The sequence below is a fragment of the Triturus cristatus genome, chromosome 11 (genome assembly GCF_964204655.1).
Source record: "Triturus cristatus chromosome 11, aTriCri1.1, whole genome shotgun sequence".
In the NCBI taxonomy this organism is placed as follows: domain Eukaryota; kingdom Metazoa; phylum Chordata; class Amphibia; order Caudata; family Salamandridae; genus Triturus; species Triturus cristatus.
In genome coordinates, this window is record NC_140594.1 from 1,121,296,847 (window position 1) to 1,121,585,204 (window position 288,358).

At 46.1% G+C, this 288,358-nt stretch overlaps 2 protein-coding genes across 3 annotated transcripts in view; both read right to left on the bottom strand.

The window, feature by feature from the left end:
- Positions 1 to 1,081: 1,081 nt before the first annotated feature.
- Positions 1,082 to 160,410, bottom strand: CHRNG (cholinergic receptor nicotinic gamma subunit). Its single transcript, XM_085635679.1, has 12 exons — positions 160,102 to 160,410; positions 90,442 to 90,581; positions 78,673 to 78,717; positions 71,320 to 71,429; positions 51,030 to 51,185; positions 48,822 to 48,919; positions 27,165 to 27,365; positions 26,337 to 26,451; positions 16,857 to 16,971; positions 7,602 to 7,815; positions 5,166 to 5,299; positions 1,082 to 4,718 (listed from the first exon to the last, which is right to left on the bottom strand). Exons 1-12 carry the CDS (start codon positions 160,139 to 160,141, stop codon positions 4,554 to 4,556), a joined length of 1,533 nt encoding a protein of 510 aa, XP_085491805.1. The 5' UTR covers positions 160,142 to 160,410; the 3' UTR covers positions 1,082 to 4,553.
- Positions 160,411 to 196,331: 35,921 nt separating this feature from the next.
- LOC146786159 (acetylcholine receptor subunit delta-like) overlaps positions 196,332 to 288,358 on the bottom strand; it is a 146,628-nt gene continuing 54,601 nt past the window's right edge. Inside the window, exons 4-13 of one of the 2 annotated variants that reach the window (XM_085635682.1) lie at positions 271,053 to 271,162; positions 267,264 to 267,419; positions 263,404 to 263,519; positions 258,399 to 258,599; positions 257,182 to 257,293; positions 237,284 to 237,398; positions 228,208 to 228,418; positions 221,144 to 221,164; positions 219,821 to 219,939; positions 196,332 to 197,123 (exon numbers count right to left, since the gene is read on the bottom strand). In XM_085635682.1, coding sequence (XP_085491808.1) covers positions 196,941 to 197,123; positions 219,821 to 219,939; positions 221,144 to 221,164; positions 228,208 to 228,418; positions 237,284 to 237,398; positions 257,182 to 257,293; positions 258,399 to 258,599; positions 263,404 to 263,519; positions 267,264 to 267,419; positions 271,053 to 271,162 — 1,344 coding nt within the window. In that variant the 3' untranslated portion in view covers positions 196,332 to 196,940. The remainder of the gene's footprint in view (positions 197,124 to 219,820; positions 219,940 to 221,143; positions 221,165 to 228,207; positions 228,419 to 237,283; positions 237,399 to 257,181; positions 257,294 to 258,398; positions 258,600 to 263,403; positions 263,520 to 267,263; positions 267,420 to 271,052; positions 271,163 to 288,358) is intronic. The other variant, XM_085635683.1, reaches the window with a different exon arrangement.

A 288,358-nucleotide genomic window follows, 5' to 3' on the forward strand; every position in this document is an offset into this window, starting at 1 on the left:
TTTCATTTTGAAAATAAAAAAAGTTGTAAGTTTGATGCACAACTCCGTCATGTTGATGGTGCCGTTTGTCAAACGTACAATGCTAGAGATGTCCTCAGGGGCAGCAGACATCTCTCAATACGGTGGGCGGAGTACCCTCACCATGGTGGGAGTAAAGTACTCCACCATGTCAACGGTTTTTACTCCACCCTCCAACTGATAAATCAGCCTGCAGATTGTTCAGTCCTTGAGGATATCAGTAAATGTTTTATTAATTTGAGCTGTTATCCAATACATTTTAGAATTATTACTCTGTTTATTTAATATTGTATTTGGGAATGCATTTTGATTTTCGATAGAGTGTGTGCTATACCTGTGCCTTCCTCTTTGGTTTCTTGTTTGCCACCTGTTTGATGGGCTTTGGACTACTTAATAATTCTGTCAGGAGACTAATGCTGCTCTGGTTGTGAAGTCCAGTCCTCACCATTTAGGATTCAACGGAAGCCTGTGAGAAAGAACGTGTACAATGAATACCTCACTTTTCTGATGATGTGTACGGCAATAAAGTGGACAATTTCTTGATTTAAGCAAAACAAGCAATTTTCTCACCCTTCCAGGTGATCAATAAATAATTCAATTCTTGTTTCTTATAAGCGGCACATCCCAAGACGGTGCTAATGGCCTTGTCGACATTGTAGCTTTGAGATCTTTAGAAATAGGAGAGGCCTCCCAAGCTTGACACCTATTACACGGTAATCTACTAACCATGGTCATTAACAATAATCCCTGTGATGATATTCACATATAACAGAGATCTGTGATAGTTCGTTAGACAGCACGACAGATAAAAAACACAATATAAATCCCACTATAAATTTTCTCGATAGACCTGGACTCTTTTACCCAAGTGGGATCTACCAGAAGAACAATCGCCCCAATAGCTTCCAAAAGACAGATATCAACTGGAGTGCAATTAACACCCCAATAATTTAAACAGAAAAGCTATCATGCCTAGTGATTCCAGTAAATGAACTACTACCTCTAAGGGATTAGAATAGAAGAATTATCCTATATATGTACCAACAGAGAAACTATAGCACTGTACAGTGTAACATTATATTTATTTGTAACATTTGAGTTTATTAATAGATTATACAAGCCAAATAAACACATAAAATATGATCAAACTCACACATGACTCCAAATTTACACATTTCTATTGGTATGCACTAAAATATTTAAAAATACATGTTTCTGTTTCGAGCAGTTTATTACACAAAGTCAACATACACAAGTTGAAGAGTAAGATGAAGTAGGCAAAAGTGGAACATGTTGAAGTCTATTTATCATATTATTATTAAAATGCAATAAGTCTGGGGTGCTGGCCTAAGCATAGACCAGTAAAGGCTCAATTTTGATGTAAACACCCTCATAGGAGGTTCCACTTACAGACTCCCCATAAATATAGGCAAAGCATATTTCCCCTGCCATGGTAACCAGAGGCTGGCTTGCCACAAACTCCAATTACATTGATTGCATCCATATTCATATTTTTTCCTTCAATACATTCTGAATGAAAAATCTTGCCTTTAGATGTGTGTAGAGAATGAAACATGAATTGTCCTCCTTATTAACAAAATGTTCTGATGCATGACCCCTAAGCTTCTCATAGTGGAAGAGTTCAAGAAAATAAGTACAAATAATAATGGAAAGTGAATATAAAGTCCGGTTATGGAACCTAGTCACATGACAACATTGTTTTGGGTCTAGCAGAATGTTCTTACATTCCAATGTAGCTCAAAAACCTTTGCAATGCACATGAAAGCAGTCAAGAAAGCCTATGCTGAGCTGACAGTCATCTCTGATTTATGAAGTCAACAAAGGTAGAGAAATGGTTGTAAGACTTAGCCCTAGAGGGGAAAGTCATTTATGGTTGTCATATTCAGCAGTAGTGGTGGACATCTTCCTTGGTTGATGAAGTCTGCAGTGGTGGAGAAAATTCTCTATGGTTTACAACCTACATTGGTGGAGAAAAAGTCTATAGGTAGGTAGGAAACTCTACAATAGAAGAGAAAGTCAGAAATTCTGCAATAGAAGAGAAAGGCTTCCATGACTGACAAACTTTGAAGGAGAAAATATTGTATTGTTAGAAAAATTGGCAGCAGTAGAGAATGGCTTCTACATAGTTTAGAACATCATGTAATGCTGTTCACAAGGCCACCACATTGCTCTTAAGAGCTCTTGCTACTGAAGAATGAAACTCTCATTAACACTGTTGCCCAATGGGATTTTGTGTATGTTGTGACATGAACCATGGAGGTTCTTCTTTTAGAGTTCACACTCAAGTCTTAACTGACATACATTCTAAAAAATATTTATAGCTTTCTATTTTGCAAAACCCTTCCTTTGCATACTTTCATTGCAATCCATGCTACTTTGGGTGTCTAAATGTGTGGGTTCCTGACTCTGGTTTTCCATTTGCAATGTAGAAGAAAAGTAGACTTGGTGAATATTAAAGGCGGTGCTAAACTTTAATAAATCAAGGATAAACCCCTGCAACACTTTCGTTTACTTTCGCTTACGCCCTGCTTTATTCATAAGATGGTTACAACTTGAAGTGTCTTCCTCACTCTAACCAATTAAAGACTTCAGAACTCTGATATACATCAGTAGTCACCTCACCTGGAGGCTGACCACACAGCTGTGTCTTCAGCAAACATCTACTGGTAGAAATAACCATTCTGTATTTTTAGCACACATAGGTCGGTGCATGGGGTTGTCATGATCTTAGGTGACAGGCGAATGAATGAATAAATGAATGAAATAGCATTTGTATAGCGCATGGCTACCTGGGAGCATCCAATCGCTGAGCGGTGAATAGAGGAAACAGACCCCTAAGGAAAGAGCAAGGTCTTTAGCTGTTTTTGGAAGGCAAGATGGTTGGATTCCCTGCGAAGATACAGCGGTAGAGTGTTCCAGAGCTTTCCGGCATTATACGAAAAAAGCCGACCTCCACTTCTGGAATTCTTGATCCTGGGGATCACTACTAGATGGAGCTCATCACAGCGAAATTTCCTGTTTGCCCTAGAGGGGTGAATCATGGCTGAATTGATCGGAGGCCCGTTCCCTTGCAGGGACTTATGAACAACGCAGAGGGCCTTAAAGCTAATTCTCTCCTGCACTGGAAGCCAATGGAGGGAGTGTAGCGCGGGCTTTGCTGAACAGCGATTGGGGACTTCCATCTGCAATCTAGCTGCACAATTTTGTACAGTCTGAAGTTTCGCGACCACTGAATTTGGGGCATCTAAATATAGAGCGTTGGCATAATCTATCCTTGAGAGTATTAGTGTTTGGACTAGCAGTTTTTTTGCTTGAAAGGGTAGGAGGGGAAGCACTTTGGGGGCCATTCTGAGCAGGCCATAGCATGTAGCAGCAGTCTTCCTAGCTTGAGCTTTGAAGGTGAGGTTCTGCTCTAACCAGAAGCCCAGACTCTTTATCTCGGTTTTAGGGGCCGGCACCGGGCCCATGCACGCTGGCCACATAGTGCTTGATTTGAAGCTTAAACGATTACCGAGAATCATAAACTGTAAATGTTTAGCAGTGGTGACTATTGTCTCTAATTCCCTGGAAAATCCTTCTCGTCAAGTTTAATTGAATGTGCAATGGAAATCGTACAAGTAATTACATTCTGCATGTAGAGAGATAATGCCATTACATGTGTATTCTTGAGACCATATGTTACTTCAACACATGTAGCAAAACTGAAGTGGCATCAATTCCGGTAACAGAAAGACAATGACAACAGCAACTGTTTAAGCACGGTTCTGGCAAGAATAACAGTTACTAACTTCATGTGGATCTAGGTATTTGTTTTAATAAACTTTCCCTCTTTGTTATAGTCTTTGATGATGTTATAATCTTAAAGTGTGATGATGAATCAAATGATGACTGATGATACAGTTTAACTTCAGGCTGGAAATGAGTCAAGAATACAATTTTTCCTTCAATTCCGGATAATCTCTTTCTTTAGATGAATAATAATAAACAAGCTTTCTCTGAAACTGTGCTCTGGTAGGCTAATCAAACCTCATGTGATTATATCTGGAGAAGTGTGGCTCAATGGTTAGAGTGGCAGACCCTGATGCAGAGATCTGGCCCGGGACCAGGGTTCAATTCCCGCCTCGGCGGGTCTTGGACTCAATTTCCTCGAACCTGATAATTCTCGCCTCGGTGCCTACTCTAATCATGGGTCCCACTCTGGGCAATAGCTTGCTTAATCTCCACAACGGCCCCAACAGCTCTGGGGATGCCTGGCTTCACCTTGGGGGTGCCCAGGAGTGGACATTTCACAGGGAAAGCCAGGAAGGGTTCCACAGCGGTATGAGTACAAGCGCCAGGACGCCCCGTCGCTGGGGCAGCAGTGCGCTATACAAGTACAAAATTTCATTTCTTTGTGAAGAATTCTGACGTCTCCAGTCACTGGAAGGGCAATCAAGATCTTCAACAAAGTCTTGTCTTTGCACAGCGAGCAAGCTCCAGACAGTAGATGGTCTCATGGTTCTGCACAGCTACAGTCAAGGCAGATAACGCTTGGGATCTCCTGGGAATGGCTGGGCTGGCGCCAGGTTGTAATGGGCTACCCAGAAGGTACCAAAGGTGGCAAACATGAAGAGAAGGAACATAATCCAGAAGCAGACTCGGTCGATCACTCGTCCAACAAGGATCCACTCTTCATTCTCCTGCAATGAAGAAGAGGGAAATGTATGAAGTAGGGAGAATCATAGTCTAGCGCAAGGGAGGATTGGGAAGGAGGAAATGGAGGGAGAGAAGATTTGAAGGAAAACATTTGCTTGCGATGAATAAGCAAGCTATTTATGATAGCTGGATTAGGCAAAAATTGCTCTGCTTGCCTAATACAAATTTGGCTCCAATACCTTACGTACCCCAAAAGTGAAGGCACATTTTTGAGTATTCCTGAAGAGGAAAATGTTGGCAAGAGTCCAATTTTCTAGTCCCAACCAATAGATGAATATCCTTTCCATATATATTTAAAAATGGGAATACAGTATATAAACAAAACAAAAAAAACTCAAAAGAGAAAAAAAATTAAGGGACAGTCACTTTAGTGGCCATGCCTGGTTTTTCCCGCCAGCTCATTTGCTCTCAATCCAATTAGCAGAACTCACACTGTTGAAGTCGTTCTGATCCCGCATGTTCTGTGCAATGTAGTTAGAGGCATCCACACAGGAGCGCACCTCAGGAGCAGCGTGGATCAGGCTGTAGTAGAGATCCTGGCTGGTGCCGTTCTCCATCCCTCTACCTGAATGTAAGACAGCACAGAGGCATTGGTTGCAAGTAGTGAGAAGCATCCAACTAAAACACATGCTCCAGAAACACCATGCATTGGTCCTACAGTGCAAAGGAACAACATAATGAAACTCCAACATAGGACTGAGAAACTTGCCTGATTTTTCATGAGATTCCCTGCATGAGATGATTTTTTCATGTTCTCCCTGGTATCGCTTCATGGTTGCACTAAAATTTCCATGTGCCTTCCAAAAATTCCCCATGAAGCACCTCATTTTTTTAAAATGTGCAGCAATCTATATTTTTAGACTTCAACACAGTGCCCTATTATTAAGGCTTTTAGGATCTAATTGGCACCTAATTTCATCCAAAAAGTACTAGGAATATTGTTCGCCGTTGCCCACTTCAAGAGGCAATTTGGCAATTGGAACAACTGGAAATTTCTACTGGAAAGAATTTAAGACCTGGCTCTTCGACTAACCCCAGCAAAAAACCAGCACCTGGGTACACTCACAGGTGATTAGATGCGCTCTACTCATCTGCGTTGATGAATTGATCGATATGTTCTCTGAAAGGCTAGCCTAAATGGATCTACTCAGGCCAATCAATCAAGTAGGAAAGTCTGATTTTCTCAAGATGCTCTGACCTTGTTACCAGGACTCGCATTGTTTTACACCATTATGAAGTGTCGCGTATTTCTTTTCTCATAGGTAATACATTGCACTGTAGCAGTTATAGAGCGCCTTACAAGGCCGCAAAACTCTCCGGGTTCCCAGTTGTCCTTTAGGAGGGCATGGGTGAACAGGGTATTTGTTGTAATTAGAACTATATCACAGATGTTGAGTGAGGGTCTATCGAACCATGCCGTGGTGGCTTTACTGCTCAAAAGCATGATGGAATGAAGAAAAGTATAATAGACAGCATTGCATTGGAATAGCTAGACTTTTTATCAAGGATTTAACTATGTGCGTAGAAAAGCCAGGTTTTTAATGTTCTATAGAATCAAATATGTCTTTCTTACTCTAGCAGGCAGTCAGAAGAAGTTTCCACGTGTGTGAGAATTTATATAAAAGAAGGAATGCTTTGAAGTGAAACCAGAACAAAAAAAGAGCCCTGTTTTGATATGGGTTCAGAGTTTGTGTAGAAGGAAGGAAGTAGGGGAGGCCTTAATGGCATGGTGTGTGATTCACATTACTGTGATAGGTGTGACAGCAAGGAGGACAGGAGAAATGCAAGTCCCCATATGAAGAATAACAATTTGTCTTAACGTATATTCAGGTTTCTATATATGTTACTTTAGGAAATTAGGCTATTAGTTGCAAAGAATGTGAGTCCTTAACATGTAATAAATCATCAACTGTCTCTTTACTAGGAATCAAGTACCCCATTGTAGCACATGACTCTCTCAGAGTAGAGAAGCCGGGCAGTCCAGGGCCTGCTCAGTGGAGATGGTACGCAATAACAACACTCCACCTGCTGTGGGAACCAATTCTTGTTTCTCTGCTGCCACCCCCAGGTGGGAGTGGCACAGTTTCCCCAACCCCCACAACCACAGGCAGGGAGATGGCAGGCCAGCCCCACAGACAGTGGCATGAAGGGGGCTATGTGTCCAGCCTGGTGATTTCTTGTAGTGCTGGGGGTCCCTGCGATCTGCTTTTATTGCGCCATCCTCCGTTAAGATGGGGGCCCTCAGGGGTTCCTTAAATCCAGGGACATGACATTGGCATGCAACATCTCCAGAGTGAGAATTATAAAAAATAAATGTGCTTCCCCTCCCAACAGACCTTCAGTAAGCACTATAGACCTACCCACTCACATTAAAAGGCCTACTCCAGGTCAGTACCAACCCCTGAACAGCCTACAGGCTACTGGTGGTAGATACCTGGCTGTGCAAGGGGGTAGCCTTACACACGCAGTCCACACGCTGTGCACACAGAGGAGTGCTCAAACGTTCATGGGACACCAGCCCAGAGCCTCTTACCGCAGCAGTGGTCTTATAGTAAAAGGTGGCCACTGCCGGTTAGCAAACTCAGTCCAATTACTATAAATGTACACTGCATGAGACTCCGGTTGTGAGACTCACTCGCAGAAAAAGTCCAAAAATCAGGTAGACATTTACAAAAAGTTCAGGGGTGAAATGGGCAGAACCCATTTACTATACATGCTCCCAACAAGCCTGATTTTTTCCATTAAACCACTTAACCATCGTATGTGGAAACCTATTACAAACCTATCAGTTTATTTATTGTTTCCAGCCCACACTGTTATATCCTCCTCCCTGGAAAGCTTGCAATGAACTTTGCAGGACGACTTACCAATTTTTCCTAAAATGGCTTTTATTAGTCCGTCCCTCTCCTTCAGCTTCTCAAACATAAGCTCGCTGCGTGGCTTCAGCATCATGTACTCATCTGCCTTTGCTATCAGCCCAAGGGAGCTCCTCCTCCTGGGCATCTGGCTGCTCCAGGCATCCGACCAGGTAGGTGGCAGTAGGTGCATGTGCAGGTAGCGAGGCAGCCGTCTCAGGAACACCTGCGGAGTCAGAAGAGTTTGTTATTCATTGCATCTTAGATGTTCTGGCTGTTATAAGGGCAAGCCAGGGTAGGGGAAAACATTTCTCTTTACTCAGGCCTGCTCCTGCATCTCTAACAATCATTAACACATGGTAATGTTGGGAGATCCGTTGAAGACAATGGAGTGCTCTGAGCTTCTAATGGCTGGTAGAAGCCCGGAGCATCAACATTCCAATGTTTGCTGACAGCAACAGCTGTGAACAAAGTCCTCACGGAGCCCGATGGGATTTCAATCCCATTGGGCTCCGGGAGGCCTTTGTTTTACAAATTAGAACATTCTTCCCCACTAGGGGCAGAATGTTCTAATAGCCTTAGAGGAGGGCTCTACCAGACATTAAAGCCCGCTAAGGCGGGCTCTAAGGCTATATTAAAAAAGGGCGTTCTAGAATGTTCATGTGTTTGATGACCTCTGCTTGGGTTTTGAGAGCTATTGTGACCATATATTGCATGACCCCTGCCGTGCCGTGACCAAAAGCTTTAAATAAATCGAGATCAGTGCATGTACTTCTCAAGGATGTATTTTCCTAAAAATTCATAAAGAGAACAATACGGCCTTCTTTTGCAGAGGCTAAAAAAGGCAGAGTGTAGGACCTCCATGTGTGCAAGGTCAGTCTGCACACAAGAGGAATGTCTGATTACTTACTTTTGTAGTAGGAATGCATCAGATATTTCCCAAAATCTGCTATACACTGCATGACATTTAGGGGTGAATATGTGGCCTACCAAAAGAAATGACTCTGCCCCTTCATTTTTTACATTCTGTTTATAAAGTTCATTGCCATAGACCATACTCTGCCAGATAAGTGATAACTGGTTTATTAAATATGTACAAGTACAGAGGCCAACTGCACTATCTTCTTTGCATTCCAACCCCAGCTGATGTCCCTACCCAAGTCCAACTTGCAACTCCTCCTCTCTCTAACTATTACCTGGCACATTCCACACTTTCCAGAAAGCTGTTAGATCACCTAGCCAGTGTGACACTTTACGATGCAGGACCCAGACTCAGCACCGCCTATTCAAATATATATTCAGCGCACAGGTTAATGCTGCTTGCCTTTTAGCATGGCTCCAATAACTGGAACTGTAGGGTCTAAAAAGACTTTACATTCTACCTTAGAATTCCCCTTCCCATTCTAATCTGCATTACAACACACTATTAAATTTCTCTTTTAAACCACATTGAATATACAACTAAAACAACAAAGAACTCACTCAGCAGGTCTGGATGCCTCCTTTTTCATCGGCTGCCAGGAAAGTGTCTACTGGAGCCCCACAGGGTTCTACCTTGAGCCCCCAGCTCTTTAATATCTATCTGACTCCTTTGATTTTTCTGGCAGAGGAGATGGGAGCAAAAATAATAGCTTATGCCGATGACACCCAGCTCCTATTTACCTGGATGGACTCCGACCTGTCGACAGAAACTGCCCATAAATGTCTCTCGTCTGTGTTTCAGTGGCATGCACATGCCCAACAGAAGTGCAATGAGGACAAGTCGAAGGTCCTTCTGTGTGGTGAGTTTTCGCCTGCCTTTAGAGAAACCCTGTGGCCACCAGACTTCCCTCGACCCAACTTAGAGGGCGTTGCAGCAAAGAACTTAGGGGTCTGGATTGGAAAAGACCTTCGGTTTTTGGTGCAAATCAAGAAACTCACCGGAGTCTGCTTTGGCACTCTCAAATCATTAAGAAGGTTCTTCCCCATGCTTCCAAGGCCAGCCAAAGAAATGGTCGCCCGCGCTTTCATTCTCTCCCGCATTGATTATGCCAATGCCTTGTACATTGGCATCCCTGGATATCTGTTAAAAAAATTGCAGACGTAATAGCTGGGGAAGTTGTGGGATGAAGTTTCCATCCCATCAACTGTTGCCGGAATCCAGGTGGCAGCAAGAGGGCAAAGTGGTGAACAGTAAACGAGGCTCCCATTTATATCTTTAAAGTTCAACAGAGGAGCTTTCGGTGAGCATTGTTCGACCACTGACATGTGAAGGGTCATTCAGATTGCACACAGCATGGGCCCGTTGGGTAATCCCTCTTCAGCCATTGGCTCTCTTAGTTGGGAGCGACAACATTTTGGTATTACACATGTGGAAATGAAAATTCTGAATAGTCAGCTTTAGTGTCATGGATGGTGGGCCAATCTCTGTTCTCAGTTTTTCTTTCATTTTATGGTTATTCAGTTGACGGGGACATGTTTACCTTTCCTGGTTTACACTTTCAAAGCTTATTGCATACAGTTGCAAAAATAATACAAAAAAACCTAACCTCAGCCATGTCAAGCTGGAACTTTTGGCTTTGCTAGAAGAGCGCTAAGAGGCTTGCTGCCTCCCTCATTCCGCATTTAAAAAAATTGTAATTTGCTGCTATCACACGTTTTGACTGTTTTACTCTGTCACTTTTGATTGTGGAGCTGTGTTCAAGGCTCCTGGGGAAGTGAGGGAATTCAAGGGATTATGGATCACGCTGAGTTGGCACCGGGTCAGTGTTCTAGTTGCTGAACCCGACGCACTGCTGACAGCACAAATACGCCAGATGGCGGGACCGCGCTTCGGCCACTAGAAGAGGTACGACCTGAGCAGGAGCATGCTAAGAGGCTTGCTGCCTCCCTCATTCCGCATTTTAAAAAATTGTAATTTGCTGCTATCACAAGTTTTGACTGTCTTACTCTGCCACTTTTGATTGTGGAGCTGTGTTCAATGCTCCGTGGGAAGTGAGGGAATTCAAGGGATTAGGGATCACGCTGAGTTGGAGCTGGGTCAGCGTTCTAGTTGCTGAACTCGACGCAAAGCTGACAGCACAAATACGCCAGATGGCGTGACCACGTTGCAGACGCGCGCAGCGGGTGCACCGCCGGCAGTCCGAAGGCGCACCTAAGGCAAGCCTGTCTGTGCCCTTCTGTGCCCGACCGGGACCAGGTGCCAGAACCCCTGCATCTGGGCCCTCAGAAACTCTTCGCTATCCTAGCTCTGTGATGAAGCAGCTAAACAAAATTCATGGTCCCAGCTGTACGCCTTCCATTTCCTTGGACGAGTATCATGATAGATGCCGATTTTGCGACTTTAGATTTACCCCCGGGTCTCCCCCGCAGCTCCAAGGGGCCCTACCTATCAGCTCCTTTTGCTTAATTGCAGATCCCTGTTCAAACACATGGCCGAGATTTTCACGCTGCTAAAAGATCTGGGGCCGGAGGTTTTGTTCCTCACGGGGACATAGCTAAACCCCTGCTCAGAACCTGACACGGTCCAAGCACTTCCCCCTGGATATTCAATCCAGAGGAAAGACAGAATGTCGGGGATGAGCGGCAGAATTGCCATAATATATAAAGATCACCTGTTCTGTAGACTACTAGATAGTTCACTTGCAGATTGTGAGAATGTTCATTTTGCAATCGAATTTACCCCCTCACTGTCATTTTCGGGCATTCTTATTTACCGCACACCTGGGTCATTGGGCCAATTTGATAAATCCCTCATGGAGACTGTTATGACCCTGGCTGGCACCTTGGCTAACTTCACTCTTCTGGGAGACTTCAATTTGCACTTTGATGATCCATTAGCATCATCAGCGAGCAAACTAACGCAAGACCTGACGGCATGTCAACTCCACCAGAAGGTCTCCCAAGCAACTCATATCAAGGGTCACCTCCTGGATACTATTTTCTCTAACCTGATGGACCTTAATGCCATAGTATCCATGCCCATACCATGGTCTGACCATTTCCTTATTTCCACAATATGGTCCCCATCTGCCCTTGCACCGCACTCACAATCAAAGCGAACACTGGTCCGACCTTGGAGTAGGTCCAGGTAATGAAAAATACCGAACCAAATTAGGAACTTAATCCTAGTACAGATTACCTGAAGTTCACACACTGGATTGAGGAATCACTGAACACAGCTCTTCCAAAGAAACTAATCCAGAAGAAAATAGGTTGCAACAAGACCGCATGGTTCTCCCCTGAACTGCGGGCGCTAAAACAAAAAGGCAAACGCCTCGAGAGGATTTGGAGGAAAGATTTCTCTGCAGCAAAGAAACAGGAATATAGGATAGCCATTGGTAATTACAAGGCTGAAATAAAACAAGCTCAAGCCTCTTACTTTGCGGAAAGGATTTCTGGGGCAGCCAATTACTTCAGAGAGACCTTCTTGATTGCAAAAAAACCTTCTTAAAGCTCCAGATTCCCCGGCGGCCCCCGATCTGTCAGGAGACCGATGTAATGAACTGGCAGAATTCTTTGCCACCAAGGTTCACAATATTCCTAAACACCTCCCACAAAAAGATAATGACACACTCGAGTCGATTGCTGCAGGCCAGCTTGGAGATAAATACAATTTGGAGATCTTCAAACCGCTTACTCAGGAGTCACTCTTAGCTACTTTAATTAAGGTTAAATCAGGGTCACCTTTGGACCCTGCACCTCTTAACATTTAAAAGTTGGCAGCGTCTTCGGTGGCCCCCAGTAGGACCTGTCTGATCAACTCGTCCCTCTTATTAGGAATCGTTCCCCCTGATTGGAAGAAAGCTATGGTAAAAGCTCTGCTCAAAAAGCCACACCTGGATCCAGTAGACTTGGGCAACTATCGCCCTATCTCGCTGTGCCCGGCAATTGGCAAAATCGCTGATACAATTGTCAACCATACCCTCTCCACGTTTCTGAAATCCAATCACCTGCTCCACCCCTCACAAACGGGATTTCGCCCACGCCAGGGCACCAAGACCGCCTTACTGGCGGTTGTGGAGGAAGCAAGGAAGATTCTCGACTCGGGAGGCACAGCCGCCATAATACTCCTCGACATAAGCGCGGCCTTCGACAAGTTCAACCACCAGATCCTGGCTCACCGTCTCAAGAAGTTAGGAGTGTCCGGCAAAGTGCTATCATGGCTCAAATCCTTCCTGGAGGATAGGTGTTTCCATGTGTTCTCAGGTGACGCCCTGTCTAAACTGGTTCCACTCAAATGTGGAGTCCCACAGGGCTCATCTTTGAGCCCAACCCTTTTTAATGTCTATATGCATCCACTGGCGGAGATGGTGGACCCCTTTGGGATCCATATAGTTACATATGCTGATGACACCTAGTTGGTGGTGGCTCTGACCCTGACCAACCATACGCCCCCGGATCTTCACCACTCCCTTGAGGAAATCACTAATTGGATGAGTCTTTCCCAATTAAGACTCAATGGTAACAAGACTGAGCTCATGTTACTTGGTAACCAGCTAAACTTTAAAGCCAACACCATGGTGCCGATTCCGATCCTGGAAAAACCGGGTACGAACCGTCGGTCGGAGTGTTTTCTCCGTCCGACTCGTACCCGGGGAAAAAAAATTACAAACATGCAAGTACGATTCGCGCGGAAACACCATTTCCGTACGAACCGTAAAAAACACCGACCGACGAAAATATCCATACAAATGTGATCCGGGAAAGCGCAGACGTGACGTCGGGACGCATTCCGGCTGCGTTTCACGAACCAGAAAGTACGATTCGAACCGACAGCAGTCCGGACGGCAATATTTTTACGGCACTCAAAAAGTGCCGGAAAAGCTAAGTACGCCGCGTTGCCAGCGGAATAGGGGGTCCGGTACGTGCCGTACCCCCCCCCCAGCCCCCGCATGTACGCGCCGAACCCCCCCCAGCCCCCGCATGTAAGCGCCGAACCCTCACCCGTGTATGTACACCCGTGTAGGTACGCACCGTACCCCCACCCGTGTATGTACACCCGTGTACGTACGCACCGTACCCCCACCCGTGTATGTACACCCGTGTAGGTACGGACCGTACCCCCACCCGTGTATGCACGGCGCCCAAAGGACAACCAGTATTTCATACTCTTGCACATGAAGACACGAAAAAGTCGTTCGCGCCGTGCATACACGGGTGGGGGTACGGTCCGTACCTACACTGGTGTACATACACGGGTGGGGGTACGGTGCGTACCTACACGGGTGTACATACACGGGTGGGGGTACAGTGCGTACGTACACGGGTGTACATACACGGGTGGGGGTACGGTGCATACCTACACGGGTGTACATACACGGGTGGGGGTATGGTGCGTACCTACATGGGTGTACATACACGGGTGGGGGTATGGTCCGTACCTACACGGGTGTACATACACGGGTGGGGGTACGGTCCGTACGTACACGGGTGTACATACACGGGTGGGGGTACGGTGCGTACCTACACGGGTGTACATACACGGGTGGGGGTACGGTGCGTACGTACATGGGTGTACATACACGGGTGGGGGTACGGTGCGTACCTACACGGGTGTACATACACGGGTGGGGGTTCGGCGCGTACATGCGGGGACTGGGGGGGTTCGGCACATACATGCGGGGGCTGGGGGGGGGTTCAGCGCATACATGCGGGGGCTGGGGGGGGTTCGGGGCGTACATGCGGGGGCTGGGGGGGGGGTTCGGCGCGTATGCGGGCACATGTCTTCATGGTTGCTATGGGAGTTCGGTCCGGACGGTGTTTCTTCCATACGGTTGTAAAATCGAAAGGACGGGACTGATCGTACTTGCGTGGTCGGACTTCATTTTTCCGATTCATACGGTAAATTGTCCGGGGATGTGTCGGACACTTTTTCCGACCCGAGGACGTGTGAGGGAATATTCCCAATGCGATTCGTATGGACTTTTTCCCATGCGAATCGTACTTGCCAGTTTGTACGGTACTTGTACGATTCGTACGGAAAAACATCCGGATACGATTCGTACGGGGTAAATTTTTCCAGGATCGGAATCGGCACCTATGTGGCTAGCCTGTATGGGTCCAGCACCCACACCGAAAACAGAAATAAAAAGCCTGTGTGTTTGGCTGGACCAAGATCTCTCATTCAAATTTCAAGTCAGAAAAACCACAGCACATTGTTTTGGCTTGCTAAGAATGATTCGCAAAATGTTGCCACTACTACCAGATCAAGCTAAAAAAACTTTGGTCCAAGCACTTATCCTATCAAGAATAGACTATAGCAATGCCCTTTACCTGGGCGCCCCCCTCCACGTAATTTCTAAATTGCAGACCGTGCAGAATTCTGCTGCAAAGCTGCTTACGGGAACCCAGAAGCGAAGCTCTGCAAAACCGGCACTACGCATGCTCCATTGGTTACCGGTGCAGGAAAGAATCAACTTCAAGGCCCTGTGCGTCGCCCATAGGTCCCTAGGTGGTAATGGGCCACCCATTATCAAATCCTTGATCCGCCCTTACAAGGCCACCAGAAGCCTTCGCTCGGATGAGATGTACCTTGCAGTGGTACCAAGGGTAAGGAAGGCCAGAAGTGGAGGCCGTCGCTTCTCATATAATGCCTCCAAGCTGTGAAACAGCCTGCCGTTGCAGCTGCGGAGACAACGTAACCACTTAGCTTTTCGTAAACAACTTAAAACCTGGCTCTTTCCTTAGAAGGCAGTCCCTACTCTAGTGATCACACAGTGCTGGGATGCTTCCGGGTAGCCATGCGCTATACAAAAAACCCTTCTTCTATTCTTTGCCAATGCTTATTGTCTCTTTCTTTCCAAACGGAGACCACAGCACAGGGTACTGGGGCTGAACAGTATGAATACCAGGAGCTTCCTCAGAAAATAGAGGCAGTTGAAATTCTGAGTGGGGTGGTAATTACTGTACTGCTCGCCTGCAATTTTACCCATCATGACATATTTTGGCAGGTCAGTTTTGAGGGAAAATGCCCGGAAACAAAGCACAGCATGCGGAATATGGCACGGGAAATATGATTGCATACCTGCCAACTCATACGGTGCCACTGTGTGACACACGATATCGCCTACCATGACACGGTCACCCGGTGGGGAGCCGATATCACACGGTGGCAGGGAAAACAGTCTGAAAACCACTGTAAATAGTGGTTTTCCAGCTCGTTTTCCGAGGCTTTGAACTGCCGACGTCCATTAATGGGTGTAAAAAACACCCCAGGACATCCGGACCAGCCTCAACAAGCTTTTTTTTGGGGTGGGAAGAGAAGAGGGCTAGGGTGTAGGGTGGGCTGAAAAAGCACATTTTAGGTACTTCACGGCTCAAGTCCCAGCCCCCTTTTAAGGCCCTGCACGGTGCGATTTTTGCCCAAGTTGGCAGGTATGTGATTGCACAAAATAGGTAGACCTGTAAAATTCATAGACAATGTCTTGGCATACAACTCCCAATGTGAACATGCATAAAAGATGGATTTAGGATCACCTCACACTTGTGTAACACCAGTTTATAATGTTGACAATCACTGCACTCAAAGGAAAGTTTATTAAACAATCATGTAGCAACACTTGATGATGTTGGAAGGTCTGTATGCAAAGCCATGGGCCACAGTGACTTTAGTCAGGGCTTTAAGAGGGCTGGGTCTCACCGGTGCTAAGCACCGGCAGTTTTTTAAAGGGGGCCTCGAAATGGGTCTCTATCGGGCTCTGTTTTGTGCCCTGGCACAGGAGGTCCGTGTTTTTTTCTGTACTGGAGTGACATTGATGTGCGCGTGCTCACACTGCTCACTTCTCACTAGTGGAGAAGTTACGGTATGACGTCATGCCAGGCAAGTGTTGTAGGGGAAGGGAAATCCTTTAAAGAGAGTTATTTTCTCTCTGGATTTCCCTTCTCTTTTTGAAACTCAGGAGCAGCAACATTGTCGTGGTGTCACCAGGGCTTTAAGTGGAAGCTTTTTCAATATTATACACAAGCCACAGTTGCGGCAACTAACAGCCATTGACAAAGCCAAAAGTCCTGACTTGTCGTAGGTATGATGTTACTTTTAGTATCATATAGCTTGATGCAATGACAGAAACAGCAAAATACAAGTTGAGCGGCACACTGTGCTAAACACAGATTTTTAGCTTAAATGCTTTTAAGCCACGCCCTTAATTACATTGGTCACGCCCCTTTGAGAGACTCCCAGTTTTTTCATCCCACTTAAAGTACTGACTTTAGTCAACAACTAAATGTGTTTCCCTCCGCCCCCTGTCATTCCTTCTCTCCTGGGGCCCTGGGAGTTGTTCATCCTACCTGGCGCACTGTCTCTGACATGGTGTGCGTGTTGGGCGTGCGCAGAGACACGTTCAGAACGATCACGGCGTTGGTTACGATGATGCCGATTACCGTCATGAGGAATGTCAGGTACCTGAGGTGACAAACAACAGAAGCCGCTGAGAGACAGTCATTTCAGCAATGGAAACAAGATGGCCACGCCCATTGACACATTATTGAGCATGATAAAGCGTACAACACTTTGTGGTAGGGTGGCCTCCTGACCAGCACTTTACCAGCCTAGCTGGTATTTTTTATAGCAAGAAATCCAAGGGGCAAAAAAATAATGGAATCAATAAAATATGTTTAAGATGAATTTAAAGATATAAACACAAGATGATAAGAAGTCAAAAGATTAAATAATACTGTCTGACTACTAATAAATAGTTTTAAAGCAAATAGGGCCCGTGTTAAAATAGAACGCAGAGGCTTTTTTAGAGTATCAGCTCTGATGCATGTATGCAGAGAGGAGAGGTGTGGTGCAGCGGCCAGGGCAGCTGACTTGGAGCACAGGGTTCACGGTTCGATGCCTGGCTCCGGCGGCAGCTCAGCTCAGCACCATGTGACTCTGGGCAATAGCTCACTTAGGGGCATATCAACAAGGGCTTTATCTCTGCTTTTTTGGCTTTAAAAGCCAAAAAAGGAGAGATAAAACTAGCGCCCTATCAACAACAGGGTGCTAACACGCAAATTTGCATGTTAGCACCCTTTTACTCTACGCTTCCCCTTGCATCTCTAATGAGATGCAAAGGGGGCGTTCCAGAGTAAAATAATAGGAGAAATGTCGCTAAGCGACATTTCTCCTATTATCAAGAATGCCGCTAACCCTGTTAGAGACAAAAAAAGCAGCGCTAACTGCGGTTAACGCTGCTTTTTTACGTCTGGTATTTTTCTGACTTAGCCATGATATCCTATGGAAGGAGGATATCATGGCTAAGTTTGCCTGTCCCTATCAACAAGGTAATGTGAGATTATCGCTGGGTTTCCAGCGATAATCTCACGTTAGCCTGTTAGCGTGAGGATTTTTATCGCTATTTAGATAAGCGTTGCTAATAGCACGCTATCTCAGCGATAAAAATCCACGCTAGCCGGCGATAATTATCCTAGCGCTAAGTGCGCTTAGAGATAATTATCGCCGGTTGTTGTTGATATGCCCCTTAATTTCCACGATGGCCCCCAGTGCTTTGAGACCTGTAAGGGTGAGTAGTTCACGCTTTACAAATACTAATTTACATTTTTTTTTTACATGCATCCAGAACCCATTGACATCATTCAGGAGTTTCAACCCCTACCACTTGCCTGCCCCTTGTGTCCCCTGAGACTGCCTTTGTGAGCCCGGCCCAAGGTTGGAAACATCTGTGCCAAGTGCACAGGGACAGTCCTCCCTTATAAGTATTGGAGTGGGGTCAACCCTCCTTGTATTTTGCCATTCTTTTATTACACTAATAGTAAATAATACTCTATGACTCAATATTAGTGTAATAAAAATGGAGTACAATTAACAGGAATGGAACCTTTGCTGGCAGCTGAGGTAAGTAAAAAAAGATTTTAAATATATTGTATGTGTGTGCTTGTGTGGGAGAGTGTTAATGAGAGAGAGGGCATATGTGAAAGCATGTGTGTGAAAGTCGGGGACAGGTTGTGAATGACAGAAAATAAGATTGAGTGTCAGTGAGTATGTCCAAGTGAGTGAGACTGAGTGAGAGTGACTGCAAGTGAAAAAGTGAGAATGGATGAGTGTGAGGGAGTGTTAGAGAGTGTAAGTGACAATCAATGTGAGTGAGAATGAGTGAGCATGGCAGTGAGTGAGTGTAACTGTAAGTGAAAATGGGTGAGTCAGAGTGAGAGATAAAAGGGTAGTGAGAGTTAGAGCGCAAGTAAGTGTGAGTGAGAAATTATGAGTGAGAGTAAAAGTTAGTGAATGGGTGTGAAAATTAATTACTGCGAATGAGTGAGTGAGCATTTGGGAGTATGAGTAAAAGTGAATGCAAGCGATTGTGAGTGAATCAGTAAAAATGGCTGAGTGAGAATGAGTAAGTGAGAATAAAAGTGAGTGTAATAGAGTGAGTGACAAATGAGTGAGTGACTGTGTGAATTAACATTAATAAGGGAAAGGGGCATGAGTGAGTGAATATAAGTGAACATGAGTGAGTATGGGGTATTATGCTTGTGAATCTGCTGTTGGCTCTGTAATACTGAAGATAATTAGGCACACATAGCAAAATACTGGTGAAAGCACACTGGAGCAATTCTTAGCATGACAGGCACCTGTAAAACATCCTGTCAGCAGCATAGGTAAGGTCATTCCTGGTTTAATGGGCTCTTCCGGTAAATACTGATACTGGCGGTAAATCTTGGAATATGGGGCACCAGTGGAAAAATGCTGGCATACTTGATGATAACCTATGCATAGGGGCTCCAGTCGCACAATGCGGGCACCAGCACACTAGAGGTGATTCTTGGCATGAGGAAGGGCAACCGCGGACTATGGGCGGAGGGCAAACATGACAAAAATGATGGCTGTGATATACTGAGGAGGTAAAGCTTACTATACGTGTCACCCTTAGTATAAGAATGACATTAGTGGCAACATTCTAGTCCTGGTATATTGTATGTCATGTATAGCCAAAGGTGGCCCTATTGGCATATGGGGACCACCCTTGACAAAATGCTGGTCCTGGCACATTGGAGGTAATTTTTGACATATAGGCGGACCTATGGCACATTTTGGACAAAAAAAACAGGGTCAACCCCTGGAAAGCATCAAGTTTCAATGACTTGGCGCACCATGAAAGGACCTGAATTTATTGAATGTCCTTTTAGATTATTCAGAATTTTGGCAAATGTATGTGAAAATTGTGCTTTAAAAATTTCACCATTTGTTTATAAACATTTCTTGGGGAGAACCCCAGGAACCCACTCAGAATAGGTCTGGCCCACTCGCTCACTACAACTCAGGGCTAGAGTTATGCTCCAGCACTTTTAAAGATTACTGTTATTTTAATCCTGCAGGTATTACATCATTTATGTCACTGATTGTGATGTCATCAGAGTTAAGGTCATATGACATGACTTAGTTGGAACTTTCAGGGGCTAAGGTGATTTTGATATCACTTCCTGTGAAATCATTAACATCTAAGGGCATTTTGGTGAATCGACCACCATACCAGAACTCCCAAAAACTTAATTTTGCTCAGAGGCCACAGCTTCCCACCCTTACAAAAACTTTAGGACCAGATGATGTTTGGTGCTCTCCCACTGAGACAAGAAGCACTACAACATATCATGGACTCTGTACCGAAAAGAAACAGATTTCTTTTTTCATATTTACAGAACATTTTCTAAACTACACTTTTGTAAATTATTTTGAGAGGTAACAAATACCTAATGTAAATGTACAGAGGCTATAGAAAGTAACCCACATCTATAACAACGTGTTAACGCAATATTCTATCCTACTATATGCACACTCATTTCACCAGCGAATGTCAAACCAACGTGAAAGTGGAGGGAGTCAATACACAACATAGATTATCATTGCAGAGTGGCTACTTTTGACTTCAGAGAACACCACCAAAACTCCAAACAATCCCTTTGAAAGTGACACCTATGGTGGTATGCATTTCTGCTAGTGGTGACCCAGTGAAAGGATTTTTACTTGCAGTGCTGTCTGGTTTACACTGCATGCTCCTCCTTTCACTGCTACTATTATCTCTTTTTGAGGCAGTTTTTTCTCCAAGCATCCTAATTGTCTCATGTTCACCCTCTTCCTCCCCAGATGCTATAGCGCCTGGCAGACATTATGAAAAGACCCTTAGTCACTCTTTCCCACACTGGGACTGTGGACTTTTCTATGGATCTGATGGAGAGTTGGCGGTCGGGTTACTCCATCACAAACGTGGCGGCTAACCCGTCCGCTAAATTACAAGTACATTATATCTTATAACCACAAAAATATCTTATGCTTGTGATGGAGCATAAAATCCACCAAAGTCTAAACAATGGAAACACATCAAGGCCCAGATTTACAAAACTGTCACACAATGCAGCGCCACAGCCAAAAATGCTGCGTTGCGCTGTGTTGCTTGACAGGGAGAGAGCAGGAGAGCTCCTTATCTACAGAGGTATGGTACTTTACTCCCCTCTCCCTAGAGCCGGCACTGATTTTTACTGTTGAGTGCCACGCACACTCCTTTGCACCATAGTGCACTGGTGTGTGCATGAGTCCAGCATAGGTTTTGCCCTGGAAGGGTAGCCTTCCAGTATTAAGTACTATTCCTACACTTAATTAAAACCTTTTTCTGCTTTGTATGTGTGCTGTACAGTACAGCACTCATGTAAAGTCAGCCGTAACGAAAGGAGGAAGATAGGGTTTTGCGTCAAAAAGCATTGGTGGCTGCATGGGAACACCCATGTACCACCCATTTAACGCACCCTTGGCGCTAAGTAACGCAAAGCAGTGCGTCACGCTGCTTTGCGTTACTTTTAGGCTACTAGTCAGGGCTAAACAAGTTTTGTGCTGGAAAGTAAATTAGAAAAAAAAACATTTTGTGCTGGTTTGCATCCCTTTTGTATCGCAAACCCAGTGCAAAATGTTTGTAAATCTACCCCTTTGTCTATACTCCAATCACAGGTTACACTATTATTGGTGATACGTGTCAAAGCGGAAATCTATCTGTGTAGCAAACCCATATTCTCCAGATATTTTCCAGACCATTGGCAGGCATTGTTACTCCAATTTTCAAAACAATCTTTTCCACAATTGGTATTCCCGAACAGTTAAGTCTAACAAAGGACAACAGTTCAATAACACATATTTTTCATTTATGTGGATATTTCCATAGAACACACACAAATTTGCTGTTTTTAGGTCTCGCCTGAGACATCGCTTTAGCGCTGCTCTGGCGAGACTTATAGTAAGCACTTTTGGAAGTGCAAACGAGTGCTTTCAGGCCGCCAACTACTGTGCATGTGTGCCGGGCGCGCGCACCATTTGGCAGCCTGAAAGCACTCGTTGTCTTTCACTTTCGCCGCTTTGATGTTTTATCGTGATCGTGATCACTTTCACATTCGCGGCCGTACGGCCGCTTCCCTTCCTACTTTAATGCACTGTTGATTGGATAATAATGTACAACAAGATCTCATCTAAAGTGTAAGACCATCTAATAAGGTGTAAATAAATATCGGCCTTGCATTTATTAGTGTATGGTGTTGATGCAGACTTCAAATAGATGATTGTCTAAACTTGATCGTCTTGTCAGTTCTAAACTTTTAAAGGGCCCAGTTGATTTCAAGTCTTTGCATAGTTCTGCTTGATGTGAGCCTCTTTTCCTCGGCTTCCCTAGATTGCTGGATTGTCTCCCTTGTCAGTCAAACATGGGCATAGGTGGCGGGGGTGCCGTGCGTGTGTGTTTTGAGTGGTCAGTTATTTGAGACGGGAGGGGGCAGGGAGGAGGGGGCAGCAGCTTGCAAGGGTTGATCTGCAATGCAAATTATGCAGCCTGCCAAACAATGGGGAAGGGAGCAGGGCCATTTCTGGGGTCGGCCTCAAAATCAAATTTGTGCTTTCTTAAAAGGGACCCTTCCAGACGTCCCCGTGAGCACAGAATTAGCTGGAGGGTAGGCATGGGGGTGGTGTGGGTGACTTTTCTTGCCCCGGGGGTCATCTGTGATTTCCCAGGAGAGCAGGACAAGAAAATCAATGCAGCTATTAAAATTCAGGGAATAGGTGTCTGTTCGCTTGCCAGGTTTTACGAACCGGGGATGCTTTTGTTCTGCGCTTAGTCTGCTGGGGGCTTGCTGTGGAGTTCCACTTTTACCTCTTACTCCTGTAGATGGACAAACACCGCCATTTTAAGATCTGTAAGTTCTGTAATGGGGATTTTCATTGTTCAGTTACAATCAGAGCTGTTTCTAACTTATGGCTGTAACACGCGAGTGAACGGGGCTATCTTAACCATGACCCGTTTAAAAATAATAACATTCTAAGGAACACAATCATTGTGCTACAGTGGTGTTTGGGTTTTCAAAAATAGAGGAAATCCAAGATTGTGCGTTTAAACAATCGAATCAGGCTGGTGTGTGGAATCGACCACTTTGAAGACATTCTTCGTACACCCAACAGAATCCACGCGTCGTAAAGCATGCCCGCCCCCACTCCCCCCTCCCACTCCCTCCTCGTCAGCTTCAGTGCGCTCTTGTTTTTTATGTTGTAGAGTGCATGTGCAGACTGCTCGTGTTGCACTGTCTGCGCTCGCCCATACACCTCCCACTCCGTTTGTTCCACCCCCTCCCTAGTTAGTACATTCCGAGTTTTACAGCCACTCTTGTATGTGGAAGTACACAAAACAGCTTAATTTGATCTGTTGGGAGGGGCAGGCTGGAAAGGGCAGTGGGGGTGAAAGACATTTGTCAGAGTTCTAGCCTGGCTTGTAGTCGCTGTCGGAAGTCAAGGATGGACAGGACACGGCAACGCTTTTCCTCCACACCCAGCACGGCATCTGTGCAAACAGCTAATAGACACACAAGAATACACAAACGACATGGTCAAACTCAGGGCTTTAAGTGGGATGAATAAACTGGAGGGTCTCTCAAAGGGGCGTGGCCGATGTAATTAAGGGCGTGAACGCACTCCAATATCTTAGGGTAGAGTTCACGTTATATAAAACTGCAGAAGAAAAGAAAAACTGAGCTTTTAATGGAGTGTTTTCAACTTTGCAGTCAGCCTCGCCATCATACTACTTCAAAGGGTCAGCTTTCTTATCTTTATGGGGCCATGTGTTTCAAACACATGGCCCCATAAAGACAACAAAGCTTTAACAACGGACGAAAGTGAAAGTGGGCCGTGGACATTAGATTTAAATGCTAAAAACTCTAACTTTCACAAATGCGAGACTGCTGCACGCCGCACACTGCTGCACGCCACACACTGCTACACGCCACACTGCTGCACACTGCTGCATGCCGCACACTGCTGCACGCCGCACGCTGCTGCACGCCGCACGCTGCTGCACGCCACACACTGCTGCACGCCGTACACTGCTGCATGCCGCACACTGCTGCACGCCACACACTGCTGCATGCCTCACACTGCTACACAAAACACTGCTGCACGCCGCACACTGCTGCACGCCGCACACTGCTGCATGCCACACGCTGCTGCACGCCACACACTGCTGCACGCCACACACTGCTGCACGCCGCGCACTGCTGCACGCCACACACTGCTGCATGCCACACACTGCTGCACACTGCTGCATTACTCACTGCTGCATGCTGCACGGCACTGCTGCACGCAGCACACTGCTGCACGCCGCACAATGCTGCACGCACAATGCTGCACGCACTGCTGCATTACACACTGCTGCACGCCACACACTGCTGCACACTGCTGCATTACTCACTGCTGCATGCTGCACGGCACTGCTGCATGCCGCACACTGCTGCACGCCACACACTGCTGCATGCCACACACTGCTGCACGCCACACACTGCTGCACGCCGCACACTGCTGCACACCGCACACTGCTGCACGCCGCACACTGCTGCATTACTCACTGCTGCATGCTGCACGACACTGCTGCACGCAGCCCACTGCTGCACGCCGCACACTGCTGCACGCCGCACACTGCTGCACGCCGCACACCGCTGCAAGCCGCTGCACGCCACACACTGCTGCACGCCACACGCTGCTGCACGCCGCACGCTGCTGCACGCCACACACTGCTGCACGCCACACACTGCTGCACGCCACACACTGCTGCACGCCACACACTGCTGCATGCCGCTGCACGCCGCACACTGCTGCACGCCGCACACTGCTGCATGCCCCATACTGCTGCACGCCCCACACTGCTGCACGCCCCACACTGCTGCACGCCCCACACTGCTGCACGCCACACACTGCTGCACGCCACACACTGCTGCATGCCACACACTGCTGCATGCCACACACTGCTGCATGCCACACACTGCTGCACGCCACACACTGCTGCATACCACACACTGCCGCACGCCGCACAATGCTGCGCACACTGCTGCACACCGCACACTGCTGCACGCCACACACTGCTGCACGCCACACACTGCTGCTCGCCGCTGCACGCCACACTGCCGCACACTGCTGCATGCCGCACAGCTGCACGCCACACACTGCTACACGAAACACTGCTGCACGCCACACACTGCTGCACGCCACACACTGCTGCACGCCGCTGCACGCCACACACTGCTGCATGCCTCACACTGCTACACGAAACACTGCTGCATGCCACACACTGCTGCACGCCGCACACTGCTGCACGCCGCACACTGCTGCACACCGCACACTGCTGCATGCCGCTGCACGCCACACACTGCTGCACGCCACACACTGCTGCACGCCACACACTGCTGCACGCCGCACAATGCTGCACGCCGCACACTGCTGCACGCCGCACACTGCTGCACACCGCACACTGCTGCATGCCGCTGCACGCCACACACTGCTGCACGCCACACACTGCTGCACGCCACACACTGCTGCACGCCACACACTGCTGCACGCCACACACTGCTGCACGCCGCACAATGCTGCATGCCGCACAATGCTGCACGCCGCACAATGCTGCACGCCGCACACTGCTGCACATTGCTGCATTACTCACTGCTGCATGCTGCACGACACTGCTGCACGCCGCACACTGCTGCACGCCGCACACTGCTGCATGCCGCACACCGCTGCAAGCCGCTGCACGCCACACACTGCTGCACACCACACGCTACTGCATGCCGCACACTGCTGCACGCCGCACACTGCTGCACTCCACACACTGCTTTTATGCGAGTTTATGCTACTGACATTGTAAATGACAATGCCTTTTATTTGTTTTAAAACCAAAACATAAATAAAAGTCATTGTAATTTTACAATGCCAATAGCTCAAAATCTTATAAATGCGAGACCTATTGCATTGCAAATGCTTGTTTAGATGTATCTAATTTTCACTGGGTGGACATGCTTCTATTTTTCATTGGGTGTAAACCCATAACACCCAGCATTTGAGGACTTGACGGAATGCCTAAAATATGTAAATTCGAATGCTGGCTAAAATTGCACACATTTGTGATCCACAAAATCAGCACAGGTGTCCAACACATGTCCTGGAGGGCAGGATCTAGTATGCCACATTTTCAGCATACCACTTACTAGGTAAATGAGGTCCATTTAGATAAACTGTATGTACATTTATCTAATAAGGATATCCCAAAAATGAATTTATTTTATGTGAATATCATGTAAATCTGCCATGACTCCAGCCCTCCTGGCCCTATGCTGGACATTGATATAGTAACAGATTTCTTCACAAGCGTTCTTGAAATTTCATCATCAGGTTCTTGGAAGTGGCTTGAAAGGATATACTTTTTTCCCTGGAGGAATTCCTGACAGGTAGAACAAGCAAAATTTCAAGGTAAGTCTTACTTTACGATGAGCGGTACGGCCTGTGACGTTTCTGGAACCTTCTGCGCGATCAGGAAAAGGAAAACAGTCTGTGCTAGAAGAATGTTGATGGAGACGGTACATTTCTGACCTCCAGCTGTTAGTGGAGAAAGGAACGTGATTCTTGTGTCTCCATGAATGCAATTATTTCTAAGATCTTTTATATATCATATACTGGTTGTGTTGTGTCTCAACTCTGTCACTAAGCAGAAGAGCTGACAGATCCTTATTGAATTAACAATGAAATGATTTTGCATGTGGCACACATGCCTTATTCAGAAGTATCAACACCTTAATTATGATTAATTTTTACTACACACCCACTGACTTGAATATCTTTAAATATTTAGTAATAAAGGGGCAACATGGAAATGTCAATGTTTATGTGCACTCCCTCCACCCCCAATAAGCATCAATATACCTTTGGCACTCATAGAACATATACAAAGTGGATTCGCATTCCATTCCTACACCACCACATGCACAGTAAAGGACCCAACGCACCTTTTTCTGGCAACGGATCTATAGGAAAAAGATAATATTCCAACCCTACACCATCACTCCCCTAACACCCATTGCATCTTTATCTGGCATAAAATGTACTGGGCATACTTATACATTCCATCCCTTGGCCCAACCCCAACATGTAATAATGTAGCTGGAGGTGGGAGATGATGTGTGGAAGTAAATACACATCCCACCATCACACCTCCACTCTTACATGTAAACTCTATGTGCCATTACCTGGCAGAGGACATAGAAACAGATCCACTTCCAATGCCTATTCAAAGGTCACAAGACTCAACATACCTTTTGCTGGCAGGAAGTACACCAGGACACCAACCGAGGAAAGGAGCACACAAGGAACAATCATGTTAATGATGTAGAAAAGTGGCTTCCTCTGGATGATGAGGAAGAATACGATTTCCTGGTATTCTAGATCATCAGGGGAGAAGTTATCATTGATGATTACCTTGGCCGGACGGTGCTTGATCGCCCACTCCCCATTTTCTGTCAGAGTCAAATACAAGAATATGAGCGAGCATAAGTGCAGGATAACCAAAAAAGAATGACAAAACCATTGGGGTACAAATGCGACTGTCAGTTCATGGGATAAATCAATTCACGATAAATACATTTGTTGATAAGTGCTGATCATGTCCCTATAAAAATTGTTTATCAATTAAAGTGTTATCATGTGGATTGTTTTAGTGGTGAAATATTAATTTCAGATAAGTAGCGCGGCTAAACTGAATGGTTGGAGTCAGAATATTGAAGTGATTTATATCAATCTACAAGACAGTAAATCGTCTACATTGACTACCACTATATCAACAAATTTAATTCATATGGGTAAATATATATTTACTATCCTGAATTTCATATATGAACCTTTACAATATAGTAGTAGTAAAACTTGTGTATTTAATATTTTTGTAGATTGATATTTCGCTGATGATATAGTGACCCCTGCCCACAGCTACCGAACATTATTCGGTTTCACAGTAGGTTGAGGAAACCTCAATGAGTTCCCTTTAAAGTCAGCTTGTCATCTTCATTCAGTATGATTCTCATTCTTTTGATTAGCATTAACGTTTATTATTGTTATTCACCTGCATGCTAGTCTCTTTCTTTTCTTCCTCTTAAATTGAGATAAGAATAGTTGGCTGTGCTACCAGCTTCAAGGCTTGCTATGCAAATGCTAATGTGTGAAGGACTTGGTGGGACATCCACCCCACCTTCATGTTAGCTTTCCTTTAGTGGGTGTCATTGGAGATATGTTTTGTATTTGTTTTTATTGTGGGTGTATTTATATGGTGCAAACCAAAGCCCGAGAGGTGGGCAGACTGCTGTAAATAGTAGTTGGGATTATATGCTGTCACATGCAGACCCCCTGAGCATGCTGGATGTTTAAAAAACAATAAGACGGCTTGCATCATTAGCGGATGAGAAGTAGGGTGACATCAGTCTTCCAGGTTTTCAGAATGTTTAAGCATATACTGGTGAGTCTTTATACATATTTACATTCGTTGATGTTCACACTAAGGGGCTCATTACGATGTCATGTGGAAAGCCTCCTCCCGACAGTCGGAATCTCCGCAACCGCGTCGGAGACCTTCCGAACGACTTGGTTGGTTTACATTCTGACCGACCGATTAGAATGTAAACCACACGGTTATTCAGAATCAGTTCTGAGCGACTAGCAAAGTATTCCTGTCGGTCAGAACCGCATCATACCCCCTATGGGCAGCGCTACCGCCCTAGGGATTACGATGTTGAATTCCAACAGCCTTCCTGCGTCGGCCTGTCCGACACGAAAAGGCTGCCGGATAGTGACTTTGCAGATCCCTGGCAGGGCCCCCTAGGCCACACGGCCTAATGTTGATGACCAAGGGGGTACCCTAGGGACCCCCCTGTAAAACCCTGCACTGTGTGGCAGGCACTGTGGGGTGCCTGTGACAGGGTGCAGGATTTTCCACAAACACACCATTTCCCCATAGGAGCCTGTGTTACGGCCGGTTGTCGGGCGGAACACGAGCTCCCATAGGGAATAATGAGACAGTGATTGAACATTGTTCGGTCGCATAATAATCTGGAGGTCGGAATCACCAACCTCAAGTTGCTTGGATCCGATTCCGAGTCCGTGTCGGGCGGAGGCTTTCCGCCTGACATCGTAAAGAGCCCCTTAATGCACGTCTGCCGTGACATTTGTTGGTGTTGGATATCTGTAAGTAAGCAAAGCATTAAAAAGAGGAGAACTTTGAGCTCTTCCTAGTAGATTAGAAGTGGCAAAGCCTACTCAAGTAGGGGTGGGGATGTTTTAGGGGGAGTGGGTGAAAGCAGAGAATTTATGGTTTCTACATATCTCCTTCTTTGTTTTGTGGACTGCGAAGATGAGCTTACTAGGGCTAAGAATAGAATGTGCAAAGCTGGCAAAAGGATTTTACTGCTATGCAATCATGTTTTTGTATGTGCATGGCTCTGTGAATGATCCACAAGGAAATACAGCTAATTGTATTACTTGTTGATCAGAGAAGGGGCTGAGACTGCATGGATTTGAGCATTCCTTCATCTCTAACCAGCCCCTCCATTCCCGAACAAAGCACCGTAAGAGGAGGATGTTAAAACCATGAAGCGAGTAACCTCAGCACGACACATATGTGAATTACAAAGTTGGGTAGGTATGTCAAAACATCTGTGCACCAACAAATATCTGACGAAGTACATTTCGAGACACAGGATGCAAGCATCCATGTCGCCTCCAGGTTAAACATATATTTTTCTGCAGCTGGTATCCATTTCCAGAAACTTGTTGCAACCCTCAACGTCAACATTTACGAGGGCTTGCAGTGAATTTCAACTGTCTATCTTGATCGCTTTTTAATATTTATCTTTTTGTGTAGCTTAGTTCAGGGTGTAACTTTGTACCAAAATGTAATAAACCATTTCTCTTTTTTTAGTTGAATGTAACTGAGTTGACCAATATTGTAATATACAGTTTTTTTTCTCCATTTATACAATTCCCTTTAAGCACATTCCAGTTTATTGCAGCTGGATTTCAAAGGAAACTGCCACCCTATTGTATTGCTGAGTGGCAATCATTTGCATGAACTTGGTCAAACATTTTGAAAAAAGCAACCAGAACTCAATGATGCTGGATTTTGGAATTCTAGAATATCTTCATTGGTATCAACAATAGAAAACATGGATCCGCGGATCTTCTCAACCTTGAAGCTAGCTGCATGCTGTTGGGCAGGGGGATCATTAGCGACGGATAGTCACCCAGATCAGGCTTTTACAAAAGTTACTGCCACACAGCATTGTGTGTAATCCAAAATATTTAAATCTCAATGCCTAGATCAGTACCCATCACTTGTTTCAGGAACCTGTTCAGCAGTGCTATATAATAATGCTCAATTTCACACATGCATTATATCTTGTTATTAAGCACATTCAAGACTTTAATGTGCACCTTACTGCAGTTCCCCCACCCACAGTCACTAGGACCACCACATGAATTGTTCCTGCATTTGATTGATTTACAAATGCTCTTATGAATAGTGCTTCTAATGCTCCTCACAGAATGTTTGTATTTTAAAAAGTAATTGAAATTCCTGCTGTTTGCCAATGACTCAATTTAGCATCCTTGAAGGTAACATCATCTGTCTTGACTCTGAGGGATTAGAACTGGTGGCCTAAGGGTTACATATCAAACCCTTTATTGAATGCAATCATCTACTGCAAAATGTTAAGTGTTTACTGAGCTGCTTTACTGGTTGATCTCTCTGACACTGTTTCAGACCTGGACTGCACTTTTATAAAACTTTTGACAAAGGTAAATAATCTACTATCACTCAAGCACTATGTCATGGTTAGATAATATGGCCACAAATGTTTTGACAATGCATGCAACCTGTTCACAAATATGCAGATACTAATGCAATACTTCCTAATGGTAGTTCCTATATAAACATTTAACCAAGATGCAACACACCCAAAACTAAGTAGGCCTTGTTCTCTTCCAGTCTAAAATGTAGATTACACTGCTCCTGAAAGAACACAACTGGCATCCTATTGAGGGCAGGGTGAAGATTAAAACACTCTATCTATTACAGAAAATTCTGGAAATCGATTCCACTTTGCCTGCAAAACACAGTAAACCCTCTCCACCCACACTGAAATGCAAGGCAGGAGACCCAAGCCTCCTCAATATTTGTTAGACCTGTCAGCCTGAAGATGGTTTTCCCCAAACATTTTGCCTTCCTCTTCCTTTTTGTTTTGCTATTCTCGTTTTTGCTGGCCTTAGGATGTGACCAGTGCTAAAGTGCCTGTGCTCACTCCTTAAAACATGGTAACATTGGCTTATCCCCAATTGACATGTTTAATTTAATTAACTTGTAAATCCTTAGTAAAGAGGCACTACCTGTGCCCTGACCTACTAAATTAAATGCTACTAGTGGGCCTGCAGCACCTATTGTGCTACCCACTGAAGTAGCCCTTTAACCATGTCTCAGGACTGCCATTGCAGCCTGTGTCTGCAGTTTTAAACTGTCATTTCGACCTGGCAAAAGAAACCTTTTGTCAGGCCCAAACCTTCCTTTTTTATACATATAGGTCACTCCTTGGGGAGGCCCTGCACAGCCCAGAGGGCAGTCTGCAGTGTATTTGAAAAGTTGGACATGTACTTTTAAGTTATTCATGTCTTGGTAGTGAAAAACTCCTAAAGTAATTTTTTACTACTGCAAGGCCTACCTCTCCCATAGGCTAACATTGGAATTAACATTTAATAAGTGATATTTTCCAAATGTGAGCAGGTAACCAGTTCGTGTTTAGTGTCTTTTGAATTGCAATGAGAAATCCTGTCACAAGGTGAAGTCGGACTTTATATTATAATTTTGAAAATGCCACTTTTAGAAAGTTGGCATAATCCTGCTTTAGCCATTTAGTGCCTGTAGCCTGTTATGTGTGAGTAGATATCCCTAGTTTGCACTTTGTGCTTTTTTGGCTCTATTTGTACTGAAATCCTAACATCTGCATATCTCCGGTTCCACTGATTGGATTTTTGTTGCTTTGGTCTTGTTTTATTTATTGAAATCTGCTCTATTTTTCCAAAGTGGTGTGGGATCCTTTCTAGTGTGTTTTCACTGTGTTGCTGTTTGAAGTGTTGCATAAATACTTTACACATTGCCTCTGAGTTAAGCCTGACTGTTCTATACCAAGCTACCCAAGGGTTGAATACAGGTTAATTTAGGGTTTGCTTGTAACTTCATCCTGACATGGATTGTGGTTGTTTCTTGACCAGGGCTCACAACCCAGTCACTCAACAACTCAGTTTCTTACAATATTCAAATCCATGGTTGGTGGTCAACCTGCAAATGGGTTTCACTAGAGTTGTGAACCTCCCTGTCCGCTGACAAGATGGCTAAATTGCTTCAAATACATCTCAAAAAGAATTCTCCTGCACCTGTAGGGCTGTCTATTGATGCAGAGAAACTACAAATTAATTTGTGTTGTTACAGATATTCAAGGTGGTGCAGGACAGCTTCAATGAGGCATACCCAATTGCAATTGCAGCCCTCACTCATGTTAATGTTAATGTTAATGTTATTGGGGATTTATAAAGCGTACGTACGCCGGGTTGGCTTCATGGCGCTAGCAGACATCTTGACAAAGGCAGCGGAAAACTAATCCTGAGTAAACAGCCAGGTTTTCAGGAGTTTCCTAAATGGAAGGAGGTCAGTACACGTACGAAGCTCAAGAGGGAGGGAATTCCACAACTTGGGAGCAAGAGTGGCAAACCTGCGGCCTCCAAGACGAGACCTCTTGAAGTTCGGACTAGTAAGAAATGAAAGGTGGGTGGATCTTAGGTGACGAATGGGGGAGTACCTACGCATAATGTTGTTAATGAATTCCGGACTGGTACCGTGTAAAGCCTTGAAAATAAGGCAACCGGTTTTGAAGACACAGCCAGTGTAATTTCCTCAACAGAGGAGAGGCGGGTTGCCATTTAGGTTGGTGGTAGATCAGACGGGCAGCCTGGTTTTGGACCAACTGAAGGCGTTTGAACAAATAATGGGGCATTCCCAGGTAGACCGAGTTGGAATAATCTAAGTGGGATAGCACAGCAGAAATCATGGCTTGGACCAAAGCTTCATGAGTAAGAAAGCGATGAATTTTCCTAAATTTTCGCAGTTGGTAAAAGCACTTGGACACCACTGCTCCAACCTGGGCTATTAAGACTAGACCACTATCCAGAAGTACCCCCAGAGTCTTGGCGGAGCTAGAGGGGATAGGAGGTGGGCCGAGTGCAGGAGGCCAATAATGGGGGCCCCAGTGCTTAAGGCTGTCCCCAGTAGGACCACTTCCGTTTTTCCCGGGTTTAGTTTCAGGTTTAGGTAACTCACTCCCACTAGTTACCTAATATGGCCATTTGTAAAACAAAGAGACTCTTTCCCCTGGCTGCCATCAACTACCAAGTCTAAAGCTTGAGGAAGAGCATAAAGTAACACCCAGGGGCATATTTGCAATGCCCTGCACTATATTTACAAAGTGGCGTTAAGCCACTTTTTGTGGCTTAATGGCAACTTTGAAATATGGTACCCTTTCACGCAGTTGTCTGCGTGAAAGGGGTGTGCAATGGGTGTTGCAGTGGGCGTTCCACCACAACACCCATTGCTTTTTGATGCTGCCCCAGATTTACAAGGAGGAGTAAATCTGAGGCAGTGTCAAAAGCTAACTCCAGGCAAGAGCAGGAGTTAGAATGGCGCAACAAGGAGAAATACTTTTATTTCTTCTCGCTTTTGCTTTTTCTATGTGTGCTGCACTCTGCAGCACAAATAGAAGGAACAAACTGCCATTAATGATTGTTTATGTGCAGGAAGGTGTCTCTTCCTGCACATACACAACCATTAAATAATTGGCGATTTGCTACTTCTATGCGTGTCGTAGAATGCAGCACACATAGAAGCAACACATCACCATTATTGATTGTTTATGTGCAGGAAGGGATACCTTCTTGTACATAAACAATCGTTCCCTGTAATGTAGGCACCCTTGCACTATGGTGCAAGGGTGCCTGCATTTGTGCTGGGCATCTATCTTTAGCGCCAGCACTAGAGAAAACACAGTGGTACGCCGTATTGTTGTAAATACGGCGCATCCCTGCGTTTTGGAAATGGTGGAGTGTGGCGCTGCAAAATGTTTCGCCAACTCCGTGTTCCATCATTTCCTTGTAAATATGCCCCTCAGTGTTTATAGTAAACCCTGCATCTCCTGGACTCACATTAGCTTCCACTAGCAGGACAATAACCTACAGGAACCTTTCCTAAGTTAGCCCAGGTGCTCACTTGAGACAGTTTCATCAAGTAGTTGTGTACACTGCATAGAAATAAGAATGGCCTTTAAATCCAAATGGCTGATAAATAGGGTAAATGTGTAACTTCTGATAAGACAAACAACTCTTGACATGCGAGATTTGGGTTCCAACCACAGAAAAGGACTTTGATTGTAGGCAGAACTCCACCCATTGCCACAAGCACAGGAATAGTAACTTTGTACAATGCTGCACGTTTTGGTTACAGAAGAGTATACTGACAGAACACACTGTCAAAAGTGCCATATACAAGCTTGGTCATGTGACATCTTCCATTGAGCAAAATCTGTATTTTATTTCCAGTGAGGTAACTAATGAAATTGTAACTAGGCCACTGCATTGTAGAGTCAACTAAGAAATGGTACAATTACAAGTTTTTCGTTACCGGTTGAGTGACAGCTGCCTAGCCAGACCCACTGTAGGACACCTCTCCCAAATGCACTGGCCCACTGTGCACAATGGTGCACCTTCAAGTGTGTGTACTATGCACAGGCAGAGACTGTGCGCTGTATCACTTCAAATGTGCTGTTCACAGTGCAAGCACAAATCTGCATGAGCATCACAGACTGTAGGACCAAACTTCATACACTGGCAGGTGACTGCGGAAGCATCTACCAAGTCGAAACAATAACACTAGTACTTTTAAGCAATATTATACATTGACCAACATATAGCCTTTAACAATATCAAAATCGTACACAACATTCCTGGGGCTTTAAACACCCAAAGAAAAATGCAGTATACGGAATAGAATTCTGCCTACATAGGAATTAAAATATTGAAAGATATGTAGTGAGAAGAGAATGCTGAACATATAGATATACAAAATACTCAAAGCCATTTTTTACAAACATACATTTTTAATATACCATAGGATTCAATTTCCCAACATTTGTTGGAAAAAAGGATCACCTAAAATGCTCCAAAAATAAAATAATCAGGTGGATTTATTGGGAAGACGAACACTAAACATAGCACATCAGTTAAATCTCCAAGACATTTATTGGGAAGGTAAACGTTCAACATATCCCGTTCTTATAAATCCCAAAGATATTTTTTAGGAAAAGGAACATACAAATGAATTAGGACAGCAAAGTTCAGTAATTGGAAAGACTAATGCTCAGTATATCTCAGATTTAACATACGCACAAACATTTACTGGGAAAAGGAATGGTTAAACACCCAGATATTTAAATACCTAAATGCAATTTTTGGTAGTACGAGAACTCTATCTAATCAGGAGGCTTCCTCACCCATAACGCTGAATATGAAGAATATACAATCAACATACACTGGGATGGAAATGTTCCAGAGACTTTTTTTGAGAGAAAATGAAATATACAGAGGAATTAAAATCCTCAAACAGGTAAGAATAGCTTACTTAGAATATACTTCACAACTGTCTCTTAATGTAAAACAGTTAATTTTAAAATTATCATCTAGACATTAATCAAATTTGAATTTCATTATTGCAATTACGATTTGCCCCATAGGAACTGCAAAATCAAAATTACTCATCTTAATAGTAAGAGTATAGAAGAATATCAACTCATTGTTACAAATTGGTCATAAAACATAAGATGTTTTGATGAAAATATAGGCGAATCAACAATATATGGGGAATATCATGCTTCACTGAATTACAAGATATCCATCACACTTTTCTTAAAAACATTGCTTATTAATCCTTGGATGTTCCACCTTTAGATAATTTCAACCTGAATTCTTAGAACCTAAATTCAAAACTGTCTGGTATATTATGTAAATAGTGTAAACGTTTATTGTCACCAAACCCTCTATTTGTTGTACTAAGGCGATATTTACTATGTACATATTCATTGTCTTACTTTATGCTTAATTTACTCCGAACTCACAAATCATGAATTTAACTTCTTGGGAATTTCCCAATTCTAAATCATTGCAGCTAATATAATAAGTCATTAACTGAACACATGGTCAGGAGAGATCTCTCCAGTCTCAGAGTCTCCACCTTTCAAACCTTGCCAGCAGATTGAAGTATTTTTGGTGCATTACCTAAATTTAGCGACATATGAAATCAAACTGTGCGTGTATAAGCCAATAATTTTAGTTCCAGTTATGTCATTTGAACTATCGCATTTAGAGGCTTTCTCAAAAACTGTTTTAATGAGGCACCTTCCAGTCTTTTACCAAGAGTTAACATCAGCACTACATGATGCCGTGGAAAGTCAAAAAGCAGTAGCAATATTGATCAATCTATTCTGTCAACCTATGGCCAGTAGTCAAGATGGAAAAACAATGCTCAATCATGGGGTACTCCTGTCAAAATCCTCATTATTCAATACATTTGAATTACATTCTCTTGTGCTTATGCCATTGTTAGACCTGTCAGCCCTTTGGGTGGTCCCTCCTCATCATTATTTATTTTGTCCCACTTTTGCCTCAAACCCTGTTTGAATTTTTCCTTTTTCGGAACCACCAGACTTTTTCGTGTTGCTGCAGATTCAGGGAGCCATTTTACCTACCCCTGAAACTTCTGTCTGAGGGCCTGGAGCACAAAATGGTGGCCACCTGTGACATCACCAGCATCCACTGGAACCTACCAGCACCTTCCAGAACATTCCAGAACCCTGTGACAGTTGGAGGCGGTTTAGAATGTTGGGAAGCTAAGAGAGAGAGTTGGCAGTTGGAGCTGGCAGTTGGCACCTGACTGGTGAAGAGTGAGCAGCACAAACTTGAAGGAGGAAGGAGTGAAGCAGCAGGGGTGGAAACTTGTGCCTGGAGTGGGGTCCATAAACCCACCCTTGATACTAGTCCCTACTGACGGAGCCCAGCCTAGAGCCCTGTGTGGGAAGAAGTCAGAAAAACCATCCTGAGGACCTGGACAGCAGGAACAGGCCTTAGAAACAAGAGAACAGCAAGATCCTGACCTGGAAGCTGGTTTCCCTGAAGTCCGACGTCGAGTAGCCTAAGACCTGGAGCCCGAGGTGGAGAAGCGGCGCTGACTGGAAAAGCAGACGTCGTACCCGGAGCCGCCAGAGGTCGAGAGAGGGCGCCGTCAGAGGTCGTGAGGAATACCAGAGGTCGAGGAGGAAGTCACCCGAGGTCGAGTGAGCGGCGTCATCGGAGGAGTGAAGTCCGCCCTCCGGAGTCGTCGGAGACCGAGGTGAAGGGTAACGGAGGTCGGGAGTGAGGATCGCACTCCGGAGTCGCCGGAACCTGTGAGAATCGTGCCGGAGGTCGGGAGTGGAGGTCGCACTCCGGAGTCGCCGGAAACCTGGGAGGAGCACCGGAGGTCGGGAGTGAGGATCGCACTCCGGAGCCGCCGGAAGTCGACATCGAGGCAAGGCCGGCCGACGTCATCGAATCCGAGGTCGCCATCGGACCGGAGCCGCCCGAAGTCGACATCGAGTAAAGACTGCCCGACGCCATCGAATCGGAGGTCGAGATCGAGCCGAGGCCGCCGACACCGAACCGGGGCCGCCTACCGGCGTCGTCAAGAACAGACATTGTGCCGAGGCCGCCGACATCGAACCGGAACCGCCTCACGGCATCGACACGACTCCAGCGGCGTCGGAGCATCAGAAAAAGGGCAGTAAGTGGAGTAGAGGGCGCCTAAGGCCCTGTGGAGACCTGAGAGACTGCTCTAAGGGGCTAGGGAGGTGCTGGAATCAACCTGACTGTGCCAGGGGTGAACTGGGACTAATCTAGAGAGGTTGTGTGGAGAGAGAGAGAGCCAGGTCTCTGGTATTTCCCCCCTTGATCTACCTCAGTTTAGGCCTCAGCCTTGTCCAAGCCAGGGAGTAGACACCCTCAAGCCTTCCACATCCCCACAAGCTGTGCCTGGGCCAAATCAGCCCTTAGGAGTTTAAAAGTGATCTGATTCCATGAGTGTCACTGTCAGCTTTTAAGTATTTATTAGGGGCACTGTATTTATTGTATTTAACCTATTTATTGTTCCACTGTATTTATTGGTCCACAGTATTTATTGATGCACACTATTTATTGGTTTACAGTATTTATTGCCTCAGAATATTTAATTGCCTGTATGTACTGCACTGATATTTATGCCTTCTTTATTTATGATCACCCCTATTTATTGAATCCTTAAGCCAGTTTTTAATTATCCTGCACTTTCTAAAAGTTTGTATATTGTGATTGTTATTTATTTTCTCCAATCAGCAACTAAGAGAAAAAGAAGATAAAGAAAGATATTTTCATAATTTTTACGGTGTAGAGTCGTTTTTGGAACGGATGCACGCATGGTTATTGTTTGGGTATGTCGTATGCTTAGCACGGAGCCTGATTCCTGACCACTCGAGCCAAGCTACCACAGTGTGTCCGGAAGACCACCACCACCCCTTCTAGCGTGGGAGTGGGTTTCCAACATAAATTGGTGTTCAGTGGTGGGATAGAGCTGTGCCTACGCATACTCAACAATAACTGTGGGTAGTCCATAGGCCTACACCGGGAGTTTTCTCAAAAGCGGCCTTCCTAATTGTGGGTTTTTGTTTTTTTCCAAATTTACTCTGGTGGTGGGAGGAGGTATTATTAAAGGTACCCCCCTGCATAGTTACTGCACAAAACCTGTCCTCTAACCTGAGTGGGCAAGATGGAGTTTGTACTAGAAAATCTAGAAACGTACACTGTGGCCCAACTCAGGGAGTTTTGCCAGCGGGAGGGGGTGTACTGTCCCCCAGGAGCAAAGAAGGGTGCACTCCAAACTAGCTTAAGGGCTTGGGGGGAGGCACGCCGAGAAAGCAAGGCTGAGGAGGAAGACAGGGATGGAGAGCCTGACACCGAGGGGGCTGAGATGTACCAACCTGAGGTGGGGAACCTGTCAGCAGGGCCCAGAACCATTTCTAGGAAGGGCACCAGTGCCTCTAGCGGTGGCTTGTCTGAAGTGGAGCTAACAGACCGGAGGGAGAAAAGACAGCTCACATGGGACTTAGCAAGGCTGGAAAAGGAGAAGGAGGAGCAGAGGATGGCCCATGAATTACGACTGAAAGAAATAGATCTTCAGATCTTGAGAATCGGGGCACAACCTGTTCCTAATGGTGGCAGCCAAACCCAAGAGATCACCAGGGAACCTAAACCATACCTGCCAAAGGACATAGTAGCTGGCTATGGAGTGGGCGACAATATCGCCAAGTGGCTAGCGGCCTATGAGGTCTCGTTGAGGGCCCATGGGGTTCCAGAGAAGTACTGGGGAGGGGGATTGTACAAGTACATGCCTCCAGCTGGTAGGGATGCTTTGTTGGCCCTCGAAGAGGATGAGCAGACCCACTACCCCACCATGAAACTGGCGCTCATCAGAAAGTTTGGACTAACACCTGAAAAGTACAGACAGAAGTTCAGGGGTAGTCACAAACTGGGCACGCAGAATTGGGTGGACTTCCTGGACTATGCAAAGAAGGCACTTGAAGGTTGGATTCAGGGCAGTGAAGTGAGGAACTACGAGGGGTTGTTTGACCTAGTACTGAAGGAACACCTGCTCGGGAAATGTTTCCCTGAACTGCGGCAACACCTGGTGGATAGCAAGCTGACCAGTCCCCGGAAGCTTGCTGAGGAGGCGGACATTTGGGCTAGTACCCGGGTGTCCACAAGGGGGACTGGAGGGGATACTCAAAAGGCCGGACAGGGCGCCCCCCAGAAGAAAGAGGGAGGGGAAAAGAAAAAGGAGTTCTCCAAAGGCCCCCAAAATAACTTCCAAGGGAAGGGAACAGGATTCACCCCTAAGGCTAACCCGCCCAGAAACCCTAATCCTGGCCAGAGTCAGCAGCCAAGGGTTGTCCATTGCTATGAGTGCGGTGGCGTTGGACACTATAAAGGAGATCCGAAGTGCTTGAAACGACCACCCCCTCCCACTGGAGGAAAGACCCCCGGAGTAGCTAGTGTAGTGCTCGGGGAGGAGATGCCCTTAACTAAGGGAAGGGAGTGGGCGGGTGTCACTTTAGTGTCCCTGGGAGAACGGGAGATGGTTCCTAAGATCCAGGTGCCCGCAAATACCGCAAAGTATGGGCAGTGGGTCACCATCAACGGCCAAAGAGGGGAGGCTCTGACAGACACAGGAGCCAGTATGACTATGGTGCGTAGCCAACTGGTGTCTCCAGAGCAGGTAATTCCCGATGTACTCCACCCAGCCGCGATGGCTGACGGCAGAACAGCCACTATCCAGTGGCCGAGGTTCCCTTTGAATGGGGGGGGGTTGCAGGTTCACTTCGAGTTGCCGTAAGCCCTGCCGTGCCAGTCGATTGTCTGCTGGGGAATGATATGGAGCACAACGCTTGGAAGGAGGTGGAATACCGGACTCACACCGAGATGCTGGGTACACCTGATTGGGCCTGTGTTAGCACAAGGTCCGCGACTACCCGAAGAGGGAGTTCATTTCGGCTGGAGCCTGGAACAAAGGCCCAGCCAGCTGCCAGTCAAGGGAAGAACCGAGGACAGGAGGAGCCTGCCTCGGCGTCCCCACCCCGTAGGACGGATAGGCCACCGGAGGTGGTGGACCAGGAGTCTGCGGTGGGGGACGTTACCAAACTGGAGGACCTACCCATCCCGGCCGAGTGGCACGTGGAGGGAGGCCCGTCCAGGGAGGAATTCTGCCAGGGCCAGAGGGAGTGCCCTACCCTTGAGGGGCTGAGGCGACAGGCCGAAGCCCAGGCAGCAGGGAACGTTGAAGGGAACTACAGTGTTTACTGGGAGGATGGCCTCCTCTACAGTAAACCCAAGGCACCCCTACATGGATCGTCACGAGCCTTGGTAGTCCCTCAACGTTATCGAGCCTTCCTTCTGGAGTTGGCTCACGAGATACCATTGGCAGGACACCTGGGGCAAGACAAGACCTTCGCCCGTCTTGTCCCACACTTTTATTGGCCTCAGATGAAAGTGTCGTCCGATACCTACTGCCGGACATGTGTGTCTTGCCAAGCCAGTGGGAAAACAGGGGTGAAGCTGAAAGCTCCCCTGGAACCACTTCCTGTCGTTAGCACCCCCTTTGAAAGGGTGGGCATCGACATTGTGGGTCCATTAGATCCGCCGACTACAGCTGGTCACAGGTTTATCCTGGTTCTGGTGGATCATGCCACACGGTACCCAGAGGCAATACCTCTGAGGACCATAACAGCACCTGTTGTGGCAAGGGCCCTGATGGGAATCTTTACCCGAGTGGGTTTTCCCAAGGAAGTTGTGTCCGACAGGGGGACCAACTTCATGTCAGCGTACATGCGGGCCATGTGGAAGGAGTGTGGAGTGACCTACCGGTTCACAACTCCTTACCACCCCCAGACAAATGGTCTGGTGGAGAGGTTTAACAAAACCTTGAAAGGCATGATCAGAAGTCTGCCTGAAAGCCTGCGGAGGAAATGGGACGTCCTCCTACCCTGTTTACTTTTTTCCTACAGGGAAGTGCCACAGAAGGGAGTGGGCTTCAGCCCCTTCGAGCTTCTGTATGGGCACCCTGTACGTGGACCTCTCAACCTGGTGAGAGACGGATGGGAAAGAACTCCCAGAAAGCTTCCCCAGGATGTGGTGAGCTACATGCTGGCCTTCCGGAGCCAAATGGCTAAGTTGTGGAAGCAAGCTTCTGACAACTTGGAAGCCAGCCAAGCAGTGATGAAGGCGTGGTATGACCACAATGCTCACCCGGTGGAGTTGGAGCCTGGCCAGAAGGTGTGGGTGATCGAACCAGGAGAGCTTAGTGCCCTCCAGGATCGCTGGTCAGGACCCTTTGAGGTGTTGGAGAAGAAGGGTAAGGCTACCTACTTGGTGGACCTGAAGACCCCTCGTCAGCCCCTGCGGGTGCTACATGCCAACCGCCTCAAACCCCACCACGAGAGGCCCGAAGTCATCTTGATGATGGCGACTGACGGAGGAGAGGACGTGGAAAGCGAGCCTCTCCCTGATCTGTTTGCGTCTCAAGAGAAGGATGGGTCGGTGGAGGGAGTGATTCTCTCCCCATCTCTAACTCCTGAACAGCAGGAGGACTGTCGCCAGGTCCTGGGGCAGTACTCTTCGTTGTTCTCCCTTGTCCCGGGTAGGACTCACCTGTGCGTCCATGACGTGGACACAGGAGACAGCCCACCTGTGAAGTCCAAGATCTACCGGATGTCAGACAAGGTGAAGGCCAGCATTCATAGTGAAGTCACTAAGATGCTGGAGCTAGGAGTGATCGAACCTTCTAGCAGCCCCTGGTCCAGTCCGGTGGTGTTAGTACCAAAAGCTGCACCACCGGGTGCCCAACCAGAACTGAGGTTCTGTGTGGACTATCGGGGACTGAATTCAGTGACCAAAACTGATGCTCATCCGATCCCTAGGGCGGATGAATTGATTGACCGGCTGGGAGCTGCCCAATATCTAAGTACCTTTAACCTTACTTCAGGGTACTGGCAGATCTCTTTGACTGATGGAGCAAGGGAAAGGTCAGCCTTCTCCACGCCCAATGGCCACTACCAGTTCTGTGTGATGCCCTTTGGGCTCAAGAACGCACCTGCCACGTTTCAGCGCCTGGTAAACCAGATCCTCACCGGAATGGAGAGTTTCTCTGCTGCTTATCTGGATGACATAGCCGTCTTCAGTAACAGCTGGGAGGATCACTTGCGTCACCTGCAAGCTGTTCTCCAGGCCCTGAGACAAGCTGGATTGACGATCAAGGCCAGCAAGTGCCAGATCGGGCAGGGGTCGGTAGTGTACCTTGGACACTTGGTGGGTAGGGGAGCGGTGCAGCCCCTCCAGGCGAAGATCGAGGCCATCATGGCCTGGGAACCCCCCAAGACTCAGACTGAGGTCCGAGCATTTTTGGGCCTCACGGGATACTACCGCCGCTTCGTGAAGGGGTACGGTACCATCGTAGCCCCCCTCACGGAGCTCACGTCCAAGAAACAACCTCGACGGGTAGTCTGGACGGAGGCTTGTCAGCAAGCCTTTGAGAGATTAAAGAAAGCCATGTGCGAGGCCCCGGTCTTAAGGGCCCCAGACTTTTCCAAGGAGTTCATTGTCCAGATAGATGCATCAGAACATGGCATTGGGGCAGTGTTATCGCAACTCAACGAAGAGGGTCTGGATCAACCCGTGGTCTTCCTATCCCGGAGACTACTTCCCAGGGAACAGAAGTGGAGTGCAATAGAGCGTGAAGCCTTTGCAGTGGTATGGGCTCTGAAGAAGTTGCGGCCATACCTGTTTGGCTCGCACTTCCTGGTTCAGACCGACCACAGACCCCTTCGTTGGCTGATGCAAATGAAGGGGGAGAATCCCAAGTTGTTGAGGTGGTCTATTTCCCTACAGGGAATGGACTTTCAGGTGGAACATCGGCCTGGAGTGGACCACGCCAATGCAGACGGTCTCTCAAGGTATTTCCGCCTTAGTGATGAGAACTCCCAAGGGGTTGGGTAGCTCTCCCCACTTTCAGCTGGGGGGACGCGTGTTAGACCTGTCAGCCCTTTGGGTGGTCCCTCCTCATCATTATTTATTTTGTCCCACTTTTGCCTCAAACCCTGTTTGAATTTTTCCTTTTTCGGAACCACCAGACTTTTTCGTGTTGCTGCAGATTCAGGGAGCCATTTTACCTACCCCTGAAACTTCTGTCTGAGGGCCTGGAGCACAAAATGGTGGCCACCTGTGACATCACCAGCATCCACTGGAACCTACCAGCACCTTCCAGAACATTCCAGAACCCTGTGACAGTTGGAGGCGGTTTAGAATGTTGGGAAGCTAAGAGAGAGAGTTGGCAGTTGGAGCTGGCAGTTGGCACCTGACTGGTGAAGAGTGAGCAGCACAAACTTGAAGGAGGAAGGAGTGAAGCAGCAGGGGTGGAAACTTGTGCCTGGAGTGGGGTCCATAAACCCACCCTTGATACTAGTCCCTACTGACGGAGCCCAGCCTAGAGCCCTGTGTGGGAAGAAGTCAGAAAAACCATCCTGAGGACCTGGACAGCAGGAACAGGCCTTAGAAACAAGAGAACAGCAAGATCCTGACCTGGAAGCTGGTTTCCCTGAAGTCCGACTTCGAGTAGCCTAAGACCTGGAGCCCGAGGTGGAGAAGCGGCGCTGACTGGAAAAGCAGACGTCGTACCCGGAGCCGCCAGAGGTCGAGAGAGGGCGCCGTCAGAGGTCGTGAGGAATACCAGAGGTCGAGGAGGAAGTCACCCGAGGTCGAGTGAGCGGCGTCATCGGAGGAGTGAAGTCCGCCCTCCGGAGTCGTCGGAGACCGAGGTGAAGGGTAACGGAGGTCGGGAGTGAGGATCGCACTCCGGAGTCGCCGGAACCTGTGAGAATCGTGCCGGAGGTCGGGAGTGGAGGTCGCACTCCGGAGTCGCCGGAAACCTGTGAGGAGCACCGGAGGTCGGGAGTGAGGATCGCACTCCGGAGCCGCCGGAAGTCGACATCGAGGCAAGGCCGGCCGACGTCATCGAATCCGAGGTCGCCATCGGACCGGAGCCGCCCGAAGTCGACATCGAGTAAAGACTGCCCGACGCCATCGAATCGGAGGTCGAGATCGAGCCGAGGCCGCCGACACCGAACCGGGGCCGCCTACCGGCGTCGTCAAGAACTGACATTGTGCCGAGGCCGCCGACATCGAACCGGAACCGCCTCACGGCATCGACACGACTCCAGCGGCGTCGGAGCATCAGAAAAAGGGCAGTAAGTGGAGTAGAGGGCGCCTAAGGCCCTGTTGAGACCTGAGAGACTGCTCTAAGGGGCTAGGGAGGTGCTGGAATCAACCTGACTGTGCCAGGGGTGAACTGGGACTAATCTAGAGAGGTTGTGTGGAGAGAGAGAGCCAGGTCTCTGGTATTTCCCCCCTTGATCTACCTCAGTTTAGGCCTCAGCCTTGTCCAAGCCAGGGAGTAGACACCCTCAAGCCTTCCACATCCCCACAAGCTGTGCCTGGGCCAAATCAGCCCTTAGGAGTTTAAAAGTGATCTGATTCCATGAGTGTCACTGTTAGCTTTTAAGTATTTATTAGGGGCACTGTATTTATTGTATTTAACCTATTTATTGTTCCACTGTATTTATTGGTCCACAGTATTTATTGATGCACAATATTTATTGGTTTACAGTATTTATTGCCTCAGAATATTTAATTGCCTGTATGTACTGCACTGATATTTATGCCTTCTTTATTTATGATCACCCCTATTTATTGAATCCTTAAGCCAGTTTTTAATTATCCTGCACTTTCTAAAAGTTTGTATATTGTGATTGTTATTTATTTTCTCCAATCAGCAACTAAGAGAAAAAGAAGATAAAGAAAGATATTTTCATAATTTTTACGGTGTAGAGTCGTTTTTGGAACGGATGCACGCATGGTTATTGTTTGGGTATGTCGTATGCTTAGCACGGAGCCTGATTCCTGACCACTCGAGCCAAGCTACCACAGTGTGTCCGGAAGACCACCACCACCCCTTCTAGCGTGGGAGTGGGTTTCCAACAGCCATTTAATGAAATACAATCACAGTTACAACAGTTTAACAGTGGCATCGAGGGAAAATGTAAATGATGGTAGACTGGTGTCTTTAATATAGGAGAACCTATGTTGTTATAGAGAGAATTCACAGGATTCTGCAAGAGTGTATCCCAATGAGATTGCAAGCGTGGAAAAGCCACTATTATCCTTATTCCAGAAACTTTGTATATTTCCACTTAGCAATATTTCATTCATCTTTTGCCATTTCTCAGCTCAAAAAACATATTTTTGTCTCCTTAAAATTGATTTGCATTTTGCCATAATCTTTTTATAACCATCTAGCTCATTCTCTTTCTTAGATTTCTAATATCTCCCTATTTTAGAATGAAGCTTTACCATCATACAATCTTTGTCAAACAATAGCTTGTTATTTGAATATTTATGTTTCAATCATCACTTTCCACTACCAATTACATTAGACAGTGTCTTTTCAGTCACATTTTCCATGTCATGCCAAAGCATAAAAGTTTTCAAAAATGTTTCCTTTGATGGATATAATTGTTGTTTATCAGATAGGCACACAAGATTCTATGTATCTATTAGAGCCCACAACCACTGAGAGAAACTAAGTGAAGCTATTAGTATGCTTTTAAAGTGAAGAGGATTCTATCTCCCATAGTTGAATTGATGTGCAAAGAGATCACTTTTGTTACTAAGTTGTTTCACAGATACACACATATTTAGTCTATTTTTGCAAATGATTATAGGGGTTATTTAATGGTTGGAAGTCCCTACTGCCTCCCACCAGGGAAGAAGAGGTCACATGTTTTTCACAGCCCTACTGGATTACAGCCTGCCATATTTAGAGATCTCTGCCTGTTTGGAAAAGATCTGTGTGCCTTCAGAGGAACCACCTCCACAGAAGCTCATCTAAAGGCACTCTAAGTTTGCTGAACAGCTGCAATGTTTTATCAGACAGTTGCTCAGAAAATCATTTTGTCTTTCAAAAACAAAACTCCCAAAGCAAACTAATGGCCCTGATAGAGTGTGGTGGTAATTTTTTTTTTTTGGGAGGGGGGGATCACCAGGCTTTTTCTGGCGGTTCCGAACAGGAAAATAGTTTGTCAGGATGTCTGCCCTAAATAGAGAGGATGGTCTGAGGTACCTAGACTGATGGAACAAAATCAGTTGGGCCATCAAAGGTTTCCATTTGTGGAGCTAAAGGGGCCATCGCCTGCAGGAAACACAATTGAACCTCATCTCTATATACACCGGTCAGGCCATCAGGTCGGCAGATGGTACTCCACTACATTTGTGTTGGAGTACAAGGTAACAAACTAACCCACTGAGTATATACTGCTGATACCCTAGCGGAACGGAGTACAACACTCAATCCTTAAATAACCCCCTAGGTTCATCTTAAGGGATAATTCTGTTGGAACCTGCCATTTAGTCACACTCTGTTTTGCTGTGTCAAAAGGTGACCTATGTGTAGCATTTGTTGTTATAGCCAACTTTGGAAAGGAAACTTTATATAATATTTAAGCAGCAGTTTGTGCTTGACTGAGTCTGACTCAAAGGGCTCTCTTCTTAAATTAAAGTCTACCCCCAAAATCAAAACTTCGCCCTGGTATCTACATTTAGGGTAATCAAAATCTGATTTCAGCAACCCTAATTATAATTTTCCTGTTATACTCATATTATGATTATCACACACACCTGCACATATACACACACACGCACACGCATGCACTCACACAACTGCACACTCACCCAGATATTTATTAAAATAATAATTTCAGCCCATGTTACATATTTTATTGACACTCAAATACATTCTCTGTGAAGAGGAACACTCAATTGACCCAAGACTTTAACTATCAATGCATGCACCCAGCTGACACTTGGAAGGCTCAGTCAACTCATCATCAGACTACACTCACTCACTTAGGGGCCGATTCTGATGTCAGTTAGAAAGCCCTACGGCCGACTCCGTTACGTAGACCTTTCCGAGTGTCTCTTGGTTCCGAGCGACCGAGTACGATGCCGTTGAGCGCTAACGGAGTCGGGTCCCTCGGAGTCCCATTGAAGTCTATGGGAGCCTGTTGTACGTCGCGTACCTAGGCTCCCATAGCGGAAAAAGGTAGGTCACGGAAAAGAGCATCCCCTTTTGCGGGAATGCCTCTGCGCCGGCCGCTCTGTGCATGCATGTGTAGGGGGACACTTAGGTCCCCCCTGTGACCGTGTCGTAGGGCTATGGGTGAAGGGGGGCCCGCTATGGCCTCCCAAATTCCGCTTCCCAAAGCTTTTTTGAGTTGGAGGCTCTGAGTCGATCCGGCTGCTCGACGCACGCATCGTACTTGGTCACTCGAAAATCGGGCCCATTGCGCTGCACAAGTTGGCCATGTTGTAGTCGTCCGGAGGGCTTCGATGACGGGTATGAGTCGCTCAGAGGGCGAGGCGACATTCACATTGTACTCGCTTGCTCGTACGGCGGGATGAGTCGGTCGGAAATCGCACTCGCCGCTCGGACTCGCTCCTGACGGATGCCGTCAGGAGCCTTTCCGAGCGAGATCGGAATCGGGCCCTTAGTAGTATGGAAACACTACATGTGCTTGATAGGTGATCCGTTTATGCTCACCCTTTGTTTGGGTACAATGCAAACATCTCTATGAAATCCCATTCATCCAACTGAGAAGTAAAGGTCAAGTTTGCTCTTTATCCCTTTTCTAAGAGCTCTTGATTTTGGCCATTTAGGGAGTTGGGGCCTAAGGAGACTGGGGTCACACATGGTTAGGTGAGGATGCTAGGATAAATAATCACTTCTACAATTTCTTGCTGGCACTTTGATCACAGATCCACTTGCTTTTGGTCTTACTGTCGAATGGTCATGAAAGCATTGTCTAGAACTCCATGACAGACAATTATGAGATATTGGGAAAACATCACTTCCTCCATTGAGAAGAATCTAATTATCACCGACAAAACAACATATCAGATGGCCTGTAGGTATGATACTAAGAACATTCAAAGTGAGAATATTTCCTTAAGGATCTCTTTGTCATGAGCACCATCAACAAAAGCAGTAAATCCATGATGATAAAGTACTTTACCATTAAATAAGATAGGCATCCGTAGGCATCTGAGTCAGGTATAGAATATTCACGTCTATATCTGAGCACAAGATGGGAAGAGAAATCACATAGCCTCACCTGTGAATGCTTCTGGGTCAATCTCAATCCACTCAATGGTGGTGCCCTCTTCCACTGTCAGCATCATCCTGATTTCATTGGCACTGTACGTCTGGGACCTGAAAATTGAGGGTGAACACTGGTTAAACAAAGCCATTTTTATGAGACAATTAGGCATATGTCTCAAACTCATACCCTTTTCATTGCCATTGTGTACATTGGTATCTGACAGGACCATGCTTGGAGAGTAGAATATCTTCTAGGAAGGCATGCTGTTATCCCCATTCCATTGCATTATATTCAGGACCCACATAAGGAACTAGGAGGCTGTATGTTAAAGGGCCTAAGAATAAGGCCAGCATTTTCAAGGCATGAATACCACGTTGGTCCAGAGGAGATGTGGGTAGAAGAAGAGCCTAAAAACAAAAATTGAGCATCCTTGAGTGTTCCATACCTGAATCATCAAATCCGCTCACGAGTCCTTCTCCTCTGCCATGGAGTGACTTCATTAGGCCAAGTGTTAGAGCTACCATCTTTAGTCAAGAGAGTCAGTGATCAACTCAAGTCTGGCAAACAGCCAATGATATTTAGGCACTGGGGCAACAACAGATGTGTGAAAGATCACTCTTTGGAGCCAAATAGTCTTGACGTCAGCGCAATGTCCTCTTAACGTAACGCTTGTTGTTTTCTAATTTTATGCAGTAGCAGGAAATGTGGCCAAGAGACTGATTCATTCATATGAATAATCTTCTGCAATAAATGCTTGGAAGAAGCACAGACACACTAACATGCACGTTGTTATGTAAAACTTTCCAAACTTCATTAGTTTGTTGTGCTCCTTCTCTTCAACAAATACAATAGGATTGGAGTAGCCATTCCTGTGGCAGGCAAAACCTCATGTGATTATTCCAGCCCAAATTATAGACAGTAAAAAGTGAGCACATACTCCCACACTCAGTAAAACTGGGTGTGGAAAACCTACCCACTCTGAATCAGACTGAGCAACATTTTATGACATATTTTCACTCCATCTCACTCAGAATTGGGGCCACTGTGTTAGGGGTATGATAATCCAAATAGACATATATATGGGAGGCGATAGTGCAGCCCAGTTAGCAAAAGACGGAGTAACAGCCATGGTTTTCTTACCATTTCAAGATGGCTGCTTTGTGAGCACATCGGTAGAAGTGGGCACAATACATGCAGACGCATGCACCTGGGGTGGGGGTGAGCATTTTGACTTTTTTTACTTTATTGTACCAACATGAATGACAGCCACTTCAGAATGGTAGAATATAAATAAATAAAGTGTGCAGGAAGACAAAACAGACAGCAAACAGCCAAGAAGAACTGTGTAGCTGCAGGGGTCATGAAAAAATACATTAAAAAAAGAACCGGTGCTCAACAGAGAAATGTGGGGTGGAGGGGTGGTAAGGACATTGAGAGAGCACTGAGCCCTACATAAAAAAGAAAGTAATTAATGTCAATGAGAGTGTGAACTACTTGTTTAGAGTTTTCACGTTCACAAAATGCTGTGTGATGTTCCACAAAGAGATTGTGAGGTAAACGTTTTCCTTTCAAGTCTATGGGGTTCTTATATTAAGGATGCAAAACCCTTACCGATCTGTGTGGCATGCTTCATCAGCGGATTTTGTTCCTTGTTGGGCAGGCAACAACATTTTGAAAGATGGATTAGCATAACTTTTTGTTGAAAAAGGTTTGTTTTTTTCTAAATGGACAACCATCTTCATAGAGAGAGCTAGCTTTAGTTAGCTTAGGCGGATACGTTTAGTAAATGGGCCTGCATTTCGGTCCTGATGAATTCCACTGACTCCTTTTGGGCTGGCAGAAACAGCTGACCAGATGATAGAACAACAGGGGCAATAGAGCCCCTTAGTGCCCTAGAGTTGCATAGCTGAAGCATTGTTCCAGAAACTTTGGAAACAATTTCAAAAAGATCTCCATCAAGAGCTCCCTGTATCAGAGCCCATTGGGAAAAGTATACTTTTTTGCCTGCCCAACAAGGTGCAAAACCCTTTGATAAAGCATGCCACCCAGATAGATATGGGTTTTCCTTTACTAACATAGAAACCCCTCAGATGTGAGAAGAAAAATGCACCTCTCCATCTCTTTGTGGGACATCATACCTTGTGATTCTGGGTCTCTCAATTTGGATGCCTCTAATTAAAGATTCCACTCACTCCCCTCTTGTTGATGTATAAGGCTTACCGGAACACCATGGTGCAGTTCTGCCAGTCAAATGGAAAATAGGTGACCTCAACGGAACAGGAGCTGCGGTAGATGGCGGGTGGAAGCCAATAGACCAAGCCAGTATTGGACACAAGGGTGTTGCAGTAGAAAGTTATTTCAAATGTGCCATCAATGCTGCAAAAGAGTAACATGAAAGGAAATTAGGTACCATAAGGATTTTCACCTACAATGCTATTACTACATGATCACTTGTGTTTCCATTCTTTCTCCACACCCCTGTTGCTTGCCAGTGATTATTCAAACATGACCATTTTTCATTTACATTTTCCCTTCATTTTTACCAAAATTTTCTCTGACTACAGTGAGAGACCCCATTGGAAAATGTGGAGAAGAATAATAAAATTCAAATCGGAAAATATCTAAAGATGAGTACAAATCAGGACTTGCAACAACTTTATTGATGAATGTGGAGGCTCATAATTGTTGGGCTCAAGTGAGTGGTGATGTTTATAAGATGCCACAGAATGTCCCAGACTGCGTTTTCCAGTAGAACTATATGTTATGTTATGTTATGTTATAAGGGGTTTTGTTAAGCGCTCAGCTACTCAAGCAGAGTGTCCCGGCGCTGTCAGACCCGAAACCACAGAACTCTAACAGGGGGAAAGAAACTTATTGGCTAAATAGCCATGTTTTGAGCTCTTTTCTAAAGGACATCAAGCTCTCACTCTTCCTTAAAGATAGGGAGGGCATTCCAAGCCCGGGGCGCGAGGTACTTGAAGGAACGTCCACCTATACGGGCGCGCCTGATTGCTGGAACCGTGGTGAGAGATAGAGACGCCGAACGCAAGGCTCTGGCTGGCCTATGGAGAGTGATCCTCTTCCTGAGATAGCGAGGGCCCGTACCTTGAAGGGTCTTAAAAGCCAGGGTGAGCGTCTTGAATTCAATGCGCCTCTGAATAGGCAGCCAGTGAAGAGTTTGCAGCAGGCCGGTCGCATGGGCGCGATGACCAAGACCAAAGATCGCCCGAGCGGCCGAGTTCTGTACAATCTGCAGGCGCGAGAGGAGAAACTTCGGAAGGCCCAGATACAGGACATTGGCATAATCTAGCCTGGATCCTATCAGGGCCTGCACTGTTGTTTTCCTATGGGCGATGGGGAGAAGGGGAAGAAATTTTCTAAGCGATTTCAAAACGCTAAAACCTTGGTCTAGTGGTGGATAATAAACTCACCATGGGGGACCAAGTGAGCATAGTGACTTCAGCATGCTTCATGGCCTCAGAATAATCAAGAAAATTAGGTTCTTCCTGTCTGAGAGGAGCCTGAGGACTGTGGTTATGGCACTCATAATGTCACGTCTGGACTATTGCAACAGTTTATATCTTAATGTTCAAAAACAACATCTGAACAGGCTGCAAGTGGTCCAGAATGGGCAGCTAGATTGCTGACCGGAACACCCAGGTTCGCCTCAGTCAAGGGAGAACTTAAGAAATTGCATTGGCTTCCTGTACCACTGAGATCACGCTTTAAAGCACTTTGTATTGTCTTTAAAGCTGTGAATGGGACAGGTCCTGTGTTCCTGAAATCCACATTTTCATGGTATATTCCAAACAGAACATTAAGGTCAACTGGGTCCAAACGAGTGATAACCCCCCCTTTTAAGAAAACTAACTGGGGAGGCAGAAGCTTTGTTCACTGCACCTCTAAGGCATGGAATGAACTTCCGTTCCAACTGAGAAATGCCCCAGATCTTATTTATTTCCGGAAGGGTTTAAAGACATGGTTCTTTTCTCACCTCTAGGCCCTTTGCTCCTCAGGCATCCAGTGCTCAGCGCCAGGACACCCTAGGGTAACCGTGCGCTCTATAAGCATAAATAACATAACATAACATATAGTATCCATTACACACATAACAGGAGATAACATGTCATGTAAGCAACTTCCACTGATGCTCCATGAGCAAGAAGTAGGATAAAGACAAAACAGAGATTAATGTGCTGTAAATGAACCAACATTTCTCTTTCCTTTACAGGACTGAAATACAAGTATACACAAATCAACAACATTTTTTTTATTGCTGGCCTGAAGCAGGGCAGAGTTGGTGTTAATTCTTATAGCCGAACCATATGCACATTCCATTTAACTGCACGTCAGTGGGGAGCTAGAAAAACATTCACCCATGTTCAGCTATGAATCATATCATAATTTCTTATATTCTTTATATTTGATTTACTTTCTTGGCATATATACAAAAAGATTTTCCTATTAAAATATTTGTTAGCTTTATTTATAAAGAACGCTCAAATATATATTAATTGGAACATATACATACATATAAGAAATTATGTATGATTCATGGCTGGATATGGGTGATTGTTTCTCTTGCTCCCCACTGACATATGTAGTCAAACTTTAAATTATAAGTCAGATAGGTTACCAACTAAGTGTCAGCGCAGGTCCAGTAGCATCTGTTAGCTTACACTATAAATGATACACTCCCTTTTTGTAGTTGTTAGGCGAGTTTGTGTATTTACTGCATCACTGCATGTTAAGGAGCTTATATACTGGCAAATTCATGTTTAAAGGAGATATACCTTATTCCCTACTAGCTCTCATGTTAATAGTTCAATGCAGCATTTGGTATTAAATTTCTACCTCCGAAAATGTAAACTTGATTTTAGCATGTATGTTGAGAAAGGTTAGTAACTCCATTCCCTAAAAATGCAATAATTAAACACCAGAGCTAGCAAGTTAATGTTGCAGGGATAAACCTATGATTAGCCCACACAACAAAGTGTCAAAAAGAAATGGGCCCCTTATTCCTAAGGACCAGGTAGGAGACCATAAGTCAGACCTTACACTCACAAAGCTCTTTGCCTTTTAAGTCTTAAAAAGAGGTGCAGATCCAGTGGCCATTCTAACTTCATCTGCCTCTAAATCATCTACTGAGTAAAGTTAAAGAGAGGCAACACCATGTCACACTTGAAGTGTCTTTACAATGAGCTTGCATGGAATCTTATTGACAGATAAGGATGCTTCTTAATAAAGTGGTCTGAAGAAACTTGAGGGTGCATGGCAAAGTTACGTCATCCTCAAAAGCTGTCCATTATCTTCCGGTAGATGCAAGCCTCAAAGTCTTCTGCATCATACATGATGTCTACTGGAGTACAATCTGTGCATATCTTTAAAAATAACAACCACTATGTACCAAACAGGACCCTGCTGTCAGCTGCAACACACAACAAAGCTTCAGATTCCTTAAATATGGAGGAAGGGCCTTGGGAGCCAAGAAGCCACAGGCATGAATCCCACTGATCCCATGTCAGATAGCATAAGCCTGCAAAAGCCATTTCAAGGCAGACCTAAAACCGGGATTCCTTTTGCACACCTACAACTGACTCCACCCATTCAGGTTATGATTACAGAATGCTGGGTTAAGATCACTGCTCAGCGACTGAACTCTATCTTCCCACGCACACGACTTCTCAACACTGACTGGCACTGAATCAACATTCAACACTTAAAAAAACCCTCTGAATAGTAAATGAATAATGAATCATTCCAGAGGAAAACAGAGAACAGATTCATTATAAAAAAAGTATTTAAATATGACTTGGTCAACCAAAGGCACCCACCTATTAAATTACTTCTCTATGTGGCGAGGTAAAGAAAAAGTCTAGGTGACACCGGCAGGGAAACAGCAAAGAGATTCATAATACAGCTAAACGTCTAAATGTATCTGTTGGAAACAGCCCACCCCCACTCCGCAGGGTGGTGGTGGACTCCCCGAACACACTGTGGTAGCTTGGCTCGAGTGGTCAGGAAACAGGCGCAGTGCTAAGCATACAATATACCCATACAATAACCATGCGTGCATCCGTTCCAAAAACGACTCTACACCGTAAAAATTATGAAAATATTCTTTCTTTATCTTTTTCTCTTAGTTGCTGATTGGAAAAATAAATAGGTCAATCACAATATACAAATTTCAATTAGTGCAGGTCAAATAAATATTGGCTGTTTGATGAAATAAATAGGGGTGATCATAAATAACAGGGCATAAATACAAGTGCAATATATACAGACAATTAAATACTTTGAGGCAATAAATACTGTACCAATAAATATTGTACACCAACAAGTCCTGTGGACCTATAAATATAGTGCAGCAATAAATAGATAAAAATTCAATAAATACAGTATCCCCAATAAATAATTAAAAGTATACAGCACCCCTCATATAATCAGATGACACTTCACTTCTTAAGGGCTGATTTGGCCCAGGCACAGCTTGTAGGGTTGTGGAAGGCTTGAGGGGGGAGGCTACTCCCTGGCTGGGACAAGGCTGAGGCCTAAACTGAGGTAGATCAAAGGGGGGAATACCAATGCCCTGGCTTCCCTACTCCACACAACCTCTCTAGGTCAGTCCCAGTTCACCCCAGGCACAGTCAGGTGGGTTTCAGCACCTCCCTAGCCCCTTAGAGCAGTCTCTCAGGTCTCCACAGGGCCTTAGGCGCCCTCTACTCCACTTACTGCCCTTTTTCTGATGTTCCGACGCCGCTGGAGTCGTGTCGACGCCGTGAGGCGGTTCCGGTTCGGTCTCGGCGGCCTCGGCACAATGTCAGTTCTTTGACGACGCCGGCAGGCGGTTCCGGTCCGAGGTCGGTGGCCTCGGTTCGATCTCGACCTCCGATTCGACGGCGTCAGGCAGTCTCTTCACGATGTCGACTTCGGGCGGCTCCGGTCCGATGGCGCTCTCGACTCCGATGACGTCGGCCGGCCTGGCCTCGATGTCGACTTCCGGCGACTCCGGGGTGCGATCCTCACCCCCGACCTCCGGTGCTCCTCCTCACAGGTTCCGGGCGACTCCGGAGTGCGATCCTCACTCCCGACCTCCGGTGCTCCTCTACCTCGGTCTCCGACGACTCCGGAGGGCGGACTTCACTCCTCCGATGACGCCGCTCGCTCGACCTCGGTTCACTTCCTCCACGACCTCTGGTATTCCTCTCGACCCCCGTCGGCGCCCTCTCACGACCTCAGGCGGCTCCGGGTACGACGTCTGCTACTTCAGTCAGCGCCGCTTCTCCACCTCGGGCTCCAGGTCTCAGGCTACTCGACGCCGGACTCCAGGGAAACCAGTTCTCAGGTCAGAATCTTGCTGTTTGCTTGGTTCTAAGGCCTGTTCCTGCTGTCCAGGTCCTTAGGATGGTTTTCTTCTGTCTTCTTCCCACACAGGGCTACAGGCTGGGATCCATCAGTAGGGACAAGTATCAAGGGTGGGTTTATGGACCCCACTCCAGGCACAAGTTTCCACCCCTGCTGCTTCACTCCTTCCTCCTTCACTGTAGTGCTCCTCTCTCTTCACCAGTCAGGTGCCAACTGCCAGCTCCAACTGCCAACTGCCTCTCTTATCCTCCCAACATTCTAAACCGCCTCCAACGGTCACAGGGTTCTGGAAGCTCCTGGAATGTTCTGGAAGGTGCTGGTAGGTTCCAGTGGATGCTGGTGATGTCACAGGTGGCCACCATTTTGTGCTTCAGGCCCTCAGACAGAAGTTTCAGGGGTAGCTAAAATGGCTCCCTGAATCTGCAGCAACACGAAAAAGTCTGGTGGTTCCCAAAAAGGAAAAATTCAAACAGGGTTTGAGGCAAAAGTGGGACAAAATAAATAATGATGAGGAGGGACCACCCAAAGGGCTGACAGGTCTAACACGCGTCCCCCCCAGCTGAAAGTGGGGAGAGCTACCCAACCCCTTGGGAGTTCTCATCACTAAGGCGGAAATACCTTGAGAGACCGTCTGCATTGGCGTGGTCCACTCCAGGCCGATGTTCCACCTGAAAGTCCATCCCCTGTAGGGAAATAGACCACCTCAACAACTTGGGATTCTCCCCCTTCATTTGCATCAGCCAACGAAGGGGTCTGTGGTCGGTCTGAACCAGGAAGTGCGTTCCAAACAGGTATGGCCGCAACTTCTTCAGAGCCCATACCACTGCAAAGGCTTCACGCTCTATTGCACTCCACTTCTGTTCCCTGGGAAGTAGTCTCCGGGATAGGAAGACCACGGGTTGATCCAGACCCTCTTCGTTGAGTTGCGATAACACTGCCCCAATGCCATGTTCTGATGCATCTGTCTGGACAATGAACTTCTTGGAAAAGTCTGGGGCCCTTAAGACCGGGGCCTCGCACATGGCTTTCTTCAATTTCTCAAAGGCTTGCTGACAAGCCTCCGTCCAGACTACCCGTCGAGGTTGTTTCTTGGACGTGAGCTCCGTGAGGGGGGCTACGATGGTACCGTACCCCTTCACGAAGCGGCGATAGTATCCCGTGAGGCCCAAAAATGCTCGGACCTCAGTCTGTGTCTTGGGGGGTTCCCAGGCCATGATGGCCTCGATCTTCGCCTGGAGGGGCTGCACCGTTCCCCTACCCACCAAGTGTCCAAGGTACACTACCGACCCCTGCCCGATCTGGCACTTGCTGGCCTTGATCGTCAATCCAGCTTGTCTCAGGGCCTGGAGAACAGCTTGCAGGTGACGCAAGTGATCCTCCCAGCTGTTACTGAAGACGGCTATGTCATCCAGATAAGCAGCAGAGAAACTCTCCATTCCGGTGAGGATCTGGTTTACCAGGCGCTGAAACGTGGCAGGTGCGTTCTTGAGCCCAAAGGGCATCACACAGAACTGGTAGTGGCCATTGGGCGTGGAGAAGGCTGACCTTTCCCTTGCTCCATCTGTCAAAGAGATCTGCCAGTACCCCGAAGTAAGGTCAAAGGTACTTAGATATTGGGCAGCTCCCAGCCGGTCAATCAATTCATCCGCCCTAGGGATCGGATGAGCATCAGTTTTTGTCACTGAATTCAGTCCCCGGTAGTCCACACAGAACCTCAGTTCTGGTTGGGCACCCGGTGGTGCAGCTTTTGGTACTAACACCACCGGACTGGACCAGGGGCTGCTAGAAGGTTCAATCACTCCTAGCTCCAGCATCTTAGTGACTTCACTATGAATGCTGGCCTTCACCTTGTCTGACATCCGGTAGATCTTGGACTTCACAGGTGGGCTGTCTCCTGTGTCCACGTCATGGACGCACAGGTGAGTCCTACCCGGGACAAGGGAGAACAACGAAGAGTACTGCCCCAGGACCTGGCGACAGTCCTCCTGCTGTTCAGGAGTTAGAGATGGGGAGAGAATCACTCCCTCCACCGACCCATCCTTTTCTTGAGACGCAAACAGATCAGGGAGAGGCTCGCTTTCCACGTCCTCTCCTCCGTCAGTCACCATCATCAAGATGACTTCGGGCCTCTCGTGGTGGGGTTTGAGGCGGTTGGCATGCAGCACCCGCAGGGGCTGACGAGGGGTCTTCAGGTCCACCAAGTAGGTAGCCTTACCCTTCTTCTCCAACACCTCAAAGGGTCCTGACCAGCGATCCTGGAGGGCACTAAGCTCTCCTGGTTCGATCACCCACACCTTCTGGCCAGGCTCCAACTCCACCGGGTGAGCGTTGTGGTCATACCACGCCTTCATCACTGCTTGGCTGGCTTCCAAGTTGTCAGAAGCTTGCTTCCACAACTTAGCCATTTGGCTCCGGAAGGCCAGCATGTAGCTCACCACATCCTGGGGGAGCTTTCTGGGAGTTCTTTCCCATCCGTCTCTCACCAGGTTAAGAGGTCCACGTACAGGGTGCCCATACAGAAGCTCGAAGGGGCTGAAGCCCACTCCCTTCTGCGGCACTTCCCTGTAAGAAAAGAGCAAACAGGGTAGGAGGACGTCCCATTTCCTCCGCAGGCTTTCAGGCAGACTCCTGATCATGCCTTTTAAGGTTTTGTTAAACCTTTCCACCAGACCATTGGTCTGGGGGTGGTAAGGAGTTGTGAACCGGTAGGTCACTCCGCACTCCTTCCACATTGCCCGCATATATGCTGACATGAAGTTGGTCCCCCTGTCGGACACAACTTCCTTGGGAAAACCCACTCGGGTAAAGATTCCCATCAGGGCCCTAGCCACAACAGGTGCTGTTATGGTCCTCAGAGGTATTGCCTCTGGGTACCGTGTGGCATGATCCACCAGAACCAGGATAAACCTGTGACCAGCTGTAGTCGGTGGATCTAATGGACCCACAATGTCGATGCCCACCCTTTCAAAGGGGGTGCTAACGACAGGAAGTGGTTCCAGGGGAGCTTTCAGCTTCACCCCTGTTTTCCCACTGGCTTGGCAAGACACACATGTCCGGCAGTAGGTATCGGACGACACTTTCATCTGAGGCCAATAAAAGTGTGGGACAAGACGGGCGAAGGTCTTGTCTTGCCCCAGGTGTCCTGCCAATGGTATCTCGTGAGCCAACTCTAAAAGGAAGGCTCGATAACGTTGAGGAACTACCAAGGCTCGTGACGATCCATGTAGGGGTGCCTTGGGTTCACTGTAGAGGAGGCCATCCTCCCAGTAAACACTGTAGTTCCCTTCAACGTTCCCTGCTGCCTGGGCTTCGGCCTGTCGCCTCAGCCCCTCAAGGGTAGGGCACTCCCTCTGGCCCTGGCAGAATTCCTCCCTGGACGGGCCTCCCTCCACGTGCCACTCGGCCGGGATGGGTAAGTCCTCCAGGTTGGTAACGTCCCCCTCCGCAGACTCCTGGTCCACCACCTCCGGTGGCCTATCCGTCCTACGGGGTGGAGACGCCGAGGCAGGCTCCTCCTGTCCTCGGTTCTTCCCTTGACTGGCAGCTGGCTGGGCCTTTGTTCCAGGCTCCAGCCGGAATGAACTCCCTCTTCGGGTAGTCTCGGACCTTGTGCTAACACAGGCCCAGTCAGGTGTACCCAGCATCTCGGTGTGAGTCCGGTATTCCACCTCCTTCCAAGCGTTGTGCTCCATGTCATTGCCCAGCAGACAATCGACTGGCACGGCAGGGCTTACGGCAACTCGAAGTGAACCTGCAACCCCCCCCCATTCAAAGGGAACCTCGGCCACTGGATAGTGACCGGTTCTGCCGTCAGCCATCGCGGCTGGGTGGAGTACATCGGGAATTACCTGCTCTGGAGACACCAGTTGGCTACGCACCATAGTCATACTGGCTCCTGTGTCTCTCAGAGCCTCCCCTCTTTGGCCGTTGATGGTGATCCATTGCCCATACTTTGCGGTATTTGCGGGCACCTGGATCTTAGGAACCATCTCCCGTTCTCCCAGGGACACTAAAGTGACACCCGCCCACTCCCTTCCCTTAGTTAAGGGCATCTCCTCCCCGAGCACTACACTAGCTACTCCGGGGGGCTTTCCTCCAGTGGGAGGGGGTGATCGTTTCTGACACTTCGGATCTCCTTTATAGTGTCCAACGCCACCGCACTCGTAGCAATGGACAACCCTTGGCTGCTGACTCTGGCCAGGATTAGGGTTTCTGGGTGGGTTAGCCTTAGAGGTGAATCCTGTTCCCTTCCCTTGGAAGTTATTTTGGGGGCCTTTGGAGAACTCCTTTTTCTTTTCCCCTCCTTCTTTCTTCTGGGGGGCGCCCTGTCCGGCCTTTTGAGTATCCCCTCCAGTCCCCCTTGTGGACACCCGGGTACTAGCCCAAATGTCCGCCTCCTCAGCAAGCTTCCGGGGGCTGGTCAGCTTGCTATCCACCAGGTGTTGCCGCAGTTCAGGGAAACATTTCTCGAGTAGGTGTTCCTTCAGTACTAGGTCAAACAGCTCCTCGTAGTTCCTTACTTCACTGCCCTGAATCCAACCTTCCAGTGCCTTCTTTGCATAGTCCAGGAAGTCCACCCAATTCTGTGTGCCCAGCTTGTGACTACCCCTGAACTTCTGTCTGTACTTTTCAGGTGTTAGTCCAAACTTTCTGATGAGCGCCAGTTTCATGGTGGGGTAATGGGTCTGCTCATCCTCTTCGAGGGCCAATAAAGCATCCCTACCAGCTGGAGGCATGTACTTATACAATCCCCCTCCCCAGTACTTCACTGGAACCCCATGGGCCCTCAACGAGACCTCATAGGCTGCTAGCCACTTGGCGATGTCGTCACCCGCCCCATAGCTAGCTACTATGTCCTTTGGCAGGTAAGGTTTGGATTCCCTAGTGGACTCTTGGTTTTGGCTGCCACCATTAGGAACAGTTGGTGCCCCAATTCTTAGGATCTGAAGCTCTATCTCCTTCAGTCTTATCTCATGAGCCATCCTCTCTTTCTCCGTCTCATGAGCCAACCTCTGTTCCTCCTTCTCCTTCTCCAGCTTTGCTAAATCCCATGTGAGCTGTCTTTTCTCTCTCCGATCTGCTAACTCCACGCTGGATAAGCCCCCGCTAGAGACAGTGCTGCCCTTCCTAGAAAGTGTCCTGGGCCCTGCTGACAGGTTCCCCACCTCAGGTTGGTACATCTCAGCCCCCTCGGGGTTAGGCTCTCCATCCCTGTCTTCCTCCTCAGCCTTGCTTTCTCGGCGTGCCTCCCCCCAAGCCCTTAAGCTGGTTTGGAGTGCACCCTTCTTTGCTCCTGGGGGACAGTACACCCCCTCCCGCTGGCAAAACTCCCTGAGTTGGGCCACAGTGTACGTTTCTAAATCTTCCAGTACAAACTCCATCTTGCCCACTCAGGTTAGAGGACAGGTTTTGTGCAGTAACAATGCAGGGGGGTACCTTTAGTAATACCTCCTCCCACCACCAGAGTAAATTTGGAAAAAACAAAAACCCACAATTAGGAAGGCCGCTGTGAGAAAACTCCCGGTGTAGGCCTATGGACTACCCACAGTTATTGTTGAGTATATGTAGGCACAGCTCTATCCCACCACTGAACACCAATTTATGTTGGAAACAGCCCACCCCCACTCCGCAGGGTGGTGGTGGACTCCCCGAACACACTGTGGTAGCTTGGCTCGAGTGGTCAGGAAACAGGCGCAGTGCTAAGCATACAATATACCCATACAATAACCATGCGTGCATCCGTTCCAAAAACGACTCTACACCGTAAAAATTATGAAAATATTCTTTCTTTATCTTTTTCTCTTAGTTGCTGATTGGAAAAATAAATAGGTCAATCACAATATACAAATTTCAATTAGTGCAGGTCAAATAAATATTGGCTGTTTGATGAAATAAATAGGGGTGATCATAAATAACAGGGCATAAATACAAGTGCAATATATACAGACAATTAAATACTTTGAGGCAATAAATACTGTACCAATAAATATTGTACACCAACAAGTCCTGTGGACCTATAAATATAGTGCAGCAATAAATAGATAAAAATTCAATAAATACAGTATCCCCAATAAATAATTAAAAGTATACAGCACCCCTCATATAATCAGATGACACTTCACTTCTTAAGGGCTGATTTGGCCCAGGCACAGCTTGTAGGGTTGTGGAAGGCTTGAGGGGGGAGGCTACTCCCTGGCTGGGACAAGGCTGAGGCCTAAACTGAGGTAGATCAAAGGGGGGAATACCAATGCCCTGGCTTCCCTACTCCACACAACCTCTCTAGGTCAGTCCCAGTTCACCCCAGGCACAGTCAGGTGGGTTTCAGCACCTCCCTAGCCCCTTAGAGCAGTCTCTCAGGTCTCCACAGGGCCTTAGGCGCCCTCTACTCCACTTACTGCCCTTTTTCTGATGTTCCGACGCCGCTGGAGTCGTGTCGACGCCGTGAGGCGGTTCCGGTTCGGTCTCGGCGGCCTCGGCACAATGTCAGTTCTTTGACGACGCCGGCAGGCGGTTCCGGTCCGAGGTCGGTGGCCTCGGTTCGATCTCGACCTCCGATTCGACGGCGTCAGGCAGTCTCTTCACGATGTCGACTTCGGGCGGCTCCGGTCCGATGGCGCTCTCGACTCCGATGACGTCGGCCGGCCTGGCCTCGATGTCGACTTCCGGCGACTCCGGGGTGCGATCCTCACCCCCGACCTCCGGTGCTCCTCCTCACAGGTTCCGGGCGACTCCGGAGTGCGATCCTCACTCCCGACCTCCGGTGCTCCTCTACCTCGGTCTCCGACGACTCCGGAGGGCGGACTTCACTCCTCCGATGACGCCGCTCGCTCGACCTCGGTTCACTTCCTCCACGACCTCTGGTATTCCTCTCGACCCCCGTCGGCGCCCTCTCACGACCTCAGGCGGCTCCGGGTACGACGTCTGCTACTTCAGTCAGCGCCGCTTCTCCACCTCGGGCTCCAGGTCTCAGGCTACTCGACGCCGGACTCCAGGGAAACCAGTTCTCAGGTCAGAATCTTGCTGTTTGCTTGGTTCTAAGGCCTGTTCCTGCTGTCCAGGTCCTTAGGATGGTTTTCTTCTGTCTTCTTCCCACACAGGGCTACAGGCTGGGATCCATCAGTAGGGACAAGTATCAAGGGTGGGTTTATGGACCCCACTCCAGGCACAAGTTTCCACCCCTGCTGCTTCACTCCTTCCTCCTTCACTGTAGTGCTCCTCTCTCTTCACCAGTCAGGTGCCAACTGCCAGCTCCAACTGCCAACTGCCTCTCTTATCCTCCCAACATTCTAAACCGCCTCCAACGGTCACAGGGTTCTGGAAGCTCCTGGAATGTTCTGGAAGGTGCTGGTAGGTTCCAGTGGATGCTGGTGATGTCACAGGTGGCCACCATTTTGTGCTTCAGGCCCTCAGACAGAAGTTTCAGGGGTAGCTAAAATGGCTCCCTGAATCTGCAGCAACACGAAAAAGTCTGGTGGTTCCCAAAAAGGAAAAATTCAAACAGGGTTTGAGGCAAAAGTGGGACAAAATAAATAATGATGAGGAGGGACCACCCAAAGGGCTGACAGGTCTAACAGTATCCCTTTTACTGAGGGTGATGGTTCCAGAGGTAATATGATTTTATCTGGGTCACAAATGTTCCTGGCAATGTTCTCCTCCACGGTGAGAATCAACATAAATGCAACTCTCCAGTATGCCTGCAGCTGCCACATGTCACCATTGAAGAGGGAGTGGCACTCATGAACTACTTTGAGCCAGGAACAGGAGAATCAGGTGGCAAAATGCCTGCAATTGGTAAGTGGGACACATTTTCCATTACTGTGCTGGATTTGCACTGAAGTGTGCTATTTCAGCCCGTACTGATAAAACAATGTTTGACCCTAAAGAAAACATCTTAACATATTTACGGCCAAGTCAACTGTTTTTGTATTTATGTAATGGACCACGTTAGTCAGTAGTCAGATATACTTGTTTCAAAATGAAAACTTTGGGAAGTGCTAACTTTGTAGTAATTTGTAGTAGGGCTCTATCCTTCCTTTGGCTTATAACTTTGGGGAGACTATTCAGGATTGAATTTGCATGACTATGATTCTTCTACTGTGTACTAGACCTCTGATTCTTTGATGGTGATTTCTTCTGCAATGTAGACTGAATGCACCTGTCAGCTGATCTTCTGGCTGTTTCCATGCCCAAAAGCTCACTTCCAATGAAGGCTAGAACCACTCTGGTGGAGAAACCACCACCTTTGTGGAGAACTCTTAATCCAGTTGATTCTCCTCCATTTTCTTGAAGAGGCAGAAAATTCAACACAATGACTACAGAAATTTCTAAAATCATACATGTGTACAGCTGGCACCACTAAGATTCTTTACTATTTAGCTTCAATGTGGTATGTGCTCCTTATACTTGGTCTTTATCACTGGTCTTATTCTTATTCTTATTTTTATTCTCATTCTTATTCTTATTCTGATTCCTATTCTGAATCTGATTCTGATTTTTATTCTAAATATGATTCTTATTCTTATTCTTGTTCTGGTTCTTATTCTGAATCTGATTCTGATTCTGATTCTAAATATGATTCTTATCCTTATTCTTATTCTGATTCTTATTCTGAATCTGATTCTGATTCTTATTCTAAATATGATTCTTATTCTTATTCTTGTTCTGGTTCTTATTCTGAATCTGATTCTGATTCTTATTCCAAATATGATTCTCATCCTTATTCTTATTCTGATTCTTTTTTTTTTTTTTTTTTTTTTTTTTGAAAATTTTATTGAACAATAAATCAATTACAAGCATGGGCCTACAACCACCGGGGCCGGCCGCTAGATTCAGAAAGGCTCATACAGTACTTAAGGCAGTAGTCGACTCCCGGGGCCCAGTCCCGTACACGGCTCCGGATAGTCCTAGGGAAGCAGGATACATAGGTTTAACATAAATAACAAATAAAAACAAAAGGCGAGGCATAAGGACAAAAAAAGTGTGGGTCAGGCTACCTCCGGGGGACTCTACTTCAGACCTGCAAATAGCTATCAGGAGGAAGGAGTACTGATAGGTCGGGGGGGGGTCACGGGAGAGGAACGTCTATAGTCGGTTATTCCAAAAGTCGCAAGGAACCATCAAGGGTCAGGGGGACAAAGCAATATCGGTGTCCACTAGGGGGGGAGTACAGATACCTCCACGATACGCGTTCCATTGCCCCCAGATTCTACCCCATGCCCCCGGTTTACCACGAGCCACATACACAGTCTTCTCCCTGAACATGCACCAGTCCATGTTCTCCTTCCATACGGACACGGTGGGAGGCCGCTGGGAACCCCATAGCTGCGCTATATCTCTCTTGGCAATCATGTTCCCCAGGGCCGCCCACCGAGTCTGAGCCGCGTTATAATCATTGGGCTCCCACACATTCAGGACACAGCGACGCACCTCTGGCAACAGCGCAACCCCGGTGACTTGTCCCATGACCTCATGAACCCGGCGCCAGTATTCAGCCACCTCGCGGCACTCCCAAAGGATATGGAGAAAGGTGGCACTGAGCCCACATCCCCGCTTACAGAGCCCGTCTTCAGAAAATCCCATCGAGACCAAACGGGGACCCGTCACATACACCCGGTGGAGAATCTTAAGCTGGACCAGGCGGAGACGGGCTGGAATGGCCACTTCCTTGGGGGACGACAGTGCGGACTGCCAGTCCTCGTCGTCCAGCTCCACCCCATCCCCCGTCCACGCCTCCCGGAGGCGCACCAAGAGGTCAGCCCGATTATTGATAAGTTTTTTATAAATTAAAGAGATAGTACTGTCGGGGACATGACCATCAAGTATGCGATCCTCGAGGGGCGAAGAAGCCGGGATCTTGGTCCCCTCCCCAAAAACCGAGAGCAGGGCATGCCGAACCTGGGCGTAGCGAAAGAACTCTCTTTCCGTAAGTTCGTATTTGCTCTGGAGCGCCGCGAATGTTTTAACCGCACCCTTTATCCATAAGTCTCCCACTCTACTAATACCAATCGTGTCCCAACGTTCAAACCCCTTCGTTGTCCAGAGGCTTCCCAGTCGGTCGGAGGCAAACAGGGGAGTAGCACATGTTAATCGCTCACTCCAGCCCATGGCTGCATTGGCCGCCCTCCAGATCCGTACCGCAATCTTAGTAGGGCCCGTAAGGGTCCGTCCAGCCGAGCTGGAGTAAAGTGCCCTGTTATAATTTCCGCCGGGAAGCAGGAATTTATCCATCTCATACGCCGGATTCAAGCCAGGCGCATACGTGGCATGGTTAATGGCCGATAGCTGTGAGGCCCAATAATACCTGCGAATGTCGGGAAGCGCGATGCCCCCGTCATACCAGGGGAGAGTAAGTTTTGCCAGAGCGATACGAGCCCGTCCGTCCCACACCAGTCTCCTCTGCAGGCTCTCCACCTCCCGAAAGTAGGACACAGGAATGACATCGAAGGAGTTCTGAAGTGCATAGAGGAATCTGGGAAGGGACATCATTTTAAACAGCGCTGCCCGACCCAGCGGGGACAAGGGCAGCTTACACCACCGAGCCGTGTCCTCCCGCAAACGCCGAAGTGGAAGCAGGAGATTCTGCTCATAGCGAGCCACCGGGTCCATCGAGACGTATATTCCCAGGTATTTAAAGCCGGACAGAGATAATTGGATCGGAAGCCGAGGCGGCAAGAGAGGAGGGTCGCCGGAGATAGGATAGACACAGGATTTAGACCAGTTGATCGTTAGACCCGAATTTCTCCCAAAGGAAGTCAGAACATCGAAGAGAACATTAAGCGAATGCCGCGGCGAGGTGAGATACAGGAGAATATCGTCTGCATACAACGAGACCCGATCCTCGAAGCCCGGGGCCCACCGAATCCCTCTGAGCGAGGGCTCCCAGCGGAGCCAAGCAGCGAGCGGCTCCAAGGCAAGAGCAAAGAGCAGAGGGGACAACGGGCACCCCTGCCTCGTACCCCTACCGAGAGCGAAGGGCCGAGAGACCCGACCATTAACCACCACCTGAGCCATGGGTCCCGTGTAAAGAAGCTTCACCCAGCCAAGAAATCCTTCCCCAAAGCCGAATTTGGTCAAAACAGCCCAGAGGAATGGCCACTCGATGGTATCAAAGGCCATCGTGGCGTCTAAAGAAACCAGCACGGCCGGTTCGGAGAGGTACGCCGCCCTGGCGAGGGCGCCGTGAAGACGCCGCAAGTTAAGAGCGGTGTTACGGTGAGGGATGAAGCCGCATTGATCAGGATGAATCAGATCGCAGATAACGCTCAACAAACGATTGGCAAGGACTTTGGCCAGGATTTTAGGCTCTGCGTTTAGCAGCGAAATAGGCCTATAGGAGGCACAGCGGTCTCGTGGCTTACCGTCCTTGGGGATCACGACTATCGTAGCCAGACGCTGGTCGTCAGGAAGGGAGCCTGCCTCAAGGGATTCCTGAAACATACGACGGAGGAAGGGAGCGAGTTTATCCGGGCGCAACTTATATAGTTCAATAGGCAGACCGTTGGGACCCATCGCCTTGCCCGAACGAAGGGACCGAATCGCAGATGCAATTTCATCTACAGACAAGGGGGCGTCCAGCTGCTCACGGTCTTCGACGGACAGGCAGGGCAAAGCAATATCCCTCAGCAGAAGGCAAGAGTCTTCCTCGTCCCTATCAGTCACCGGGGAGTACACGGCCCGGAGGTGGTCAGCAAAACATTCCACAATCTCGCCAGGCTCAGTCAGACACACTCCATCCGAGACACGCAGCTCCGGGACCACACGATTCACTCTCTCCTTCTTATCCAGCCACGCAATCAACTTTCCCGCCTTGTCCCCGGCATCATACAATCGACCCTGCTGCTCCCTATACATCGTTTTGGCAGCGTCAGTGACAAGAGACCTGTATTCAAACTGTTTCAGGCTGAGGGCATGGAGCCCGTCTGGAGTGACACCCGTCTCCAAGGCCGACTCCAGCCCCGAGATGTCAGTCTCCAGCTTCACCACTGCCTCACTCTTATGCTTCTTAGCCACCACTATCTGGGAGAGGGCGTGTCCGCGGATTACGGTTTTAAAGGCTTCCCACAGGGACCTTGCGGACGACACCGACCCCTCGTTTTCAAGGAAGTATTGGTCCATAGCCTTAACCAGACTGTCGCGAGTCGTAGGGTCTCGCAGGTACCACGGGTTGATGGGAGCGATCCGCCCTGCAGACCGCGACTCGGTGTCAAAGAGCAACCACAGCGGGGAATGATCGGAGATACCCCGCGCCAGGTGCCTAATCTCTCGTATCCGACCAGTCTGTGCCGCGGGCATAAGGAAATAGTCTAACCTAGAAAGACTCCCATGCGCCCCGGAATGAAAGGTGTACTGACATTGGTTCGGATGCATTAATCTCCAACTATCTACCAGACCGAAGGTCTCCAGCAGTCCACCAAGCCATGCCTGGGCAGCGGGGAGGGCCCTGGGTGGGTGACGATCCAGGTCACCCGAAACCACCGAATTAAAGTCCCCGCCCATAAGCAAAAGACTATCCGGAAGTTCAAGCAGCATTCGACCCAAGTCCGCAAAGGTGGAGTTCTGGAGGCCCGGGGGGACGTAAACTGAGACCAAGGAAAGGGGCTGCCCCTCCCACCTTCCAGTCAGACACACATAGCGCCCTCTGTCATCCGAGATTACCCTAGTGATATCCAACGGAAGTGAGGATCGCAGGAGAATGCCCACCCCCCTGGAACCAGTTGTGAAACCAGAATGGGCCACGAGGCGGTATCCCCCCCTGTTCATTGCATGACAAACATTACCAACCAGATGCGTCTCCTGGATAAACACCACATCAGGAGTCAGACGGCGCAAATACTGCAGTACTACACCCCGTTTGATACGGTCCCCCAACCCATTGACGTTCCATGACATCAGCCTCAACCCGTCCCCCCCCATCCCCTCCGATAGATCAAAGGCCCCCCATTCAGTAGCACAGTTCCCGAATCTGGACAAAAATCAGTACCTCGCCCTGCAAACGAAAAAAACACAGCAAAACAACCCCTCCCTCCCCCCAACCCCCCCCCAAATCCAACTCCCCCCACCCTGCACCCCTGCGGGCCAGAAAACCCCCCCAACTTGCAGTGTGCCTGTCGCCCTCCTAACCCCATTCTACGAAAAGACCCCGGAGGAGGAAAGGGACCCGTCCCCGCCCGCCCCCCACACAGGTCCTAGCGAGACAAAATGAACAAAAAAAGTAAAACCCAGCTGAACAGTGCAAAATGGCAGATTCAAGGACCAAAAGTCACTCCAAAGGGGACCCGTCACCTTCGGCGCCTGCAGAGGGCCCGGGACGGCCACCTCTGTCCGGCAGCGAGTCCAGCCAGTCACTCACGGCCACAGGAGAGTCAAAAAAGGCAGTCCGATCCTCATGTTCCACTCGGAGTTTTGCAGGGTAGAGCATAGAGTACTTTAGGCCCAGTTCACGGAGACGACGCTTCACCCCCTGGAATCCCATCCGCTGTTTCTGGACAAGTTGGGTAAAGTCCGGATAAAAGTTAATGGATGAGTTCTCATGACGAACCGGGCCGTGGACCCGTGAGGCCTGCAGAATCGCATCTCGGTCTCTATAGTGGAACAGTTTGGCCACGATAGGCCTCGGGGGGGCCCCCGGCCGCGGCCGACCGCCCGGAACTCGATGGGCCCGCTCCACGGCAAAGAACTTGCTTAGGCCTGCAGGGGCCAACTGTTGGAGGATGAGTTCCTCGACCAGGAGGTCAACCGGGCGGTCGTCAGAGGACTCCGGTACGCCTATGACACGGATGTTGTTGCGTCGGGCCCGTCCCTCGAAGTCCTCCAGCCGCCGAGCCATCTGGTCGTTGACCGCCTTAATGTCACCCAGCGCGGCCTGCAGGTCCGACACATCCGCACCAAGGGTGGAGGTCCGCACATCGAGAGCCTGAACCCTCTCGTTAGTTTTGGAGAGGTCTGCCCGAATTAAGGTGACATCGATTGCCACCGTGTCGATTTTACGGGCCAGGGCCTCGTATTGCGTGGCGATGGTTTCCCTGATGCCATCAATGGCGCCCATGATGTCCTGCAGGGAAAGCTCCGGAGAGACGGTCGTGCCACCGCCGGCGGCATCCGGGGGGGGGCTGGTCGCTCCAGGGGACCCTCTGCCCTGAGTGTAGCGGTCCATGTTGTTGGCCTGGACCGGTCCCCCGCGGAGGGAGGCCTTAGTCTTACGCCCCTCGGGGCCCCCCTTGCCCCCCATGTGGTCACGGATAACGAAGGGGACCGCCGATCAAGAGTCGTAGGGGCACCGGCACCGCAGACCAGCGCCTCACCAGGGACCACAAGATAGCGGTGCGGGGGGACCCAAGGCGATGGGCACACCAGTGGCAGGTGGAGACAAGGCCTCGTGCAGAGGCCAAGGAAACACCCCGCCACTACAAGCGCCCTCGCAGGCCAGCCCCCTGAAGTCCGAAAGTGAAACCGAAAGTGGTAGGGCGGCCACTGGCACCGTACTGCAGCCGCTGTTGTTCAATTACGACACGGCTCCACGGTTCCCCTTCGCCCCGGGCACCTCCGTCGGGTGGGTCCCAAAAGTTCGAACATCGACAACTCAGGATTCCCAGGTCCGATTCGAGTTCTGAAAAGAGATACGTGCTCAGCCGGTCTTCATCTACCAGATTCCATAAACCACATCAGGATATTCTCAGGATAAATTCCGAGGAGCAGCAAGGGTCCGGGGAGCCCTGTGCTCACGCGACCATCTTGGATGCGCGCTAGGCTCCTCCCCCCTTATTCTGATTCTTATTCTGAATCTGATTCTGATTCTTATTCAAAATATGATTCTTATTCTTATTCTGGTTCTTGTTTTTATTCTTATTTTGATTCTTATTGTTATTCTTATTCCGATTCGTATTCTGATTCTGATTCTGATTCTTATTCTTTTTCTTATTCTTATTCTTTTTCTTATTTTGATTCTTATTCTGATTCTTATTCTTACTCTTTTTCCAATTCTGTTAATCATTTATGTCACGTTTATTACTTTATTTTACTGCCAATATTATTGTTATTGCCATTAATTTAATTATTATCTTGCACATATATCACAGTAGTGGGGACTTAACCATCTCACCTGGCCCATTTTCCCCCATAACAATATAAAAAGAAAGGTCCAGCTCACTTGTTCTCCAGCACAATGTCCGGTAGCCACATCATTTTGGAGGGAATGACCATCTTCTTAATGCCGTCGTACTCCTTGGGGTCCCACTGCATGCGATAGTCAAACCATTGCTGTAACACAGACCGGAGAAAGAACAGGCGGTGAGAGTTATACACTCATAAGACTTGGCTTCTGGCTGTACAATGTAAGCATCCCCATTCCAAAATGGGCCCATTGAACTCAGATACACTGGTAGGAGCTAATACCACAAAGGCACAGACATGAGATTCCCCAGGGGGAAGCTTGGTCGATACATCTTAGTCCAGATCAGGCTGGTCTGCCATATGAACTTAAGCTGGCATTTTTTAAATATATTGCTTTTTTCCCCTTTCTTTTTCTCTTATACCATTTGGATATTGCCTCCACTGTTTCTTGCTTTATTATATCTTGTTATCTTAATTTATGGATCAAATATTATTTGGTTTACTAAATAACAGTCCTTAATGCCTAGAAATTGGGTGTCAGCATACAAAAGGAAACCTTAACATGAATGAGTAAAAGAAGGGAACACACAAAAAACAAATTCCCTCTGTCTTCACCATGTCTTGTGGGATGGACCATTATGATATTGATGGTATTACATTTAGAACACAGGTTGTTGGGGGCACTCAGAGTGAAGCTTTTGTGGTGAGAGGAGAACTGACCAGTGTTGAGTATAAAGGACATTAGATAATTCTTTCAATGAATGTGTCAGTATACAATGGCAAGAACATAAACTTGGTGACTAGTGGGCAGATTTCATATAAGTGCAAAGAGTTAAGGAACCAATAGATGTTTATGTTGCTGCACTACAAAAGCTGGCAGTAATTTGCTGCTTTGGGAACTTACAAGACAAACTCATCAAAGACCAACATATTATGAATATGAAGATTCCCAAAGTGCAAGAAAGTCTAAGGGTAAATGGGAATGTAATTTTAAAAGGTAGTGCACAAAGCAGAATTATTGAAAACTTGTCCCAAACCTGTTCTTGAAATTGTAAAGGACAATGATACTATTTGTAATGTTTTGCGAAACACATTGCATAAGGAAGGTCGCAACAAACGTTAGTTAAAAAATGATCACCTTACTGGGTCAACTGATAAATCTTCTAAAGAAAAAAATCAAAGCTATTATCGTGAAATGCAACATATGTGATACAAATGAACCCATGGCTAATACTATAAATTGTCTAGACATAAATCAAAAGTGTGCTGGTTCTGGTATAGTGCCGCATTATATGAGAACATGTGAAAACAAAAGGTGTAGGAGTCCCAAAATTAAACGTATCAAGGGAAATTATACAGATATTTCCTGTGGAAGCGAAGTTTCTGCAAATAATAGCTCTGCAATTATAGAAGGGAATGTTTTGGGTTTAAAAAGAAATTTTAGGACCAAGCAATTTGTAACATAAAAATTGCAGACACATGGTCACCTTACATGATTGTTGATAAGGATATGTTTAAGGAAATGTTTATGAACAACCTTGGTGATATATTAGAGCCTTACGAAATCAAGCCTGACAGTTCCACTGAGGAGCTAATTCTCATGTTAGTGCTCAGTGTGATCACCCTTGAATTAAAGAGAAGGAAGCCAGTTGGCAATCTAAATTGCTTAAAGAAGATGTCATTTTTATTGTGGATTGACTAAAGGTCTATAGATATAGTCTTCAAACCAAATAGTCTTGATGAAGTGTGTTTGTGCGTGAGGATGCTGATATGGCAAGCACAGGGTTTTCAAGGGTGTTTTCAGGAAAGATCAGAAAGTTTGATGATTTTTCAAACCAAATAGTTTTGAAACATGAAACAATACCAGTTAAACACTGAAGAATATCCCTGTGATCATTCGAGTAGAAGTGGAATCAGCTTAAGAAGTTGCGTGTCACGGAAATCATTGAATCAGTAGACTATGGGCCTGATTACGATGTCATTAGGAAAGGCTCCGGATGGGATTCGGTATTGCAGAATCCGATTCAGAACCCTTGTTTCCTACCGAATCGTACATCTTTCCCAACTACCAATTACGATGCCCGGAAGCCGTTCGAGCAGGCCGAATCGGTTCCAAAAGGCATCCTGAATGCCCGAGTCTTTCAGACCTGATTCGTACAGCTCTATGGACACGGTTTACAGACTTGCGATTACGATGACCGATTCGGACAGCAGTTCCGATTTGGTTTGCCCAAAATGAAACGGCTGCCAGAATCTGTCTTTGGGGGCCCGTTGCAGGCCCCCTTTCATACTGAGATGTACAGATGTAGCCCATGGGGTACCCAAGGGACCACTCTTCGCAACCATGCACAATGTGGCAGGCACCATGGGGTGCCCACCAACGGGTGCGAGGTTTTCCCCAACCACCCCTTATTTCAATGGGAGCCTGTGTTCTCGTCCGGAACGCAGGCTCCCATTGAAGTCAATGCGAGTCCGACCGAATGATGTTTGGAAGCATCGTAATCGGTCGTCTGGACTCACAGGACCTGATTGGTTTAGAAACTTTTCTGGAACTGTTTCCTAACGACATCGTAATCAGCCCCTATGTAAAGATCTAAGAGATTTGAATAGAAATACATAGGTGGATAGGTTTCTCCTTCCCAGAAAAATGAATTATTAACCGCTAGCAATATAGTAGGGTATAGTTGGTTTTCAATATCATCAAGAAACAGGAATATGGCTGCCTTTATGATGCAAATTGGCTGCTTCCTGTTCAAGGCAATGCCATTAGGCCTTGTCATAGGCAGCAGCCATTTTTCAAAGTTTGATTATGGCATTTATAAGAATGTTAAAAACTCAAGGCCCAAATCCCAAACTGCATTTTGCAGTAGGGAAAGAAGTACTACAGTAGTACCACCTACTTACGACAAAATGCAATTCACAAACCTGAAAGTGTCAATCTCCACCTCCACCATTCTATTAGAGATCTTCATATGAGTAGGTTTACTACTTAGGGCCCAATTTCGATGTCGGGCGGGAAGCCATCTGATAATTGGTCGGAGGCTTTCCGCCGGACATCGATGGTTTCCCTCCAACTGCCGTCATACAATGACGGCGGTCGAAGGGAAACCCGTGGGGGGTTCCGCTCCACTTCTCGACTGGCTCACAGAGCCCATCAGGGTGATGGGTGGAATGCTAATCCCATAATGACAGCGGAACCACCCTCGGCTCCACCGTGGGGATTATGATGTTGGTTTCCACCTGCTCTTGCATGGCAGTCGTACCACCATGAAAAGACAGGCGGAAGTGACTTTGGGAGTCTCTAGCAGTGTCCCCTTACCCCCTGGCCCTCCGCTATGGGGCCTGGGTGGCACGTTTGGTGCTCCCCTAAATATCCCTGCACGGTGTGGCAGGCACCTCATGTTTACAAACATCCATTTTTTAATGGCAGCCCTTCTCAGCCTACCGCACCAACTGCCATTGAAAAATAGATGTTTCTGACCGCCCCCAGGGCGGTCGCATCCAAATTCTTCCGGCGGAACTGCCGACCTATGGTTGGGCGGTTCCATTCGCAACGATCATCCGACGGATATCGTAATAAAGTCCTTTGTAGTAAATGCCAGAGGAATGAGGAAGAGTAGCTGAAAAAAGGGGCATAATCACTATTAAATGGGAGAAGTTTAGGGAGGAGTATTAAGGTGTTTAGGGAAGGTCAGGGAGTGATATAGGGAGGGGCATGCACAATCCTGCAAAACAGTAACCCTATTGCATTTCAAAAACAAATTTTCTAAAACTGCTACAGCTTGAAGCTTGAGAAAGTTCAGCATCACACAAGGCCAACCAGTGTTACTGCAACGTCCTACCATTGAAAATCATGGTGGAAGACTAAAAACAAAACCCATTGAAAATAATGTCAAATTAAATTAAATTATATAAAATAGTAAATAATATGAAGAAATATAAGTTATTGTTAAACAAACCTAACAAATAAAACATATTTTTCATTTAACTAAAAAATATTTTAACAACCTATTTTTAATTTATAAATTAATGTAATATTAACTCTTATGTAAATATAATTAAATTACTTATGAGTAATTGTAAACATTATTTTTATTAAATATTAATGCATTATACAAAATAACTTTTAGTGAGAATTTAGTTTTTATTTTAGACATTAGCACAATATTTTTATTTATTTAATTATACACAAATTAATTAAATATTGAATTCAAAATTAAGCTACTAGTGCCGTTCCTTTTTTATTGTGTTCTGCATGTAAAATAATATAACATAATTAATATTAATAATTTATTGAAACATATTTTGAGTAACTTTTTTTGTGCTAAATCATTTTTTTTACTTTTCTGTATTCTTTACCATAGGGATACTCCACAGTCAGGCTGGAGATATCTCTATGGTTAATTTAAATTACCGTTATTTCTTTTGGATTTTAGTGTAAGGCCCTACCTCCATTATTTTCTATGGGAAGATGTGGCAGTGCCAGTGGTTGGCCATTTGTGGTGCTGGGCTTACTACTCTTTCTTTTTTGGTTGTAGCAACTTACACTCATAAGTTTGGTTCCACCACCTTTTTCAGGGCGTGAAGATGAGTAAGTCTCCACTTTTGAGTAACTTTAGACTCAGATTTTGTGAAAAGCTAACAATAGTGACATTATTCAAACGTGTTCTAGTAAACTACACATGTAAATTACTCACAAGTGTAAATTACCTTTGTAAATAACCTCCCTGGTGTTTATGGCCCTTGGCTTAGCCTTTGATCATGTAAAGAGGGCCAAGCTTTGGTCCACACTAGCTTTCATGGGTATTTGGTGACTACATCCGAGATGTTTTATGGCGTATTAACATTGATGTGATTTCCAAGGTCAGGTGTCAGCCAAAGAGGTGAGTGTTTCCATTTATTTACTTAACAGATTTCTACAGTGCATGGTCACTCAAGGTATAGATACACTTTACAAGTTAGCAATAAAAGTGACAAAAGGTCTTATATAGAACAGATAAATGTTGAAGTAAGAACTAGAACAGATTAACTTAGGAGATTTTAGGTAGAAGAGAAAGGACAGGGGGAAGAATTGAGGGGTGGTATTAGGGCAAGAGAGTAGAGAACAGGGAATCAGGGTAGTGGGAAGGTGTGAGTAGTAGTAAAGTGAAGAGGGAGAGACAGGACGGTGAAGGTGATGACAAGAGTAAGTTAGGGTAAGGGTAAAGGTTATATAGACTTCATATTCAACAGTTCTGACTAAGAGGTGAGGCTCAGATTAGTCCTGAAAATGCAAAGGGTGCTGCATCAGGTATAGTTTAAACATGTGAGTCTCTAGCAGACACTGAAATGAGAGGGGGACTTTCTTTACTTCTCAATGTCCTTGAGCTGCCTGATGTCTTTAGAAGATTAGTCAAGTAGGACAGGGACTTTGTAGGGATTGCTTTGGAAGCCAAGAATTCAAGCTAAGCAAGCTTGAATTTGATTCTGCCCTCAATAGGGAGCCTGTGCAGAACAGCAAATATTGGAGAGATGTGGATGACTTTCTTGGTCGAAGTGAGTAGCGTGGCTGCAGCATAAAAGACCACTTTAAGTGGAGTAAGATCAGATTGGGATGCTCCAGCTAAAACTGCAGTGCCAAAGTCTAATCTAGATAATACCAGAGCATGGATGGCCGCTTTTGGGTGTTCTGGTCGTAGAACTAGTTTCAGTTTCTTTAGCATTTGAAGTAGGAACATCGCTCTTTTAGCAATTTTATTAATTTGTTGGACCATGGTTAGAGAGGGGTCTAGTGTTATTCCTTATGAGCAGACTGATGACGCCAACGTGAGGTTGAAGTCAAGTAGACTAAAGTGTTGTAGCAGAAACACTGTTTTTTCATTTGGATGAAAATAGGAAGAACTCCGCCTTTTTATGTTTGAGAGTGAGAAAGTTTATTTCCATCCAAGTTTGAACATTGAGTCAGACATTTTTTAAGGTAAGGAGGTCACGTATGGTTGAGGTTTTCAAGTAAATTTGGGTGTTGTCAGTATATTGGTGAATGACAACATTTGAATCTTTCAAGAATTCAGTAGTGGTTCTAGATAGAGGTTGGGGATATGATTGATTCTCGGGCACTCAACAAATTATTGCGGTTGGATCAGAGCCAACAATATTGCTGATTTTTACAATTTGAGAGTGCTTGGAAAGTAAGGAGGCAAACCATTTGAGAACTGTGTTTTAGAAACAGAAGTGATGTTTGAGTAGGTTAAGTAATGTGAAGTAATCAACTGTGTCAAAAGTTGCTGTTGAGTAAAACAAGACTTCTGAAGATATCATCCAGGAATTTTCAGGAAGTTGTTTCAATTTAGTGACCAGCTCTAAATTCAGATTGACAGGCTGCGAGCAAGTTTTATTTGCTGATGAATTTGATGAGTTGAAGAGAGATGTAGTCTTCAGTGGTCTGCCCAAACCAGGGAAGGGTGGAGATTTGCCTTTAGTTTTCAGGAGGATTGGGGTTGAGTATGGGTTTTTTGAGTAGAAGTGAGGTTTTCGCTTTTTGATTTTGATTTTGTGAATTATTTTTCTTTGGTTAAAGGAGTTTGATGAGACTGTGTTTTAGCCCATCTTTCTCTTATTTTATATACTAAATTCCTGGGGAATGCACCAATGCATTCGAGGCAGGGCACTCCAAGAGTGGGAAATCGGTACACATCAGCCTTTTATATGCCAATGATGTGGTTTAAATGGCCAGGACATTGAATGGGTTACATAAGTTATTAGAAAGATGTGCTACTTTTAAGTTATAAACAAAAGGAGTTACAAGATGCGCATAACGGTCCAGCATATGTGCTTCAAGAAATTCTCGAGTAACCAAAGGGGATATGCAGTTCCTAAGAAATTGAGAACTGAGGGCAGGTCAGTGTACAACTGAGGAATCGGATGGGGGCATCTGATAGCTCAGGAGCAAGAGCCCTTACCCACCCATATGGTCGTCATGCTTCATCATAGGGCATGCTCCTCGTTGGGCCGGCAATGAAATAAACAAATTATTATTATTTTTATTAGCTTTATTATTAATAAATATTATTCAGCTAAGATGCATTTCCCACCCTTCACAGTCATAGAATTTCTAAACATTTCTTATCATCCTGTGGAAACACAGTAGCCCCCTCCTATATCAGAAATGTCCAAGGGAGGACACCCCACTTCCAAAAGCCCCTATTTTTAAATGCAATGTCGAAATATCACCCCATGGCAGAAACATCAGGGCTGAATTGTCTCAACTCTGACACAACAGGATAACCTTCCCAGCACTTCACTTACATTAAGCAGAGAAGTATTCTTCCTGCTACCTCACAAGTTGTGCTCCAGTCCCACATCATTCAAGATGTGAACCTATATGATTAAACCTAAACCCAGGTCTCCTTACCATTTCAATCCAGACATTTGTGGTGAGGGTCTCTTCTCTTTCATTCTAGAAGGGAAACATAATGCAAATATTACAAGAGAGCCATCACATTGTAAGTACCTGAGTGTGATTGCTTTGTGATTTCTAGTTGCATAGATGTTTTTGCACCAATAAGATGAAGTCCTGGCAAGCAAGCAGCGCTACATGCCAGTACAGGTCCTGCTCTTCTTACTCACCTGTGGTGATATTAAGAGAACAAATCGAGTTAAAATTATCGGGAGACAGAAATACCTGGGAAAAAAATATTGTGATTGAACACAAATTCCTGATGCAAAAATATTGTTGTCAAGAATATTGTTTTTATGGGTGAGTAAAATCGTTTTTAAGAATATCATTGTTGTTAATATCTTTTTCAGTAATATACTTATAAAAAAGATAATTTTTTAATGATTTTATTATGTTTTAGCTTCTATGTTAATTGCTTCTGTTTCTATAATTGTGATATATGTTTTGGCGGTCAGACTTTAGTCTAGTTGGGGCATGTGTATGGCACTGCAGCGAAGGAGAACGATGACAGGCCATCCCAGTCCTGCAGCCCACTGTGGTAATACATTTGAACAAAACATTGCCGTTTCCCCTGGACCCACGAGGGTGTTATTTTGCTCCTAATACACAAACTACAGGTACCAGCATGCCGTTTATTTTACTCACCTGCAAGCCCATACGGGACCAATTGGTGGGCGGTGCGCATGCGGTAAATGGTGCTTGGGAGCGGTTGCCAGTATGCTACAATATTCTTTCCCACTGAAGAAGGAGCAGAGATGGCTCTGAAACGCGCCTGGAATAAACTAGAGTTTGGACTGGGGAGGTCTGTGTTCCATGAATAAATGGTTGTTATTAGCTTGCAGTACGGCGTATCCTTGCCTCAGGGCACTTTTTGTTGGATATATATATAATAAATATTATCTACTGGCGGTCGCCAGTAGATAGTTATAGTTAGGACCCTCCTACCATAGGAAATCCGCAACATTCTATTTTGAATAACTTTGGCGCCGGTCGACGAATCCTCGCGAAATTTTCAAAATAGGTGGGGCGTTGAGCTCCGCTCCTACCCTGAAAGTCTCGGGGGGATTCGTCAAGCGGGGGCTGAGATAAAAGGGGGGTCCCAAAACGCGTTTTTCCCATGCATTTTTCCATAGGACCTTTAGACAGAGCTACAGCCCGAACGGCTGAACAGAATTAAATGAAATTTGGCAGAGAGGTAGTCCTCAGGTCAAGGAAGTGCCTTTTGTAGGTTTGGTGTAAATCTGTTCAGTAGATTCTGAGAAAATAGCCTTTAAATCAATATATATATCTGAGCCAGCTTACGGTGCGCTTACGCGTAGGGTGACGTGCGCGAGCGCGATTCTGATTGGCTCTTAGATCTTAGTAAACATTCGAATCGGCCGAAACCAGGAAGCGGCGGCCGCCATTTTCTCTCTCGCACTCTGAGTGGGGCAGCAAAAATGAAGCCAAAAAATGTCTAAAGGGGCAGTATATTGAGATCATAACCACCCAGCAGTGATATACGGGTCCCCAAACAACCCCCAAGGCCCAAGGCCCAAAGTCGCCGATTACGCTTACCGTACACTCTCCCTACCCCGTGTGCAAATGGTGCCCGAAGTGCATCATTTGTGCATGACATATCAAACATATGAAAATAATAAAGAATATATTTCACAACGATGCGCATAATATGTCCCCCATGTGCGCACGGTGCGTGCGTACATGGCCCATCCCGCATAACGTGGGAACGCGGTGCGCGCAGCGCACCGTGTGACCACCGTGCGTGCACGGCACTAACTGCGTAAAGTGGGCGCGCGGTGCGCGAAGCGCACCGTGCGCGCCCGGAACGAACTGCGTTAACTGGGCGCGCACGCCACGAATGGCGTAAAGTAACTTAGCATTTAAAAAAACGTACAAATTCACTGAAAAAACCATAGGTTTCACACACGTTATAGTTAGGAATTAGCATTTCAAAAACCTTTCAAATTCACTGAAAAAACCATAGGTTTCACACATGTTATAGTTAGCTGTACATTTCACTCGTAAAAAACCAATGAAATTCCCCCGTTATAGTTAGTGCAGGCAACTATAACTCACGCGACCGCAATCTTCTGCTGATGACATATGTGTCTTTATGAAAAAAAAATATTTGTAATATATGTATAGCTAAAATTTTATGGAAGAAGACATGGGCAAATAAGTGTCTAAATACAGTATTAGCATCAGCAGAGGATTGCGGTCGCGTGAGTTATAGTTGCCTGCACTAACTATAACGGGGGAATTTCATTGGTTTTTTACGAGTGAAATGTACAGCTAACTATAACATGTGTGAAACCTATGGTTTTTTCAGTGAATATATATATATATAAATATATATATATATCTATACATACATATATATCTATATATATATATTTTTTTTTTTTTACAGCGCACTACATAGTCCAGCATGCCTGAATTCAGCCTAACGAGGCGCCCACCAGGGATCAAACATTATAAAAAGGCAATTGTCTTGTTGGTTTGTTGTTGCTTCGAGATGATTTGGCTCCCCTCTGATGATGGTCAAGACGTGACCGAAATGCATTTGGAAATGCCATTATGAAAATAAAATCTTTTAAATCACCGGAAACAGTGCGGCTCATTCCTTTCTCATGCAGAGAGGCTTGTTTGATGTTTATGCGGCTTGGTTCAGCCCCAAGCTATGCACCACCGTTAAAGAGTGCCAAAAAACGACCCGAAAGTGGACCCTTTTAGTTGATGTGGAAACACGAAGGGTAGTTGGCAGCCGCCAAGGAATGGACTTTGGTTGGGACTCCAGCAATGCGAAAATCATGTGTCTGGGGATTCCGGTGAAGTGAGAATGCAGTACAAACTTGAAAAGCATTGCCCACTGAAGGGTAACAATTAGAAGTTTTACAGCATACTACATGGTCCAGCATGCCTGAATTCAGCCTTACGAGGCGCCCACCAGGGGGCAAACATTATAAAATGGCAATTGTCGTGTTGTTGCTTCGAGATGCTTTGGCTCCCCTCTGATGAAGGTCAAGACGTGACCGAAATGCATTAGGAAATGCCAGCATGAAAATAAAATCTTTTAAATTACTTGAAGGAGTGCGGCTCATTCCTTTCTCATGCAGAGAGGTTTATAGATAGATAGATAGATAGATAGATAGATAGATAGATAGATAGATAGATAGATAGATAGATAGATAGATAGATAGATAGATAGATAGATAGATAGATATAGATCTATATATATATTCACTGAAAAAACTAAAGGTCACAGGGGCGTTATAGCGTTATAGTTAGGAAATGGAATTTAAAAAAATCTTAGAAATTCACCGGAAAAACCAAAGGTTACAGAGATGTTATAGTAGGCTCAGGTTCCACTCGTACAAAACCAGTAAAATTCAGTAGTTATAGTTAGCTGTGCTAACTATAACTAATGCCCCCTGCTTATGACTTCACATATTACATCACTCATGACATGGTCAGGGACATCACTGATGACATCTCAGATGACATCTCAAATGACATCACTGATGACATAATCCACAGAACCACTCACTCCCCCATACAACCTTTTGTATGCCCACTCACACATCCACTCACATAGCCATTCGTAGACCCATACCAGTACTCACACACCTACTCACTCCTCCATAGGGCCACTCACACACCCACTCACTCGTACAGCCACTCACACAACCATTCACTCACTCAATGGCTACAAGAAATGCTTCTAGTCTTACATTTAAATTACAGTAGAAAGTGCAGTGGAACATAGTGGAATTTTGAAAGAATAATGATTTCTGTAATTGTTAGATGAAATTAGATTTTTGAATGGAAAAGTGTCATTAGAAAAATGATCTCTGTACTACATTTACTGTGCATTAGCATACCTTTGACTGTAAGAAGTCATCTTTCCTTTATTAAAGAAAACAAAACTTGTTGTCACGATACAAACATTATCCTAAATAATGCACTTGTATAGAATAATAGAGTAAATCAGAATTTTCCAGAAATGAAAACAACATTGTGTTGATAGTGTTGATACGTTTCGACCCGCAATGTCTTAAGAGTCTCCGCAGGACAAGGACTTTGAATGCCATTCAGAAGCTGACAACGATCTTTACATCTTATGCCCCACATGTTATGGCTTCACTCGCTGGAACATTGTGTTTCTAAGTAGAATGGCTCATGTATAAGCAAAGTTAGGATGGGAGAATGCCTGTGAGAGAAAAGTTGCATCCCATTTAAGTTCACTTAGTGTGCAGCATTTTTATGGAAACAGTTATTTGCTTCAAAGGCAGCTGCTAATAGTCGGCCACTCAGAATGTGGAGGGCAGCGTCTCTCCGAGGTCTCTGAGGGATACTGCCTCAGATGTTCACCATGCTGACACTGGGGCCATAAATAAATATGCAGTCTCAAGCATAGGAAAGTACATAGTGCTCTCACAAGAAGCAGCGGCTGGACTAGGTGTGCAGCAAGCTGCTCGTAGTATCCTGGTTCCCAGCAGTCCATGAATATTTGAGGTGGTGTCTGGAATGCCCACAGTGAGTGACATAAAATAATGTTGGTATGTGGTGTGGAGTGGAAGTTAGGGACAGTTCGAAGGAGAATGGAGCCCTGACAGGACCTACCTGCTGGAGCCTAAGGGCCTAATACAAAATAAATAACTTTAAACTTACCTAGGTGGCCCAGACTCTTCTATGAAGATCCTGCCCTCTAACTACAACATTTTGGTGATGAGTTCTTAAATGAACAGCATGAAAATGCAGAAAGACTCTAGTGGCAATTGGAAGCCTTTTCTGAGAAGGAAAGAGGCTTGTTTTGAGAAGGACGATGGCCCTGTTACCATGGAGGACTGGTCTGGGACTACAATAATAGTTAGTGGTCTGAGCACTTGCTGCTGGGCAAGAGGAAGGCAGTGAGGAGGATGGAAAAGTTCTTTCATTAGAGGTGTATATGGGGAGCACCTGTGCTATGTGTAGCTGGGGAAATGTAGCACCCTATCACTAGAGAGTGTATGCAGAGAATATGCCCACATATGTTGTGAGACATTACATGGTGTAGCACCCAGTGGTCTGCTAATTTGAGGAAGGACAGAACCCGGTCATGGGAAGTTGCATGAGGGTGTATCCCATGGCGTGGTGTGTTGGGAAAGAGTTATACCTGTATAAGAAATTGCTTGGGAAATTCCCCATGGGTGCGATGTGGGTGAAGAGAAAGCACCACATCATGAGAGTATGTAAGGGGAAGTACACTTTGAAATGAAAATATGGGGATGTGTGGTATTGTGGGCAATAGCTACACATTTCACCTGAAAGTGCTATGGACCAGTCGTCATCCTGTACAAATGGGAAGATCAAACAGTTGTGTGAACTTAAGGCAGATTATGTTTGTGATTTACTTGTGAAACATGCTATTCATTTTTGGGTGTAATAGATTCTGTTAATGTTGTGTTTAAATTTTGGTGTTTGATGTACCTCTAGTGTGTTGTAGGTGTGTACATATTTACCTCAATGGTTTTATTGCTGAACTATTCTCATGTTCGATTGTTGAGTTGTGTCAATAGTTTTTCAGTATGAGCCTTTTAAAGTCCATCTTCGATGTGTTCAGGATATGTCCCAACTTTTTCTGGTGCAGTTTCCAGGCAGGGCATTCTTCATCATGGCACATGGTCACATTGGTCAGCCCAGCTAGTGGGACTGGGCGTTGGTTGGGTTGCAGTGCTGAGTTGCACTTTTTTTTAGTGTGAGTATGTGGTGGAGTGTGTTGTTCTTCTGGGTTTGGGTGTGTTGCTTATTGAAAATAGAGAAGGTGTTAGGATTTGTTGTGTCTGTGTAACCTGCATAATTTAGTAGTGTGATGTGACAATCAGTGAACTTTGTGTATAAGTGTTGTTATGAGGACAGAATTTGCATTGGAGTCTGGTCAAGGGATTTTTTAGTTGAAACTTTCCAATTTTGTTTTGTGCCATAAAAGTGTAGACTTTGGCACCATGTCGTGCATGAATAAGTGTTGCATGCTGTTATGGTGAGTGTGCAGACATGTGGTGGCAGGTCATCATGTCTGAGGAGGACGTAATACTTACATGCCTTGGACCATTGTGCAATGGTTGTAAGAAACCGGTTGTTGGTGGATTTCGTTGTTTGACATCAGGTGTGGGGAGTCGCAGTTCTTGGCCCATCACATAGTTTCTCTGACTACTATTTGTTGTCTTTGTGTGTATGCAAGTGTGTTTAAGAATTTAACAGGTTGTTGTTTGGAGTAAGCTAGACATGTGAGAGAATGAGTGAGTGTGAATGATTGTCCCTTTTCTTTATGTACAGGAAAATGACTGTTCCTTGTTTTGTTTGTAAGAAAGTCCTTGTTGTCCCAATTTCCAGAATGTATGAGCTGGTGTTTGGAATGCAGAGGGTGAGTGATGTAATTGAATGTTGCTGTGTGGTCTCCAGTGTAAGCAAGCAGATCGGGATCGAGGGATAATGGAGCCATGACAAGACCTACCTGCTGTTGCTGTAACCTAAGGATCTAACATGAAATTAGGAAGTTACCTCCTACTGGATTCAGACTCATATGAAGACACTGCTGCACAGCTTCAACACTGCCTGTCTCACTGAAGAAGGTCCTCAGTCACACAGCAAGTGTGACTGCAGTCGCTGGCATCACCGACTCTTGTATGGGCCCTTAGGCATCTCTCAGAAGGCCAAGATGCAGCATGCACATGATTATGTCCTGTAACTATGGACCTGGCAACCATTTTAATGTTTGCAAATGGAGACGCTAATAACACTTGGGAAGGTGGGACAGTGGTCACCACACAGGAGGGGTGGAAAGACATTGTCTGGAATCATGCATGTCCCCTACCAAAAGCTGCAACCTTCTGGGTGTGTGTTAAAAGTCTGACACTTTTATGCACCACCGTTAAAGAGTGCCAAAAAACGACCCGAAAGTGGACCCTTTTTGTTGATGTGGAAACACGAAGGGTAGTTGGCAGCCGCCAAGGAATGGACTTTGGTTGGGACTCCAGCAATGCCAAAATCATGTGTCTGGGGATTCCGGTGAAGTGAGAATGCAGTACAAACTTGAAAAGCATTGCCCACTGAAGGGTAACAATTAGAAGTTTTACAGCACACTACATGGTCCAGCATGCCTGAATTCAGCCTTACGAGGCGCCCACCAGGGGGCAAACATTATAAAATGGCAATTGTCGTGTTGTTGCTTCGAGATGCTTTGGCTCCCCTCTGATGAAGGTCAAGACGTGACCGAAATGCATTAGGAAATGCCAGCATGAAAATAAAATCTTTTAAATTACTTGAAGGAGTGCGGCTCATTCCTTTCTCATGCAGAGAGGTTTATAGATAGATAGATAGATAGATAGATAGATAGATAGATAGATAGATAGATAGATAGATAGATAGATAGATAGATAGATAGATAGATAGATAGATAGATAGATAGATAGATAGATAGATAGATATAGATCTATATATATATTCACTGAAAAAACTAAAGGTCACAGGGGCGTTATAGCGTTATAGTTAGGAAATGGAATTTAAAAAAATCTTAGAAATTCACCGGAAAAAACAAAGGTTACAGAGATGTTATAGTAGGCTCAGGTTCCACTCGTACAAAACCAGTAAAATTCAGTAGTTATAGTTAGCTGTGCTAACTATAACTAATGCCCCCTGCTTATGACTTCACATATTACATCACTCATGACATGGTCAGGGACATCACTGATGACATCTCAGATGACATCTCAAATGACATCACTGATGACATAATCCACAGAACCACTCACTCCCCCATACAACCTTTTGTATGCCCACTCACACATCCACTCACATAGCCATTCGTAGACCCATACCAGTACTCACACACCTACTCACTCCTCCATAGGGCCACTCACACACCCACTCACTCGTACAGCCACTCACACAACCATTCACTCACTCAATGGCTACAAGAAATGCTTCTAGTCTTACATTTAAATTACAGTAGAAAGTGCAGTGGAACATAGTGGAATTTTGAAAGAATAATGATTTCTGTAATTGTTAGATGAAATTAGATTTTTGAATGGAAAAGTGTCATTAGAAAAATGATCTCTGTACTACATGTACTGTGCATTAGCATACCTTTGACTGTAAGAAGTCATCTTTCCTTTATTAAAGAAAACAAAACTTGTTGTCACGATACAAAAATTATCCTAAATAATGCACTTGTATAGAATAATAGAGTAAATCAGAATTTTCCAGAAATGAAAACAACATTGTGTTGATAGTGTTGATATGTTTCGACCCGCAATGTCTTAAGAGTCTCCGCAGGACAAGGACTTTGAATGCCATTCAGAAACTGACAACGATCTTTACATCTTATGCCCCACATGTTATGGCTTCACTCGCTGGAACATTGTGTTTCTAAGTAGAATGGCTCATGTATGAGCAAAGTTAGGATGGGAGAATGCCTGTGAGAGAAAAGTTGCATCCCATTTAAGTTCACTTAGTGTGCAGCATTTTTATGGAAACAGTTAATTGCTTCAAAGGCAGCTGCTAATAGTCGGCCACTCAGAATGTGGAGGGCAGCGTCTCTCCGAGGTCTCTGAGGGATACTGCCTCAGATGTTCACCATGCTGACACTGGGGCCATAAATAAATATGCAGTCTCAAGCATGGGAAAGTAGATAGTGCTCTCACAGGAAGCAGCGGCTGGACTCGGTGTGCAGCAAGCTGCTCGTAGTATCCTGGTTCCCAGCAGTCCATGTATATTTGAGGTGGTGTCTGGAATGCCCACAGTGAGTGACATAAAACAATGTTGGTATGTGGTGTGGAGTGGAAGTTGGGGACAGTTCGAAGGAGAATGGAGCCCTGACAGGACCTACCTGCTGGAGCCTAAGGGCCTAATACAAAATAAATAACTTTAAACTTACCTAGGTGGCCCAGACTCTTCTATGAAGATCCTGCCCTCTAACTACAACATTTCGGTGATGAGTTCTTAAATGAACAGCATGAAAATGCAGAAAGACTCTAGTGGCAATTGGAAGCCTTTTCTGAGAAGGGAAGAGGCTTGTTTTGAGAAGGACGATGGCCCTGTTACCATGGAGGACTGGTCTGGGACTACAATAAAAGTTAGTGGTCTGAGCACTTGCTGCTGGGCAAGAGGAAGGCAGTGAGGAGGATGGGAAAGTTCTTTCATTAGAGGTGTATATGGGGAGCACCTGTGCTATGTGTAGCTGGGGAAATGTAGCACCCTATCACTAGAGAGTGTATGCGAAGAATATGCCCACATATGTTGTGAGACATTACATGGTGGAGCCCCCAGTGGTCTGCTAATTTGAGGAAGGACAGAACCTGGTCATGGGAAGTTGCATGAGGGTGTATCCCATGGCGTGGTGTGTTGGGAAAGAGTTATTCCTGTATAAGAAATTGCTTGGGAAATTCCCCATGGGTGCGATGGGGGTGAAGAGAAAGCACCACATCATGAGAGTATGTAAGGGGTAGTACACTTTGAAATGAAAATATGGGGATGTGTGGTATTGTGGGCAATAGCTACACATTTCACCTGAAAGTGCTATGGACCAGTCGTCATCCTGTACAAATGGGAAGATCAAACAGTTGTGTGAATTTAAGGCAGATTATGTTTGTGATTTACTTGTGAAACATGCTATTCATTTTTGATGTAATAGATTCTGTTAATGTGTTTAAATGTTGGTGTTTGATGTACCTCTAGTGTGTTGTAGGTGTGTACATATTTACCTCAATGGTTTTATTGCTGAACTATTCTCATGTTCGATTGTTGAGTTGTGTCAATAGTTTTTCAGTATGAGCCTTTTAAAGTCCATCTTCGATGTGTTCAGGATATGTCCCAACTTTTTCTGGTGCAGTTTCCAGGCAGGGCATTCTTCATCATGGCACATGGTCACATTGGTCAGCCCAGCTAGTGGGACTGGGCGTTGGTTAGGTTGCAGTGCTGAGTTGCACTTTTTTTTAGTGTGAGTGTGTGGTGGAGTGTGTTGTTCTTCTGGGTTTGGGTGCGTTGCTTATTGAAAATAGAGAAGGTGTTAGGTTTTGTTGTGTCTGTGTAACCTGCATAATTTAGTAGTGTGATGTGACAATCAGTGAACTTTGTGTATAAGTGTTGTTATGAGGACAGGATTTGCATTGGAATCTGGTCAAGGGATTTTTGAGTTGAGGTTATATAGTGAAACTTTCCAATTTTGTTTTGTGCCATAAAAGTGTAGACTCGGGCACCATGTCGTGCATGAATAAGTGTTGCATGCTGTTATGGTGAGTGTGCAGACATGTGGTGGCAGGTCGTCATGTCTGAGGAGGATATAATACTTACATGCCTTGGACCGTTGTGCAATGGTTGTAAGAAACCGGTTGTTGGTGGATTTCGTCGTTTGGCATAAGGTGTGGGGATTCGCAGTTCTTGGCCCATCACATAGTTTCTCTGACTACTATTTGTTGTCTTTGTGTGTATGCAAGTGTGTTTAAGAATTTAACAGGTTGTTGTTTGGAGTAAGCTAGACATGTGAGAGAATGAGTGAGTGTGAATGATTGTCCCTCTTCTTTATGTACAGGAAAATGACTGTTCCTTGTTTTGTTTGTAAGAAAGTCCTTGTTGTCCCCATTTCCAGAATGTCTGAGCTGGTGTTTGGAATGCTGAGGGTGAGTGATGTAATTGAATGTTGCTGTGTGGTCTCCAGTGTAAGCAAGCAGATCGGGATCGAGGGATAATGGAGCCATGACAAGACCTACCTGCTGTTGCTGTAACCTAATGATCTAACATGAAATTAGGAAGTTACCTCCTACTGGATTCAGACTCATATGAAGACACTGCTGCACAGCTTCAACACTGCCTGTCTCACTGAAGAAGGTCCTCAGTCACACAGCAAGTGTGACTGCAATCGCTGGCATCACCTACTCTTGTATGGGCCCTGGCAACCATGATAAGGTTTGCAGATGGAGACGTTAATAACACTTGGGAAGGTGGGACAGTGGTCACCACACAGGAAGGGGGGGAAAGACATTGTCTGGAATCATGCATGTCCCCTACCAAAAGCTGCAACCTTCTGGGTGTGTGTTAAAAGTCTGACACCTCGTGGCTGGCATGCATTCACTGCATCTTCCAGGAGCATAATTTACCCTGTAGATGCTTTTGTTGTGGGAGCATGTGTAGAGTACAAATGAAGTTGCGCTGATAGAACTGTGGCTCTCGACCATCTCCGCTCACCTTGCCTGGGAACGAGATACACCAGATGGAGATCATACAAATACTAGTGTTAACATCTCCATCATCATTAAGAGTTGAGGTAAGACCTCCATCATCCTGAATAATCAAGGAAGGGCCTCTATCGTCATTCGAAGTGTCATCTTAAGGGGAAGCTGAGGCTCAGGGCAGGATTGCGAGGTAAATTCAGAGTAGAACTGGTCTCATTATGACCCCATGTTTCGCCAAGTGAAAAAGGTGTAAATGTATCATCAACCATCAAAAGCTTTTTAAAGAATATGGTCACTTTTACAGAACCATTTCCAAGGATACTAGTTCAAAACTCAGAGGGTGCACTGTGTATACCAGGATGGCTAGTCCCCTACTTGACTAAGTTTATGCAGAGAAAGAGAGAGAGAGAGAGAGAGAGAGAGAGAGAGAGAGAGAGAAAGAGAAAGACAGTGAGAGAGAGAGAGAGAGAGAGACAGAGAGAGAGAAGTCAAGTTATATAGGAAAGTAAAGGATTACCAGGGAGATGAGGTTGGTGAGCGTGAGTTTTATGATGACATCGATGATATCTCCATCCATCTCTGCTGGACGCAGGTCCCTGTTGTAGTTCTCCATCAGATTGCTCAGCAGCTTCTCCTCCAAGTTCCGACAGAGAACAGCTGGAATGGAGACAGAACATTGTGAAACTCCAGGAGTGAGTGATCGTTAGTTTAGCATTTCAAACTTCAATGTTCCTTCTCAGACCCTCTCCAGTTCTGAGATCTTCTCTGCTACTTTTGCCACATTAGGCAGTTTTGCCTGAGATGTTGGTCTCCTGCTTATCTTGGTTCCTATGTCTGGATTGATCTCCCTTTACATACCTAATTGGTCCAAGACTACCTCTCCTTTAGAAAATGTGAGCATCTTTTTTGCTTTGTTGATTTTGTCCCTAAGTTTAAGCTCGTACACCTGCTCTTATAGCTCCTTTAGCTTCAAAATGCCTCTGCTTTGAACATTTTGCCGTGTGAGTCACATAGAGTCACACAAATCCAAGACAACGTCACTTAAACTGCTAGCCTTCCCCTGCCTGCATTCCGATCTCTTCCAAACCAACAACTACCAATTGAATTACACCCTTAACCTGCCAGATCAGATCTCAGGGCCTTCTTTCCACTCACTGGTTTTTAAAAGATCCTATGTAATGTCATCAAGACCCTCTTGCAAGAGAATACAATAGCATCCTAGCCACTTTTGGGAACATATTACAATTAACATGAGTATTGTTGCAGCTGTTTGAGGTCTGCATCCATCCATGTACTCACTCATGTACTTATCCATTCACGCATTCACCCATTCGTCCATACATCAATGCACTCAGCCATCCACACAACCAATTCTCTAATCAAGCACTTTCAGTAATAAAATAGGCAAGAACTGTAGGCTTTGCCAATGCTTAAGTTCTTTAAGAGTTGAGATGCAGAACAAGGATGGTATGTATTTCTTAGAACTACTTTTTTGCGAAATGTAGAGGAACACTTTTCTTCTCCACCCACTAAAAAATCATATATTTTGTATCTAAAATTACTGTTTAAGGAATAAAGAAAGCATCAATATTAAAATTTGTATCAGGTTAGAAGTTATCCAATTGAAACCTGTGACGTTATTTGAACGGTTGTAGTCTGGAATATTGAGTGTGAAACCTCACGTTACGAGAATATTTAACACTTAGGTGTCGATTCCGATCCGGTAAAACCCGGGTACGAATCGTCGTACGGAGCGTTTTCTCCGTACGACTCGTACCCGGGAACACCACCGTACAAACCAGCAAGTACGATTCGTACAGAAATACCATTTCCGTACGAATCGTAAAAAACACAGTGCGACTAAAAAATACATAGAAGTCCGATCCGGGTCAGCGTGTACGCGACATTCGCACGCAGTCGGGCAGCGTTTTACGCACCAGCAAGTACGATTCGTACCCACAGCACTCCGCACGGCAATATTTTTACAGGAGCCAAAAAGTGCCGGAAAAGCTAAGTACGTCATGATGCGTAAGGAAAAGGGGGCCCGGTACGCACCATACCCCAGCGCTACATGTACGCCCCGTACCCCCAGCCCCTCCACCGCATGTACGCACTGAACCCCCCCACTGCATGTACGCACCGTACCCCCCCACCGCATGTACGCACCGTACCCATCCACCGCATGTACGCACCGTACCCCCAGTCCCCCACCACATGTACGCACCGTACCCCCCACCGCATGTATGCACTGTACCCCCCCACTGCATGTATGCACCGTACCCCCCACCGCATGTACGCACCGTACACCCCCACCGCATGTACGCACCGTACCCCAGCACCGCATGTACGCACCGTACCCCCCCACCGCATGTACGCACCGTACCCCCAGCGCCATGCGCTGGGGGTACGGTGCGTACATGCGGTGCTGGGGTATGGTGCGTACATGCGGTGGGGGGTACGGTGCGTACATGCGGTGCTGGGGTACGGTGCATACATGCGGTGGGGGGGTATGGTGCGTACATGCGGTGTGGGAGTACGGTGCGTACAAGCGGTGGGGGGGTACGGTGCGTACATGCGGTGGGGGGGTACGGTGCGTACATGTGGTGGGGGCTGGGGGTACGGTGCGTACATGCGGTGGGGGGCCTGGGGTACGGTGCAGACATACGCGGGAGGGGTGGGAGGCTGGGGGCGGCCGTACGACTGGTACCCCTCGCCCAGGTGTACCCGGGGTAGGGGTGGTACACAGTTCGCTCCGTATGGGACGTTTTACATACGAATGTGTCCTCGGGACGCCGGTACGGATCGTACTTGTGCGTTCGGACTTCAGTTTTACGATTTGTATGTAAAACTGTCCGGGGACGTGTCGTAGACTTTTCCCGAGGTCATTCGTATGTATTTTTACGGTACGAATCGTACTTGGCCATTTGTACGGGACTTGTACGATTCGTACGTAAAAAACTACGGATACAAGTCGTACGGGAATTTTCTTTAACGGATCGGAATCGGCACCTAAATGTAGAGGACCGAAATATCAAGAACGTAGGTCAGATTACTATTCTTATCTCCCCGTCTACGTACCTTGACTATATGTAGCAAGGTCATGTATGTCAAGGTATGTAGATGTGGAGGTTAAGTATAGTAAATCTAAACTTACCTTTACATACTTACCTGTCAATATGTTGGCTCTATAACCGTTGGATTCGATATTATGGTAAATTGTGTTTTCCCACTTGATATTCGTACCCACATCAAGTAGGGTAGCCAAAACAATTTTTATTTAATATAAAATCTTGAACAAGAAATCAGTTGTATCTCTTTTTGCGTTCTCACTACAGACTGCTCTGTTACAGACATCATTTTATCCCATACTTTACCATACACTAAAGCTCAGATTACAAGTTTTGGGCTCTCTTCTGATCCCTTTGACTAGGCTCGGAATTAGAAGTTGTGTGATAATTATGACATACACCAGGTTTCCCTTTTTAAAATCCTGTGGGTCAAACCTGCCAAAAGTTATTGGGGAATCACGCTAAAATGAAAAGACAGATGCACATATGTGGGAGTCGAACCCCAAAAATCATCTGAACTCCAATATTTTGAACACCCCAATTCTTACCCAATTAACTCACCTCCAGAATCTCCAATAGATCTAGCAGTTAGAGACTTGACCCGTCTTTCAAAAGTTTACAACTCAGCAGAGTAAAACCGAATAAATGAGGAAATGCCGTACAGAGATAAACTCATGAAAATGACATGAAGCCTCAATTAGAGAAATAGAGACTGTTAGAATTGAGGGTCTCTAGTTGGCAGAGATAGGTACCTTTGCCCAAATAGAGACCCTTGTTTCTAGTCAGGTTAAGGGGGATACACTCCTAAAATAACCTCTGTTCACCCCCTTGGTAGCTTGGCAAGAGGAGACAGGCTTATCTCAGAGGCAGTGTGTAAAGCATTTGTGAACACATACACTAATACAGTGAAAACACTACAAATGGACACCACAACAATTTAGAAAATTATTAATTTTATCTAAACCAAAACAAGACCAAACAACAAAAATCCACAATACAGTCTAAAAATTATCCTCAAAATAGGTTGTTCACTTAAATACAGTCTCTAGCAACAAATAACTCGACCAGGAGTTATTACGATGTCGTGACAGATGAAGATCCCAAAGTACGGTGCCGACCGCGAGGTGCGCGGCATCGGGCCTGGAGTCAAGCAGACCAACAAAGAACAGTAGATGGAATTCGATGAAAGCAAAGACAGTGCACGGCGTCGGGGAAGTGATGCTTCATTGGCCTTGGCGGCGTTGGTTCCTTATGACCTCAGGGGGACATGATGCCTCGGTTCCTTACTGCAGCGCAGGGGAGGTGAGACGTTGGTTCCTTACTGTGTCGCGAGGTGACGTCACAAATGGCGGCGAGGCGGCAGTTCCTTACGATGTTGCAATGTCGATAGATTCGGGAGTCACCCACGTCGAGGATCAGCTCCGCGTTGATGAACCACCACGTTTGTGAAGTCGCGGCTGCGGTGCGAGTCAGGACCGGGTGTCGTGGACATCACAAGCGGTGTCTTTGGCTCCGATGCAGGCAGCGGCCTTGATGACTGCTTCGGAGTCGATGCGGCATGGCATCAACAGGTGTCCGGCCTACGGTGCAAGTCAGGGAGGTGCCTCGTGCTCTTCACCAGCGGTGCCCACGGCTTCGGTGCAGGTTACGGCATCACTCGCCGGCGGCGGTGTTGCAATTTCCTTCTGTGGCAGCTGAAACAGCAGTTCCAGATGCAGGGAGACAGAAGGGATGAAGTCTTGGTGTCCCTGAGACTTCAGAACAGGAGGCAAGCTCAGTTTCAAACCCTTGGAGATCTTTTCTTCAAGCAGGTGACAAAGCAAACAGCAAAGTCCTTTTTCTCCTTTCCTTGGCAGCAAGCAGACACTGCAGGCCAACCCCAGACAGCAAACAGCACAGGGGCAGTATTCCTCCTCGGCTTATCCGGCTCTTCTCCTTGATAAAGGTTCCTCTTGATTTCCCAGAAGTGATCTAAAGTTCTGGGGTCTAGGCCCCAATATTTATACAACAAAATCCTTTGTTCTGTGAAGGCAGAGAGTGTATGCACCCAGCCAAAACCTGTTCTGTCTGTACTGGCGCAGCTTCCTGGCAGGAGGTGGAGACAGCATTGTTGTAGGCAGACCAGGCCCATTTAGGTGAAAATGAAATCTCCTCCCCCTACTCTAAATGCAGCCCAGGTCTATTCAGCCCAGCCCTGACTCATAAGACTTCTGGAGCAACTGCCCTTCTCCAGTCCCTGTCTTCCAAAAGCCAGACATGTAATACACAAACCAAGCAGAGGCACACAGGATGGTTAGGCAAGAAAATACCTATTTTCTAAAAGTGGTATTTTCAAACACAGAATGTAAAAACCACCCTCCCTAAAAGATGCATTTTAACATTCTGAGTTCAGGCATACTAAACATTTCTATCTTGTTCCTAGGGTCAGTTATGTTTATAAGATGTTATAAACAAACTCCCCATTTTGGCCTATGGGAACAGATAGCCTTGCAATAGTGAAAAACAAAATTGGCAGTATTTCACTATCAGGGCATGCCACACACATCAGGGCATGTCCAACTTTTCGCATAGAATGCACCCTGCCCACAGGGATACCTTGGGCCTACCTTAGGGGTTACAAATATGTAGAAAAGGGAAGGTTTAGGGACTTGCACTTGCCAAGTCGACATGGCAGTCCCAGATTGCACACAGGCTCTGCAATGGCAGGCCTGAGTCACATTTCACAAGCTTCTTCTGTGGGTGGCACAATCAGTGCTGCAAGCCCAGCAGCAGCATTTGATTTACAGGCCCTGGGCACACGTAGTGCACTGTACTAGGGACTGACAAGTAAATCATATAAGCCAAACATGGAATCACTAATCCACAACAATACTTTACAAAGGGAGCACTTGCACTTTGGCACTGAACAGCAGTGGCAAAGTGCCCAAAGCATCTAGACCAGCAAAAATGGAGTCCAACACACAGCAAAACACAGGAGGTAAAGGCAAAAAAATATAAGGGAGACCCACGCCAATGTTGCCAGGTCTAACCGAGACCTATAAAACGTACCCTCAATTAATCATGTGTAGGCAAAAACCCCAACAGTCCAGCTCATAAAGAGTACAGACAGCATCCCCATAAGAAAAATCTAAAACAAATGGACAAAATCTCAAGCAAAAATGTAAAGTCAACTCAACGGACAATAAAAAATAAGCAAAATGAACCCCATGGAAAAAAGGAAAAAATAAGCTTACTGTATTAAAGCCCAATATCGTGTATACACAAATCACAAATTCAATTAGTTTCTACAAATTCAGCATGGTATGATCATGGCTAGGGTCGTATTGACAAGCCAGAAACAACAATATAATATTTTAAATCTTTGACACTACCAGATTTCCTAAGCTAAGAGAAATCTTCCACCTACTCATGCGGCAACTAAACTCAGCACAAATTGAAACATTTCTCAAAAAATGGTTCATAAAATTAACACCAGCATGTCTTCACCTGAACCTTCAGCAGAAATCCTTGAATATGATATTTTGGATTCACTCTGGTAGCATCATTCACAATACACACTTCCTAACACTATTCACTTAATGATCCACAGAATGAAGAGGAGAGATGGCTTTTAGCAGGACACTGGAAGGGCGAATGTGCAAGAGCAAGATGAACAGAATACTTAAAACTGCATCCATATTATAATGATGGCGTCTCCTAAGAAAATGTGGCATTGCTACTTTACAGTATTCATTACAATTTTGAAATTTGTTTTAAGTACAACATCATTCAGTCATCAATTACGACTCTATCATTAAATCCTTCAAATTTTAGAAACAATTTTCACCTGACCTCTCACATTTGAACACTTTAAAAAAGCTACTACACACAATTTGATGTGTTAAATACAGATTATGTATGTAATATCTCATTTCCTGATGAAAACTCAGAACAGGAGGTATGTGCCACAACAAGCAACTACCTCACCCTACGGTAATGGTATTGTCCAGATTTGTTGTATATCCCCACAATTCTGTACAACTTGGAATCAGGCCTAAGAGTGGGATTTGGTTCAGCCTCTTCCTCACGATTGGATGGCTTTTTGTCTAACTGGCCTGCTCACTACTCAAAGACTTTCCTCTCTATTCTTGGTTTCATCAAGCCTCTGGAATATTTCTCCTTTACCATGGTTTCTGATTGGATGCTTTTTATCGTTTCTCTACTTCCAGTCAGGACATCAGGTAAGTGTTTATTTATTTAGATTTTAACACTCCATGGTAGCGTATTGCTGTCCTGGCTCTCTCTCCTACCATCAGCCACCACCTTCCCAACTACCATCGTGTTAGAAAATTCACCTCCCTATATGCCTGCTCCCTGATTTTTTAAATTGTTTTCTCAATTCCCACCCACTCTCGGTCCAACCCCTGCCATGCTTGAACCATTACATCTCCTGTTCCCTCTCTCCATTTTATATTTTGTAAATTATTTTAAATGTATTTCTAGAAGCTTTGCACTGTCTCTCTTAATCCACATAGCATCTCATGCATAATTTATTTTTGACGGCATAAAAAATGTATGTCAGCCATCTTGGAATTATATAATGAATAAATAAGGTATAACTAAAGCAAACAGGCATTTGCAATGCAATAGGTCTGGCATTCACGTGAGTTTGAGCTATTGGCATTGTAAATTACAATGCCTTTTATTTATGTTTTGCGTTTTAAAGCATAAATAAAAGGCCTTGTCATTTACAATACTAATACCTTAAACTTTCACAAATGAGAGACCGATTGCATTGCAATAAAGGGCCTTCTCGACCGCTTGTTAGATTGTGAATATCAGAGGAAGAGACCGGCCTGCGACATCTTCAAAAGTAAGAATAAATAGTGCAGTGAAGAAGATGTGTAAGTGTTGTAAATTACACAGACACAAAGTGTGAAGTGAGAGTTACATGTGGTCTGAGCTATAAACACTAACAAAGCGCTCCAAACACCTTTCGCTCTGTGATTACACTGTTGTGACTCAGGAGGAAGTGCGGGGGGCTATTTCCTGCCCTCTCTGTGATTTGAATGTGCAGTGTGGCATTGCGTGATGTCATTGCTATTTTTGACCTAATAAAAAACACTCCAGCTGTAGTAGTGCCCCGGCTTCACCTCCTGGTCTAGGGAGGGCTGTGCTTTATGGCAGGCATGGAGGGAGGGAGGGATGGTCTGGGCTTCAGCTCCAGCCTCGTACAGTGCCACTGCTCTTACTAGTGAGCTAGAGGCGCTGAGGTGGTGGCATTGGGATTGGCGGTGGTGTTATTGGTGGTGGTGGTGGTATTGGTATTGGTGGTATTGGTGGTGCTGGTATTGGTGGTATTGGTGGTGGTGGCATTGGGGGTGGTATTGGTGGTGGTGTTGGTGGTGGTGCTACTGGTATTGGTGGTGGTGGTATTGGTTGTGTCAGTATTGGTATTGGTGTTGGTGGTATTGTTATTGGTGGTGGTGGTATTGTTTTTGGTGGTGGTCTTATTGGTGGTGGTATTGGTGGTGGTATTGGTGGAGGCGGTATTGGTGGTGGTGGTGTTGGTGGTGGCATTTATGGTGGTGGTATTGCTAGCGGTATTGGTGGTGGTGGTGGTAGTGGTATTGGTGGTGGTATTGGTGGTGGTGGTATTGGTGGTGGTATTATTGGTGGTATTGGTGGTGGTATTGGTGGTATTGGTATTAGTGGTGATGGTGGTTTTGGCGGTGGCATTGGTGGTGGTATTGGTGGAGGTGGTGGTGGTATTGGCGGTGGTGGTATTGGCGGTGGTGGTATTGGTGGTGTTGGTATTGGTGGTGTTGGTATTGGTGGTGGTGGTACTGGTATTTGTGGTGGCGGTATTGGTGGTGGTGGTACTGGTATTGGTGGTGGTAGTGGTGGTGGTGGTATTGTTATTGGTGGTGGTGGTATTGTTATTGGTGGTGGTGGTATTGTTATTGGTGGTGGTGGTAGTGGTGGTGGTGGTATTGGTTGTGGTATTGATGGTGGTGGTGGTATTAGTGGTGGTGGTATTGGTGGTGGTATTGGTGGTGGTCGTGGTGATATTGGTGGTGGTGGTATTGGTGGTGGCATTGGTGGTGGTAGTATTGGTAGTGGTATTGGTGGTGGTAGTATTGGGGGTGTTGGTTGTAGTGGTATTGGTGGTGGTATTGGTTGTGGTGGTATAGGTGGTGGTGGTATTGGTGGTGGTGGTATTGGTGGTTGTGGTATTGGATGTGGTAGTATTGGTGGTGGTGGAGGTGGTGGTATTGGTGGTGGTAGTATTGGTGGTGGCATTGGTGGTGTTGGTCGTAGTGGTATTGGTGGTGGTATTGGTTGTGGTGGTATAGGTGATGGTGGTGGTGGTACTGGTGGTGGTGGTGGTATTGGTGGTGTACTGGTGTTGGTAGTGGTGGTGGTAGTATTGGCGGTAGTGGTGGTGGTACTGGTGGTTGGGGTATTGGTGGAGGTGGTGGTATTGATGGTGGTGTTGGTATTGGTGGTGGTATTGGTGGTGGTGGTATGGATGGTGGTGGTATTGGCATGTGACGGTGGTATTGGCGGTTTTGGTGGTATTGGTGGTGGTGCTATTGGTGGTGGTGATGGTAGCGGTATTGGTGGTGTTGGTTGTGGTATTGGTGGTAGTATTGGTGGTGGTATTGATGGTGGTATTGATGGTGGTGGTATTGGTGGTGGTGGTAGTATTGGTGGTAGTGGTGGTGGTATTGAGGGTGGTGGTATTGATGGTGGTGTTGATGGTGGTGGTGGTATTGGTGGTGGTGGTATTGGTGATGGTATTGGCGGTTGTAGTGGTGGTATTGGTGATGGTGGAATTGGTGATGGTGGAATTGGTGATGGTGGAATTGGTGGGGGTGGTGGTATTGATAGTGGTATTGGTGGTTGTGGTATTGGTGGTGGTGATATTAGTGTTGGTGGAGTTGTTAATAAAACAGGTTTCTGAAAACAACCGTGGGGTGGCTTTAGTACAGATGATATGTAACACAGATGTGCTGTTGTCAGCTTCAGCCCATTAGCACCGGATTATATGCTACCTGGAATTCACACGACTTCATTTACTAATCATTTCCAAATCCATTTTACTTGGGGGTTTGAAACAGACACAAGATAATGCTGGGCTAAAGTGGTTGAAAGCAGGCACCCGTGATACGAGGGTGGCCGTGTGGTTTAAAAAACACACAAGCAGTTTCAGCTAAAGCAGCGCATGTCCAGCCTGTAGTAAGAGAAACTCAATAAAGTAAATAGTGCTTAAAGACTAAATAACAGGTCCTGTGTAACAACTGAAGTGAAAGGGCCAGTCGCCATGGGAGGGTACAAATGAAGACAAGGCCGTACTAAGGAGGAACTAACAATCCTATTCACTAATCCAAAGGCAGCATTTACGAAAGACAATGACACAAGCCAATGAAAAATATTGAAGGAGAGTGGGCTCGGCTTCTGTCCCATACTCTACTACAGCAGTCTCGCAGAGCATACGTGCTGCCGCTAGGCTTGACCACTGGTGGGTCAGCACACATGCACACACACAGTTGGCCACCTTGGAATGCTTTTTCTTTCGGTCAAAACATCACAAGATGGCTGCCGATGCACGTACATACGTGCAGAATCACCAGCAGCAAATTTGTAGTTGCAAAGCAAACAAGCATTGGCAAAGCATTCGCATTGTGCCTGCTTGTTTTAAACAAGACGTTTTAGCTTTGCTGATGCTTGCTTGCTTCAAATTTTAATATCAATTATTTCTTAACTTTTGTCACCACAAAGCCTGGGTAAGGGTGGGACTACCTGGTTGGAGATGGGTACTGTCATCTTTAATTTATTTAAAAAGAAAATTGCAATATTAAAAAGCTGTAGAGCACTTTTTGCTGTATTCATATATTTCATTGCTTGCATGCCTAAATCATACAAACTACTTGAATGATATGTCATATAATTGCCTGATTTAATGGTACTTATAACATAAACATTGGAAATATGAAAGAAGGAGTGAGCACTGTGGGCTTTTGAACATATAATCTGTAAATGATGCAACGATATTAGAGCACGCAAGTTGCCGCATATTAGGAGTGAAAAGTTAAGTGTTTTATTTTTAATTTGCATTCTGGTGTTTTTCAGTTTTATTTTCCAATCATTTCTAAGAAGAACTAAAATTAGTAGAATGGAAAGTCTATAGGAGGATTGATTTGGGTACTCATACCTGACATGGGGGAATTTAGGAGGCATTAGTGTTTTTCAATAAATACATCATGCCACTGAGCCATCTTACTTGCTAACATGGATTACTCATGTATTTGAGGCAGATATACCGTGAGGAACTGCACACCAGAAAGGGAGAGCAAAGCATCAGAGACAAAGCTCTTATTAAGTCCATATTAGCAATAGGCGTTCACCCTGTGGATTATTGACAGCTAACATATTTAAATGTATATTTTTCTGAATAGTGCTTATTTTGTTGACTATGGAAGAATAACAGGCTCGGTAGACCCCCTGGGCTATGAATACGCCTGTATGATATTACTTGCGGGTGCTTGGCTGGTGGTGTGTGAGTATGTGGTTCATAGTCAGCACTCGAAGTTGCTGCGTCAATACTTGTCCATTAGCTGAATCTATCTTTTTTTTTTTTTTTGAAACCGTTTATTACAAGACTCAAAAATATACAAATATGGGCCTACAACCTTCCGGCCGGCCGCTAGCAGTGAAAGGAGCATACGATATACATTTATAAAACACATGGTGCTGCGGCCGAGCATGCACAGGAGGTAACATCGTTGCGAGCCACACTGTCCAGACCCCACTATACGGTTCCATTTTAAACTTAAAGAACAACAAAGACAAACAAACCCACAAGGCAATCCTCAATCGGAAATAGCAACACGTGCTCCCCTGGAGGGGGGATCCTAGCCATCCATAGGAATCTCACGAGGGGGGAGAGATCAGAACTAGGACTGGGTACACCTAATGCTCAGGTACTGGGGGGATGAGTTGGCTAAGGGGACGGGGCAGGCGACGGATCGGGCAATAACGGTGGAGCACAGATTCCCCCGCAGTAGGCGTTCCAGGGGCCCCACACTTTCACCCATGTCGCAGGCTTACCTCTCGCCACATACACCACCTTTTCCCGAAACATGCACCAATCCATATGTTCCCTCCAGGCCGAGACAGTCGGGGGCCTCTGGGATCCCCACAGCTGGGCAATATCACGCTTGGCAACCATATACCCCAGAGTCGCCCACCACGTCTGCGGCACCGAGTAATCGGTAGGCTCCCACACATTCAACAGGCATCTCCTCGCTTCGGGCAACAGCGCCACATGCGTGACCACTCGCAGCACCTCATGCACACCACGCCAGAACCCCGCCACCTCCGGGCACTCCCACAAGATATGCAGAAAAGTTCCCAGCGCACCACACCCACGCTTACACAAACCGTCCTCAGCGTAGCCCATACGCAGGAGCTTTGGCCCCGTCATGTAGACCCTGTGGAGTATCTTGAGCTGGACGAAGTGAAGGCGAGCCGGTATGGCCACCTCTTTCGGGGAGGCCACCGCGGAGATCCAGTCCTCGTCGTCCAGCTCCAACCCATCGGCCACCCAAGCCTCACGAAGGGCAATCAACAAGTCTGAGCGGTCGTTGATCAGTTTTTTGTAGATCAGTGAGATCGTGCTGTCAGGGACGTGTCCGTCCAGCACTCTATCCTCCAGGGGGGAACACTCCGGGATGGAGGCAACGTCCGAAAAGACGGAGCCCAGCGCATACCGGACCTGCAAATACCGAAAGTACTCGCTGCCCTGCAACTGAAATTCCGTCTGCAGCATCTCAAACGTTTTAAATCCTCCCCTCGTCCAGAGATCCCCCACTTTGCTAATGCCAATTAAGTCCCACTGCTCAAAGCCCTTCGAGGTCCACAAGGAGCCCAGCCGCTCAGACGCATATAGTGGTGACGCCCGAGTCAGACGGTCCTTCCATCCCATAGCTGCATTGGCCGCGTGCCACACGCGCACCATGACACGCGTGGGGCCCGTTAGGCGAGCATCAGGCGCGCTAGAATAGAGCGCTCGATTATGGTCACCACCTGGGAGGAGCATCCTATCCATTTCAAATGCCGGGTTTAAGGCGGGCCCATATAGGCCCTGATTAATTGCGGCTAGCTGGGAGGCCCAATAGTACCGTTTGATATCCGGAAGGGCAATCCCCCCATCATACCATGGGAGCGTCAGCTTCGCCAGGGCAATACGCGGCCTCCCGTCCCAGAGCAGGCGGCGCTGCAAACTCTCCACTTCGCGGAAGTAGCGCGCCGGGACGAGGTCCATAGTGTTCTGCAACGCGTACAGGAAACGCGGCAGCGACATCATTTTAAACAATGCCGCCCGGCCGAGCGGCGAAAGCGGCAAACGCCGCCAGCGCGCGACATCCTCTTTCAGACGCTGGAGGGGGGGAAGCAAGTTCCGATCATACCGAGCCTCCGGGTCCAGAGTAATGAAGACACCCAGGTACCTAAATCCCCGCGGGGCGACCTGGATCGGACAGCCCCGCGGGAGGATAGGAGCCTCCCCAAAGAGAACATACACACACGATTTAGCCCAGTTGATGACCAGACCGGAGTTACGACCGAATGAATGCAAAACATCAACCAGTACTATAAGTGATTTACGTGGGGAAGCTAGGTACAAGAGGATGTCATCAGCGTATAGGGATACGCGGTCCTCATACTCAGGGGTCCAGCGGAGACCACGGATGGAAGGCTCCCACCGCAGCCACTCCGCCAGGGGCTCCAAGGCAAGTGCAAAGAGGAGCGGCGATAAGGGGCAGCCCTGCCGTGTGCCCCGGCCCAGCTCGAACGGAGCTGACACTCTTCCGTTCACCACCACCTGCGCCAATGGGCCCGAATACAGCAATTTGACCCAACTGATGAACCCTGGGCCGAATCCAAACTTCGCAAGCATCGCCCAGATATATGGCCACTCAAGCGTGTCAAACGCCATAGTGGCGTCTAAGGACGCCAAAATGGCCGGCTCCCGTATGAACGGGGCACGTGCGAGCACACCGTGCAAACGCCGCAGATTAAGGGCTGTGTTGCGATGGGGAATAAAGCCCGATTGGTCCTGATGAACCAAATCGCCCACCACACCGACCAGCCGATTGGCCAGTACCTTGGCAAGAATCTTGGGCTCCGCATTCAGTAGCGAAATGGGTCGATAGGATGTAACCCGGTCCCGAGGTCTCCCTTCCTTGTGGATGACCACGATTGTAGCCAGACGCTGGTCCAGCGGGAGGGAGCCCACCGAGTGTGCCGCCAGGAACATAGCCTGGAGGTGGGGTGCCAGCGTATCCGGTCGCAACTTGTACATCTCGATAGGGAGACCATTCGGACCCATGGCCTTGCCGGAAGCGACCGAGCGTATGGCGAGGGCGATCTCGTCGGAGGTGGGAGCGGCGTCCAACGACACCCTGTCATCCCCGGAGAGGGACGGCAGCGCGATATCACTGAGCAGGGCACGGGAATCCTCTTCCGAGCAGGGAGACACCGGGGAATACACCCCACGGAAATAATCCGCGAAGCAGGAGACAATTTCTTCTGGCTCAGTTACACACACACCATCCGTTTTCTCAATCAGCGGTACCACACGATTCGCTCTCTCTTTTTTGTCCAACCACGCTATAAGTTTACCAGCCTTATCACCCACATCATACAGTCGCCCCTGTTGCTCTCTACTGAGGCCCCTGGCCGCCTCCGTGACGAGGGCCCTATAGGCCGCTTGCTTGAGTTGGAGGACATGCAATGCGGCATCTGTCACCCCACCTTCTAAATTACCCTCCAACTCGGCTATTTCAGCCTCCATCCGGGTCACCTCCTCCCGCTCGCGCCTCCGGGCGTGGGAAATAAGGGATAGGGCCTCCCCTCGGAGTACTGTCTTGAAGGCCTCCCATAGCGGTACAGCCAAAGTCACAGACCCCACATTCTCATCAAAATATCGCCGAAGGGATTTAATCAATTCAGCGCGAATGGTGGGGTCGCGCAGGTACCAAGGATTGATCGGGACCACCCTACCCTCACCCCTCGGAAAGACATCAAAGTGCAGTAGGAGCGGGGAGTGGTCCGAAATACCCCGTGGCAAGTGGCGCACCTCTCCCACCCTCCCAACATAGGCCGCCGGGACAAGGACATAGTCTAGTCGTGAGAGACTACCATGGGCTCCCGAGTGGAAAGTGTACTGCAGCTGCGTGGGGTGTTTTAAACGCCAGCAGTCCACTAATCCAAATGTATCCAAGAGGCCGGGTAGCCACGCCTGTGCCCGGGGGAGGTCCCTAGGGGGGTGACGATCCACAGACCCAGATACCACCGCATTAAAATCCCCCCCCACAACTAAAAGCCCCCCCGGAAGGCCAAGGAGAAGGCGCCCAAGGTCCGCAAAGGTGGTCGACTGCAGCCCCGGTGGGATGTATACTGACACAAAGACAACCAGTTTGCCCTCCAATCTTCCCACCAAGACCGTGTAGCGTCCCCTGTCATCGTGGAGCACCTCATCAAGCTCCAACGGGAGCGAGTTCTTCACCATAATGCCCACACCCCTTGAGCCGGACGTAAAGCCCGAGTGAGCCACTAGGCGATAACCACGCCGATTCATGGCGCAGAAGGAGTTGCCAATAAGGTGTGTCTCCTGCAGAAAGACTACATCGGGCGAGATTCGCTTCAAAAACTGCAGGACCACACCCCGTTTGATCCTGTCCCCCAGTCCATTCACATTCCAAGACAACAAAGTTAGTTCCCTACCCCCCATCATGTACAGAAGCCATCAGTCGTCCCCCGGAGAGCACTTTAGAACTAACACAAAAATACGTTTGCCTTGTGATAAAAACGAACAACACCCCATCCCTACCCACCCACCCCAACAGAACTCCCCCCTCCCTGCACCCCTGCATGAGCCCAAACAGCCCCCCCAACGTGCAGTGTGCCTGTCGCCCCATATATAGTTAGACTAACTAAACCCCCTAGAGGAGGAGGGAGAACCCCCAATAGACCCAACACAACCTCCATAGCAGGGGAACTTACAAAAACTGACGCAGAATCAAAAGTGGCAACATTCTCGTCCAGAGTGAGGCCCAATATTAGATCCTCAGTCCCGATCCAGCGTGCCGTCTCCCCCCGCCGCCCCCCCCCTCCCGCCCCCCCGATCACGATCCCCGGGCAGAGTATCCAGCCAGTCCCCGGCCGCTTCGGGACGATCAAAGAAGTGAGTGCGACCATCCACCTCCACACGCAGCTTGGCCGGGAAAAGCATGGCGTATTTGAGGTTTAGGTCCCGAAGATGGCGTTTGACGCCTAGGAAGCTCAGTCTTTGCTTCTGGACCGCTGGGGTGAAATCAGGATAAAAATTAACCTCCATATTGTCAAGCTTGACCGGTCCATGCAGTCTGGAGGCTTGCAGGATAGCGTCTCTATCCCGAAAATTGAAAATCCGGGCGATGAGAGGTCTCGGAGGGGCTCCGACCTTCGGCCTTCCCCCGGGAACCCTGTGGGCCCTCTCCACAGCGAAGAATTTACTCAGCCCCCGTGGCTGGAGATGGGTAGTAATCAGGTCCTCCACAAAGAGATCCGCCGCCGCCTCCTCGCGTCTCTCGGGCACCCCAATAATGCGGACGTTGTTCCTCCGTGCCCGACTCTCGGAGCCCTCCAGGCGTCGATCCATAAGCGCACTCGCCTGACTAAGCCGGCGCACCTCTGTTTGCAAGGCCGCCACATCTGTCGTTAGGCCCGATGCGGTGTGGGCCAAAGAATCTACTCGGTCGTTGGTTTTGGAAAGATCGGCCCTCACCAGGCCAACATCCACAGGACCGAGTCAATCTTCTGCGCCAGTGTATCAAACCGCTGGCCCACCGAGGCCTTCATCTCGGCAATGGCGCCCATGACATCTCGCAGAGTCAGATCTGCGGGCAGGTCTGGGGCATCAGGAGGGCTCTCAGGGGACTTGCGCGGTCCATCGGGAGATCCCCTCTGGAGGGTATAGCGGTCCATGCTGTTGGCCTGATGGACGGCGCCACGCCGGGTCGATTTGGTCTTTGCCCGGTCTCCATCTTGTTTCGTGGCCATGGCCACCAGTCTCCCCGTCGCACCAGCCACGTCGTGTAGGGCAGGAAAGCAGGGCCACGAGCTCCGGGGGGGCTCACTCAGAGCAGCGGGGTGGATCACAGCCGGCAGGCAGGCAGAATCTCCCAGCAAGGCCACACCACACCAACACCAATGGCTCCGCGACCCAACCTCGCAGAAACGACAAGGTGGTGCGAAAGTGAAAGCGAAAGTGCGGGGTACGCGAGTCGCCAGGCCCTGCCCGCCGCTGTTGTTCACTTTGCCACTGGATCACCCCACAGCGCAAATCCGGGGTCCGGCGAGGGGAAGGCCGCAAACCTCAATCGGTGCTCACTCCGGTGTTCGAGGTCCGATTCGGAAGCGGAAAACGGGTGCCACCTCAGCTCGGGTTCACCAACATAGTCCCCTCATCCAGGACAGGATAATTTCAGGATAATCGTAGGAGGTTGCGGAGGTCCTCGGGAGCCTCACACCTACGCGGCCATCTTGGTTGCGCGCTAGGCTCCTCCTCCAGCTGAATCTATCTTGAGAATGAAATATCACTGGTGATGCTTTAGCCACACATGGTTTAGAAGCTGTCAAACTTTCACAGGCAGATGTCTGCCCTGGGTAGAGAAGCTGCTTGGCCATTGTCTGAAGCCCTGGACCCAAGTGTCCACGTGTGCATAACAGACCTCTCATAGGAGGTGCTTGGACCTGGGTGACCCTTAGGAGCGACCACTCCCCAATCTGGTGTCACCATGTTTTGGACAGGCAAGGAGGCTCTGACTGGTGCCTTGTGCAATGGTATGGGAAAAAACTGGTCCCAGGAGTTTACTGAGGGGCTGATTACGTTGGCGGAGAAACCGCCACCGGCAGCCTGCTGGTGGCGGTTTCCCTGCCATCGTGAAGCACTTCTCCGCCCGCCATATTACGATGGCGGGCAGTGTGCTGGCAGACGCAAAGTCCAACTGCCAGGAGTCCGCCACGCGCTGATCACAGGCTAGCGGGGATGTACTTTCAACAGGGACACTCAAGTTTTTTACGTGTGCCCCACAACATTTCCCTGCACCATGTAGCAGGCAACGCGTGGTGCCAGCCACGTAGTGCAGGGAAATGCAAAACTTGCATATTTACCATTGCGGCGGGTGCTGCAGCCAGCAGCACCCTCTGCAATGGTAAAAATGCACAATGTGACTGCCAGAGTTGCGGTCGCATTGTAATTTCATGTGCGAGACCGCTGCCATATAGGCAGGCAACCCAAGCCCCGGGACGATGGTGGACGGACAAAAGTCCGTCCGCCATCGTAATCAGCCCCTCAGTCTTCACTGAAGCCCATTCGGCTTTCCGCAACTGGTCTGCGAAGAGGGTCACGACACTCCTTCACGGTCTGCTGCCACCCAGCCATGAGTAGAGAAGGAGACTCTGTCTGGTGCCTAGAGCCCTGGTAACCAGACCCCATGCATCCAGGGGGGCTTCACCAATCTCCCACTGGAGATTCTTTAAACTAGTCATCTGGTTAGAAATAGAACACCTCTCTCGGTTGGAAGATGGCTTTGGCTACCTCTGGGTGCCCTGGTCCAGGGTGCCAGGGCCCATACATATGCGAGGGGTTCACTGAACTGTCACCGGTGCTTTCCTTATGTGGTATGACCAGAGGATCTAGAGAATCCTCACTGGCCACACTTTCATAGGAAGGGAAAATGACTAATGCCAGTGCCCAGTTACTTGGCCCAGAGAACCAGGCCACTTGTCTGCATGGGCTTCTCTGGTCTCTTACTGGGGCTTCCTTGAGCTGGTGGGCCTGGAGAAGCCAGTGCCTGGAGCCGTGGTCCACTGGATCAGACACTCGGTTTCAATACTGGTTTCATTAAGCTCTCACTGCAGTTGATGGAACAACAGACCCCCCCCCCCCTCATTTGACAGCACACTGTCCTATGTAGGTACGGTGGCTGTGGCAGGTCAGATACCCAGGCACCTATGTGGGCTTCAGAGACCTCTCACAGCTGCTTTTTGAGCAGGTCACACCTTGTCCTCTCCTGGGACTGCCACATCATTCGAGAGGCCCAGTATGCACCAGGGGTGCCTACCACCTTCCTAGAGCACAGGTCTGGGTAGCCAGAGAGAGAGAGGTACTCACCCTCTTTTGTGTCTGCTTGGGAAGCCAATTTCCCTGACTATTATCAATTAATCAATCATAACATTTGTAAAGCGCACTACTTACCCGTGAGGGTCTCAAGGCGCTGGGGGGTGGGGAATGCTGCTAATGCACGAAAACCCCTGCACACTGAGGCCTTATAAAACCATGGAGGAGACACAAGTCAGAGCTAGCTGCAGCAGCCATCTCTCCTGCAGTCTGGTCTGACAGCCTCCCATCAGAGGGAAACATCCATTACAATGCAGTCATTACATCGCACTGCTTTTACAACGCAACGGTTACAATGCAACTGCCTTTACATCACACACCATTACAGCGCCTGCCATTACAGCGCCTGCCATTACAGCGCATGGCACTACAACGCAGGCCATTACAACGCATGCCATTACAATGCATGCCATTACAATGCATTATAAGGTAAGTAATGGATATTTTTTTGTTTTAGGGTTGGTTTGGGGTGGATGGGAATAGTAATTTTTACCCCTACACTTTCCAACACTTTTCCTACTGTTGCACTCACTGGATTGGGAATAGTAATTGTTACTCCTACACTATCCAACACTTACCCTACTGTTGCACTCACTGGATTGGGAATAGTAATTTTACCACTACACTATAGAACACTTACCCTACTGTTACTCTAAAAGTATTATGCATTGTAATGGTATGCGTTGTAATGGTATGCGTTGTAATGGAATGCATTGTAATGGTAGTTTTTCAAAATGCATTGTAATGGCATGCGTTGTAAATACATGTGATGTAATGGTAGTTGCGCTGTAAAAACCACGTTGTAAAAGCATGCATTGTAATTGTTTGCGTTGTAACGTCATATATTCCCCATCAGATGATCCATGCCAGCTGCTGCCTAGAACTCTTCCTGGCACTTTGTGAGACCATAAGCCAGTGAATAGAACCCTGGCCTAGGAGCCGGCTCTCTGGACGTGCAGGAGCTCTGACATTGAATCCAACCAAAGCTTTCCACTCCACACAGGCTGTGTAGCTTGTCATACCAGTGGATGGTGCCTGGCGCCCAGGCCTGGGGTCTGTGCCGCAGCGCTAACACTGTTATGGCTGGAACCTGGTCATGATAACATTTTAGTATTACTTTATATGGTTTACACAGTTCTAAAATACATTTGAAATTACTTATTATAGATTTTGGTATTTTAAGTTTTAATTTTAAATATAGAAAAATGCCAGGCTTGGCTGATTTACAAAATGTTACCAGCCTTGGCATATAAATACAGGCCACGCGTTGCTAGAACATTGGTCAGTTGGCACTGCTCTGGCTGAACATTGCACTGCAGGGCCCAGCTTCTACTCTCGCAAGTCCTTCTAACAACAAACTGGTTTCTTTCTTCATTCTTTCACAGTGACTAGACGAGGAGATAAACCCACAAAGTGCATGAGGGTTATTCTAGAAACAGACCAAAACACTTGTTAAAATCACTCAAAATCCTGGAAAGCATAATGGGTGCTACAATGTGGACAATATGCAGCATTCAGCAGGGCACAGACAGTACTTAGTCAATCAATCAGTCACTTGTAAAGCGCACTACATACCTGCTAGGGTCTCAAGGCGCTGGGAAAGGGGGGGGCACTACAGATCGAACAGCCAGGTCTTGAGTGGCCTCCTGAAGGTCAGCAGGTCTTGGGTCTGTCGTAGGCTCAGTGGGAGGGTGTTCCATGTCTTGGCAGCGAGGTGGGAGAAGGATCTCCCACCGGTGGTTGTTCTTCGGATGCGCGGATGGTGGCGAGTGCGAGGTCGGCGGAGCGGAGCTGGTGTTTGGGGATGTAGAAGGAAAGTCGTCTGTTGAGGTAGGCTGGGCCGGTCTTGTGGAGTGCCTTGCGTGCATGGATGAGGAGCTTGAAGGATATCCTCTTGTTGCCGGGGAGTCAGTGCAGGTTTCTCAGGTGTGGGGTGATGTGGCCATGGCGTGGTACGTCGAGGATCAATTGTGCCGAGGCGTTTTGGATGCTTTGTAGTCATTTGATGAGCTTGGTCAGGGCTCCGGCGTAGAGGGCGTTTCCGTAGTTGAGTCTGCTGCTGACGAGGGCCTGGGTGACTGTCCTTCTTGTATCTGTCGGGATCCACCTGTAGATCAGGGGGAGCATGCTGAGGGTGCTGAAGCAGGAGGAGGAGATGGCGTTGACTTGCTTGGTCATTGAGAGCGTTGAGTCGAGGATGATTCCCAGTTTGCGTGAGTGGTCGGTGGGTGTCGGGGCTGCCCCCAGTGCCGTCGGCCACCAGAAGTCATCCCAGGCTGAAGGGTTGGAGCCGAGGATGAGGACCTCTGTCTTGTCCGAGTTCAGCTTCAGACGGCTGATCTTCATGCAGTCGGCGACGGCCTTCATTCCTTCGTGGAGGTTGGCTTTGGTGGTGATGGGGTCCTTGGTGAGGGAGAGGATCAGTTGAGTGCCGTCGGCGTAGGAGATTATGTTGAGGTCGTGCTGTCGGGCGACGTGTGCGAGCGGGTCATGTAAATGTTGAACAGTGTTGGGCTGAGGGAGGATCCCTGGGGTACGCCACAGATGATCTCGGAGGCTTCGGATCGGAATGGGGGGAGGCGGACGCTCTGGGTTCTGCCGGAGAGGAAGGAGGTGGTCCATTGCAGAGCCTTGTCTCAGATCCCTGTGGCGTGGAGGCGTGCGCGTAGTGTGCGGTGGCAGATGGTGTCGAAGACGGCAGAGAGATCCAGGAGGATGAGGGCTGCAGTCTCACTGTTGTCCAGCAGGGTCCTGATGTCGTCGATGGCGGGGATGAGGGCGGTCTCGGTGCTGTGGTTGCTGCGGAACCCTGACTGGGAAGGGTCCAGGATTCTGTTTTTCTTCGATGTATCGGGTTAGCTGTCTGTTGACGATCTTCTCAATGACCTTGGCCAGGAACGGGAGCAGAGAGATGGGCCGGAAGTTTTTGAGGTCTCTTGGGTCTGCCTTGCGTTTTTTGAGTAGGGTTTTGATCTCGGCGGGTTACCAGCTCTCTGGGAAGGTCGTGGTCTCGAGGGAGAGATTGATGACGTTGCGCAGGTGGGGTGCGATGGAGCTGCTTGCTTTGTTGAAGATGTGGTGCGGGAATGGGTCGGACGGGGAGCCGGAGTGGATTGTGCTCATGGTCTTGATGGTGTCATCAATGCTCACGCTGGCCCAGGCTAGCAGGGGGTCGTGGTCGATGGTGTGCAGAGAGTCTGTTGTGTTGCTGTCTGTTGGAGCTGTCTGGGTGTTGAAGCTGTCGTGGATGTCTGGTATCTTGCAGTGGAAGAAAGTGGCGAGGGAGTCGCACAGGGCTTGCGACGGCGGGATGTCATTGGTTTTGGAGCTGGGGTTGGAGAGTTCCTTCACAATGTTGAAGAGCTCCATGCTATTGTGTGTGTTGTTGTTGAGGTGGTCTTTGAAGGAGGTCTTCTTGGCCGTCCTGATGAGGTGATGGTGGTTGTGGATGACGTTCTTGTGGGCTGCGCGGCTGTCCGGCGTCTGTTCACGGTGCCATTTCTTCTCTAGTTTCCGGCAGGTTTGCTTGGTGGCTAGCAGTTCTGGAGTGAACCAGCTGGCCCTCTTGCCGGTGTCCCTGTGGGGGGGTGTCTTCAGTGAGGGTGTTGGTGCAGTCGTCGATCCAGTGTCTGAGGCTGTGGGTAGTGTCGTCGGTGTTGGAGGGTTCGGTGGGTGGGCTGAGGGCGAGGTTTGCATGTAGTTGGTCTTCGGTGATTTTGCTCCAGCAGCGGCGGGGGATCTGTTGGGTGCAGTGGTGTGTGGTGGGTTTCTGGAAGGTGAAGTGGATGCAGCGGTGGTCAGTCCAGGGGAGTTCGGTGTGTGGTTGAAGGAGACGTGCGGGCTTGAGGAGAAGATGGGGACGTGCGTGTGGCTGGCAGAGTGGGTAGGTGTTGTGATGAGTTGCCTCAGTCCGAGGTTGGCGAGGTTATCAATCAGAGTTGTGGAGTTGCTGTCGTTGTTGTTCTCAAGGTGAAAGTTCAGGTCTCCGAGGAGGATATAGTCGGTGGAGGTCAGGGCGTGCGTGCTGATGAAGTCTGCGATGGAGTCGCTAAACTGGGGGCGGGGTCCGGCGGTCTGTAGATGAGGGTGCCTCTGAGGGTGGAGTTGGGGTCTGTGTGGATCTGGAAATGCATGTGTTCGGCTGTGCTGAGAGTGTCATCGGTGCTGGTCGAGACCCTGAGACTGTTCTTGTGGACGATGGCGATTCCTCCTCCGACTCCGTTGCTGCAGTCTCTGCGGGTGATCTTGTAGCCGTCTGGGATGGCTATGGCGATGTCGGGTGCGGAGGAGTCATTCATCCAAGTCTCTGTCAGGTGAAGTGTCGAGCAGGTCCCAGAGCTCGACGGCATGTTTGCGTGCAGAGTGGGTGTTCAGTAGAATGCATCGGATGTGGTTGAGGTCAGAGTCACAGGGGCAACGAAAGGAACAGAAGGCAAAATGGGCACAGAGTCACAGGGGCAACGAAAGGAACAGAAGGCAAAACGGGCAGAGAAACACGGGGACAGCGGGGGGAACAGAGGAAAAAACTGGCAGAGAAACACGGGGACAGCGAGGGGAACAGAAGAAAAGAAACGGGCACAGACCAAGTACAGGCAGCGGGGGAAGACAGACAACAGCAGTCACAGACACTGAATAACAATAAAGGCAATACAATGAACAGATGGAGATACTAACCTACGGCCTACCACTGGCCACCAGGGATGAGGCGCGGGTGGTGGCCTGCGGGTGGAGGAGGGCCTCGAACTTCCTCAGCAGCGGCAGCTGGGGCAGGGACACACAGGCGGTGCTGTGCGGAGGGGGAGCGACCTACCTGGTAGGGTCAAGTTTGAGCCAATGGTTGCCAGTGGGGGCAACGGGCACTCAATTTTGAGGACTGACACTTATTTTTACTTTTCAGACATTTCCAAAGAGCAAGAGGTGGAAATCTCACAAAGGGGAAATAAAAAAAAAAGATAAAAACTGAAACCCATCACAAAGGGAAATTGCAGGAACCTTCAAGAGAGAGATATAAAAGAGCAGGGAGTGTTTAGTAGTCAATTAAAAGTCTCAAGGCAACCCCTCCCCCCCCCCCCTCCAGCACCTTGAGACCCTTGACGGGTGAGTAGCTGCGCTTAACAAACACCTGATTGATTGATTGATTGATTAAAGAGGCATGAGGTTGATTCTAGACTACGCAGCCTTGGCATTCAACACACTAGTGCTGGCCGCTGTCCGCTGGCTACTGAGCTAGCTTTGTTTACTGACACTTATTCGTCTACAAATTAAACGCTGTGCACACCATTCATTATAGTATTTATTCACTACTTCATTCGTGGAAAAAAAGGTGCTGGTGCCTGAAGCTGTGCCCAGAAGCCGTGCAATTAAATATCAGCGTGTCAACTGGCAAGACGGGTCATCTTAAATCCATCTCATGGCTCTTTAAATTCACTACCAGACACTTCTTACCCATGTATCTAACTCTTGCAGGTTCCTGCTTTCTCCCTTTGTAGCCGTTTTTCCATCTTTCTCTTCCTCTGTCTTTCAGATCTGTGTGTTTTCCTCTCTTGCACTCAGTAAATATCTGATGCGTAAACAATAGGTGCCGGTCCCCAAAAATAAACGCCGGTAGCCTACAGCAGCAACCACTGGCTCAAATTAAGCACTGTGTTTATTACTCTTGAAATGCAAAACCTCTGTTGTTGCACAGTGCTTCTGTTTCACACTTTCTGTGGGTAAACATTGTGCTACTGTGTATCTAGGATTTTAAAAGTGCACAAAATGTGTCTATTTATCCTATGCATAGTTTTGAAGAGCCTAGACCAGCATTTTGCAAACTCTGGGTCGTGACCCGGTTATTGGTGAGTCTCAAAAGTCCAAGCAATAAATAAATTTGCCTTTAAATTATGTATTTATACTGTCACATTTGCTGTGCTTCAAAAACAGGGGTGAAATGTCAGGATATATCTTCTGACACATTGTTGCTTATTTTTTTAACACGGGCTTGGTGTTTACAAACTCCTTTCACTTTGCAGTCAGAGAAAGAAAAGTAAAATAAATTATGTGACAATCAGGGAGTGTGAAAGGAAAGACTATAGGATGTCAGTTCTTTGTAACACACAGTAAAATCTAAATACCTGTAAAGGAACTGTACACATTCAGTGGTGTAGGAAAGCAAAAATTAAGTACATATTTTTGTAATTCTGACGTGTGATGGAAACAAAGAATTTAATAAGAGCAAAACAAATAGAGACCCTGTACTTGGTGATGGACAAATAATAAATATTCACTGAAACCTGATTTTCACACTCATGGGCCTATTACGATGGTGGGCGGACCGTAACGGAGCGCAGGACCGCCCGCCGATGCTGTGGCGGTCCCGCCATGCACATTAGGATGCGCCCGCCACACTGGCAGGCGCATCCTGTGCCTTTTCCATTGCAGATGGATCTACTGGCTGCAGACCCGCCCGCAATGGAAAAGGACTTTGCACGGCACTGCCATGCACTACATGCAGGCACCACTTGGTGCCTGCCACGTAGTACATGGCAATGAGGGGGGTACCATAGGTACCCCCCAAGTGCACCCTCCCACCCCCCCTTCACCCTGGGGGCCCACAACGGGCCCCCAATGCAAGGACCATATGCCTTTCCATGGCGGCAACTCATAGAAGTATACCATGAATCATTAGAACGCAATCAGTTACCGCCCACCTTGAGAGAAGCGGTGATCGTCTTATTGCCCAAACCTGGCAAGGATCCACTGCACTGTGTCGTACAGGCCATTATCATTGCTGAATTTCGACTATAAAATACTAGCGAAAACTATCTCGGCACGTCTTGCACTGCTGTTGGACAAAATAATATCCCCTGTCCAGTCGGGAATTGTCTCATGCATATCAACCTCCTTAAACCTCCGCACTCTCTTTGCAGTCTTGCATAGAATCAAGCCGGCTACCCCGGCCGCAGCAGTACTGCTGAACGCGGAGAAAGCATTTGACTCCCATTAGTGGGCATTTATATGGACAGACATGCGCAGACTGGGCATGTCCTCCGGGTTCATTAACCTCACGACGCTGCTGTACTCGGCCCCTACTGCCAGACTACGGCTAAATGGCACGCTCTCCCGCTCCTTCACGCTCTATTGTGGTACTAGACAAGGCTGCACCCTGTCCCCAATGCTTTTTATACTAGTGATGGACCCCCTCATCCGACACTTTCAGGAGCGCCATCTCCATAGAGGGCTCCAATTTAACACAGGACCACTACTGTCATCCTTTTATGCGGATGATATCATCCTATACATCAGGGAATCCCTAAAATAATTTGAATCCTCTCATCCAAGAAATCATCAGATTTGGCGGTTTCTCGGGCCTTGGTGTAAACTGGCACAAGTCGGTGATATTCCCCCTCACCACGGGCAAAGCCCGCTGGGAGTGTGACTACCCGCTGACCTGGTGCTCGGACTCCGTTAGGTATTTGGGGATAAACATACACTCACAAGCCAATTAAATCATATTGTCGAACTATGGCAAGGCGATTCACACACTAGAGAGACAGGTGGAAAGGTGGCTCAAACTTTCACTCTCGAATGCTGGTTGTATTGCGCTGATCAAAATTATCGTCCTGCCCAAATTCCAGTATCTGTTCAATAATATTCCCATTCCACTGCCAAATAGTTTTTTTAAATCCATCAGCACACACCTAATTTGACTGACTTGGGAGGCAAACGCCCCAGAGTCCATTGGGAGATCATGACGCTCCCATACCACAAGGGTGGTTTTGGAGTTCCTAATTTTCAGCTATATTATCTGGTCGTTCAGTGTGACTATGCTCATGCCTGGTACCATCCGGATGCCAGAATCCCATACTTGCGTCCAGAAGCAGACTTAGTCCTTCCGGACACGTTACACATGGTCTTGCCCCTGGGCTATCCTCGTGACCCACTTGATATTCAGAAGGTCTCTACTTCCAGCTGGGCTTGGCTCAAACTGGTTCGGATATTGGGCTCACTGCCACTGTACTCACGAGCCTACAAGTCCCAAATCAACGGTGCATGATTCCCAGTTTGCGTGCGTGGTCGGTGGGTGTCGGGGCTGCCCCCAGTGCCGTCGGCCACCAGAAGTCGTCCCAGGCTGAAGGGTTGGAGCCGAGGATGAGGACCTCTGTCTTGTCCGAGTTCAGCTTCAGATGGCTGATCTTCATGCAGTCGGCGACGGCCTTCATTCCTTCGTGGAGGTTGGCTTTGGTGGTGATGGGGTCCTTGGTGAGGGAGAGGATCAGTTGAGTGCCGTCGGCGTAGGAGATTATGTTGAGGTCGTGCTGTCGGGCGACGTGTGCGAGCGGGTCATGTAAATGTTGAACAGTGTTGGGCTGAGGGAGGATCCCTGGGGTACGCCACAGATGATCTCGGAGGCTTCGGATCGGAATGGGGGGAGGCGGACGCTCTGGGTTCTGCCGGAGAGGAAGGAGGTGGTCCATTGCAGAGCCTTGTCTCAGATCCCTGTGGCGTGGAGGCGTGCGCGTAGTGTGCGGTGGCAGATGGTGTCGAAGACGGCAGAGAGATCCAGGAGGATGAGGGCTGCAGTCTCACTGTTGTCCAGCAGAGTCCTGATGTCGTCGATGGCGGGGATGAGGGCGGTCTCGGTGCTGTGGTTGCTGCGGAACCCTGACTGGGAAGGGTCCAGGATTCTGTTTTTCTTCGATGTATCGGGTTAGCTGTCTGTTGACGATCTTCTCAATGACCTTGGCCAGGAACGGGAGCAGAGAGATGGGCCGGAAGTTTTTGAGGTCTCTTGGGTCTGCCTTGCGTTTTTTGAGTAGGGTGTTGATCTCGGCGGGTTACCAGCTCTCTGGGAAGGTCGTGGTCTCGAGGGAGAGATTGATGACGTTGCGCAGGTGGGGTGCGATGGAGCTGCTTGCTTTGTTGAAGATGTGGTGCGGGAATGGGTCGGACGGGGAGCCGGAGTGGATTGTGCTCATGGTCTTGATGGTGTCATCAATGCTCACGCTGGCCCAGGCTAGCAGGGGGTCGTGGTCGATGGTGTGCAGAGAGTCTGTTGTGTTGCTGTCTGTTGGAGCTGTCTGGGTGTTGAAGCTGTCGTGGATGTCTGGTATCTTGCAGTGGAAGAAAGTGGCGAGGGAGTCGCACAGGGCTTGCGACGGCGGGATGTCATTGGTTTTGGAGCTGGGGTTGGAGAGTTCCTTCACAATGTTGAAGAGCTCCTTGCTATTGTGTGTGTTGTTGTTGAGGTGGTCTTTGAAGGAGGTCTTCTTGGCCGTCCTGATGAGGTGATGGTGGTTGCGGATGACGTTCTTGTGGGCTGCGCGGCTGTCCGGCGTCTGTTCACGGTGCCATTTCTTCTCTAGTTTCCGGCAGGTGTGCTTGGTGGCTAGCAGTTCTGGAGTGAACCAGCTGGCCCTCTTGCCGGTGTCCCTGTGGGGGGGTGTCTTCAGTGAGGGTGTTGGTGCAGTCGTCGATCCAGTGTCTGAGGCTGTGGGTAGTGTCGTCGGTGTTGGAGGGTTCGGTGGGTGGGCTGAGGGCGAGGTTTGCATGTAGTTGGTCTTCGGTGATTTTGCTCCAGCAGCGGCGGGGGATCTGTTGGGTGCAGTGGTGTGTGGTGGGTTTCTGGAAGGTGAAGTGGATGCAGCGGTGGTCAGTCCAGGGGAGTTCGGTGTGTGGTTGAAGGAGACGTGCGGGCTTGAGGAGAAGATGGGGACGTGCGTGTGGCTGGCAGAGTGGGTAGGTGTTGTGATGAGTTGCCTCAGTCCGAGGTTGGCGAGGTTATCAATCAGAGTTGTGGAGTTGCTGTCGTAGTTGTTCTCAAGGTGAAAGTTCAGGTCTCCGAGGAGGATATAGTCGGTGGAGGTCAGGGCGTGCGTGCTGATGAAGTCTGCGATGGAGTCGCTGAACTGGGGGCGGGGTCCGGCGGTCTGTAGATGAGGGTGCCTCTGAGGGTGGAGTTGGGGTCTGTGTGGATCTGGAAATGCATGTGTTCGGCTGTGCTGAGAGTGTCATCGGTGCTGGTCGAGACCCTGAGACTGTTCTTGTGGACGATGGCGATTCCTCCTCCGACTCCGTTGCTGCAGTCTCTGCGGGTGATCTTGTAGCCGTCTGGGATGGCTATGGCGATGTCGGGTGCGGAGGAGTCATTCATCCAAGTCTCTGTCAGGTGAAGTGTCGAGCAGGTCCCAGAGCTCGACGGCATGTTTGCGTGCAGAGTGGGTGTTCAGTAGAATGCATCGGATGTGGTTGAGGTCAGAGTCACAGGGGCAACGAAAGGAACAGAAGGCAAAATGGGCACAAAGTCACAGGGGCAACGAAAGGAACAGAAGGCAAAACGGGCAGAGAAACACGGGGACAGCGGGGGGAACAGAGGAAAAAACTGGCAGAGACACACGGGGACAGCGAGGGGAACAGAAGAAAAGAAACGGGCACAGACCAAGTACAGGCAGCGGGGGAAGACAGACAACAGCAGTCACAGACACTGAATAACAATAAAGGCAATACAATGAACAGATGGAGATACTAACCTACGGCCTACCACTGGCCACCAGGGATGAGGCGCGGGTGGTGGCCTGCGGGTGGAGGAGGGCCTCGAACTTCCTCAGCAGCGGCAGCTGGGGCAGGGACACACAGGCGGTGCTGTGCGGAGGGGGAGCGACCTACCTGGTAGGCTCAAGTTTGAGCCATTGGTTGCCAGTGGGGGCAACGGGCACTCAATTTTGAGGACTGACACTTATTTTTACTTTTCAGACATTTCCAAAGAGCAAGAGGTGGAAATCTCACAAAGGGGAAATAAAAAAAAAAGATAAAAACTGAAACCCATCACAAAGGGAAATTGCAGGAACCTTCAAGAGAGAGATATAAAAGAGCAGGGAGTGTTTAGTAGTCAATTAAAAGTCTCAAGGCGACCCCTCCCCCCCCCCCCCCCCCTCCAGCACCTTGAGACCCTTGACGGGTGAGTAGCTGCGCTTAACAAACACCTGATTGATTGATTGATTGATTAAAGAGGCATGAGGTTGATTCTAGACTACGCAGCCTTGGCATTCAACACACTAGTGCTGGCCGCTGGCTACTGAGCTAGCTTTGTTTACTGACACTTATTCGTCTACAAATTAAACGCTGTGCACACCATTCATTATAGTATTTATTCACTACTTCATTCGTGGGAAAAAAGGTGCTGGTGCCTGAAGCTGTGCCCAGAAGCCGTGCAATTAAATATCAGCATGTCAACTGGCAAGACGGGTCATCTTAAATCCATCTCATGGCTCTTTAAATTCACTACCCGACACTTCTTACCCATTTATCTAACTCTTGCAGGTTCCTGCTTTCTCCCTTTGTAGCCGTTTTGCCATCTTTCTCTTCCTCTGTCTTTCAGATCTGTGTGTTTTCCTCTCTTGCACTCAGTAAATATCTGATGCGTAAACAATAGGTGCCGGTCCCCAAAAATAAACGCCGGTAGCCTACAGCAGCAACCACTGGCTCAAATTAAGCACTGTGTTTATTACTCTTGAAATGCAAAACCTCTGTTGTTGCACAGTGCTTCTGTTTCACACTTTCTGTGGGTAAACATTGTGCTACTGTGTATCTAGGATTTTAAAAGTGCACAAAATGTGTCTATTTATCCTATGCATAGTTTTGAAGAGCCTAGACCAGCATTTTGCAAACTCTGGGTCGTGACCCGGTTATTGGTGAGTCTCAAAAGTCCAAGCAATAAATAAATATGCCTTTAAATTATGTATTTATACTGTCACATTTGCTGTGCTTCAAAAACAGGGGTGAAATGTTAGGATATATCTTCTGACACATCGTTGCTTATTTTTTTAACACGGGGCTTGGTGTTTACAAACTCCTTTCACTTTGCAGTCAGAGAAAGAAAAGTAAAATAAATTATGTGACAATCAGGGAGTGTGAAAGGAAAGACTATAGGATGTCAGTTCTTTGTAACACACAGTAAAATCTAAATACCTGTAAAGGAACTGTACACATTCAGTGGTGTAGGAAAGCAAAAATGAAGTACATATTTTTGTAATTCTGACGTGTGATGGAAACAAATAATTTAATAAGAGCAAAACAAATAGAGACCCTGTACTTGGTGATGGACAAATAATAAATATTCACTGAAACCTGATTTTCACACTCAGGGGCCTATTACGATGGTGGGCGGACCGTAACGGAGCGCAGGACCGCCCGCCGATGCTGTGGCGGTCCCGCCATGCACATTAGGATGCGCCCGCCACACTGGCAGGCGCATCCTGTGCCTTTTCCATTGCAGATGGATCTACTGGCTGCAGACCCGCCCGCAATGGAAAAGGACTTTGCACGGCACTGCCATGCACTACATGCAGGCACCACTTGGTGCCTGCCACGTAGTACATGGCAATGAGGGGGGTACCATAGGTACACCCCAAGTGCACCCTTCCACCCCCCCTTCACTCTGGGGGCCCACAACGGGCCCCCAATGCAAGGACCGTATGCCTTTCCATGGCGGCAACTCATAGAAGTATACCATGAATCATTAGAACGCAATCAGTTACCGCCCACTTTGCGAGAAGCGGTGATCGTCTTATTGCCCAAACCTGGCAAGGATCCACTGCACTGTGTCGTACAGGCCATTATCATTGCTGAATTTCGACTATAAAATACTAGCGAAAACTATCTCGGCACGTCTTGCACTGCTGTTGGACAAAATAATATCCCCTGTCCAGTCGGGAATTGTCTCATGCATATCAACCTCCTTAAACCTCCGCACTCTCTTTGCAGTCTTGCATAGAATCAAGCCGGCTACCCCGGCCGCAGCAGTACTGCTGAACGCGGAGAAAGCATTTGACTCCCTCAAGTGGGCATTTATATGGACAGATATGCGCAGACTGGGCATGCCCTCCGGGTTCATTAACCTCACGACGCTGCTGTACTCGGCCCCTACTGCCAGACTACGGCTAAATGGCACGCTCTCCCGCTCCTTCACGCTCTATTGTGGTACTAGACAAGGCTGCACCCTGTCCCCAATGCTTTTTATACTAGCGATGGACCCCCTCATCCGACACTTTCAGGAGCGCCATCTCCATAGAGGGCTCCAATTTAACACAGGACCACTACTGGCATCCTTTTATGCGGAGGATATCATCCTATACATCAGGGAACCCCTAAAATAATTTGAATCCTCTCATCCAAGAAATCATCAGATTTGGCGGTTTCTCGGGCCTTGGTGTAAACTGGCACAAGTCGGTGATATTCCCCCTCACCACGGGCAAAGCCCGCTGGGAGTGTGTCTACCCGCTGACCTGGTGCTCGGACTCCGTTAGGTATTTGGGGATAAACATACACTCATAAGCCAATTAAATCATATTGTCGAACTATGGCAAGGCGATTCACACACTAGAGAGACCGGTGGAAAGGTGGCTCAAACTTTCACTCTCGAATGCTGGTTGTATTGCGCTGATCAAAATGATCGTCCTGCCCAAATTCCAGTATCTGTTCAATAATATTCCCATTCCACTGCCAAATAGTTTTTTTAAATCCATCAGCACACACCTAATTTGACTGACTTGGGAGGCAAACGCCCCAGAGTCCATTGGGAGATCATGACGCTCCCATACCACAAGGGTGGTTTTGGAGTTCCTAATTTTCAGCTATATTATCTGGTCGTTCAGTGTGACTATGCTCATGCCTGGTACCATCCGGATGCTAGAATCCCATACTTGCGTCCAGAAGCAGACTTAGTCCTTCCGGACACGTTACACATGGTCTTGCCCCTGGGCTATCCTCGTGACCCACTTGATATTCAGAAGGTCTCTACTTCCAGCTGAGCTTGGCTCAAACTGGTTCGGATATTGGGCTCACTGCCACTGTACTCACGAGCCTACAAGTCCCAAATTAACGGTGGATACCCATCACTGGAAAGCGGATAGAGCAGCGCACCCTTTCTCGTTTCAACATGACTACTATAGGGGACTTGTACATTGATGGCCAAGCTTTTTCTGTCTCGGACGGAGATAAGTTTTCCGATGCATAGTTTATGGATAAATTTGTGCTTGCCCGACTTCGGGCCACTATACGTGCCAAGATCCCTGGTTTCCCTGTCGAAGCCGCCCCGTTCACTCCATTGTCCATAGTCATAGACAGTGACCCTGGGGACCACCTGATTTCCAAACTATATAGATCCTGTGCGGGGCTAACACCAGTCCACGATGCTAAAGTGCGAGCAGCATGGGAGGCGGATTTAGGGCACCCTATTACTGACGACCAATGGACTACGTGCTGTCTGCAAACCAAGGTGGTTTCCCTAAACAGCCGCCACAAATGTATTACCTTCAACTTCCTCCGCAGAATTTACGTCACACCTGAGATGACCCATAAGATAGACCCTGACAGGTCCCACTGTTGCCTAAAGTGTAAATCCCCGCATGACGAATTTGCACACCTTGCAGCAAAATCAGCACGTATTGGATGGAAACATGTCACATACTCGGGACGATGATAGACCTGGCCCTAGTCCCCACACCGGAAGTGGCGCTACTGGGGTATGTGAACAATATCCCAAAGACAGTCTGGAAATTCACCGCCTTGGGGCTGCTTCTAGCAAAAAGAGAAATAGCGTTAAAATGGGTGAGAAAGGTGGCACCGGCGTGCAAAGACTGGCTAAACAGTTTGGCATATTGTAACCTGAATTATGACTTGTACGCCTCCACTCTGCCCAGCACATCCCGCCCATGTGACATTTGAGGCCCTTTTAAACACTACACGGATGCATCACAATCTCAATCTGACACACGCCTTGACGCCAGCCTGGTGCCTGCAGGCATTGGATGATCCACATTTCAACTAAACAATAGACGCAGGTTGGTACTCTTTTCATCACAAAATATGACTATTTCCCGTAATGTGTGTTAATTGCTCAGTATGTTCCGATGCAGGGGAAGTGATGAGGGGGTAAACACAGTATGAAAATGTATATTTACTCGAACGGACTATCAATCATTCTGTGATATTGACTGTCATGCATCATATGACCACTGTAATACACATTGTTTTTTACTAACTGTCATGAAACTGGAGCTGGAACGATATATTGCTTTCACCCTGAAATTGGTAAATAAAGTTATATTAAAAAAAAAGATTATTAGTTTTATGATTAGAAGAGGGTTGTCCAATGTCGGTCCTGGAGGGCCGGATCCATGCCAGATTATTAGTATATCCACATTTAGTTAAATGTAGTTATCTTAAAAATCTGGCATGGATCTGGCCCTCCACAAATGACACTGGATTCGAGGGTTACATTTAGGGACCGATTACGATGCCGTGCAGAAACTTTCCACCCGACTCCTTGTCGGAATCAGTTCAGACCAACCCGCGGTCGGCGGTTCCACATGACCGATTGCGATGCTTCTGAACAGCGTTCGGAATGTCTCTCATTGACTTCAATTTATTTATTTATACAATTTGTAAAGCACGCAAATACCTTGGTGCTAAGGACAGCGAGCAAGAACTAGAGACTATAGATTATTGGCTGAATAGCCATGTTTTTGTCATTTTTCTGAAGGCAAGTAGAGTCGGACTAGCTTTGATGTGGATTGGAAGGGAATTCCACAGCTTGGCCGTGGCGACAGTAAATCGCTTGTCACCCCACGAGGCAGCCTTTGTGCGGGGACCCCTTAATAGGTTTGCGGAGGATGAGCATAGAGCTCTGTTAGGGATGTAGGCACCCAGGGCCTCTTTCAGGAACAATGGTCCGGAGTTGCGTGAAGCTTTATATGCAATGCAAAGGGCCTTGAACTTAATGCGGCTTTTTATCGGGAGCCAGTGATACTGTCGGAGTATGTGTGAAATGGATTTGTATTTGGGGGTTCCTGATAAGATTCTGGACGCTGTATTCTGGACCAGCTGGAGTTTGTTGAGGTTTTGCTCTGTGCATTTATGAAGAGACCATTGCAGTAGTCAATAGTAGACATGACTATGGTGCTTACAAGGGTCTTTCCAGCACTGAGTGGTAGAAAAGGTAAACGCTTTTTTTATCATTCTTAATTTATGGAATGAGGATGAGACCACAGAGTTGACATGGGGTACAAAGGACAGCTTGTCGTCAAATATGACGCCCAGAGTCCTGACCTTAGAAACCGGGAGTGGAAGGGGTCCCAATAAGGACGGCCACCAGGAGGAGGACCAGCTTGGCAGCAGTTTGCCAAATATCATTACCTCTGTTTCCTCAGAGTTAAGTTTTAGGCGTTTATTGGCCATCCATGTGCTGATGGCCAACATGCCTTCTTGGAAATTGGCCGCTACTGCCCCTCCATCATTGTGCACCGCGAGCACCAATTGGGTGTCATTAGCGTAAGACGTAAGACCCATCCCGTGTGCTTTGATGACTTTGGCCAAGTCCGACACATAGATATTAAATAGTGTCGGACTCAGTGAGAATCCTTGCGGTACGCAACACGGGTGGGCAAGTTGTGGAGAATTGAAAGTGCCAAGACTCACTGATTGGGTGCGATTAGTGAGGAAGGAGGTCAGGAGGGCTCTAGCTGTATGTCTGATACTTATATTTGTGACACGGTTGATCAGGGTAGCATGATCGACCGTGTCAAATGCTGCTGAGAGGTCCAGCAGTATAAGAACAGCGACACCCCCCTGATCCAGTATCATCCTGATTTCCTCAGACGCCTTAATAAGCGCTGTCTCAGTTCCATGGCCCTTACGGAAACCGAATTGCGTGTTGTCCAGGAGGTGGTGGTCTTCGATGTATTTAGATAGTTGGGAATTCATTACCTTTTCGAAGATTTTTGCTGGAAATGGAAGGTTGGCTATAGGTCTATAATGCTTGGTGTCGGTAGGGTCAAGATTGTGTTTTTTTAGCAGAGGCTTGATGATGGCTTTTTTCCAAATCCGCGGAAATATGCCTGTCATAAACATCGCGTTACAGATGTTAGAGAGGCTAGGAGCTATAAGATCAGAGATGGGTTTTAGAATAGCAGGTGGGCAGGGGTCAGTGGCGGATCCTGATTTGACGATGGATATTAGGTTTGTAATCTGTTCCGGTGATGTGCTATCAAATTCTGAGAAGGAAGGAGAGGGTTCAAGAGTGCCATGATTCGAGAGCTGACCATCTATCTTGGGTTGAGAGGAGAAGTTGGTATAGATGTCATTGACCTTTTCAAAGAAGTAGCTGGCAAGTGAGCCGCATAGAGTCTGAGAAGGGGCTGTGGTGAGGTTCGATGTTTGCCCTGATAGTTTGGCAACTACCTGATATAATTGTTTGTTAGAGTCTTGCGCAGATTCTATCTGTTCAATGTAGCATTTACTTTTCTCCTGTACAATGAGCAGTTTATATTTAGTGAGTGCGTCTTTATAGCGGATTTTATCATTCTTATTGTAATCTTTCCGCCAATGTCTCTCAAGGTTTCTACACAATTGCTTCTGTAATCTGAGGACCTCTGAGAACCAGGGAGCAGAAGGGGTGCGTCGATTTTTTTTTTTTTTAGGCTTTTTTTAGTGTGACCAGGGAATTAAATGCATCATGAAGCCATTTTGAGTAATTTGATGAGGCAAGTTTAGGGTCTGGTGAAGGGTCTGGTTGCGCAGAGAGCAAGTGCTATTTAAGACACTGCGTATCTATGCTATTCCAAGCCTTAAAGAATGCAGGTGTATGTGAGGTGGAATTTACGATAGCTTTTTTGTTAAGTTGGATATTAAATATGACAGCACAGCGGTCAGTCCAGACCAGTGGTAGGATGCTCTTCAAGGAGATAGATTGACTATTAGAGAACAGGCCATCTAGTGTGTGACCAGCCAAATGCGTGGGGCTAGTCACCAATTGCGTGAGGCCTACTGCCTCTAGTGCTGAGAGCAGCGAGTTGGTGTCGCTGTCTCAACAGAGTTCAAGGTGGAAATTAAAATCACCTAAAATGGTGAACGTGGGTTCGCCTGCTAAGGGCTCCAGCATGTTGTCCAAAGTGGAAAGAAACTCAGCCCGAGAGCCTGGTGGGAGATAGAGCAAAATGCCCTTAAAGGGTTGGGAAGGGGTAAGCATGATGGAGAAGTTAAGGGCTTCACAGGCCAGGGAGGGGATGGTGTCCATCCTAGCTGTGAATTTATTGCGATAAATTATCGCTAATCTGCCTCCTCTTTTGATGGGTCTATCTTGTTTAATAACCGTCAGGGGTGGCGGAGCTAAAGTCGGGTCCGGACGAGGGGTCGGTCTATGTTTCCGTGATGAAGGGTATATCGAGATCGTGGTCTTTTAGGAGCTCTGTTAGCTCATATTTATGCTTAGCTAGTGATTGTGCGTTTATAAGCGCTGAACAAATATTTTCCTGACCGCAGTGCATGGAGGGAGTCTGGGAAGGGGCAGAATTGGAATGGGCATTCAGTTTGAAAGCGCATTTAGGACAGATGTGGGGGGAACCATTCGGTAACAGACCTATCTCAATGCGAGGGCATGTGTGTGCATTGATTGCCGGGTGGTAGTTTTTCAGTTGTGTACTTGAGTAATGCATTTTCTTGCTGGCCAGGGCTGATGGAATAGGGCCAGGGGGGGTAGCCCTGGGCCCGGTCCAGGCATGGACGGGTGCAGACGGGCTTGCCTTTGGCGTCCGCTGCACGTGCGCTCGGGCATCAGTTTAAATAGCAATATAACGCGAAAAGCTAGTACGCTAACTGCTGCCGGAAGTGTCCTACCCCAATGTCACCTCCCGAGAACGCCCTCCGCTCAACGGCACTTGCCGAGTCGGACCGGGGCGTGGGTGCGGTGTCAGGTACGGGTGAGTTATCAACTGTGCAAAGTGCAGTTAGAACATAAGCGGGAGCCTGTGTTCCTACCGACAACACAGGCTCCTATGGGGAAAAGAGGTGGTTGCAGAAAACCTTGCAGTCTATTGCAGGCACCCTATGAGGCCTGTCACACTTTGCATGGTTTTACAGGGGGGTCCCATGGGTACCCCCACAGCCCGCAACCGGAGGCCTCAGGATGAAGGGGGGCCTGCTAGGGGCCCCCAAAGACAGTTTCTGATATGTTTAATGATCATCAGTGTGGTCCCGTAATGTCTTCAATGCTCCTACACTAGTGCCTTCTTCAGGCTGCACTAAAAACTTGAGTCAGCTCTTAAGAGTATTAGGAGGAGTATTTCCGCCAGCGTTCTTACCTTGCTTGTTTGAGGATAGACTCCCCTCACCACCAATAGATCATGCTGCTGCCTTTGATTAACAATTGACAGTAATTGTTAGGCTTTCTTCAAACCGGTGCCAGGAGAAGCAACTATGATCAAAAGTGAGTTTGTAGGTGTTCCCTGTATGACTTTGGAACTCAGGTGCAGTGGAAAATTTGCCGCACCAAGGTTCCATGACTTCTCCAGCAGAAATGAGTGAGTAAACAAAATTCAGCTGCAGCGAGGCAGTGTGGGGTGAGTTGAGGTATAGTTGAACTCAATTATTAGAGCTGCAATAGAGATGTGAGTGTCCGGCTAGGTTTGTGAGTACACAACACCTTAAGAATAACTCAGAATATATATGTAAATATATTTTCATTATAATATGGAACCAGATGACAGAAAATATACTGAACACAAAAAATGTAGTGCAACATTATACAGTAGTATCATCAGAGCTTCTGCCTAGGAAAACTGTCTTGAAAGCAAAAACACAATACAACAAATGTAACATGGCAAATTCTCTATTACTCCTCTAAAATATGGAGATATCCAATCATTGGCCAAAAATGAGATACATTACTATGAAGCTGTAAACCATCTTCCTTGTCACCTTACTATTTAGGAACAGCTGAAAACTAAAGACAACAAAGCAAACACAATGGCACGTGATAGCACAGTGAACCTGTATCCATCAAGGGAAAGGGGGCGTGTCTTTGAGGTGTGAAAATCATGTTACTCGGTCTGGGGTGTAAGCCTACTTCCTGGGTTAAACGTTAGTGGTGCTAATGCTCTAAAATGGATATATCTTCAGCCACGGCCCATGCAGGAAAGAGCGGGGGCAGTAATTTTCCCTTGTGGTTGTATGTCGAAATCCCCCCCCGCGACCCACCGCTCTTACCTGCACGGACCGCGGCTGTATATCTTGTAACCAGGTGTCAAAGAAGTCCTGGGTGAGGGACTTCACACTAAAGTTAACCAACCCCCAATGATGAAGAGCGGCAGACTGCCCTTTGAGACACAGGTACAAAGCGCTCCTCATGGTCTACACAAGTGAGCTCCATCCATCTTGCTGGCAGTTCAACAAAGTCCTGGACCACTGTCAAAGCAGCAGGGTTATTTAAAGAAGCCCTACCAATAACAACTCAGTCAAGAGACGGAATGTGAGCTCCAGACAGGGTCCATACTCCGCTTACCTGCACTTGTGTCTGTAATTTCTTGGACATTGTGCCTCTGATGTACAGTGAGGGCTAGAGGGGGCTTCAAGATGCTGTGCCTTCTACTCTGTTCCGTTTTGCCTTTCTGGGGGCTTCCTCATAGGCACCCAGGAAGAGTAGCAGAGCTTCAGCAGAGACCTTCATGCTTGTAACAAGCAAGGAGTGGAACAGGCAGCACTTATCTCCACATTCAAGAAGACCAAACAGCAGTAGAGTACAGGGGGCTTTGACCCACTGCCAACCAGAGTCAGTGCATCCAAGAAGTCTAAAAAGTCCAGCCAAAAAATCTTGGTCAGATTTTGCCTGTGCGGGGGGTATCCAGAAAAGACCGTCTTCAACAATGTATTGCACCACTCACTGCCAACCTGCTCATGACAAGGTGCCTTAGATGTCTTTATCCCTGCCAGACAGGTCTCCCTTAAGAAGGAGCATGCTGCCCCTTGGTTCATCGAGACCCTTATCGCAGCCATAAAGCACTGTAAGACCCTAGAACGCTTTTGGAGGAAAGCATCCGACCCTTCACTAAAAATGCATGCCATCAAAACTTACCATAAACTGATCATGAATAGGGGTGGGCGAAATTTGTGTAGTCGGGCTACGCAAAGCTACGCAAAATGGTAAAAAATCTCCGCGAGCACGCAAAACTTCCACAAGCATACTGAATTGCTTGTTCCGCCTGATCTTTTTTTTTTTTTCATTTGCGATGCTTTTTTCTTGTTCGCGGACGCTGTTTGCGTGCTCGGGGAGAAATATCTCGCGAACATGCATTTTGAAAGCGCAAACAAGCAAAAAATTCCGCGAAGCCGAGGATCGCAGAATTTTTGGCAATTCCGTGAAATTACCCAAATTCCGCGAGCGGAACGGAATTTACCACCCAGGCCTAATCATGAAATCCAGGACGGAACATTTTGCAAACTAAATTAGCAATAGCAACAACCCTGCTAAAGAAATCTTCAATGTAGTGAACAGCTTCACAAAACCAGTGTATCAGCATACCCCATTGATGCCTATTTCAACTGCTGTTTGTCACAAATCATTCATATACGCATACCACTTTCTGCCTTCATGGTCACTCGGATGTATGAATTTCACCATTCATTTAGAGATAACCATTAATCATACCAATTTTCAGTGTAAGGAAGCTGAATACATTCATCGAGAATTCAAGATGCACAAATTACATGTTATTTAGTCACCTGGGTTTATCATGTTCAGTCATAAGTTATCAGACATATTAAAATAGAAGTGTACTGAGCTGACGTCAATTCTATGTTTGCAGAATAAGGGCCCTGATGAAGGGTAATACCCGAAATGCATTGGGCGCAAAATAAAAACTTTCTGTATTGAACGGATGTTACTGAGGAAAGTAAAGTTCCATGAATTAAAGAACAGAGCAATGGAAAAGAAAGAATAACAAAGAATCTAGAAATAAAGATTTGAAAATAAAAAACAATAAAAATAAGAAGACTATTTTAATGGCAAGTTAGGGGATATCTACTTGCACTTCTCCCCCAATGTTCCTGTTATGAGGTCAGATGGTACTGTACTGTTAGCGGACAGCAATCCTATGGCCCTGCCTACCTCGTGGCCCCCGTGTCTGCCTGCGATGCAAACTCTTTGTAGTCAAGTGAAATCCGGCTCACCTGAAGATGCTCTTAAACCTGATCTGTTCATCAAGCTACAGGGTTTTGTACTCCCTCTCTGTTTAGAAATGGTCAACCTCTCTCTGTCATCCACTTCCATGCCCGGCCCTTGGAAGCATGCCAAAGTCATCTCCCTCCTGAAGATTTCTAGCCCATCCCCCTCTTACCTTCCCTAGCTAAGGTAATGGGGATGCACGTCAATGGCATCTTGACCAAGTTCCTGGAAGATGATCACATCTTGGACACCTCCCAAAACGGTTTCAGACCGGCACACAGCATGGAGGCTGCACTCCTTGCGATTACGGAGCAACTGAGCACTGCCCTGGATAAAGGCAGATCCTCAGCCCTGATCCTGCTCATCTTGAGCGCCGCAGTCGACACGGCGTCTTATAACATCCTACTACAGCACTCGCAGGGCATTGGAATAGGTGGGTCAGCATTGTCCTGGTTTTCCTCTTTCCTATCTGAGCACCCTTTCCAGGCCATCTCCCCCTTCATAGCTCCCAACCTCATGCTCTGCACTATGTTGTCTCTCAGGGCTCTTCGTTGAGCCCTACCCTGTTCAATATATACATATATATATTCAATCTTCGACACAGGTCATTAAATACTCAGGGCTTGTGCTGCTATCGTATGCTAATGATACCCATCGCGTTCTCTCTCTCTCAGAAAATCCATTGCCAGACATGGACATTTTTCCAAAAGGGAATGCTTGCAGTTGCAGAGTTGATGAACAACAAGTGTCTTCGACTGCATACGAACAAAACAGAAATACTTCTATTAGGGAAAAATACCCACTCCTGGGGTGACCACTGGTGGACTGCCTCCCTAGGGCCTCCCCCCAAGCTGAAGTCCTCCATCAAAACCGTAGGCCTCTGAATGGATAACACCTTGGCCTTTGAGGCTCAAGCCAAATCGGTTGCTAGCACCTGTTTCGGCTCTTGAGATGTCTCAAACCCATCCTGGGCCTTTTCGCCCAGCACTCGGCAAACCATCATTCAGGCAGTAATTCTGTCCCAGTAAGACTACTGCAACATCCTCTTCCTGGGAGCCAACAAATCAGTCACTAGAAAGACTCCAGCTGGATCAAAACTTTGCAGCAAAGCTTCTATTTTCCCTCCCTAAATTCTGCCCCGCCTCGGTCTTCTTCACAAACTGCACTGGCTCGCTGTGGACAAGCGCATTCACTTCACGACCCTGCGTATCACCTGCAAGACCCTTCCATCCCAGGGCTCCCCCATCCTGTTCAACCTTTGTGTCCCCTGCGCTGAGCCGACCATAACCTGCCCATTGTTCCCCAAGTCAAGAGAGTGAGAGCCGGTGGCCGTTCCTTCCATGCCCTGGCCTCACCTCTCTGGAACACGCTTCCTCTCTCCATCAGGAACCTCCAGAACCACCTGTCTTTTGGGAAATCCCTAAAGACATGGATTTTTTCCACCAAGCCTTCCTTTTAACTGGCCAGCAGTTGCAGCTAGTTTATCCTCTGGGCCGAGAGCTGGGAAGCCCTGTTGTTGGGGCAGATATGTGCTTGATAAAGCTCATAACATAAGTTGAAGTAATGGGAAGTGGCACTACCCAGGTTGTCCTCTGTGGGCAGCATCCATCTTGCTTCTTACAAATAAGCACATGTTTGTGAATAGCTGACGGTAACTCTAACAACAGATGCACATGTAGCGTTCACAAGGTGGTAATTAACTCACACTCATAATTTCACAAATGTCCAGAAAACAAACAAAAAAGAAACTCTAACTGGCACCAGTGCTTAATTTGAGCGGGTGGGTTAGGGTTCTTGACACTGGAATTAATTGTCAACACCAGTGCTTGTGACAGTCTGCCACAAGGTGGCACAGTCTGGCTAATATAAAAATGACCACAACAACAGTCAATTATTAATTCAATATACTTCAAAACTGACTATGACCTGCCGCCCATGTCATTCTTATAGCTTTGGAGTCCTGGAATAGTCCGAATTGTCACACTTGTTGGAGTGTGATGGTTAGTAGATCTACTGTGACTATCTTTGGCAGAGGCAATGTGTGGTGGAAGTTGTAGTGGCCGCCTGACGAGGGGCTTGAATTTTTTTTTGATTTTTACAAATTAAGTACTGACTGGCACCCACCAGTCCCAATGCCTCTGGCTGAAATCTACACATACAGACCAGTAGGAAAATCCCCCTGGTGCAGCTACTGCACTCCGGAAACTATAACATGTAGTCAGAAGCCAGGACCTGCGCAGAAGGAGGAAAGCTGGAGGCCCCTGAAACTAGAGTGGAAAAACCAATGGAAGGTTTGCCAATATCGGGGCACAGCGAAGGGTGGTACCTGTGGAGCAAATGAGGCTTAAAACCTCTGCTGAATTTTTTTTAATGCAGGGAGACTAGATGGCAAAAGCAAGCAAATAGCAGGACTGGCTCTGCACCTTCCTACGTGCACTGCTATGGATAGATGATGTCTGAGATATAGTTAGTATGTCTAGGCCTGTACGGAGTTCATGGAACTCCGCGAAGTGCCAGAAAAACGTTGCCACGCTCAGCGGAGTTGGGTCAGCGGTGGAGGTTGTTAAGTCGTGCTGCTCGCACTGATTCTTAGTGCCGGGAGACAGTCCCGCACTGTAAAATCTGCGTAAATTGCACTATGCGTCATGCCAAAGGGCGGTGGTGCTTTCTGGCGCTCCAGTAGACATTCTACTCGAGCAGCAGCTTCCTGAACTTGACTGGCAGATTTCTCAATGCGAGTGGTCGCTACCACCAGCGATGAGAAATCTCACTGGGAGGAGGTTCAGTGTGTTATTTTTTTCTCGCCAACTTACCATCCAGGCCACTCGAGAGAAAAAACTCTGCTCCACATTACTTCGTGGAGTTTTTCGGAAGTAGTGGGCAAAACTTTGTGAGCTCCACCGGCGGAGCAGAATTCTTTGCCCCCCCTTCCCCCTTTAAGTAGGTCTTATCGTCCCCGCCCTACTGTGCTTAATTTTATTCTTAACTTATACGGTCTGTGAAATCAGTTTTCAGACAGTTTAACAACTCCCAAAAATGATCGATATCTCTCACTTACAGTACCACACTTGACTCTTTGCCACTTCTTTCCCATCAAGAACAATCATGGTCTTAATCAAGAATGAGCGGGGGTGATTCGCGAGGCCTTTTGCACCTGCAAATTCAATTTACAGCCGCAAATGCTTTGATTTATGAAACTTGAAGTTAGCCCAATAAATCAATGTATTAAGGGGCATATTTACAACGGGGCGATAAAAAATTATTGCCGCTTTAGCGGCCGTTTTCAGCCGAAAAGCGGCGATAATTTTATCGCTATATTAGCAAGGTCACGCTGACGCGTGAAACCTTGCATTAGCGCACGAATTCCTAACGCCCAGCTGTGCATCTCTAATGAGATGCAAAGTGGGCGTTCCTGACCTGACATGATAGGAGAAATGTCGCTAAGCGACATTTCTCCATTCATCAAGCCCCACGCTATGAAGCATAGCGGCAAGAAAAGTAGCGATAACCCCTGTTATCGCTACTTTCCTAACACCTGCTTCAGGACTGACTTGGCCATGATATCCTATGGAAGGTGGATATCATGGCTAAGTTTGTGAGTCCCTATCAACAAGCTAACGTGAGATTATCGCTGGGTTTCCAGCGATAATCTCACGTTAGCCAGTTAGCGCTAGGATTTTTATCGCTGATGAGATAAGCGTTGCTAATAGCACGCTATCTCAGCGATAAAAATCGGCGCTAGCCGGCGATAATTATCCAAGCGCCAAGTGCGCTCAGCGATAATTATCGCCGGTTGTTGATGATATGCCCCTAAATGCTTTGTTAAGTGGGAATAAAATGTTTGTGAACACCACAAACCTAAGAATTTGCGGTATTGGCAAACATTCACAACGCGCTCCCACCCTGGTGATAATTGAGAATTTGTGTGTGTAATGTGTGCTCGGAAGGAGTAAATCTGTTTGAAGGGTGCGAAGAGCAGGGAACTGGAAGGTGGGCCGAAGTGCAGGCGAAGTGAGTTCTGTTCTGCACAACGAGAAAGGAGATTTAAATAAAATGCAATTGTAGCACAGAGCCGCATTCATGAAGATGCAAAATATAGGCATATAGGGAGGTAAAAATATTCTTGCATTGTCGTAAATGAACTTCACGGAAAATATTCCAGAATCCCTTTTGTGAATCTGCTACTGTTGCAACCTGCAAGTCATTCTCCTTGATTTCTGTGTTAATTCCACAAAGTCCTACATTTACTCCAGATGCAGGTGACTCAGTTTACTGCTTTATTAAAAGATCGAGGACAAAAGGCCAGTCTAGCAGCCAGGACCAGTGCTTAATTTGAAAAAAAAAAACGTACGTGCCTGGGTTCTCGTCAACAGGCCACTTCAGCGTGCACTAAACATTGTCCCAGCCATACTGCCCAACTAACAATCATCACACCCCTACAAGTGTGACAATTCGAACTATTTAAGGTCCCCAAACCGATAGGAACAGTTTGGCCGGCACTTAATAGTCATTTTTAATCTAGATTGAATTATTAATTTAACTGTTGTTATGGTCATCTCTAAATTAGCCAGACAGCGCCACTTTGTGGCCAACTGTCAAGCACTGGTATTGACAATTAAGTGCAGGTGCAGAGCATTGGAAACCACCTGCTCAAATTAAGGACTGGACTCATATGGTCATGGCAGGGCAGCAAGTGATCCTGTGAACAGCAAGGTGGGACAAAAAAAGAAATGTTGCCAAAAATAAATATCTGACCATTTATTACTAGTATTTAAGGTTTATTCACCCTTGAACAACAATTACTGTTGCAGCCTGTAAAATCTATAAGGCAGTGCTGCCTATAGGTTGCCTACACAAAGGAAGCAGACTAAAGGACAGATGTACTAACCTACTTTGTGGTCACAAACTCTCCAAGTCATAAAATAAGAGAATTTGTGGCCACACATTATGTTTGTATATGTTCTAATCCCATTTTGGGGAAAAATTACAAATCAGTGAGCATCAATAGGTTGTTTCCAGAATTCCAAGTTTCAAACTATTGATAAGCTATGGACTCCCACATTGTAACTAATTTGCAAGAGGAAAGGATTCTCAAATTGTGACTAGTTTGTGAGGCGAGTGTGAGAGTATATCTGGTTCTTGGTGATTCTGGAATTCACTGAGTGAACAGGGTTGGCTGCCTCGGCATTGGAAAGATACGAAGTGCTCAGAAGCCCCAAGGCCTTCTTGTCAGCACATTGACTTCAAAATATGTGTCCTCTATACTTCAGCTAGTTAATATCCAAAGCCATTCTCTAGGCTCACAGCATCCCTGCCTTTGGCCGCTATAGCTCTTGGAGTCTCCCATGGGGATTGATTACGACCTTTCCTTGTGCAAGGAAATAGAGTGCTTTATTAAAGGGGCAATGTATTCAGGTGCGATGGGCTCAGATGACTTACCTATAGCGATAGTCAAACAAGATAGCTCAGCATGGGCACAATTGCTTTGTCCGGTATTTTCATACTGCTATGCACACAGGACTATCCCGTCCTCTTGCAAAGGAAGTATTGTGGTTCCATTATATAACAAGCATTTACAATGCAATGGTCTCGGCATTGTAAAGTTAAAGCTATTGGCATTGCTCATGACATTATTTTTGTTTATGTTTTTGTTTTTAAAACATTTAAAGAAACGGCATTGTTATTTACAATGTCAATAGCTCAATCACTCTCAAACGCGAGACCTATTGCATTTGCACCCACACACAGAGCCACCCACATAGAGCAACCCACACACAAATCGAGCCACCCATAGAGCCACCCACAGAGCCACCTCCACACACACAGTTACCCACACACAGACAGACCCACCACGCATAGAGCCACCTACAAAAAAAGCAACCCACACACACAGAGCCACACACACAGACACTCCCCCACACACAGACCCTCCCCCACACACAGAGCCACCCACACACACACACACGGAGCCACCCACACACACACACAGAGCCACCCCCACACACACACACACAGCCACCCCCACACAGAGCCACCCCCACACAGAGCCCTGACATGAAGGCAGGGTAATGCTGGCCTGGCAGGATGCGTGTGGTCGGAAATTTCAAGACTGAAGATAGTCGTGTTCTGTATTCACCACTGTGATGACGAGGGGTTAGGAGTGCTCAGAATAAGGGAAGTACTTCAACTCAAACCCCGAAGGAGAGGCACATAAAAGTGTGCCTTGTGGGTACCGCAGCCACAGAGTTCTGCATTAGAAGGGCAATGTCAGACATTCTGTTAAGCTTGGTCTTTCAGAGTTTGCAGGACTGCCTCACGGAATCTTACAAAAAGGATTAACACACAAATCCCCTTCCTACCAGCCAAAGCCCTTCCTGCACGTCCAATTTGCTCACACTGGAGCAGGTGCCCAGAAGCCCCTTCGCTACTGTCGGGCACATCTCACATGGCAGCCGCTCACCTGCCTCCAACATGCAAGTCACCAATGTATAATAAAGATCTGTGCTAAAACTCTTTATACTGGGCTCTATGTTTAATAAAAACATTTTGCTAAGAGAATAGAAAAATATAATCATTCACACATGACTTGCACGGCAACTCTTTTTAATTCAGATACTTCCAGCAGCTTTAATCCTAGACTCTGATTGTTCGAATAAGTAGAAGTTTGTATTCCCTTCAAAAGACAAGAGGAAAGAAAATGACTTGTCATACCTGACTGCCCCAGTAATATAAAATCCAATTGTGAAGAAGAGGAGATAAGGGCAGATCTTGGGTAGAAGCGTAAAAAACTTCATTACATTGACAGTCAATACAGAGTGTGTATATTGGCAAATGTGTGCTGAGCAAAACAATAAGGTTTCAACATTAGCCCGAACGTCCTCGAACGTGCCGTACATGCATCTGCCCTCACTCTCATGTTCAATATAGCCGACATCTATTCGGCCCTTGAATTGCAAAGGGCTTCAATGCCTCTCCCCCCCACTTTGGTCACATCCCCTATAGGAGGTGGAACCTTGGCCTCCTCTGCGAGCCTGTCTAATTTTCCTTCGCTCTCCCTACAACAACTGGACTTGCTTTTAAGTAAGAATAGGTCGAGGTCCCCTCTGGACCCATGCCCTCTTAAAGTTCTTAAAGATTGTAGGGAAACCTTATTGCCCCCGCTCCTGGACATTATGAACCGGGCGATGCAGGAGGGCATTTTTCCTTCCCCGTGGAAGAGTGCTGTTGTTAAGCCCCTCTTAAAGAAGCCAACTTTAGACCCTGAAATCCTTAAGAACTTTCGCCCCATTTCATTGCTTCCGGCACCAGCAAAGATGCTGGAAACTCATTTAAATGAGCATCTGGCGGCTTTCCTGGATACTTCGGGTCGCCTGGATCAGTCCCAGCATGGCTTCCGGAGGTACCACAGTACGGAGTCGGCTCTCACGGTAGTGCTAAACAACATCCGCACTGAGGTCGACCAGGGCCATACTACTCTTCTGGTCCTGTTAGACCTGACAGCCGCCTTTGATACCCTATCTCCCTCGGTTTTAACATCTCGTCTTAGGGAGATAGGGGTGGAAGGTTCGGCACTGCGCCTTTTGGCCTCCTTCCTCGACCAGAGGGAACAGAGGGTCAAATTGGGCGAGTATTTTTCTCCATCCTCACTTGTGCAATGTGGGGTCCCACAGGGGTCGGCTTTAAGTCCGACCCTCTTTAATATCTATGTGGCCCCACTTGCCAGGTTAATAAGATCTTACGGGATGGAGGTGGTATCATACGCTGATGACACCCAGATTATGGTGTCCCTCTCCCACTCGGGCAGTACCCCCGCTCTCAGCTTCAGGAACTGCATGGAGGCAGTCTCTCAGTGGATAATTTACAATTCACTGAAGCTGAACGGGGAAAAAACCGAGGTCCTTGTTTTTGGTGGAAATAGGGACATTTGGTCTTCTGAGTGGTGGCCCCCTTCTTTGGGAGCGTGTCCTATACCTACGGACTCGGCTCGTAACCTGGGAGTTATGATCGACCCCGCTCTCTCCATGGCTCAGCAGGTAAATAGGACGGTTGCTACCTGCTGGGGCATCATTAAGATCCTCAGGAAAATCAAACATTACTTAGCTCCGCAGGCTCGCAAACAGATTGTTTTTGCATTGGTCGCCTCACGGCTTGATTATTGCAACGCTCTCTATGTCGGCATAAATAAAGGCCTCGTGCAACGTCTGCAAACTGCCCAGAATGCGGCGGGCTAAATTTGTGTTCGATGCCCCACGGCTTTTATTCCGCTACAGCTGCTAGGAAGAGTCTGCACTGGCTACCGATCCAGGCCAGGATTGCCTTTAAGACCTTTTGCCTGACTTACGGGGCGCTATCCGGCTATGGGGCTGGGGGGGTGAAGGACTTGTTGGTACCTTATGCCCCTTGCAGAAACCTCCACTCTTTGAGAAAGAGCCTGTTGTCAGTGCCCCGTTTTCGAAGAGTCAAATGGGGAGGGAGGGCTTTTTCGTCTTTAGCCCCTAAACTGTGGAACACCCTTCCCACTGAAATCAAATCTCAACATTCTGTCCTGACGTTCAGGAAGGCATTAAAGACATGGCTCTTTGCCAAGGCATATTCGTAATTTGGTTCCTGGTCTGTTTGATGTTTCTTGGTTAGGCGCCTTGATGCCTTTGGGCTTAGTCGCGCATTATAAGATTTCTTTCATTCATTCAAATAAAAAATGTTTGTTTTGTTTGAAGCTAACCGCATCACAATGTAGTGTTGTCTGCAGTTATTAACGACCACATTAATTGAATCGCCCTAAACTACGCCCTTTGTGATCTGCATCCACCCACGGCAACTTATATCACACCATACACCAGGACAGAACACACAATATAAACAGACACACTATCTGAATTCCTCTACACAACAAATCAATGCACAGCATCATTTCAGTGTTACAAAAACGTTCCACGCCACAACTCATTGAAAAGTACCACATCCTGATCACAACACACACAGCTAAAATCCACGTTCACTTCACCATTTCCTTTGGCTAAAACATTCCACCTTATGGCACTAAATAAAGATCAATTTAGCATATTGTCACAACACACTGTGATATAAAACCTCATACTGTTAACGCAATCATTTTACATCTGCAACACCAAATCGCTAGTTGTAGTGGTACGTCTACACCCTCATGATCTACCCTTCTTAAGCCGACAACACACCACGCTGTGTGTGTTACCCACATAAGAAAGAAAACACACCGCCTCTTCGCGGCACTCACCCTGCCACCAGAATGATGACCCGGAGAGGGTCCCTCGCTACTGTCAGAAGGAACAGGGAGAAGGCGGGTCCGAAGGCAATGAAAGTGTAGCCGAAGAACATGGCGGCCCTCATTTTGCCGGACTGACCCTTACAAAGCCCGACCGGGTCGGCCGCCTCCGACGAACCCCACAGATCAAAATACTAGGGCCACCCGGCGGCACTCTGCGACTCCCTCACCTCGTACTTCCACCGCAAGATTGCCGACATCCACAACAGTTTCGGTGCACCCATCGGTCGAACCAACGCACCTCGCCGCCGCCCTCCAGACATGGACCGAAGTGACCACCGAAGACACGGCCCGCATGATGAACACCATCCACTCCGGATCTCCGACCGACCCATGCCCACACCATGTCTTCAACAAGGCAGACTCCACCATCGCACCCCACCTCCGAGACATCATCAACACCTCCTTCGACACAGCCACCTTCCCAGAGAGCTGGAAGCATGCCGAGCTCAGCGCCCTGCTGAAGAAACCTACAGCGGACCCGACCGACCTCAAGAACTTCCGCCCCATCTCGCTCCTTCCTTTCCCGGCCAAAGTCATCGAGAAGGTCGTCAACAAGCAACTGGCCGCCTTCCTCGAGACGAACGGATCGCTCGACCCATCACAGTCCGGATTCAGAGCCAACCACAGCACCGAGACCGCCCTCATCGCAGCCACTGACGACATCCGAGCCCTGCTCGACAACGGAGAAACAGCGGCACTCATCCTCCTAGACCTCTCCGCAGCATTTGACACTGTCTGCCACCGCACCCTAGTCCAACGCCTCAATGACACCGGCATCCAAGGGAAGGCTCTGGAATGGATCACCTCATACCTCGCCGGCAGAACACAGAGAGTACGCCTCCCCCCCTTCTGTACAGAGGCCACCGAAGTCATCTGCGGCGTTCCGCAGGGATCGTCACTCAGCCCCACCCTCTTCAACGTCTACATGAAACCCCTCGCTGCCATCGCACGCCAACACAACCTCAACATCATCTCCTACGCCGATGACACCCAGCGTATCCTCTCCCTCACCAGAGACCCCGACACCGTAAGAGCCAGCCTACACGAAGGGATGAAAGACGTCGCCGATTGGATGAACATCAGCCGCCTGAAACTGAACACAGACAAGACAGAAGTCCTCATCCTTGGACCATCACCCTCCGCATGGGACGACTCCTGGTGGCCCCCAGCCCTAGGCACCGCACCCAAGCCAACAGACCATGCACGCAACCTGGGCTTCATCCTGGACTCCTCCCTATCGATGACCAGACAAGTCAACGCCGTCTCCTCCTCATTCTTCCACACCCTCCGCATGCTCCGCAAAATCTTCCGGTGGATCCCGACCGAAACCAGGAAGACGGTCACCCAGGCCCTCGTCACCAGCCGACTAGACTACGGAAACACCCTCTACGCCGGAACCACAGCCAAGCTTCAGAAAAGACTCCAGAATCCAGAACGCCTCCGCCCGACTCATCCTGGACGTTCCCCGATGCAGCCACATCTCGAGCCACCTGAGAGACCTGCACTGGCTCCCCGTCAACAAGAGGATCACGTTCAGACTCCTCACCCACGCACACAAATCCCTCCACGACCTGGGCCCCAAGTACCTCAACGACCGCCTGACCTTCTACACGCCCACCCACCAGCTACGATCCGCGCACCTCTCCATCGCCGCCGTACCTCGCATCCAGAGAGCCACCACCGGAGGAAGATCCTTCTCCTACCTGGCGGCCAAGACATGGAACTCCCTGCCCATCCACCTGCGGCTGACCCAGGACCACCTCGCCTTCAGGAAACAGCTCAAGACCTGGCTGTTCGAGCAGTAGCAGACCCCCTCCCCCAAGCGCCTTGAGACCCTTCCGGGTGAGTAGCACGCTGTATAAATTCCATGATTGATTGATTGATAGATAGGTGCCATGGAAACAAGTGTAGGGCCACTGCGAACCAGCTGGCAAAATGATAACCACAGCTGCCACAAAAGAATAGGCTATGGAAACCAAAGAAGGACCAAAGAAAATAAACTAATGGAAACTATAAAAATACTAACAATAGCGTCTGAAAACACAACTGGCTCTTGTTAAATACGTGAGATACTACCTAGCTCTTGTCTCCGATGGACAGTGGCAACTCGTGTTACAAGAATGGCCTAGCTTTAGTCACAGAGGGACGCGGAGTGCTGCCCTGACAATGTGCATTAGATATTTGTACTATGTTACCAGCTCAACAATAGCAGTGTGATGGTGCATACAAGTTTAAGGGCTCAATAACGCAAAACTTACAATTCTTAAGAGGGTGGGTCACGGGAGAATAAATTAATTACAGAATTATCCAACCCAAGAACACGTCCAAAAGAATAAATAAATGTCTTTCGGTGTGTGTAACCTGCAAGTAACCTTTAATGAACACTTTTGAAAGCATTAGCAAACAGCTGTAATAATGTACGATATTTAACTGCGAGGATCTCCCTGCTGGTGGTCTTCAACTCATCTCATTGCTTAGCAGTCGCAGGTCATTCCATAAAAAACGATGATTTTTCGCAACAGTGTCGACAACAAAGTGAACTAACCGGTTCCCTGTGTGTGTGTGCGCTGTCGGTGGTTTCAGTTGCGGCTGCGTGCCGCGGCTGTCAGCATGCCATGCTTGTCCCACACCCCTGCACACACCCTGATAGGGGACAGAGAGAGGCCGGAGCTAGCAGAGCAGCCGCCGCTCGCACCTCAGAGAGGATTCCAGTCCGAGGAAGCCCGGTCTAGTCCAGCCGAGGGGAGAGGGGCCGGAACAACGCAGCCCCAGTGCTGCGAGGGGGGAGAGCGCGGCGCACCATGAAAGGCATGCGGGACCCCAAGAACATTTTGAGCGGGTTTCTGCACCCCTCAAAGAGCGAGGACACACGAGAGGGCGCCACCCACGAGATTCGTAAGTGCTCCGCTATTCTAGGCTTTGCAGTGTTATGGCTAAGTGCGCGCGTGCACACTCTGAGTGCTCGCACGGACTCAGCAGCAGGGACGGGTCCTCAGAGGGTGGGCCGCCGTTGGCTCGGAGGCTGGGCCTCTACGACATGCGGCCGGGCTGTGGGTGGCTTGGATTATGGGCCTCGGAGACAGGCGGCCGGCCTGCGGTTGGTTGGAAGCGGCGCTTCGAGGTGCTTGGTTAATGCCTCAGAGAAAGGCATGGCGATGCGGGACGGTAGATGAGGGCGGAGGAGAGGGCAGGAGCCGAGAGCAGGGGGAGAGGACGAGCACACCACTGCCTTTCTCCGAGGTTAATGCCTCAGAGAAACGCAGCGTCGTTTTCGGATTCGGGGACGTGTTTTTCTTTTTCTCTGCTCTTGCCATTGGCTGGAGGAGAGAAAAACATGCCCAGCGAAAAGTAACGAAAAAACACGCCCCCGAATCCGAAAAGGACGGGGCTTGTTTTGCGAGACGAGCCTCTTCTCCAATGGCTGGCCAGCATTTAAGAGGCCAGCCAATGGAGAAGAGGAGAGAATGTTGAAAACTAAAACGGCGATATGATTAAGCATTCACTAAAGACATGAATTCTCTCTCGTTAAACATGTTTCTTGTCTTATGTTGACTAATGTCTGGACTCCATCTTGTAATGTCATGCCTCCACGTGCTTTGCACGACAAGAGTCCTTTCTTCTGTCACTTGCTCTTGTAATCTGCCTAGTAACAGTCTATAAATAGCTCCTTTGTTTGTCTGGCGCATGCCCAGACTTGACCACATCTGTTATCAGTTAGTCCTTGCTTGACCATGTTTTCGCGGGCTCAGGACATTGTCGTCTCCGCCCACATATTGATTCTGTATCGAAAATGCCCATAAAAGGTAAAGAACTTTGCCTCATGTTGTATCCACCCACTTATGAGCCCCTCTGTTGTGTATAAAAGGGGACCGCGTACGCAAGTTCTTTGTGCTACTCTATGCAATACTAAAGAGTGTTTTATGGGTTGTAGGACCACCCTTAAGGGTTAATAAACTCTGTCTTTGTATTTGCAGTTTCCGTGCCAACTTCCTTCTAATTTTTGTCACAGGAGAGCGAACCCTTGTATTCTGCGGGCCTAGCTGGGGCCTGTATTCTTCAATTGGCGCCCGTCACGTGGGGCTCATCGGCGACTCGGATGCTCGAAGGACTGGTCGTGACGAAGGTGAGGAATTTGGCTGGGGATGTGATCACTGCCAGCGGCGTTTTAGTCCTGGCATCCCGAGGTTTCTTCCTTCCCTTCCGAACTGACCTTCTGGGTGGCGCCGGTCCTCGACTGAGACCTCTTCTGTCGGTTTTGCCGTGACAGCTGTTTGGGCAAATTTTGGAACTTGGCAGTTGGAATCTGGACACTCTTGATTGGTAAGAACCGTTGTACGGTACTTGCTCCGAGTTTTGAAGCCTGGGTTGGCTATTTGAGTTTGATTTGTGATGACCGGTCATATTTTGTATTGATTACTGTGAGAATATATGCGTTGCAACACATATAGGCAGGTAATGTGGAGATATTTCTCCGGAGCTGTGAAAATTTGAACGGCACAAAGTTTAAGTGCCATTTTTGATAATACTGCATATTTTGCATTATTTTTGATCATGCCTGCTTTCAGGGCACTCCGTAAGTGGTGCTGCTGTTTTGGAAACCGGTTAAATCTCGAGGAATCTGCTCCAGCCCCCCCAGAGGGGACTCCTAATAGGGATATGTATGTGAAGCATGGTCTTTCCTCTATAATGTACAGCACAGTGTGGAGGAAATACACCAAAAAGGATCCTGAGTTGCGATGGCCTTTGTATGGATCGTTTGATATGCGTAAGATTGAGTATGTGGAACAGTGTATGTGTAAACGGCGTGCTCGGCAAGACATGTTTGAATGTGTACGGTTATGGGTAAAGGAAGTGCGTGAGCGAGAGAAACGTGAGAAAGCGCTGTTTGATAAAGAGCAACGGAAAAATGATCATGTGAGAGCGCAGGAAGCGAAGCGTCGGGAAGAAAGAGAACTGGCGGAGAGACAAGAGAAAGAGCGTAGGTTGCAAGTCTCGGGTCAATATGCTGTCCGCCAGCCACTTTATCCTGTCCTTACTAATCTTGAAGATGATTTTTATTTATTAGATCGCTCTCCGCCCCCTTATGTTGGCGCGTCCGCCCCGAGATCACAGGATTCTGGATCGGTTTCGGATAAGGTAGACACGCGGTCCATGTTATCAGTTGATCGTATGGGTGAGCTCTGGAAAATTTATTTGCGTGCGCTTAAAGGCAAGCTACCCCTTGCTGAATTGTTGGACTCTTTGGAAGGTTGGCGGGATAAAGAGAAGCTGTATTTTGCGGCAACTTTTTCTGATGAAGTGATTAATGCCTTTCGGAAATATTCTGATGTTTTCGAGCCTGATGCTGTAGTTTCAGATGCTAAAGCATTACGTAACGGTGTTTTTTCTCCCTCTAAGGTACCCGATGCGGTCCGACGGCTGTTTGCATTGCGGGACGCGGCGTTTGAACTTCAAGAGAGAGCGCGCCTAAAGGCAGGGGAGAAGGAGCAATCGGATTTGCGTACCGTCGGCGACCAGTCATCTACCTCCCAATCAGATAAGAGTGAACTAGTGCATGCTAAACCGATGCGAGAGGCGGCACCTTTGTATGTTCCTCCTAAAGGAGCAGGAAATAGTTCAGATATATCTTCCCCCGATGCTAGGGGATATTTTGTGTATAATTGGGTTTATACTCCCTGGCATAGGGCTGATGTTATGGCCTTAAAGAATGCATTGCCTGACCCCCGCAAGAATCCAGTAGCCTTTTACGAAGAGGTTGAAGGGGGCTTGAATTCTTGTACTATGACCTTAGCAGATATAGATTTGTTCTTTGGGCTTATTTTACCACCGGATATGTGGCGGTCTGTGCGGAAGGTGGATGATCAAGCCGCTTTTAAGGCCAAATGGTCTGAGATTGAGGATGTGGATAGGGAGAGAAAACCCGCGCAAAAACCACCCCAGCTTATTTTAGATCTTCCCACTGCTATTTTGACTAAATTGAAAACAATTATCCCCCCTAGAAAGATTGATTGGAACATGTTAGCATCGTGTAAACAGAAGGTTGATGAATCCGTTTCAGACTTCTTTACGCGCTTCGAAGAGACATTTCATGATTTCAGTGGTCAGTCCCCTACGGATGATACGGGTCGACACCTTTTTGTTGATAAATACGTGGCGAATTTATTGCCAGGAATAGCAGCTCGTTTAAAAGCGAGTGAAAGTTCCTTGTGCACTTCGTCTCCGGCATCCCTCCCTCAGTATTATGAGCGTCAGAAACAAGAAGCGAAGGGGCATGAGGAGAAGAAATCGAAAGATTTGAAAACTAAGGTGATGTTAGCACAAGTGTATGGTCCGCCTCATTGGGGTATCGACAGAGGTAGAGGAGGATCCTATGGTCCCCCTTCCGTTCGGTCAGATGTTAATAGAAATCAATGTGCGTATTGTAAACAGTCGGGTCATTGGGCTAGAGATTGTCCGGTATTATATGCATCTCGTCAGGGACGTGGTCAGGGACCACCGAGAGGTAGAGGGGGCTTTTCGAATTTCAGAGGGAATCCCAATGATCGTGCTCGATTTGACTCTAACGTGCAGCAACGAGATAGACCTAACGTATTTGATCGGCAAAATCAGTATCAAATGTCTGGGAATGACTGCCCTGGGTACCATGATTCGCAGCATGCATAGGATTGCGTTGGATGGGGGTTGGAATCAGTTGAAGTACCGGTTGATCAGAAGGGTCCTTATGTTTCAGCAAGTGTTTTGGGTTCTACTGATGGGTTCCTAGTTGATACCGGAGCTACTCGTAGAGCACTGTCTAAACAATTGGTTCCGAGGGCTCCCCCATCTGGTTTAATGGTTACATCGGTAGGGTTTGATGGTACACTCTCTCGAAGCCCTCTTTCCCGACCCCTTGCCTTCCATGTTGACCACTTTTCTGCACCCTGTCCGTTTTTGCTCGCTCCGCACACGCCCGACAACATTATGGGTCTTGATATGCTTAAGCACTTCAGAGCTACGATCCGCTGCTCCCCTACTGGAGTACGTGTGATATTAAACGATAATCACCCACTGATAGACCGGATGTGTGTGGTTGTGGAGGATGCTGCATTGGCTTCCCTCCCTCATTCTTTGTGGGCCACTTCGGATACTGATGTGGGACAGATGGTGATTCCGCCTGTCCACATTAGTGTCCAGGAGGGTGCGGTGTTACCTCGCCTCCCTCAGTATCGTATTTCTCAGGAGGGGGAGGAGGCACTCATACAGATTGTGCAGGATTTGATTAAGGTGGGAGTGGTGGAGGAAGTTCCCTACAATGTCTGCAATAGCCCTATTTTACCTATTTTGAAGAAAGATACTGACACCAGGGTTTATCGTTTTATCATTGACTTAAGAGAAGTGAATAAGATAGTGATACCTCAGTACCCAGTGGTTTCTGATATCACGACGTTACTCACTTTGGTTCCGCCAACGGCGACCACGTTTTCAGTTATTGATTTAAAAAATGCTTTCTTTTCGATTCCTATTCATCCTGATAGCCGATACCTCTTTGGTTTTACTTTGAATAATAGGTCTTATAGATTTTGTAGAGTCCCTCAGGGTTGTACAGAAAGCCCTAGTATTTATAGTCAAGCATTGAAAAGGCAATTGGATTCTTTTGTTCTGCCTGATGGTGTCGCCCTTATACAATATGTCGATGACATCTTGTTGGCGGCTGACACTCCTGAGTTGTGTGAGAAGACTACGTTATCTTTGCTTTCCTTTTTGGCATCTCACAATCACAAAGTGTCGAGGAAGAAATTGCAATTCTGTAGACCAAAGGTGACTTATTTGGGTCACCTTTTGTCTAAGGAGGGGCGTGCACTCACACCAGATCGTATTCAAGCAATTTTGGACACGCCAGTACCTTCCACACAGAAGGATGTGCGTGCATTCTTGGGTTTAGCCTCTTTCTGTAGGCAATGGATATTGGGGTTCTCACACATAGCTAAGCCATTATTAGCACTTTTGACAAAAGACACTCCGATTCCTCTTCCCTGGTCAAATGAGTGTGAAATTGCTTTCCAGCAATTACGACAAGCCCTTTGCTCAGCACCAGTGTTAGGTACCCCTGATTATACGAAGCCCTTTTCACTGAATGTGCATGAGAGAGATGGATGTGCATTATCAGTTTTAGTGCAGATGCACGGCGACAAGCAGCGCCCTTGTGCATATTTTTCGGCTGTACTTGATCCTGTTGCCCGAGCATTACCAGGGTGTTTTCGCTCGGTTGCGGCGACAGCTGTGTCAATACGCCAAAGCGAGGGAATTGTGTTATCTCACAAATTGTTGGTATTAGTTCCCCATGCTGTGGATGCCCTGCTTAATCAGACAAAGACGCAGCATTTGACCAGTGCTCGTTTAACGGGATATGAGTTGACGCTTTAGGCTCCCCATATTACGTTAAAGAGGTGCGCAACGCTAAATCCAGCCACATTGCTGCCGTTTCCGGAAACTCAGTCTGAAGCACGAAAAACACATGACTGTATTCTTGTGACTGAGGAACAGACAAAGGGTCGTATTGATCTCCAGGATACGCCCTTTACAGATGTAGATGGAGAACTGTGGGTGGACGGATCATGCCTGAAGCTACCAGATGGTACGACTTCAGCAGCGTATGCAATTACCACATTACAAACAATAGTGGAGACTGCACGCATACCGCAGAAATCAGCTCAGGCAGCGGAACTGATAGCATTAACACGAGCATGTGAGCTCAGTGCAGGATTGTGTGTGAATGTTTATACAGATAGCCGCTATGCCTTCGGAGTAGCGCACGACTTCGGCCTACTATGGAAGGAGAGAGGGTTTCTAACGTCACATGGAACCCAGATAATGTATAGGGAGTTAGTTCACAACCTTTTGACTGCACTAACATATCCAAAGAAGATTGCTATAGTTAAATGTAGTGCCCATAAGAAGGTGGTTGATAAAGTGGGAGAGGGGAATGCTTTAGCAGACCGGGTGGCGCGAGAGACTGCGATGCAGCCTGGTGCTACTGCAATGTATGTTGTGAAATCGCAGACAGAAAAATGGCACGATGCCAGGAGAGAAGTGTTGGAGATACAGAGGACCGCTTCCGATAAGGAACGGGAGCAATGGTCCAATGATGGAGAATTAGATGATGAAGGGTGTTGGAGAAGTAAGCAGATGGATAAATGGAAGTTACCCACAGCCTTCGTACAACCTATGGTTCAGATGGCACATGGACTAGCGCTTGTCGGAGCTTCCGCAATTGTCAAATTACTCACGCGAGTTTGGGAGCATCCGGAGATCGCTAGTACGGCAAAGAGGGTAGTGCAGACCTGCATGATTTGCCTAAGGTACAACCCAGGAAAGGGTACACGAACTCCAGCAGGAGGATTTGCAACGCCTACTGCACCCTTTGAGGTTTTGCAGATGGATTACATTCAGCTTGAGCGCTGTAACAATCTGAAGTATGTTCTAGTAGTGGTTTGTGCCTTCAGTAAATGGGTTGAGGCATACCCTACGAAAGACAATACTGCAATGACTACAGCGAAGATGCTATTGAAGGAGTTTTTCCCTCGATATGGTGTTTGCAGATTGCTGTGGAGTGATAACGGACCTCATTTTATAGCAGATGTTATCAAGTATGTCCTGAAAGGCCTAGGCATTACACAGAAGTTCCATGCAGTGTTTCACCCTCAGTCTGCGGGATTGGTTGAGAAATATAACGGTACTCTGAAGCTTAAGATCGCTAAGATCCAAGCTTCAACTTCTTTGACTTGGCCAGATGCTTTACCGCTGGCATTATTGTCAATTAGATCGATACCGCATTCTCGGACCGGTCTCACACCCTACGAGATCGTGTTTGGACGCCCAATGAATATTTGGGGTCCACCAAAACCGCAGTTAGTGTATGATGTACCTTGTGTAATGATGAGTGATTATCTGGCACAGTTAACGGATAATTTGGTTTCTATTCATAAACAGGTTCGAGAAGCGCTCCCTGATCGGTCCACAGGTGAAGGTCATAACCTCCGACCTGGCGATCAGGTTATGATAAAGGTATTCGAAAGAACGAACAGTCTGGAACCGAGATGGGTTAGTCCTGAGCAAGTCTTGCTCGCAACGAGGACAGCTGTGCGAGTTTCCAATCGGAAGAACTGGATCCACTCCTTGCACTGTCGTAAAGTGCCGCCTGGATTGGTGGACCCTGCTGTGTTGACCGACCATCGAGAAATCCTGACTGCGGAGAAAGGCCGTGCTGTGGAACCGAACGACACTGAGGAGCTCTTCCCGGACCAAGCGATCCCTGGAGGAGGGAGATATCATCTTCGACCGAGGAAGTGATTTTTCTTTTCCTGTAGCCAGATACGTTGTCAGAACGGCCCTTAGGTTAGTGAAACGGAGAGCCAATGAGGCAAGGGGGGGGGATCAGCCCTGCATTAGTGTAGTGACACCCGTCTTGGCCCGCTGGTGAAGAAATCACAGCTGCCTAAGGGGAAGAGTTCTGACAACCTTTTAGTTTCAGGAAGATACTGACTTTTTACTGCAAGATGGAAAAGAAGAAGATTCTTTGTGCGACAAGCTTTATTTTCATTGTAGTTATTGTTGGTATAACCACATGGTTTGTTGAGGATGTGACTCCTGCCCGTGAGTTGCTTGTTTTGACCACTCCAGTGCCTGAGGAGCACTACTTCTATACCCTTCCGTATCAAGAATTGAAGCATCGTCAGTCTTATTTGAATAACACTTTTATCCAGATGTTGCATCATACCCATGTTGCTACGAATGCTACGAACTGTTGGATATGTGGTATGATGCCAGCTCATCAGAAGAAAGGAGGAACGCCATTTATACCCCTTCCTTTCTCTCATAATGGCTCTTGTAGAGCATGGTACACTTTGCTTTTTGCCACACGGAAACATACAGTGGGACGATTACTTTTCAGACTTAATAGAGAATGTCATCAAGATAAAAATGGCTATCCACAAGCGAATGGGACAATATGGGAGTGGGAAGAATATCGACCAGACAATGAATTGATCCCCTATATTTTCACGAACACCAGAGACACTGCAGGGAAAGAGCGCTTTGTGATTCAAGTGGCACAAGCGGACCTGTGTGTCCAGAGTGTGGGTCATATTCCTGTTGGTGTTAGTGATTGTATTATTGTTCTGAATATAGATGGATTAAATAATAGTACTTTCTTAGCCTCCCATAATATATACTTTGTATGTGGGAATAAGGGTTATTATCGCTTACCAGCCGGCTGGTCCGGAGTATGTTATGTAGCGTTTTTATTACCTCCTGTATTCTTAGCACCTGCATCCTATCATAAAGATTTGAAGTTGCTGAACAATGTAACTGTAAATAGGTATAAACGTACTCTATCTATTGATGATGTTGATCAAACTGATACTAGCTTACAGCAGTATATCGATTTTAACTTAGGATTGTTTTTCTTTGTTGGAGCTGCCCTAAATAGTAGGAAGGTTCGTAGATTAACAAGAGTTGTAGAGGCTGTGACGAATCAAACCGCTGCTGCTCTTGGGAATCTTACGGAAGAACTACAAATTACTAGAATTGTTGCATTGCAGAATCGTATGGTGTTAGATGTTATGTTAGCCGATAGAGGTGGAGCATGAAAAATTATCGGAAGTAGTTGCTGTGTGTTTATTCCTGATCATACGCCATCAGTTTACAACGCTATCAATAAATTGCATAAAATCGCAGCTGAGATTCATACAGAAAATGGTACTTGGACCTTTTCTGGATGGTTTTGGGCATTGATCACTACATGGGGATGGAAAGTTTTAACTGGTCTCTGCATTATTGTAGCAGTTCTGTTTTCCTGTTGCATCTGTGTCCAATGTGGTCCTTTACTCTGTTCTTTATGTGTGTCATTTTGTATTCCTGATAAGAAAGCTATTGCCAATGTCACCCACCAGAAATATTTAACCAAAGAGGTGGAAGAGATGATGAAAATTGATATCTATGATGATTATCCTAATAAGCCGAATGCCTTCAGTAAATGCTGAAAGGGTCGTCGGTTGAAAACTAAAACGGCGATATGATTAAGCATTCACTAAAGACATGCATTCTCTCTCGTTAAACATGTTTCTTGTCTTATGTTGACTAATGTCTGGACTCCATCTTGTAATGTCATGCCTCCACGTGCTTTGCACGACAAGAGTCCTTTCTTCTGTCACTTGCTCTTGTAATCTGCCTAGTAACAGTCTATAAATAGCTCCTTTGTTTGTCTGGCGCATGCCCAGACTTGACCACATCTGTTATCAGTTAGTCCTTGCTTGACCATGTTTTCGCGGGCTCAGGACATTGTCGTCTCCGCCCACATATTGATTCTGTATCGAAAATGCCCATAAAAGGTAAAGAACTTTGCCTCATGTTGTATCCACCCACTTATGAGCCCCTCTGTTGTGTATAAAAGGGGACCGCGTACGCAAGTTCTTTGTGCTACTCTATGCAATACTGAAGAGTGATGTATGGGTTGTAGGACCACCCTTAAGGGTTAATAAACTCTGTCTTTGTATTTGCAGTTTCCGTGCCAACTTCCTTCTAACTTTTGTCACAGGAGAGCGAACCCTTGTATTCTGCGGGCCTAGCTGGGGCCTGTATTCTTCAAGAAGAGGGGCGGGTTTAAGCCCCTCTTCTCCAAGTCATTAAATCTCGCAAGCGAGACTGCGCAAGCGCAGCCTTCGCTAGCCGAGACCTAAAAAGGGTCCGAAAAGCTCTCCTGCCAGCCTTAGGCAGATCGCATTATTGGATTGTTTGCCAAAAGCATACTTCTCTACCACCAGGATTGGGCTTTTGGAAATGGCCTTGTCCCTGCAGGGCAAGCTGGGTTCTGTAACCATAGTGGCACTCTAGATAATATCACTGCCCTGCAAACTTTAATCTAAAAATATCCAATAGCAAGGGTATGGCCCTATATGCTGCCTTTATACATTTCTCCACGGCTTTCGACTGGGTTGAACGGGGGACACTGTGGAGGAAACTGGTCACCGTGGGAATCCCCACGCACCTGCTCAGACTGATCATTGCATTGCATTCCTCTACACGGACTCAGGTCCTGATGGGAGGTACCCAGGACCTGTCAAGTAAAGTAGAGGCTCATAATGGGCTGAAGCAAGGATGCCTATTAGCTCCTCCTCTTTTCTCTCTTTACATTAATGATTTACCGAGTAAGGTGGGCCTCTGTAAAGGGGATTCACCGAAACTAGGAACTATGAAACTGAGCTGTCTGCTCTTTGCGGACAATGCCATTATGTTAGACCTAACTCCAATCGGATTACAAAGACACCTTAATCAGTTAGCACTCTACTCAGATAATAAATACCTCAAAAAGTAAAATAATGTTTTTTAAATGCCAGGGAGGTAGAGTTAGGAAAAACATGCACTGGTTTCTGGGGAAGGGCAAACTTGCCGTACTGAAGTTGTATCCATATCTAGGATGAATTTTTACAAGCAAGTGCTCCAGCGGTGACCCTATTGACCAGTGCAGAAGTAAGGCAACTTCTCAGGCATCCGCAATTGGCAGATTTTACAAATACTGTGTGATAAGTCATTGTGCACATGTTTTTATAAGTTTATACAATGAAAATTCCTCCTGTGCTGAATTATGTCTGTGAATCAGTAGATGAACAGCAGTGGGATTACTTCGAGAAAGTTGAGGGGAGTATTTGGCGCCAAATGTGTAATCTGAACCGAGCAGACCCGTTAGCGGTGATTCGGTTTGAATTCCGGCTACTCTCCACTTATGTGTTCACCGTGGCAGTGTGCCTAAGATGGAGCAATGCCCTATTGAATAGTGCTGAGAACCCCTTACGGGTAGCAATGTGTAAGGACATTTTTTCATCCCTGTAGGGGAAAAGTGTCCTTCAGGAATTACGAGAAAGCTGTAAACCTGGTTGAAATAGAGCACAGCGGCACGCGCTCTTTTCTTAAACAAGTTTTGAATGCATGAATTAAAAAAATAATTTATGAAGTCTCTTGCAAAAGAGATATCGTAATGTGTTCAGTGCATTCCAATAAAGATATTGTAGAGGTAAGTAGTATTTATAAACAGCCCCAACCTTATGTCGTATGAAATCTTCCCCATGGAGTGCGCAGAACCATCTTGTTTTTTAAGTTGAATTTGCTTCCCTTACGACTAACAGGGGTGTCGGAGGGTCTCCCTAGGCAGGATAAACTTTGTCACCTATGCGGAAACTGTGTGCAGGATCTAAATCATACTTTATTTGTGTGCCCCCTACTACATCCCTCACAACGTAGTTTTTTGAGACAGCTTTTCCTAAAATATAACATTGTCACTGCTGAGGAGGCCCAAAACTTTTTTAAACATTTTTAAAATATATTTTAGAGCAGGATTATGTTGCTCAGTATAGATGTAGTTAGTAGCATAGGATTCCCTTTGGGTAAAATCCAATTTATTTTATAAGTAGAACTTTTTGGGTTCTTCTATCTTATAGCGGAAATTATTGGAGTATTTAATGGTACGAAATGTTTTGCACTGACCAAGTTATGGTGGTATCATAAAGGGCTTATGAAATTGGTACTTTAATTGCGCTCTTGCACTTTCAACACCTTGTATGTTGTTATGAATTTCAACACACATGATGAAATATTTATAGACAGGAAGTTGGAAGAGGTGTGGTGCAGCGGCCAAGGATTCTGACTCCGGAGCACGGGGGCTCATGGTTCAATCCCCGGCGGCAGATCAGCTCAGCACCATGTCACTCTGGGCAATAGCTCGCTTAATTTTCCCGACGGCCCCCAGAACCTTGATGCCATCGGGCAATTGTTCGCGCTTTACAAATACTGGATTTACATTTCCATTTACAATAGTGTACCTGTTAGGGCTTTTGTATGCAATTTGAATAATAATAATTTTGGGTAAAATCTACTTCTTGCTTTAATTAGAATTTCTTAAGGATTTTTGAATCCATTATCATGCTCGAGCACTTACACTTTCTTCATCTTTTTGCTGCTATTTATGGTGTACTGTATTTAGAATTGTTAATCTTTTTGTAATTCAATCATTACTGTGCAACATGCTTTTTTATAAATATATATATATATTTTTTTGCATTTCATAGTCAAAATCATCAAAGACTTTAATGGCAAAACTTGTTAAGTACTGGCCGAGTTCGTTTTTGTATCTAAAAGGATTCATGAAATTGATTTGGCGTTCGCAATTCTGCCTTTTTCCTCTTGTATACAACTACGAATTCTGCATCGTTTTATGAAAAATTTAATTTGCAATGTCTTTTGTCTTATTTTAGCTTGTTTTTAAGTGATGGTTGATTTGGTATATTGAAGATGGCTGTGCATATTTTTAAGTTGGACTCCTTGGAGCTCCAAATCATAATAAATAAATTCAAATGGCGATAGCTCTCATCATGGCCGTTCGTTTGGAGTATGATCCCCAAGAACGCCATATAAGGGTCGCCCACATCTTGCCAATACCGCTGGAGATTGAGGCCCGCCGAAGAAAGATGCACAAGTCTTCCTCATCCACCCACAAAAGAAAAAAGCTCCTAGTTACTATGGAGGACTGTCATTTCAATTTCTTCTGGTGCAACATGGTTGGTTCACCTTGTGTCTGTAATCAATGGTCACACATGTGGTCTGTTGCCATAGATGTGACCAATATCCCTTGCACCTTTCGCTTCTGGTGAATCCGCCACCTTGTAATGGCTCCTCCGGGCAGGGCAGATTACATCCTGTCCTCGCTCTGAATAGTTACGGGGACCTCTAAACTAGTGGAGATATTACTCACACAATAAATATCTGATGGGGGAACGGTGACTGGTGCATGGACGTTACAGGGATCAAAGACACGTCACAAGGACACATGGAGGTTACAGGGATCAAAGACACGTTACAAGGACACATGGATGTTACAGGGATCAAGGACACGTTACAAGGACACATGGATGTTACAGGGATCAAGGACACGTTACAAGGACACATGGATGTTACAGGGATCAAAGACACGTTACAAGGACACATGGATGTTACAGGGATCAAGGACACGTTACAAGGACAGTGTACCTTACAAGGATCAAAGACACGTTACAAGGACACAAGGACGTTATAAGGACAAAAGACATTTTACAAGGACACATGGATGTTACAGGGATCAAGGACACGTTACAAGGACACATGGATGTTACAGGGATCAAGGACACGTTACAAGGACACACGGATGTTACAGGGATCAAGGACACGTTACAAGGACAGTGTACCTTACAAGGATCAAAGACACGTTACAAGGACACATGGATGTTACAGGGATCAAGGACACGTTACAAGGACAGTGTACCTTACAAGGATCAAAGACACGTTACAAGGACACAAGGACGTTATAAGGACAAAAGACACGTTACAAGGACACATGGATGTTACAGGGATCAAGGACACGTTACAAGGACACATGGATATTACAGGGATCAAGGACACGTTACAAGGGCACATGGATGTTACAGGGATCAAAGACACGTTACAAGGACACATGGATGTTACAGGGATCAAAGACACGTTACAAGGATACATAGATGTTACAGGGATCAAGGACACGTTACAAGGACACATGGATGTTACAGGGATCAAGGACACGTTACAAGGACACATGGATGTTACAGGGATCAAGGACACATTACAAGGACAGTGTACCTTACAAGGATCAAAGACACGTTACAAGGACACAAGGACGTTACAAGGATCAAGGACACGTTACAAGAACACATGAATGTTACAAGGATCCATATATCACAAAGTTCCTTTTAATAAAGTAAACAGAATACAATGTGTCATTTATTTGTTTACAATGACAAAGCCTGCTATAATATTTCTTCACCTTAATATAACGTGCAAGGTTTGAGCACCCCCTGCTGCTGTAAATTGTCGCGAACCTGTTCAGTGTCCATTTTCAATTGTCGCAGGGCCAATTGAGCAGCTCATCCTTCCAGAGTCAATAAGATGAGTAGCGCTGAGTAGTAATTAGCTGGGAAATAATAACTAGGGCTCCTGGTTTTAGTTTTTTTTTTACTTTTCTCCCGGTATGTTATGTTATGGGATTTGTAGAGTGCATGGCTGCCCCAGCGGCGGTGCATCCCAGCGCTAGATCTGCCGGTACTGCCCAAGGAGCGGGGAGTGACAGAAATTGAATAGGGAAAGAGCCAGGTCTTAATTGCTCTCCTGAATACCACATGGTGCTGTAGATTCCTGATGGTGCTGGGGAGGGCATTCCAGAGGGCGGAGGCTAAGACTCGGAACGAGCGGCCTCCCGCCGGGGCTCTTTTGACACGGGGAGTGCATAGCAGGTGTTGATTCGAGGAGCGGAGGGCACATTCCGGTACATAGGGGAGAAGAAGATTAGCTAGAATGAGTGGAGCTTGGGTGTAGAAAATTCTGTAGGAGATGCAGAAAGATTTAAATTTAATTCTCTTTTCAATCAGGAGCCAGTGTAGCTTCCGTATGTATATGGAAGTAGAACAAAATTTCGGGAGGGCAGCGGGGTTTTGCACCCTCGGTAAGCGATTAATGCCTGCCTTATTGGCACCCAGGTACAGAGAATTTCAGTAGTCTAATCTTGAAAGGATAGTAGACTGGAGGATGGTCTGGCGGGTTTGAGTATGAAAAAACCCGAGCAGCGGCTTCAGACCGCACAAGAGTCCAAAGCAGATGCCAAAGTGCACCGTCTAACCACACACCCAGATTTGTAACAGTATCCTTGGGGGTGGGAATAACTCCCAGTGCGGCAGGCCACCATTGATCGCTCCAAAGATGCGTATCCCTTCCTACCAGGAGGTTCTTGGATTTAACTGCACTCAATTGGAGGCAGTTGGCCGCCATCCATTCCGCGATAGCCAACATCTCATTTTGAAACTTGGTAATGTGTTGGTCGGAGGTGTTGGATAGCAAGGTCGCAAGCTGAGTATCATCGGCATATGAGACCATGGAGAGGCCCCTGCTTTTTACTTGGTAATGTGTTGGTCGGAGGTGTTGGATAGCAAGGTCGCAAGCTGAGTATCATCGGTATATGAGACCATGGAGAGGTCCCTGCTTTTTGCAATTCCCACCAGAGGTTGGACATAGATATTAAATAATGTCGGGCTCAGGGCCGAGCCCTGAGGAACACCATAGCGTATAAGCTGTTTCAGGGAGCTGTAGGGGGGAGAAATGACCTGAAATGATCTGCCTGATAGAAAGGATGCGAGGCAATTGCGGGCGGCATCTCCTAGGCCTGTCTTTTGCAAATTATTCTTTCATAATTCTTTTTTTGCTCATTTTATAGGTATTTATCCATATTTATTCTGCTTTGTGTAAAAATGAAGCCGCAAATGGTACACGCTCAGTTTGATCTGATAATGGTCCACTCACTTTGACATCTGATGGCTTTAGTGGTACAAGAAACATATACAATGCCTCACTGGCATGCAGATCTCATAAACATGAACATTGTGGTTAAACATATGCACAGCTGCAACTATTTCAAGTTTCAATAGAAAACATTGCCCCTTTTATAACCTCTCCAGTGGCGTGGTGGTCATAACCGGAAGCATTGACATAAATACATGGAAAGATGCAATTTTCCGTTTTTTCCACTTTTAATAATAAAAAGAAATAGGTGGTTTCCCATATGCATTTGTATGTGGAAACCAGTAAAAACTGAAACTTGGGACCCTTAAGAATAACTTCCCTTATGTTCTTTACTAACACGTGGTTCGGGAGTTTGAAAGGGTCTTTTGCAGAGATCCGTAAACGCTCCAAGACTTCCCGGCAGGACTGACTCCGCATATTATCCGGTGCCCTACTCTTTCTGTTCTGTTACAAACTTTGCAAACTGTCAAAGCAACTCTGAGGGAGGGGTGTGTCTGGTACAGTGAGTTCTGGGTCACATCGTCCGCTCTCCAAAAACGACTGAATACAGTACAGAGCTGCCAAAGTAGGGCTTAGACAGGCCATTGGCGCCCAGGGACCCAGCGACTCATCCAGTGTCATCAGCGTGTATAGATATAGCTCACACTCCTGACGCAGGCGCCTCGTAGCACTGTTCCTCGTGGTGTTCGGAAAGCAGGGGCTTGGTCCTATGTGTGAAGAAGACACATAGGTGGAATGTGTCCTGTAGGGGAAGAGGAGGCTACTATGCGCCAGGGCAGATTGCGTTGCGAACTTGACGCTACAGGGAAGCGGGGCGGCGTCTTTGAAAGCTGCTTTACAGAGTAGCTCGGAAGTTAGTTACACATGCCCCAGTGCCAGCCTCGCAGCACCCATTATGAGACCAGTAAGATGCTTAGGCATAATAGTTAAGCCAATTAACACAGTGTCTTTGTGTAGCGCACGCTGCTCCCCGTTTGCCATTTCAAGGCGCTGTAAACAACAATCGCCTTTATTTATTACCCAACTCTAACGCACCTTTTTTTGACCTTGGAGGATAGGACTTTTAGCAGGAAGTGGGTCGTTTACTGAGCAATCTAACTGGCACAATAAAGTGCTATGAAAGCCCCTAGGGTGGACAGTTTGGCGCTATGTAACATAACAATACATACAGACGTACAGCATTTGTTTTGCTGTGTCCCGTGCAACGAGCAAACTCCTGGTTTAAAAGTTTTTACCTGGGATGGCGAGTGACAGTAAAAGGGCCAGCGGCGCCATGGTCGCGCCCGTCCTCCAGGTACGTCCAGCTCGGGACTCGTAGCGCCTTGTGTCCCGCCTCTGAGACGTGCCGCGCTGTGAGGCAGAGTGGTCAGGGCGCGGTTCTGGCGCAGGCTGGCTGCAGCTGTCCCCAAACAGGTGATCGCAGGCAGGGGAGCACAATGGGAGGGTCTGGTTACGCTGCTGGCCGGGTGGGCATGAGACCTCCAGCGGCTGCCAGCTTAACCGGGCGTCGAGGCCATCCGACCTGCCCGTGGGAAAAGCAAACGTATTCCGCGGCCACTTTCACTGAAGGGCATCTATATATAGCATTGGCGACCCAGGCTGGCGCGATTGTTGGCAGAAAAACGAAATCATGGTGATTATTTCTATATATAAAGAAATGCCAACAATCACTGTCTGTCTTTTATCAAATATTTCATCAAGATCACGCAGTGAGTCAGGCGGGAAGGTCGATTCCAGAATGGAACTTGCTGCATGTTCCACCTCTCACGATTACAACAAACATTGGCAATGCCAATAGGTCTGGGTTTAAAGCAGAGGTCTTTAAACTATTGCCGGCTGAGCCCCCCCATCTAAACCTTTCTACACGTCGAGCCCCCCCCCCACCCACAACCACCACCACTTGACAAAAAAGTTCTGGAAGCTGGTACTCTGCATCATTGATAGCCATTCCCTCCTGCAGAGCCCAGGTCGTATATGGAAAATAATATTAAATAAAGTAAGAGTGTTTAAAAAACTGAAGTTTTTGTAGTGCTTGTGCTTATTATAAAGTTCAAATGAAAAGTCTCCAAGAAATAATTAGCGCAATAAATGACGTTGGTGCTTTATTTTTCACATAAAGCACAACATTTAGGATAGATTAGTAAAAACACTCCCAAAACACAGGTGAGGGGCGTGCCTGTTTTTCTCCACAGAGACAGTCAATGTGTGGACAGATTCTTGCTTCTGCCATCCTTCGGTTGTGCTCCACTTCCAGTCTTGAGCAGTACCTGGAAACGGGAGTGCTCACAAAATGTTGTAGTACATTTTTTGCAGTTTTATATAGCCGTACATGACCCACAGGTATTGGAGCACTTTACAGGAGCATCTTTACATTACACAAGCACACATTCAATTTTTGTAAGCACAGGGAGATTAAGTGATTTGCCCAGAATCACAGGATGTTGAGCAGACACCAAGAACTGAACTTGGTTCCCCAGTTCCACAGTCACCAGCTCTGGCTGTTGTGTCACATCCTTGCCCCTAAACATGATGTCAGAAAAAGGGGTTCCACAAAACATGCTTTCTGACACAATTGAAAAATTCATGATTATGTGGAGTATGGCCAGGTGTTGCCATGCCAGTAGGAGGCTAGCCACAGTTTTCCAAGAATGCCTAGGGGGCATTTACATCATACACATGTGATATAAGTGATTCAAGAGGATATATACATCTTTATTCTCTAGCAGCATCAAGATTCAATTTGATAGCATAGTTGGCTTATAAAGAAGATCGCCTTCCAAAGCTTCAGAAATAGCTGCACAAGAAAGCATTTAAATTTTGTCTACGAAAGAAGCGAGGGCAGAAGGTAGGCATACTTCACCATATTTGTTATATTGGGCTTGTGGGCTCAGCTCTAGGGATTGGAACATGTTAAACAAGCACCAGCAACTTTATTCAAGGTCAAATTCATTTTTCGTAAGTCACGGGTAAATTAAGTGATTTTGCCCAAGATCACATGATGTTGAGCCGATGCCAGGACTCAAACCCGGGTCCCCAGAACCAAAGTCAGCACCTATGGCATTAATGCCAAATTAGCTCCTCCTTGAAAAATCCAACGTTCCCACTAGTAGTGGGACGAAGGAGAAACGAGCAAGGCTTTAAAAAAAATAGTTAGGCACTGACATAAGTAGGAAGGGGTTCCAAACTTACAGGGGGCTGAGAGGAAATACAGGAAGGAGTACACCCTCCCAGGTTTTATACTGTTATACCGGAAGTACTCCCCACCAGCAGCTCAAAATGAGATTGCGAGTTGTATTTGAACAGACCTAGAGTTTTCAGATGTTGAGGTCCCTAAATGAAGATGGAACAAAACACCACTACTCAGTGGGAAAGGAGATAATAAAATACAGTTTAAGGGTCAATTGGGATATTATGGTCCTAAAACCATATAGCCAACATGTTTCAGTCCCGCTAAGCCCCATAAAGGGTGCTGGACTTTCTTCAGGGCGGAAAAAATGCCCCCTGGATTGGGTAAGGCAGAAGAATTCCCTGCACTATTCGAGATAAGGGCAACTAACGCTCCTTATCAATTGTCGTAGACTGTATTTTATTATCACCACTGACAGTTCCAAGAATAAAAGGGACACTGGGAACTGCTGTGGCTTTTAATCTTTATCCCCCTGGCCAAAAACATCTTCTTAAGAGCTCCCTGAGATATGGTCGAGCCCACCTCGACTTGTAGGCGTCGAGGTGTCCCGATGATGAAGCATGACACCACTAGGGTGTGTGAAGGAATATAAAACAAAAGGAGTTGCCTCCTTTCCCACTGAGTAGTGGTGTTTTGTTCCATCTTCATTTAGGGACCTCAACATCTGAAAACTCTAGGTCTGTTCAAATACAACTTTAAAAAAAATAGTACAAAAAGCTCTTCCCTCTTACCTGCCCGAGAATGGATTCTTCAGGAAGTATACAACTGTTGTAAATTCCTTGCAGTGAAATGCAGTAGCTGCGAGGGTACAAAACCAGGATAACCTTGAGGGGGAAGGGTTCATGAACGAGGCGAACGGCAGCAACCAGATGTTAAATTCAGCAACCACGAGGCAAAAGGCAACAGAGAAGAGCTGTTTCATCAGAAAAATTAAAGTATTTTGCAGCTTTATGTATACAAAATTCACGGCACTCCCTGGCATCTCTCCTGCTGTCCCGTTCATTGGAGGAACATCAGTGCTGCGGTCAAATCAGTGCTCTGCTGCAGGAACTACATGCTGATTGGCGGTTCTGCATTACTACTCCAATCAGAGAGCCCTATCTCGAGATGGGGGTATGAAAAACAAGCAGCAAACGTACTTCCACCTTGGGAAGCAGCCAGGGGCGCAACTAGACCTGAACTTCGGGGGGGGGGGGGGGGGGGGGGCTAAGACTCCCGGCCAGGACTGGCCCTAACACTGGTCGCGCGTGGTGCAACAGTCTTTTTGTGACCCCCCCTCTCCCATTTCCTCCTTCTCAATGCACCTCATTTCTCTAAAGCCCCTTTCTGACAAACATTTCACTTTTTTATAGGGCTACCTGTAGTTTACTAACACTCAGTTTTGTGATCTGCATGGTACCTGTTCTTTGTAGCAGGCACATTAGCCCTCTGTGCTGTGTGGGTGAAAGGAGTTCCCATGTGAGTGCACGGTGAGCGATGCAACAGTGTGAGAGTTGGGTGAGAGGAGTGACAGAAGGGTGAGTGAGGTGACCATATGAATTTGGTTGCGGATGTAAGTGAAGAGTGGGACAAATGAATGCATGGTTAGTGATGGGCTTGTTTGAGTGAGATTGCAGAGTGAGCAGTGAGGGGGGCAGGTGAGTGAAGTGTTCCATGAGTGCAGGGTGAGTAGTGCCCCAGGCGTACCCCAATCCTCTTGTATGTACGGACCGTACATACGTGAGGATTGGGGTACGCCTGGGGTACGGTGCGGACATACGCGGGTGGGGGGTACGCCTGGGGTACGGTCTGTACATACGGGGGAGGGGGGTACGGTCCGTACATATGCAATGTTAGGGTACGCACCGTACATGATGACACGTACGATGTGGGTGATGGCGTGTACGGCGCGTAGCGGGCCCCCTTTTCCTCGTGCATCGCAGCGTACTTAGCTTTTCCGGCACTTTTTGGCTCACGTAAAAATATAGCCGTGCGGAGTGCTGTAGGTACGAATTGTACTTGCTGGTCCGTAAAACGCTGCCTGAGTCCGTGCGGACGTCGCAGATGCGCTGTCCAGGATCGGAATTGTATGTATTTTTTAGCCGTACGGTGTTTTTTACAATTCGTACGGAAATGGTATTTCTGTACGAATCGTACTTGCTGGTTTGTACGGTGGAATTCCCGGGTACATGTCGTACGGCAAAAACGCTCCGTACGACCATTTGTACCTGAGTTTTACAGGATCGGAATCGGCACCTTAGTGTCAAGACAAGGCCTTTGCAGGCTCTTTAAACAACACATGGCTGGCATTTTTCTTTTGGTAACCCTACTTTACATTCCTTTTCATGAAATGCATTCTCACACTAAGGCAGTAAAAAGTAAAATGCACATGTAAGGAATAGGCAGAGTGGGGGCACAGGGGGTACTGGAACCAGAAAACAAACAGCGTCTGTAATCAGTTTACAAAAGTAAGTTAATATGCACATGGTTTTTAAAGACCTGTGAAAAAATGTGGGCGTGCCGGATATAAAATTCCAGACACTGCCCAGCCGAGCCCCCAGCCTCTCGAGCTGCAGCAGCAGCCCGGGCTGAGACACAGGGGGGCTGAAGCCCTTTCAGCCTCATGGGCGTTGCGCACCTCGAAGCAACAATGGAAGGTGAAGTGGTGGGGTGGAGTCTGCGCCCCCCCCACAGTTTGAAGACCTATGGTTTAAAGGAATGTTGTATGCAGCAGTCGAAGTGCATAAAGAAAAGTATGGGAACTCTGATCCTGAATACAATAGGGGCGTGGCCAGTGAGTGTAGGGCTGGAGTCAGAGACGCAGCCATAAGAACAAAATATTCTGTAAATATTTCATCAGCCTTTGACCCACAGGTACCTGCATATAAAATATAATGCAGTCGTCTCAAATGGAGATTAAATGCAGATTAAACTGTGGGAAATGCATTTTTCTGGCAGGACAGTGTGGCTGGTTAGTGCCATCACTACAGTCATGTGTGTGTGTAAAAGGATGGCCACTCATTTGAATCATGGTCGGTGCCCTGGGGAAATAGTGACATGTATTTATAGTGCTAAGAGGACCAAGCTTGTGACAGAAGGCAGAGAGAATCATTTGTTTAAAACATGTATTACACACAATATAAGATAGGTTGCACAGCTAGCAAATGTGCAAAAAGATGTTTAAATGTTTACAAGGCTTTCAAAATGTATGTTTTTAGCAATGCGCTATTGTACCTAGCGCAAACATCGTTTCGAGGTTTCCTTTGAAAGAGAAGCTTTAGCCGTGGACCCTCGCTCCCCCTTGTTCACTATTGTCAATGCCTCCTTCGCTCCAGGTTTCTTCCCCGAAGCTCCGATGACAGGCCAGATACTTCCACTCTTAAAGAATCATATATTAGACCCTTGTGACCTTGCCGATTATTGCCCATCACTCACTTACCCTTCATCAGCAAGATCATTGAAAAGAAGTCTGAGCTCAGCTCCCACATCACTGTGAACCATCTCCTGCATGACTATCAATCTGGCTTCAGAGCATGCTATTGCATGTAGACCTCCACCATGGCCATCGTAGACAATGCCCTCCGGACCCCAGGCAAAAATATCTGATAACGCTGGAACTCTTAGCGGCCTTCAACACAGTCGACCATTCAACCCGCATCCATACTCTGACGTTTCTAATGCGATTCACTGGCGATGTCTTCCACAGTTTCTTCTACCTTTCCATTCAACACCAGTTTATCCACATGCGCACTTCCAGATCCTAAAAGAATCCTATCACCTGCGGTGTTCCCCTGGTTTCTATAGTGTTTTCTGTCATCTTTAACGTCTACATAGAGCACTGTCAAGATTCACCAAAATGCTGACAATACACATAGCGCTTAATTTGTAATATAATTAGTGCCTAGGCGCAAAGATTTGCTCAAAGACCTGTGGCCAGTGCTACTGTATACCAGCGTGCCGAATTCCAAGGCTGCATAGTCTTAATCCCACCTAATTCCGCTTTTATCCACCATTAGAAAATCCCTGCCCTTTTTGTCTCACTCTTGCAGGGTCCCGCTTTCTCCTTTTGTGACATGTTTTCATGCTTTCGCTTCTTCCTTCTTTCAAAGTTATGTATTTTTCACTCTCTTGCTCTGGGTAAAGTCTGATGAGAAAAAATAAGTGCCAGTCCACAAAAGTGAGTGCCAGGGGCCCCACCTGCAACCACCAGCTCCAATTAAGCACTGAATACACACCTCTACCTGAAAGTCTCCCCAGCACCAGATATACAACCCTTCAAACACAACCTTCACCTCATCTAGGCCTGAATGCCCAGCGCTCAGCTATACCTCAACCCATCCAAGTCAGAATTCTTGTTATTGACAAAGAACAATCAAGAAATAGACAAACCGGGCTTGTTGACATCAACTTTGACAGTTTTGAGCCACAACTTTCACAGAGTGCCAAGTCACTTTGATTCACCTTGAACACCAAACTCACCCTGAAGGATCACACTGAAAAAAAGATAAAGTGGGCCTGCTATCAGCTCTCCTTTCTAAAGAAAGTGAAACTGTTTCTTTCAGAAGGCGACATCAGAACAGCTGTTCAAGCCCTTGTATCTGAAGGGTGGTTATGCCCTGCTCCATAGCCTTGCAGACACCACTCCGGCACACCTCAAGGGCACCGTACACACTGAGCCACATCTCCAGAAGAAATATGATCACATCACCTCATCCTCCTAGAACTCTGTTGGCTTCCCTTGCTGGCCCACATCATCGTCAAAATTAGGTGCATCATTTACAAGCCACGTAGTCTTTCGGACAAGCTCAACACCTCTGGTGGATCTCAGCACATCAGCTGCCACAACACCATCTGACTGGAGATCAAGGAGTGTAAAAAAGGGAGGAAAAAAACATTAGACCTTTTCCATCTATGCACTGAGGATCTGGAACATCCACATATCCGTACGGACTGCCCCAATGTTGCTCCACTTTAGGAAAGAGTGGAAGACACAACTAATTAAAGAACAGTACATCACAACGCAGTGACTGTGTTATAACGAGCTTCTTCTCCTATAACTCGGTGACTGTTTGCTTCCATATGACACTGTAGGTGCACCACTGCTTTTCTGGCTAGGTTTGCGCTATACAAATATCACATACATACACATACATACAGTAGCGTAGCTAGACCACGGACCTTCTGTGGCGGTCCCTGCAGCAGCCGCATGTAGGAGGGGGGTGGGGTTTGCTGGCGATTCCTGCGTTTGCTCGCGACGGCTGCAGGTAAGAGTGGGGGAGAGAGTTCCGCCTGAAAAACTCATACCGCCAAGCGCGGACCGGCCCCGCGCCCCTCCTTGTTACACCACTGCCTACACAAGGCCTCAGACAGTGGTATAGTTGCCATATCCACAAAAAGGCAGTATTCATAAAACTGCTAAAAATATTTGCCTCCCAACATTAGGACAAAGCAGATCCCAAATTGGTTAATGCACTGTGGGAATATTCACTTGCAAAAATGCAATAGTTGATTTTTAATTTTTTTTAAATAATGCATTCATGTGCCAAATAAAAGAGAAAAAGAAAACAGTTTAAATGTAGTAGCCTTAGGCTTACATAAAAAAAATGCATTCATTAATAAGGATCATATATAAATTTATTAGAATCGTATGTGTGTCTCCTTACAAGCAGATGTACTTAAAGGAGGCAATCTAATTGTACTTTAGCTTTAATGCTTTTCACAGAAAAATATGATTCCTATTGACACAAAGAAAAGCTACAATTCATGTTAAATATTATAACCTTCAAACATCATTTAAACACTTAATAAAGACAAAATAAATAAAAATGGATGATAAATATATAGAAAAAGCACGTGCAAAGTGAAATATTGGCCCGGCAGCCCTAGCACGGAAGTGCACATTTTTCTCGGTGGAGGAGCACATGTAAACAGGAGAAATGCCTTTGCTCACACTTCAGGCGGGCCAAGAACTGAACTGAGCCGACTTATTGCGCTAAGATGTGTGCTGTGGTGGGTAGAAGGCAAAATTTGAAGGACAGTTTAAGAACCAATCGGTGAAAAGGGCGGACCCAAAGGCTCTCTAATTGGCATGTTTCATTTGTTATTTTTATTAACTGATACTGGTGAGATAACTAAAGCTTTTTCTAGATTACCCCTAAAAAACATGGTCTTGAGCACCATTGTGCTTGAACAACTAAATATCTGTGATAGGATAAAAGCCCTTTATTCTTATCCAAAGTCTTCTGCTCAATCTGATGACTGCAAAGGGGTGTGCTTAAAAGGGGTGTGTCTGTCTTTCTATGCCGAGTGTTAAAATGGAGGCGGGCCACGCTAGTCTCCATAAGGCGGTTCCCTGCTGGAAGGTGGGTGAAAAGGATGGGCCTGACAATATCTTTCTTGTGAGTGAGGAAGTACAAGACAGGGGGCAACCTGAGCCAAAACTCATCTCTCATAACAATCTATCAAGGCCAAAGAGCTTGTACAGGGGCCAGTTCTATTTCTGAAAGAACGCATTCCTTTCACATGCCTATTGAAACTCCAAGCTCCCTTGTCTTGGGGGCACATGAAGAGAAGGTGGTGAAATCCTCTGCACAGTCCGGCGGCGGTATTTCCATGAGAGCAGAGGAGCGCCACTCCCTCCCCACACGCTGCTGAAGGGGAGAGGATGTGGCCCGTCGGCTAGACTGCCGACTTTGGTGCAGGAAACCGGGGTTCGAGCCTCGAGGTCGCGTCCACTTCCTGTGATTCTGGGCAAATCACTTAATCTCCCCGTGCCTGAATGTGTAATGTAAATACGGTGCTCATGTACAGCGCTCCAATACCTTTGGGTCGAGTTCGCGCTATATAAAAGATGCAAAAAAATAAAAAAGAAGAAGAAGAAAGCTGGAAAAATAAAATCGTAATAAAGGATTTTATTTTTCTGGCTTTCTACCGAATGGAGATGGCAGGGCGGGACCAGTGCGTCTTTGCTGCTGATTGGCAGCAATGACGAGTGATCCCTTCAGTATGAATTGTGCAAGTCAGTTTGGGCAGCTATCTTGCCATGCCAAACCGACATGCGCAATCCAAACTCTCCAACCCGCTTGTTTTAGGCAGCTGGGTTGGACAGCAGGCACTTCGGAGCACCGAGGCAGCCTGTTCCAGCCAATCCAGATGCTTCTCTCATGGAGCATGAGAGAAGTGTCTAGATTGTATGAGGAGCTGTGGGACCTCACGCTGGAGGAGACTGGAGCCGGCCCGAAGAACACGAGGATGTGCTGCAGGCTAAGATGGTAAGTGAAACGTTTTGTTTTTCATTTTTAAATGTAAAGGTTTATTTGTATGTTTTTTGATTTTATTTATGTCGACTCACCATTTTTGTGGGTCTCCATCCACCACTGGCACAGTCCCTCTCTGTCATTTCAGTATTTGACTCTGTATATGATCCCTTCTTGGAAAGAGAGGCTACTCACTTTATTTCTTCCACTAGGAGCATGGATTTTGAAAGACACTTTGTAATGGACCAAAACACAGCACAGAATAAGTGGGTTCAGAGCCTCCAGCGCATCTAGAATAACTGACAACTTCTGATTCAGCAAAAAAGTAGGGATGTCCAGATTTCTTACAAAGCCTGAGTCCCTGTCTAGGTATGAGATTGCAGGTTCACCTAATGCTGAGTCATGGTCGTCGACATGCACAAGCGTTTCCTCCTGTCCCTGTTCATTCAGCTGACGCTACTCACTTTTATGCCTTGAAGCTCCTTTGACGGAAAACATCCTTTATAACGCAGCCAGAATCACGCTGTGCCTTTACAACGCCAGCAATAGAATGAACGCGTCATTAACACACATTCATTTAGCACGCAAGGTGTTACAACGATTTGCTTTAGGAGGGTGCATTGGTGTAGTGGTGTTGGATTTTAAGTCCAACACCTTCCCTACTGTGGCACAGACTGGAGTTGAAATAGTAAATAATACTATTCCAAAGTCCAGCGCCCCCTAAGGCAAGTCATTGTAACGACTTGCATGCCAAAGGAACGCGTCTTAATGACGCGTTTGTTTTAATGCTGGCGTTGTAAAGGCATGCGTATTAAATGCATGCAGGATTACATCATACAACCTCCTTTGATATGAGGTGCTGCATTTGTCAATATGCACTACTCTGTTGAGTGCCTTCTAGTTGCTTTGCTAAGCAAGTCCAAACTCAAAACTGTGTTGTTTGACCAAAGATTCACACTTACGTGTACCTTTCGTTGCACAGCAAAGGACCCCAGCAAGTCCAAGGAGCCTTGTAATTGCAACGGTGCCGTCTCTTTGGGATTCTGTTGCTGATCATTGCAAAAGAGGCTGATCATGTTCATGTTTATGCACCAAGCCTATACAACGTATAGCTAGACAATTGGCAAAACCAATCAAGGTTTAAATCAACTTTCTCACAAAGTGGTGATCAGAACAAAGTTGAATAAACAGGCACTAATTGTGAGTTCACTGCTTCAAAGAATGTGCACCCTGGCATAAGAAAAATTCCAACAACACATTCATTCAACTATGTTTCCTCTATTTTTCCCAGCTACCTAGACACACCTTTTTCTCAGTCCACTCTCCCCATCCTGATGTTGACCCTTTGAATTATGTCCGGGTTGCAACACAGTAGACATACATAGCAACAACGATGTATCAAACTGGTGAAAAGACAGAGTATTTGACTGAAATATATAGACTTAATGATTGGCTTAATTTGTGATTTTACCAATCTGTTTTTTGTTGATTGCCTTTCTCTGTTTAATTTATTTAATCACTATTCAGGCTAAACCTCTCACTATTGACACTTAGTGCACATTACACACTGAACACATTTACCAAAGTTTTTAATGTCATGTGTCTATGCTCTCTTTCCTTGATATAAAACTATATAATAACATTTATAAGCATGTTTCAGTTTGCTTTGTTCTTTTGCCCATTATTAATCAAATTATGTTGATGTCATTTACTGATTTGTGATTTTATTCAACACATCACAACATTGATTACACTGTCTCTTGAACTGACTCCACCAGCGAACACTGTGTAGTCAGATTCCACTGCTGGTCTACAGGTCACTCCTGTGGTTTTACATTCGGGACTTAAAGACGTGCTTTGGAAGACAAATGATGGTCCCCCGCCGCAGCCCAACATACAACTCCACTGGTTCCCAGTCAACAAGAGACTCCCCTTCAAGCTGCTCACACATGCCTACAAAACTCTCCATGAGGAAGGACCAGCACACCTGAGCCACCGCCTCGCATCCACGCACCCGCCAGACAACTCAGTTCAGCCCAACTCGCCCTAGCTTCTATCCCCAGGATCCACAAGACCAGAACCGGAGGAAGATCCTTCTGCTACCTTGCCGCCAAGACCTGGAACACCCTGCCCCACCACTGCAGGCAATCTGCGTTGCTCACCCACTTTAAGAAGGACCTTAAGACCTGGCTCTTCGAATGATCCTACACCCAGAAGGACCAGCAGCCCCCTCCCTGCCCCCAGCACTTTGAGACCCTCACGGGTGAGTAGCCACACTATACAAGCCCCTGATTGACTGATTGAAGATCACATTTTTGGCTGTAACATGGAAATCTGCAAGTGCGAAATGCTGGGTCACAGCTATTAATGGTGGTGTGAATAGCATAAAGTTATGCTACAAGAATGCATTGCACACAGTATTGCCTAACAAAAATATTTTTTCTAAATGTTATCTACATAATTATCACACTATTGGAGAAAATCTACACCCAATGGAGAGATATTTTTGTAAACAATGTTTAGGCCACAATTTCTATGTCAGACAATATTTTTGTTGTGGTTGTTCTGACATAGACCCACAGCACTGGGTTATGATGATTAGTTGTGGTGTGGAGGTCTGAAGACTCTACATTTGGATGAGGAGCAGTAATACAACTTTTTATAGGCCCGGGTAGAGTGCATTGAATGAGTCAATCACTGAAGCTCCAAGTAGAGACCATTGCATGTGCCAGTCACTGAAGAACCAAGTAGAGTGTTTGTTGCATGAGTCATTCACTGAAGCCCAGTAGAGTCCATCATATGGAGTCACGAAGACCCAAGTAAACTGCGTTGTATGAGTCATTCATTGAAGCTCCAAGTGGAGCCCATTACATATGTCAATCACTGAATGCTCAAGTAGAGCCCAAGGCATGGCTCAATCACTGAAGGCTCAAGTAGAGCCCAAGGCATGGCTCAATCACTGAAGGCTCAAGTAGAGTCCATGGCATGGCTCCGTCACTGAAGGCTCAAGTAGAGTCCATGGCATGGCTCAGTCACTGAAGACCCAAGTAAAGACCATGCAAAAACAACAGTTGATGCACAGAATGCAGAACAATGTCATACATTCACCCCAGTACAGAGATCTGGGCCTAAATCCATCGTTTTTTTGCTCACCATGCCATTTCAGTTTGAACCCAGCCATATGCAAATCAGTCTTGCCCTGTGCCTCATGGGAACAGTCCAGCCCGAACTGCCAAGCCAGGTCCTCCCTGGACTGGAAACAAGCATCCTAGGACCGGTTTCTGGCTATCAGCCGTCATCAGCCAGGATAGCTTGACTCCAGTGGCGTAGTGAGCACGGGTCCCACGTCTGGGAATACCCATCCCACTTAGGGCGAAAAGCGTTACAACAAACAAATGATGGACGGAATGCTCACAATACAGACATTCTCCCCCAGTCAAGAGATCTGGGTTAAATCCATCGTTCTTTTGCCCACTACACCACCCCAGTTTAGACATGGCCATATGCAAATCAGTCTTGACCCTGTGCCTCATGGGAACAGTCCAGCCCGAACTGCCAAGCCAGGTCCTCCCTGGACTGGAAACAAGCATCCTAGGACCGGTTTCGGGGTTTCAACATTCTTCAGACGGGATAGCTTGATTCCAGTAGCATGGAGAGCACGGGACTCACGTCTGAGCATACCCGTCCGACTCGGGGTGAGAAATGCAAAAACAACAGTTGATGGACAGAATGCAGAACAATGTTATACATTCACACCAGTACAGAGATCTGGGCCTAAATCCATCTTTTTTTGCTCACCATGCCATTTCAGTTTGAACCCAGCCATATGCAAATCAGTCTTGACCCTGTGCCTCATATTCAAGATAGCCTGGCTGATGAGGGTTATGAACCCGAAACGGGTCCCAGGATGCTTGTTTCCGGTCCAGGGAAGACATGGCTTGGCAATTCGGGCTGGACTGTTCCCATGAAGCACAGGGTCATACTGATTTGCATATGGCCATGTCGGAATTGGGGTGGTGGAGTGAGCTAAAGAATGACGATGGATTAAACCCAGATCAGTTGACTGGGGGTGAGTGTTTGATTTGCTCAAACGCTCCGTCCATCAACCCCTTTGGTATCGCTTTGTTCGCCCTAAGTTGGCAGGGTATGCCCAGACGTGGGTCCCTTGCTCACTTTGCCACAGGATTCAAGATAGCCCGGCTGATGAGGGTTATGAACCCGAAACCGGTCCCAGGATGCTTGTTTCCGGTCCAGGGAAGACATGGCTTGGCAGTTCGGGCTGGACTGTTCCCATGAGGCACAGGGTCAGACTGATTTGCATATGGCCATGTCGGAACTGGGGTGGTGGAGTGAGCTAAAGAATGACGATGGATTAAACCCAGATCAGTTGACTGGGGGTGAGTGTTTGATTTGCTCAAACGCTCCGTCCATCGTCCCCTTTGGTATCGCTTTGTTCGCCCTAAGTTGGCAGGGTATGCCCAGACGTGGGTCCCTTGCTCACTTTGCCACTGGATTCAAGATAGCCTGGCTGAGGAGGGTTATGAACCCGAAACCGGTCCCAGGATGCTTGTTTCCGGTCCAGGGAAGACATGGCTTGGCAGTTCGGGCTGGACTGTTCCCATGAGGCACAGGGTCAGACTGATTTGCATATGGCCATGTCGGAACTGGGGTGGTGGAGTGAGCTAAAGAATGACGATGGATTAAACCCAGATCAGTTGACTGGGGGTGAGTGTTTGATTTGCTCAAACGCTCCGTCCATCAACCCCTTTGGTATCGCTTTGTTCGCCCTAAGTTGGCAGGGTATGCCCAGACGTGGGTCCCTTGCTCACTTTGCCACAGGATTCAAGATAGCCCGGCTGATGAGGGTTATGAACCCGAAATCGGTCCCAGGATGCTTGTTTCCGGTCCAGGGAAGACATGGCTTGGCAGTTCGGGCTGGACTGTTCCCATGAGGCACAGGGTCAGACTGATTTGCATATGGCCATGTCGGAACTGGGGTGGTGGAGTGAGCTAAAGAATGACGATGGATTAAACCCAGATCAGTTGACTGGGGGTGAGTGTTTGATTTGCTCAAACGCTCCGTCCATCGTCCCCTTTGGTATCGCTTTGTTCGCCCTAAGTTGGCAGGGTATGCCCAGACGTGGGTCCCTTGCTCACTTTGCCACTGGATTCAAGAAAGCCTGGCTGATGAGGGTTATGAACCCGAAACCGGTCCCAGGATGCTTGTTTTCGGTCCAGGGAAGACATGGCTTGGCAGTTCGGGCTGGACTGTTCCCATGAGGCACAGGGTCAGACTGATTTGCATATGGCCATGTCGGAACTGGGGTGGTGGAGTGAGCTAAAGAATGATGATGGATTAAACCCAGATCAGTTGACTGGGGGTGAGTGTTTGATTTGCCCAAACGCTCCGTCCATCGTCCCCTTTGGTATCGCCAAGTAAAGACCATGGCACGGCTCAGTCACTGAATGCTCAGGTAGTGTCCATGATATTGGTCAGTCACCGAGGGCTCAGGTAGAGACCATGGCATGGCTCAGTCACTGAAGGCTCAAGTAGAGACCATGGCATGGTTCAGTCACCGAGGGCTCAGGTTGAGACCATGGCATGGCTCAGTCACTGAAGGCTCAACTACAGCCCATGACATGACTCGGTCACTGAAGGCTCAAGTACAGCTGATGACACGACTCAGTCACTGAAGACCCAAGTAAAAAATCCATGACATGGCTCAGTCCCTGGAGGCTCAAGTAGAGCCCATGGCATGGCTCAATCACTGAAGGCTCAAGTAGTGTCCATGGCATGGCTCAATCAATGAAGGCTCAAGTAGAGTCCATGACATGGCTCAGTCACTGAAGGCTCAAGTAGAGCCCATGGCATGGCTCAGTCACTGAAGGCTCAAGTACAGCCCATGACATGACTCAGTCACTGAAGGCTCAAGTACAGCTGATGACATGACTCAGTCACTGAAGACCCAAGTAAAGACCATGGCATGGCTCAGTCACTGATGTCCCAAGTAAAGACCATGGCATGGCTCAGTCCCTGAAGGCTCAAGTAGAGCCCATGGCATTGCTCAGTCACTGAAGACTCAAGTAGAGCCCATGACATGGCTCAGTCACTGAAGGCTCAAGTAGAGCCCATGGCATGGCTCAGTTACTGAAGGCTCAAGTAGAGCCCATGGCATGGCTCAATCACTGAAGGCTAAAGTAGTGTCCATGGCATGGCTCAATCAATGAAGGCTCAAGTAGAGTTCATGACATGGCTCAGTCACTGAAGGCTCAAGTAGAGCCCATGTCATGGCTCAGTTACTGAAGGCTCAAGTAGAGCCCACGGCATGGCTCAATCACTGAAGGCTCAAGTAGTGTCCATGGCATGGCTCAATCACTGAAGGCTCAAGTAGTGTCCATGGCATGGCTCAATCAATGAAGGCTCAAGTAGAGTCCATGACATGACTCAGTCACTGAAGGCTCAAGTAGAGCCCATGACATGACTCAGTCACTGAAGGCTCAAGTACAGCTGATGACATGACTCGGTCACTGAAGACCCAAGTAAAGACCATGGCATGGCTCAGTCACTGAAGACCCAAGTAAAGACCATGGCATGGCTCAGTCCCTGAAGGCTCAAGTAGAGCCCATGGCATGGCTCAGTCACTGAAGACTCAAGTAGAGCCCATGGCATGGCTCAGTCACTGAAGGCTCAAGTAGAGCCCATGGCATGGCTCAATCACTGAAGGCTCAAGTAGAGTTCATGACATGGCTCAGTCACTGAAGGCTCAAGTACAGCTGGTGACATGACTCAGTCACTGAAGACCCAAGTAAAGACCATGGCATGGCTCAGTCACTGAACACTCAAGTAGAGCCCATGGCAGGGTATGCCCAGACGTGGGTCCCTTGCTCACTTTGCCACTGGATTCAAGAAAGCCTGGCTGATGAGGGTTATGAACCCGAAACCGGTCCCAGGATGCTTGTTTTCGGTCCAGGGAAGACATGGCTTGGCAGTTCGGGCTGGACTGTTCCCATGAGGCACAGGGTCAGACTGATTTGCATATGGCCATGTCGGAACTGGGGTGGTGGAGTGAGCTAAAGAATGATGATGGATTAAACCCAGATCAGTTGACTGGGGGTGAGTGTTTGATTTGCCCAAACGCTCCGTCCATCGTCCCCTTTGGTATCGCCAAGTAAAGACCATGGCACGGCTCAGTCACTGAATGCTCAGGTAGTGTCCATGATATTGGTCAGTCACCGAGGGCTCAGGTAGAGACCATGGCATGGCTCAGTCACTGAAGGCTCAAGTAGAGACCATGGCATGGTTCAGTCACCGAGGGCTCAGGTTGAGACCATGGCATGGCTCAGTCACTGAAGGCTCAACTACAGCCCATGACATGACTCGGTCACTGAAGGCTCAAGTACAGCTGATGACACGACTCAGTCACTGAAGACCCAAGTAAAAAATCCATGACATGGCTCAGTCCCTGGAGGCTCAAGTAGAGCCCATGGCATGGCTCAATCACTGAAGGCTCAAGTAGTGTCCATGGCATGGCTCAATCAATGAAGGCTCAAGTAGAGTCCATGACATGGCTCAGTCACTGAAGGCTCAAGTAGAGCCCATGGCATGGCTCAGTCACTGAAGACCCAAGTAAAGACCATGGCATGGCTCAGTCACTGAACACTCAAGTAGAGCCCATGGCATGGCTAAGTCACTGAAGGCTCAAGTACAGCTGATGACATGACTCAGTCACTGAAGACCCAAGTAAAGACCATGGCTCAGTCACTGAAGACCCAAGTAAAGACCATGGCATGGCTCAGTCACTGATGTCCCAAGTAAAGACCATGGCATGGCTCAGTCCCTGAAGGCTCAAGTAGAGCCCATGGCATTGCTCAGTCACTGAAGACTCAAGTAGAGCCCATGACATGGCTCAGTCACTGAAGGCTCAAGTAGAGCCCATGGCATGGCTCAGTTACTGAAGGCTCAAGTAGAGCCCATGGCATGGCTCAATCACTGAAGGCTAAAGTAGTGTCCATGGCATGGCTCAATCAATGAAGGCTCAAGTAGAGTTCATGACATGGCTCAGTCACTGAAGGCTCAAGTAGAGCCCATGTCATGGCTCAGTTACTGAAGGCTCAAGTAGAGCCCACGGCATGGCTCAATCACTGAAGGCTCAAGTAGTGTCCATGGCATGGCTCAATCACTGAAGGCTCAAGTAGTGTCCATGGCATGGCTCAATCAATGAAGGCTCAAGTAGAGTCCATGACATGACTCAGTCACTGAAGGCTCAAGTAGAGCCCATGACATGACTCAGTCACTGAAGGCTCAAGTACAGCTGATGACATGACTCGGTCACTGAAGACCCAAGTAAAGACCATGGCATGGCTCAGTCACTGAAGACCCAAGTAAAGACCATGGCATGGCTCAGTCCCTGAAGGCTCAAGTAGAGCCCATGGCATGGCTCAGTCACTGAAGACTCAAGTAGAGCCCATGGCATGGCTCAGTCACTGAAGGCTCAAGTAGAGCCCATGGCATGGCTCAATCACTGAAGGCTCAAGTAGAGTTCATGACATGGCTCAGTCACTGAAGGCTCAAGTACAGCTGGTGACATGACTCAGTCACTGAAGACCCAAGTAAAGACCATGGCATGGCTCAGTCACTGAACACTCAAGTAGAGCCCATGGCATGGCTAAGTCACTGAAGGCTCAAGTACAGCTGATGACATGACTCAGTCACTGAAGACCCAAGTAAAGACCATGGCTCAGTCACTGAACACTCAAGTAGTGTCCACGGCATGGCTCAGTCACTGAAGGCTCAGGTAGAGACCATGGCATGGCTCAGTCACTAAACGCTCAAGTAGAGGCCATGGCATGGCTCAGTCACTGAAGGCTCAAGTAGAGTCCATGGCATGGCTTAGTCACTGAAGGCTCAAGTAGAGTCCATGGCATGACTCAGTCACTGAAGGCTCAAGTACAGCTGATGACATGACTCAGTCACTGAAGACCCAAGTAAAGACCATGGCATGGCTCAGTCACTGAACACTCAAGCAGTGTCCATGGCATGGCTCAGTCACTGAAGGCTGAGGAAGAGACCATGGTATGGCTCCGTCACTGAACGCTCAAGTACAGGCCATGGCATTACTCAGTCACTGAAGACCCAAGTAGAGTCCATTCATGAGCTAACCAGTGACCTTAAAGCAGGATGTGACGAGATTTGAGAAGAACAAGTTACATTTGCAGATTAATTTTAAGTGGGTTGATTTCTGACCAAATTATTTCAGAATGCCTCGACATAGCTGTCACATTCCTATCGGTTGCGGCTCCTCCGCTGAGGCAAAGTAGCATTGCCCCACTGCTCTCGGAGCAGTGAAAAAAGAAAATGATAATAACAGGAGTTATTATCATTTTATTTTTAGTATCCACCAGGTTAGGGCAGGGCTTGGCTCCCGTAACATAGGAGTGGTGCACTCTAAAGTACACATGACGGTAACGCCGGCCGTCTTGGCCCGGCCAAACAGTCTTGCACACTTTGCATGTTCTCTACCCAGGCTGCATTACAGCAGGGGTGGAGAATATGCCCAGGCTCCCATTTCCCGTCTGAGTGCCGAACCGCGGCGCTCAGACCAATGACATCGCTGCATTGCAGCATAATGATTGGCTTAGGGAAACCAATCAAAACGCTGCATTGCAGCATTGTGATTGGCTTTGGGGAGCCTGGGTGCTTCCTGGTTAAGGAGCGGAGGAGATAAGACGTGGGAGAGATGGGTGCTCAGGTAAGTTAATTTTAAATGTGCTTGAATTTTTTTCCCCTCCTCCGCCACCCCATACAGTACTGGCCGCCACTGATTCCTATGATCCTTTCTCGTGTGTACTGTGGGGAAACTGCCCATAGGACGAAAGGTTGTTCCTCCAACTGTATTATAAATATGTCTGATTCATGCAAATTCCCCATTAACAGCTGATGCATATAAAGTTCCAGCACGGTCCACTATAATCCAAGGATTCACCCCAAAGAGAGTTGAATTTTAGAGAACCTTTAGCTCTCTTTACCTTGTCCTGTGGCCCTGCTACGGTCACAAATAAATGGCCCCTCACCCATAGGACTGACCCTTGTGCATGATGACAAGAGAAGAAGTGCTCACCCATGTTACACAGAATTCTTAACCTACTGAAGGCAAGGGTCCAGGGCAGGCCTGAGTGCGACTTGGACACCGAGGGTCAGTTTTACATCATTGGTAATTCAATGCAACGCAACCTTGAACACAGTACATTTGGAGATTTCAAGCTTGCCATTTTGGAACTAAATGCAGTTTTAGAAAACATGATATTACCCAATTCCCATGGAGGTGTGATGGCAACCATCCACAGAGAATTGGGTCGGCACATGCAGTTCATTACAAGAATGCATTTGAACATGGCTTATAATTAATAGAACATCACAAAATAAAGTGGACGTAGTGTTGGAACTTTTCAAACACTCACCCCCAGTCACAGATCTGGGTTTAATCCATTGTTCTTTTGCTCACTCTGCCACCCCAGTTCAGACCCAGCTATATGCAAATCAGTCTTGACCCTGCTCCTGATGGGAGCCATCCAGCCAGAACTGCCAAGCCAAGGCCAGTCTGGACCAGAAATAAGCATTCTGGGACCAGTTTTGGGGTGACACATCTCACCAGCCAGGCTAGCTTGAATCCAGTGGCGCATCGAGCAAAGGACCCACGTCTGGGCATACCCTTAACCACTTAGGGCACACTCAGCAATATCACAAAATAAAATGATGGATGGAGTGTTGAAACTTTTCAAACACTAACCCCCAGTCACAGATCTGTGTTTAATCCATCGTTATTTTGCTCGCCACATCACCCCAGTGTGGACCCATCAGTACACAACTCAGTCTTCAGCATGCCGTCCATCTTTTGTTTTGCGATGATATTATAATTAATGTAACCAGGCCTAGCCCGCAATAAATCTAGAGACTCAAGGATTGTAGTTGGAAACTAAAATATCATTCCAGCACTAAGAGAGTTATCCAAATCTCAACAGAAGATGCTATTGCAACACCCTTGCGAGGCAGGTTTGTACATTCAATATCCTGTGAGTTCTTTGCAATGTGCCGCAACAACCATTACGTAGTACTGTTGGGCATTCAACCAATGTCTTTGGCCAGCACAAATGTAATCCCTGCTGGCATCACCGATTCATGCCAGAGGAGGTGATAGCAATCCCCTGAATGTCAGGTTCGACCACACAATTTACAATGTTCAAGTTGCCTGCTGCCACCTTTCAGATTTGACTATACAATTTATATTGGTCAAGTTGCCACCTTTCTATATGAGATAGCCCGCCTCAGGAGCCCCCTCCCCTAGTCCCTGCAGTAAAAGCGTGTCCTGATAAATGTCTCCTTTTTACCCAGTCCTCATTTTAACCAGCAAGCCGTGACTTTACCCGCCACTTTGCGGTTGTGTAAAAATAGTAACTAGCAAATGTTCTTTAAACTAGGCCTGGGCAGTGAACTGCGCTCCATTCGCGGAGTTTGCAGAGTTCATCGCACTCCGCAGGCTACACGGAGTCCCGAAAACCTAAGCTCTGTGTAGCAGAGTTTTTTCCTCGATCGCGCTCTCCAATGCCAAGTTGGCAAGCACGAGCCAGGAAAATGCTTCTCCCGGTGAGATTTCTCAACACGGGCGGTCACAGATGGTCGCAACTGCTCGTGTTGAGAAACCTTCTGTTTACGTTGAGAAAGCTGCCGCTCGGGTAAAAGATCTACTCAAGCGGCAGGAAAAGAAACAGCGCCCTCTTATGCTGCACATAGTGCCGTTCACGTGGATTTTACAATGTGGGACAAACTCCCGGCCCTGAAAATCAACGCATACAGCGTGACCAAACGCACTCTGCCGCTTGCGGAACTCTGCGTAGCGCGGCAGAGTTTTTTGGTCACCTCGCGGAGTTCTACAGCGGAATTCCGAGAACACCACCCAGGCCTACTTTGAACTGAATCTCTTGTAATGAAAACTGTTTCATTGTAAAGCGCTCTTTCACCTCTGCGTGAAGCCCGCTCTATAAGAAAGAAAGAAAGAAAGAAAAGTCAGGAAGTAAGCATGCAGGGAGGGCATAGGATTGCAAGAGTTTAACAAGACAAAATCTTGGAATTGCATGTATACACAGGTGTGCTTTTAGTCTAATGCTTGTGCATGGAGGGGGTCGTGTGAGTACAAGGAATGCGAGGGCGCACAAGGGGCAGAGAAGGCAAACGGGAAGGCCATGTGTTTAAACATGTCAGTGAGTGTCTCGCATCATCCCAGAGTCTTGAAGGGGTTAAGTACCGCGTGCCGCACACTGTGTCCCCTCTGCTATTCTTATCCAGCAGCCACGAAACCCCCAAGGCATCTGGGGAGGTGGTGGCATCCTCTCCTCCTCGCGCCCTGCATCCTCTCCTCCTCGCGCATGTGTGACCACAGAGGCCCACGCGCGGGCCCTCTTACGAGAAGCACTCCTTGAGTGCCGGCAGAGGGTGACTTCACCCGCTTTAAGAGACCAAAAGCTATGCCTCCCTCCTGATACATGCTGCCAGCAGGCTCACAGGCACCTGTGGCTGCCTCGTGCCCACAGCCTATTACCGGCAGAGGTCAGGCGAGGATCACTGCGCGACGGCGTGCGCAGCTGGGATTAATCCGCGCCACAGACTGCGGAGCGCATCGCCACATCAAAGCGACGCATTCCAGGCGGCTGTGGCTGTCTGCTCTGAGCACTGTGGGCTGGGGGCACTTGTAACAACAGGTGCCCGCTATGACCACACAACCTGATGCCATCACCTGCCGCGTTCCTAAAATATGAGATGACACACAGCTCCCTGACCACATGGTCCAATTCAGGTGAAGCAGTAGGCACGACTTTAAGTGAGATGAAACAACTGGGGCTTCTCTCAAAGGGGCGCGGCCAATGTAATTCAGGGCGGGGCTTAAAAGACATAAAATAAAAATCTATGCTTAGCATAGGTGCAGCCCGACTTGTATTTTGCTGTTTTTGTCATTGCATCCAGATAAATGATACAACAAATATCATTATACCTACAACAAGCCAGAACTATTGGCTCTGTCAATGGTTGTTAGTTGCATAAGACAAATAAGCAGCAACTATGGCGTGTAAATAATATTGAAAAAGCTTCCAGTTAAAGCCCTGGTGACATCAGGACAATGTTTCTGCTCCTGAGTTTCAAAAAGAGAAGGGAAATTCAGAGAGAAAATGACTCTCTTTAAAGGGTTACCCTTCCTCTACAACGCTCACCTGGCATGACCTCATGCCGTAACTTCTCCACTAGTGAGAAGTGAGCAGTGTCAGCACGCACATCGATGTGCCTGTGAGGCTGTCACCGCAGTACGGAAAAAAGGGACGCCTGTGCCAGGGCATAAAACAGACTCCGATAGAGACCCTTTTCGAGGCCCCCTTTATAATAGTGACCACACCGTCATCCGCTTCAGTCAACACGCATACACAGACATCACCCAAAGATTACACTGACACTTTATTTGTGGGTGAAGAACTGCTGCAGGTTTATTTCATACAACACAGTATGATAATAAAATTGGGTTATCTTACGGGCGATCCAGGGCAGGCAGCCCCTTGCTGCCCGCCCGCCTGGTGAGCCAGCACACACGGTGGGTCGATGCCCGGCAGTGTGGCACATAAATATCTGCAGATCATCCACTGGGTCACGTGATCTGCCTCCTACTCCCGCCCCTTCCGACAGGGGCGGAGCGTGTTGTGGCCACCCCCGGTTGGTCAGGCCCCCCAACCGCCCGAAGGACTAACGGGGCGCCGTCGCGGTCTTCCCAGAACCCCCTTCGGCTCCTGGACCTTGGCTCGGGCACCCTTACTGTGCCGGACAGGGGTACCCTTACTGTACCGCCTGTCGCAGAGGTACCCTTACTGTACCAGTCTGCATCCAGATCGCCCTGTAACTCCGCCTGCAACGCAAAAAAGAAAAATTAACATTCCAATAACGCGCTGAGCCTGACACGCGGGGTAAGAGGAAAGGGTGGGAGAACGCGTGTCCAGGCTGGGTGCGGCGCGCAGGAGACAGAGGAGGAACTGGGCGAGAGAGCCCACTAAGTAGGGAGTCAGCCGCGCCCCCCCAGCCCGCCCCCAGCTCCACGCGATAGGGGGTTTTCCCAAGTGGGCGTAGGCCTCGCGCGCGAGGCAGCAAGGGGGGGGAAGGCTCCGACGGGCGGCCACTAGAATGCTGCCCTGCTGATGTCCCACTGCTTGGGACGCGGGCAGCGGCATAGTGACCACACCGTCATCCGCTTCAGTCAACACGCATACACAGACATCACCCAAAGATTACACTGACACTTTATTTGTGGGTGAAGAACTGCTGCAGGTTTATTTCATACAACACAGTATGATAATAAAATTGGGTTATCTTACGGGCGATCCAGGGCAGGCAGCCCCTTGCTGCCCGCCCGCCTGGTGAGCCAGCACACACGGTGGGTCGATGCCCGGCAGTGTGGCACATAAATATCTGCAGATCATCCACTGGGTCACGTGATCTGCCTCCTACTCCCGCCCCTTCCGACAGGGGCGGAGCGTGTTGTGGCCACCCCCGGTTGGTCAGGCCCCCCAACCGCCCGAAGGACTAACGGGGCGCCGTCGCGGTCTTCCCAGAACCCCCTTCGGCTCCTGGACCTTGGCTCGGGCACCCTTACTGTGCCGGACAGGGGTACCCTTACTGTACCGCCTGTCGCAGAGGTACCCTTACTGTACCAGTCTGCATCCAGATCGCCCTGTAACTCCGCCACAGCTCTGGGGAGGCTACCGTCGCTGCCAGAGCCCCCCTTCCTCCTTTCGCTGTTTATGGGTGCCCGCCCCTGCGAGCCAGCTTTTAGTGGGCTAAATAATGGGTCCTGTTCTGTAACCGTAAATATACGGCATTAAGTTGCAACATTACTCAGAAGCCCAGGGCAGACTAACCACGGATGACTCTAGGCCCCAATGCCGCTCAGCTGAGGCGTGACTGGAGTTACTAGCCTTATAAGCGATGCCGCTGCAGATCTTCCTATCGTAATCATGGGAAGATCTAGCACCTACAAATGGAGTCAGAACTAAACCATAGCTGAATTCGTCAATCCATCGCTTCCCTTCATAACCTAGCACTAAGGAGTTGATTTCCGCTTTGTCTACCCAGGGATGTATAGATAGCGGCATGGTACCTAAAACACAGCTGCTGCTGCGGGCAATTGCATGATTTCTTTAGCAGGACAGAAGATTTTTAACTGCTAAATGGACGTCTTCTTCTTTCATGACTCCGGATAAAGCCGATATGGCTGACTGAGCTGCCGAAGGTACATCGCTCAGCTCGCGGACCCAAATTTGTGAACGTTTCCCCCCCTCCCTGGCTCCAAGGAAATGCTGGGCGAGAAGAGTAACACCTAAATCTGATTTTCAGGCCGGAAATATGGCATCGGTAACAGGGCATTGGTGAAATAGGCGCTTATGGACCTGCCATCCCCTTAATACTTTCCAATTGGCCAATTTGGGTGCCAACTGGCACAGAATTGTGTTCCCAACAGCTACAGCACCATAAGCAGGGTGAAGGTAACGTGTGAGTTAACCCCTTCACCTGCGTATATAAACACAAGCTGACATCCCTGTTACCTGACTTTGCTCCCTTTCACATCGTATTAGTCCATTGTTTACTACAACCGGCCCCTATCTTAGCAACATCTCCCGGTTTGGCCTCTCTACTTGCAAATTAAGTTACCTTAAATTGGACGATAGAGTCTTATACTAGTCCCGCTGTTATCCCACTCTTTCCTTACTCTCCACTGGGACAGCGTATCCAATTCCTTGCTTGTTGAATAGCAGCTAGCTGTGGACTCTATTGCTGCTGAAAGGAGTTAATATCTTTGCCTACAGTCCCCGACTTCGGATAAAGCCAATACGACTGACTGAGCTGCCGAAGAATACATCTCTCAGCTCGAGGACCCGAATTTGTGAACGTTTCCCCCATTCCCTGGCTCCAAGGAAAGGCTGAGCGAGAGGAGCAACACCTAAATCTGTTCCTCAGGCTGGAAAATATGGCATGGGTAACAAGGCATAGGTGAGATAGGCGCTTATGGACCTGCCATCCTATTAATATTTATCAATTCGCCAAATTGGGGGGGCCTTCCTGGGATCTATCGTAACTAACCAGGTAATGCAGGTTTAATGAATATTTTTGCAAATTAAGTTACATTAAATAGGTGATCGAGTCTTATTCTAGCTTTGTTGTTCAATGGTTCGTATAAACTCAAACTAAGATAAATATTATTGAAATATTTCGGTTCATTCCTACTTTTTAATATACTTATAATTAAAGTTTATCACCTGAAGGCGATACCACAACCGCCCTGGCTAAAGCGCGTGGGACTTTTGGTTGCAGGGGCTTGCCCCCCAAGTGTATATCTGGACCTGTTTCTATATATTGCCTTCAGCTGATACTCCTGCAGGCCTAACCCTTGGCTTTGGTGCCCGGCTCAGTGTGCTGATGGCTGGTGTTTGATCAAACGCTTGATCAACCATAAAATTGTATGCCTGTGTAATATGTACCTTTCATGCACAGCTATTACCAATAAATTGTAACATGTATTAGCAAAACGTGGGGGGGCCAAGTACTCTTGGTGCTGAATAACAGATGGTTATTGCTCCCCAGCTCAATGGTACTCATTTTATCCATCTCCGAATGATACCAGGCTGGAAAGACCCATAGGGATCAGAACTGTGGCCAAACCCAGGCCATTATAATCCCCTAGGCCACCATGCCCGACTCTACAATTTAGCACACTTCTGGCACCCTTTGCTGTACACGTTGCACTAATGAATTTTCCGGAAACGACTTGATGTCCCCAACTTCTAGCCACAACACATTTACTAGAAATGTTTTAGTTTTCATGATGCAAAATTGGTAGCTACATGACTTGCATTTTTATCATGCCCCTCACATATGGTTGTGGGTGTCAGCTCCCCACTACAGTCCTCCGCTCTATCCACTGAGCAATCGAAGGCTCATGAGAACTGAAAACAAACAAAGCCTGCATACCCCTCCACGTCCTGTGTACAAAAGCGCCACTTTCCAAAAACGCAATAAGCAATCAATAACGTAGCCCTTTAACAGGACTTAATTATGTATTGAGGGTTGCATGGTGGTGTCTGCGTGAGTTTAGATTTTGTTAAATCCCCCCAGCCAGAAGTCAACTTCCTCCCCCACGTAACTATGGTTGTACAGGCAGGGGATGCTGTTTAATAGAAGCATCCTGTAACATGGCGAATCTTGAATGGAGATAATCTGGGTTGAGGGGAGGTTTGTAATGTGCCCATAATTGCAGTCACTGCACCCCATGTGGGTGACCCATACACAGCCCCTCCTGCTTCCTCGCTATTGTCCTAGCCCCGGTAACCCTACCTGCTGACCAACATGACCCTTGGTGCTGCCAGCACAGAAAGTCACCGAAACTACTACCGCAAAAGACCTATGGTGTCAAACAGAACTCATTTTACGATATATTGGATACACAGGCGGCTGCTGTAGAGATCTAGCTGAGTCAGTCCAGGCGGGGGCTATCAACTAACCGGCTTGCACAGGGGGGGATGGTCATACTGAAAACATGTGTGAGTAATATCTGGTGCAGCCCCTACCAGGATTAGCAGCAGCGCGTGCTGGACCTGTCCAAAGAACGCGCAACCCATTCATGGGGCGCAGGATGAGTGTTGTGCGCACATTTGCTCGCAAAGTGCTCCAGAAATTACCCCTCCCCACCAGATGTATCTTTCTTGAATGACTGACAGGCGAAACCAAGGCAACCAGCAACAGCTGTATTTCCAAACAAATCATTCCTAGTCTGTGGAAACTGTATACAGTGAGGGGCTGGGCACAACTTCCTAAAAACTTACAGTGAACTCAAAGAACAAGGTTGTATCGTTTATAACAGTGGCTGCTGCGAAGTAATGTCCGGGCGGGAAGGGGGCTGATGCTTATTGATAGGGGCTGTTTGTCTCTACCAGAGATAATTGCCCGACGTTGTAAGTCATAAACGTAAATCCTACTCAAAAAGAGTGAACTCAATTGAAAATATGTATTCGTCACTTCAAAATCAGTTAGTGGTCAATAAACCACCAGTAGGTCAAACCCAAACACTCTACGTATCGATAATTCAGATCAGAATAATAACTACATTATTGTTTGGCAACATTTCCATTTTCAAGAACAAAACGTAGTGGCGCACAACCGTTAGAGAAGCTCCAAGCATGTTCATAGTACATTAACCTAGGAAAGAAATCGTTCCGGGCTTTTTAATTTGTATTCATGCATTAATGCGTATATAGGGGAACCGCCTTTAGAAAATAACCTCGTTGTTTGAAAGCACGTGTTTCATTTGGAATTACCGGCTGTCGATTCAACGTGAACACTCGTACTCCTACCTTCTAAACTTTTTCATATTGTAACCCTGGGCAAATCACTATCACTGTGCCTATAAACCTCATTTAGGGACAACCCAAGGTAGCAGTTGGTATCTTTGGCTAGCTCTTTCGACCCATGGCATTGACTAACGCTGTCATTCCAGGGTTTATAAAGGGTAAGAATGGCTATCTCAGCCTTGCTTACATAGTGTAGTGTTGCCATTTCCCCACCCTTTCAGCACCAAATAGGTAGGTATGCATTACTTTATTTCTTTTGGAGTTTGATAATGCGCTGTGGGCAACCTTTAGGTAGTTAGTCTGTTTAGTCTGAATACTACCGCCCGACACTGCGTCAGATATGCTTCACTGAGGACGCAATTACAAGGGAGTTCATGTTTCAGGCGTGTATATAGCGCAAAAACCGAGCGCTTTACATGGGCGACAGTTACATTACCCAGGATATATTCCTTTGAATAAATGAACATCGGGCTCGAACAGGACATCTCAGATTGAAAGCTCCGCTGCTCTAGCCTTCCGCCGCCCTCGCCGACCAAACGAGCTACTGTTTAGTGTGCCTGCTGCAAAGAACGTGTCCCAAGCAGACTACAGAGTGCGCCTGATGTAATCGCTCAGAGGTCACTGTTCCCTACAAGAGGCATCCCTTTGTTACTTCCCATTTGTCACCTAAAGTCGTAATATTCAAGTGAGCTATCACGTTCATCCTAGACTGCATACACACCGCAAAGCATACACCATTAGAACATTGATTAATGTTGCAAAAAGGTTAACTTGGCAAGAAATTGACTCAGAGCTTGTGCATTACCACCCCAAGCAACCCTAAACTACACTGCCCGCCAGTAGGGACGATACGAAACTCCCACACTTCGAGTCCTCCGGCCCAGGCAACACCTACTATACACCGATTCACACGCGCACCCGACCCAATAACTCGCAAGGGCACAAGGACTCCAACAATAGCGCCACACAATAGACACAGAAAGGAGGCATACCACAAGCTTCCTCCGCTGCCCCACCAAGCGGGCGCGCATTCGGGGCAGACAACAGCGCCTTTGGGAGAGGACGCGCCGGCATCCCAGCGATGGGCATTGCGGGGCGAACACAAGCAGACCGGCGCGTGGCTAGACACTACCTCCTTGAGAAAGTGGCATACGGGGCGCAAATGATAAAGCATGACCGGAGAGCCAATGTCTCAACTCGCGGCCAACCCGCTGGCCGGAACACCTCGAACCCCTCCCACCAAGGCCACCCGCGGGTCCGGGAGCAGGACCGAAAACCCCATCGAGTGAGGGAGGCATACCCCTCGGTGCAGCTGGCCCGGCGGAACTCACTACTAACTTCAGCGAAGTCAAAATCTCAACTGTACAAGGTGCTGGTCACTCACCCGGAAGGTAATAATCACACGAGTTGTCTTCACATATATGTGAGTCCTGGAAAGTGCCGCAGAGAGAAACGCCGCATCAGGTGCTTCAGAAGCACAATAAACTTCCAAACACGGCGCACCCCAAGCGCCCCCATGGCGGCGACGTTACGATGCACGAGGTTGCAGGTAGGCACCACCTACTTCAAACTAACAGTGCTGAATGGATGAGGACGCCACTTTAGGCCTTACATAAACGGTGGCTGCAGAGACTGCGAGGGGTTGGCGACGGATTCAGGGACAGTCGAGCTCTACTATAATCTGCTGAACACAAGGCGATTAGCTCCTGGGCCACTACTTCCGCTTCCGGGGTCAGACATGCCACGAAAAGACACCACGTACCGGATCACAGCTGCGCCCCGGGTGTGCCATCAAAGTGCCGCGAGCACCGGGTACGGCACGGGGACACCTAAACCCGCAGCATCAGAAGCACAATAAACTACCAACCCCGGCGCCCCCATGGTAGCAACGTTACGATGCACAGGCAGGCTGACAATTGTTGCATATTTATATAGCGGTGCCAATATACCCTGTCTCCCCCGCCCTGCCTGCTGAGCTATCTTGTCTCCCAATACACTGCGGTGGGCGGTCAGCCCGCCTTGTAGTCCCGCACCGCCACTTTCACGACACCAAAGTGCCAAACGATCTCGCTTCGGGGCCCACATGGCTCGCGAGAGGGACAAACCACCCTGCTGCGCCGCGGAATTTTCCCGCGCTAAAACAGCTACCAAATGGCAAAGAGCATCCTTAAAGACCGAAGTCCAACCTGCAACATGCAAAGAACCCGCAGCGCTTCAAACAGTCAGGGCAGACAACTGACCAGAGTCCCCCAAGGGCATTAACACATCCCGACCTACAAATGCCCAGGAGTACAACGCGTCACATATAACCTAAACATAACGCTTAACGATCGCCCCTACGTAAACAAAATTCTCTAAACGGGGTGGCCGGTATTTATCAGAGACCCCGACACGTGGAGGGACAAGACGTTCTTGGCTATGCCAGTTTAGAAAGGATTACCGGGAAACTAGAGACTACCAATGCGTACCACGTCTAAGGCACGCCATTCCGCTCTCCGAAGCGAGCCGCCGCAGGGAACAGGGGGGGGGGGGGGCGCAAGGGGGCACCGTGTTACAGCTCCCTGTCTTAACTTATTTAAATACACCTCCCCCGCCCCTGCTCACCACAAAGACCAAGGACCCCCAACCCTTACCTCCATGTGCTACAACGCACCAACACCGAAAGCATCTGAGCGGGGAATCCCACCGCAACTAAAGATCACGACGAGATGCTCTACTCCCGAGGCCCTGCTCTCTCCACTCTGCAAAGCTCACGATTCAGACCAGCTGTCCTACGACCATCGGCGGTCCCAGATCGTCAACAACACCGTCGCAAATAAAGCCGGACCCGACGACGACACACCGCAAGATAAGGGAGACCTCGCCAGTCGACGGCTGCTTCAGACCACAGCTGAGCGGTGCAAACAAGAGGACAATGCGCGCGGCCAGGAGGAGCGGAAACGCGTGTCCAGGCTGGGTGCGGCGCGCAGGAGACAGAGGAGGAACTGGGCGAGAGAGCCCACTAAGTAGGGAGTCAGCCGCGCCCCCCCAGCCCGCCCCCAGCTCCACGCGATAGGGGGTTTTCCCAAGTGGGCGTAGGCCTCGCGCGCGAGGCAGCAAGGGGGGGGAAGGCTCCGACGGGCGGCCACTAGAATGCTGCCCTGCTGATGTCCCACTGCTTGGGACGCGGGCAGCGGCATACTGCTGGTGCTCAGACCTGGTGAGACCCGGCCCACTTAAAGCCCAGTCAGTAGACCAAAATCAGGGTGCCGAAGGGCTTAGTGCAAGCAGGAAAAGTAGCCCTCTGACTGCTTTATGGGAGTCAAAATACTGCAATTATCGGGGGTCGGTGAAAACCCAGTCTTCTGAGTCTTAGCGCCACTGCACTTGCTGCACCGTCCATAGCTGCAACCCTCGGTAAACATCTACTGCTAAGAACCGTGCCTAAAATGCGGATTGCACGTTCAAATCCTGAAGGGGCAGATGCAGTCTTTCATCCTTCTGTGGTCGATAAAAACGGCATTAAGCCTATTTGGCAATTAAAGTTCTCTTTCGTACTTTGTAGAGCACCTAGAGGCGTACAGGGGAATACTGTGCACTATGTATAAATATGAATATCTCTAGAACTAACTTCAAACAGTGCATGCTCATATAGTACATGTACACTTGACACTTATTTTAATTCACAAATGTTGCACTATTTTAGTAAACACATCCTTTAGCTCAGAGCTCGTAATTACAGTGTACTACCGTAAACATGTTCTACAATCACCACAGTTCCACTTTTCACTCAGTACTTGCTCTCAAATGTAACATGTGCGTGCACGTGCCTGTTAAAAGTGCAACCCCTCATACAGGCGCACACCCATCATCGCCCTGCTTCTTTTTCCGACTTGTGCTACGGAAGACCTTCACGTGACTCCTCCAGAAAGACAGACGCACCGTCGCACAAGCTCTCATCACAAGCAAATTGGACCACGGCAAAGCACTCTATGCAGGAACATCCACCCACCTACTCCAGACTCCAGACCATCCAGACCTCTGCCAGAGACTCACCCTGGACCTTCCACGATATACCCACATCACACCATACCTCAGAGAGCTCCACTGGTCTCCATTGCAGAAACACTGCCACTTCAAACTCTTCACACACGCATTTAGGGCCCTGCACACATTTCGCCCCACATACATCAACCACCACCTGAACTTCTACCAACCTACCAGACCACTCCAATCTGCGGCACTCTCCCTAGCACACATTCCCACATCCACAGAAGCAGAACTCGTGGCCACTCGTTCCCATACATTGCAGCCAAGTCCTTTAAAGGCCTCCCACATGGGAAACATCCATTACCACGCGGGCATTGCATCGCAATGCCTTTACGTCGCGGGTAATACAACTCAAGTCGTTACAACGACTTGCGCTGGATGGCGCTCTAAGCTAAGGAATAGTATGATTTACTATTCCAACTTCATCCCTACTGTATGTAGACTGGAGTTGGAATAGTAAATCATACTATTCCTAAGTCTTGCATTGTAAAAACTGCGATGTAACATTCCGCGATCATTTTGATCGCGTTGTAACGTCACATATTCCTCCCACATCAGATCTGGGCCTTCACCTCACTCCTTGAGGAGCTCACAGCCCGGCTCTTTTGATCTACTTCACAGAAACTCCATAATCAGTCGGTCTGACCCCAGAGTCCGTCTCCTGACCCCCGCACCTCCTCAGCACCTTGATAGCCTTGCGAATCATACGCTGCGCTTTACAAATCTTCATAACATAACATAATGTAACAGCAGGTTTAGGGGAATCATTTTCTTCTGGCGTGCCAGATGTTAGCCACCAGTGCAAGGCACAATATTCAACACCTTTAACTTTGATCTTTTTTTACCTTTAACCCTTGAACTTTAACATAATGCAGCACTGTACAAAATAAAAGAAGATGAATGAAATTGTTCCCCATTATAGCCACTTCTGGGCGCGCGTTGGAACATGATGGGTTAAACTAAGAAAGGGTGTTGCCAATTCCCACGCTATTAGCCTAGGTTTGCAAAGAGACCAGACAAATTCCTGACCTGAAAAAGAAGACGTTAGCCACGCCTCTGGGGTAATCTTGCTGAGCGTCTGAGTTCGATGACTGAAAACTTACTATTGCTTTTTATAAAACTTTGTGTATATTTTAAGTGGATCTCTTTGAGTTCCAAATCATAATAAAATCTTTGACTTTGAAAACTTACTATAACTCTGATCTCTCCTAAAATGTTGAAGATGATATTTAAATGACAACCTCCACAGTAAGCGGTAACAGCTCATTTGTAAATATTGTTTCAGTGCCCTCCATCTTGTTTCTGTGTCTTAGAGATAGAATTAACAATATACATCCCTTCTAGACATTTGTACATATATCTGCTTATACATCTACAAACAAAGGAATACTTTTACACATAGATCAAATTAAACAAGCAATACTTGTTAATATTAAACATAATTATTTATTTGAGCATTAACTTTTATCAGAATTAAATCTATTTGTGTACACACATGAACCAATTGCCAACACACACACACACACACACACACACACACACACACACACATGCATGCGCACACCCACATAGGAATAAACGTTTTGAATAATTCTAGAACATGACCACACTTTAGTTCAACAAAAAGATTCACAATGCTCAATTAAGTCAGGAGACTACCGTCCTTTCACCTGTGGGGAGGCTTCATCCCAGCAGACAGTTCACTGTCTCTCATTAATCTGTTGACTACTGACAGATTTAGATAACCTAAGAAAAACTCACAAGAAAGATGTGATGAACTGGATATGTTCTTCATTGAGAAAATAAAAGTAATCAAAGATGTCATAACAAGCAGTTCTGAGTTCCCATGTGACTCGGTTGTCTGTAGGAAGAGTAAAGTTGGCTACTTTTAGGTCATTTGATGAAGAGATCCTACAGCACCTGCTAACAAAGGTAAAATCAGGTCCCCCCTTGATCCTTGCCCACATTAGGTTATGGAGTAGATGGAGCCTGCCATAATAGAACCACTACTTGTCCTCTTAAGTACCTCAATGAACTCGGGGATGTCCCGGACAACTTCAAAAAAGCCTCAGTGATGCCCCTACTAAAGAAACCTTGTGATAACCCTGAATTATGAAAGAATTATCGCCCCATCTCATTGCTGCCTTATTGGGCCAAACTCCGTGAGATTCATGTAGCACATGAAAGTAGTAATGTGCAAAACTCTTATTTCTTGGCTGTTCATCAGGTCAATTTTTACCTTAGACATAACCTTGAAAGAGTGATTCTTTCCGCCACTGACGACCTAAGATTTATCCACAGCCTTTGGCACAGTAGAGCGAAATATTTTACTCCATCGTGCCTGGGCTTCGGGTATCCCAGGGAGAGCACATACATGGCTGGCGTTGTTCCTATGGAACAGAGTGCAGCTGTATGCCTACCTTCGATTACAGCTGGGAGATCAGAGTGGAATATGGGGTTCCACAGGGCTCCTCTCTTTCATCTCATCGTTTTAATATTTATATTCCACCCCTAATAAATGAGCAGATTAATCAGGGATGCCAGATTTATTACTATGCAGATTACCCTCAGATTTTATTGTACCTTGATGAACATGCACCTTCACAGGGAAAAACTTAGGGGCTAATTACGATGGCGGAGGGCCCGCCACCGCCAGCCAGTCGGTGTTGGGCCCTCCGCCATAGTACTGGTGTTTCCCCCCGCCATATTATGATGGTGGGGGGAATCATTGGTTAAGCGTGGCGGTCGTAAAGACTGCCCACCACGGTTCCGACAGGTGGTCGTTTTCCAGCCGCCTGTTTGAACGAAAACATTGCCTGACATTGCAGCGGTTCCTTGCAGGCTCCACCATAGGGATTATGATATCCCTTTCCTCCGTTCATTTTGCAGCGGACAACCCACCGCAGAACGAATGGCGGAAATGGATTTGGGGGCCCCCTGCAATCTCAGGTGCAGGGACTTGTACCCTGGGGGGCACCTATGGTGCCTCCCTACATATCCATGCCCCATGTGGCAGGCACCACACGGTACCTGCCTCGTAGTGCAGGGATGTGTCTGCACCCTCTATTTTGCATTGTGGCAGGGGCTGCTGACCGCATCCTTGCCACAATGCAATATATAGGTGATGCGACCACCGTGGTGGCGGTTGCATTGTGATTAGGATTGTGGGGAGGCCGCCTCATAGGCGGCCGGTCCTAAATCTGTATCGATGACGGACAGACTAAAGTCCATCCGCTTTCGTAGTGAAACCCTTATGATGTATTTCATCCATTTGGTCCAATCATTACTCGCCCATAGAACTAGGTACGCTCCGTATACCTAAGCGAGCGGCTAGAAGTCTAGGAGACCCAGCCTCAACAGCTATCGTTGAGATCTCAAATCAACTTTGTGATCTCAAAATGTATTTTTATTCTTAGGACCACTAAGAAAGTGTAACCTTTTCTCTCTTCAGAGACCTTAAAGACAATCATGGCGGCAGTGATGAGAGCAAGGCTGGATTATGCTAATATTACATCTTGGCCTCGCCAAATGTGACATCGGCAGAATATAATTGGTTCTGAACGTGGCGACAAGATTGGTCTTTAAGGCCCCCCACACTACACCACCCTTGAAAGAGCGTCACTGGCCAGTTTTTTAGTTTAAAAGCCTTTCACGGGCTGGCTCTGAAAATTTGTAGACAAACGAATGTCGAGAAACACCACTTCCAGAGAACTCCACTTATGCACATCAAATCTACTGACCATGCCAAATTTTTGTAAAGCAAAATTTGGGGGTCGAAGGTTTTCTGTGCTGGAACCTATTGATTGAATTTCCTTCCACCAGATGTAAGGTGACATATTGATTTAATCACTTGCTAGAGGGTCTTTAAGACCTGGCCATTCAATAAAGCTTTTTACCTCTAAACCTAGGTGTCGCATTTCTTTCCATGACACCATTCAGGTTTACTTCAGCGCCAAGAAACCTTTGGGTGACTGTGTGCTTTATACAATTAACATTAGCATCATTAACATTGACCATGTTGAAGTAACCCCCAGTGGTTTTGTAAACATACCACTGTGGTCACTCTTCTGTACCCAACGTGATAGGAGCATCTCTGAAAAAGATATGTAATAGATTTTTTTAATGGTTCTAAATGTGTTCTCTGGCTAAGAAATCTTTGCTGTATCTGTCCTTCTCAAATTCTTCCCCTGGTCTCCCTCTCAAAATGGTAACTGAATATTCTTAAAGGGAATATTCAGATAAATATGACAGATCAAACTCCACTAAATCAAAATACTCGGTTAATGTCTACTCATAGTTCTGTGTGAATCTCACTCTTTAGAAATCAAGCACTTTTACATCTGGTTCAGATAGGAATGTTACTTAAAAAGTACATTAAATTAATTATTTCATTGATGCTTTGTATTTAACACACTACTTGGCTTATAATAAAGCATTTCTACAACTCTATTTTTTTAAAAGAACATTTTTCTTCAGCATTATATTTACTTTGCTGCACAGGCTGTCCCCAATACATACATATATAGTGTAAACAGCCCCAATAATACATTCTATGTGATGCATATGTACTTTGTGTTGGAGAAGGTGAGATAAAAGTAATTTATTTAGCTGTTTGTATTCTCTAAATCTGAGCATTACTGTAATTACCAATTTGTTATTTAGTATAATTTGTCGAAAAGACCCAGCCATGGGACATTCTCGTAGTCAAGAATGAGATCTCCTATATATATATCTCTTGTTTTGTCGCCCACGGGACATTTGCCTAGTCACACATGAGATCTCCTATACATATCTCTTTTTTTCGCACCCATGAGACAATCTAGTCACGCACGAGATCTCCTATAGATATCTCTTGTTTTCTGGTCCATTGGACATTCTCCTAGTCAAGCAGGAGATCTCCTATAGATATCTCTGGTTTTCTCGCCCATGGGACATTCTCCTAGTCAAGTATAAGATCGACTCTACATATCTCTTGTTTTCTCACCCATGGGGCATTCTACTAGTCAAGCATGAGATCTACTATATATCTCTTGTTTTCTTGGCAATGGGACATTCTGCAAGTCAAGTGTGAACTTTTTCATACATATCTAATATTTTCTCGCCCATGGGACATTCTCGTTGTCAAGCATTAGATCTATAGATATCTCTTGTTTTCCCGCCCATGGGACATTCTCCTAGTCAAGCATGAGATCTACTATATATATCTCTTGTTTTCTTCTGAATAGTCATGAGGATCTCCAGCAAATGGCAGCGGGGGTGGGTAGTTGTAGATGCCCCCCATAAAAATCGACACAGTTGCCAAAATCATCACAGGAGTCACCACGAAGAGACAGAGCCGGTCGACCGTCCGTGCCATCCGGTTCCAGTTGTCCTTCTCCTGTAAAGTGACAGGAGAAAGAGTGAGCAATGCATTGAGGGAAAGAAGTCAAATCCTTTGAAATGGGGTTGAAAATGAGAAGAGAAAGATAAGACAAGCAGGGGATTCTTTGATTATGAGTTTTAGAGGGGTGGAATAATTCACAGATAAAGAAATTGGAAAAATTTCCATTGGCAGAGCCAAACCCTAGTGACTCACTGTTAGAAGGTTAATTTACCAATGAGACACTGCACTTTGGGCTTATTGCCACCTAAACCAATAAAATATTTTCATTAAAAAAGTCAACTATTTTCTCTATGTATTAATACAAGTAATGAGTTGCAGGAGTAGTTTTATGACAGACATCTTGAACAAACATGCAAGTTGTTTTTCAATGGTTTCCAGACCAGACTGCCATTTATCACCCACCAAACTGCTAGATTTACCAAATTATTCCTTAAATATTGTGCATTAATTAGAAAATAATCTATCAAAAGAGCAGTACCTTTAAATTAATATTTTACTAATTGCGGTAATAAAAGCCCGGGGCAGTAGAAAATACAAAATAAATACATTAGATAAATGCAGGGAAACTGAAGGTTGGGGTGTTGTGAGCGAGGCTTTTGATGTAAAGTGGGTGCAACTCATAGAACATACATAGGGGAGAGCGATAGGGACCAACTTCAGTGACCATGAAAATGAAGAATTAAGAAAAACACACAATTGCCTTGAGGGAAAATACTCCATATTCCCAGTCACTGAATCCAAGTCAAATGAATGAACTTGCAAGTTATCAAAATTACTTCGAAATAAAATTCCATTGTAGTTGTATAGTAACTGGTAAAACATTAATGGTGTAATGAGTAGTTGTTGTAAACAGGATGTGTAGGCCAGGTAAGTTTCCAAGTAGATTTATTGTAAGTTAGATGTTACAAGGATGAGAATCCCACCAGGAGCTGCCTCACTGCTGCTCAGCCCATCTCCAAGTGACACACACACACACACACACACACACACATTCCATTCACCAACATTCTCTCACACAGACACTCAGGCTGAGCAGCAGCAGTGTAACACGTTTACAACATATTTTGGCGACGATCTGGAAAAGAACCTGCGTGTTCCACCTGATGAACTACTGAAACTTGCATCCTGAAATAATTTCAAGGTAAAGAAAGCTATAATTTACAGACTTAAAGCATACTGGCACCCCTGAGTGAGCCCCACCAGTGACCCCTACATCGGTCGCCCCAACTACTCTGTGCCAGTCCTTGCTCTACTTTCCTGTTTACTCTCCTGCTTCCTAGGGACTGTTGTCCCTGTCCTGTTACTTTGGGACATTGTCTCCAGAAGTGCAGTTTACGAGGACAGCGTTCAGTTTTTAACCGCCTCCTTGTCCTGCTACCTGCCTTCCCTGCTGTTATGGATCAGCTGTTCCCTGTACTGCTAATTTAGGAGAGTGCCTCTATTGGCTGCCTGTCGTCATTCCACTTGTCTGCCATGCTGCCTTGGAACAGTAAGAACCTGCTCCGTTGCCCTGAGGAAGTGATCTGCTAGAGAACAAGATTGCCTTCTTACCCGCCTGCCCTGCTGCCTGCCAGTTTCTATGGTTTCATTGCTGTCTGCTCACATGGTGTATAATGATTTACACACTGCATGTATATTCTGGGAAAGCTTTTGGCAGTGTGTTGTGCTAGAACTGTGGCCATTTTTATCGTTTTTGTGCTTTTCTATTGCCCCCATTTCACATTTGCAGTTTAACGACTTCTCTGCAGTTTAAAACTGCTGCGCGTGTCGAGACTAGCATGCACACACACTCCGCGCGCTGCCTTATCTGCATTCCTTTGTCTAGCCTTGTCACCGCGTTTGCAGTGGATCTTGGATGCCGGCATGCACCTACGTGCCGTGAGCCACCCGGCTCAGCGTCATGTACCTGCCGCCACCTTGAGTTTGGCACAAGAAGGCCGGCGTCTTCTGTGATATCTTGTTTGTTTTTGACCAACCAAGATGGGTGTTTTTTCTGTTCTTCTATAAAGTTTATCTCGCCTGATGTCACCGGGAACGTTGTTGGATCCGCGTGGACTGGTCATCTCTGCCTCTTCTGTGTCTTTGCAGTGAGTTTACTTAATGTGTTTTCTCACCGGTATTCTTCAAGCAACATGACTATATTGTGAGGCTGCCCCGGGCCCACGCAGGGGGCCCTCCTAAGAGGGCGGCCAGCCTTAGTGCCACAGGATGGCACTGTTGCCAGCGTTGTAGTGGTCAGGTGACCCAGGGGGTCCCCTCGGTGCAGCGTCACTTCCGGCAGGAGGGGGGGCGGGGGAAAGGTATTTATACCTTTCCCGCCGTCCGAGCGACCTCTTTTGATGACCAGCAGTGCCCCTCCAGCTGGTCTGCCCGGACGCTGCTTGTGACATGGTTTCTCCTCCAGCCTGGCTGCCCTCGTGCGCCTAGCGGTGAGTCCTCTGCCCCCCCACGCTTGCCCCCTTCCCCCTTTGGGTGTTCTTGGCGGACTTCGGAGTCGCGGTGCGTCCGTATACCCCCTCCCCCGCCTTGGCACGGGTCCCCGGACTTGTCCTCCTCTATGCTTCTTGTATCTCTGCGCCCTTGTAGGTTCATCTGCCCGCAATTCTTCACCTTCCTGTATCGCTCTCTCCCCCCGACTCTCAACCCTCCCCCCCCTTTGTGTCCAGGGCTCAGATGCTCCTACCGCCGCCTTTTGCTGCGTGCTGGCCCCCCCACACGCCCCGCTCACCTCCTCGTTCTGTAGCATTGTTTTTTGGTGCTTTGCTGGTCCGCCGGACCTGCCTCCCCGCGCTGGTTTTCCACATGCTTGGGGGCACCTCCGCTGGCGGTTTGTTGGCAGCGTGGCGGGCCCCTGCCGTGAGCCCGCCTCCTGCATGTGGTGTTGGTTGTGGGCCCGGCCCTTTCATGCCATCCCCTGCTGCCTTACTAACACGGTGGTTCCCGGGCCGTTTTTCGCGGCCCGGGCGCGCCCCTACCGCCATGCTGGCAGCAATTCACGCCGCGGGCCTTGCGGGCACCCGCCAATTGGTGCCCTCTACTTTCATCCCTGCTAGTGGCCACGCATGCGCTTTTTCGCGGCTCATCGCTCCACCCCCTCGCACCTGGGCAATATTTAACCCGTTCCAACCCGGTTGGTTTTCCCCCGCTTCACCTGTCACGCTGTTTGCGGCCACCTGGTGGCGTCACTCCCTCCCCCTCCCCGGCTTTTCCTCCTCCTGTCCGGCGCTGCGGCTGCCTTGCACCTCCCGGGGTCAACTGTTCCAGCTTGCTCTGGCTTTTCTTTCCTTTTTGCGCCCTCGCCTTTCTGGTACCATCGGGCATACCGGCTACAATTTCTTTTAATGGTGATTCTTATTTGTTTCATGGACCAGATTTTAAAATGTTTTATATATTTGTATTTTGCCATGCTATCATCAGGATTCCATTGGCAGGGGTTAACGTGCTGGGATTTTCTAGCCAGGGTTTTTTGCTTCCTTAATGCCTGCCTACCTTGCAATGCAATTACAGTTGGTATTTCTTTATAGCATGCATGTTAGTAGTCCTGATACCTACAGGCCAATTTCGCGCTATTTTAAACGTTTGTCTTTTTTTTTTTTTTTTTTTAAATAAAGAAAAAGAGAAAAAAAAATCCTTCATTGTGTAGCTTTTCGCCCATTTTTCCCCGTCCTTTAGCATTTGACTTCACCACCCCTCTAGCGGCACTTGTTCAGCTGGGGGCATGTGCTTTTCACGGCCGCCTATGCATAACCCCTGCCAGTTGGAGGCAGGTGGGACCACGTGAATTTTCCGTTGTGTTCGGGGTGGGGGGGGGGGCTTTCATGCTTATCCATTATGTCCCTATGCAGGAACAGCGCTGACCGCCGCCCAACTCATCGGGGAAATACCAGTAACATCGACAGCTAAAAGGGGCAGAGCACACTGGGGCCAGTATGTGGTTGGCAAGGGCAACAAGGCAATGAGGCTAACACTTCTTTTCTATTTTCAGAAGTTAATTGAACAGACATTCAAGCGGAAATAATAGAAGGGGAGACGCGGAACATTGAAGCAGGTACAGCAGGTGGTGCTACAGGGAGGGTGTGTGTCAGACACGGACTGGGAGAGGTCGCAGAATTTTCAGTGTCCAGCAGGGAATGTCTCTAGACGCTAAGGGGGACTATGCTAACTTGTCTTTTATCTCTCACTTAGGATTTCGCAGTTTTCAGTCTTGGAACGCACACAATCATTCTGACGTCTTCTCTGAGTAAGTGCTTAAGGGTGGTGGGGAGGGGACACAGCAGCTAGCAGCAAGAGTCCTGGCCAAAGCAGGGCGTAGTATTGTGCTATCTGACACTTTTTTTATCTCCGTAGATTGAGGGACACGGTATCCGACGATCGGTCATGGAGAGCCAAGGGTCATCACCCCTTTTCACACAGACATCGCAGGTGGACGATTTGTTGCCGGAGGCCACGCTGGAAGCAAAATGGGCAGCATTTATTCAGATGGCCAAGGGAAAGGGCCTGTCTTGGGCCACGGGAATCCTGAAGGCCGTAGAATCGGAGGACTCTGGCGTCGTCTGCGAGCCACCCCCTCCTGAGCTGGACCTCAACGCTGAGGCCGGGCCATCGAGAGCTTCAAAGCGGGTCTGTAAGCCAACGTCAAAGGACTTCCCGGCAGACCCGCTGCCAGCCAAATCCAGGGCCCTGCACGCGCAGAAGGAGATAGGGCCCCAGCAAGCTACACCTCAGCCCGTGGGGCCAGCGACCCCACAAGACAATCCGGCCGCATCTATGTACGCTACACGAGAGGACCTTGGTAAGCTCACTGACACGCTCAAGAACTTCATGGCAGAGCTAAGAGGGGGACAGCTAAACCCCTGCCCCCCACCTTTGAACAACAGCACTCCTGCAGGAGGGGGGGGCGCAGGCAGCTGCAAGGGTGTGGGCTAGCCAGACGGATCTTCAGCATACCCTGTTGGGGGCGCCTGCCCCCGCCACCCCTGGGGCGTCATCTGGAGTGTCTGTCACGCTTGCACCATGCAAGGCTCTTGAGGGAGCGGGTGAGGCTTCCCTTTCCGCGACACCCGACACCCTCCCAGCGCCTCCTAACGGACAAGAGGCAGCAGTTCCAACGGGCACTGCATCAGTTAGCTCCCCGCCTTCTGCCAGTGTGCTTGTTAGCTCCCCTGCTAGTGCTAGTCAGGCCACGCTAGGAACGCCATCTTCCCCGGCCATCACGCTGTCATTGGGGGTCCACCCTGTTCAGCAGACCTGGGCCCCCGCTCCAGTCCAGCTCGTCGCAGCAGCTCCTTTACTGTCCGGTCACTGCTCCTTGGCCTGGCAGGTCCCCTTAGCGGCTAAGGAGGTTATCTGGAGGCGGGAGCTGATAGATATCTTCTCTCTGCTCTTGTTGGCTCAGGATGGGGTAGATGCCAGAAAAGCGGGGGTCAAGGAGGACGACAAGAAGGTTAAGTACCAGCCGTGGCCAGAAAAGTCCATAGAGAATTGGCTAGACGCGTTTGCCATCTTGTCAGCAGTCATCCTTGAGAAACATCCAGAGCAGACGCAGGGTCTGATTCAATACGGGGCTTTAATCCTCACTGAGGCAGTGAAGTGGGGGGGACAGGGCTGGGTTACCTATGACAGGGAGTTTAGAAAACGGATGTCCTTGTGTCCAGAGATGCGGTGGGATCAGAAAGAAGTTCAGCTTTGACTGGACCACATGGGATCACGCACGCTGCTAGGTGCAGGGGCACAGACTAAAAGTCAGGTTACCAAGGAAGCCAGCGGTACTACCTCTCACCCAGAGACATGGGGAGACAAACAGTCCTTTCGGGGGGGGGACAGGTGGAGAGGGGGCAATAGAGGGGGTTTCAGAAGGTCGCCACCTGGGACCTGCCGTTTATTCAACACGGGGTCCTGCTCTTGGGGTAAAACATGCACATTTTTACACGCATGCAACAAATGTGGGAGGCCACACCCAGCAAGTTCTTGCCACTCACAACAAGGAGGCACCAACAAGGGCAAGCAAGACTCTGCTAGTTAGTGTGGGCACCTCAGGTCCCTCCCCATCCCTTGAAGTAGCGAGTACTGGGTCCACACAGTTTTACCCTTGCAACACACCACCTTTTCACACGGGGGACCGACACCAGGTAGATGGGGGCACGATCAAGGGTCCCTCGCCAGTCTGTTTGTCAAACCTCTTACCTCTCCTCAGACAGTACCCCCTCACACAGGACAGTCAGTTGCTTCTATCTGGATTTTGCGAGGGCTTCAGAATTCCTTTTGTGGGACCCGAAGGGGCAAGGGAGGACGATAACCTCAGGTCACCCAAAGAACTGCCTGAAGTTGTTTGGGCCAAAGTAGAGAAGGAGAGGGCACTTGGGAGGGTGGCGGGCCCTTTCGTGCGACCGCCCCTGGAGAATTTTGTGGTTTCTCCTCTGGGGGTGGTGCCCAAGAAGGAGCATGGGTCTTTTTTCCTTATACACCACCTCTCTTACCCGGAAGGGGGCTCGGTCAACCATGGGCTGGAGGTAGGCGCTTGTTCTGTCACGTATTGTACACTGGACGTGGCTTTGGACCTAGTCAGGAGGGCGGGCAAGGGCGCATGGTTAGCCAAAGCGGACATCGAATCGGCGTTTCGCTTGCTACCAGTGCATCCAAGCAGCCAACACCTGCTAGGTTTCAAGCTAGAAGGCAGGTACTTTTACGACCGGTGAATGCCCATGGGTTGTGCAGTCTCTTGTGCTTACTTCGAAGCATTCAGCAGCTTCCTCCAGTGGGCCCTTCAGACATGCTATGGAGTCGCAGGGGTGACCCACTACCTAGACGATTTCCTATTCATTGGGACTGATGGGTCGCAGGACTGCAGCAATGCCCTTAAGGATTTTGAGCGGCTGGCCAGTCATTTGGGTGTCCACCTGGTGCCAGGGAAGACGGAAGGTCCAGGGCAAGTTCTAACCTTTTTTGGGATTGAACTTGGCACCTTAGCAGGGGAATCCAGGCTCCCAGCTGACAAGGTCCAGGACCTTGCACAGCACATCCAGTCAGCCTTGGGGGAGGAGAAGGTCACGTTGGGCTTCTTGCAGAGCCTGCTGGGCAAGCTCAACTTCACTGCCAGGATAATACCTGCGGGGAGGGTTTTTGCACGGAGGATTGCTAGGGCAACGGCTAAGGTCAAGAGGAAGCCCCACCAAGTCAGGCTAAGCAAGGGGTTGAAGGAAGACCTGGGCATGTGGGCAAGCTTCTTGGAAAGATTCAATTGCGCAGTCTTATGGAGGGCACCTTGGCGGGATCCCCGGAACTCGTCTTGTTCACGGATGCGTCTGGCAGGGAGGGCTTTGGGGTCATCCTGGACACAGAGTGGTACGCGCAGAGCTGGCCCAATGTCTGGCGCAGAAAGAAGATCACGGCCAACATTACAGTACTGGCATTGTTCCCAATAGTGGTGGCCTTCCACTTATGGCCCTCTGTTCTGTCTGCACGTAGGGTCCTTTTCTGGTCCGATAACCTGGCGGTGGTCCAGGCTATCAATTCCCAGTCTGCATCCTGCCCGCTTGTATTGTGTTTACTGAGGGAACTAGTGAGGGTGTGTCTGGTGAACAACATTGAGTGTAGGGCGCGACATACTCAGGGGGTGCAGAACAGCGGCTGATGCTCTCTCTCGTTTTCAGTGGCACAGGTTCTGGGAGGCGTGGCCGAGAGCGAGGGAGGAGATGACCCCTTTTCCAGCACATCTATGGTTCCTACTGAATCTGTCAGGCGCTTGAGGGGGATGGGCGAGCTGTCCTTAGCACCTCGGACTGTCAAGTGGTACAGGGCGTATGTGAACAATTTCTGTTCCGCAACTGGCGCATGAGACAAAGGGAGGTCATCCCTGGAGAGCAGGACTCAGGACTTCATTTTGTGGGCAAAAGACCAAGGGAAGAGCCAACCGTGGATTGGGGGACACCTGTCAGCAATCAGCCAACAAGCGAGATTAAGGGGGCAAGAAGACCCCACGAAGTCCTTCTTGATCCGGGCTGCGCTCAAAGGCTGGGCCAGGAGTGAGCCTCGAGCACCGGACAACAGGGCAGCCATAGATTTCGTAACGCTGCAAGGGATGCTGGATTGGGTTGGCAGGGAGACCCACTCTGCTTTTGAGGCAGCCCTCTTCGCGGCCACCTTTAGCCTGGCCTTCTTTGGGACTTTTAGAATGGGGGAACTTGTAGCGAGATCTAGACAAGACACGTCGGGGTGGCATTGAACCTTCAGGACACGGCGTTGGCAGGCAGTTCCCTCACCATTAGACTACGTAGATCCAAAACGGACCAGGCAGGGGTAGGGAAGCTTATCGTGCTCAACAAACTGGAGATCGCCAAGTATTGTCCGGTGCGCTTAGTCGCGTCCTACCTGGCGTTGCGGCCCACAACAGAAGGTTACCTGCTAGTGCACGCTGACAGTTCTCCCTTGACCAAATACCAGTTACAGTGCGTAATGGCGGTGTGTTTAGAGCTGTCAGGCAAAAAGATCCAGGGCACACGATTCTGCAGTCACTCATTCCGTATAGGGGCAGCGACCACGGCTTTCCAGGCGGGTTTGCCGGAGGAAAGCATCAAACTGGTGGGGCATTGGGAGTCCAATTTTTATAAGAAATACATTCGCCCATAAGGGGCCCCATGCACACACGGAACGAGGAAGGGTGTTAGTTGTGTCAAATAAGGTTGCGACTTTATGTTGGTGTTTTTACTTTTGTACTTGTTTGCAAGTGTAATGGCGTTTGCAGTGCTCTGTGTAATAAATTGATTTTCAAACTTCCTCATCTTTATTTGCTAGGGAAGACGGTCTGGGTGATGGGCCATTCGGGAGTCCAGAGGGTGTCTCAGTGGGCGGATATCAGAAAATGGCGGCACGGGTTTACAGCCACGAGGATAATATGGATTGGGACACCAGACATGCGTTGGAATAGCCTGATGAAGAGAGTCTTCAGAATTTAGGGGAGGGTGTCCCACTGCCCGATTTATTAGTGATACACCTAGGGGGGAATGATCTGGTTCGCCTAGGGAGGAAGGACCTGCTTCATGAGATGAGGGCCACCATGTGCGAGCTGAGCAACAAGCTGTTGATCTGTGAATTATGGTGGTCCGAAATCACAACTCGGTAGGTTTGGCGGGGCGCGCGTTCCAGGGATGCCATGGAGACCTCGCGCAGAAGGGTGAACAGCGCTATGCGGAAGTTCTCGGAGCAAAGGGGTTTTGGATTTATCCGCCATGGGCTGCTACATGCTAAATGCACAGGGTGCTTCGAGTCAGATGGGATTCACCTGTCCAGAGTGGGCATGGACTTATTCTTGTTGGATCTGGGGGAGGCCTTGGAAACAGCAGGGTGTAAGTAGGTAGCGCTATATGGTGGGGGGCCCTGGGATGACGGGGGCCACACCAGGGCTGTGGCGGAGTTACAGGGCGATCCAAAGACTGTAAGGTACAGATGGGTACCCTCTACAGGAGCACAGTAAGGGTGCTAAAGCCAATTATCCCCAGGGAGGTCCTCGCGGCGGATCCTGGAAGAGCGACGGAGCCCCGTTAGAGCAACGCCTGCAACGCTCCGGCCTCCCCGTAGCTGGGAGGGGCGTGAGTAAGGGGCGGACTGGCGGTCCAACCGGAGGAAGGGGCTAACCCCTCCCCCAAATGGCAAACACCGGTTGGTCGCGGCCACCGGGTTTTATGCCTCATCAGGTGGGCAGGCGGCGAGGGGCCGCCTGCCCTGGGATCGCCCGTAAGTTAACCCACCATGTTGACATATTGTTATGTTAATAAACCTGCAGCAAGTTTCTCCACCAAAATTGTGTTGTGTCTGAGTTATTACATGTTTTGCTGTGGGAGGGCTGGGGATTGTGCCGATATTGACACTATGTCAGGCTGCCCCGGGCCCACACAGGGGGCCCTCCTAAGAGGGCGGGCAGCCTTAGTGCCACAGGATGGCACTGTCGCCAGCGTTGTAGTGGTCAGGGGACCCAGGGGGTCCCCTCGGTGCAGCGTCACTTCAGGCAGGAGGGGGGGCGGGGGAAAGGTATTTATACCTTTCCCGCCGTCCGAGCGACCTCTTTTGATTACCAAGGATGCCCCTCCTGCTGGTCTGCCCGGACGCTGTTTACCCTCCCCACCGCTTTCCCGGCGTACGGGCAGGGGGGGGGGTGTTTCAACTAATGTTTCAACTAAAAACTTGTTATTTTGTGTTGCAGGCGGAGTTACAGGGCGATCCAAAGGCTGTAAGGTACAGATGGATACCCTCTACAGGAGCACAGTAAGGGTGCTAAAGCCAATTATCTCCAGGGAGGTCCTCGTGGGGGATCCTGGAGGAGCGACGGCGCGCGTTAGTTCTACGGGCGGTTGTGCACCTGAGCAACCGGGGGTTGCCTGCAATGCTACCCCCCCGTAGCTGGGAGGGGCGTGAGTAGGGGGCGGACTGGCGGTCCACCGGAGGGAGGGGCTAACCCCTCCCCCAAATGGCAAACACCGGTTGGTCGCGGCCACTGGGTTTTATGCCTCATCAGGTGGGCAGGTGGCGAGGGGCCGCCTGCCCTGGGATCGCCCGTAAGCTAACCCACCATGTTGACATATTGTTATGTTAATAAACCTGCAGCAAGTTTCTCCACCAAAATTGTGTTGTGTCTGAGTTATTACATGTTTTGCTGTGGGAGGGCTGGGGATTGTGCCGATATTGGCACTATGCGCTTAAGAAGCGCATGTTCCTGTTTCTCCAGATGCTCCAATTTCCTTCTTCTTGTTTCATTTCGGACCGTCCTTTGTTACCTCTCACCTTAAAGGTACTGCTGTGTTTTCTGCCTTCCTGCCACATGTAAACTTCAACATAAAGGTACTGCTGTGTTTTCTGCCTCACTGCCACATGTATTCAAGCAACTTGCCTTGTTTTGAAGCCACTATTTTCTGTGTCTGCGCACTCGTGTCAGCAATGTGTTGTGTGCTGGACATACTTGGCGAGTCAAGCAGTTTGTACAGAGCTACATATGTTTCATGGGAACTTCCATCTATCTTTTTTTAATTGTAATCTGTACTCCTCTTACCACTGCTTCTTACCTGCTGTGTTTGGGACTGTAATTTACTCGGGTTAGAGTTCGCTCACCGGTGTTCCTAGGTGTCCTTCCCTGTGTTTTTCTTCTTATGTCCTATGCCATATACATGTTGTTGTACTATGCTTACTGATGTGCTAATGTGTTAATGCTTTATTCTTGCTTCCCTAAGGTACTTGTACTTATGTTTCCTGGCATGTGTATGGATATGCTTGGAAATTACTGTTAATTATTGTGTCCCACTCTTACGTGGTTATGGGTTGGTGTTGTTTAACCACCCATTGTAGTATGGATTTCTTGTGTTTGCCTGAGAGGAGTGTCTCTTCAAGTGCTTAGTACTTAGTATGCATTTACTTACCTTATATGCAGTTACGTTCCTTCTGCACATTTACATTAGTCCTGTGTGAAGTCCCTTTGACACATCACAACCCAACTTTATGTTTGGGTGAAGGTTATTGTTGGTGATCGGTGTTATCTTTACTTGTTTTGTATGCCTACTTCATATGCATTTACTAACATGATTTTCAGGTTACTGCTTGCTTGCATGTGTATTACTCCCTTGGATTTCAAGGTTTCCTTGCTTGATTTGCGTTTTCCTTTCGCACGTAAGGGTTGCGTTGGGTGTTCCCTTGGTTCTGTGTGAAGCCCCTCCACACTTCACACCCCAACTTGAGTTGTTGGGGGAAGAGTTTTGCCTGCTTACTTATACGTGCATTTACTTAGGTGATTTCAGATTGCTTCTTGCTTTACTTACTTGATTTCAGATTGCTTCTTGCTTGGTCTGCATTGCATTGTCCCTCCCTTGGGTGTCAAGGTCACCTTTGCTTGATTTGGGTTTTCCCCTCGCACGCCAGGGTTGCGATAGGAGTCCTGTTGGTTCTGTGTGAAGACCCTCTACTGAGGTATGCTCTGTTAGGTACGAGTGCTATTAGTCAGGCAAACCTGTCAGAAAATCTCTCATAGGCTTGGAGTAAATACTGAAATCAGTACACACACACTATTTGGTATTTTGAACTATATGATAAATTAGTATGCTCTACAAATCATATGCACTTGCATGATTAAGAATTTCAGATGGAACTCAGCAAATATACTTATTAGGACCAAGGTCAGATAAGTTACAATCATTTTTCATTACACATTCCTATACAATTAGTCTCAAATCGACCTACATTATTCCCAGTGACCAGCATGGCTATGTTAGATGTCCACAATTTATCAAGTCATGTAAAGCGAATTTCCGACTTGAGGACTGAAGGCGGAATAAGGTAGTATGGAGGCGAATTTCCAACTTGGTAAATTGTGGTAATCAAATACAACCATGCTTGTTCCCTCTTGCCAGGGCCTTTAGGGTGGTGTGACCGGTGCCTCTGCACTGGGCTCTGACTTCGGGGGTACCATTTCCTCAAATATATTATGGAATTTAAAGCACCTGCTGCAGTTTTCCTTGCCTTCAGCATTTTTCCAGGAACAATAAAAATCTCAAGGCAACTTTGGCGATTAATGGAGCTGCTGGGGAGCGATGGAGTTTAGCCTAGTGGAAGGTTTGACTCATCAAAAGGTAGCTCAGAGGGTTCCTGCTGCATAGCACATGTACCAAGCAGATCACAACATGCCTATAATGTAAATAGTCCAGTGGGTTACTGTTTTTGTCAGATAGATATTTTTGTTACTTGCAGCTTATAAGTTAAAATCCTAATATTGAACAGTGAGCTTTATTACCTGCCATCAAAAAGCTCCATGCAGAAGTGCATGTGAGATGGTGTGGTTATGGAGACTTGAGGGGTGGTAGCGAGGGAGTCCGTGGAGAAGGAGGTCACTCGGGGCGTCAACAAGCATTGTCACACCGGGCGCCACAAGCACTAAAGCTGGCCCTGCCTCCTGCAACCAGTGCATGTGTCTAAGCCTGCCCTTACATGGGTATGCTATATACCTTTCTGAATTTTATGTTATGTTATTTTAATTTATAACGCGCACCAATCACCCCGGGATGGTTCCATGGATAGAGAAGGGTTGTTCGTTAAATAGGCTATTGAACAATGCTTCTTGTTGAAAAATATAGTAATGAGCAGTTTACTCCTACATTTCTTCCTCTTTACTGAAAGAAAGAGGTAAATTTTCTATATTGCCCTTATGTCAGCTACTGCACTCATGAACGGTTTAAGCACCAGAGATTGCAAATTTTCCTTCTCTGCTGACCTAGAATAAATTTGAAGAAGAACATGGAGTTTAAGGAAAAACACCAATCAGGCACACATTTATCAGTGGCAACATTTGGGGAGAGGATGTAGTTTAACGTCTAGAGAGGTCAACCTTGAAGCTGGGGAACTTGGTTCGAGTCTCCACATCCCATGATTTTGGGCAAATCGCTCAATCTCCCAGTGTCTAACAAAATGAATGTGTCTGTCGTAACGCAACTGATGCTCATGTAATTCGTTCTGATACCTTCGGGTCAAGTTTGCGCTGTATAAAACTCCTGGAAAAAAAACATTTAGATACGGTAGCTAGCTTTCTATGCCCAGCCCTTGCATTGAACACTTTAGCATTTTCAAAAACAGTGACCATCTTGACAGTTGACCACTGTTTTCAGGCAGGTGGCTCCCCACGCCGCACAGCTCCACCTGATTGTGCCCGTGTTTCCCTCCCTCACTGCTGCCGCGAGTTCATGCCATTCCTCTGCATCTGTATTTTTTCCCTTCTGCCTGTCTGCCGTTTTTTTCACTCTTTTCACTTTCACTGTATTTCACTTTCACTGTATTTCTCTCTCTATTTGCTTACTGCTCCTTTCTGGGACTCTCTTTTGACTTTGGCATTTCTGCCAGTTCCCCTTCCTGCTGCTGCGTCCCCTGTGGCCCCGCCCCCTCGTGCACTGATTCGCTCCCCGCACCCCCCTCCCAGCTGCTCCTCCCTCCCAACTCACCTTCTTAATGGCGGCTGCTGTGCGGTCGCGTGCAGCGGGCATGCAGCGGGCACGCCGCTGGCGTGCTGAAGGCGCGCCTAAGGCAAGCCCGCCTATGCCCGTCCGCTCCTGGACTGCGCCCAGCGCCAGACCCCCTGGCCCCACGAGAGCCACGATGCCCGACGCCGCTACAAAGCCAACATCCTCTACGAACTCAACACCGGCCGATCATCCACCTGCTTCCAGACCACAATGAAGCTCACTCGCGGACACTTCGCCTGTCGGAGCTGCAGCTTCACCAGCCACCGAACACCTGCTTGTCCTGTCCCACCAACCAGGGCAGATCGCAACCATCTCAGATGCATACTACTCAACACCCGCTCCGTCCACAAGCACGCCATCGAACTATGGGACCTAGTCAACTCATCCTCCCCGGACATCACCTTCCTGGCGGAGACCTGGATGAACCCCGCATCGGCACCCGCCATAGCCATCCCGGACGGCTACAAGACCACCCGCAGGGACCGTACCAACAGACCAGGAGGAGGAATCACCATTGTCCACAGGAGTACCCTCAGAATCTTGATTAGCACCGAAGACAACCTCAGCACTGCCGAATACCTGCACTTCCAGATCCACATCGATCCCAACACCACCCTAAGAGTAACCCTCACACGCCCTGGCCTCCACAGACTACATCCTCCCCGGAGACCTGAACTTCCACCTCGAGAATGTCGACAGCAATTCAACCACCCTGCTCGACAACCTTGCCAACCTCGGACTCAAACAGCTTGTCACGACACCCACCCACTCCGCCGGACACACGCTCGACCCCATCTTCTCCGCCGGCAACCATGTCACCTTCAGCCACACGACCAAACTCCACTGGACTGACCACCGCTGCCTCCACTTCTCCTAAGGAACATCACCACACACAGCCACACTCAACGAATCCCCCACCGCAGCTGGAACAAGGTCACTGAAGACCAGGTAATCACCACCCTCGCCCGAGACCCACCAACCGATCCCACCGACACCGACACAGCTGCCAGCAAACCTCAGGCAATGGATCAACAACTGCACCAACATTCTTGCCCCGATCAAGAAACCCTCAAACAGACGCACCGACAGAAAGGCCAGCTGGTTCACCACCGACCTCCATGCATCCAAGCAGACCTGCCGAAGACTTGAGAAGAAATGGCGCCACAAACAGACACCGGACAACCACGCTGCCCTCAAGAACGCCAACCACAAGCACCACCAACTCATTCGAACAGCCAAAAGGACCTCCTTCAAGGAACGCATCAACAACAAAGCGCACAACAGCAAAGAGCTCTTCAACATCGTGAAGGAACTCGCCAACCCCAGCTCCAGCTCCAACGACATCCCGCCACCGCAAGACCTCTGCGACTCCCTAGCCAACTTCTTTCACTGCAAGATCGCAGACATCCACAACAGCTTCAACACCCAGAACCCCTGACAGCCGATGACACCTCTAACTCACAGCCCCCCCCAGCCACACCGGCCTCCTGCTCTCCTGGAACCACGTCAACGACGACAACACCATCAAAATAATGAATACCATCCGCTCCGACTCGCCATCTGACTCCTGCCCCCACCACATCTTCAACAAAGCAAGCTCCATCATCGCACCCCACCTCTGGAAGATCCTCAACATCTCCTTTGAGACCGCCACCTTCCTGGAGAGCTGGAAACACGCAGAGATCAACGCCCTACTCAAGCAACCCAAGGCAGACCCAAAGGATCTCAAGAACTACCGGCCCATCTCCCGGCTCCCGTTCCCAGAAAAAGTCATCGAGAAGATCGTCAACAGAAAACTGACCCACTTCCTTGAGGAGAACACCCTGGACTCATCCCAATCCGGATTCCGCAGCAACCACAGCACCTAAACCGCACTCATCACCGCCACCGATGACATCGGGACCCTGCTGGACAAAGGCGAAACCATGGCCCTCATCCTCCTGGAATGCTCGTCCGCCTTCGACACCATCTGCCACCACACCTTACACACATGCCTCCACGACGCAGGGATCCGCGACAAATCCCTGAACTGGATCACCTCCTTCCTCACTGGCAGAACCTAGAGAGTCCTCCTTCCCCCATTCCGATCTGAAGTCACCAAGATCACCTGCGGCGTACCCCAAGGATCATCCCTCAGCTCGACCCTTTTTAACGTCTACATGGCACCGCTCGATAACATCGTCCAATCACACGACCTCAACATCGTCTCATACGCTGATGACACCCAGCTGATCCTCTTCCTCACCAAGGACCCCGCCACTGCCAAAACCAACCTCACGAAGGAATAAAGGCCGTCACCGAATGGATGAAGAACAGCTGCCTAAAACTGAACTCAGACAAGACAGAGGTCCTCATCCTCGCCTCCACCCGATCCACCTGGGACGACTCCTGGGGGCCCGCCAGGCTGGGAGCTGCACCGACACCCACTGACAAGGCCCACAACCTGGGGTTCATCCTGGAACCCGAAGGACGGTCACCCAGGCCCTCGTCAGCAGCAGGCTGGACTACGGCAATGACCTCTGCGCAGGAACCATGGCCAAACTCCAGAAAAGTCTTCAATGCATACAGAACGCCTCCGCAAGCCTCATCCTCGACATCCCCCGCCACAGCCACATCACTGCCTACCTGGGAGACCTGCACTGGCTCCCCATCAACAAGAGGATCACCTTCAAGCTCCTCACCCACGCTCACAAAGCACTCCACAACACCGGACCAGCATACCTCAACAAACGACCCACCTTCTACACCCCGAACCACCAGCTTCGCTCCGCTGACCTCGCCCTTGCCACCGTTTCACACATCCACCGAACGACCACCGGCAGCAGATCATTCTCCCACCTCGCCGTCAAGACATGGAACACCCTCCCCATCCACCTGCGACAGACCCAGGACCTGCTGTCCTTCAGAAGACTTCTTAAGACCTGGCTGTTTGAGCAGTAGCAGCACTCATTCCCCTCCCCCAGAGCGCCTTGAGACCCTGACGAGTAAGTAGTGCGCTCTACAAATGTATTGATTGATTGATTGATTGATAAACAGCACTATAAGGTGCGTAACATTACAAATACATATAGAAGCCTTGCCACTGACACCACCACACCCAAAGGTCTGCTAGCCTGTAATAAAGGATGTATACATCACAGGAGGTTAAGATAGCTCTCAGGTGCCTCCAGAGTTCAAGAGGAGATGGAAAAGATGTACGCCATCTGTGTATATGAGGATGCTGCTTAGTTAGGGAATGGGTCAGAGATGTGGTTATCAATCAGGAGGGCGAAGGTTGCAGGAATGGTCCACATCCTTAGTCCCCAAAGATTCAGGACTGTGACACAGCCTAGAAGAGGTGTGATATCTGTCTTTCTGATACTTGTATAGTGCAAACCTAGCCAAAAGGGAGCAGATCACTCTACTGCGTCAAAGGCAAAGGTAGAGTCAACAAGTGATTGGAGATGTAGCTGGGTTCTGGAAACATCACCAGACTGTGACTGCATTGTGGTGTAGTGTTTTTTAAAGAGATGACTCTTCAGTCCAATTTGAACAGGATTGGGACGGTCTTGAAGGATGCAGGGATATTGTTTTAAATTTTGGGCGCACAGACGGAGGAGACCTATTACATTATTGTTTCTTTTTTCACTTCTTTGCATTCAGTCTGAACTGCAAGGATAACTTTAGGTGTCCCCTATCAAACAGAGTGTGGACTCCCTGGTTGTGCATATCTGTCAGTATTATGTGAGCATGTGACTGAGTGAGTAACTGAAAGTGTTTTACAAGAATGTGTTAGAACTGGGACAGCCTGGGAAGCAGCCATGAGCAGTTAACACTCCCCATGTTCCCTCATCCATAAAGCTTCAGAAAAGGAATGTACATGTTACCCTCTCCCAGTGTGTGCTTTATAAGTTGAATAATCAATACATCTATTATCCTTTCTCAGCATGGCCAATGCTGCATGAATGAGTTTATGAAGCTGTCCCAAGCACAAGCATAGCACCGATGCATGGTCTGTGGTAAGAGGGTTCCAACTGGCAGCTGAAAAGAATACTGCTAGCGTGTGGTTCAGCCATTTAAAATCTGCCTGCTGGAAGAAAGAGCTTTGGAGGCTTGGGGGTCGATTATGTTGGCGGGTGGATCGCCACCGCCCGCATGGCGGTGGCAATCCGCCTGCCAACATTCACCACCAGCCACCCATATCCCCCGCCACATTACGATGGCAGGGGGGACCCCGGCGGATGGAAAGACCGTCCGCTGGTTTTCCGCCGGTCGACTCGTCAACAGGGCGGAAAAAGTGTTTAATATGGTGGCGGTGTCTGCAAGACACCGCCATCCATATTAAGATGACTCCGGAGATCAGCCTTTCCATGGCGGCAACGCCACTATGGAAAGGCATGCAGATCCTGCATTTGGGGGCCCGTTGTGGGCCCCCAGGGTGTTTGGGGGTGGGGGGTGCACATGGGATATACCTATGGTACCCCCCAGCATTTGCATGCACAAGGTGGCAGGCACCGCGCAGTGCCTGTCACGTTGTGCATTCAAATGCACAACATGCATTTTTTACCTTGCAGCGGGTGTTGCTTGCAGCACCGCCCGCCGCAATGTAAAAAAAATACGGGATGCTCCCGTCAGTGTGGCGGGCGCATCCTAATGTCAACGCCGGGACCGCCGCACCTATGGCGGGCGGTCTCTTTAGCTGTTGCGGTAAAGTCCGCCCGCCATCGCAATAGACCCCTTAATTCTGAGTCGAGCTCCAGAGAAGTCTATTCTTGAGAGCAGACAGGGATCCCTCCAGATACACCCATGGGCATACAGCTGGGGAAATGCAGCTCTCCAAGAAGCTGGAATTGAGGAGAGACAGACCTTGATCATTAGTGCTTCTCTTTGAGCTTTCTGACCATGTGAAGCATCTCTGTATGTGTAAGTGACTGGCCATACTGTTGATTCTATGACTGCAGTGTTTGCTAGGGAATAAAAGAGGAAGGTGTGCCATGAGCCTGTCCCCAGGTACATGGAGGAGGGGAGTTGTGGTCTTCTGGGAATAACAAATTCATTGTAGTAATTTAATGCAGAGATTCACAAAATGGAAGAGGGGACAAGTAGTAGAAGCCATTCAGTAGGCTAGTTTATGGTATGGTGTAGTATGCTATGGTATACTATGGTATGCTATGGTATGGTATGATATGGTACGGTATGCTAAGTATGGTTTGCTACGGTATGCCTTGGTATGCTATGGTATGGTTTGATATGGTACGGTATGCTATGGTATGGTATGATATGGTATGCTACAGTATGGCATGGTATGCTATGGTATGGTATAGTATGGGAGTATTTAGATAGAGTATTGAAAAAAATATATCTCCATGCCAAAATATCAATTCTAAAATATCGTGATATGGAAATATCATCAGCAAGAATATTGATTTTAAGGTCAGGATTATCTATTTTTAGAATATAGAAGTATTAATATCGTTTGCAAAAATATAGTTGTTTAAAATATCGTTTTTTAGTTTGAGATATGTATTTTAATAAATATTTAAAATGTATGTGATATATTGTTTTTGTATAAGTATTGTTTATGTTTTTTAATGTATGTGTTACATTTTTAGTTGTTATTACATTTAATTTAATTACATTTTGTGTTTTTTAGTTCCGTAGCGGGTTGTGGGTTTATACTGGATTAGGGTGGCAAGTAATTTAATTATAGTAAATTATTATTTCTTTTAATTTAATTACATTTATTTGATTGATATTTAATTGTGTTAATTGTGCTTTAAATTTTTAGGGTAAATTGTATGTGTGGGTTCTAGGGTTTATAGGGGTAAGGGGTGGGAAGTCATTTATTTTTAATTAATAAATAATTAGGTGTTTATTAATATCAATTCATTTATTACTAATTGATTAAATAAATTGTGTAATTATTTTTGCATTTTATTTATTATAATATGTGTAGGTATTTGTGATATGTATTTCACATTGTAATATATTTTTTATTTATTTTTAATATTAAATGTATTTGTATTTTATTTTTCAACATATTTATATATTTTTTATATACTTTGTTTTTAAAATAATTTTATTTTGTTGAAGATATTTTGTTTGTTTTTAATGTAGAACTGGCTGGAGTGGGAATAGTAAATTTTACTCCTCCGCTCTACAACACTTTCCCTACTGTTGCAATTTTTGGAGTGGGAATAGTAAAATGTTTCTTCTCCGCTATCCAGCACTTTCCCTACTGTTGCACTTATTGGAGTGGGAATAATAAATTATACCCCTCCGCAATCCTACACTTTCCCTACTGTTGTACTGACTGGAGTGGTATTAGTAAATTTTACCCCTCTGCTATCCAACACTTTCCCTACTGTTGTACTGACTGGAGTGGGAATAATACGTTATCCCTCCGCTATCCAACACTTTCCCTACTGTTGTATTTATTGGAGTGGAAATAGCAAGTTTTACTCCTCCGCTATCCAACACTTTCCCTATTGTTACACTCATTAGAATGGAAATAGTAAATTTTAGCCCTCCGCAATTTAACACTTTCCCTACTGTTGTAGTGATTGGAGTGGGAATAGGAAACGTATGCCTTCGCCCTCCATCAGTTTTGCTACTGTTGTACTGACTGGAATGTGTACAGTAAATATTACCTATCTAGAATCCAACGCTTTTACTAATGTTGCATTTATTGGAGGGAGATTTGTAAATTTTAACAAGTTTTATTATTTTTGCATTGTGTGACGTGGGAGTAGTACATTTTTATATATTTATTTTAATAGTTTGCGTAGTTTGATATAAATTGTAGTGGGAACAGTATATGTATTACAGTTTATATTTTATTATTTATTTTCTGCTGTTATAATTTATATTATTATGTTTTTGTTTATTTAAAATGATAATATTTAAAATTATTAATATTTTTAATCTGTAAAATATTTTTTGCTAAATGTAAAGAATATTAAGTTGTTTAATATTTTATTTAATTATAACAGTTTGTTTTTTGAAATATTTTATGTTAATTGTACATGTATTTATATATTTATTTATCTGTATATTATTTTAAATTATAATATACATTGAAATTCTTAGTTTAATAACTTTATGGTAAGTAGCTATATGTAAATATATATTAATTATTATATATGTGTGTTTAACTATTTAAAATTAAGTAAATATATGCGTTTTAAACTTTTTAAAATCACGTTTATTTTTTAATTTAAAAAAAAATATGTTACCATTTAATATATGTAATATTCATTATTTTATTTGATATATATTTAAAAATAGATATCTAATACAATAATATTGATGACATCGACATTTGTTCCCCAATATTTTTCTACTTACCATTATAAATATAGAATGTCGATATTTTTTACATCAATATTTTAGTCCCGAAATTTTGGAATGGGGATATTTTGAGCGTCGATATGTTGTCAGTGAACCGTGGTATGGTATGATATGCTATGGTATGCTATACTATGGTGTGGCATGGTAGGGAATGATATGCTATGCTATGGTATGGTATGGTATGCTATGGTATGGTATAGTATGCTATGCTACGGTATGCTATGCTATGGTGTGGAATGGTATGGAATACTATGGTGTGCTATGGTGGATTATAGTATGCTATGCTACACTATGGTATGGTTTGCTATGGTGCCCGAACCACCAAGGAAGTTTGAAGATATTCAGACCACACACCTGATCTTTAGTAACTTATAGTTACGGAAGTGTACATACGAAGATGATAATATGCAAAATCTTTTCCCCAAATAGGGTTGGTCATATAGGCAAAGTTGCTGCTCCACCTGCCTACTCTAGCTGCGGGAAATGGGATTTTGCACACTACTAGAAGTGTGATGTTCTTCTGTGCGTAAAGGTAAATCTACCAATATTAACTAGAAAGGAGGGAATGGAATTTGAGTGAATGCATTAATTTACCATGAAATGAATTGTTTGCCCAGATGGGTGGGGCTTCAGTGAAATATATCAGGATGATCCCAAGCTAAGAAATGATGAAAATGCAGCTAAAGTATTCTGAACAGAGTCATCATTAATTCAATATGTATTTTTTTGTTGTTCTGGAAATAAAATTGCTCTGTCACATTCCTTTACAAATCCAGCTGCAGTCCGTGCAGGTAAGAGCGGTGGGTCGGTAGGGCCGGGTGGGAGGGGCATTTCGACAGATGAAGACGAGGGAAAATTTATTATTTATTTAATTTTCTCTCCTTGTCGTCTGCCGAAATCCCCCCAGCCCCCACCCGGCCTCACCTCGCTTACCTGCACGGGCTGTGGCTACTCAAATCAGAGCCAGAAATATTAGTGCATGTGTTGTTTTATCTCAAACCCAGCTCAAAGGTTGACAGAACAACAATAGTTAGGGACAATGAGGAAGAAAAAAACTATGGACTTCTAAACATTGTTAAAAAACAATATCAATTTGTCAGTGGCCAAAATCCTCTTCAAATAAATTTACCTGATCAGACTCTCCTTTTATCCCAGACGGCTCTGAAGATTGGATTCACAACGTTCTGTCACCTTTGTGCAATAATGTTCATAGATTTCTGTCCCTACTGCTACTGCTTTTTGTGAACTGTGTAAAATGCATACATATTGGCAAATCCTAGGCATGAGCTTATGAAGCTCAATTTTTCCCATATTTTATTTGCATCTATCCCCAAGTTCTTGAATAAATTTCACTTGCTTCTAGAAAAGATCACAGACCTCATTGTAAGCGTTCCTGTCCCTCATGTGCTTGACTATGAAGTTGGCTCCTTCGATGGCCGGCGTCACTTCGGTCAGTAGCTGTTCTTGGACTTCGTTTTGGGTAAGAGGTTTCATGCCTGGTCAGGAGAATGAAAAATAATTTAAGAAAACAGAACTTTACTGATGATGCAATTAAGACAAATTCACTATTTATGATTTGACATGCCAAACCCTGTTGGATTTTTCTAAATATTTAAATAATTGGATTTTGGATGCTCCAGGCTTATTATCTAGAGATTTTAATAACCTTAGCTATTGTTTGGGGAACTTTCTCACCAATAGTAAAATAAAGTTAGCATAAAATTAGTTCATAAATCAATCCGCATTATTAGTTTCATGTCACTTGTATTAATTTCATGGCAACATGCTTCCCCTATCCTCTAGTAATGTTTTAGATCAAATCACCACCATGTTTTTGTTTCTTTGGGCATCTAACCGCCTCTGGCAGGTTATGATGTTTCATCATGAATTAAAGCCGCTCTTGTTCACCTGCCGGGCCTAATAAAGCATTAGCCAAATGTCTTGCACTCCCACTCCTGATGTATTTATTGATATTCATTCCACTATGATTTCTCTAATTTTTTTATTCTGGAAGATTGTTTATTAAATGTATTTGGCAGCAGTATTTTGTAACATGTACCATACCACTAAGGTGCCAGAGCTTACAGAGTCACAATAAGTTTTAGTTTTAGGATAGTAGGCATAAAGGAGCAAAAAGGCCTGAAAGCTGATGGAGCAAGGACTCGTAGAAAAGAGACTTGCTTGAAGACAATCCTCTCATATAACTCATAACGTCATATTAATTGTGTATCGTATAATGAATATGCACTACATTACATTTATAGAGAAGAGAAGAAGCTTGCGTATGTGTCTTATTAACAAGTAACTCGAGTGAAATCTTAAATGGCTGCTAATGAGGAAAACTGTGATGCACATGCGTCAACTGCATCTACGTAGTATGACAAACTGTTGCTTGGAGGGAATTCTCTGCACCTGCGCAGACGCTTCCAAAATGGTCGCTTGAAAGCTCACATGCTAAGCATCTGCTTTGCTGAAACTAAACAAAGCTATTTTACTAATTGCTAATGCGGGGAGTACATTTATAAGTAAATGGGATTAGAGTAGAGATAGGTGGTATACAGTGAAATCATTTTATTTTGAAACAAATATATATTTTCTTGACTTTCTTATTAGTTCGTTTTCAGTCCATATCCCATGTGACCGTTACACATGCAGTCTAAGTGAGCCAGAAGCCGCGATGCAAAAAAAACAGCAACATACCCTGGGAACCAGTATGATGTCCTGTGAAAGGAAGAGATTTTATACAAAAATGTATACTTTGTGTTGATAAAAATTGTGAATTCGGGTGGGAACAAAGATTTGAATAGAAAATTAAGGGGCGGGATCATTAGACAATAAACTTAAGAAATTATTGAAAATATGACACGGTGTGATGATCATCCCCTTTGCCTGCCCAACCAGAATTAAGAGTTTAATGAAATTGAAACATTAATGGGTGGTACATGACTTTAGAAAGGTTTAATTGAGGTAGTTTTAGTTAGTTAGTTAGCACAGAGAGACCGGAATGCTGCAGAGCTCGGGATGCTGTCGGAGTGACAAGTGAATGCTGATTTAAGAATCGTATTGCAGACTTCAAATTAAGCCAATTAATTGGAAGAAGATCTCGGAAAAGTTGAGGAGGGAGATAAGCCAAATAATTAGAAGAAGATCGCAGAAGAATCAAGGAGGAAGATAGTGTCAGAGAGAGGTGCGACGCAGGCGTCGGATCTAGAAGAGGTCAATTTATCCTGTCATGAATCTTGTCCAGAATCCTGAAGCCTTTTGTCTCCTGGCCCTTTTCCCGGGGACCCATTCCAGCTACTTGGCCAAGGGGTTGGTTTTCACATCATTTAGGTAACTATAATTCTGAGTATTTGCAATTGTACTTCTCTCTCTATCCTCTCTTTTCTGAGTATCGTCATTGAAAATTGTACTAATTTAACTTTCCTTCTTTTGGTGACGGAATCCATACTGTACTTTGTATTTGGCTCACATGAATTTAATTTAGATAAAGCATTTAAAATTTTCCAGAGTCTGTGGTTATTTCATTGCAGAGAAAAGAAGATCTTCTTATTGTCATTTCACCATCAACTAGTTCAACTAATGGTCCATTGACCAGAGGAAAGAACTTTTTGATCTGTGAAAGATTAGTTGAGAAATGACATGTAACTAATCTTAGAAAGAGAAATATAAATTGACCTCAGCGGTTTTTAACTGACCTGTGTGTGAATGTGTGGGCCCAAGGTGAATATGTGATATTAGAATATCTGAGGCTGGTTTACCGCTGGATCAAGGCCACAGGCATGACAATAACATATACAAACAAAAATGGGACAAAGAGAAGAAGGATGCTCTCAAATTTATAAGTGACATGTAGAAGGTGAGGTTGTCCTCTTTATCACTTTAATCATTAATGGGAGAAATGTTATGCAGTAAAAATGATTCAGGTCTTCTGGATCAGCCTTGGGTTTTATGGGGTTCAGGGGAGGGAGTGGTGAGGGACACTTGTCCTAGCAACAGGGATGCTGCAACTCACATTATTCAGGGCTGTGTTTATCAGGTTTATCCAGCAGATTCCCTAGAGATGGGTCAGTAGGAGGAGGGTTTAGTGCTCATTGTTATCTATGTACTTCCTTTGGGAGACATCATCAAAGAAAGACCAGGTTTCTACAGATTACTTGTTTGGAGGTTGGGGGTCCCTAGAAGAAACTGCATGTGTTGAGAGGGTCTCAATCCTTGTGATTTTTTCTTTCTTCAAAGCATTATGAAAACTCTTCACTCCTTTCTTCGGTATTATTTATCAGCAGAATGTGATGGATTGGTGAACTTTTCAAGTATTGTGAGTAGTTTCTTCAGTCAATTGTTTGGCTTGCACAGTTTCTGTTATGTAATATGTGGATTTCATTTCAAAGATAATTTTTTGAAGTGTTTGTATTCTAGATAGTTACTTGAACGTGTTTTTTACTAGATTTGTTTTTTAGCTCTAAGAAACGTCCTCACAAGTTGTCAGGTGTGCCAGGGTGCTGGCTGATTTCTTCTGCCTTAGTCCTTTTAGCTTTCTAGGCGAAAAAGGCTGTTTAGTATTTCAGATGTTCCTCCTTTTTGTTAGTGAGTCACCAGAGGCCTGATCTCTTGGTTCTAGGAAGGGTAATACAGAGCTGAGGAAACTGTGGTGGCAAGAGAGGAGGTGTGTATGTACTTAGTGTCTGCTAAACTAGTTGTTTAGAATGACATTACAGAAATACCTTAGATAGTGCTCTAAGGCATGACTGAACCTTTCTGTCTGATCATTTGACTGTGGATGGTAACTTGAGGACAGAACTTAATGGACACCTAGGGTAGAGCAGATTGAGGGGCAGAACCTAGAAATTGATTGAGAGACCCTGTCAGAGTACATGGTGTCAAAGAGCCCATGCAGGTGAAGCATATCAGCCATAAAGTTGGTGCTTATCATGCTGGCAGTGAGAAGCCTCCAAAATAGGAAAAAGTGAGCCATCTTCAAAAAATGGGCATAGTGACCGTGATTACTCAGTTTCCACCTCACAGGTGTAAGTGCATTTTTAAAGTAAGTGGGAATTGTGTATAAAGGATGAGAATAAGCAGGCAAAAGCTGGAGAACACCAAAGAGCTTATCATGGAGTGCCTTGGACTATGGACAGATAGGAAAAGAGTGACTTGACATAGAGATGAACATCCTGGTGAACAGTTGTCCACCGGAAGGAGTGGCCCTGCTGGTCAGACCATGGTGCTTAGTCAGCTTCTCAAACATCAGCTCACTGTGCGATTTGATGTTGAAGTACTCCTTCGCCTTGACGATGTACCCCACAGAGCTGCTGCTCCTCTGCAGGACACCATCCCAGGGCTCCACTGGGCTCTCTTCTGGCTGGGACTTTCTAAGGTTGATTTAACTGCACAGTGCCGTGCTACTTCCAGGTCATGACACTTTTCCAGAACCTTGATTTGATAACACGTTCCATTAAGGTCTGATGGAAAAAATATAGATTCTGGTGGTACTTAACTCTGCAGAGCATCAAGATCTAGAGAGATCTCAGCATGAGACCCACTCACACGCTGTAAGAAGGACTTTCCCAGACAGTAAACTTTGTCAGGGAGTAAAAGGACAGGTGTCCCAGTACCCTTAGCCACAATTGCTCATCTGGGCAAGGAATGAGCATGAATTATTTGAGTGACGGGGATGTGAGTTACAAAGCAGTCATAGTTAGAAAAGAATTGGCTCTATGTTTGCTATTTCTGCAGTGCATGCTCTACAGAAAATGGAGGTTTTGATCGTCTGTCTGAACCTCTAAAGGTTCAAACGCCCCATCAAAAAATGCCTTCTCTCCATACAAGAGGCATTTGAAAATGAACAATAAAAGAACTAAGGCGTAATTATTCTGTCTCTGTATTGACTGAAATGAAGGAAGAAGAATGGAATAAGCAGTTAACTAATGGAGTATTATGTTGAAAGTAGGATAACTTATGAGGAAGCGGGAGGAACTACCCCCTATTTTGCAGTGCGACGGAAGGGTGTGCGAGTCAGTGCCCAGTGGGAGACTTGAATATAAGCTGGGACTCGGGACAGTTCTCAGCATCCGTAAACGCACGCGGTCACGAACACAATTTTTATTAATGATTAACTTAAAGGGAATGTGTGCATTCTCACAATCACTTTGTTTTTTCTCTCCATACAGGCATGTTCAAGGGCCAAGAGCTCCTATTCCAAAATGGAATACCTTTGTTCACAAGGGTTCCAGACATGGGCGAGATAAAATATGGGATGGTTCATATTGTTCTCTGCCTGGAGCTGAAGCAGAACATTCCCAAAACAAAATTAGAGGCATCGGTTGCCACAATAAATATTTTGAATGGACCTGAGTGTCTGAGAATAGGGGCTTGTGTGAAAGCCTTCTGGAGCTTGATAAAGGCGTCTTAAGCATAGTAAGTTAAAACAAAACCTTTAGTAGGGTCTCCTTCAGAATAGTAGAAATGTGACTGGTTATTTTAGCTAAGTTGTTAATAAACTTGCTGGAAAAGTTAGCCAGTCCCATAAAACTCTGGGTCTCCTCGATAGACTTGGGGGTTGACAATAAAAACTGTCAGCGATCTTAAGAAAGTTCAAAGATAATCCACCCTGTGAGAAACAGTGTCCCTGATGCTCCACTTCTGTTCTCTCAAATTCACACTCTTCTGCCTTACAGGTTTTCCCTGTAATGTAGAAGGACTCAATTAACAGAGACTTGATGCTCCGGAAAGGAAGCAGAGAAGATCTGAATAACGTCCAGGTATACTACAAGAAACTGGTTCAGAATGTCAGCAAACCTGCTACTGATGGACCTCTGAAAAACACTGGTGTGTTTGTAAGGGCAAATGATGTCCAAAAAGTCATCTTCCACTCATCACCTTCCTTAATCCAGAGCAGATGGTAAGCTCTACTGAGATCTAACATCCTGGAATATTTTGCACCACAAATGGACTCAGTTACATCCTTGATGAGTGGAAGCAGGTAACAGTCCTTAATTGTGATCTTATTTATTGCTCCTATATAAGGTCTTAGCTGTTTTGACTTTTCAGGGACGAAAAAAGTGGAACTCGAGCACGTGGTGTTGAAAGGACAATTAGGGCATTTTAGGATTCTCATCTAATTATTCCTTTAAAACTTATTTCTCATGCTGGGACAGAGAGTACAGTCTACCTAAGGGAATTATGATTTTGCGTACGGTTGGGAGATGTGATTATATAAAAAGCAACTGTCTCCTTTTGATAGTTTAAAGACACTAAGAGCTGAACTATGATAGATGTCATGAGACCAGAAGTCAAAGGAGATCTGATGATTGTTTGTATGTGATCTGGAGATTACATCTTCCTGATTGACATTTGAGTCACTTGGCCCAGTCTAAGTCAATATACCTGCAGGAGGCACTGAAATCTAACAGTGCAGAAGCAGAGACAGACTGGCAGGACGGACTTGCAGGATCAACTCTAACAAGAACATGCTTGAATTGGATCCACAGAAGGAACTAATATCTTTAAGGATAGTTGAATCTCCTCCCCTTTTTCTCTTACAAAGAATGGGACCTGGCAGTTCCCTGTGGCCTTGAGAGACAAACAGTATAATTCCACAGGAGGTGGTTAGGACTTGCACAATAGAGACACACACTTTCCTCACATCTTGATTCTCTTTCGACATTGGACAAGAGTTGTTTAGAAGATCTGAGCTGTATTGGCTCATCAGGCAAGGAACTACAGGCTCAGTAATTGGCTCAGTTTGCCGAACATCTCGGGAAGAAGGGGTCATTTCCTTTCTCCTTTCCTTAAGTCAGTGGTCAATCAATAGGACCTGGTTCAGAAGTTCAGTAAATCATCCTTTAAGACCTTCTTTAACCCTCTCTGAAATAAAGTTACCTGTGTTCCACCCAGCTAGTGTCAGCAACAAGTTCGCAAAATTAAGTTGTTCAGAATTTCCCTGAGAGATGTCATACAGGGTGTCCTCGGTGGAAGCTTCGTGATCTGGTCTCTCAAAGATTTTCTTCAACTTTGCCAAATAAATTGGCCTAATTAGTCAGGCAAAGCTCTGCAGCAACAACAACAAGAATTACCCAGTCCGGAACTGCACCAATCAAGGATCCAACTTTGGATCTGTCAGAGGAAAATTGTCCTGGTCAAAAGGCCAAATAAACCTCTAGTCCATACAAAAACTCATTCAACCCCATAGGATCTCCAGAATACTCTGATGTTGAAGGGCGATGGTGGGCAGATAGCAAGACCTGAAGTGGATTGCTTGACAAAGGGCAATTGGTCTAATTCCAGAGTTTGTTGCTGGAGAACAGTGGCCAGGTTAACACTAGGATCCATGCTGGAAACAGACAGAAGTTTTGTTAATTTTTTTCTTTTATTCCAAATATGTGCCACAAAATTAAAAGAAGCTAAATATGTGTACCGCTTAAAAGTGGCAGCCACGTACTGGCCATGAAAATATATTAAAAATGAACTTGAATTGCAAGAAAATAGAACTGGTGCTTTCTGAAGACAAGTGAACTAGGAGATGTAGAAAAGTCCTTTTTAGTGTAAATGCACATCACTGGAAAATATGGTTTATAATTACACAAATACAAAGGACTATTGGCTTTGCTTTAGTGTAACCCGAAGACACAGTTCAAACACAAAAGGATGACAAAAGAACATAAACATGCATTGGCAAAGCCCAGGAGTATTTTTAAAGAGGCAATGTCACTCATGTTTTCTTGCACTTCAAACCTGTAATCATTACTTTCCTGATGCAGGCTGTGGTGTGTTATGCCAGCACCAGGAATTGGGGGTTAGTTAGGGCAAACCAGGCAAAATCTACCCAATTCATAATGGTGTCCTCAGTGTCTGATTAATACAAATTATTCCCTAAAGGAAGGTGGTTTTTAGTATTGGAGCTTCCAAAATGGGGAATGACATTCATATTTCAATTAGTTCATAAACCAGGGAGCTTCAAGTTACAAAACTAATACAAACTAAAAGATATTTGTTCAAGGAAGCAGAATACGTGTTTACACAAATAAGACACATTACAATGCAAACATTTACAACGCGTTATTTTTCATCGCAACATCCATTGCAACGCAAGATTTTACAACGCATGCCATCACAGCGCATTTGTAGAAACTACATTTACAACAAATTCCATTACAACGCATAATACTTCTAGGGCAACAGTAGTGTAAGTGTTGGATAGTGTAGGGGTTAAAATTACTATTCCCATGTACCCAAAACCCATACCCACCCTAAAACTTAAAAAATCCCCATTACTTACCTTATAAAGCATTGGAATGGCATGCGTTGAAGTGACATGTGTTGTAATGGCATGCGTTGTAGTGACATGCGTTGTAATGGCTGTGTTGTAATGGCATGCAATGTAAAGGCTGCGGCATTGTAACAGCCGTGTTGTAAAGGTAGTGTGTTGTAATGACTGCGTTGTAATGAATGTTTACTGTTTCCACATAGTGTTAGTGCTACATTTTTAGTTCATTGCCTACAGTGAGCTATATAAATGCATTCATTCAGTCACACTCACACACTCACCCTTACATGGGTACTCACACACTCATAATCATTCACTCATGCGGTCTCACTCACTCACACAATCACCCTCACTCACTCACTCACATACTCACACACTCACAATCACTTTCTCAAACGCTCTCACTCTCTCTCAAACTCACTCACACAGTAACTTGCTCACGGCTACACTCTCACCCAGTGATGACATAGAGGAGCTCCAATGATAGCTAGTTCCTTACTTGCAGGAGTGGCTCTGCTGGTCAGACCATGACGCTCTGACTGCTTCTCAAACATTAGCTCACTGCGCGATTTGATGTTGAAGTACTCCTCCGCCTTGACGATGTACCCCACAGAGCTGCTGCGCCTCTGCAGGACACCATCCCAGGGCTCCACTGGGCTCTCTTCTGGCTGGGACATGTGCAGGATCCGAGGCAGCTTGTACAGGAAGAGCTAGGATCAAGAAGGCAAAAAAAAGTTCAGCATCATCAGCAATATCAACTACTATATGATAACACATTTAACTAGCGTTCCGGTTGCCATATCACACTTCCAAATCGGGTACCAGTAGACCTCAGTTTGTCTATACTTACTTATTTAGTTAGCCTCATATGTGCTGCATGGCTGACCTTTGGTCCCACTGTTGTGCTGATGAAATTATTGGGGGTCACACCTGGTAGGTTTCCTAAGCCCCAAAAGGAAGCTATGACCTTTTCTGAGAGACAGAAACTGTAAAGTGTATCTTACTCCTCCCGCTGAGTTATTCTGTAGAGGATAAGGGTGTTAGGAGACAGACCAACCTGTCAGTGAATTTTTCATCTGCAGGGGATATATTGGATACCCACACTGAACCCCAAAATCTGTACACGCATAAAAGTAATAAAATAATATTTATGTACTATTCCTCTTACAAAATATGTAAGCATTATTACTATAATTATTAACAACTCCACTAACAAAGTGGATACAAGTGTGAAAGCTATCTGCAATATTTGTATACTTCAGTGCTGTGACCTAAGAGCAATGGGTATACCAGACATAGGTCCTGCGCTCACTGTGCCACTGAAACTGAAGAACCCAAACCAGGATGAAACCGGTCTTGGGTTACTTGTGTTCCAGTTCAAGGAGTACTATTGGAGCATTTTCAAGATTGACGACTTTGGCCGCCAGTGGTCGAGTCATGCCACGTACTCTACTTGGACCTTTGTGACTGACTCAAGCAAAGACTGCACTTGGGGAATCAATGGTTAACACAAGCAGTAGACTCTGCTTCAGTGCATCCTGGAAAACAGGACAAGACAAAGGATGGAAGGTAGATGCAAAGATGGAGAGGGTGTGGTCAGAAGGGGGTGGGTGTGAAGATAGGAAGAACATTAAGAAAGGATATATTGGAGAGTAGAGTTTCAGAGGTGAAAATCAGTTCAAAGGGGACAGTTGAGATAGAAGGAATACCGGTGCTGAGCACAGATTGCTGGATCATTATATGCAGAGAGAAAGGGAGAACAAAGGAACAGAAGTTTAGACAACTTTCTATATTTGGTTTGTTTGGTCTTGAACACTCTACCTTTCAGCCACTCTGGAGCACCTCAAGACACTGATTGTATATCTGGGCAAATATATAATCTAAGATTATGTACATACATAGGAGGGTGAACTAGTTATGTGCATTATGAGTTAGTACTAGCCCATGGATTCCTAACTGACAATATTACCAAATCCTAGCGGCTGCATGAAATAAATCCAGGGCACTCTTGTGTGTTAATCTCCCTGCCTATATGGAATCTGGATATTCTCCTTCATCTCTGGAATAGCCAGACTGCTCTGAATTCTACCCGTCCTTTTTGAAACATAATGGCACCTGGTAAAATTTGAAAGTGCTGGGTGGTAAATAGAAGTCCACCTTTCCCAAAGTTAGTGCCGCCTTTTTCTGCTGGGATTGTTTAAAGTTCACCAGACAAGTAGAGCTCGGTGGAAATTCAGCTCTGCCGGTGGAGTTCACAGAGTTTTGAGCATTCCGCTTTCCACTTAGAACACAGAGTTCCATCAAAACAGTTGTGCATTTCTCAGCATAATTTTCCCAAAACTGAATATAAAAGATGTAGGTTTTACAGATAGTTCAATGAATCTGCGTAAGCGGTTTGGCATGGCAACCTTTTTTTTCTTCAGTTCTGAATTCCACTTTCTTTGATTTTTCCAACGTGTCCCTTCTAAGGAGATTTGCAGTTGTACAATATAACCAAGAATCTACATGGGAGGCCACAGGGTTGGAAAATCAAAACCCCTGTGGTTAGATAGATCTCAGAGGCTGACACATTGACATTAGGTTACATAGACTTCACAGGTTTTGGCCTAATACAAATGACTTAGGGTCTGATTTAGAATTGTGGGAACTGAGTTACTCCATCACAAACATGATGGATATCTTGTCCACCTTATTACAAGTGCCATAGGTTGTAATGCACTTGTAACAAGATGCATGGGATGTGTATGACGTTTGTAACGGAATAACCTATCTACCAAACTCAAAATCAGGCCCTTAGTCTACACCAGTCTTACATGCCCAGTCTGGAAAAGGCAGTAGCGAGCATAATGCTATAACAAGTTTTGTTAATATTGTAATTGACATGAAACAACAGCCAAACAGCAAGTTCTCTATGGCATGGAAAGCAGGTCAGCAATAGGCGTATCCAAATCAGCATGAATTGTCACTCTTAAAAGTAACTTTAAATATATCATGCAAATGCAGTAATTTTGTTGCCAAAAACTAGCTTGAATTTTTATAAAACAACACATATGTTCTATCCAAATATCAGCTTTTCATTTTAGGTTAATAGACTCAATTTCCACAAAGAAGCTTTTTTCTGTCTGTAAATACCAATGTTTGCTTTTAGTTAATACGCAAGTATGATCTGCAAATAGTAGCTTGTCAGTTTTATAAACCACTGAAATACACTACTGCGACGCACGGACAGTGTCTGCCTCTCAGGAATATGTATCACCCCCACTCAGTGACATCACGAAAAATGATGTGACCCCATACAGAATGTGAAAAGGGGACCCTTAGTCTCCCATATCTCAAAGATATTCATTGACCTTGGACTGAATGAGGGCTGCTGAAGTGCTGGTAGCCCCTGAAAGGTTGGGGCCCCCCCTGTGCTGCAGGAACCTTCTTTACCTGCTACCACCAACACTTGTTTTCTCGGAGGTGGTCACAATAAGCCTGAATGGCCACAATTATCCAAGGAGTGGCAACTATTATGGGAAAAGGCTCACAATATGACTGGAGCCACCAACGTATGTATGCATGAATGCATATATGTACATATGTACAGATGTATATGGTATTTCTACAGCACAAATCTAGCCAAAAAGTAGAAATGCACTGTACAGGGTCTCTGCCGAGCATAAAGTGGATGAGTGATGGGGGAGGTAGATGTGTTTTAATGGTTACTGGAATGTGATGTAGTGTTCTTTAAAAAGGTGAGTCTTCAACTCTTTCCTAATGTGAAGTAGTGTTGAGAGATGTATGTGCAATATACTAATGGATCACAGAGAAATATAAAAAAAAGATGTATTGCATTATATCAAAGAGGCGACATTGCATTAAATAAAAGTGATGTGTGTAAGTATATTGGAGAGGTACAATGTTTGTATTAAGTATGATTAAAGTGACATGACAGTGTCCTAAACAGATGCCATTCAAACATACCATCAGAACAACATGGCTGTACAGGGCAATGGTGGCAGGGCAGTGTATTAAAAAGGATTCTAGATGGAATTGCATAATTAATGGCTTAATTCTTGCCTCACAACCAACCATGCAGAGCAGATTTAATGGATTTGCTGGCATGTATGTGGCACATTCACACTTCAGCAAGCCATAGTCATAAAAACCAGCAACTACTTTATCCTATTTTGATGAACAGTTTGGTTTAGGCAAGATCTTGGTGGCTTCACTTCTTGATAATTGTCTTGCTCATACCCCAGGGGACATTCAAGGCATTTGAAATATTTGTATATTCATCCCCCGTTCTGTGTCTTTCTACAGCCTTGTTCTGGAGTTGTCCAGCCCGCCTCTCTTCTCCTTCCCACCACCCCACAATTCAAGGGGCCAATTTCCCTTCCTAACTCCTCAATGTGCCATCAGTGTAAAGAGCAGAGTAAAGCATCAAAGGTTGATCTTGGGACTAATAACACTGCTCCCAAGATTGATTCAGAGATGAAACCATCCAAAGTGGTTTGCACCTAACTTTTCAAGTGCCTCCAAGCTTCAGAAATTAGGAAATCCACATAATACACTGGTAAACCATTGTGCTGCAACGTGGACTTTAAAAATCTGTTTTAGAACCAAGTCACTGAAATATTTGCCCCGCCCTCTGTGGAGGAAGCTGCTCAACCGAGTCTGGGCTGGAGTGTAATGGCGATGTGTATGTTGAACGTCGAGCGCTGCTGCTGAGAAAAAACGGAAGAAACGTTTCTTTTGCCTCAAAGTGTGGCGGAAATCCCCTTTGAACAAGCTGAAGAACTGGGTCCCCAGAAGTAAACAAAATGTTCCGTTAATGCAGAGGCTGGCTGTAAAAGTAAACTGACGAGCTGGGTCCGCAGACTAAACGAAGGTAAACTCAGTGACTATCTTATTACATCGAGTAAATTACTCAACTACTCTTCCTGGCCTTGGAATCGAAGCTGCTTCGGTAATGCAGGGGGTGCAGGGATTGCTGGGCTGCCTGTAAAAAGTAAGATACACAAGCCGGTTTTATAATACACATGCAGACAAAAAAAAACGGCACATCGAAGAGTGCAGAGGCTGTTAGTGAACAACAGGCAGTTGATTGGAACTGATTGAAACAAAGTAACTAGGGAAAATCGGACTTTCAAATTCAGCCGAGCAGTTAGGAGGAGTGAGGAGGCTAAGGCAGCAGTCTGTCGGAGGGTTAAAGGAGAAGAAAGGAGCTGTCAGTAAATGCCAAAATTAATTAGATAACGAATATACGGATACCAGGATTGCTTAAACCAAAGTGGCAGTGGTTTAATCTGACTACTTGCTGCTCGGAGCCTGGCTTGGTCTACGAACCCTGTTCACATCCTACAACTCACCGGAGGCATCTGCTGGGCGGAGAAGTGCGGGAGTGGTGATTATCTTTTACATCAATCACGGGACTGCGAGTACCAGCGGCCCTACTGCCTTGCTGATCATTTGCTGCAGCTGCTGGCTCTTCCCGGCCCCTCCCTCCCACTACAAAGCGCCTCACGGCCCCCGCTTCGCGGGCGCCGCTCGGAGTCTGGCTTGGTCTATGAACTCTGTTCACATCCTACAACTCACCGGAGGCATCTGCTGGGCTGAGAAGTGCGGGAGTGGTGATTCTCTTTTACATCAATCCCCGGGACTGCGAGTACCAGCGGCCCTACTGCCTTGCTGATAATTTGCTGCAGCTGCTGGCTCTTCCCGGACCCTCCCTCCTTGACCACTATAATTGTTTCTCCACTTACGCGTAAGCGGGACGCGTCCGGGGCGTTGTCCCGGGCGAAGCCCGGGCCAAGGGCGGGCCCGTTTTTGCCCGTTCGTGACCGGACCGGGCCTACTCTCTTACTCCTACGAACCTTGTGAGTACCTTTGTTGTTGTTTAACGGCCTGTCGAACAATGGTGAACAAAAGGGGTATGAAATCCACTACTACAGACCATATTGCGGGTTCACTTGATAAGTTTATTGTAAGGGCTTCCTCTATACTTGAACAGGAAATCGCTATGACTGAGCGACGGCTGTCTATGGAGCCGGTCTCCTCCAAGCGTTCTTCTTTGGGCTCAATTGCGCGTAGTCGCCCTCCCGTCGTCCCTTCTTTCACCCCTCCAATTATGAGCCCACATAATGGCCATTCTCCCTTAACAAATTTAACTACTGCCCCCGCCAAAGGCCTTATTGATACTGCTTCTAGTGTTCCAGTCTCCGAACAAGACCCTCCCATTTTGATAGCACCTCCAGCACGGGAAGTGGGCACTATCCCCAAAAGGAAATGAACTGTGATTTCGCCAAGAGGTAGGAGAAAAAAAGTTCAGAAACTAAATTCTGATACGTTGGATTCTTCTCTACCTGCAGTTATAGTTCCTTTCCAGCCAATTTGCACAGATCGATTCCCCCTAGACCCAGTGCCTCAGTTATTTGATATGGAGTTGCTACTTGGGAAAATGTCGTCAGTACTAGCTCTAGCCATTCAACCGCTTGAGCTTAGATTAGAAGCAATAGAGAAAAGGTTGGCTGCACTGGAGGTTGCTACGGTCAACAATGTTAATTACGCACAGACCGTCAAACCCTGCTCACATCCATGCCAAAGTAAGGATAAAATATCTGGTGTCCCTATTATTCTTCAAAAACCATCTGACACCCAACAGATTCAACAACAGGGAGTCCCTTGTAATCCCCACCCAAACTTACGACAGGGGATACCATTGCCCAACACCACAAATTTGCATGATAGTATATCACCAATCAATAATCACTGCCCAGAGCCTCCTGATGTGCCCCATCCTCACAACGACCTACGTCGTATCGACCTCCCTCCAGAAAGTGCCCCTTATGTGGTCGTTTTGACTGATGTTCCCAAACTGGCTACTAAGAGACTTGAATCATTCCAGGAACTTAAAAACAAAGTAACATTTTGGTTGAATACTAACAGACCACTACCAAGGAATGTATGTTCATCTATTCTGTTTGTCAGGAGAGTTGCTTGGGTGGGTCACAAACCAAAGGATGTGGGAGGCGATTGTGTTATTGTCAACTTCAAAAACCCTGAGGTAGTTGACCATGTTTGTAATTCTTTCTTTGATAATGCAACCTCCAACATCAAAACATTTAATCTAAGACATTTTTATCCTCCCCCCAACAAACCCTCCTTTCCTCGTCTTAGGCCTCTCGTACCGATTCGTAAAAATTACGATCAAGGGCAATCAGTTGATGATATGTGGAGTAGGATGTCTGATAATGTAGTCTTGGGTTTTCCAGTCAACAACAGGTTTAGCTCCTTGGATGAGGTGGAATGACTAAAGTTGTATGTCAATCATCATTCATCTTCCACCTCCCCTGTTGTTGAGAATGGCGACAAAGATGGCTTTGGAGCCTTAACGGTGATTCCGCCTATGGCGTTAGTATCTTCGAACGCCGTGGCCATTTCATACACTGGTCCAAGCAATATGGGGGATATACCTTTTCAATCTGTGGTTCGGGTGGACACACCTAACAACTTTCCAGCATCTGTTAACACCCTAGCCTCTGAGACTAACCCTATAAACGATTCATCTTCCGCTAACAGAACGCTTAAAATAATTAGCTGGAACATTGCGGGCTTGGCTTCCAACATTGATAACCCAGATTGGTGACAGCTGGCTTGTTTGTTTGATCTATTAGGCTTGTTGGGTTTGATGGGTGCAAGGGAGTCTGTGGAGTTCTTGATCCAGTTGTTGAAGTTGTTGATGTCCTTGTTGAAGTTGTCTGTGGGGCTAGGCTGATCAGTGCTGAAGTTGTTCAGCCAGTTTTCTCATGTGATTTTGCCCCAGCTGTGGCTTAGAGTGCTGAAGCTGGCAAGGGTGTTGATTTGAGGTGTGTTGATTTGGGAGTGGATGCTGGAGTGGTCACTTCATGTGTGGTGTGCGCTGCTGAAAACTAAAAAACTAAACTAGAAAACAAAAATTTTGAAATATGTCTAAAAGGGATTGGGCATAAAGATCATCTTTATTATCAATGTGGAAAGTAAAGTCTCCAAGAATTGTAAAATTTGTGTATTTTGTGTAATGGTGTGCAGTAACATCACTTAAGGAAAATGAGGAGTGTTGTCCCTGGAGTCTATATATTAAAGTGCCATAAAAAACATTTTTTTGGAAAGTTTTAATACAAAAGGTGAGGCCTTCAGCATTTCATAAATCAGGAAGTGGAAAGATGGAGCACTGTAACAAATCTTTAAAAATAATAGCAAGGCTTTCTCTCCAAAGTCAATATCTAGGGAAGTGGACTTGTAAATCCAAGGATCTGCGATAAAAAAAAAATCTACCTTTAAATCATTGAAAAGGTCACTGATGTCTATAACGTCCAACCGTGTATTTAAGTTAAGAGGCATCTGATGAAGTTAACAGGTGGCATAGATTGGTGTGTCAAATTGGATAGGAATATGTTGCTTAGAGCGTGACCCAAGTTGCCTTATATGGTGGCAGCCATAGCCAACTGGTTACACTCAGGTCATGACACTTGACTGAAAAGGTTTCGCACCTGGAATTCAACTTTGCAACTTTTCTCAGCACCCCATGTTTTGAGTTGTTTAGAGGAATAAATAAGACTTGTAGGAGCTTTGTGATGGCAGCATAACTGATACTGGTCATGGAATGGCCGTGGATGGGTGCAGACTGGCTTGCCTTTAGCATGCAAGCACCGCAGCTGCTGCTCATGCAGCTGCTAGTCCATGCCACATTATATCTTATAAAGGGAGCATTCACATGCATCCCTGAAAGACTAGAATGCTCAATACTTCATAAATGGCACCTAGCTATGACTTTGAAGGAGGAAAAAACTTTTATCAAACACTTAAACTCCCTCCGATAATTAAACGAGGACTAGGAAGCTAAAGTGCACAGTAACTTACAAATAACTTTTATCCCCACATTTTAAAATATAAACACATACCCGAAGTAAAAACTTTAAAAACTTAAAATGTCAAATAGCTAAACCAAAACAAAGCACTTTGGTTATTGGCCGAGCAAATTGTTTTAAGTAAAAGATTAATAACAAGTTGTATACCATTGAAAATATTAATACATTGACCTCAGTACTTATGTCCTGTCTAGTGTCTTGTGTTGCACAGATACCTATGTAACTGTGAGTGTAGTATCTTTGTCCTCAAGAATGTTTTGGGAATTGCTTGAACAAAGTCAGTTTAGTTCTTATGCACATCATTCATACTTCTGTATTACTGGCTGTATGTCACCATTTTGATGAATAACTGGTTTATAATGCTCTTTAAGGGTGGGTGACCACAGGGTGGGAGACACACATCATAACCATGAAATTACACCAAGTTATGGAGTACTTTTGCAATTTTAAATATGGAACATGGAGTGGACAGGAGGACAAAGGCTGCTATCACAAGACGCATAGTCGAACAAGGGCTTTTGCGTTCAAAGAGTTGGCAACATATCAATGGCAATGGACTAAATTATATTTTGTATAATATGTTTAATGCTTGCCGTTCGGATGGGTTTTATTTATAGTTAATTTAAAGGTATGGAGCAGCCCAAGAAAGAAAGATGATTCTCCGCAGATAGTAATTGTTCTTACCTCCTTCACCCACGATGGCATGGTATGGGTGCTCGGAGTCCGAAAGTGGATATTAAGAACAATTACACAGCACACAACCACCACTGTAACCAACACCATGATGAACAGCAAATACCTGTAGAAACAGAGATAACACTTTTCTTTACCAACTATCAATCTCATAGTACATTAAATTTCAGATTTTATTTCTAAGACGCATTACTATTTATTGCCAGGTACCTCCGCAATTAGGAACTGGTAAACATACAAAACTTAGGGGGCTATTCACAAACTGCATTTGTAGAATTACTCATGTACTACAAAATGTTATTCACAAACCTAAGGGCAGTGGCCTCCACCGCTCATATCTTTTCCGTGCAGTGGTCTCCACAACATCTGCAGAAATCTCGGCACATGTATGTATACGTTTTTGTAGTAAATGTGGGATGGACCGGAGGATGGCAGAAACATGGGGTATATTTGCTACTAAATGGGGGGTGAGTTTAGTGAAATTTAAGGAAGGGGTTCAGGAGTGTCATGCAAAAACAAAAACACACATCCACACAAGAGTAAGACCATTGCTGTTCCCAATCCACACATCAAAAGTTACTAGAGACCAAAAGGTCAGATGAACTCCAAACAAGCCTTGGTCTAAGTCAAACACCACCCAATGGCCACTCACAGGTACTCCTCAACACACTCTGATGGCAAACAATGGGGGCACAACTTAGCAATTGGGAAAAAAAGTCAATTAATGGGAAAAGATTTGTTTTGCATTTTCTTTTTTTCCCATTTTATAGCATGGCTTACTACACTTACAACTCACCTGGTAACGCAGGGAAATGTTGACTGTGGTCTCTACCACCTCTAGAGGTGAAACACATTACAACATCAACTAATCACATACAAGCAGACTACATAATAAATGAACTCACACACCAAACAATGTTTTTGGTCTTCACTATGTCACTGAATATTTGTTACTTGTGATTACACTTCATTTTGAGGAATAACTATTTGAGGAAGCGAGAGTGAGGATTTATAGGCAAAAGAGCAACATCATTGGTAGATCCAGGGAAGCAGCACATTGCCAGATACCGCTTCTCACCTTAATATGGTTGCAGACTGGGAGCAAGAGTTTATGTCACTATATCCCGCTCCCTGACTATCTCCTCCTATCTCCAAATACAGGCTGCACTCAATTCGATTTCATGGCCACGGGATCTCTCCAGAGGGTCTATAATGACAATGTAGGCATCCCACAGGCAAACCAGAATTGATGCTTGCATTTGGTACTGAGATGCATCAACAGAAGAGTACACCAGTTACAGCAATGCTACAGTCACTGGTGGAAAGGTAATTGTGGCAATTTGCAGTCAAGTCACTACAGCTGGTGTGGTCCGTTGGCCACTGCCAACGTGTCATTCCTATGCCTGTGTTTGGAGGGCATAAGGATTGTGATGCATTGGCAGCACCAAAAACTGAAAAAGTGGTAAATACTACTGCATCAGTTTTACGTGAGATGTTTCCGACAGAATGCCTATCTTGCATAAATTAATAACTAACATGGTGCAGCCGAGTCTGACGCAGGAAAAACTGACGTATCCCGAAAAAAAGTGATGCATCATCCATGTAAATATAGAGCAAATGAAGCAGTGCCATTGCGTCAAAAAAAGTGACGCAACAGCGGCGCAAGTTGGCACAAGTTGGCACAAGGGGCTTGTTAATGAGCCCCTGAGTTTGTATGTTCATCTGAGGATGAGCTTTCAAACATACTCAGTGCTTACTACAATATTATAGGTATACTTTACTATTTCAGTCCCTGCATGAATGTGTACTTGATTTTGGAATAGATCTGGAGGGATCACTGGCACAATATCGAAATCAACAATATTGTGTAGCAGAAATATCGTGGCACAGTATTGTTTTAAAAAATATCTTGTCCTTAGCCCTAAAATAGTAAGTACAAAATTATTTAAAAAATATTGTTTCACACTAGTATCATGAAAAAACATAAAAAAGTATGGTTTCCTAATACATACATAGTTTAAAGTAGTAAATCCTAAATTTTTTAATATATAATCTTAATTAAATAAATCTCACTAATATTTAATACTATACACAAATACATACTTATATAAACACACATACATATATATGTGTGTGTCTTGATATATATATATAAATCTATATATAGATCTATATCTATATATATATATCTATATATGTATATATATATATATATATATATATATATATGTATATATTTATATATATATATATATATTATCTACTGGCGGTCGCCAGTAGATAGTTATAGTTAGGACCATGTTTCCATAGGAAATCCGCAACATTCTATTTGGAATAACTTTGGCGCCGGTCGACGAATCCTCGCGAAATTTTCAAAACTAATGGGGCGCTACGCTCCGCTCCTACCCTGAAAGTCTCGGGGGGATTCGTCAAGCGGGGGCTGAGAAAAAAGGGGGGTCCCAAAACACGTTTTCCCCATGCATTTTTCCATAGGACCTTTAGACACAGCTACAGCCCGAACGGCTGAACAGAGTTACTTGAAATTTGGCAGAGAGGTAGTCTACAGGTCAAGGATGTGCCTTTTGTAGGTTTGGTGTAAATCTGTTCAGTATTTCCTAAGAAAATAGCATTTAAATCAATATATATATCTGTAAGCGCGCTCCGAGCGCGCACCGTAAGCTTACCGTACGCGTACGGTGCCGTGCGCGAGCGCGATTCTGATTAGCTGTTAGATCTTAGTACACATTCGAATCGGTCGAAACCAGGAAGTGTCGGCCGCCATTTTCTCTCTCGCACTCTGAGGGGGGGAGGAAAAACAAAGTTGGATAACATGAAAAGGGGCAGGCTAGACAGCTCCTAACCACCTAGCCTTGGTTAGGGGGTCCCAAAAGAACCCTCAAGGCCAAAAATTCTATTTTTTTTTTTTTTTTAAAAACGCCGAATGCGCTTACGGCCAAAAATATTAAAAAAAAAAAAATCCTTATATTCCCCCCCCCCGTGTGCAAAAGGTGCCCGTAAGGCACCTTTTGAGCATGGCATATTTATTATATGCAAACATTTAATAGATAACCTTTCACAATGAAGCGCCCATCCAGCGTAACCTGGGCACGCGGTGCGCGTAGCGCACCGCGTGCCCACCGTGCGTGCACGGCACTAACTGCGTAAAGTGGGCGCGCGATGCGCGAAGCACACCGTGCGCGCACGGAATGAACTGCGTGAAGTGGGCGCGCACGCCACGAACGGCGTAAAGTAACTTAGCATTTAAAAAACCGTACAAATTCACTGAAAAAACCATAGGTTTCACACACGTTATAGTTAGGAATTAGCATTTAAAAAACCTTGCAAATTCACTGAAAAAACCATAGGTTTCACACAAGTTATAGTTAGCTGTACATTTCACTCGTAAAAAACCAATGAAATTCCACGTTATAGTTAGTGCAGGCAACTATAACTCACGCGACCGCAATCCTCTGCTGATGCTAATACTGTATTTAGACACTTATTTGCCCATGTCTTCTTCCATTAAATTTTAGCTATACATATATTACAAATATTTTTTTTTCATAAAGACACATATGTCATCAGCAGAGGATTGCGGTCGCGTGAGTTATAGTTGCCTGCACTAACTATAACGTGGAATTTCATTGGTTTTTTACGAGTGAAATGTACAGCTAACTATAACTTGTGTGAAACCTATGTTTTTTTCAGTGAATATATATATATATATATATATATATATATATATATATATATATATATATATATATATATAATTTATTACTTACTGGCGGCTGCCAGGAGGTAGTTATAGTTAAGATCATGTTTCCATTGCAAAAGCGTTTTTTTGACTTGCCTATATCTTTTGCGCTGTTTGACAAATCTTAATGACATTTTCCAAAACAAGTGTGCTGGTGATTCTTGTAGCGCATGGAAAGTTTCTGGATGACCTACCAGGGGGGGGGGGGACAGAAAAATGGGGGGGTCTAAAAAAGGTGCATTTCCCATGTTAATTCCCTTAGGATATTAGTCAAAGCTGCAGCCCGAAGCACTGGACGGAATCACACCAAATTTGGCAGAAAGAAAGATTTGGTTATGCAGATATCGCTTTCAGTTATTTGATGTGAATCTGTTCAGTAGTTGTTGAGAAATTTAAGAAAATACAGTTAGTAATACCTGTGTCCGCAACGACTTTGTGAAAAATATGAGCTTGCAGGGAAATGCAGAGCTCTAATTGGCTGCCAACACTTCAACAAGCAAGTGTTGGCAGCCATCTTGGGACTCCGCATCAGTCGAGTCCCCCCCCAAAATTGAAGGTGGCAGGGTAGGAATACACTGCCCCCACCCAAAGCTTGGTCTTTGGGTCACCCTGGGAAACCTCCATAGTTCGAAAGCATCTTAAAAAAATTAACAAATTACCACAAAATCGTGGATTTGCAGCAAGAAAAAACCCAAGCTTTTATTTAGATTATTGCCCCTGGGTGGGCTAGATCCCGGGGACTACCACCTCCCCGGGCCTTTCACTTTTTAAAAAGAAGGAGGGTCCCCCTCGCGGGCCGTTCTCGGCCCTGGGGACCACCACATCCCGGGGCGAACCATTCTGAAGAAAAGAAAGGATGGGGGCTGCGCAGCACCCATCCTAGAGCCATTAATGGTCCTAGGGACCACCAACCCCCCAGGGCCAGCTTCTGCTATGTCCTGGGGTGCCCATCCCCGGGACATAGCTGTTTGCTGTGGCGTAAAAAGTCACAGCAAACACTTCCAGCAAGCGAGAGCACTGGAAGCGGAGCATTTGTCTGTTTCCCTGCCCACTATCAAGTGAGCAGGGAAACAGACGAATTGTTTTCATGCAGAGGGAGCTGCATGCTTAGCAGATCCCTGTGTGTGAAAGCAATGCTGGTTCCTACAGGAGGCGGGGAGCCGGCAGGGACCTCGTGGGCCTTGGGACTCCCCTGCGGGCCCTGTGCAGACTGGGTGCCCTGGGGGAACCCAGGAAACCGTGGCTTGGCCCAGATGAGTGGATGTGTGAGTGGTTCTGTGGATGATGTCATCAGTGATGTAATTAGTGATGTCATTTGAGATTTCATCAGTGATGTCATCAGTGATGTCACTGACTATGTCATGAGCGATGTAATGTGTGAGGTCATAAGTAGTGCATTGTGGGGGCATAAGCAATAGTTAGCTTAGGTAAGTATAACTGCTGAACAGAATTTCTATGGTTTTGTGCTTGTAAAATCTGAACCTAACTATAACGTCCCTGTAACCTCAAATATGAGAGTTCGCATTATTTTATGTAAGGGTGGGAGGCTAACTGCCCTCCGCTTTCAGAATTTGCTGCTACTCTCCGGTGAGTTTCACATGCACAGATTTTTACCCACTCCGTGCTCCGCTTCGAGCATGAAGTTTGGGTAAAACGTCATCAATTCCGCGTAGCGTAGTTTACCAGTGCCACCCTCTGCTGGGACACTACCTCGCAGGTCAAAGATCTTCTGCGGCCCTGTTTGCACATGCTCAGACTCACGCTCACTATCTGAGCACGTTCAGTCTCTTGCCTGATCGTGTAGAGCGTGAACGACAATAATGGCGGTGCAAGCAGGTATGAGTAACTCCCAGGAGTCAGGAGGGCTCTGTGCTGCCCGGGACAGGAAGCACAGCCCCCTTTACCATCTCCCTGGGAAGCCTTGCAACAGCAGTTGAAGAGAAGAAGACTCAAAAGCCTCTCCACCCCCTCCGTGCAGGCAGATGCTTCTCCATCTCCCGCTGCTGCTCTCCGGTGAGTTTCGCATGCACAGCGCAAAAAATACTCAATCTAAACTTACTGAAGTTCTCAGGTCAGGGAGCATGCGGTACATTAGCATTATTATTGATTTGAAGGACGCCAAAAGCATTTCATGCTCCTGGGCACAAATATTATACATATAAGGGGCAGTTAGTAGTGACGATCCTGTGCGTGAAGACACCACGGGAGCAGCATTCTAAGTGTGAAGCAAAACAGTGGGTTGTAGCTGATGTATGCGCAAAGGTATGACTTACTGCTGCTGGATTCATCTGCGCTCGCTCACAGTCTGTGAATGATTTAATTTATGCAATTGCTGATCTGTATTCATTGATCAGAGATCCCATTTTACGAGAGGAACTGACAGGCACGCGCTGTAACAATTACGGATCCATGAGCTTTGAAGCGCGGCCTGTTTAGTGAGAAAGAGAAGGTGCTACGTGATGGATTTTTTTTGTATAGGTTAAGTAAGGCTCTGAGGATGGTTATATGATATATCTTTATTCTTTGATTTAATAATTAAGGAAAAGGTTGTGTCTGCGCAAAGTACATTTAGCATCATTTGCTCTGCAGGGGCCATAGTTTCGTATTATATAAGGTGTTCCATTGCCAAATATTCGGAATCGCTCATTTTAAAGTAGGCCTTTATCCTTGTGTGACCTTTTGCCCCTCCATAGAACGAGCAGCTGCACTGGTGTACAGAATGGCAGGAAAACAAATCAGTCATGGTGTTTTCTTTTGCTCACACTCCTCGGTGCACATGACTTTGCTGAAAACATTTGCTAGGCTATGACGATCTGTGTCAGTCTGTTTATGTAAGCAGCTGCAATGCATTGTTTTAAACAATTTCTTGTTTGCAACTCCGGCTCAGTAGCGGTAGGTGAGTTTATTGAACTCGGCGGAATTCCGCGTAGCAGAACTCCGCGAACTCAGCCCAGGGCTAATTCTATGCAGTCTTTGGCTAAAGAGCGATGTTTGTGTGTTTATTACTACAATCAGGCCCACTGATACATAGGCATGCATATGTGTGTTCAAGTATATGCACTTAAGAAAGTCTTGTATATAGCTCACTCATACTGGCTGCATCCCAAGGCTGCAGACCTGACAGAGACCGGACAGCGACACAGCAAATGTTTCTTTTGTGAGAAAAATGAGGGGAAGACGTGCTGGTTATTGAACAGTTCATCCCACGTGCACACGCACGTCCCTTAAGTTGTACCACAGCTTCTTTCCTTGGAGTGCTCCAGCCACACGCACTTGGTCAGATGAAAAGCATTGCTGCACTTTACTGAGCGCTCATCAAGCTAGCACTTTAAAGATGTCATGTATACTTCAACACCCCCTGACCCTCCTCATTCTCGATCTACATGCACTGGCTATGGCATGAGCTGATTTGATTTGATTTGATTTTGGGTTTTGTAGAGCGCACAGCTACCCTTAGGCATCCCGGCGCTAGTGAACACAGTCCTGTAGGGTGGGAAGTCATGTGGGGGAGTGCTCAGGGGAAAAGTAGGGTCTTCAGTCTTTTCCTAAATCTGAGGTGGTTTTGTTCCTGCCTCAGGGAGAGTGGGAGGGCATTCCATAGTCTGGGGGCATTGTACGAAAACAGGCGACCACCTGTTCTGGCCTTCCTAATTCTGGTGACTTTTGCCAGGGAGAGGGAGTTGGATCTAAGTTGTCTGCTTGATTGTTGATGGGACACAAGAGGCCTGAGGATGGGAGGGCCTTCATTGTGCAGTATTCTATGGGCAATGCACAGGGTCTTGAAGTTGACCCGTTCCTTGACTGGCAGCCAGTGCAGACTTCTGAGGGCTGGCTTGGCCGAGTTCCTTGCTGCGGTTCCTGTGAGTATTCTTGCCGCCGCATTTTGTGCGCATTGAAGTCTGTGGACTACAGAGACTGGGGCCCCCAGATATAGGACATTCCCATAGTCCAATCTGGAGTTCACCAGCCCCTGCATCAAGAGCTTCCTGGATTGAGGGGGGAGTAGATGGAGGATCTTTCGTGCCATCTTCATAAGGCCGAAGCACGTTCCCGCAGTTTTCCTCGCTTGTGTTTTAAAACTGAGATCCTGGTCCAGCCATATCCCTAGGCTTTTTACTTCGGATTTTGGGGATGGTGGAGATCCCATGCATGGTGGCCAGGGAAGAGGTGTGGGGATTTTAGCATCATTTGAGCGAAATATGCAATGCACCGGCAGTAACACCATCTTTGCCCCGCAGTAACCCCCCACACGGGGCTCACCCAGAGCCATCCTAAATGGCTGCTGTTTAAGTGACGCACCCAGTAACTGGCAGAGATGGCGGTCTATCGGGATTTGGGCATTGTTTTCCTACTATCAATAAGGCGCCTTTGTCTCTGGGGGAGGGTGAGGGTCGGCGAGTGTAAAGGAGGGAGAGAAGGTGGAGAGACTTGCTTTATTGAGCTAAGATTGTCTGAATCCAATGCAGAAAGCATGATGCTCCTACCAAAAAGACCCTCATCCATCTGCTTCAGTCTCCTGCTCTGAACAAGCACTACTTGTTTGCTTTCTTATCTGGTGCAAGCAGGCTTCTGCCCATGTGTCGAAGATGTAGAAAATACCACTAAACCAGCAAGATTAGCCCTTGCAGTAAAGCGATGAGTATGCAGACACTAAAATCAGCCTGGGGAGGGGACCTTTAGCAAATTCCCCACTGGAACAAGTCCACATAGGAAGCTAAAAAAAACAAGCTTTGGAGACTTTGCTTGTTTTTAAAAATCTTTGCCGCAATGTTTGCGAAGAAAATTAAAAGAAAATGCTTTTTGGCCCAGGCAGGGTCTCTGGGGGACCCTAGCACCAGGCCTAGGGGGTCAGGGTATTCCTACCCTGCCCCCTTCTGTTTTTTTACTTTTTGTTCGGGACTCGGCTGAGTCCGAGTCCCAAAACGACTACCAACACTGCAACCAGGATGAGATCAGTTGGATTTGTGATGGGTCCATGCCTCGAGATGTACACATTTGTTTCTTCTTTAATATCTTGAAAACTACTAAACAAATTTACACCAAATCACAAAAAATGCTTTCTGGGCCAGGAACTAGCTTTCTGTCAAATTTTATCAGGCTGTAGCTGTGTCTAAAATCCCTAAGGGAAATTGCATGGGGAAAATGTGTTTTGGGACCCCACTTTTTCTCGCCCCCCGCTTGATGAATCACCCTGAAACTTTCAACACAGCAGCTGTACTGAGGTGCGTACTAGTTTTGAACATTTTGAAAAGATTTGTCAAACGGCACGAAAGTTATTGCCAAAACAAAAAACACTTTTCCTATGGAAACTAAGGGTCTGATTACGATGTCGTTGAGACCACCATCAACAGTATCAAAGCAAGTTTACTGCCTGCCATATTACAAAGGCGGGTGGATGGCTGGCTGTCGGAAAGACCGACTGCCATGTATCCGGTGCATCGGAGGCAGCCATACTCCCTACAATGGTGGCGGTGCCTGCCAGGCACCACCGTAGGGATTATGATGTCCCTCCACGCCAGCCGTTTCATGGCCATTTATCCAACATGAAAAGGCTGGTGGAAAGGGACATTGGGGGCCCTTAGTGGGCCCCCCTTCCCCCATGGCCCTTAGTTTTGTGTGTTGGGGGCACCTATGGTGCCCCCTACATATCCCTGCACCATGTGGCAGGCACCACATGGTGCATGCCAACCAGTGCAGGGATATGTGTTATGTCTATTTTTTGTACTGCGGCTTGTGCTGCAGCACGCAGCACCCGCCGCAATACAAAACATAGACATTGCAACTGCCTTGGAGGCAGTCGCATTGTAATTTCATTGGTGGGACCGCCAACAGCAAGTCGGGCGGTCCCGTCTCCGATATGATGGCGGTCAGACATAAGTCCAACCGGCAGCATCATGAGGCCCTCAGTGCTAACTATAACTACTTACTGGTGACAGCCAGTAGGTAATATATATGTATATATATAATGTAACACAATTATTAAAAATATATATTTTACATTATATCATTTTTTTGTTTCATTCTTTAAATATACTACTATATAAAGCACATTATATATATATATATATATAATAATATAATATATATACACATGTATATATATTTAAATACATACTGTGCATATATATATATATATATATATATATATATTTTCAAAGAAGTCGTTATCCCAAGCTCCAGAATAACTTCCAGCGGCACACCAGAGGACGAGTTCAATAAAGATTTATTGCCTCAAAAACAAAACAGTACGACGCGTTTCGGCGAAGCCTTTGTCAAAAAAAAAAAAAAAAAAGGCTTGACAAAGGCTTCGCCGAAACGCGTCGTACTGTTTTGTTTTTGAGGCAATAAATCTTTATTGAACTCGTCCTCTGGTGTGCCGCTGGAAGTTATTCTGGAGCTTGGGATAACGACTTCTTTGAAAATATATATAGCGGGACTGTGCCCGCTGCTAGCACCGGCGTCGTTAGGAGGGTGAGCGGCTCTCCACAGTGACTTTCGAAAATATATATATATATATATATATATATATATATAGGTGCATTTATATGTATGTATGTGTATATATATATATATATATATATATATATATGTATAATGTGCTTATATCTGTATATAGATAGAGATAGCTAGATATAGATATATTTACATGAAACACAAAACATATTAACAATTACATTTCAAAACATTAAATACATTTCCAAGCAAATAAAATATAAAGCATAAAAAAATACATTTACAAAAATATTTTAAAAATGCAAAATCAAATAAAAATATAAACTAATAATATAAAGTAAAACTTTTAAACAAATATTAATAGCAAATATATTTAACCAATACAAGGAAAAGTATTGGAGTTTGGGAATAATAAATATACTATTCCCAATCTACTTTGTGAAACAGTGGAGAAGGTGTAGGACTACGTAGGTGTTAAATATATTATATCCACTCCAAACAGTGCAACAGTAGGGAAAGGGTTGGATTTTGGAAGGATTAGATTTACTATTATAACTGCAACCAGGGAAACAGTAGGGAAAGTGTTGGACTTCAGAGGGGTTACATTTAGTACTCCCACACCAAACAGCATAAAAATACGGAAAGGGTTGATCTTTTGAGAGGTTAGTTTTACTATTTCCACTCCAAACAGTGCAATAATAGAGAAAGTGTTGGACTTCAGAGGAGCAATTTTATTATTCTGACTCCAGTCTGTGCAACTGTAGAGAAAACATTTGACTTCGGAGGGGTAAGAATTACTATTCTCACTCCAGTCTGTCCAACAGTAGGGAAAGAGTTAAACTTTGGAGGGGTAAGATTTACTATTTCCACTCCAGTCTGTGAAACAGTACAGAAAGCACTGGACTTCAGAGAAGTTAGATTTAGCATTCCTGCTCCAGTCTGTGCAACAGATAACCCTACAAACCCAACACCTCGCTATAACACTATTAATTACTATTAGCAAATAAATTAAAAATTCCAAATCACTTAAAATTACAAACTATTTTAAAACAAACTTAATAACAACGATACAAAAATTAGTAACACATGAAAATTAATGTATCAACTGAAACTATAAAGAATTAAAAAATGTTATATTTTACAGCTATATTATTGAAAACAATATTAACAACAACAATATTCTTAACAACGACATTACTTACCTGAACATAATGATATTCTTGACAACAATATTTCTGCATCACAATAATTTTTTTATCACAAAATGTTTTTCTGATATTTCTGTCTCCCGATATTTACAACTTGATATTTTGCCCAAATACGAATCTGAAATACATTTAATAAAATTTCACTTGTCTTTGTTACAGGTAATTTGGGTATGCTCTGTTTTCCCATCTCCTCAAACCTGCCAGATATCCAATCACTGAGCCTCAACAGAGGTACAATAGTTCATATAAACATACAGTAGCCATCAGTTAGCATTCTTGGTATTCTTAAGTTCCGATTCAAATTTTCTAACTGTATAGGGGGTGCTAGTATTCTGGGCTGATGTGTGCAACACTGCAGTAGTACAGTAGTTGTCTGTTGTATGGGCATATATGTAAAGAATACCCATGAACCACATCTATGATTACCACATCGAAGATTAAGATATCTAAAATAATCACATGTACGATTAAGATGAACCACATTTAAGATTACCATGTGACCACATCTAAGTTTCAAGGGTGTGGCAAAGAGCACAGGTCAAGGTTTACAGGTGTCTTATCGACTAGTAAATTAATTTTTCAATTGAGCTGATAGTTTGTTTGCTGCTTTTATGCAGTTGGATAGCGTTTAGCAGATGGACTAGTATAAGTCTAGTGGAACTAGTAGAAGTGGACTAGTATAAGTTCACACATGCAGTTCTGAAACAACACTGTTTCACCAATATAATGTTATAATCAACCATGCTATGCTCTTTTTATTATTAAATTTACACCTCACTTTCACAATCATTTTATTACTTTAACGTATAACACTAAAAGAAAATCACACTTGTAGTATTGAGAAATATTTAAAGACACATTGTATTTGTTGGACCTGACCTTATCTGCAGGGTCACCCAGAACATTTTGCCTTCATTCCTCCTGGGTTGCTGAATCTTGTTTTGTTGGCTTTAGGACCACTTCTATCCAGTACTAAAGTGCTTGTGCTCTTTCCTTTTAAAATGGTAAAAATGACTTACACCCAATTGGCACATTTAATTTGCTTATCAGTCCTAAGTAAAGTGGTACTACATGTAAAAAGTTGGACATGTACTTTTAAGTTTTATATTTCTTAGTAGAGAAAAACTCCTAAATTCACTCTTCACTTACGTGTGGCCCACCTCTCCCAAAGGATAACATAGGGCTACCTTATGACATTTAATAAGTGATAACTTTAGTTTGGGAGCAGCTACAAATGTCATGTTTGGCGTCTGAAGAGTTGTAATTTAAAATCCTCTTTAACTGGAAAGTCTGATCTTAGATTACAATTCTGGAAATGTCACTTTTAGTTAGTTGTCATTTTCTTGTCTTAACCATTTGGTGGCTGGAACCTATTCCTGGATCGGATGACGAGGTGTAGTTGTCAGTTAGTCTTTGATTATTCTTCCCAGACAGCCATACAATGGAGTGTCTGGGTGTTGGCAGGATGGGCCATCCTGACTTGATGTGGGGGTGGAGCTGTCACCTGTCATACTTGCACATCAGAGATGCTGCCTCAGCTAACGCACAAAGGACTGCACACTAGCCTATTGTGTCTGCAGACAGACTGAGACCAGGGCAGGGAGGCAGGATCTTCCAAACACCTCTGTAGGGGAAAACATTCAGAAGTTTTTTCCACTTCAAAGTAGGCGCCAGGTATATAAACGGAACTCTCAGACTCTGGACCTGCGGAAGAACTCTCAGAGGACTACCCTGCAGTCTGTGGTCTTTTATGTACTTCAGACGACTGCCCTGCTGCACCAAGAGGACTGCCTTGCTGCCCGAAGCCTGCCTTGTGCCTTCAGAAGACTGAAAAAGGCTCCAACCACCTTGAACTTGCATCTGGACCCAGCCTAATTGAGTTCTGGCCCTCCAAGTGGTGTCCCTCCAGTCCTTGTCCCTTGGAGATGGGGTAAAGGTGCAGTACTAGCCCAACTGAAGGTTCCACAAAAAAAAGCACAAAGAGATGCTAAGCCCGACCGCGCAACGGATATAAGGGACAACACTTATTGAGTGAATTTGGACCTGTCTCTAGCCTGCGCTCCAATGTGGTTGTCCTGAACTTGTGCCTTTTGACGCTACTTTCTTCTTAAGCTTTAAAATTGCAAACCTCCAGTTCTTCTGATTGAATTTTTGTCATTTTGGTCTCCATTTTTCTAAATTGGTGTGGGATCTTTCTTTTGTTGTGTTTTCACTTTATTGCTGTTTGTGTACTGTGTACTGTGCAAACGTTTTACACATTGCCTCTAAGTTAAGCCTGACTGCTTTAGTGCCAAGCTACCAGAGAGTGAAGCACAGGTTAATTTAGTGACTGTTTGTGGTTCACCCATACAAGGATTGTGGCTTGTGCTTGAGAAGGGCTCACACTCCCCTCAAACAACAACCACATTTCTCACAATATTAATGTCATTGTTGTAGATACATCATATCCAAAACCACTTCCTAATTGTTTTTGTTAATTTTTTAAAGCAGAGGGGTCCTCTCCACATTGGAAGACTCCTCCCTACATGTGAAGTTTCAATCTGCACACGGGGAGACCTCGGTTCTCACAGTAGACATCTCCACCTAATGCGGCAAATGAAAAATTATATATACAGGATACAGCAAGTCTGCCATTTTTTGGTCATTCTCAGCCTTCCTCTGACCACAACATCATCCTCTTCCATACATCTGCTCCTTTTGCTATCCAAAACCCTAAAATGGATGAGGGACGAGAAAAGAGAGCCCCGACCCTCACTGATTATAATGGGGTCAGCTTTATGAGGCTGCAGAAACCCAACTGATCTCAGCAGTGTTGGGCCAAGTATGGTGAGAGATTGACATGGTGCAATGCAGTGGGTATCCATACTAAGACAGGGAAGGAGTGCCAAAAGCGCTGAGTCGATGTTTCTTAATGTTAATGTTAATAATTTTATAAAAACACGCAAATACCAATTGGAGTCTTGATGGTAGATTGGTATTCAAATGCTTTATTAAATTATAAAATATTGTCACTGCACTGGGCCATGATTAAGGCAGAGGACATTCTTGGCATGTCCTCTCAGCCACATTCCTGGCACCCCAAGAAGGCATCAATGCACAGGAGGGTGCCTAAAATAGTCTAGCCAACCCTCCATGCTTAGCAGTGTACTTGCCCCATCAGTTATTTTTACAAACCTAAAGCCTTTCTAGTGTTCAACAGCCAGATCCAAGTCAATCACCCTCTCAATACGACCTAGCCACTGCATGCTTCCCTAAGTACGTTCGCTCTCTATCAGCCTCTTCCCTGAGTTCAAACAATTTTGTGTAGATCTGATGCGCTATTGTGATGTCTTGGTTATTTAAGTTTTGAGTTTTAAGGAGCTTTAGTTTCCCTTCCAATCGTTTTATTGTTTTTCAAATTGATTTAAGAACCCCATCTGTTTGAAGATTGATGCACACCTAATGAAAGTCTTAAAGGCTTCTCAAAGGAGTGGATATGTTAATACTGACCCATCGTTGTACTTAAAGTATTCTTCAGCACACTCAGAAATGTCTTCTCTAAACAACCAATTTAGGAGTACACGAGACAAGAACCTCCAGGATCTACTTCCCCATTCCACTTAGGGGTACTCAAGAGTAAGGATCACTGGGAGTGGTCTAAGAAAATGCATGGTAGACATTCCCAAAGTGTAAGTACAGATGTTCCAAACACCAGTCAATAGTTACTACGGGATGAAGCATCAATGACCAACGCATAGTATGTTTAATCTTTCAAAGTGGTTCAGAAATGCTGGTAGACATCCATCAATTTATATGTTTGCATAATATCCTTTAAAGTTGGCGAGGATTGAGTCAGAGATCTCCACCCCACAGAGCTGCTAGTAAGAGCTACTGGAAAGGGTTATTTATCATTTATAATTAAGGCTCCCAGTTTTCAGTTTTTAATGATTTTTACAGATCAATACAGATGGAAAGCAATGTGTTTCCTGTCTGTATTTATTTTTAAAAGTTGAAAAATACTGACAATTGTGCTTCTAATGAGTGACTTTCCATGCTGTCTGTTGTGAATTCCAAGACAACAGATGAGCAGATCGACAGCGTGGGGAGTTGAAAAACAGGTTCAAATATCTTTAAATAGAGGCATATGTTAAAATATATTTTTAGTAAATTGCTATTATTTACCTGTGGGTGTAGTGTTTTGCTATAATTGGCTGATGAATTTACGTAAATGCGACAAGCATCAAAGTATGAGTGTTTATCAGTCAAATAAATGTGGAAATCTACCAATTCTGACTCCACGTATTCACAAACCACAAAATAAATATGGATATATACTAATAAGATGGGAAAAAAAAAAATATGAATAAATACAGACGGAAATGTTAAAAAAAAATACTATAAAACCGGGAGCCCTATTTATAATTTGGCAGATGGTCAGCCATTCTGTTGGGGGGACAGAGTAAATTACGTTTTTGGCAGACTAATGGTCTAATTTATAATTTGTTTATTACACTGCCCCCATATTGGAGCGACTGCCCGCCAGATTTATAATTGACTACCAAGCAGGCGGTCAATTATAATGCATTGAAAGGAATCGCCATCACAGCGGCTCCTGCCAATGCATTTTGCTGTATGGTGCAGGGTTGCATCAGGATGATGCAGCCGTGCACCAAACAGTTTTCTTTTTTTATTTTCCAAAAAGAAAATCACGAAATGTGATTTTTAAAATTTGTTTTAAAAAAAGTAATGCGCCACTCATCATGAAAGTCATCTCCCATGGCTGGGGGAGCATTATTTACATTTTAATGTCTCTCACTGCCAGGGTGTGATAGAATATATATATATTTTAAGAGATTTTTTGCAAGGACATATATTTTATGTGACTGCAACTTATTTTTTAATATTCAGCAAACACTCTGTTCCCCCTGTTTGTTACATACAAATTCTTTACTTGTACAGCGCCTATGAAACTTATGGATGAAACCTATGGGTGAAAGGAAATATAACGTTTGCATATGCTGTAGGAAATTCTATTTGTACAGTGAAAACATTATTTTAATGTGATTTTGTAATCTAGTATTTTTAATAGCCTGCTCCATGAAATAAACAAATATAATATGAAAGCACCTCTTCAGTCACTTTTACTTTAGGCTATCAATAACATATCATAAACACTTTTTGGTGCACTCATGCATTAACCCACCAACGCCTTCTTGCATTCACTCACTCACCGACTAACAGTAAACCACACACACAAACTAAAGTAAAAGAATAGATGTGAAAAAAATGCTTCTGCCAAATCATGGCAAGTATGTCTCCTGTAAAATATAAGCTAAAAAAATTAAATATAACTGTGAACGATCATCATAAAAGGTTAATTTTCATAGTGTATCATTGTTTTAAACTGTACAAGCAGTGGCCGCGTGGGATGTGAGACAAGGCAGATGAAATGAACGCCCCAATAACAGAGTGGAGAATAGTCAGGCGCTCTAAAAAAATACAAAAATAATCAATAATTGAAAACAGCCTAAAGAAGGAGTAAATGAAAAAGTAAAGCACTGTCTCTCCACCCCTGGCACTGATGCACATCCATTTTCATGCACATGCGTACATGTGATTAGAGAAAAATGTTGTTGTCACTCAAAAGGCAATTGAACTAATCACTAGTGTGGGCTGATCCATTGTCCCAGGCTAGATGCTCTCATGGCAGAAGTAGAATGTGCATGACACTTACAGAGTACATTGGCAAAAGACCCAAACTCCCTTTATGAATGTGAACTCATGTATCTCACTAGGGTTTAAATTATTACAAGAACCTGACAGAAAGCTAATGGAGTTAGTCCAGATACTTCCATACACTTAGCTAGCTGTTATGCATGAAATTACAAATATGTATATAATTGTAGGGGGGAACACAATACACAACCCCTCTTAATATGGCCTCGCAGGGATTATCACAGTGCAAATATATTTCTCAGCGCTGGAGCTAAAATACTTATTTCCATACTTTAACACAGTGTAATAAAAATCCATAATTAAAAGCCAATAGCCTGCAATATATGTTTTTCACAATGAGTCAAATCTACTGCCTCTTTCGTAACTTTTCATAACAAACAGATCACAGCTACAACTTTGGACATAACTTTTCCTAATGAACCAATCAGTCTTGCTGTCTTGATCAATAGCTTGTCTGCATAGCCAGCTCAGGCCTACAGTACTGAGCATAATCTGTGCAATTCTTTTTTAACTGAAGCACACAACTTGGACCCCATGAATTCCTGTATGAAAGAAGATCTAGAATTCTTCAGAGCCAAAGTCTGTCTCTCTGATGTGCTTCTTAAAGCTTTTTTTCTGTTGGTCACACCAAGTTGAGTGAGAGCTGTGCTGTCAGGCAAGACCAAAATAAACACCATTTCTCAAACGTGACGCCATTTCAGCATGCATGACTGTGCACAATCTGCAATTAGAACACTGGAATGTTGGGAGCTTCTCTGAAGACAATGGAGTGCTCTGGGCATCTAATGGCTGCCAGATGCCCGGAGCATCAACTTTCAAATGCTTTCCTTTCACAGCTGTTGCTGTGAACAAAGGCCTCCTGGAGCCTGAGGGGATTTCAACTCCCTGGGTCTCTGCGAGGCCTTTGTTTTACTCAATAGAACATTATTCCCTCTGTAGGTGGAATGTTATAATAGCCTTATAGCCCTCCATAGCAGGCTACACCTGCCATTACAAGCCAGCTCCCTAGTTAAAGACACTCACTTTTGGCTCGGGCCTTTAACACTGGAGCGGGCCTTTAATGGCCAGTATAGCCACTACAGGGGGCTATAAGGCCATATTAAAACCACTGCCAACATAGAGTCAACACACAGGCATAGCCAGGAGTTGACAAAACATTTCCTAAATTAGAATATTGGAATGTTGGGAACTCCAATGAATACAATGGAGTAGCTCCGGGCTTCGAATGGCCGATATAAACCTGAAGCTCAAACATTCCAATGTTTGTCTTCATGTTTCTCCCGTTTTAATTTAGAACATTCTACCCTTAGTAAGTGGAATTTTCTAATAGCCTAATTGCCCTTCTGCCTTGGGCTATACTGGTTGTTAAAGGCCCTCTAACTCCTTGAGGGGTTCAGGGCCTTTAACAACCTGTATAGCCCTCGGCAGAGACCTCTCAGGCCATAGTATGTGACTCTGGGGCAGCATTCCGGGAGTGACCTGGAAATGATGTGAATTTAAATTTGAATCCGTTCAAGGTGATTAGATGGGTGGATGAAAATGTATGTCCTGCTTTTTTTAAATGCGACCACTGTAGGTTAAGATTCTACCACCCCCCCGAGGCAATTTCTCTTATAGTGATTTATAGACCTTCTAAAGATTCATTCTCCTTTGAATTTGACATCCCAAATAGATCTATTTTTTTAAGATGAAATCATTATTATTGGCCATTTATTCCAGAATTCCAGGATCACTCTGAAACAACTTTTGAGTAGTTCTCCTTTTTACCAACAGATGGCAAGAAAGGGTATCTTGGACCAGCTACTTCCTGTTAAAATAACCCAAAGTTCATTGGTTGACATCAACTTGAGCGGCTTCAGGAGGCTACTCATTTTATAATTTCAAACATCCTAGGTCTCTTTCTGAGACTTCTACAAATATCTTTAGTACCTTAAAACATTAAGAACATATAAAGAGTTGTAAAGTGTTAATAGTAAATTATTGGGATGTTTTTCACTAAAGTGTTCTGACTGACATCAAATATACAATGATAGCGAAACTTGAGCAGCTTGTCACAAAGTACCTCCAAGTGAAACGCATCCCTGTTCTTTACTTTTGACCACCTTTTGTTTCCCACTGGTGTTCATCATAGCAGTGAATGACCAGATGTAGAATGTGGCATTCATGATAGAGGTTTCCAATGGAAACCTTACATAACATAAAGATGGGTAAATGTGAATCATCATGATGATATTGAGGAAATAGACAACAAGATCCAAGCTCAAGTTGTTTATGATGTCACTCAGAACCCCGATGTGAACAACATCCACTTTAATCACAATTTGGCCACATGTAATTTTATGTTGTATGTAGTCATCCTAAAACAGGTTCCCGTGCTTCCAAAATATATGAGGCACAGAAGAGTAAAGAGGGGACCACATATATCATTTAAGAAAAATAGTATCACAACAGTGAATTACCAGAGTCAGATCCTGTTATTCATGCTAATGGCTTCCACTGTAGGCTTTATATACAACAAGACCATAACAAAAGCTTTGGGCCTCCTTCCCGCTATTCAAGCTGGGAATGACAGTAAAATACCGTCTGCGCCGGCTGGTACCTCAGAAGTCTAACATAAGGTACTGTCAATGGATAGTGAAAAAAAAACATTGATTTGGACTTTAAAAAACTACAAAAAACTAAAATAAATTGTCTTCTTTAGAAATGAGGGCCTCAACATTTCAAACCCAAGGGCCACTGCGCACAACAGGACTCACTTGCCGATGAGTGGAATAGCCAGGGAGGTTTCCGGCAGACGCTTGGAGATCAGGAGCAAGAAGACAGCCTGGGCCAGCAGGACAGATATGGACACCGTCATCTTCTCCCCACCTGGAAGCAAGGAGACTACATTTGAAAAGAAGTCCTAGCTCAGGGAAGGCATTGGGAGCCAGAGGTACTGAAAGAGAAACAGAACCATAGGGTGCAAGACAGGATACCCAGGCGTCTGCTGTCTGGTAGCGTCCCCTGCTGTACGATTGGAGCAGTGCCTGCCCCTTTAGTTTCACTTTCTCAAAACTATTGGCCCTAGACTGTGACAGTATCCAGGTAGCCACTGGATGGCATTACTTTCTTTACTTGGCCATTTTATGCAAACATATATCTTAATAATGTGCTTTTTGTTCCCTATATTTCCCAGTATCTGACACAGGTTTCCATGGCCAATAAATTTAGTTTCCCCCCCTTCCAGCACTACACAACACTTACGTTCTTTGGTATCCAGTTATAAACTTGCATTCCCATTAGCACTGCCCCCTCCAAACCTATTAGAATTTAAGTGAAATTATTTAGGGACAAATACACTTTTAGTGTAAAATAATATGAAATACACTTGACACAAAGCTTTATATGAGAAAGGTATTCTGGACTAACATCTATATTGTGGTAGAATGATCCCCTAATTTTCAACATCACCCAAGGGCCAAAGCTGTACTATGACACAGGGGTGTACTTATAAATGGAGCAGCAGGTGCAGCGGCACTAGGGCCCAAAGCTAGGAGGGGTCCTTTTCACCCTAATTATGGATGGTTTAAGGACCCAGATATCTGGCAAACACAGATATCTAAAAGTTTTTACATGTTACCATCTGGAGAATGCAATGCGTGTTCACGCTCATTGTATTTCAAGTTGCAAAAGGAGTTAAGGAAAAACCGATTCTGATTGGTTGTATCAAATATCGCTCACCAATCAAAATCATGATTCAAAACTCCACTTTTTTTAAATTCCTGTTTGAACAATCTCAATTTGGAATGATCCTAGCATTTGCCTATCCACAACTACAGAATGATGTTCGGTGGAGGTGAGAGCATGGCTCTCCAGATCTGATAGCTAAAGTGTAGCCCCCTTCCTCTCCTTCATGCCCCTCCACCCACCGACAGCACACGTGCACACGTGCAGTGCCATGCAAAGGATCCACCCTCATTACTTCATGACTCACTGTCTGCGGGCAGGTAAAAGACGAAGTTGGCAAGGAAGGCGATGAGGATGGAGGGTGTGAGGATGTTGATGACGTAGAAGAGCGGCTTGCGTTTGATGATAAGGTAGAATGTGATGTCCTGGTACTTGTTGCTGTCCATCGGTACACTTTTGTCAATATTCATCTTGGCTGGTCGATGAACTATCTCCCACTCGCCATTTTCTGGTGGAAGAGAAATATCAAAAAGTCAAAGGTAGAAGGGGTTGCCTCTTTCAGGCATAAGCATTGCCCGTGCAAGTGTGAGCGGTGGGGCAGGGAGGGGAGGGGTGAACTCGACAGATGACATTGAGGGAGATTGAAATAAATAATTAATTTGTCCTCGTCTTCGTTTGTCGATTCCCCCTGCCCCGCCCCACCACTCTTACGTGCACGGGCCACTCCTGGGCATAAGAAGCTGGATGCCTTGATGGCTACTCTTGGGGGGTCTGCAAAATTGTGATTCAGGAAGAAATAGTGTGCATTATGCATAATAACGCTAATGCGAATCTGTCATTTATTGCTATATTTCGGCGCAACATGAGTCCTTGCATCAAGGTTTGCAGTAAAAAAGGCATAAAGAACAATGGGGCATATCAGCAACAACCGGCGATAATTATCGCTAAGCGCACTTAGCGCTAGGATAATTATCGCCGGCTAGCGTGGATTTTGTATCGCTGAGATAGCATGCTATTAGCAACGCTTATGTCAAAAGCGATAAAAATCCTAGCGCTAACTGCCTAACGTGAGATTATCGCTGGGTTTTATTATCGCTGGAAATCCAGCGATAATCTCACGAAATGTGGCGTTAGCTTGTTGATAGGGCCCCACAAACTTAGCCATGATATCCACCTTCCATAGGATATCATGGCTAAGTCAGTCCTGAAGCAGGCGTAAGGAAAGTAGCGATAACAGGGGTTATCGCTACTTTTCCTGCCGCTATGCTTCATAGCGTGGGGCTTGATGATAGAAGAAATGTCGCTTGGCGACATTTCTCCTGTCATGTCAGGTCAGGAACGCCCACTTTTCATCTCATTAGAGATGCAAAGCTGGGCGTTAAGAATTGGTGCGCAAATGCAAGGTTTCACGCGTTAGCGCGACCTTGCTAATTAGGTGATAAAATTATCGCCGCTTTTCGGCGATAATTTTCTATCGCCGTCTTGTTAATATGCCCCAATATTGCCGTGAACAGCGCCTGCTTGCTTTCTGCTTGTTCGCAAAGTTCCTGCACTCCCATGCTATATTTTTGCCACGAATGGTTGCATAAGTACATGATGTAGCATTTTGGAGTAATTTGGGGAATTTCGCATAATAAGCTAACACAATTGACCCACGCTTATGCAAATTACGAAGCGTAAATAAAATTTTGCCTAGTCCTCCTACTGATATGATTTATAAAATAATACCTAAAATGTTGTCACATGATTACATGACGAGGCCTGAGCTACGCATATGTCGATCTCACCCTAGACTGAGAATGTCTGGCTCAATATTCCATCTTAAAATCACCCTTCCTGTAGAACTTTGCACCCCATGTAAATGACTTTAGTGAGTTAGAAAATGAAACATTTGAACCCCTGATGATTTCATTTAAAAGCCTTCAATATCTTCAACTTCCATCTTTGCGCAATAGTGTGCCATAGAGAGAGAAAAATAACTGGGAAAGCTTTCACCAAGCACACACCTATAGCCATAGGCAAGGACATAGGTTAATACAGCTTAAACCATGGTTTGGGGGAGATCTGTGGCACTGTTTCAAAGATTATGAGTCAGGCAAGGGAAACAACCTTTACAACGTGGTTGTTACATCGCGTTCCATTATAACGCAGTTGTTATAACGACCGTGTTGTTAGAACGCGATACCTGTATAACGCAAGTCATAAGATCGCCTTGCTCCAGATGGTGCTCCACCCTAAGGAATAGTGGGGCATATTTACAAGGCGGCGATAGAAAATTATCGCTGCTTTTGCGGCTGTTTTCGGTTGAAAAGCGGCGATAATTTTATCGCCTAATTAGCAAGGTCACGCTAACGCGTGAAACCTTGCATTAGTGCACCTATTCTTAACGCCAGGCTTTGCATCTCTAATGAGATGCAAAGTGGGCGTTCCTGACCTGACATGACAGGAGAAATGTCGCTAAGCGACATTTCTCCTATCATCAAGCCCCACGCTATGAATCATAGCGGCAGGAAAAGTAGCGATAACCCCTGTTATCGCTACTTTCCTTATGCCTGCTTCAGGACTGACTTAGCCTTGATATCCTATGGAAGGTGGATATCATGGAATAGTAAATTATACTATTCCTAATGTTGGAGCGCCATCTAGTGCAAGTCGATCTAATGACTTGCGTTATAAAGGTATCACTTTCTAACAACGCGATTGTTGTAATGACCGTGTTGTAATGGAACACGATTTAAAAGCATGCTTTGTAGCATGCTATATTCATCAGGCAAGTTCTACAGGGACCGTGAGGCTGTAGGTCAAATAGATCATCTTTGTGAGCAGTATGGACCATGTCCTTGGAGACACAGGAACCAGTTGCTCCTGCAGGTTTACTGAATTGCTAAGCACCTTCCCCTCAGAAGTCAAACTCCACTAAGTTTCAAAGGGTGACCCTAAATCCCTTGCAATATGGGTAATATAACCAACACAAAGAGCTGCTGTTCCTTACAAATGAGGTGGAGATGCACAAATACCAAATCCATGGCAGCAGAATCTCCTAAACTCATAGATACATGCCAGATAAAGTGTCTACAGGGACTTGAGGTATTCCTAATAGTTTGTGTGAGTGCCATTCAAAGATAGTAAAAAGGTTGACGTTTCAACCCCTGGAAGTAATTTAGCGCAGGGTCATCATCAGGGTTGGGTCAACGACATTCAAAGGAAGTATCTCTAAAGGCAGCAATAAAACAGGCTCAAGAGGTAGGCAGAGCTGTCATAAATGACGAAGAATTAAGTCACATTCAAATTCTGTCCAATAGACAGGTGGATTCAAGAACCCAGGCAGTGCACCGTCACTTTCCTGTGTGCTTCTTAAAATTAAACTCGGTGTCTGTGAGACAGGAGGTAGACTTCTGAAAGTAGGAAACCTACCATTGATTGGGGTAAAGGAGCCGCAGTCTCACTGTGTGGCATGGTGTGATGATATGAGACTGCCTGCATGCATATACAAACAGCTAAAGAGAAGGGAATAACAGGACATTAACAAGCGTTAGTAATTTTGCACTTCTACAGACATTAAGTAGGAACTATAACCAATCTTCAACAAGAAAGAGAATCGTGATGAAGCTTGAGGTAGAAATTTAAGGCATAGGGAGAAGTGCTTGTGTACATTTTGTTTTCACAAACTACCAGCTTCCCATCAAAGTAATGAGAGTTCCTTACACAGAGATATTGTTAAAATATATCCATTGAGAATTAACGGCGAGCTTAGAACCCTTGATGACAAATTACTTACGATATCTCCTTCTCTGGTAGAGAGCCACTACATTCTCCAGACCTACTTGACAAACAAAAGTAACGAGTCAGAGTGGTGCAGTCCTGTGTCTGTGTGTTCTCTCTGATCTGAATCCCCCTTTTCTACTTCTACTACTGGCCCTCATATAGCCTTTGTTTTATTTGTTATAACATTCTGCCCCCTCTATGGGCAGAATGTTCTAATAGCCTTATAGGCCGCCGTAGATGGGCTATGCCAACTATTAAAGTCCCGCTCCAGCATTTAATAAGGGAGTGGGCCCTTAAAAGCCAGTATAGCCCATCTACGGCGGTTAGAACATTCTGCCCATAGAGGGCAGAATGTTATAACAAATAAAACAAAGGCCTTAGTGAGCCTGAGGGGATTCAAACCACCTCAGGCTCGCTTAGGCTATTGTTTGCAGCATTGGAATGTTGGAGCTCTGGGCTTCTACCAGCCATTACAAGCACCTCCATTGTGTTCAATGGAGCTCCCAACATTCCAGTGTTCTAATATTCCTTTGTTTATGATCACTGGTTGAGGGGTGAAAGACTGACATTAGCATCACTGTGCTGGATACTGCACACAATGCCTCCCAACACTTCCCACTCTGATGGTCTATCGTATGAGAGGCAGTTGCACTGTCAATCGTAAACAAGTCTGTCAGCTCTGCCAACTAGTGAATAAAAAGCTTTTGACATCTAAAGAGAAACAGACCAAGAAAAGTCAGCCATGGAACACACGTTTTACATCTCAGGAATACTGGAAACGTACAGGAGTAAGACATACTTACTGTCTGTGTGGTATACAACGTACAGAACCCATCAATCACGTTAGTAGGAGTGTATGTTCCACTTTATTATTAAACTAATAGTTTGAATAGTTGATAAATAATTTATCAGTTATATACTGGAATAATGATAGTTTAAAATCTACCTTACACATTTTACCTGGCTGTGTGATGTCACATAATCTGCTAGCCTCTATTGTATGTGAATTTTCAAGTGGAGTTTCAGAAACAAACTAATAAAATAGTATTGTAGTGGCCCCAGCAGGCCCCAAGTCCTCTTAGGTTTGGTTTAGAGGAGGTAATGTTTATAGGAATCTCCAGACCAATAAAGGGTTGAGCTGAGGGGTATTACCATATACAAAAGAATCCCATGACAATTTACCAGAAATGGTTGCATTATAAATGTCATATATTTCTAATATTTCTATTAGAAACTCATACTTTACATCACTGTACAGCTGGATTTTAAAATTATTTGTCCTTTGAAATAAAATAATATTATATGGATTCCCCCCCCCAGTTCAGACCCTTCACAGCCACTAGCAACTTGTTTACCTCCTGCTCCCTCACTGAACTCAGGATCCTTCTGCCTCAACATTTCCTCTTATCTTTTCTTTTAGGGCAATTATTGCACTGTCCCTTCACTGATAACTTAAATCACACACCACTTTTTCCGTAAATAATTCAAACAATGATACCCTGCCTTTTGCTTTGGGAAGGCCGCTTGAAAGCGAAGGGTCTCCTCACCTGTGAAGGCCTCTGTGTCGATGATGATGAACTCCACCATGTACGGCTTGTCTTTTTCTGGGTCGTGGTCTACATTAAGCTTCATCGTGATCTCCTTGGCGCTGTAGGCTAGAGAGCTGAACCAAAACAGGAACAGAGACTCTTGATTGTTACTGGTTATTTATTTATTAAGGAGTTTTATATAGCGCTAGCCTGACCCGAGGGTATCGGAGCGCTTCACAACAGTTTTTGAGCAAGATCCATACAATATGCAGTATTCTACATATAAGTTTGGCAGTCCAAGTGTGCTGAGCAGCATTGAGGTAGTACTTGAGTCCTGAGATAACCTCAATAGGGCAGATTTATGTTGCCTGGTGCATCTCTGCAAATCAGCAGGGATGCGCCAGGAAAGATGCGGCACATCATGGCGCAGGAATAAACAGATGCGTGTCGCATCTGGGGCGTAAAGTTGGTGCAGTACTGAAGCAGTGTTGCGTGCGACACGCAACTCCAGCACTCTTCCAACTTGCCCTATCTGTAACGTGGTGCATCAAGCCTTACGCCTGCTTCAAGCAGGCGCAGGGTTTTGACGCATCAGCGTTGGAAAAGTAACTCAGTGAAATCTTGTAGATTTCACGGAGTCACTTTTCAGGGGCGTTCCTGCGACGGAACGCCCCCCTGCGTAGAAACGCCCACATGAAACCTGACGCAGGTTTCATGTGGCGCAGGGATTTACACTGTGACGCATCTCCATAGATGCGTCACGATGTAAATCGGGCGCAACGTGGCGCAGGGTTTACGCCGCCGCTGCGTCACAAAAGTGACGCAACGGCAGCGTAAAAGTGGCGCAAGTCCAACATAAATCTGCCCCTTAGTGTGCACGTTGTCTTGGGGTTGATACAATAAAGCAGGGTTCAACATAATAGGTTCGGAAATCCAAGTGTGCTGAGCAGCATTGAGGTAGTCCGTTATTCAATGCAATCAGATGTCCATCCTCTCTGTCTTCTCCCTTCCCATCATGGAGGTCTGAAAACATGTTAGCATCTTATATTGTGCAAGTTGTGCTGCTGTTTTGTAAATCTCCTCTGACTCATTTTTTCCAGTTCTCCCATCTAATGCTATAGACTTGGGCCCAGACTCACAAATGTTCTTCGCAGTGAGAAACTGTAATTCAGACGTCAGCCACGAGTACGGGGCACCTGCCTCGACTGCACGGCCTCTACCGCGAGTGCGGAGGCCCTTTGTGAATTGGGCCCTTGGAGTACACCCACATCTGTGGGGGTAGTTGCTGTAATGACTCTGGAGATACCCAATAGATGGAAAATAAACCAGCCTAGTTAGTTAAATGAACCCTAAGTCAAAAAGGGTCAAGTCCAGTAGAGTTTAGAAACCATGAAGGTTTATTAAATAATTAAATGGGCATACAGAAGGCTAAATCATAAAGTTAGTCGAAATACATGTTAAAATTTATATAGGAAATTAGCACAAGGCTCGGTCCAAAGCAGTAAAAAGAATGCCATGAAGTCAAGTCTAAGAGTCAAATATTTCTATGTACCGAGCATTTTTGATGCAAGGGTCATTTATTTGACTATTCTGTTTTATTTTCTGTCTATCTGGTATCTGTTGGGACGCATTGCCACATATCATCTTGAGTTTAACACTGTCCTTGATCCTGTGAAAGTGTTTTATGTTAAATTAGCTGATAAGATAGGTCTAAAACCTTCATTCGGGTGGAAGAGGACAATGGCGTAAATTCACCAGGGTTCAAGTACTTAGGGGCGGCCCAACTCAATAGTTTGTCCTGGTAGTTTTTTTGCAGTTTTCTATATCTCAGGTAAAGTTTAGATCTCTTGAGTTCTAGGTTTCTGATTGTTTAAGAATAGACACTCATTCTTCTGAGAAACCCCCTGTCATTGCTTTTTCTGCAGTACATTAGTTGTAGTCTGAATTCTAGGCAGAGGCTTATGAGGCAACCCAAAGTAATGAACGCTCTCAATTAGAGAGGTGGTCATGAATTTCATTATTCCATTTATCAGCACTTTTCACAGTGATGGCATAGTTATTTTTTAACATACCTGGCTACATTATTTCTTTCTTTAGTAATATTATATGGAGAATGATGACAACAGCGGCCGGCACAGGTAAACGCGGTGTGCGGGGCAGTGTGTGGGGGGGGGGGGGGGAAGCTGACAGATGACTGAATAGGTATTATTTATTTATTTAATTATACCTATTCCGTCATCTGTCAACTGAGCCCCTCCCACCCAGCCCCGACCCCGCCTCACCGCATTTACCCGTGCCGGCCGCCGCTCTCATCATCTCATCATGGCCTAACGGCTAGGGCGCTCGACCATGGACCTGGGGGAACTGGGTTCGAGTCTCGGTAATGACGCTCAACTTCCTGTGATTCTGGGCAAATCACTTAATCTCCCCGTGCCTAACAAAAAAAAATAAAAGAATATGTGTCCTCATGTAACGTAACTGGTGCTATGTAAAGTGCTCTGATACCTGATTGGATTCGGGTCAAGTTCGCGCTATATAAAACTTTGCAAAAAAAAATATATATATATAATATTACTAAAGGAAGAAATAACCTGCCCAAGTGTGTTAAAAAATTATGATGATCTTGTGTTTTTATGGCTCTAATATTCTTTGAGACTACCATTTCGATAGGACTCTACTAGGAACAACAAAACAAAACTTCAGTTTTTTAGATTTAAATAATATTTTGGTGGGCAATACAAAGTAAAGCCTTTTGTTGAGAAGCATAATTTCAGCTCGCGCCAATTAATGATCCATGGGATTCGGGGTTTATGATGTCACCAGTACCCCTTGATGGCAATGTTGGGCCATATTACTCTATTACTCAGTACATATATATATATATATATATCAAAGAAAAGTGGGCTGTCTAAGCACTTCCTCTCTGCGAACCAAAGACAACACAAGTCCCAAATTCTTAGGCACAAATATTTTATTCTTCGAGCTGCAAAATCTGACGCGTTTCGGGCGGGTGCCCTTGCTCACAGATGTATATATATACAGAAAGAGAGAGAGAGAGAGAGAAAGAGTGTGACTGTAAGTGAGTGTGTGCTGTGTGTTGTGTGTGTAGCAGTGTGTACATCAGTGGCGGCTCCTCTGCAATGGCGGAGGAGCATCACCCACTGGCTCAGAGCCAGCAGCTGAAAAATAAAATTATATTTTATTATTGTTTTATTTTTCAGCATGTGCACGGAGGGGCGGGCTGGGCCATGTGAGGGGGGAGGAGGAGTGTTGGTGCACTTTTAAGTGCATATGTCAGTTTGGCTGGCTGCCGTCGGCCGGCCAAACTGACATGTGCACTTAGGATTCTCTAACCCAGCTGTATTGCACAGCTGAGTTGGAGAAACAGCACCGACTCCCTGTGGCTGAGCGAGTGTTAATACAGCCCGTGCTTGAGAGCAGTGCACGTATTGGATATGGAGTCCGTGATGCTGTTCCAGGGACTGCTGGGACCAGGAACTGGATACAGAGGAGCACGAGGAAGCCAGCATCATCAAGTGAGTCTTTTTATTATTTTATTATTAAACTGCCCGCTGCGGTGCGCTCTCCCAGGCACTTCACCTGCAGCCCTCCCGGCAACCCTCCACCCGCCTCACCACTCTTTATCTTTGCCGGCCGCCACTGGTGTAAACAACACGTGCCAAACCGCAGGCGTGTGGTGTATGGGGTTATGAATAAGACATTAGGTTTCAATCTCAATTCATTCCTCTAACTGGCAGTCAGTAGGAATGCTAGATAATCAGATAAACAAAACCTTCCGCAGTGTGCTTCAAGTCTAATTTTGATGATGGATATGACCACATTCATTAATCTTTGTGGAAATAGGAGCCACATTTTACCTGAACTTCAGGGAGCAGTTCTGCCAATCGAAAGGAAAAAAATTGACGTTGATGGGGCACGTGCTGCGGAAGATGGATGGGGGTTGCCAGGACATGAAGCCGTTATTGGAGACCAACACATTGCAGTAGTAAGCTACATTGAAGACTGCGTCATTGCTGGCGGGAAGAGAAAAAAATAAAAATAAAAAAATATATATATATATGAATGCATAAATAAAGTCAGAAAGGGCAAAAGTGATCTAGCAGATTGAGAGATTAGGATTTTCTGTATTTAATGGCATAACTTACTTAATACTTGTTGACCTAAAAGTTGGAAAAGAGCCCAGGCAGGGCTTTGGAACAGTCAATGTTTCGAAGTGTGACAACAAACACCAAGGACAGTACTCATGTTCATGACATCACAACCAGGAGCCATTCCTTAGAAAGTGTGTTTCCTAATTTTTAAGATAAATTTCATTTTTCGAATATACAATCCAATGATTCATTTGGTGGAACAGGTGATGGGAAAACAAAGTTATTGTAAAAAACATATTTTTGTCAAGTAATTTTTGCTGAATATATTTTGGGAAATTACCTTATCCCATGCTACCGCTTCCTCACCACAACTCAGATGCAAGTCAGTAGCCTGTGAGTGCCTGAGCGAGAACGTTGGTGAGAAGGAACATTGATGGACCACAAATAAGTACTTTATATTTTCTGGACCTGTCCGGAAACTCTAGTCTAAGAGTTCAGGAAAGAGTTCTAAAACATTTGTGCTTAGCTGTAACTGCTGCTTGCACCCTTTTCATTCTGGCAATATAGCCTCGAACCTTTTCTCGAAAATCGTTACAGTAGGTTAAACTCTGTAAACCTAAAAAATGAAAGCTATAAAATAGAATGCCTAATGAAGGGGAAACATCGTTTACAACGCGGGGATTACATCGCGATGCCATTACATCACGGTTTTTACAACGCAAGTCGTTACAACGACTTGCGCTAGATGGCGCTCTAGGACAAGGAATAGTATAATTTACTATCCAACACCTTCCCTACTGTACGTAGACTGGAGTTGGAATAGTAAATTATACTACTCCTAAGTCCTATTCCTTGTCCTAGAGCGCCATCTAGCGCCAGTCGGTGTAACGACTTGCGTTGTAAAAACCGCGATGTAATGTACCGCGATGTAAATGTATGCGTTGTAACGTCATACATCCATAATGAAGTCATATTGCAGTTGGAGAGGGTCCTGTTGGGGGTCGGATTTCTTGATAAACACCCCCTGGTCGCAACAAGACATGGTTTTCTCCCTGGTGAAATTCACACAGATAGTTTGAGAATTACAAACGCTATTGAACATGTGAAAATTAACCAAGCAGTTCCAAAAATGGTAAAATGTAGGTCTGCAGTTGTCGGTTAACTGAATTCAAACAAACCTGCAGCGCTTCCCCCCGCATTGCCTTTGCCTAACTACACAGAGAGTAGTTGAAAGAAGTTAACATATATTTTTGTGTGTGTAGTACAGTAATTGCTAACATGTAATATTAATAAATACAAAGGTGTGGAGAATTTAGGTGCTGTGTTTGAGTAATTGCCTACTGAAAAATCTAGTATATGTCTCACCCCCAGAAAAGTATAAATGCAACAATATCTCAGCAGGAGTTATTGTAATTACTTAAACTTGTATGTACAAGACATTACAGTAGGCGAATAGAAGAGAGGAGGCTTCAAATAATTCAATCCATGCGCCCATAGGCGTCATATATTATAAGAAGATCAGTAAATGTACAAAACAGTTGTTAAAGCACTGTTGGGTATAAATACCCAGGCAACCCTAGTGGAATGTGTACAAAGTGCTCGTGACAGTGAAGTAACGGCGCAGGTGACAACGTGAAAAACACCACAGCATACGGCGCAGGAGAGTTTACAATATATACAGATTAAAAGGTTCAAACATCAACTTGTTCAATTATACATTTAGTAATTTCCGTTATATTAATGAACCAAGGGTCAAAGTGCGCCTAAGGAGTTCGAGCTGGTGGGCAAAGGTCGACGGTGTTTCGATCCTATTAGATTAGGATCATCTTCAGGACCTGGGTCGCCTATTCGTGGAGTGCTCTGTGAATAGAAATATGTATCAGAGCGGCTGAAGGGGGGGGTTGGAAAAGGGGGAGCAGAATAGGCGGGAAGGAGGACTCTCACAAGCCTACCCGAAGCGCATTGAATCAAGCACTGGCGTAGGGGAAGAAGCGACGGTGATGTAAAGGCTGGCAATGGAGTGGAGTGCAATTAATGGATGGAATCCACCGCAAAATCTATGGGAAGCAAGAATAGGAGTGTAACCGTGGGGAAGGCTGAGTGCACTTGGCGGAAAGCTGGGAGTGCAAGGGGAAAGGAGTCGAAGGCGGGATGAACAAAAAACTCACCGCTTAGCGAATTGAATCGGGGTGATTGCAGGGAAGTGCACCTTGCTCGTGAGTCGAAGCTGCAGGACACGGCCTAATAAAAGGGGTAAATGAACGGGGAGGGAGGTTAGAAATTAAATATGTGGCGGGATGCCAACGGGAAAAGGGTAAGCGTGATCCGAGACTTACTCAATTTGCGAGTCAAAATGATCGGAATGAATCAGGAGACTGGAATAAATCCACGATTTCAGGGGGACGGAGATGCCACGGTCGTGTGCTATCCTCGGTCAATGCCTGTATTTAAAGGCGCGTAGCCTTCTATAAGAAGGGAACGCTTGCGTAACTCTTCCCTTTCCCTTGCCGTCTCCACGGACCTACCCATAGCGTCCCCAGTAACAGCACCGCCCCCCTCTCTGAGGACCCAATTAACGCTTTTCCCGTAGCGCAAGCTACTATTAGAACTCTATTGTAAGCAAGAATAGGGAAATTGTTCGACACTGGAGTGGGTAGATTTAGTATTCTCACTCCAACCTAAAGCAACATTAGTGAACGTCTTGAACTTTGGAAGCATCAGACTTCGGGGGGGGGGGGGGGGAGTTTACTATTCCCACTCCAACTTAAGCAACAGTAGGGAAAGCATTGAACTTTGCAGGGGTCATATTTACTATCAAACTCCAGCCTTTAGTGAAAGTATTATGCTTCAAAGGGGGGAGATTTAATATTTTTACTCAAACCTAAGCAACAGAAAGGAAGCAGCACTGGACTTTGGAGAGTTCTGATTTACTATTTATTCCCACACCAAACTATGCAACAGTAGGGAAAACACTGGACTTTGGAATGGTCAGATTTACTATTCACACTCTAACCTATGCAACATTGGTGAAAGTGTTAGCATTTGGAGGGGAAAGATTTACTATTCCCACTCCAACCTAAAAAACTGCTGGGAAAGTGTTAAACTTTGTAGGTATCAGATTTTCTTTTTCCCAACAGTAGGGAAAGTGTGGGCTATGGAGGGGTCATGTTTTCTAGCCTCACTTCAAACTAAGCAACAATAGAGAAAGGATTGGATATTTGAGGGCTCAGATACACTATTTGCACTTCAACCTAAGCAACAGTTGGAAAAAGGTTGGATTTGGAAGATGTGAGATTTACTATTCCCTCTCCAAATTAAGAAATGTGAAGTGTTGGACTTTGGAGGGGGTAGATTTTCTACTAACACTACAACCTAAGCAATAGTAGGGAACACATGCCACTTTTATTGCACTGAGCTGCCTTTTTCATTGCTATATTGTTGAAGTAGTTGAAGACATCTATTTTCACAGCCAAGATGTCATGGTTTCATTACCTCTGACCTCAAACTGTACACAATACGGCGCGCATTGATCGGGAACGTTAATAGTGCTCTTACTTATTCTCCAGAGTGATTTTTGGCAGCCACACCATGTCGGCAGGGATGCGGATGATAGAGATGTTATAGAAGTCAGAGGGATTCCATGTCAGCCTATAGTCATACCAGACCTGGAAGCAACAAACAAAAGAGTGTAAATCACACTGCCTTGCTTTTGCATTGTACTTTGATATAGATGCCATGTTAAATAAGCATTGGCAAAGCCAGCAGGTCTGGCTTATACGCAAAAGGGAGGGTTTATTGATGGTGATTGTGGATGTGTGGGTGGGTGGTTGAGTTGATAATGCATTATTGATTGCACCCTGATAGCAGCAGCTTCCCCTTTAATTCTCAGTGTCAGATCAGCTGCATAATTAACAGAATGTATTTATGTAAGATTTAAACAACTCCATATTGGTCATATTTATATGAGGTACATAAGATCAATGTCAGTGGAGCAGTTATAAGTAAGCTTGGGAGCAATTTAAATTACACCAGATTAATCTGTGTAATTTCGGTAATTTGATGCAGAGTTACAAATAATGACACAATTATCCCTGCTTGGGTAATTAACAGTAATTTTGGATAAAAAATCCAAAGAAAACTGCATATTTAGTGAGCGCAAGCGGCCTCTCGCACTGCTATTCATGTTTTGTTGAATTTAGCGCTATTTCCAAAATAAATGTGAGGAGGCAGTCTTGCGCTAGGAAAATAGCGTTAAATGTAGATTTACTGTACTTGTGTAACTCTGTGGAATCTCGCAAAATGTTTAGTTAATTCTGCATGATTACGATACACTGAATTACGTGAGTAACGTACAACCCTGGTTGCACCAGAGGTGGCTATGGTGACGGGTAATAAATGGGACAATACATTGAGAGTACATTACACAGTGCATTCATTCACAAGTTAGAGCCCTGGGAGATAAAGTGATTTGCCCAAAGTCACACGGTTGTGGGTAAAATGCCACAGATCTAACTACGCAAGGTCAGCAACTTATCCACATCTCCTTTTTAACATCTCCTCCCTCTTCCAATAACCAACATCTGGTGAAAGAATCTATTTCACACAACTAATACTCAGGGACAGAATGCACACTTCATTAGTACACAGAGTACACGTTTCATATTTCCGCTGCTGAATAGGATACGTTTGAAAGCAATATTAGTTTATGTTCATTATACTGTATGGAACAGGATCATAATAATGACACAAAAGGTCCCTTGAGATGATGGTGGCCAGCCAGCCTGCCAGGTCAGTGGAGGATGTGGCCTCCACTCCACTGATGGAGGACTGTCAGCCATATTTAGAGATCTCTCCCTTGACAAAGAAATTGTGACAATCATGTCTTTTCCATATTCACTAATTGAACAAATTGCAAATATATTAATGAAATCCTCAATCACAGTGTACAGTAGGCAACCAGCAAAAAAACAAGGTTTATAGTAATGAGAAACAGCATTAATGCATGAAAAGGCATGCCTTGAAAATTCAAGAGAAAATATGAAAGTGAACTAACTGAAATACATGTGCTTCATTCAATGATTACCCCTAGTTAAGGGAGCAAATAATTATGCACTTGTGACCAGATTTACACCCTATTATAACATGTGCAAACTAAATCTAGAGCTGAGTGGCAGAAGGTAATGTTTTGGGACCTATTCATGAACAGCATTTGGTAGTGTTTTTGTAGAACCACAATAGTGCCACCAACTACAATATGCTATTCAAATACCTTAAGTGTGGAGTTTATGCCTTGCCTGTTTTTTTCTGCATGGAGATCTCCGCCACACTGTGGAGTTTACAAATGTGGTAGGGACATGGGGGTGGGTGGAAAATGGAAAATACTTACTACTAAAGGGGAGGGGCTAAGTAAAGAGTGAGAATGGGCTAAGGAAGGGGTTTGGGTTATTAGTAGTAACTTAAACTCCCACATTTGATTGAAACCCCCTTTTTCAGGGGGCAGAGATGTGTAGATTGACACCTTTGTGTAAATTTATGCTTGGATTTTGCTAGTAGCCAAAGGTAGTAGAGTTACTCAAAAGTGTAAGAGTAAAGTTACATGTGTAAATTACTCACTCTTAACTTTCGTTTGTGAATAGCTTTGCCAGTGAGCAAGAATTGGTAAACCTATTAAGCATGCACCAGAACATAATTTTCACCAAAAACCTTGAGCAATGGAACCAACAACAATGCTACTTCTGCAAAGAATGATCAATATGCGTTGGTGCTCTTGTCCCCCGCTTACCTGGCAGCCCTATGTTCTGTCTGCATGAACGGCTGGTCAGAGAACTCGTTTGATATCAAAACAGATGACTTGTAACCAGCTTACAAAGAAATTAACAATCAAGTTACCCAGTAGCCTGGAATGGTAGCCTGTGTCGAAGAAACCTCTGAATCAAGTCAATGGCTTTACTAAAATGCTGAGACTGCCTTTAAAATCCAAATTGTGATGCTGAGTACAGCTGCACACTACTAATCAATTTCACACCTAGTTCAGTAAGCCAGTTTCGCTCAAATCATCATCCAGCTATCGAACTGTTTCCGAGGTACCTACCTTCTAAATACATGGTGAATACAGCAATTTGTGTATAATTGGATTAATCCCTATATAGTCTTTGTCATCACGAGATAACTCTCAGAGTGTAGAACATTAAGAACAGCTTTATTTTTGTGCTAGGATACCTATGGATCATAGAGTACAAACCTGGCATGTGATAAGGAAACATCACTGAACCAATATGCCAGGATCCCGACTCATTGCAGACCTTCCAACTCACATGGTATCACCATGTGTTACACGATATTAGCTCCCTTCACAAAGTCTCCCGGTGAGGAGCTGATCTCACATGATATTCACACAATTATCTAGAAAGCCCTGCAGACAGCAGGTTTCCAGCCATTTTTTGGATGCCCCAACAGTTGGTGTCCATTAAGGGGTGTCAAACACATGCCATTGGTGGTAGCCTTAGAAGCTTTGATTTTAGGTGCTGGATTGGGATGCAGTGAACTTAAAGTGCCTTGTGCTATGCTTGGAACAAATCTGCACACCCCTATGGCCTCTTTCCTTCCTCATGCGGTGAAACATTTTTGTGAGTTTTCTGGTCTGTCTTTATGTACTCCTCTGTGTGATGATCAGAAACCGTCATTGCATTAATGTTTCAGGATGCCCCTAGGATCCTTGTGCCCACCTCCTGCTGTGAACAAGTTCCACTGCTGTAATATTGCACTAGGACCCTTTGCATCCTGTTGTCCATCTGGATCATGGTGTCCTACACTCTTCTGTGGTTCTGAACCGTTGCTGCTCTAGTGTACTACAAACACATGGATCATCGTGTCCAACACTCTGATGTGATCAGGAACCATTAATCTACCAATGTTCTACACCTCATATATTATCATGTCGAACCCCTGCCGTGACAAGGTACTGTTAACTGTAATAAGATTCTAGGACCCCATAGATCATCGTGTCCATACTCGGCCATGAACAAGTGCTGTCAATTATCTGTTTGAGGGACATTGGATCATCGAGTCCAGAACCCTGCTGTGATCAAGAACCACTGCAGTGTCAATGTTCTTAGAAAATCTGGGATCATTCTCTGTGAACCTTGCTGTGGACAGGAACCTTGAATGTTGAAGTGTACTAGAACGTCATATCATTGAGTAGAATCTCTGATGTTGTGAAAGAACAATTATACTTTTAACGTTTCAGGACCTCTATGGATCACATGACAATTAGCAATGGTGATGCTATTCTAACTGTTACTCAGATCAGGTAATTTGCCCAAAGCAGGGTCTGAAGCGCCTCTCTCCCCTACATACCAAAATGTTGATTATCTACATTCTTTCAACTAGAAGAGTGTTTGCTTGATGATGTGGAAAAGAGACTCACTTGGAGTGTTCTGGTATCCATGGGGATATGTTCGGGGAGGGGAGGGGAAACAACCATTTGTTGTTGGTGGTGCTTTATGCCATTAAACTACATTTTGTGCATCTGCAGAGACGGGCTGATTATTTAACACTGGCGACGATTGGGAGCCGGAGCACCACCGACACCTGAAGAACCCACCAAGGTCTGCGAAAGCGATTCAGTGTTTTGACAGCGTTCGCACGTAAATGGAGGAATTTCCTCAAGTGTTCACTGATAAGTTAGGCTTGCTAAAAGATTTTGAACATCGCATTATTTTGAAACAGAACGCAATACCGTGTGTCCATAAGGTTCGGAAGGTTCCAAACATGATGTTAGCTCCTCTCAAATCAGAGTTGGACAGGTTGATTGAATTGAATGTCATTGAGGAGATTGAATCTTCTGAATGGTTGGCTCCGGTAGTTTTAGCCCCCAAGGATGCTGGGAAGAGTATTCGCATGTGTGTGGACCTTAGAGGTCTGAATAAATGGATATGGGTAGACCGCCAACCCCTACCCAACATTAATGAGTCTTTGTCTATGCTAAGTGGTGCAAAGGTTTTTTCCGTTCTTGACTTGTCTTCAGCGTATCACCAAGTCCCACTTCATGTTGATTGTAGGCATCTGACGTCTTTTGTGACACCATTAGGAGCGTTCAGATTTATCAGAATGCCTTTTGGTTTGGCGTCAGCTGCGGCATGTTTTCAACGCATCATGAAGCTGGTCATTGGTGATATGCCAAAAGTCATTTTTTTTCAAGATGACATTCTTGTATATGGTAAGGATGACACGGAACATGATGCGAAGTTAAGAATGGTTTTGGAAAAATTGGCGTGTAAGGGCCTTACTGTTAACAAACTGAAGTGTAAGATTGGCGTATCATCAGTTACTTACCTTGGGCATGTGATTTCTGGAGAAGGCATTCAACCTAAACTTGAATTGGCTAAGAGTATTGTTGAGGCTCCAACTCCTGTTGATAAGGAACAAGTTAGATCATTTTTGGGTTTGGCGGAATTTTATGCCAAGTTTATAAAGGGTTTTGCATCTGTAGTTGAACCTATAAGGAATTTGCTTAAAAGGGCATTCATTTTGAGTGGAATGAAGCGTGTGAGACTGCTTTTGGAATAGTTAAACGTTCCATCAGCCAATTACCTAGTTTAGGCCATTTTGATACTAAGAAGAGAACAATACTCACCACTGATGCTAGTTTAGCTGGTTTGGGTGCGGTATTATCCCAGGTTGACAATGGTGTTGACAAGGTTGTTGCTTTTGCTTCTCGGGCTTTAAGGAAAGCGGAACAACAATATTCTTGTATTGAGAGGGAGGCACTCGCAATTGTTTGGGCAATCAAGCATTTTAAATTTTACCTCTGGGGCATTCCTTTTGTTGTCAAATCAGACCATCGTCCGTTAGTACAAGTTTTTTCTTGCATGGAAAGTGACAGATTGACTCCTAGGTTGAAGCGTTGGAGTGAAGGTTTAGAGGAATTCAATTTTCAAGTACAGTATCTGCCTGGATCCTCGAACGTGGCTGCTGATTGTTTGTCTTGATTGCCTCTACAGGTACATGATGATTTTGTTGATGTTGAACCTCTTTCCATCTCTTGGGTTAAAGAACCTTCTATTTCTCAAGAAGAATGGACTGAGGCTATTTCGGGTGATTCTCTTTCTTCTAGTGTTAAGGATTTTATCATAAAAGGCTGGCCTGTTAGTTGCAAGGATGTTGATCAAGACCTCAGGAATGAGCTTACTGTTTTACATGGAGGGTTAATGAGAGGTAGTAGGTTCGTTCCTCCTTTGTCATTGAGACCGAAATTGATTAATTTGGCTCATGAGGGGCACCTTGGAAGGAGTCTCACTAAAGCACGCCTGAGGGAAAGGTATTGGTGGCAGTACATGGATCATCAAGTGGAAGCAGTAGTTAAAGATTGTCATCTATGTTCGTCTAATGATAAGTCAAAAGTTGTGAACAGTGCTCCTTTGTCTCCGGTTGAAGTTCCTAGTGAACCGTGGACCAAGTTAGGGTTGGATCTCATGGGTCCATTTGATTTACTTGCGCCGTCTGAAAAGTTTGTTATTCTCTTGGTGGATTACACTTCCAAGTGGGTGTCTACCAAATGTGTGAGTAATGTCAACACAAGGGTTGTTGTGGAGTTCTTGAAGGATGAATTTGCTTGTGAGGGCTTTCCAAAATATCTCATCACTGACAATGGGGTACAGTTTATATCTTCTGAGATGGGGGAATTTTTGGATGACTTTGGTATCATTCATCTTAAGACAGCTCTCTATTCTCCTCAGGCCAATGGGCTTGCTGAGCATATGAATCGTGTTGTCAAAGGGTGTGTACAAACAGCGTTGGATACCAAGACTCCCCTAAAGGATGTTTTGCGTGATACTTGGTGGGCTCATCGCACCACGGTTAACCATGTCATAGGTAATTCGCCTTTTTTCCTTCTGCGTGGCAGATATGCCAAATCTAAGTTGAATCCCACTTGGTTTCCTCCTAATGTTTTGACCTCTGTGGATGGGGAGGAGGTGGAGAAGAGGATTAATTCTCATCAAATGGAGTATAAAAAACGTTTTGATTTCAAGAATGGTGTTAGGTCCAAGTTATGGAATGTTGGTGAGTGGGTTTTGATTAAGAAACCTAGATTTTCAAAAAAAGGTGTTTCTGAATTTATGGGTCCTTTTAGGATTTCTGCTATTCATAAAAATGTTGTTACAATGCAAAATGGATGCAAGTGGAGTATGTCTAGGCTGGTGAAGTACACAGGGCCAGATCCTTCTTTGGGCTCTGATCCTGGTAATATTTCACATTCTGACCAGTCTGGTTCTAATTTCTCCCCAAGTCCTGTTAATTGTCCTAGTACCTCAACTTTTCCTGTTCCTGGGCATGTACAATCAAGGAGGTTCCCTCGAAGACAGCATCACACCCCTGCAAAGTTTGATGATTTTTATTTAAATTGATGTATTTTATTTTCTTGTTTCTTTTTCTGTTTTTATGTATTTTCTGCATTGTGTGTAAAGGGGATGTGTTGTAATCTCGTGCATGTTGTTCTATGTTGGAACAGAGACTCACTTGGAGTGTTCTGGTATCCATGGGGATATGTTCGGGGACAGTTGAGGTGGCGAACACGGAGGGGAAACAACCATTTGTTGTTGGTGGTGCTTTATGCCATTAAACTACATTTTGTGCATCTGAAGAGACGGGCTGATTATTTAACAGCAACCTGGCAAAAGTGACTTGTACCATCCTAACAAAATGACATCAGTAACACAAATAAGTTGTATTGTATATAGCATTTATAAAGCGCAACAAACACCCTACGGGTACCCTGGCGCTAAGTTATGAGGTTACTGGCGGTTACTGGGGCTTCAGTGGAGGAACCCGCCAGTGCCCGGCACCACTCTGAGAGCAGTAAATAGGAATGGGAAATATGATAGAAGTTGGGGTTGGGGCCAGAACATCCTTGTAGTGATAAGTTGATGCTTCCTAACTATTACTCCCACAGGTGATGAAATACAGAATCTCAGTGCTCCTATTTTAGAAAGGTCTATGACCCAGAAAAACCACAGAAGTGAATGAAAAAAAATCCAAGATGCTGACTGACATATTCTGGAATATTCACTCTGCTGTATGACCGGGAAGGTAAAGCATTCATTGTTTGTGGGATTACATGAGGATATCATGTAATAGGGCCCTGGATAAGAATGCAATAAATGAACAGAAGCAGCTACACGGGGCATATCAGCAACACGTGTCTTGACAGCTTTTACAGGCACAAAGGGTACAAAAGTTTGCTCACCGAGAAGAAACATTGTAGCACCCTAATCCAGATGACACATATAATATCACCCTCTGAGTTTACTTGCATGTACCAGCCTGAGCACTTCAATAGATGATCCAAAAATCCTTTTTGGGGCCAAAAGGGAACAGTAGAGTGAGTAGTGGGATGGTCTCAGCAGATGCTTAACAGTGTACCACAAGGATTGGTGGATTTACATTTGTTTCATTGAAGGCGAAAGAAGTTTCTGGTTAGCTCAACAAAAAGACTTTAATGCTCAATACTTACATCAAAGGGTCAGAGATGAAAACAGTAAAGATCACATTCCCCAGGGATCATATCTTCAAAAGGAAAAATCCTAGTGTGAAAGGTCATCTGACAAGAAGGAACACCACCTCAAAGATAACTTTTAGACCAAAAGACACGCCACCCTTCCCTTATGTAACTAGCCATGTCACAGAATGGGCAGAAAATCCTTGGTAAATTTATGACAAAATTTAATGGGATTGGGCTGCACGCAGACACAAGGCACTGTTGACACTGTAGCACTTTCAACCTACAGACTAGAGGATGTGCACCAAAGGCCCCATTGCAAGCAATGACAGTGTTGTATATAACTTTCCAGCTCATGAGGTTGAATTGTACAGGATGACTTAACTCCTCAGAAAAGGGACCGCTAGCCCTCCGGGACTTAGATTTGCCACCCTCAATACCCGTTCATTGCAGAAACATAATCTTGAGGTCTTCTTGCTACTTCAAGATGACACTCTGGATATTTTAGGAATCACAGAGACTTGGCTTGAGGAATCCTCAACCCCGGACCTGGTAGCCGCTATGCCTCCGAACTATGTGGCCCTCTACCACAATAGACCTGGCAGCTCTAGAGGGGGTGGGGTCGCAATCCTTTACAACCACCTTCTGAAGGCTGAGACTCTTTGTGCAGAAAGCATAGAGGGGACTGATGTGTTGGGGCGAAGTTCTGCTCTCAGACTGCCTGTCTTGCCATTCTGATAGTGTATCACCCCCCGCGAACGCCGCCCAGGTTCGTTTAACTCTTTACGGAACTTGTCTATGATATCCGCTCACGGTACCAATGTATTGTGGTAATGGGGGACTTCAACTTCCACTGGGATCAGACTCCCAAAGAGAGCGAGGCTAAACAATTGGAAGAGGCTTTGATCTCCCTAGAACTCCGCCAACTAGTGAATGGCCCCACCCATGAGAAGGGCCATACACTTGATCTGGTTTGGACAGCCCATCTGTTCACCAGTCCCTTACTTTTCAGTCCCTGCTCTTGGTCGGACCATTATATAATTAGCGGCCGTTTCCCACTCTTCAAGCAAACAAACCCGTCCACCTCCGGAATGGAAAGTGTTGTGGAGCTGGAAAAAAAATCAGAGCCGATTACCTGGTTACTATCCTATGTAAATCTATCTCTTCAAGTACAACTCAGGGAGACCTTGACGCACAAAGTGCTTCCCTGTCGACAAGGCTGAAGAACGCTATTGATACAGTAGCCCCAGCACGCCGGCAAAGAACAAGGGATCAAGGTAAAGGGGTCCCCTGGTTTGATGATGCTTTACAAAATATGAAAACAACTCTTCGCCAATGCGAGAGAGCCTGGCGGAAAGCTTATGACCCAGGCGCTCGATTAGAATACCACTCAATGTTCGCAGTCTACAAAAAGGCAATTCTGACAAGGAAAGCAGAATTCTATGAAGCAAAGATTGCGGCTTCTATCAACACACAAAAAGTGATTTTCCAGATCCTGAAAGAGCTAAGACAAGATAAGGAACAGAAGCCTTCCTTTTGTGTGGAAGATTGCAATAAGTTCCAGGCATTCTTTACATCAAAAGTGAAGGACCTTCTGATGGAAATCCATCTCTCTCCTATGCTCCCCTGCCCTTAAGCACCAGTACTCCCACGCCCCATCTTTGATAAACCACTTGCCACCTTTCCCATGCTCACGCATGATTCCCTGTCTCTACTAATAGGGCGGGTGAAATCAGGGTCGCCTGCTGACCCCTGCCCACCAAGGATTTTCAAGGTGGCATTTCCCGGGATAGAAAGCGAGGTTCTATCACTCCTTAATCAATCCCTGAAAGCAGGGAATGTCCCCAACAACTTCAAGGAGGCCCGCGTCATCCCGCTCCTAAAATAATCTGGGGCGGATACAAAGAATTTGAAAAATTTCTGGCCAATTTCCCAACTGCCTTTCCTTGGAAAAGTACTGGAACAACATTTGTTACACTCATTTTCACACCATCTAAAGGATAACCATTTTTTACAATTTAACCAGGCTGGGTTTAGAGCCCACCACAGTATGGAACTGGTTATGCTGTCTGTACTAGATGAATTAAGACTGAGGGCAGATAAGAAAAAACCATGTGCCCTGGTCTTGCTGGACCTATCCGCGGCATTCAATCATGACCAACTATTGTCGTGGATCTCAGAGCTGGGCATCCAGGACACGGCCCTTGCGTGGCTTACATCCTTTCTTAGGGGCCGCTCCCAGAGAGTACAGCTGACTGATCATGTGTCCGACCCAGGCATACTCTCATGTGGGGTACCACAGGGCTCGGCGCTGTCGCCCCTCTTTTTCAACGCCTACCTCCAGACCCTGATAGCTGCGCCGAACCAGATAGAGTGCCGGATCTACAACTATGCTGACGACACTCAAATTATCATCCAGATAGACAACTGCCCACTCAAGAATTCAAAATATTCTGAAATTCACGATCAACTGGATGATGGCCAATTCCCTCAAAATTAACCCAGATAAGACTGAGGTATTGGCCATCAATACTGACGCCAATCCCTGGAACGATCTCTTTTGGCCACAAGAGCTAGGCACCTATCCGGAGCCAGCCTTGGCCATAAAAAGCTTGGGAATTAAAATCGATGCCAAGCTTTCCATGATCCAGCAGGTGTCAGCAGTAGTGGGCACATGTGTCAGCTTGCTGAGACAGCTACGTAAGCTTGCCCCCCTTCTCACCTTCACCACACTCAGACTGGCGGTATCAGGCATGATATTGTCGAGATTGGATTATGGCAATTCCCTATATATCGGCCTCCCAGGAAAACTACTGGCCAGATTACAGGTAATCATGAATGATGCCGCCAGACTAATCTTCAGAGTACCTAGACGAGCTCACGCCTCCCCCCTTCTACGTCAGTTGCACTGGCTTCCGGTCAGGCAGAGAACAAAGTTTAAAGGCTCATTGCTCATAAAGCCATCTATGGCCAAGCCCCGAGGTATATCAAAGACCGCTTAGTCAAATACACCCCGAGTAGGATACTACGGTCTGCGGAGACCAGCCTGCTGGCCTGCCCCTGCTTCTGCTTGTCCTCCAAAGGAGGAAGAGGTTTTTCATCCTCCATCCCCCAAATTTGCAATAAATTGCCAGAGAGTGTACGCAAGGAACATGCTCTCCTTCCATTTAGGAAGAAGCTAAAGACAGTACTCTTTTCGAAAGCCTGGGGCACAATTTAATCTATACGGTCTCCACATGTGCTAGGGCAGGGCTCTCTCACAGCGCTTAGAGACCTGAAGGTGATAACGCGCTTTATAAATGACAATTACAATACAATACATCCACATGGATTACACCATAGGTTAAATAGAAGGGCTTTCTTACTGATGGAGAATAGCTTCACACTTCTGCGAACTGTCACACTATTCTTTCTCTGGCTAAAGAAGAACATAATCAAAAAAAAAAGGAACAGTTCCATACTTACAATTCCTGCTTCTGCGAAAACTACAGGGTTGCAGGGAAATAATGATTTTTATTAAAAGAACCCTCACCCACTAACCTAGGTGGTGGCATGCTTCATCATGGGGTTCCCACCTGGGACGCCGAGTGCCTCCTAGGTGTGCTTCGACGTCTGAATTACAGCGGAGTGGGATTTTTGTGCATTGTCGGTGAGTGAACAGGTGATTAGAGTTAAAACTGCCTCTAAGATCCCCCTCTATGTTAGGGTAACCTCATTCTTTATTAGTGGGGTCGTAAGGCAAGATTAAAAAGGATTAAGAATGGATGTTATGCAAGATTAGATTGATCTCAAAACATCACTTTGTTGGTCTACATGTTTCAGCTTACAATCCTTATTAGCTAGGCTTTCTTCAGGACCAGTGAAGCCAATACACATGCTAAGGTTTATTTGATAGTGAGTAGTGAACCGAAAATGTATGGTTTAGCTAGATGGGAGTGATCTTTAAAACAAAATTCATGAGATTATTACAGGGTACAGTTATTTTTGAGAATCCCCACAATGCAGTAACAGGACCATGTTATGCCCATATTGTATGAAAACTACCATCACTCGCATGCCGGGGTAGTTAGTGTCTCCATTACGCCATTCGCTGTAATGACGATGGCCTACGTCATTGTGCTTGCATCCAAAAAAAACGTTGATGCCGTGTGTATGCATAAATAACATTTTTTAACACATTTGTCACAATTTTTAAGTGAAACAAAATCGGAGGAGTAGCTAAGTATGCCTCTCTTCGGAAGTGCCCCATGCTTGTGCAGGCTTCAAAATTAAGTGTGATCAAGTTGCGTAAAAACAGTTAACCCCCATTTTCCACAAGTGTTGTGCGAGGCAGTAGAGAGTTGTCAAGGACTCAAAAATCGTATCTTACAGTTATTGCAATTTCCCGACACCTCATGGATCTCAACGGGGGTGGTGTCTTATTGTCAAACCCTGTCGATTGAGAAAAGGAGTTTAAAATGGACCATGTGAAAGGGCGAGGGGCTATGCAGTTTTGGCAGTAGGTTAAGTGCAGGTTTCTGCTTACATCGTCAAAGTCAGCCGCCTGTATCTCTTTCCTATTCTGGCCCAGTCAGGAGATCCCTGAGATGTTCGGGTGGCCTGACTAATGTTAAATGCGTTCCGGACGGAGTGCAGTCATTTCCCATCACGTATTTTTGAGACTTCTTGCTTTTTTAGAGGAAAAGAGCGTTTTATTCCCATTTCAAATTTCCTGTATGTAGTATGTCCCAGTTTCTGTTGAGCGATTTGTATACTTGGTAAGAGATAGTGCTGAAAGTGGTAACACAGGTCAGGGGAATTGTATTCACTGTTCTGGAGATGTGTTCCAGAAGTGCATCCTTCTGTTGGTTGCGGGCCTGTTTTTGAGAGGTCTTTATTATCTTGTCGGGATAACCGTGGACTCTCAGTTTGTTTGAGAGGTCTTTAGTTTGGTTCTGATAGTCCCCCAATTTACTACAGTTTCTTCTGAGATGGAGAAACTGTCCATAGGGAAGATTTTCTCTCAGAACCCTTGGGTGGAAGCTGTTAAATTTGAGGAGTGTGTTCTTTGCTGTGGGTTTGTGGAAGGTCTTGGTCTCCAGTCTTCAATTTTCATTAGTGATATCCAGAAATGTGATCTCCTTGTAAATGCAATGAGTACATTTCAGATTTCTGTCACAGTTGTTAATCCATTCTAGGAAGGCAGATAAGGTCTCCTGTGGACCTTGGCATATCATCAGGATGTCGTCTATGTACCTTCTCCAGAAAATGATGTGATTTCCAAATGGGTTGCTAGTGTAGAGGATGTATGTTTTCTCAAATTCGTATACATAGAGACCTGCCACACTATGGGAAAAAGTGTTGCCCATGGAAGTTCCTTATGTCTGTAAAAAGAGCTCTCCTTCAAATTCAAATAAATTATCTTTTAGGGCTAGGTTGGCACATTAAGTGATGAAGGACTTCAGTGTTTTTTACCCCACCCTACCATGGCATAGAATCAAGGACTCCCCTTTACAGAAGAGGATGTTAACCAAATACTCTCAGGTCCTCCCCTGTTCTCAGATTCTAACATTGCCCAGACCATCGCACAAACAAAGGACTGGGATAAACTCACTGAACAAAAGAAAAATAGAATTAGGACAATCCTACATGGGATATTCCTAACAGAATATTTAAGAAATAACACAGCTCGTAGAGGGTTGGAAAAAAGTCAAGAAGTCTCAAAGATACCCTAGTTTCCACCCGCCCGAAAGAACACTGAGCAAACAACCAGGACTGTACTTAACACCTGGGGATTACCAAACACGACTATAGTGTCTGCCACCTCACGGTGACCACAAAAATCTTGTATCAAGAATCAAACAAAAGTTGACATTTACGGTCCCACACCAATTGCAACTCTACCAATGTGGTCTACCTTGCAACATGTCCTTGTGGTTTATGGTACATTGGAATGACCAGCAGAACGGTCACATTGAGAATAGGCGAACATCGCAGTAACATAAGATGTAACCGGAACACAACAAAAAATATGGACCATTCTCTAAAAATTGGACACACCAGTGACGACCTTAAATGGGTCGTAATTGAACAAATTGGCACAGGAGACAATCAACAAAAGCATCTGGATAAGGAACAAAGATGGGTTTATAGACTCTCAACTCACAAACACTGTCTAAATGACAACATTCCCTGGAAGGCACTAAACCAGAGATGACAAACACACCCATGGTGATTGGAATATAGAATTTTCAACCAGACATAAGAATAACAGAAAACAGCGATGTCTGAAATGACTAGCCCAAGCTGCAGACATGACATACACACGTACATTGAGTTTAATATGTTAGATCATACCACTACCCTAGCTGATGGTACACAGCAGGGCAAGGTAGGATTAAGGTGTAATGGAACACTATTAATGTTATCTACTCTTATGACTCATAGATGTCTTGGGTGCCAGGTACGAGAATATTGAAATATTCCCCTTAGACAACATCGGCACACACAGGGTTAATTTACAAAGACCCCTGACGTAGGATAACCTCCTGACCAGAACACATGACGACACTACCCCCGCTGTACCCACGTGATGGGAAATGATTGCACTCTGGCCGGAATGCATTTATCGTTAGTAAGAAAGCCACCCGAGCATCTCCAGAATCTCCTGAGTGGGCCAGAATAGGTGAGAGATACGGGCGGCTGACTCTGACGATGTAAGTAGAAACCTGCACTTAACCTGCCTCCAAAACTGCATGGCCTCTCGCCCTTTCATATGGTTCATTTTAAACTCCTTTTCTCAATTGACAGGGTTTGAAGATAAGACTCCGCCACCCATTGAGATCCATGAGGTGTCGCGGAATTACGATAACTGGAAGATACGATTTTTGAGTCCTTGACAACTCTCTACTGCCTTGCACAACACTTGTACACTTGTGGAACATGGGGGTTAACTGTTTTTACACAACTTGATCACACTTTATTCTAAAGTCCGCACAAGCATGGGGCACTTCCAAAGAGAGGCATATTTAGCTACTTCTCCAATTTTGCTTCACTGAGAAATTGTGACAAATGTGTTAAAAATGCTATTTGTGCATGCACATGGCCTCGAAGTTCATTTTGGATGAGAGCACAATGACGTAGGCTGTCGTCATTATAGCGAATGGCGTAAGGGAGACACTAACTACTCCGTCATGCGAGTGTTCACAAAATATGAGCATAACATAGTCCTTGTTGCATATTACTGCATTGTAGGGATTGTAAAAAATAACTGTACCCTGTAATAATATCATGAATTTTGTTTTGCAGATTATTCGCATTTAGCTAAACCGTAAGTTTTTGGTTCATTACTCACTACCAAATACACCTTAGCGTATGTATTTGCTTCACTGGTCCTGAAGAAATCCTAGCTAATAAGTGCTGTAGGCTGAAACATGTAGAACAACACAGTGATGTTTTGAGATCAATCTAATCTTTCATAACATCCATTCTTAATCCTTTTTTATCTTGGCCTATGACCCCACTAATAAAAAAATTTACCGTAACATAAAGGGGGATCCTAGAAGCAATTTTAACTCTAATCACCTCTTCACTCACTGACACTGCACACAAATTCCCGCTCAACTGTACTTTAGGTGTCGAAGCACACCTGAGGGGCACTCAGCATCCCAGGTGGGAACCCGATGATGAAGCATGCAGCCAACTAGGTTTGTGAATGAGGGTTCTTTTAAGAAAAATAATGATTTCCCTGCAACCCTGTAGTTTTCTCTGAAGCAGTAATTGTAAGTGCGGAACTGTTCCTTCTTTTGTTTGATTATCGTAATATAAAGGAGACAAGGACAAGCTCCATTCAAAAACCTTCCTCTTTTTGTATTTTTCTACAGAAGAACATAGTCAAGGACTAAAGAACATTTCTCCAGTCCAGGCTCTTGCAATATGTGTGTGCAAACCTTCAGAATTATCATCTGAAACGCCTATGTACTATCGCAGAACAGATGGTCACCTTGACTGAAGTATGGATCCATCAAACAGATGTCACACAATACTTTTGGATCTCAATGTAGACCTTCTGAAGCACCCCTGAGTCCTTCACCAGGCTCAGTCATTTTGAATTGTTCTTTAGGTACCAACTGCAAAGTGATATTGTTAGAGCTCTACAATAGTTATAAGAGAAACCCCATTGATAAAACCACTTAGTTGAATATGTGTTGCGACTGCAAGTCCTTTTCCAAATAATCAGAAGCACAGAGTCAAATAATTTGCAAGCTGTATAATAATAAGGATCAACTTGCCGGAATTCTAATCAGAATAATGTTTATTGCTACAATATACTGGACTATCTACTGTAGCAGAAGAAGCAAGTAGAGTTGCCATCACATCAATCAATTACAAAAAGGTTGGCGCTAGAGATATTTGTACCTTCTTGCCTAATAATGCAAAATCGACAATGACATGTTTCCTTAAAGAAGCTTGGAAACGTTTCATGAATTTATCAACCAGGCCTCTATTTCACCAGCACAACAATATATTCAGGAGACTCCTAAGGAAATAGTTGAAGAAGTTTTATCCTCTGTGCTAGGATATTCTCGACTGGTAGAATAGTTCAGTGAGACCATGGCTGCACCTCAAGTCCACCTGAGTAACGGATAGCCATCCAAAAAATTGATGAAATGCCAGAGAATGGTATTATAAAGCCCTCAATGAACAAGTGGTCTTTATCCATTATGACCACTGTCAAGTAAGATAGACTCATTTGCTTATCTATAAATCACCAGAAGTTTACCTTCGATTTGTACCCATTGCCCCAAGTTAGAGACCCAAGTGAGTGAAATGATAGAATGATTAGGATGAGCACAACACATCAGTACTTGTGACTTAATAAACATATATTAGGAAAACCTGCTAAAGCCTGCAGATCATCAGCGAAGAACAGCCCTGCTACACCTCAGGGTTTGTTCTATTTTCAAGTACTTACTTTTGGTTTACGTGGAGCGTTAGCTACTTCCAACAATTTATGGATAAACTTTTGTGGGAGACACCAGAACCCCATAGTAGCATTTTTTCCAATATTGTTGTTTTCAAAATGAAGTAGGCTATTCATAGGATACATGGAAATAAATCACTGAAGAACCTTTGCCAAGAGGATGTACTGCAACTCCAAGAAACATGGGCAAAGCCAATACGTCTGGTGTTGGATGTCAACTTTGTCAAAGACTTTTCTCTGTTTTTAGCAAAACTTTATTGTGGGCCTGGGTAATTTCCTTTACACTTGTTATGAGAAATTATGCTATTATTCCATGTCATATATTTATGCCTAGCTCAGGGTGAAAATTTAGCAGAAGTTAATGGAATAACGTGAAGGACTTTATTGTGAGCAGCTGCTGTC

Excerpts from the sequence above, each read along its gene's own strand:
- CHRNG (XM_085635679.1), bottom strand. The coding sequence starts at position 160,141 with ATGGCGCCGCTGGCCCTTTTACTGTCACTCGCCATCCCAG. Across the intron at positions 78,718-90,441 it reads TCACCAACCTCATCTCCCTG|AATGAAAGAGAAGAGACCCT; the intron begins GTAATCCTTTAC and ends TTTCCCTTCTAG. Across the intron at positions 26,452-27,164 it reads GTACTTCCTGCCAGCAAAAG|CTGGAGGTCAGAAATGTACC; the intron begins GTATGTTGAGTC and ends CTCCACTAACAG.